The 257,939-nt window shown below is 37.3% G+C and overlaps 4 protein-coding genes across 10 annotated transcripts; 2 read left to right on the top strand and 2 right to left on the bottom strand.

Moving 5' to 3' along the window:
• The first annotated feature begins 30,907 nt into the window (after nucleotides 1–30,907).
• On the top strand, nucleotides 30,908–33,428 carry LOC131273959 (large ribosomal subunit protein uL11-like). The gene has a single exon (XM_058278564.1). It carries the CDS (start codon nucleotides 30,985–30,987, stop codon nucleotides 31,480–31,482), a length of 498 nt encoding a protein of 165 aa, XP_058134547.1. The 5' UTR covers nucleotides 30,908–30,984; the 3' UTR covers nucleotides 31,483–33,428.
• Nucleotides 33,429–33,897: 469 nt separating this feature from the next.
• ERLEC1 (endoplasmic reticulum lectin 1) lies at nucleotides 33,898–66,740 on the bottom strand. 2 transcript variants are annotated; one of them, XM_058278562.2, is made up of 14 exons: nucleotides 66,384–66,740; nucleotides 58,241–58,345; nucleotides 57,046–57,126; nucleotides 56,383–56,460; nucleotides 56,181–56,244; nucleotides 55,318–55,352; nucleotides 53,028–53,251; nucleotides 52,805–52,934; nucleotides 47,556–47,717; nucleotides 46,921–46,980; nucleotides 43,230–43,354; nucleotides 41,546–41,623; nucleotides 41,254–41,329; nucleotides 33,898–34,835 (listed from the first exon to the last, which is right to left on the bottom strand). In XM_058278562.2, the coding sequence occupies exons 1-14, from the start codon at nucleotides 66,543–66,545 to the stop codon at nucleotides 34,764–34,766; spliced, it is 1,452 nt and encodes a 483-aa protein (XP_058134545.1). In that variant the 5' UTR covers nucleotides 66,546–66,740; the 3' UTR covers nucleotides 33,898–34,763. The 2 variants fall into 2 exon arrangements, with proteins under 2 accessions (XP_058134545.1, XP_058134546.1); XM_058278563.2 differs by lacking the exons at nucleotides 46,921–46,980; nucleotides 47,556–47,717 and having other exon boundaries at nucleotides 66,384–66,733.
• A 7-nt stretch (nucleotides 66,741–66,747) lies between these two features.
• ASB3 (ankyrin repeat and SOCS box containing 3) lies at nucleotides 66,748–238,167 on the top strand. Of its 6 annotated transcripts, none has more exons than XM_071208834.1 (11): nucleotides 66,754–66,930; nucleotides 106,708–106,951; nucleotides 111,808–112,016; nucleotides 128,717–128,875; nucleotides 177,333–177,445; nucleotides 178,042–178,177; nucleotides 180,650–180,827; nucleotides 182,963–183,160; nucleotides 191,990–192,247; nucleotides 196,267–196,400; nucleotides 236,099–238,167. In XM_071208834.1, the coding sequence occupies exons 3-11, from the start codon at nucleotides 111,821–111,823 to the stop codon at nucleotides 236,302–236,304; spliced, it is 1,578 nt and encodes a 525-aa protein (XP_071064935.1). In that variant the 5' UTR covers nucleotides 66,754–66,930; nucleotides 106,708–106,951; nucleotides 111,808–111,820; the 3' UTR covers nucleotides 236,305–238,167. The 6 variants fall into 6 exon arrangements, with proteins under 6 accessions (XP_058134542.1, XP_071064935.1, XP_071064936.1 ...); XM_071208835.1 differs by lacking the exon at nucleotides 66,754–66,930 and adding an exon at nucleotides 106,245–106,422; XM_071208836.1 differs by lacking the exon at nucleotides 66,754–66,930 and adding an exon at nucleotides 106,247–106,362 and having other exon boundaries at nucleotides 106,705–106,951.
• Nucleotides 97,180–106,230, bottom strand: CHAC2 (ChaC glutathione specific gamma-glutamylcyclotransferase 2). Its single transcript, XM_004454236.5, has 3 exons — nucleotides 106,010–106,230; nucleotides 100,217–100,252; nucleotides 97,180–98,167 (listed from the first exon to the last, which is right to left on the bottom strand). Exons 1-3 carry the CDS (start codon nucleotides 106,142–106,144, stop codon nucleotides 97,778–97,780), a joined length of 561 nt encoding a protein of 186 aa, XP_004454293.1. The 5' UTR covers nucleotides 106,145–106,230; the 3' UTR covers nucleotides 97,180–97,777.
• Nucleotides 238,168–257,939: the final 19,772 nt, after the last annotated feature.

Here is a 257,939-nt window from a genome sequence, read left to right as displayed (position 1 = left end):
CATAGAACAACAAATTATTAAAGACGTAAGAGGGAGGGCAGATAGGATAGTGATAGGTGCAAGAAGAGAATGAAGAAATGAAATCAAAGTGTTTTCCAGGCCTTTTACAAAGGGCAGAAAAGTTAGATGAAGATCTGGAGAGGGTTTGGTATAGGTTAGAGAATTAAAAGTATTAGATATATCAAAAACAAAATGCATAAAGCATAATCTGCTAGAAATACCTGAAAAGAAAGAAGAGGAAGTTATGAGTGTGACATTTCAGAAGAGTTGCTGAAGAGAATGTGATAGGAAGTTTATGCCTACATAACAAGAAAGATTATTGGGTAACACTGGTACCTCACTGAGGAATTTTCTGGAAACAAATACAATTGGTTGAAACATTAGTGCTCAACACTGTGGTTGACTCCCATATTTCCATTGGTGGCTTCTGTCATGGCACCCTCTCCACACAGTTTTCTTTGTCTCCAGTTCTGGTAGCCATTCATTCCCTTTGCACGTGGAACCAACAGGTGGTAAAAACACTCCACAGTTGCTAGCTCCAGGTAACACAATATCCCTTGTTGTTTCCCTATTGCCTATTACACCTTCGTAAACAGTCCCTTTATTAATTTCTCTTCAAATTACTCAATTTGAGTATGCCATCCCTGTCCTTATGAAACCCCAGGTGAGTAAGTAATTAGTAACAAAGTGAGCCCAAGAAACAGACACTAAAAATGTTATTCTGGAATCAAGTTGCTCATGTATTTGAGAAGCACGGTAATAACCTCTTTGCCAGCAAGAGTGTCATCCCTAATGTTAGCATGAGAGAGTGCAGGTGAAAAAAATTAATTTTACCACTTAAAAAATATATTAAAGTATATCATGCATACGTAAAAATACATATACAATAAGTGTAAGTTGTAAACTTACAAAACAAACATGCATAACATCATACAGGGCTCTCATACCTCACACCACCATCCATACCCTGCATTATTGTGAAACACTTTTAATAAATGATGAAAGAGCATCCTCAAAATATTACTACTAACCAAACTATCTTACATTTGGTGTATTTTTTCCCCAACACACCCTACTGTTTTTTATATCATTCATATATGAACATACATAAACAATAAGTGTATAGTAAAAGCTGTGAATTTACAAAACAAACATGCATAACATTATACAGAGGCCCCATACATCAACCCACCACCAATCCCTTGGATTGTTGTGAGACATTTGTTACAAATTATGAAAGAATATCATCAAAATCTTACTACAAACTGTAGTCCATATCTTATATATGGTGAATTTTCCCCCATCAACCCTGTTATTTTTTAAATATATTTTTATTACGGAAGTTGTAAACTTACAAAACAATCATGCACATGTGTAAAATTCTCATACATCACCCCTTTACCAACACACCATACTGTGCTGGAACATTTGTTACAGGTTATTAGATAATATCATCAGACTATTACCACCAACCATGGTCCATAGCATACATTTAGTACACTTTTTCCATACTCCTCCCATTATCAACATAGTATGTCTTTGGCAAAGAAGCATGGTTATTTCAGTATTGCTCTTAACCACAGACCATAGGTCAATCCAACCATATTTTTTCCCAAGTTTCTCCACATTCCCACCACTCTGCAATAGTGACACAAAACTGCTCTAGCTCACAGACAGACACTCTTAACATCTGTACCATCAACCACAATTCTCATCCACTTTTGGGTTCACTGTGTTATTCATTCCCTGGATTATTTTCCAGCTTTCTGTCAATTGTCATTTACATCCCCAGACTACCCCTTCCAGCCACATTCTCATTTTAAAACCAGATGTTACTTACTATAAGTGTTACAGTCAACTCTATACATTTCTACAGTTTTATAGAAAAGTTAATTAAATTTCTACATACATTGAACACCAGTAGTCCTCAGCCCTCCTCTTATCTCCTTTAAGAATCCACCACCTACCACTAGGTCTTGAAGATGTTTTTGTATATTTTCTTCTAGAAGCTTTATGGTTCTTGCTTTTATATTTAGGTCTTTGATCCATTTTGAGTTAATTTTTGCATAAGGTGTGAGATAGCAGTCTTCTTTCTTTTGACTATGGACATCCAATTCTCCCAACATCATTTGTTGAATGGACTGTTCTTCCTGAGCTGAGTGGGTTTGTCAGGCTTGTCAAAAATCACTTAACCATAGATGTAAGGATCTGTTTCTGAACAATCAATTAGAATTCATTGGACTATGTATCTATCTTTATGCCAGTACCATGCTGTTTTTACCACTGTAGCTAGGTAATATGATTTATAGTCCAGAAGTGAGAGTCCTCCAACTTTGCTTTTCCTTTTTAAGATGTTTCTGGCTATTCAGGACCTCTTACCCTTCCAAATAAATTTGATAGTTGTGTTTTCCATTTGTTTAAAAACTGCTGGTGGAATTTTTATCAGGATTGCTTTGAATGTGTTTATCAATTTGGGTAAAAGTGATGTCTTAATGATATTTCATCTTCTCATCCATGAGCATAGAATGTTCTTCCAATTATTTAGGTCTTTTTTATTCCTTCTAACAATGCATTGTAGTTTTCAGAATACAAGTGCTTTATGTCCTTGGTTAAATTTATTTCTAAAATTTGCTTATTTTAGTCACTATTGTGAATGTGTTTTTTTCCTGACTTCCTCTTCAGATTGTACTTTATTAGTGTCTTTTAAAGTCTATTTCAGGAAGTGGAAGTGGTTCAAGCAACTGAGCTCCTGTCTACCATATAGGAAGTCCAGGGTTTGATACCCAACACCCCCTGGTGAAGGCAAGCTGACCTGTGTGGCAAGCTGGCCCACGTGGAGTGCTGCCCCGTGCAAGGAATGCTGCCCTGCTCAGGAGTGCTGCCCTGTGCAGGAGTGCTGGCCCATGTGGAGAGCTGACACAGCAAGATGACACAACAAAAAGAGACACAGAGGAGAGACAATCAGAGACACAACAGGCCAGGGAGCTGGGGTGGCACAAGAGAATGATTGCCTCTCTCCCACTCTGGAAGGCCCCAATATCAGTTCCTGGAGCCGCCTAGTGAGAATACAGGCAGACACAGAAGAACACACAGTGAATGGACACGGAGAGCAGACAGTGGAGGGAGGGGGGAAAAATAGATCTTTAAAAATAAAAATAAAAACAAAATCTATTTCATCTAATGTAAGTATAGCTACTCTGCCTTTTTTGTTTGTATATTTGTTTCAGCATACGTGGAATATCTTTTTCCAGCCTTTCACTTTCAGTCTATTGGTATCGTTGGGTCTAGGTGAATCTTTTGCAAACAGGATATAGATGGCTCATGTTTTCTTAAACATTCCACCAGTCTGTGTCTTTGATTGGGGAGTTTAATCCATTAACATTCAATATTATTAATGTAAAGGCAGTTCTAATTTCGCCCATTTTGACCTTTGGGTTTAATCTGTCATATTTTATTTTCACCACTCTTTTGAGACTTTTAGTTACTTTTACTGATATAATCTTTATTTCTAGAGTTTCTTTCAAGCCTCTCTCTCCCGTCTTTTCAGACTGTGGCACACCACTTAGTGTTTACTGCAAGGCCAGACTCTTTGTTATAAACTCTCAGTTTCTGTTTATCTATGAATATTCTAAACTTGCCTTCATTTCTGAAAGACAATCTTGCCAGATATAAGATTCTTGGGTGGAAGTTTTTCTCTTGCAGTATCTTAAATATATCATACCACTGCCTTCTTGCTCCCCTGGTTTCTGATGAGAAATCGGCAATTAATCTTATAGGTATCCCTTATATGTTATGTTCTCTTGCTGCTCTCAGAATTCTCTTTGTCTTTGGCATTTGACATTCTGATTAGTATATGTCCCAGAGTTGGTCTATTCAGATTTATTTGGATGGGAGTACATTGTGCTTCTATGTCCTTCAATAGGGTTGGGAAATATTCTACCATTATTTCTTCAAATATTCCCTCTGTCCCTTTTCCCTTTTCTTCTATTTCTGGAACATATGACATGTATGTTTGCACTTCTCTTGCTGTCATTTGTTTCCCTGAGACCTTGTTCAATTTTTTCCATTATTTTCTTCATCTGTTCTTTTTTATGCTCACTTTTAGAGACCATGTCTTCAAGCTCACCAATCTTTTTTTCTGCTTCCTCAAATCTGCTATTACATGCCTCCAGTGTATTTTTAATTTCATTTATTGTGCCTTTCATTCCCATAAGATCTGCTGGTTTTCTATGTATGCTTTCAAATTCTTCTTTGTGTTCATCCATTGTCGTCTTCTTTTTTCTTTTTCTTTTTATAATTTTTAAAAGATTTTTTTGTTTGTTTGTTTCTCTCCCCTTCCCCCACCTCCCACCCCCCAGTTGTCTGCACTCTGTTTCCATTCCCTATGTGTTCTTCTGTGTCCATTTATATTCTTGTCAGTGGCACCTGGTATCTGTCTCCTTTTGTTGCGTCATCTTGCTGTGTCAGCTCTCCATGTGTCTGGCACCATTCCTTGGCAGGCTGCACTTCTTTTTGCACTGGGCAGCTCTCCTTATGGGGCACACTCCTTGCATTTGGGGCTCCCTTACATGGGGGACACCCCTGCATGGCACAGCACTCCTTGTGTGCATCAGCACTGCGCTTGGGCCAGCTCATCACACAGGTCAGGAGGCCCTGGATTTGAACCCTGTACCTCCCATGTGGTAGGCAGATGCCCTATCCATTGGGTGAAATCTGCTTCCCTGCCATGCCTTTTATCTGTGAGTTCCCACCTACCAAGGGGTAGGGATTCAACATCCTAATGACGTGGCCCAATCAAAGCCCTTATCATAACTTAATGATGCCCAGGTACAGACCAGATTACAAACATAATCCAATATCTATTTTTGGACTTCATAGCCATATCAAACTGCTATACTCCACCCTCTGAATTCAAAAAATATTATAAAAATATGATAATATTTTAAAAAAACTTAAATCAGTAACAATGCAAGTACTAAATCATATCACAATCAATTTAAAGAAATACAGTTTGTCTCGGGGCAAAGTCCTGTCTGCTATAGACCTCTGAAACTTAAAAACAATTTATTTTTTTCCAATACACAAATGGATAAAGGATAAACATTTTCATTACAATAAGGAGAAATTGGCAGGGAAACATGAGCCACAGGTCCTCTACATTTCAGTAAACCTGCAGGGCATCCTCCATTCAATTTCAGTCTGAGAGTCATTCTTAAGATGATGGTTTCTTCTCCTTGGTGCCTTATGGGAACCCACCTCTTCCACATGTCTGCCAACAGCCATTTTCTTGGTTCCACCCTCGTCAAGCATCTGGGTGTCTACCGAACTCCAGACCTCACCCTCCAAGAGTGTTGGGGTGATTGCCACACCTTACCCAATCTTTGAGTTAGAGTGTTAACCCCCTCAATACAGTGACATGAAGACATTCCCCCTAACCTCTGGCAAACAGGCTTAACCCTCTCAGAGCAATGAGTTGACCACCTGGCCTTCCCTAACCTTTGGGGGACAGGTCTACCCCTCTCAGACCCATGGGGTGCTGGCCTTAACTGCCATAGTCCTTGGGGAATGTGCTCCACCCTCTCTGTACCCTGGGGTGGCAAAACTCTCCCAGAACATCGGACAGGACCATCCATCCTCTTTAACTGCTGGTGCAAACTCACCCTCTCTGTACACATAGGTGGGGTTCCTCTCTTGGCCCAAGGTGATGTCCTAATTCCAGATCTCAGCTTCTTTGGTTTTCCTCTTGAGTCATTTCTCCTTCAATCTCTCCTTTCCATGTCCCTTTTATTTCAAGCTGACAGTGGTTTTGTTCACACAGCTCTCTCAAAACCCTTTTTGGTTTAGTTTGCAAGAATCAGGGGTCCAAGTTATCAGGCAGTAAGACTTTCCACAAGTCTTTCCGAGATAACTGCATCCTGATTTACAAGGTCCAGGTTTAGTTAAGTCCTCCAATGGGGCACTTTCACCTGGAAGCTTGATTTCCAGAGCCTTGGCATTTCCAGAATCAGTGAATGTTTTCTTTGTGCCCAGCATTTCAGTCCTCAGTAAATCTCTCGTCTAGTATTTTGCCATAACCTGCAAGAAGAAGCCAATCCGCATTCTCCAGCTTTACTTTGGAAATTTCTTCAGCTAAATGCCCAGGCTTGCCATTTTTAAATTCTGCCTTCCATAGAACACCAGGAGTTAATTTTGCTAAGTTCTCTGCAACTTTAAAACACTGATCGCCTTTCTTCCAGTTTCCAATAATAGTTTCATCATTTACTTCTAATGGATCATAAAAAGTCTCTTTAGCATCCATATTGCTATCAACAGTCTTTTCAAAGCATTGCAGGTGTTTTCTTCCAAGCATCTCACAATTCCTCCAAAAAATACCCCTTACCCATTTATAAAACCATTCCAGCATTTTGGTAATTGCAAAAGCACTTCCCCACTCCTCGGTACCAAGTTCTATATTAGTCTGCCAAGGGGGTACTGATGCAAAATACCAGAAGTTGGCTGGTTTTTACAAAGGGTATTTATTTGGGATAGGAGCTTACAGATACCAGGCCATAAGGCATAAGTTGCTTCCCTCACCAGAGTCTATTTAACATGTTGGAGCAAGATGGCTGCCGATGTCTGTGAAGGTTCAGGCTTCCTGAGTTCCTCTCTTCCAGGGTCTTGCTTCTTTCTGGGTTCAGGGTTCCTCTTTTCCCAGGGCTTTCTTCTTCCTGGGCACAGGGTTTCTCTCTTCCTGAGGCTTGCTCTTCTGTTTCCTCTGTGAGTTTACTTCCCAGGACTCCAGCTTAAGTCTTCAACATCAAACTCCAACATCAAAACTCCAACATCAGAAACACTCAACTCCGGGAAGTGGACTTGGTCCGGTGGATAGGGTATCAGCCTATCACATGGGAGGTTCGTGGTTCAAACCCGGGGCCTCCTTGACCCATGTGGAGCTGGCCCATGTGCAGTGCTGCTGCACACAAGGAGTGCTCTGCCACGCAGGAGTGTCCCCCACATAGGGGAGCCCCACGCGCAAGGAGTGCGCCCCATAAGGAGAGCCACCTAGCGCAAAAGAAATTGCAGGCTGCCCAAGAATGGCGCCGCACACACAGAGAATTGACACAGCAAGATGACGAAACAAAAGGAGACACAGATTCCCATGCCGCTGACAACAACAGAAGTGGACAAAAGAACATGCAGTGAATGGACATAGAGAACAGACAACTTGGGGGGGGGGCGGAGAAAAAAAAAAAGGAAATGCTCAACTCTGTCCTTTGCCGTGCCTTTTATCTGTGAGTCCCCACCTCCCAAGGGGTGGGGACTCAAGGCCCTCATGACATGGCCCAAGCAAAGCCCTGATCATAATTTAGCCATGCCTAGGTACAGACCAGATTACAAACATAATCCAATATCTATTTTTTGGAATTCATAACCAAATCAAACTGCTACAGGCCCTCACCATTAATTACATTTTAGCATAAACTAAGGAATCAGGTATACAAAGACATTTTTATCAGTCAGGTTATTCCAAGGCCTTCTAGGTTATTTCCCTGGAGCTAAACTTTAGAATGTGCAGGGCTGGAACACCCCAAGCCTGAGGGAGTTAACCCTTTCCTGCACTACCATGATGCTTTATCTTTTAAAACATTGCTGATTCAGTTTGCTAATATTCTGTCTAAGAATTTTGAATCTATTTCTTCTCAGCCTTTTGGCTAAGATCAATAATTTTGAACTTATGCTCATAATGAAGTGACCCTGCAATTTTTGCTTCATATACTTCTCTTGTCTCATCATGCTAGCTTCATTAAATGGGTAGAGAATGTACCTTCTTTTTGTATATTGTGAAATAGGAAAAGATTGGAATTAACTTTTCTCCTAAGGTTTGATAGAACTCTCTTCTACAGCAACATGTGCCTAATTTTGGCTTTGATGGAAAATTTTTATCATTTGATTCAATTTCTATAATTAATTAGGATTTATTCAGGTTTTCTATTTCCTCAAAGGTTAAATTATATTAACATTATTATATTTAATATAATACAGTAATATTATGTTATTGATTATATTTTTCTAGCATTTTTTTCCATTTTTAACTATTGCATTAGTCCACCAAACGGGTGGCGATGCAAAGTACCAGAAATCTGTTGGCTTTTATATGGGTATTTATTTGGGGGTAAAAGCTTACAGTTACAAGGCCCTAAATAGTCCCAGGTTGCTTTCTCTCCATCAGATGCCGTGTGTGGAAAAGCAAGATGGTCGCTGATCTCTGCCTCATCTCTCCTTCCGGGGCTGCTGCTTCCTCTTGAGGCTCTGTGGGCCCAGCTCCTTCCCAAGCTCAGCTCTAGGCAGGCATAGGGCTGCTCCCTCAGGGCTTCCTATATCAGTCTCTACTGTCTTCCCAAGGTCAGCTACATGGCTCATCTCTCTTCCCAGGACTTTAGCTGTGTGAGCCTTCTCCTTTCTGTCACATTACAGGATCAAAATGACAAAGTTCTCTCCTCTGGAGTTTTCTTGAGTGAGTGTCCATTTATATCAACCTGAGTCACACCTTATTGACATAGACCAATCAGAAGCCCTAAATTGATTTTATCAAGTAAATTTAATCAGAGGCCCCTACTTGAATTTAATACAATTAAAGGGTATCACACCCAGTGGACTAGATTAGTTTACAAACATAATCTTTCTCTTTTTGGAATTTCATAAATAATACCAAACTATATACCTATATTTCAAATTTCTTGGAATAAAGTTTTTCATAATACCCTATATTTTATATTTTTCGCTGCAGGTTCTGAATTATGGTCACCTTTCATTCCCTTTTCTCTTTTTATTTTCTTGGTTCATTTTACCAAATATCTACAATTTTATTAGCCTTTCTAAAAATCTTTAGAAACTTTAAAACTTTAGGCTTTATTGATCTCTTTGTGGTATTTTTGTTTCCTTTCATTAATTTCTAGCTAAATTATCTCCTTCCTTCTACTTCCTTTTTTGTTTATTCTATTTTTTTTTTTTAAATAAAAGTTTGATACTTAACTCATTAATTTTCTGTTTTATTCCTGTAATGGTTAATTTTATGTGTCAACTGGCTAGGTTATGGAGTTCGGTAGTTTGGTTAAACACTTGCCTAAATGTTGCTGTGGTGGTGTGTGCTAGATGGGATTATCATCTATGAGTAGCTGGCTGCGGTGTGGCGGGAGCCCGGAGCCGCGCTGGGGGGAGGGCGGGGCAGGCAGAGCCGGCTGAGGAAAGAAAAGCTGCAAGTTTTGATTGTGGTGCTTTTGATTGCTGCAAATATGCAGGTAATGAAAACTGCCATTGGTCTTACATGATGGTAAGACATACCAATTTTAGAGAGGCTACAGTGTGGTAAAAAAAAAAAAAATGTGCATCTTGGAATCAGTGATATTGTTGTAGAATTTGAGAGAGGTTCAATTATTTGCGTATAGAAAGGCCAGGACTCAGGAAAGATTTTGAGAAGGAAAAATGGTTTATTGACGGCTGGCTGGACTCGGGAGCTTTCTGTTGCAAACCCGAGGCCTGAACAAGAATTCTGAGTTCCTTTTATACAGAGAGGAAAGGCCAAATGGTCCTTTGGTTTTAGTTCTCAATAGGCTTGAATTAGCATATATCTTCCACATCCTAGGTAAGCTTTTAGCACGGACTTCATACATTCTAGATAAGCTTTTAGCATATTTGGTTTGCATTTTCCCTGAATTTTTAAAGTTTATAGAGTTTGCATTAATAAACTGTTTCCTGGGACTGGAGTCGTTGCCATGGTTACCAAGGGTAGGCAGGGCTGCAGCCTCTCACCAGCCCACACCCACAAGTCAGGACAGACAACTTAGGTTAAGGTTATCTCCAGAGACAAAGAGCCTCCCACCCATAGCCCACATCAATATAAGGTGTTTATAAGCCAAGGTAAACACAAAATTATGGTACTTTGATTAATCATTTAATGATGTTCTTTGAAACTAGTATGTTGAATAGTTTCTTGGTTAGCAATTCTTTATACCCAGGAGCAATGCAACCTAGCAAGATGCAAGATGAGGATTCTTTTAAAAGTAGGGAAAAGGGCAATAGTGAAAAGGGATATGGCAAACAGAAATCAGCATGAGGTACTGCTGAGAAAGGCACAGCAGTCTTCTCAGACAGCCCAGTTTTGGGAACAAGAAAGTGAACATCTATGAGCTGGTTCCCTTATTCATGTCTACGATACCCACACCCCAGTTTGAAGAACCTATACTGCAGGCTGCCAGTAACTCTTCTTGGGTGCTAGAAGTCTCAGGTTCCTCTCTAGCTCTGACTTGTGATTGTAGTTCCTTCTTAAAGGATATTCCACAATCTCTGCAAACCCAGTCCAGGTCGTGGAGTCTCCCCTTTTACAACCACTTTCTTCAGTCACAGTTCAGTGGCAATGTATAGACAGGCTGTGGGAAGAGCTTGACTCTCCCAGAAAGACACACTTCCCATCCTTCTTCCCTAAAAGAAGTGTTGTTGTTTGTTGTTGTTTCTATTCATGAAAAAGGCCTATGGTCCCCTTAAAAGAGACTTGCCCCTCTGCTCTACTACTGGAGTTGAGGAAGGAAGTCCAAGAGTCAGTAAAGCCATCAGGCCCTGCAGAAGGGTGAGAGGAGAGATGGGCAGGCTCCTGGGAAAGTTGTACCTCTGTCTGGGATCCAGGCTTTAGAGAAGCCTGGCCTGGACTGGGCTTAGAACCATAGGTGAAGGAGCCAAGCTCCACCACTGAGAGGAGATGACTGCAGAACGCGCTCCAGTGTCCTCCAGACCAACTCCATGTCCCAAAGACAAATAGGGACAGGAGAGCCAAAGTCATCTCCAGGAATGATGAAGACAGAGATAGCATGAAGCCAAATGGAATAATCTTGGAGGGGGTGGAGAGATGAGAGAAGGAGCAGAAAAGTAGGAAAATCATCCCCACCCCGCCTCATTCTCCAAAGAGAGATCTGTACATTAGGAGGATATGCTAGCAGTAAATGTAGCTTTCAATACCCCTTAAATGTTAATGACACCTGTAGCAGTTTGATATGGTTATGAATTCCAAAGAAGAATTGGCCATAGATGTGAGAGTTCATTTTTGAGCTATCAATTTTATTCCAGTGGTCTATTTGTCTGTCATTGAGACAGTACCATGCTGTTTTGATTACTATGGCTCTATAATAAAATTTAAGGTTGGGAAATTTGTGTCCTCTGTGTTCTTCTTCAAGGGCCCTTTACCCTTCCATATAAATTTGAGGATTGACTTTTCCATTTCTGCAAAGAAGGCTGTTGAGATATTAGGATTGCATTGAATCTATGAATCACTTTGGGATGAACCGAACTCTTAACAATATTTAGTGTTCTAATCCATGAATATGAAATGTCCTTCCATTTTTTTTAGGTCTTCCTTGAATTCTTTTAGCAATATTTGTAGTTTTCTGTGTATAAGTACTTTACACCCTTGGTTAAATTTATTCCTAGGTATTTGATTCTTTTAGTTGCTATTTTAAGTAGATTTTTTTCTTGATTTCTTCTTCAGATTATTACTAGTGTTAGAAATACTATTGATTTTTGTGGGTTGGTCTTGTGCCCCACAATATTATTGAATTTTTTATTAGGTCTCGCAGCTTTGCTATGAGTTTTTCAAGATTTACTATATATATAAAATCATGTCATCTATAAATAGAGCAAGTTTTTTTGCCTAGTTTTTTAATATATTAAATAAATTGGGGGTGTACAGAAAAGTCATACATAAAATATAGGGCTCCCATATAGTACACTACTGTTAACACTTTACATTGGTGTGGTACATTTGTTTCAGTTGATGAAAGCATATTTTTATAATTTTACTAACTCTTCTCCATGGTTTAACATAGTGTTCACTCTTTGTTTTGTACAAGTCTTTGGATTAAAAAAAATTATCCTAGTAACATGTATATAACATTTATTTCCCCATTTAAGCACCTTCAAATATATAATTCAGTGATGTTAATTACATTCACAGTGTAATGGTACCTTTACCAGCACACATCACCAAAACTTTTCTATCACCCCTGTATTAGTCACCCAAAGGGGTGCTGATGCAAAGTACCAGAAATCGGTTGGCATTTATAAAGGGTATTTATCTGAGGTAGAAGCTCACAGCTACCAGGACCTAAAGAGTTCAACTCAAAGTACCATAAGGGGTACTTTCTCACCCAAAGTCATTTGCCACAGGTTGAGCAAGATGGTGGGCAATGTCTGTGATGGTTTCTGAATTTTATCTCGTCCATTTGGATGGGCCATCAATTCCTGTTATTTTGCGTTCTTGTAATCTTTTGTTGTACACTGTACATTTTAATATTTACAATTGTTAACTCTGGGGTTTAGTCTCTGAGCTGTCTGTTCCTTAAAGTTTGTATGCAGTTATGACATAAATTTCCTTCAATGCCAGGAGCTAATAAAAATAAATCTACTAATACAGTCTTTGTAAATTGGCTATGCATTTGTTCGCACTCTCCTTCAGAGTTTAGACTGCTATCAAGAAGATCAGCCCAAGGTGAAAGTGAAATGCAGGGTCCTCTCTGTCTTTTCTGAGTCTGTCTTCTCCTGGGTTTTTGTTTGCTAGTGGCCTTAGAAATTCCCCCATTTACAGGAATTTGAATGACCCCCTCCTCTCAGTGAAATAGATATATTCCTCTCCAAGGTGTGCTGTTTTATGTCTTTAAGTGGTAATCCTTTGCCCCAGGCCACTGTGACTTAATTGTTTCTAACGCTGCCTAAACGTCAACCCAGTCTTGTGTAGCTGTCTGCAAGCTGCTTCTGCCTGCAAGGCAAGCTCTGCGACGATAAGCCAGAGACAAGTTTCTTGGTACAATCTTTCAGACTCCCACCTGAGAGATTGAAACTGACAGATAGGCACTCGCAAATGCACATTGGGGTGACCTTCCTTCCTCTGGAATAGGGCCAAGGGACCACAGTGGGAACACAGGTTTGTTTCACATCATACCATGTCATAGAGGGGGTTGAGGAGCTGTTTTCAAAGCTATGTTTTCTTGGTTCAGCATTTGTCCAGTTACTGTGAACTGTTTAAGTATTTCCAGAATTTCAAAAGGAAGATGACTCTGTCAGTTTTTGCTAGTTGTTTGTGGTAGTTTGAGAGTATTTTTGAATTCCAAAAGAGAGGTTATGTTTGTAAAGTGGTCTGTTCCTCTGGGTGTGATCCCCTTTGATTGTATTAGATACAACTGAGATGTCTTTGATTAATTATGTTAAGATTAGGTCTTTGATTCAACTGCACCAGTAGTGTGTAACGCAAGTTAAGTCCCTACCCCCTCAGGTAGGCTATATAAACAGACACTCACTCAAGAAGACATAAAGAAGAAGATAAACAGCAAGAGAGCTCCAAAAATGCCAGAGGAGAGAACTTGGTCATGACATGGAAGAGGAGAGAACTTTGATCCTGTGCCTCCGGGAAGAGAGACAAGCCCTATGCCCGCTTGTACCTGAGAGAAAGGAAGGCTGAACCCTCACAGAGATTGGCGACCATCTTGCTTCAACACATGACAACTGACTTTGGTGAGAAACCAACCTTGAGTTGGACTGGTTAGGGTCTTGTAACTATAAGCTTTTACTCCAAATAAATACCCTTTATAAAAGCCAACAGCTTTCTGGTACTTTGCATCAGCACCCCTTTGGCTGACTAAAATATACTTGAAAGGTTCTGTGCAGGAATGGCAGCCTGAAATGTCTCATGCTGCTTTCTTGATCAATCAACCCACTCTGCTTTTTATTAAATACACTTAGTTGGTGCGAAATAAGTTCAGTTTTTCCCTCGGAGTTCCATTTATTCAATGGTTTGTCCTTTCATCATTTTCCCAAGTCTTTATCTGCCTGTAGCATGCTAATGAGTGGGAGATTTTTCCAATGGGGGATTCTTAATTTTCACACAGTCTGATGTGTTGCAAATTGTAGCTTTCTCAGATGCCAGAAAGGCCTTACAAAAAACTCAGGCACAAAGAGTGTTTTATGCCTGTTTTCTGGGGCAGCAGGACTAGGAAGTTTCATAACTTGTGTAAATGCTTCACTTTCAGCTCATTTTCATATCTGCCATTAAGAAGGACTTGTAAAAACCTCTTAGTTATTTGGCTCTAGCAACAATGTATGTCAAAAACTTGTAAGAACTAATTAAATGAATATTATTTTGAGGAAAAATAAGACTAGGAATTGCACTATTCACAGAGAAGACATAGTGTTAGCCACTTTCTGTGGGGAGTTTATAGAATACTTCAGAATTGGAATGTTTTTGGGAGCAGATGTAATTCAAGTTGTTGAGCACCTGCTTCCCATGTACAAGGTGCCAGGTTTGATCTCTGGTACCTCCTAAAAAACAAAAAATGAAAAAACCAACTCTTATTAGGGAGCAGATGTAGGTCAGTGGTTGAGCCCCTGCTACCCATGTATGAAGTCCTGGGTTCGATCCCTGGTACCTCCTAAAAATAAAAAGTAAAGAAAAAAAAAAAGAATGGGAATGTTTGAAGTTTCAAGGAGTAGGGGTTTGAAAAATTCCTTTCTTGATTCTGCAGTTCAGGGATTTTATTTCAATCAATGCCCACTAATGGGTGAAATACTAAAGAGGAAGAAGACATAGATATTGTACTCCTTTTTTTTTAAGATTTATTTTTTATTTATTTCTCTCCCCTTCCCCCCCATTGTCTGCTCTCTGTGTCCATTTGCAGTTTGTTCTTCTGTGTCTGCTTGTATTCTTGTCAGCAGCACCCGGAATCTGTGTCTCTTTTTGTTGTGTCATCTTGTTGTGTCAGCTCTCCGTGTGTGTGGCGCCACTCCTGGGCAGGCTGCACTTTTTTCGCACTGGGCGGCTCTCCGTATGGGGCACACTCCTTGCGCGTGGGGCTCCCCTACAAGGGGACACTCCTGAGTGACCCGGCACTCCTTGCGCACATCAGCACTGTGTGTGGGCCAGTTCATCACACGGTCAGGAGGCCCTAGGTTTGAACCTTCGACCTTCCATGTGGTAGGTGGACGCTCTATCCGTTGGGCCAAATCTGCTTCCCAGATATTGTACTCTTGTTAGAGAGGAAAACTAACGTATGAAACCATGAAAAAGAATTATAAGACAGCAGATAATTAAATGATGCAATGGAGAATCTGAGTGAAAGTGAAATACAGGGCAGAATTATAATTCTACTTCTTTTTCTTTCTCAATCATTATAAAACTGAGAAAAAGGTTTTTTTCCTTAAAGAACCAAATACTGAAAAATGAGGAGTATCATGGGAAGTGGAGTAGTTGGGGAAAATTTTATAGGGTGGAGGTAATGTAGGGTGAACGTTTCATTAATTTATTCAAAAAATATTTGTTAATGTCAATTTTATTAAAGGTCTGATACAAAGTAAGATACATTCTTTAATCTGATACAGAAAAATGTAAATAAAAGATGAAGGAATTATCTTTATATTATTTAAATCATAAATATAATATGATCTTAAATTATCACTGAATTTACATTATTTATCATCAGAAAAGGAATTTCAAAGAAGGGAAGATTTGATGGTATTTAACCAAGCTGGAATTTCCAAGTTAACACTTGCTAGGTAATTTTAAATTTTTTTTTTAAAGATTTTATTTATTTATTTATTACAGAGATGGTTCATGGAGTAAAAAATGTTTCTCGAATAGAAAGCACTATGCTATTCATTAATGTGGACTTAGGAATCTGAATTGGTTCAAATGATGGCTCAGTCACCTACAGTTGTATAAGTTAGGTGACTTAGTTCAACTCTTTGAGACTCATTATTCTTGACTATAACTTAAAGATAGTAAACCTATCTCATAGAGCTCTGATCAAATCTGGTCAGGATTGATTATGTGTTTAAAATAGTGCATAGTACATAATAAATGTTCAAGAAATGGCAGTTGTCATTTTTATTATTATAGAAGCAGAGTCAGGGTAACCTGTCATCTCTGTGCCTAACATCAATTGAGTCTTCTGAAATTCAAGAAATAATGACTCAAGATGGTTCACTATAGGCTTTTGGGGATGAAACACTTTCTTGAAGGTGGTTGATGAAAGCTTTTCCAACAACTGTCTTTTGTTAATGTGGTTTAAGACTATAAATAACTATAAATAAGTTTAGGAAACTAAATTAGGGGGAATACAATAGCCTTGATCAACTATTAATATTTTTTGGACTAAGATCTACTATTTATTGGACAATTTACAAAGCACTGTACAACATATCACATATATGATTATCTTAATCATTATTCTTTTTTTTAAAGATTTATTTATTTATTTATTTCTCTCCCCTCCCCCCACCCCAGCTGTTTGTTCTCTGTGTCTGTTTGCTGTGTGTTCTTCTTTGTCTGCTTCTGTTGCTGTCAGCGGCACGGGAATCTGTATCTCTTTCTGTTGCGTCATCTTGTTGTATCAGTTCTCCATGTGTGCAGCGCCATTCCTGGGCAGGCTGCACTTTCTTTCGCGCTGGGTGGCTCTCCTTACAGGGTGCACTCCTTGCGCGTGGGGCTCCCCTACACGGGGGACACCCCTGCGTGGCATGGCACTCCTTGTACACATCAGCACTGTGCATGGGCCAGCTGGACATGGGTCAAGGAGACCCAGGGTTTGAACCGCAGACTTCCCATGTGGTAGTGTTGTAGAATTTGAGAGAAGTTCAATTATTTGAGTATAGAGAGGCCAGGACTCAGGAATGATTTTGAGAAGGAAAAATGGTTTATTGATGGCCGGCCGGACTCGGGAGCTTTCTGTTTGAATCCCAAGCCCTGAACAAGATTTTCAAACGTCTTTTATACAGAGAGGAAAGGCCAAATGGTCCCTTTGTTTCAGTTCTTAATAGGCTTCAATTAGCATATGTATCTTCCACATCTTAGGTAAGCTTTTAGCATGGACTCCAGATATTCTAGATAAGCTTTTAGCATATTTGGTTTTTGCATTTCCCCTAAATACTTAAAAGTTCATAGCCCTTGCATTGTTAAACTGTTTCCTGGGACTGGAGCCTGTTGCCATAGTCTCTAAGGGCAGGACTGCAGCCTCTTACCATTCCACACCCACAAGTCAAACAGCTTAAGTTATCTCTGAAGAGACAAAGAGCCTTCCACCCATAGCCCACATTATTCCCCCCCTTTTGCCAAAGTTTAACTTGCTAAGCTTTGGCATAATTATTGTTGGAGCTATGAGGTGGATGGCTGTTTGTTGTTTTGATTGATTATTTATCAATCTTTAGTGTAGCATTCAGGACTGTTTTTAAGAGTTTAGAAGATTTCATTCTGGACAGCAGAATCCTGGGGCGGGAGCCTCCTGCAGTCATCCTGCGGCCACTGGCGCTCACATGGATTTCCAGTCAGGTTTCAGATCCATCTATTAATTTTATTTTACCCTTGAAGAGTTTACACCTTTAATTTAAAAGGGGTGCTGAAGGGAGATGGATTTCTTTTCTGTAACTGCTTCCTGCTGGCCATGGGCTGTAGTCATTGCCTAATAAGGTGTAAAACTCTTAATTTATTCTAACTGGAGGAAGATGGATCTGGCATTCTGTACGAAGTTGGATGAAGTTTTCATATGGTTAATAAGATGTTCACTCTGAAAGAAACGAACTTAATTAAAAATTTGGAATACCCGTTTTTAAAAGAGGACACATTGGATTACAGAGGTAGACAAGGTTAGGTGCTTATAAAGATGGCACTCCTTAAAAGCTGGTGGGAACAGCATATATATTCTTTTTTAAGTTATCCATCTTTAGAGATAAATTGCAACAGACACTTAGCTTTGTCTGAAGACACATTCCAAGCTGTTCAATGATTGACTCTCATTTGCTCTGTTAGATGCTCTTGGTGAACTGGCACTCTTTGGGCAACTGGCTTCATTCAGGATTAGAACACTAATTTGTAAATACTCTTAGTTTTCACCTGTGAGAGTGATCAGAACTACAGAATAAAGATTTTTACACTTGGTTTTCATTGTACAATTTCTAGCAATTTTGACTTGTTTAATAGGTGACTCACCATCAGCAAGCAAGCCTCACTTTTGCTACACAGCAGATACAGCAGAATATAGAAGTTGACTGAGACTGGCTGAGACTGCCACCTTATTCTATAGACATGTTATTAACTGTTTAGAAAATGATTTTACCAGGAATTTAACATGTCTAATATACTTCTGCACTTGATCCAAAATAGAAAAGATAACATTACAATTATTAGGTATATATTTAGTACAGGATAAAAGTACAGCACTTAATATTAACTAATGTATTACTTAATGCATAAGGATTCAGAGTTGCAATTATTAGTTTTGAGTTTCAGGTTTGTAATACCTTACATGTTATCTCTCTATGAGAGCAGGCCATAATGCCAATTGTGTTTAAGTTTCACTTACAGTATCCTGGTATTATGGCTCCACTTAGCATGTTCTTCAACGCAGTGAGCAAGTTGCAGCATCTTTCATCTTAGAGAGATTTTCCAGTATTCTACTAGCCTGGTGCATAGTGCTCTCTGGCACCATGGAACAGTGCCAGTCTGGAGGCGATATCCATTGTACACTTGGCTGTACCGAGTCATTATTGGCTGCTGCAGGAGCTTGAAACTGCAATATAGTTTCCATCGACTTCAGGAGCAGAACCAGAGACTGATATAGCACATATTTTAATTGAGGGGTCAGTGACCAGCTTAGCTAATAACTCACATGGAGAGGCCACTTGTAATGTATTCAAGGCCTGGTTTGAATGCACAAGAGTTTGACAATGTTAAAGTTTATTCCTTGTTTTTATATCTATTTTAAACAACTTAATGCAACACATATATCAAATGACTGTTTACTTACACAATTTTACTATGAAGATAACAGTAGGTACTTTAGTAATAGAGGAAAAATATTATTTTTCATTGTTAGAATGAAAACAAAATATTTCCAATAGAATCAAGATAACTTTTTATTACCATTTACTTAAATGTGTACTTTGCAGTGGCCTTCAGACAGGTTTATTATCATGAAGTTATTTTTGCTACCAATACTAATCTAAGTTTTTTTAGTTAACAATGACTTCTACAACTAGAACTATTTAAACATTTTTAGTTTGGAAGATGTTTTACAAACTCTTTATAATTGACTATAACCACATTGACTAGCCACCTCATGTTTAAATAAATTTACTAAATTACAATTACTAATGAAAGAAATTCACTCTTTATTTAAGAGAGCATATCTACAATCTTTTTCTTTTAGCCTAATTTCACCAATGTGAACTTACAATTTTCATTACTGTAAAGGTTTTGTACATATAATGTTAATTTAGTTTATAAATTAACTATGGGAGATTACACTCAAGTTAAATAAAATTGAAACCATAATAGTTTATGCAAGGAATGTTCTTTTTCCCTTACAGGAAGCTAAAAACTTTTTTTCTTTGTTTAAGTTATGAAAATTAATAATTTAAAAGCATACTGACTACTAGGTTTTAAAACACAGGCATACTGACTACCAGGTTTTAAAACACATTACACAATTACTTAATTTTTTAAAAATCATAACTCAGGAAAGATCTTTCCATAGTTTTTATGGACTTTACTTACTGAAATTTGTTAATAGAGCCACTAGTTACCTTTATTTTGTTGGAAAGCAATCTTCTGAAAGAAAATAAGGCTCACCAGATCGTGGAGAAGAATTTATTCTCAATCTTGCAAGAAGGTACGCAGAGCCAGATATGGCTGGTGCCCCGAACAAAGAAAAATGACACAATTTATACTCTTAAGCCTAGCATGCAAGCTCTTCCTCTGTTTTTCCATAGATTGGATGCTTCAGAAGTTACAGCTTATTTGAGATTTAACTTTCTCACGCAAAAGTTGGTGATTTAACTGCTTCCTCTATCACATTCCAACCATTTTAGTTTTTATTTGCTCCTCTTTGTCAAATAAGGAATAGAATTTAGTGCTGAAATGGCATTGACTTAGTCCTTCTTGGGCATCCTTCCACTGCTCATAGGACTGGCCTAAACTGGTCTCCTCCACTGCTGTCCAACCCGGGAGTGGGAGACTGAGGCAGCAGGCCGCCAGGTTACACCAATCAACAATTTTTTCCTTACGTGAAAATTAACCTAATCTTTGTGTTTTTTTTTTTTTATTTTATGGCTGACAAAAGGTTTAAACTGGGAAATTACAGGGCAAACTGATTCTTAATTCCCTAGCCTAGTAGATAGGTTTAATCTGCCACACCTAGTCTTGCCTTAAAAGCTCTTGCAAAGAGGAGGCCCTTTCCCAATTGTTTCCATAATCAGATTTCTATGACTTTTTCATCCTGCTTAGTTTAATTTGGGCTTTAAGAATATTTACAAATATAACTGCATATTTAATTTAACAATTTGAATAGACTTCTTTTAAGAATTTTTATTTGTTAATTTGATATTATGCTGATGTATGAAGACATACACTGAGCATTTTTTTTTAAATGGGCAGACACAAAGAGTTAGACACAAACACAACTCATTGATATTACTTATAATTTGCATTAATTTATATACTGTTAAGCTTAATTAATTAGGGGTCCAGAAATACATATTACTTATATAACTGCATATTTAACCTCAACAATTTGAGCAAATAGGCAGACATGAATAGTTTGACACAACAACATGACTTTAATTACTTTAAACTTCTAATCTTTACAAAACAAGTGTGACTGCAAACATTTTAAAGACTCCTGAAACTTTCCTTAATTTGCACTATGACCATGCAGTTTACCACAAGAATTTTCCTTCTTACTTAATGGATTGTAATAACCAAAATGTTCTCAATGCTTTAGCACCATTTTGTTTTAGAACTTTATATTTTATTTTGAAATTAGCAGAATTTTGGATAAACAACAAGATTAATCATATATTTACTGAGGCTATTTGAAGACTCAGGGAGACAGATGTTTCTCTCATGAATTGCCACTCTTAGGGACACTGACTGTCTAGGCAGGAGACTTCTCCCCTTCCACCCCTCTTTTGATTTTGGAGATAATAAAATTCCAGTGGTCATTTAACCTTATTCCATCAGGCAGCAATTTATTTAGTTTACACTTGAATTCATGAGAGAAAGGGTTACTAATACCAGGACAGGAGACAGTGATGTCCCAGCTCTTCTCTGGCCTATAGGGGCAGAAGCTATTATGAAATAACCATAGGCAAAGGCAAGGGGTGAGGTTAGCCTTGAAGTAACCATAAACTAAGGAAAGGTAAAGTTTAGAGTTTACACTTAAATAATAATTTCAGGCTAAATTCACCCAGCTATAATTTCAGTTATTACCTTTCTACTGTTTTATAATACAAATGAATTTATAAATGATTTTAACTCTTAGTTACAGTTTTTATTAATTTTTTTACAAAACCTATTAATTTTATAACACCTTTAAATACCTTTCATTCGACTTATAACATATTATATGAACTTAACCATTACTTTAATTTTTCCTTTAAAGTAAAAGAATAAATTTCTTGCAGTTAGTTTGAAATAAAAAGCTATTTTTCAGTATTTGATTTTTAGAACATAAATGTTCTTTTAAAAGAGGTAAGACTCTTCTTCAAACACTGAGGAAATGATGAGGTTAAAGCACAAGAAGCTATTTTGTAAAGATTTTCTTTGTATATTGATCTTACTCAATTTTAATCATAAAAATTTTCTTTCCACAAACTTTTTACACTTTCAGTATTCACTCAGGTTCTGTCCCACACTCTACTCTTTTTAATAATCATTTTATCTTAGGACAAAATCATCTTCTGTTTCCTTAACAATAAAAACACACTCCATATATCCCACATACTAAGTTACCAGGCAAACTTCTTACAACATATAATTGCCATTAATACTAAACAAGTTTGTTAAAATAATGAACTTTTCTTCACTTTAAATACTTAGTAGCATGTAATACTAGAAACAGTTTTTTTGGAAGCAAGTTGGCAGGGGAGACTGGCTGCCGAATAAGTTTGTTATAAAATTACCTTTTATTATTATTATTATCAATTCAGTTTTTGTTTAATAATGACTTTCTGCAATTTGCCATTTAAATACCTTAATTTAAACAATGGTTTGTAAAACCTTTATAATTATTTATACCTTTAAGACACATTTTACTTTCACAGAACACATTCTCTTACTTAAAGTTACTACAATACCTTCTAAGAACCTGGGCAGAATGCAAACGTATTTTGGCTTTGACACCCTAAGGAGGAAACTTTACTGCATTTATTCTGATTCTGCTTTTCACCCCCTTCACTCCCTCCCCCCCTTCCAGGCAGTAGGGTACACAACAAACAGGAATGCGGCTTATGAATAGAAGGGTGGACTCACTGGAAAGGGGCAAGCCACTCCCCCCTTTCCAGCTTTCAGCCAAAATGGGCAAACAGAACCTACTCAAATTTGGCAACTCTCCCGGGGACCCAGCCACCCTGACTGGGACATCCCCAACAAACTTGGGTGCATGGCGTGGACACAGATGGCCTCTAAGCCCCTGCAAAGGGCCAGACCAGAGACAAGACAGCAGAGCATGCACAAACATCTAGACTCCGCAAACATCCAGACTCCTCAGCTTTTGCCCCAGAATTATTTCACCCCCTTGCCAATGGCAAGGGAGGGCTCCAGCTCAGCTGTAATTCTACTTTACATAAGGACACAACTCCAACACTAGCATTGAGCTGACACAGACAGAAGCACAAAGGTCACTAATCTGACCCACAAGTTTATATATTTATTTTCACCATGGCTGCCCCCACAGCCATCACAAACTTCAGAACACTTAACATTTGGTATAAAGCAAATTCATTCACAAATTAGCACCATAACAAAAGATTTCAGCTAGACTTTTTCCACTGTTTAAACTTTACACCCAGACCAAGCTCCACCAGAAAAGCCGATCCATTTTCCTGTAACCAAGTTTTGTTTTCCTTAATCTAGACCAATTTCTAGGACATTAGGACTTGAATCTATAAATAGCCCTTCCTATTAAAATCGCGACTCCACTCCTTTAGTGGATATAAGACCAGTACCAGATTCTAACATGCAGTTAGACAAACCCAAAATACCAGGGCTTTTCCCCGGTTTTTCTCCTTTTCCCAAGCCTAGAGAGAACGGCTTCCCCCCAACCTTCTGGGGCTACTAGGGTTCTCTCGGGAGGTGATCAGCCTCCCCTTCCTAGCAATTAAAGCTAGGGCCTTCCAGACTGTGCTCACCCGGGGAATCTTACCTTCTTCCAAGTTCAGAGTTCTTTTTTGTTCCCAGAATCTTTCTCTTCAGACCTTCCATTGCCCTCAGTTTTTGTCGGGAAGATTCTGGTGGAGCCCACAACTTTTCTGGATTAAATTTAATCCAGGGGCGCCCAGATTTGGGGTTCACCTGAGTCCTCCCGGCTTCCTCGAGGATTTGGAAGGGGCAGCAAAATGCTACTGTCTCTGGCCTTCATTTGTTGTCCCATCTGGGTCACCAAAAATGTTGTAGAATTTGAGAGAAGTTCAATTATTTGAGTATAGAGAGGCCAGGACTCAGGAATGATTTTGAGAAGGAAAAATGGTTTATTGACAGCCGGCCGGACTCGGGAGCTTTCTGTTTGAATCCCAAGCCCTGAACAAGATTTTCAAACGTCTTTTATACAGAGAGGAAAGGCCAAATGGTCCCTTTGTTTCAGTTCTTAATAGGCTTCAATTAGCATATGTATCTTCCACATCTTAGGTAAGCTTTTAGCATGGACTCCAGATATTCTAGATAAGCTTTTAGCATATTTGGTTTTTGCATTTCCCCTAAATACTTAAAAGTTTATAGCCCTTGCATTGTTAAACTGTTTCCTGGGACTGGAGCCTGTTGCCATAGTCTCTAAGGGCAGGACTGCAGCCTCTTACCATTCCACACCCACAAGTCAAACAGCTTAAGTTATCTCTGAAGAGACAAAGAGCCTTCCACCCATAGCCCACATTAGTAGACGGTCGCCCTAACCACTGGGCCAAGTCTGCTTCCCTCATTATTCTTGAAAACCAGTGAGGTAGGTATTATCTTCACATCTTATAGATAACACAAGAGATTCAGTAAGCCATTTGCCCATGGTAACACTGCTAGGGAGTGGTCAAACTGTATTTTGATCCTAAGTCTGACTCAGCCATGAGGACCACCTTGACAGGGATAAAATTGATCTCCATATATGAGATTTGGAAGCTATATCTTAAAAAAGAAGCAGAGTCACTTCATTTTATGATCACATATATTATCAGACATCATTGTCTGAAAAAACGTCTCTCTAAATAAACCTTCCATTGTGTTGATTCTGGTAAAATATCTCCATAAATGGCACTATCAGCAAAACTGCCCAAAAAATCCTCTGAAAGACAAACACCCAATGAATGGGATTTTAGCCGTATTTGTTGCAAATCAGACCTCTGAAGCTGGCTAGAAAGATAGGGAATCAATAGACAGATCTGGAGCCTGGCAGAGAGTCCATGTAGACATCTCCTAAGCCACCCCCAAGATGGCTGCTGGAAGACCCCCACCCCCAAAGTTCTGATTCAGAACAAAGACTTCTTCTGGAAGCCAGGAGAAGCCCGGATATTCCCCAAGGACTTTACCATTGGGTCCTCACTGGGGGATTGATAGGCCAGGTAATCAATCAAAACAGCACACAGCTGCAACTCCTCCCCTGCCATTAGCAAAGGGGTGGAATAATTAACAGTTCAAAAAGGCAGGCACAGAGCCTAAGCGCACTCTCACTTTCCGCTCTCTTGCCTCTTCTGGACCCATTCCTGCCGTCTGCGCACCGTTCTCACCATTTTCCTCTGCGACGTGGTCACACAAACCTGGGCATTTATAATCTATAATGGGGAATTGCAGTCTGTAAATTAGCCTACTTTATCACTCTTCAGCCCTTTCCTCTCTACCTGGGACCCCTGATCTGTTATTTTCTCTCATTTTTCATCCCTCCCTACCTGAATAAATTACTGGCATAACTCACCCAATGTGCTCTTGAAATTCATTTCTACAGCATAGTCAAGAACCTAGACAGAATCTGTTAATGTATTTGGTTAGCCAGCCTAAGAGTTTATTGAGTGAAACAATGGCCTACAGCCTGTTTAATGCCTTCCTTTGGCTCTCCATTTTAAACGGGTTAGCCTATGAGCCCCCATAGGATATAAATCCCAGGAGGGAAGAGACTGGGGCATGGGAATTCTGTGTCAGTGCCACATGGCCAGGCTTATGGGATTTGACCCCAGCTGGGAGGGCTGGGGTGCATGGCAAGGGCTCAAATCATGGCCCTGACAAGACAGAGTTTCCCCAGCAGAGTGCTGGGCACTGTGAAAATTCTTTTTTAAGCCCTCTTAGCAGCCAGAGGCTTTGCCTTCGGGCCTGGCTTCCATTGCCTTCTCCCACCCTCTCCCATCAGCAGCAACAAGGCAGTGATTGAGGCCTGGAGGCTGCCCCTCCCAGTGGGCCCATGCCTTTGCAAGCCTGCCTTTCATAGCTGGTCTGGGATGAAGTGGGAAGGTGGTGGCAGGGCCAAAATGGATGCTGTGGGAGTTCCCTTTCCTAGGGTGGGTCACGGGCCAGGATACCTTTGCATAATTAACCTTTACCTGTACTTTAATCTTCCTACTTCCTACAACTGAATTTCTCATTACAGGTTTGTGTTAAAATGCTTTGGAATGTCTTAAAAATTGTAAAACTGAAAATGCCTTTGCTACGAAGGAAATGATTGCCTCAGGGTCCTAAGGCCTGTCAGCTAGAACAATTGATCTCTAACCATTTAATGGCCTTTTGATGACTGGTCTAACTGGGAATCTCCTAGACAGTAAAGTCATAAAACTAGGACTGTGTCTAAGACTTCTGGAAGAATAGGAGGAAGGAGCAAAATTTGGCTTTGAGGGCATCCAAGCTATTTGATCTGTCTTCCAAGTCCAGAACAGCCCTGAAAATGCCCAGTGGCAGGGGCTCTATGATTCCAGGGTGGCAGGAATCAGAGAGTAGCCAAACGTCCCCTGAGATTTCAGGCACTTCTGTTTGGATAACAGTGCAGTCAGTCTAAGACCCTGGAATGTCAGGGGTGCCGAGAACCAGAGCAGTAAACTCTGAATGGCCCCCATTCCTTGGGCCCTTCCATTCAAAGGGCAGCCAAATATCCCCTTAGACTCATCAAAGGCACTTTGATTTGGGATAACTGCTCAGAATATCTCCCACTAACTTGGGTTAGGCACATTGTTCTGACCTCCAGAAATATTAGACATCCCCCAAGACCTAGGTTGCCCACACAGATGCCTGTAGGCCAGACTCTGAAATTTAAAATTCTCAGGATGCTGAGAACAGAGCATCAGTTCCAAATTGTATGGAGTGGTGAACGTTTTAGTCAGACTAGGTCTCTGGGATCTCAGATTGGTTGACTGAAAAGTGCTTCTTCATTCTTCCTAGAATAATGGGTGCAGCCACTAGCATACCAGCAAACTCCCCATAGGAGTATCTTCTCAAGAATCAGGAAAATTTGCCTACTACTGTCCACATGCTCTTGATAGTAAAGTCAAGAGCAGCTTCTGTATGAAATGCTGAATTCTGGTTAATCCAGTGTAAGAAAAGAGGACAGAGAGATCTGAGGCCCAGAAACCTCATGTTGTTTCTCCTTAAAGAAATGAGGCAACAAACCTCAAACTTCTACTAACTCCATTTTAGAAGCAGCCTTCTCAGTTTAAATTCAGTTGTGCCTATAAAAAGTATGAATAGAGATCAAGATCCAGACCAGCTACTAAACCTCTCCCGGAAAATAAGAAACCTCATGTGACATTAACTAAAATAAAAAAGTTCTCAGAAATGCTAAGCATATAAAATTCTCTCCTGTTTTAAACTGTGCTTAACTTTGTTCAACTTTGAAATCTGTTTAACTTTGTCAGTTTGCTTGTACCTAAGAAATCAGATTTGTGGTTAATCTGTTACGAGTTAGATGACGGTGAAAGGTAACCTAAAAGTGAGTCTTTAAATGTCAATACTGGGAAGCAGATTTGGCTCAATGGACAGAGCATGCACTTACCAGGGTTCAAACTCAGGGCTTCCTGACCCATGTGGTGAGCTGGCCCACACGCAGTGCTGATGTGCACAAGGAGCACAAGGAGTGCTCTGCCATGCAGGGATGTCCCTCGCATAGGGGAGCCCCACACACAAGGAGTGCACCCTGCAAGGAGAGCTGCCCTGTGCAAAAAAAGCACAGCCTGCCGCACACACGGAGAGCTGATGCAGCAAGATGATGCAACAAAAAGAGACACAGATTCCAGGTGCCTCTGACAAGAATACAAGCAGACACAGAAGAACACACAGTGAATGGACACAGAGAGCAGACAATGGGGGGGGAGGGGAGAGAAATAAATAAAAAGTAACTCTTTGAAAAAATGTCAATACTGTCTTGCTAGTGAGTTTAATGTGTAAATCACAAGTGGAATTGATTCAGCTGCTAGAAAAGCAGAGAAACTTCACAAAGTTGTTACTAATAAAATTCTTGTGGCTTAGTTAAAAGAGTACCCAATTCACCTTAAAGTGAAAACTTACTAGAAACTAAGAGTTAAGGTCATTTATAAATGCTTTTATATTATAAAACAGCAGAGGGATACTAACTGAAAATATAACTGTGAAGATTTAGCCTAAACCTACTATTGTAAGTGTAAATTCTAAACTGACCTTACATTTGTTTATGGTCACTTCAAGCCTAGCCTCACCCTTTGCCTTTGCTTATGTTATTTCAAAACTACTTCTGCCCCTATGGCTCAGGGGAAAGCAAACTTGAAACATTGCTGTCTCCTGTCCTAAGCAAAGAACTAAAAAGTTAAGTTCTTTTGATGTGTTACACTTTGCATTGGAAGTGTTTAAAAAGTGTATAAAAATCAAGAGATAGACTTCGGTATTGTCAAACTCTCTTGTGCATTCTAAACCAGGCCTTCAATACACTGCAGGTTGCCTCTCCATTTCAGTTATTGGCTAGGTTGCTCACTGATCCCTAAAACAATAAACACATTTACCACATCTCTGGTTGTGCTCCTGAAGTCAATGGAGACTATGTTGCAGTTTCAAACACCTGCAGCAACCAATGATGGCTTGATATAGCCAAAAGTACAATGGATATTGCCTCCAGACTGGCACTGTTTCATAGTGCTGAGGGTGCTATGCACCAGGCTGGTGGAATACTGGAAATTACCTTCCTAGCTTCTCTCTAGGGTCAATGGTACTGCAGCATTCTGGCTGTGTGAAGGACATACCAAATGGAGCAATGATCACTAGAGTACTGTGAGTAGACCTTAAACACAATTGGCATTATGGCCTGCTCCCATGGAGAGATAACATGTATGGTATTACAAACCTGGAGCATAGATCTATTAATTGCATCTCAAAGAGAAATTTATGCATTGGGTAGTACATTAATTAAGTATTGTACCTGTATCTCCTACTCTAGGATATGCCTGATGATTATGGTGATATCTTTTCTATTTTAGATCATATGCAGAGAAACATTGAGTGTGTTAAAAGTCCTGGTAAACTTCATTTTCTAAGTAGTTAATGAATGTGCCTATAAGATAAAGAAATAACCACCTGGCCTAAGAGCAGTGGGGACAACAGTACTTTTAATTTAAAAAGCCACCAAATTAACTTGGGGGCAATCTTTCCATCTTCACCCTGTGCCAGATGGAAGACATGCTTAGCCCAAGTCTCCCTCCTAGCCCTTATTGCAGAACCTGTCCCACTCATACCCTGGGGAGGACTGGCAGATTCACATGCCATCCTACCAGGGCTAAGCATTTTCCCAACAAAAGAGAAAAGGCAAACGAGGTGGCTATGATCTACCTCCGCTTAGCCACTTTGAGATGGTCCATGGGCAACCTTCCCCCACCCCGGACCTGGAAACTAGGTTCTAATCAAAACTTGGCAAGAAAACAAGCCTCATTCTCAATTAGAACCAAACTGCAAGGAACTTTAGTCTGTAGTTTTGATCACTCCCACAGCTATTAAAGTTAAAGAAATTTCCATCTGGGTGCACTTATCCCTAGTGAAGCCAGCTGCCCAAGGAAGTACCGACTCACCAGAAGCACCTGACACGATGTACGAATGTCGGTCATTGGATGGCCTAAATTACCTCTTGAAGAGAAAAAGCTAAGTAGTGTCTGCATCAAAGTCAGCTGTTCCCTCTAACTCTAGCCCAAATGCTTATTGCTAGGGGCAGGGCAACTGAGACACCCCTTTAAAAATCTTGTCTGTTTTAATCTTTAACTTAACTAAAAAGGGCAATATCTCTTCTCATTCCTCTCCCCTATCGTAGGAACTGGAATAGGCAATTTATCCCTAATCCTGTTGCCTATTGCAGTCTCTCCCTAGAGTTAACCAATAGCATTAAAAAAACTGAAGGAAGACTACTGTTTCCCATCAACTTTGGGAAAATGCAGACTTTGCAGGCACCTGGCCTTTTCTACTTTTGTGGTCCAGTATCCTCTTAGTAGGACCATATATTTTCAAAATTCTAATCAAGTTTATTTCTTCCAGAATCAACATCTTGTTAGCATATGGGAACTTCATCCAGCTTCGCCCAGGATGCCAGATCCATCTTCCTCCAACTGAGATAGAATAGCAGGAAGTTTTATACCTTGTTAGGTAGGACCTACTGCCCCTAACCAGCAGGGGGTAGCTACAAAAAAAAGATCATCTCCCTTCAGCACCCTTTAAGAATAAATGTGTAAACTCTCTGAGTGGGGAATGAAGCTGGCTAGTAAGCTAGGGAATCAATAGATGGAACTGGGGAAATGGACATGGCTCAATTGATAGAACATCCACCTATCATATGGGAGGGTCCAGGGTTTGTTACGCAGGGCCTCCTGACCCATGTGGTGAGCTGGCCCATGTGGAGAGCTGCCACATGCAAGGAGTGCTATGCCACGCAGGGGTGTCCCCGTGTGGGGGTGCCCCATGTGCAAGGAGTGTGTCCTGCAAGGAGAGCTGCCCTGTGTGAAAAAAGCACAGCCTGCCCAGGAGTGGTGCTGCACACTCGGAGAACTGGCACAGCAAGATGACACAGCAAAAAAGAGATGCAGTTTCCTGGTGCCGCCGAGGGTGCACGTGGACACAGAAGAACACACAGCAAATGGACACAGAGAGGTAGATAACCGGCCGGGTGGGGGGAGGGGAGGGAGAAAAAGAAAATAAATCTTTAAAAAAAAAATAGATGGAGCTGGAACCTGGTAAGAAGTCCATGTGGACGTCAATACCCCCAAGATGGCTGCTGGAAGACCCTCCCCAAGATTTTGTCATTCAGAACAAGATTTCCTCTGGAAGCCAAGAGAAGCCCTGGATATTCCCCAAGGACTTTGTCATTAGACCCTCCCAGGGGATTGATGGGTGGGATAATCAATCAAAGCAGCGAACAACTGGAACTCCCTTCTACCATTAGCAAAGGGGCAGAATAATTAATAGTTCAAAAAGCAGGCACAAGGTCTGAACATGCTATCTTGCATTTGGACCCCTGTTCCTGCCTTCTGTGCTTTGTTCTTGCCATTTTTCCCCTGCCATGATGGCCATGCAAGTAAAACCTGGGCATTATAATCTATAATGGGGAATTGTACTCTGTGAATCAGCCTGCTTTATCACTTTTTAGCCTTTTCCTCTCTACCTGGGACCCATGATCTGTTATCTTCTCCCATTTCTCTTCTATCCCTACCTCAATAAATTACTGGCCTAATTCACCTGATATGCTCTGGAAATTCATTTCTGCAGTATAGTCAAGAACCTAGACAAAATCCAGTAACATTAGGGTGTATGGTAGTCCATGGTTTCTCTACTATCCTTGCCAAACAACTGAAAAAAGAAGTGGAAAAATGCATTTCTTTCAAGCCACATCATCATGGTAACTTACTTTAAAAACTTTATCTCAACAGTTCAATATAACACTTTCCGCTTGGAGGAGGCCAGGGTACAACTTTCTTTGGTCGTCCCACATCCGGGTTCATCCGACACCTGCCGCCTCCGCCATGCCGCCCAAGTTCGACCCCAACGAGATCAAAGTCGTATACCTGAGGTGCACCAGTGGGGAAGTTGGTGCCACATCTGCCCTGGCCCCCAAGATCGGCCCCCTTGGTCTGTCTCCAAAAAAGGTTGGTGATGATATTGCCAAGGCAACTGGTGACTGGAAAGGTCTAAGGATTACAGTGAAACTGACCATCCAGAACAGACAGGCCCAGATCGAGGTGGTACCTTCTGCCTCTGCCCTGATCATCAAAGCCCTTAAGGAACCACTTAGAGACAAGAAAAAGCAGAAAAACATTAAGCACAGTGGAAATATCACTTTTGATGAGATCGTCAGCATTGCTCGACAGATGTGGCACCGATCTTTAGCCAGAGAACTCTCTGGAACCATTAAAGAGATTCTGGGGACTGCCCAATCTGTGGGCTGCAATGTGGATGGCCGCCACCCTCATGACATCATAGGTGACATCAACAGTGGTGCAGTGGAATGCCCAGCTAGTTAAGAACTACGAAGGAAAATATTTCAATAAATGATTTGACAGCCAAAAACAAAAACAACAACAACAAAAAAAAACAGTTCAATATAACATAACATCCATTTATATGAAAGATAGTTCTATTTCTATGTTCAAAAATATAAATGTAAACACTGGCAAGCAGTCACCCAGCATTTGGAATAGAACTTGAAATTGGACTCTAGGCTGGTAGCTGATGCTTGTTTTCATTTGAAGCTTTGATTGCAGTTCCTGATTATTCAAGATTTAATGTTCATCTTTATTTTCCTATTTAGCTTAAGCCCTTTTATGCTAGATCTTTGGTGTTAAAATAATTTGGCCTGATTATGTGCTAGGTAGTTTAAGCATTGTCAGAAAGCAGGTTAGGCCTTCATGTATGAAACTGCAAAGGATACTTCACTAGGGACTGCGTACAAAGCATACGACTCAGTTTGGCTGAGACAATTTGTTGATTTGTTGTCCTTTAACCAAGGATATAAATCAGGGTTGGCTACAGGTTTCCACCTTGTGACTTTTTGAAGAAAAGTGAGTAAAACTAAAAGAACAACAAAAAACAAAGATCTGCAAAGATGAACCACTATTTAGTTATTTCCCTGAAACACTAATCTGGATACAAGAATGTTAGTATGTGTGATTGTTGAAAGTGAGTATCCTAAGTCAGAAATTCTCAATCACTGGAATCACTGGAGAATGTAATTAAAATAGAATCATTTGGGGAGTTTATTTAAACTATATATTCTTAAGCCCAATCCCAAAGAGTTTGACTTGGTAGACCCTGGAGAAATATTTATTAAAGTGCATTAGGAATATCGTATCCATGTCCTTTCTCATCCATATTAGGAATTTAACCTGTTTATATAGAAGAATGACTGTGATGAAGGTGGTGGCAAACTATTTGGAAATCAAATGAAACTTCATAGACCATTGTTTGGGGACCTAAGATTTAGAAGGGATATGAAAACATCTGACCTAGTCCCCTATCCTCAAAGAAGTTGAAGCTATGTCAGTCAAGACAGAAGATTAAGTCTATTATTTTTAAACTTTTACTTTTAAATAATTGTATGACTTTTTTTTTTAGGAGGTGGGGGTTGGGGGAGGTACAGGGGATTGAACTCGGGACCTTGTACATGCAAAGCAGGTGCTTGACAGCTGAGCTACACTCACTCCCATGTATGACATTTTTTAGAATCTTCCTTGGTAAACTATTCAGGTACAGTCGTTTGGTAATACTGATAAATTGCAACTTGCCTTCACCCTGAAAACCTACCAATGCCTCTTACCTACAACCATATGGGCACAAAGAGTGTCCTGTGGTGAGATACCTCCACCAACCAATAAATCTGAACTCAAAATTCCTAAACAGGAATGACCCACATCAGGCTGGTCTTAGATAATTGTCAGGCAAAGCCACCGTGGACCCAGCCTCTCTTCCCCAGTGGAATATTGTTGTGGATGGCTGTGAATATAACCTGAACAACTTACCAAACAGCCTTCCATTTGGTTGGCTCCTCCACAATGCATCCTGATCACTATCAGGGGTTTAAAGTGAAGACAGACCTTTGCCTTTGAATCAGAGACCCAAGCTTTTTCTGACCTGGTCTACTTCCACTGCTATGCTCTAATCTGCAGTCTCCCCTGTATTCTGGGACTTGCTCTATGCCATCTAGGACAACATGAGCCACAGGGCCTGCTGAAGAAGGGAAAACGAAAGTAAGCCTCCCAGGACCCATCCTCTTCTTGTAAGATTGCTTCACATTTAGTGGCCTTGAGGACTCTAAAGGACGTGGGACTGCCAAAGATGCTGTTTTTAAAACAGTGGTTGTTTTTTGGCCACTTTAGCAGGCATCTTGGCTATTCTAGGTCTCTTAAGTTACCTGCACAAGAAAAGAACTATGTCAAATCACTAACTAGATTTTCAAATAAAGTGGTTGAAATAAGCCTCGTTTGGATTTTTATATCGAGATCAGGTGGAGTTTGATTTTCTAAAACAAAACAAATCATCTGGAGTCAAGTGCTGGGGCTAGGCTTTTTACATACAGTAATTATTACACCGATACAACAATTAGGTAAGTACTCTTTCTACTTTACAAATGAGGAAGTGAGACCGAAAGAGGGTCATACAGCTAGTAAGTTTGTGAAACTTGGTCTGAACTCAGTATGTGCACTTTCTAAACGTTTCCTACTAAAGTTCACAAACAAACTTCCAATAGTCAATTGTATTAAGCTTTTCTTAAATTACAATACCTTTGGCCAGAACCACTGAAAAGAACACTTAAACTATTTTATAGCCATTTCTCTGTCCTCGTTCAGATATGCATGTCCAAAACATATGAAACAGGATAATGAAGAAAACAGAAGAAAATAAAGGAACTGAATTGCTTGTCATTGACTACATGACAACAGTGCTTGTAAATATTTTATTCATTTTAAAATAAATATTGTGTGGTAATGTTTTTAAAACTGTCCAGAACTAAATTCTGTAGCACATAGCGGGAAAGTACAATGGATAACCAGCACAGTGTGTTTTGTTAGTGTAAACCATTCCAGTTCAAAAGAGAACAATCATTGATTACTTACACCAGATACATACAGTGGGGGAAAACACAACAATACCATGGAGAAAGAAGAGATAAAAGTTCTGACACAGTAGCAGCCTCTTATGAAAAAGAGTTTCTTGCAATTAACAAAGGTGAAGAGGGAGAGAAAACTTAGATGTGAGGCTCTACTGTGGGCCCAGTTTCTAATTTAATGTCTAGTAGATACCTGGTGATAAATAAAATTTTGTTCAAAGGATTTCAGCCTTAGAGTTTTAAATATTTTACATGGTGTCTCATTTAAACAATTTCCCATTGATTTCTATCTTCTTCATTACCTTTATTAAGTAGTTATTATATACTACAATTTACATAATAAGTCTGTTATTTAAAAACTTTCAGTAGGTTCAACCTTCATGACATTTGATTAGTCTGGACTTTAAATTGCCTGGATAAGATTTATTTTGGAATCACATAATCCAAACAAACAAACAAACCACACACAATCATTTCATAAGATATAACAAAAAAGAAAAAAGTGAGACAAATGTCTGCCTTAGAAGTTTATCAATAACCTCTTATATACACATACATATTCACAGAGTGGTTGAGAGTCCTTTTATACAATCCTTTAGATGAGGTCCAACGGCTGAGAGGTCTGTGAGACAAATGGTCACGTAATAGAAATCATCATGACTTTCAATGACCTCTTCTTCCCCCCAACTTTATTACCCTTTAGTTGGGGAGAGAAAGGAGTCCATTTTCATCTGCTGTATCTAAGATTTTACAGATCACTGGAGATTCAACCTAAAGAAAAATACAACAAAACTATTAAAAAATTGTACAACTGAATATGTTTTTATTTTGTATTATTCTGGTGAATCAATCGATATAAATACATCTGCTAAATGTATACAAGTCCTTGTTTTGAATAAACCACCCCACTGTTTCTATAAATTGAGCTTTTAGTCATTCACATAAAATTGATACACAGAGAAGATCTTTTTATCACTAAAGTAAAAGCGCCGAGAGAAAAGAAGACAGGAACAAGATAGGGATACAAAGCAAGAGCTTATACAATAAAAATTATATAAAATTATGGCAAAACAATCAGTGGTATGTACAATTCAAGTAAAAGGCCTTTAGAGAGAAGAAAATAAAATTTTAGAAAGCCTGTGGCAGTATGAGATTATTTATGAATTCCAAAAATAAACATTACATTTGTAAACTGGTCTGTTTCTCTGGGCGTGATCTTTGATTGTATTAGACTAAGCTGAGATGTCTTTGATTTAATTATGTGAAGATTAGGTCTTTGATTTGACCATGTCAGTAGGGTTAAACTCAGGTTAAATTTCTGCCCCCTTGGGTGGTCTATATAAATGGACATTCACATAAGAAGACACACAGTAGAAGGCACAGGAAAAAAAGAGTTCCACGGACAAGGCAGGGGAGAGAACTTTGATCCTACAGCCCCAGGAAGAGAGATGAACCATTTGCCTAATAGTATGCAACTGGAGAGAACAGAGCAGCTGATCTGAGGAAGCCCAGGAAGAACAAACCCTATGCCAACCTGTAGCTGAGAGGAAGGAAGGCTGAACCCTCACAGAGATTGGTAACCATCTTGCTTCAACACGTGGCAACTGAGTTTGGTGAGAAAAGCAACTTTGAGTTGGACTCTTCAGGGCCCTGTAACTATAAGCTTTTACTCCAAACAAATACCTGTTTTAAAACGCAACAGTTTTCTGGTACTTTGTGTCAGCACCCCTTTGGCTAATACAAAGCCTTTCCAATTTTAAATATTAAAATTCCAAGATTTGGCTTTCACTTCTAGTTAGGATGTAAAAAGTCACAAATTGGTCTTATCCTAACACAAGAACAAGCTTAATTTGCTCTATTTTTTTTTTTTTTAACCTGTAAGAGAGATGATGCAAAGAAACCTAAATGATCTGAAATTTAGAAAGAGACCCATGGTTGCTTTAATTCCTTATGGAGCAGTGGGAAGAGGAAGAATCTTCATAGACAGGGATAAGGAGAAATCAGAATTTGTATAAGCTAGCTGTGTGGCCATTTGGAATCCCCAAGAGCCCCAGCTAGAGTGAATGTGCACTCATCCAAATTTCCAAAGCTCTCTGATGCAGGGGGAGAATGTAACTAATGTAGCTTGTAGACTACAGTTGACTGTGGTGGTGTAATGTTTGTAGTAAAGGTCAAGAAGGTGCTGGGTCAGTGCTGGTGGTTAAAAGGGAAAAGAAAAAGGAATATGGGATTTAGTTTTGTGACATGTGAATATGATCTTTTTTTTTTTTTCTTTCTTTTCTTCATTCACCGTGAGTCCTTGGTCATGTCATTTGACCAATCTGTACTCATTTGTTCACCTTTTGGAGCACTGGAAAAACAGATGAGTTTATTTTTGGGGCTAGATGAGATGGATGTGCCTAGATAGGATTTTTTGAGTGGTGCTTCCATGATTTGTTGAGCCTCTTGTCTGTTTCGTTTTTTGAGGTTGAAATAAACTCAAATAAAAAAAAAAACACTCTGAGATTTCATCAAGGATAAGGCAGCAGCTGCCAAAGACTGAGAAAGGGCAGGAGAGCTGAGCAAAAGCCATGTGAAGCACTCTTAGACTTAATGAGTAGAGGGAGAAGCTGCTGGTTGCTAAAGACTAGATTTGCAGAAAAGAGGGTGGACCCTGAGGTTCCTGGCCCTTTATTGAGTACAGTGCAGAGGCCTTCTGAAGGGATGGGTGCAAGGAAGAAGGGAATAGAGAGTTCTTGAGGCAGAGAAAGGTGGGAGCAGAAACAATTCCCCAGGGGCTCAAAAGCTGGCAATTGAGCTGTAAACAGAGATGGCTATTCAACAGTTTGGAAAGCTGGTGGCTTGGCTTAAAGAAAATGTTGGAATCTTATTATTGCTAGCCCTATTGAATGGTTAAGTTCTGATCCTACCCTCAAAATATTTGAAATCAGCTGAACTGAATTTAACCAAAGCTGCATAAAATATGGGCCCAGTTTAAACACAGATTAAGTTGACTCGTTGTACTATCAACTTAATAAAAAAGGGCATACCTTTTTCTGGAGGTAAATATTTATTTTTGTCTTTCTTGTTCTTTTACAAGTGTCCAATATATAATAAAAAATTATGAGCTATGTGAAAAAGCAAGAAAAAGTGATCCATAGTTAAGCAAAAACAAGACAAGACAAAACAAAACAAAACCAATCAATAGAAGTAGATCCAAAGATGGGCCAGAAGTTTAAATTATCAGATGTTAAGATAATCATAAGTATGGTGAAGGAAATAGTGGAAAAGGTAGAAAATGTATGAAAATATGAGAAATTTCAGCAGAGAAAAGGAAACCATAAGAAAGAACAAAATGGAAATTTTAGAAAATAAAAATATATCAGAAATGAAGAATTTACTTGATGGGCTGGACTGGACAGAGCACAGAAAAGAATAGGGTGAACTTGAAGAGAGGTCAATGGAAATGAACCATATTGAAACAAAGAAAAAGAGTAGGAAGAAAAGAAAGAATATCTATCTGGTAGTTTGGGACAAGTTTGAACTAACATGTTTAATAGAGGAAAAAAAAGAACCATGCAGAAGAAGTCTCGGATAATGACCATGAGTTTCCAAAACTGATGAATGACCACAACCTACAAATCGAAGAAGCTCAGTAAATCACAAACAGGACAAATATAAATAAAACCACACTTAGGCATAACATAAACATAGCACTATAAAGATTCTAGAAGAAAACAGATTATCTTTTTGTCTTTGGGGTAGCAAAAAACATAGCCATAGAACAGGAAAAATTGATATTTTGCTCATTAAAATGCATTATGAAAAAAATGAATTGGCAAGACACAGACTGGAAAAAAATGTGTTAATACAAACACAAAGAACACATATCCAGAATATAACTGAACTCCTACAAATAAACAATAGGAAGATAACCAACTCGATTAAAAAAAAATGAGTAAAAGAGTTAGCTAAACATTTCACAAAAGAAGATGTATGACTGCCAATAATCACATGAAAAGGTGGTCAGGGTAATAAGGGAAATGCAAGCTAAAACCATTAAGTTAGCCAAAATAAAAAAGACTGATAATACCAAATTTTGATTAGGATGTGGTGCAATTAAACTCTCATATATTGCTGGTAGGAGTGTAAAATGGTACAGTCACTTTGGAGAAATGCCTGGCAATTTCTTATAAGGTAAAACATACATCTAATCTTTAAATCAGCAATTCTACTCTGTAATGGTTTGAAATTGTATGGACTTCAGAAAATCATATTCTTTTTTTTTTTTTTTTTAAAGATTTATTTATTTATTTTATTTCCCCCCCTCCCCTGGTTGTCTGTTCTTGGTGTCTATTTGCTGCGTCTTGTTTCTTTGTCCGCTTCTGTTGTCGTCAGCGGCACGGGAAGTGTGGGCGGGGCCATTCCTGGGCAGGCTGCACTTTCTTTCACGCTGGGCGGCTTTCCTCACGGGCGCACTCCTTGCGCGTGGGGCTCCCCCACGCGGGGGACACCCTTGCGTGGCAGGGCACTCCTTGCGTGCATCAGCACTGCGCATGGGCCAGCTCCACACGGGTCAAGGAGGCCCGGGGTTTGAACCACGGACCTCCCATGTGGTAGACGGACGCCCTAACCACTGGGCCAAAGTCCGTTTCCCAGAAAATCATATTCTTAAAGCTAATCCCTTCCTATGGGTGTAAACCTATTGCAAATGGGGCCATTTGATTAGGTTACTTCAGTTAAGCATGACCCAGGGTTGGTCTTAATCCTTACTGGAGTCCTTTATAAACTGGATGAATATGGAGAGAGAAAAGAGAAAGCCATGGAGAAAGAAGCTGAAAACAATGAAACCCAGAAGAAAAGGGAAAGACCAGATGATGCTGCCATATGCCCTGCCATATGACAGAGAAGTCTAGGATTGCCAGCAGCTGGGCTTTTGGGAGAAAGCATCGCTTGATGATGCCTTGATTTGGACATTTTTCTCAGACTTGAAACTCTAAGTTTGTAAGGTAATAAAATCCCATAGTAAAAACCAACCCATTTCTAGTATATTGCTTTCAGCAGTCTACCAGACTAGAACAACAAACTAGGTATTTACCCAAGAGAAATAAAAACATGACCTCAAAAACTTTTAAATGTTCACAGCAGTCTTACTTATAAAACCAAAAACTATTTACAGAAGAATGGAGAAAGAAATGTTATACTCACACAAAAGAATACTATTCAGCAATGAAAAGAGAATGAAGTAATAATACATGCAACAATGTGGCTGAGTCTCAAAAACATTATGCTGAGCCAGAGAGGATAATCACAAGATTTTTCTATTATTTTATACATAAGGAATTTAAAAAGAGGCAAGACTAATCTTTGGTGTCAGATATCAGAAAACTGTTGTCTTTGGCAGGGGGATACATTGCTGGAAAGGGGTATGAGAGTACTTTCTGCAATGATAAGATACCTTGTTTCAGATGATGGTTATATAGATGTATAGAATGATCAAAACTCAAACTGGACTCCTAAGATCTGTGCATTTTATTTCATGTTAATTATACCTCAGTTAAAAAAAAAAGATATGAGCTTTAACAGAGGTGGTATGGGGCTATAATGTCTTAGAAACTTCTAAAGCAGGGGTTCTTAACCAGGGATCCATGGACTGCCAAGGGGTCTGTGAAAGATTTCAGGGGGTCTCAGAAATTGAATTGAAAAAAAAATCAATTCAATAAGATGTCCAATGTGATATGCATGTTGCCTTGTCAAATACTACACCACAGTTTAATGTTCTTATTCATGATAATCAACAACAGTCTACACATTGAGATGTCTTTAAAAAATAAAATTTAACTTTAACTTTCCTTTAGTTTTGGAGGATTGGATTATTCTTTTTTATTGTTTTCTTCCTCTTCCCCTCCCCTGCCCTGCTGTTTTTACTTTCTCTGTCCATTAGTTGTGTGATCTTCTGTACTGATTTCTCTTTTCTTCTTCTCTTCTCATCTTTCTCCTCTAGGATTCACCGGGATTTGATCTTGGGGACCTCTGATGTGGAGAGAGGTTCCCTGTCAATTGTGCCACCTTAGTTCCTGGTCTCTGCTGCACTTCACCTTGACTCTCCCCTTCATCTCTCTTCTGTTGAGTCATCATCTTGCTGTGTGACTCACTTGGGTGGGCACTGGCTCACTGTGTGGGCAATTGGCTTGTTGCGCGGGCACTTGGCTCATCGTGCAGGCACGGGCTCACTGTGTGGGCACTGGCTCACCATGTGGGCAGTCATGTAGGCTTGGCTCACCATGTGGGCACTTGGCTCACCGTGTGGGCACTGCTTGCCTCACCGTGTGGGCACTGCTTGCCTCACAGGCACTGGCTCACCACTCGGGCACTCACGTGGGCACTTGGCTTGCCACATGGGCACTCAAGTGGGCACTTGGCTCACCATGCAGGCACTTGGCTCGCCACGTAGGCACTGGCCTGCCACGCAGGCACGCTTTCTCTTCTTCTTTTTCAACAGGAGGCCCCAGGGATCAAACCTGGGTCCTCCCATATGGTAGGCGGAAGCCTTATCACTTAAGCCACATCCACTTCCCCTGGATTATTATTTAATGTGCTAAAAAAGAAGTACATATATACAGTATTATATATGTTTTGGATTTTAGTAACTGTATTTCAATATATAAAACTCATTTCCTTTGTAATTTTATTTTATGCATTTAGGAACATTATTCTTGTGGGGACGTGTTGTTGCAGGTGTGATATATTTATGAAATAATACACATTATAGTATGGATTTAGTATGATTTTTATTTTGATGTAGTTTGTTCGCAGAACAGTAGATAACTGCCTGCAAAAAGGTTGGTAAGGATGGCAGGGATGGTTTTATGTCACTGTGGGAAAACTTGAATTTCTAAACTTTTGCCAAAAATGAGCATTTGAACACTGAACTGTGTTAGGTTATCAGGTATTGAAATTATGGGAAAGTTGTAAAACGTAATTTTGAATAATCCTAAAATTTAATTTAAAGACATGCCAATGTTGAGTGTCATAAAATTATCTGCTGTAACATTCTGAGAAAGGCACCGTGGGTTTCACCTGACTGGCAAAGGGGTCCATGAAACAAAAAAGATTAAGAACCCCTGTTCTAAAGAGACTTTCTAGACTAAATGCTAGAAATTAAAACATGGCCCCAAACTGAATTCCTGATTATTATAGTTTTACTTACCCCAAGAATATACTGACACGAGTGAGGCTCTAGCATATATACAGTAACAGCATGAGGAGAATCTGATTCTTTACATCTATAACAGAAAGTATGTTAAGGTACTGATCAATTCATACAAGATTATTTTTAATAGTTTTTCCTCTTAAACTATAAAAATCCCAATTAAGTAAACTATATAATTTAATATAACTTAATAATGGTTAGAATTATATATTATATTTATATAAATTTTTATCCATAGGAAGAGGTTAAAAGAGAAAGGCATAAAGAATAACTTGGTAGTCCAACTTACTTTAGTTTTACAGTCACCTGTCTTGGTTTGTCAGTTACATCACAAATATCTCCATTCCCATAAAAATGTGACACCATCCTGAATCAGAGAAAAACTTTATTAAACTAAAACTTCATTAATTCAGAATGTATGTAATAGGAAGAGTTAGACAATGGTTAAAGGGATCAGTTTTGCATTTGTAAAAAATAAACTTGGACGTATTCACCAGGTGCAGTGAATGTGCCACGATGATGGAAGAGGTTGTTGATGTGGGAGAAGTGGGGGAGGGGTGGTGGGGGGTATATGGGGACCTCATATTTTTTTAATGTAACATGTAAAAGAAAAAGAAGAAAAAAAATTGGGGGATAGCAAAAAAAACAACTACTTGGCTATAAAATATTCTTTAAAATTATATAATTTTAGGGATAAGTTACTAAGGAAGTCTTTTGTATTTTATAAAGAGAATATAGAGATATCTTCTACTGGCTTAATTAATAATAATGATCTTTAATTTGCATATTATTATTTATATACCAATAGTAATGGTTAGATTGCTTTAAAAATTGTTCTTTTAGCCATTTCCCCAAGCTCCTGTATATTGTTTGCTTTGTGGAACAAAATTTTCTGATCTTCCCACTCTCCATTCAGTTACCTGGATTAAAATATATCCTGTAGATGGTACAAAAGTTAAAACCCAGGCCAAACTATAAATGAGGAGAATCTAATGAAAAGTTTTGATTTTGCTAGTCTCATACACCCATGCTTCAATATTTGTTACACATGATATCATACCATAAGCTATTTTCACATGAAACATATATATGCGTAAGAAAGAAATCCATCTGTTTAGTATATTATACTACTTAAATGTCTCTGACTTTTGCTAACTTTGATTTTGTTCAGCCAGAAAAGCCAGCACATTCTGAAACCAGAGTTTCTCAATATCATCTGTTAGGAAAGACAACCTTAACACCCAAGAAGGAAACAGAATGAATAATTTAAATGTCACTGGACAAGAGACTATAAGAAAAGCTAAAACTCAGTTTTCTTGGGAAACAGGAGATTAATTTACTTATGTTATAACAAAATATACCTATATAGCCCAAAAGAGATGTAAGGCAGTTTTTTGAAAAGCTACTAAAATATTCAACTATTTCCAAATATTGCCTCTCAAAGGTTAGGTAATGGGACATGCTTGAGTATTTTTATAGAATTAAATAACTTAAAGAAGTAAAGATTACACACAAAAGAGGAAAATGCTTTATGACAGCCTTAGATCTAATACCTGGAATTGAGAAATCATTGATATAAACACCACTGCGACTCTCATTACTACCACCATTGGTAGAGGCTGTAAGGTTTACTGCATGTTTTTGCCAGGCACTCCGCTTTACATGAATTACCCCATGTAAATATCACAACAATCCTATGAGGCATATACTATTGTACAAGAAAAATGAGGCTTAAAAAAGATTGTGACTTGCTGAAGGTAGTAAATGAATCCACGTTGTCTGACTCCAGAGACTGTGCTTTTAAGTACTACACTGTACTGCTTCCTCAAGAAAAGAAAACTAACCTAAAAGATGTCCTCTGAAAATGACTGGATCAGAGATTTTATTTAAGTGTTTAAATTTTAATGTTTTTAAATATTCTGAGTTTTTAATTCTACTAATCAGATCCAAAGGTAAATAAAGTTAATCTTTACCTGACTGTTTGGGTACCATCATCTTGAAGATGATATGCTCTAGCAGTATTCTTCTTAGCCCATTCAACATGCTCTTCTTGGTTCCATGTTCCCACAACCACAGAGGTTTTGCCACTCTCCTTGTCCTAATATATGAAAAAATATTTGTGATAATGCACGGTTCATAGCATGAAAGAAACATTTATACTGATGACCTGACCCTCCAATAAGCTGAAACACTTATTGTCATTTGCACTCTGGATATTTATATTTAGGTGTAATGATGTTAGTTGTACTCAATGAGTAGACATTTGATCTCATTATCTTTATTCCTTTGTTCTGTGAATGATGTAAGCAATTTCTAATAAGGCAAGTTCTAGGTAAAGAGTCATTTTTGAGTCTTCTATCTTTTTCCTCTCTTACATCTATCAGATATGCCAAATTTTTTTCTGGAGATGTTCTTGGCTTCAGACTTTTCCTTTATTTACATTGCCAGACCCTTACAAGTCCCTCCTGCCCCACCTGAAATCTTTCATACTTAAATATTATAACCACATACTACTGTAATTCTTAATAAAATCTTTTGGTTTCTTATCTCTTATCCTATACCCAAACTGAGCCAATCTTTATCCTACTTTTACTTTTTCAAATGCAAACTTTCAAGTTATGCTGGTTTTCACGTTATACATTTTACACCACATTTATTTCTGGTATCAAGACTGTTCACAAACCTCTGTTTTCATTCTGCCTCTCTCTCCTATGAATTCTAGTTCACTTTGAACTCTTCTACTAAAGTATTATTGTATTATTTTTAAAAACACTATGTATTGTCTTATATGTGCATTATTAGGTTCCTTCTTTCATTCCTTTATATGTTATGCCTGGTATCATGCTAGTCACTAATATACATCTGGGGAAGCGGACTTGGCCCAGTGGATAGGGTGTCCGTCTACCACATGGGAGGTCCGCAGTTCAAAGCCCGGGCCTCCTTGACATGTGTGGAGCTGGCCAACGTGCAGTGCTGATGGGTGGAAGGAGTGCCGTGCCCTGCAGGGGTGTCTCCGCGTAGGGGAGCCCCATGCGAAAGGAGTGCGCCCCGTAAGGAGAGCCGCCCAGCGTGAAAGAAAGTGTAGCCTGCCCAGGAATGGCGCCGCACACATGGAGAGTTGACGCAGCAAGATGATGCAACAACAACAAAAAAGAAACACAGATTCCCATGCCGCTGACAACAACAGAAGTGGACAGACACAAGAACACGCAGCAAAATGGACGCAGAGAACAGACAACGGGGGAGGGAGAAATAAAACAAATCTTTAAAAAATATATATATACATCTGATAAGTGGAGTTAAAAACACTTACAGTGGCCAACGAAATAAACATAGCCACTGCTCTAGTGGAGCTTATTTCATTATGGAAGAGAATAGAAACATTCTTTTCAACAACTAGACTGTAAATACCCTGAAAGTCAGGGATTAGAGCAGCAGAGTGAAGTGTTTAAGAGGTGGATTATGGAGCAAGAATACCTGGATTTGAATTCTAGTTTCACTATTTACAACCCAGGTGACCTTAGGAAAGTTACTGATCTATTTCCTCATTTCAGAACAACAATACCCACACCTCATAGGGTTGTTAGGGAGAGTAAATGAGCTAAGACGTGTAAAGTACTTACAACAGTACCTGACACAGAGTGAGTACTTTATTTGTACACTATTAGCATTTAATATTTCCAAAGCACCTAGCAGTCTCTCAAAAAATATCTAGGTTACATGACTTGGAAAAATAAGTTTGATAAACGCTAATGTTGGCAAGTGGAAATAATGGAAAACAGCCATTACTAACAAGAGTATAAACTATCAACTTTGGAAGGCAATTTTCCAGAATACATTTATTTGACCTAGCCATTACATTGCTAGAAATGTGTCATATGGATATACTTACAAAAGTACACCAATAAAACAATTAAAAAATGTTCACTAAAATACAGTCTATAACTGCAAAAACTAGAAATAATTTTAAGACCCATCAATGGAGGTCTGATTAAATATAGTGGGTATATGCATAATCCTCTGGACCTGCTGAAAGAATGAGATTGGCTATTGCTGACATGAAAAAGATTTCTGAAATCCTAAGTGAAAAGAACAAGTGTAGTGTGCTTAGTATGATCTCTTCCGTATAAATAAAAATGTTATATCAATATTTATGTATACATGTTTTTTTCCCTTGTGGATGGTTAACAAAGCAAATGTTAACAGCAGTTAGTTTTGGGAAGTGGGACAATGGTGGAGAAGAAGAATTTTACTTTTCATTTTAAATTTCTGGCATATTTTCTTTCAATTAAAAGAAGTTTTTGGGCATTATCTGGGTAGTAGTTAGATGCCACTTTATCCTTTCACTGTATTAAACTAATAAATATTAAGAATAAATAAAACATCTACAAAGCAGAAAGGATATATCGAAAGAATGCTTAGTTTACAGGTGCTGCATATATTTGGTAAGATTTAAATTTAGAAGGCAAGTTGATGATCTTTCCTGGTATATCTATCTTGGCATTTAAGATCAACATGGAGGTCTTGAGAGGGTGAATACAGTATTTTCTAATTACTAATTATTCTTTCTTTTAGGGAATGAGAAGAGCCTTTTACAGTAGCCAAGTCAATATTTATTAATTAAAGCTAGTCTTCAATGTTGAGTAGTTTACCTTATCAAAGTACAAATATGACAAAAAAAAATCCTTGGAGATGAACCTTATAATTTAAGCAGCTTGACTCAAGCATGGGAGAATATGCTATCTGATATATAAAATTATAAATAAAAGTCAATGTGTGCAATCTTAAAACTTAATTTTTTGGGAGGATGGACTTGGCCCAGTGGTTAGGGCATCTGCCTACCACATGGGAGATCTGCGATTCAAACCCTGGGCCTCCTTGACCTGTGTGGTGCTGGCCCACGTGCAGTGCTGATGCGTGCAAGGAGTGCCATGCCATGAGGGGGTGTCCCTCGCATAGGGGAGCCCCATGTGCAAGGAGTGCGCCCTATAAGGAGAGTCACCCAGTGCGAAAGAAAGTGCAGCCTGCCCAAGAATGGTGCCGCAAACATGGAGAGAGCTGACACAACAAGATGATGCACCAAAAAGAAACAGAGATTCCTGTGCCGTGGACAAAGAAGAACACGCAGCAAATAGACACAGAGAACAGACAATGGGGGGTGGGGAAGGGGAGAGAAATAAAAAAAAAAACCAAAACCAAAACCAAAACCAAAACCAAAACAAAAAAACACCTTATTTTTATTTTAAACTTAGATGATATGGCACCTTCTTTTAGCTGAGAAACTTGCTGTATTTATCTTATTTTACTAACTCTGGTTAGGATATGTATGTTTCTAGGATAACATACTATCCTATCATTTACTTTCTTAATTTAAAAGAGGAATTATATAAATGACTAATTTCTCATCAAAGCTAAAGAAATATATTCTACCATAGTAATGCATGAAATTGAGTAATTAATAAACAATGCTATTTTATGATGACTGATTTATAAAACACCAAGTTTTATATTTTCCAGAGTTTAAAGAAACTGATTAATGTTTGCAGATTAAAATCACCTCACAATTAAAAGCAAAACGAATATCTCGTCCTGTTTTTGCACAGATTTTGAAAACTTTAATTAATCTAATGGTATTAATAGAATAATATAAATGCTTTTCTATACCTCATGGTACTGATGTACATGTTTGCCATAGCAGAATTCATATTTCCACCAACCAACACCCTGAAAGGACAGGAAACATCAAGTTATGGACAGAGAAAAGTGGTTTGAGCTTGCGGCCCCTCTAAATATTTCCACATGATAGCAAAAAATAAAAATAAAATACTACTAAGAAATTTAAAAAAATAGAAAAGTACAGGGGATAACTGCTGTACTGTCTGGATAAAGTGAGTCAAAATGAAAATTCTACTGTAAAATATATTTCTCATTGAACTTATTAGGGGCAAAATTTTACTTTTGTAAAAGTTAAGTTTTAAATGTGATTGCTAAGTAACTAGAATGTAGTACATACAACCATTGATGTCCATTCTAGCAAATGACCAAAATCTTACACAACTTGGATATGTATATTTTTTGCAGAGCAAAGGTCAAGTTGAAGCTCATGAGAAAAGTGAACGTAATGGTTATGGATCAGATTATGCAAGTTAAGTGGCCAGATGCCAAAAAAGAAAATGACCATCAGGGGGCTTCTACAATCCTGCCATTTCTCTACAGACAAAACCTTTTCAATTTTGCTAACGCCCCCTGGTTAAAAAAGGTTGCTGGATAACTATTTAAACTGAAGGTTCATTTCTCACCCCATGAAAGCAGTAAGAACCACTAAGGAACTCTTTTATGAGTTGGTCATCTGTCAATTTGGATATGTGGGTTGTTCCAACAGTGAGCATTGGTTGAGAGCCAACAGCAATGGGTTTGTGGATTGCTGGAAATCTCTCTTCCTTAGTTGACTGCAACTCATCCTAAAATTAAACATATATATGTTTCAGGGCTTCTATGTCACACCTAAGAATTTTTTTGTTACGGTTTAGTCTTGTTTAAACTGTAGAAAATTTGTAAAAGAAAATTTGCTTTTTTTTAAATAAGAGAAGTTGTAGGTTTACAAAGAAATTGTGCAGAAAATAGTTTCTACATACCCTTTATTATTAACATCTTGTTAATACAGATATTTGATCCCATTATTCTTAAGTACTTTGCTACTTAATAGACTTTGTACCCTACACCCAGTTTTAGAGAATATGGTCAGTACGGAGAAAGGATAATGAAGAGGGAAAAGAGAAGCTGAGGGAGAGTTAATGAGTTAGAATTAGGTAGAAAACAGTACCGACAGTGAATGGAGAGGGCATGATCTAGACCAGAACTGAGTAGGTGTAAGAATTATAAGCGAGTGAAAAGTCTTCAAAAATTGAATAGGAAAAGGGTCTCCAATGAGTGTAGAGTGTATACCATGTCTCCTTTTTCACCAATTGTAATTGCCACTGGTTTTCTTTTGCTTCTATTTTGGCTTGTAGGAGTACTGATGGTTACTCTTGCTATATAAATGAGCCCAAGATGGCCTCTGTGCATTCGCCCTGTTTGTTGTTTACTTCAGGAATTCTATGCTACACTTAAGAGTTTTTTGGCCTAGAGATTCCCTGTCTTGCTGACTCTGTGACATTGCCTACACATGTAAGCCCCTTCCCCTCTTCTCCCACAGGAGTTTTCCCTTGCTCAGCTTCACCTTCTGGTAGCTCCCTTTTGCCTCTAGAAGGCCTCTTGTTGAGAAAAAGGTCCCTTCTCATGCAAACCTGTCAAAACATCATCTCAATAGATAGCTTGTGTGTTACTACCATGTAGTGGTTAAAACCTTTTCTTGATCCACTCTGAAATCATCAAACTTAAAAGAGTCATTACAATTCTAGAAACCAATGTCTTTAACCTCTTTCTCCCCTAATACCAGGAAGAACAAGGACTGCCAAGATGGTTTCTTGGTGTATGAAAAGATCTTGAGCTTTATGGTAAAAAACTTTTCTACATTACTGCCTAGTATATTCTTGTTACTATTTTAAGTACTATTAAAAATGAAGCAGATAAAGCCACTGCTCCTAAGGAGTTAAAAAGTCTAATAAACCAAACTAATAATTTAGAGTATATGACATATATTAAGATTAATGAAGAAAAACAATAATGCTGCACAGTGAGACATGCAACTGAGACATGGGAAAGAGAAAGAATAGAAGCATGGTCATTTCTTATTATCGTCTCTTTTGGACAGAACATCTCTTTCATTTTTAAGGAAAATTATTCTAATAAAAGAATGATGATGACAGTTTTTGTAGTAGGGTTTGGAAATTTGTAAAATGGATTCCTAGTAGTCTAGTAATCTCCAAATTAATTTAATATAATAACATAGGCAGAACATCAAACTAAATTCCTAATGGCCAAATCTGTATTTTTGTTTGAAAAATAAATGAAAAATAATCTTTATAATTATGGTATAGCTTAATCCAGACTTAAAAGGCAAACCATATGCCAAATATAAATTTTTAAAAGTTGTATGTAATAAACTAGAATTATAAAAACAGTGATTCAGAAATAAGGGTGACCAGTACTGCATGAACTACTCATCATACCTAACATTTTTACATGGACTGTTTAGGAATGGTTCTAGATATTTATAAGAATTTTCAAAACATCATCATCTGTTGCTTTTATAAAATCTATTTTTCTCAACTGACAGATTAAACACTCACTTAAAAAAAGTAAACTGGTACCTCTTCTTTAAAAAATATTGCAATTTGTGAAGCATTTTGATTAAACTGATTTTTAAATATCTGTCAATACTTAGATCCCTAACAAGGAGATGATTAGAATTCCATCTCAAATCTTTTAGTACAGTACTCCAAATCAAACTGCAGAAAAATGTTAAGATCATTTTTTCCTATCAGAATGACAATGTTGGTTATAGCGCCCACAAAGAGTCTGGTAATAGTTTTACAAACAGTATTCAAGAGGAAGAGGAGAAACAGGCTTTGCAGCTATAATAGTTAACTCAACAATAACTGTGAAGTGCCATGGCATGGAGGCATCGTACAAGGAGCTAGAAATCCCAAAATGAAGAAAGCATAGTTTCTTCTGCCCTCCAATTTAATGTTAAGAGCATAGGTAAAACAACCAATTTTAGCCATATAAGTGCCATAATAGAGGACTGAATAAAATTCAGGACCAGAGAAGAGGAAACATTTCTCTCTTCCAGGGGTAATTTAATGGAAATCCTGGCTCATTTCCAAAGGAAGTGACACTGGAATAAAATCTTTAATCACAGACAGAAGAACATCAGGTAAAGGGGAAAAGGGAGACAAGGCAACCAAGAAGAGAGAAAAGAGTATATCCAAAAGCAAGGAAGCTAGAAAGAGCAGGGTACTTTTAGGTAACTGTAAGTTGTTTAAAATAGCTGGGGTAAAAGGTAATGGTGGGGTAGTTATGGGAAATGAGGCTGGAGCCAGATTACAAATGTGCATGTGTTCTACGAGCAATCATTTCATCCTGAGGTGTAGATCATACTAACCACCAAAGGACTAATATATAAACAATGTTCAGTTTAGAAAGAACATTTTATGAGCTTTGTAAGAAGGATCAGACTAGGGATAAGTGAAGAGACTAGTTTCTGGTCCTAGCAGATGATGGAGGCCTTATCTAGTGACAAGAGAGTTTTGAAAAGCACTTAGAAGATAATACTGATGGTGCTTAGTGAATGATTATAGTTAGATATAGACAAAAAAGATAGGGAAGAAAAACAACTTAGGTTTCTGACTTGGACAACTGGGTAGTGCACAGTGGATTAAAAGCAATGGGGGCGGGGGGGAACGGACGGACCTGGCCCAGTGGTTAGGGTGTCCGTCTACCACATGGGAGGTCCGCGGTTCAAACCCCGGGCCTCCTTGACCTGTGTGGAGCTGGCCCACGCGCAGTGCTGATGCGTGCAAGGAGTGCCCTGCCAAGCAGGGGTGTCCCCGCGTAGGGGAGCCCCATGCCCAAGGAGTGGGCCCCGTAAGGAGAGCCGCCCAGCGCGAAAGAAAGTGCAGCCTGCCCAGGAATGGCACCGCCCACACTTCCCCTGCCGCTGACAGCAGAAGCGGACAAAGAAACAAGACGCAGCAAATAGACACAGAGAACAGACAACCGGGGGAGGAGGGGAATTAAATAAATAAATAAATCTTGAAAGGAAAAAAAAAAAAACAACAATGGGGGGAAGTGGATGTATCTCAACTGATAGAGTGTCCGCCTACCACATGGGAGATACAGGGACTCCTGGTCTGTGTGGTGAGCTGGCCCACCTGCAGTGCTGCTGCACACAAGGAGTGCCGGCCCATGCAGGGACCCCCCAATGTAGGGGTGCCCACCACGCAAAGGAGTGCCCCCCGCACAAGGAGAGCTGCCCCGCACAAAACTGCAGTCCACCCAGGAGTGGTGCCGCATACACAGAGAGCTGATGCAGCAAAATGACACAACAAAAAGAGACACAGATCCCCAGTGCTGCCTGACAGGACTACAAATGGATGCAGAACACAAAGCAAATGGAAACAGAGAGCAGACAATGGGGGGAAGGGGTGGGTGGGTGGGGAGGGGAGAGAAATAAAAAATAAAAAAATAAAAAAATAAAAGCAATGGGGGTGGGGGTGGGGGAGTGGGTAAAGCTCAGTTATTGAGTACCTGCTTTCCATGTATGAGGTCCTGGGTTGAACCCCTGGTACCTCCTGAACAACAATGACAATAAATACATACATACATACATACATAAATAAAGCAAGCAATTTTAGAAGGCAAGAAAAGGGTCAATGTGAAAGAGAAAAAATGATGACCTTGAGATTACTGCAAACGTATATAGGTATTTTCAATAGGTAGATGAAATGGGAAGGCAGTATATCAAAAGGGGAAACAGCAGCTTAGAGAAGTAGTTAAAAGCTTTTAGAATCATACTACTTTCATTCTAATCTCCACTCTGTCTCTTGTTACTTCCCCTCTCTGAAGCTAAATTTCCTAATCCATTAAGAGGGATAATATCTCTTAGGTCAGGGGTTCGTAACAAGAGGTCTGTGAGCTTGAATTGAAATACAAAAAAATTATTCTTGTAGGGCTGTGTTGGTATGGGTGTGATATATTTATTAAATAATACACAGTATATGGGGACTTAGTAAGGGGTCCATGGTTTTCACCTGACTGGCAAAGGGATTTGTGGAACAAAAAAGGTTAAGAATGCTTGTTTTAGGTTGTTGTGAGAATTTGGTAATACCTGTTAGGACTTAATATATATTAGTTAAGATGATTGTGGCTTGAGTTCAGAAGACAGGTCAGTGTTGGAGATATATATTTGGACTTATGAGCATATCAATGGAAGTTGAAAGAATGGGTATGGATGTGCTCACATAGGGAAGCTGTATAGAGTTGAGCAGAGAAGGGCAGTATGAGTAGAACTATGGTGATCTTCAACATTTTACGGGGCAGGAAGTAGAGAAAGAACAGTATACAAAGAGGGACGAATGAGAGAGAACAGTAACTTGGATGTCAAGAGAGAAGGAAAAGTTTAAGCTTCGAATGTGCAGCAGTGTTGAAAGCTAAGATTAAGTGTATATCCATCAATATTAGAACCAACAGATTGCTATTGCCCTTCATGATATCAGTTTCAGAAGAATGATGGTTTGATGCCAAATGGCAATGAGTTAAAGAATAAATGAAGTAATAGGAGGTGGAGATGGAGTGTCGTTAATTCTTTCAAAAGACTTAAGTGGGAAGTCCAGGTAATTAGCTAAAAATTGAACCTAAAATGAACAAAATTTAAATATTTAAAATATTATATTATGCAGATAATAGATTACTAAAATAGTTTCTGAAAAGGACTAGAGTAAGGAAAAAATTAAAATCAATTAAAGAATTGAAATTTAAAATTTCAGGAAATTTTAGAAAAATGAATTACTAATACTATACTACAGAAATCATTAACATATTGACATATGCTCTGAAATTTGGAAAATTGAAGCACTGAGAAGATATCATTACATAATTCTCTTACCTCTTTATTTCTCCTAAAAGGCACCCTTAGTATTTCTTCCTGTTGCTCCAGTTGTCTCAGGGTGAGGGGTTTAAATGGTGATCCTGGCAATGACTGGCAAAATATGTCATTTACAGGAGATGCCCTGAACCTGTTCAGTCAGAACAAATTGTTAAAGCTAAGCACACAAACACTTTAAAGCATGTCTACGCTTTAGGTTTAAAATATTAAAGCCATGTCCTACCTATATTTAGGATGACTGCACAAGAGTGGTGTCAAAATGACAACTTCATATTCACAAGTTGTAACTTCAGCTACTGAGAGAATTTCATGCTTAGATTCAGGATGACATATATACATCAAAGTACTTGATCTGGGCCGATTCTGTTTTAAACTACAAGGTGTGCCATTTCCCATTCCTACAGGATAGTAGGGAGTCATCTGGCCTTCGATATTTTTAGTGGGAATCTTTAAAAAAAGAAAAAAAAAAGCGTAAGACTTTTCATTAGGAATTGATGTAGGGGTGAGGATGGGAGAAGCACTTACTATTCTTAAAGAAAAAGAAAACTACATTTTAATTTAGAAAACTAAAGGTAACAATTGTGTATTTTCCATAAATTTTCTCCCTAATATTCTTTTTTTGCTAATATTCTTTTGACTTTTATTTTATTTTAATGTTATTTGAGAAAATATAATTTTCAGAGATAACACAGCAAAAAATAAAACTATTATTTAGTGCTAAAATTAAGATTTAATAAATGGGTATTTATATAAAGGGCTAAAATATGATTAGTATGAATTATTTTAAGCATTTCTAAAAAAAGAAACTAAGATAAAATAAAGGAACTTAGTATACTGGGTTGGTCAGAGCTTTTTTCACTAAACTCAGTTAATAGCTGTATTAGATTTAGTTTGTAGAGATTTGGGGTTTAATTTGTAGAGAAATGGAGTTATATAGTAAACACTACCTTCTAAAATAGGAATCTAATTACAGTGTTCATTCATCAGTCTGCTGACTGACTTCCCTGTTATTAACAGTACATACTTTCAGATATAAACTTCCTATGTAAATCTATACAAGGCCAGCAGAAGGAAAATTAAGAAATTTTCATGGTACAGGGGACTAAGGATATAACTTCAGATGACAAGGACACTAAGGAGTTAGATCTTCTATTTTTATCTGAATAAACATAATAAGAATTTAGTGTAAGGACTATTAAAAATATATTGTTAATAATTTCTCCAAGCAAGCTCTTTGGAGGCAGGGATCTCATCTTCTATCACTTTGGAATCCGGTCAGTGCCATGCCCCCAACAGGCAATAAATAAATGTTTCCAGGGAAACATATTTTCAATTTCCTTGTATGCTGTTTTCATGCCACTGCCTGGAGTCAGAAGATCCTGGGTTCAAATCCAAACTTTGGCATTCACTACCTTTATGACTTTGACCAAATTTCAATTTTTGTCACCTGGAAAAGTAGAATAATTATTTCTACTCAAAGGCTGTTGGGAGAATTACGCATTACTTTTTGTTACATGCTTAGCGCAGTGTCTGGCTTATAAACTGGAGCTCAATAAATGTTAGTTTTCTTCCCTTACCCTTTTCTTCCTCTTCCTTTATCATTTCACATTTTGAATTCCATCGTGCTATCCTCCAGAGTCACAGTAAATAAATATTTTATCTCAAAGGTAGTCTGTAAAATTAAAATCTTTTAAAATAGTAATGCTATGTATGTCTATGCTTAGCTTATCAACTCCCCCCAAAACCACCCTTTTAAGTTGTAGAAACCCTTCAAGTAATTTTCAAGGCCTTCTGCCATTTCACTTTACTTCTAATAAAAGTATCATTATGATGTAAAATGATTTCTAGAAGTACTTTCTCTCAAGAAGTTATTTAAACTCTATGGAAATTCTTAGGATCCAGAAAGCATTTCTTAAATAACATGGATATTTGAAAATTGTGATTAGATGATCTGAGGAATCATTCTGCTTTTCAGCAACTCTATTTTTAAGTCATCTTTTATCCATTCATTCAATAAACATTTATGAAGTACCTACAATATATCTGGCCCTCTGTTTTGTACTGTGGGGTAAAGAGATAAAAGACAGTCCCTGCTTAAGAAGCCTGCAGTCTAGTAGCTAGTTATTTATACACACTGTATATCTGTTTCACTTACAGGATATGGGGAGAGAATAATGGAAAAAATGCAGAAGACTGACTATTAATGGTTTCCAATGGTGAAGAGAGGAAAAACCACTGCTAAGCACATAATTGATAGAATGGTATTACAGAAACTTTCCCAAACACATCTTTTGTAGATTTATTTTTATATGATCTTAAAGTAAATAAAAGGATTACAATGGAACTTTCCTCAGAAAAACCTAAAATACTACAAATTTTCTTTGGTCCAATCCTTCCAGGTATTTGATACCTAGTTAAAGAACACATGGTTATATTCTGTCAATTAAGTTGCAAAATTCATGTATTCATTAGCAATAAATGTTAAGAATGAAGAATCAACTTTTGTCACTTGCCTCTTTTGATTTTTCCTTTTCCTCTGCTTCTTGATCTATGGAATAACATAAGAATAGGGTAAGTGTAAAGAATGACCAATAACATTTGTAACTTTAAATTTCTTCCTAAAGAAGATCCAAAACATATATATGACTTTTACCTTTAAGCTAGTTTGCTTAAAATGTTTTTGTTTGAAAGGCCAGCATTGAGGTATATTTAATCTCTATACTTTTATTTAGGAAAGACACTATTTGAGGCAGAAAATCTGGCCACACTTCTCTTTTGAACTATTTGTATCTAAGTGAAAAGTTCAATTCTAAATTAGTAGACAAATTTAAATAATATAGATTAATGACAAAATTTCACAATTTGAGGGATATATGTATATATCTATTTCCTTGCTTAACTCAAGGAAAAGACTAACACTAAATAAATATAACACTGACACGCATGTACTACTAGATTAATAAAATACATCAGTAAGTAGATAAAAAGGACAGTGCTTGTTAGAGTAGAGAACAAAGACTTCTGTAAAAAGACATCTAAAAAACTTATTTTGTTTTTGAGGCAACAGGGTCAGGGATTGGACCCAGGACCTCATAAATGAGAAGCCAGTGCTCAATCACTGAGCCACACTGGCTCCTCTGAGTTGTTTTTTTTTGTTTGTTTGCTTGCTGGTTTTTATTTTTAGGAGGCATCAGAGACTGAACCTTGGACCTCCCATGTAGGAAGCAGGTGCTCAACTACTGAGCCACACCTGTTTTCTCTAAAAAATTTTGTTTTAAAATTCACACATTCTCCTAAAAATCTTTTAAATTTCAATTTGAACATGTATTTTAAACGAATTCCAGTATTACTACCAAATCACTAGGTGGAGACAAACCTTTTTCAGATAGCAGATTCTTAGCCAACATATTCCCAAGGTAGTACTCGTGAATATTTACTTTCTATATTTAAAAATAAAATAAAAAACATAGTAAATATTTCACAAATACATTTTTAAGAATACAACTAAAAAACTATTAATCTTATTAAACTTCTCATTTCATAATGTTCCATATTTTTCATTTTGAAGAAAAACACACCTGACCAGTCTCTTTCTCTTCATGATACTGCCGAATGTGTTTTCCATGACATACTTCATAAGTCCAATAAGATTCAATCTAAGAAAGATGGATGTATTTAAAAATACAAAAGCCACATACTCAATTGAATCACTTTTCGATATTTTAAGTAGTAGAGAACCCCCAAGACTTAGAGTAAGTTTTCATGAAATGGTACTTATTATTATTAATAAGCCTCAGAAAAAACATGAAACATATTTAGCTTCTGAAATCTATTCCTTGCTTTTTGCTAATTAGCTATATGTGGAAATTCTTTGAAGGAAATAGATCTGGAATATACCTGAAGACTGTAATAAATGTCTACACAGCTAAAAAAAAAAAAAACAATTAGCAACTTTTACTGAAATTCAATGTAAAGAAACTTTCTTTTGAAAGCAGTTTGGTAAGTGGTATTATTTGGTATTAATATTATTAGATGTCTTCTGTATATACTATACAGGAATTTCCCAAAATACAAGTTTTTCAATAAATGACACAAATCAACAAAATATTAGTAAGCAATAACTAGATTTACAACTAACTTAAAATTTGATATAATGAAAAGGAAATGCAGAATTATATTCAAAGGTCTATAATCTGTTGGAACTTTATTTTTCAGTTATCAAGTGAATAAAAAATACATACTCTATAGGAACAACTGCTTTGTTTAAATAGTGGATCCAAAAGCTCTCTTGGATTAGGGCCTTTATAATCCTTTTCTTCTTCCTACAGAAAGAAGTGAAGTTTAATACTTACAATTTTTCAAGAACTTGGCCCAATTCTGTTTTGTGTACTAACTCATCGGTTAAATCACAAAAACTTGGAAATAAAAGAGAGAAAAAGTAAATAAAAGTAACAAGATCCTATATTATGGCACTTCTTTCAAAAGAATGGGGAATTTTAAAATTGGAGCCATAGAATAATCTACAGAATTTATTCTTTCTTTGCCTAAAAAAGATCTTTAAGTGTATCAATTTCCTGAACATTCTTATAAACTCATTCCAGAATTTTCAAATGCTGGTATCCAAACAGATTCTGGATATAAAAGTTTCAGAATAGCTGAATCTTCTTGAATATACTGGAAAGTTTTAAGGTACTTCTCAATTTTCTCTATATTTTTGCATTTTGGGCTTAAATATCATAGTGTGTGGTTTTGTTTGTATATGTTTGTATGTATTTGTGTCTTGAGGTTTAAAACAAAATGAGAAAGAAAGCTGTGTTTTTCAGATTTTAAATCTGATAAAACTAAGAAAGCAATGAATTTAATATTTCTATTTTACAGATCACAAAAGTATTTTAAAATTGACTCAGTAAATTTACTGAGTGAAGGAAATGAATTTCAAATGTGTTCAAAGTTTCATAGCTAACTATAGCCTATACCTCAGCCTCTTGGCTCCTAGGCTGGTGTCCTTCCCACTTTACCAAGCTGCCTTTCCTGTTTCGTCTTGAAAGAAGTCATTGCCTTGAAGGATGGATAAGAGGCAGTTAGGGCATTTTAGGAAGAAGAAAAGGGCATGCGTTAACGCAGTGAGAAAGCATAATGTACCTGTAGGTATTAATAATTAGAAATTCTTTATAAAAATGTCACATACACATTTAAAAATATCATGCTTTGAAACCCTTATTTGTATAAAATAAAACAAGCTTGGCATTCGATTTTTATTCGGAACAACAATAAATGATTGCTAAATTTTTCTAGGTTCAACAGTGGAATCAATTGAAGAATTCAAGAATAATAAAGTGGTTAATATTTTTATGGTAAAATGAGGTGAGAAACCTGTCATGCAATTTTATTTTAAAATATGTAGCAATGCTTTAAAAAATGTTTGTAAAAGCCTACCTCATCCCCACTTGTCACAAGGGGAAGTATGCATTTGTATTTTTCTTTATGTGCAGTTGTCATGATGACATAATTATCTTCTTTATACAAAACTCCAGTTGTAGGCTAAAAATAGAACAAAAATATACATTACTTTCTCTGCTTAATTGCATTATATAGAATAATTTACAGTCCTAGTTACAACATAGGTTATTCAAACTAATTTGCCATTTTAACAGAGAATTAAAAAAAAAAACATATTTCCAAAAGCAGGGAATAGGTTTTACATATTTTTAATGCTGAAATGAAGACAACAAACTTTATCCTGGTGTTAAAATAGAAAAAAAAATTAACAAAAATGAAGGTTGGTCTATAAAGAAATAAGTGGCAATATAGTAGGCTATATTAAAAATATCAATTAAAAAGCTTGAAGCAGCAATGTCTGTTCAAGATATCCAGTCATTAAATACTTATTATTCCTATTGATTATCATCAATATTTGAGAATCCTCAGTATGTTACAAATACAGTCTTAATTCTGTGGGATGGGAACTTGAACATAATATAATGAAGTATTTTTTGTATTTGAATAATGTATGAACATATTCCTTTTAAAAGAAAAATTACTCCTTCTGTGCAGACTTTTAAAAAAATACTATTATTTAAGTATACATCAGGAGCTAGTAAACTTTTTCTGTGAAGGGCCAGACAGTAAATATTTTAGGCTTTGTGTACCATATGGCCTCTACTGAAACTATTTAACTCTGCTATTGCGGCTGGAAAGTGCATAGCCAATAAAAAACGAATGGGTGTAGCTGTGTTCCAATTAAACCTTATTTACAAATATAAGTAATGGGCCAGCCCACTGGCTATAGTTTACCAACTCTTGCTATATATTAACAAAACTATACTTAAAGTTTGCTATACTATAAAGTCAAATAAATCCACAAATCAAAATATTCAAATAATACTTCAATTAATATCTGATATTTTGCTAAAAAGAAATGTTTGTAAAGCAAATGTAATACTAACTACCAAGGCAAAGGCTTTCACACTATTATGTATTCTATTGTAATTGAATTCTTTTACTGCTTTTCTCCTCTTATGGTATTGTGAAACCACTGTACTATTTGGACATCCCTGGAAAGGAAAGAACCACTGTTCTTTTCTCAATTTAACAGTAACAGCTCTTCATAATAAAACCAGAACTTGACATTGTATAATTTTAAACACAAATGGAAATTAGGGCAATCCATTCCCAAAGCAATACAACAAAGCAAAACAAAAAACAGCCGTAAGTTGTAAGCATTAGCTATATTACAGTATTGTTTTTTCCCCTTAACAAATCAATTTTATTGACACATATGAATAAAGCATATATCCATCCAAAGCGTACAATCAATGAGATTCAGTGCAATCACATACTTGTGCATTCATCACTTCATTCTTAAAGCCCTTTCATTTTTCTAATAATAAAACAAACAAAACATCACCTCTTAATGTGTCTTCTCCTGCCATAAATAGCTGCTATTCTTTATTCTCTAGTATATTTTGTTTTATAAAAAGTCATATAAATCTATCTCGTATCACCCATATTCATGTTTCACATGAGGCTATACTATGGTATAGAGTCCCATGTTACAGATTTTAGCTTTCCTTCTAGTAATATACATGACCTTAGACTTTCCCTTTAACCATTGTCATACCCATAGGATAGGACTGGCTAGTTACAAACACCATGATATGCTTTAACCATTTCATTTCCAAAGAACCTTTTTACCAATTCTGTACAGATTAACCCTTAGCTTTCCATTCTCTGCCCTCTTATTTCCTGGTGACCTATACCTTAATTGTTAACTCCATGAGTTTACACAATATATTGAGTTCATAATAGTGCAATCATATTTTTCATTTTGTGCCTGGCTGCTTCACTCACTATAACATTCTCCAAGTTCATCCATATTGTCATATGCTTCATGACTTCATTTTTCCTTACAGCTGCATAGTATTTCATCGTGTGTATATACCACAATTTGTTTATCCATTCATCAGTTGATGGACACCTGGGTTGTTTCCAACTTTTGGCAATTTTAATACCACTGTGAACATCAGTGTGCAGATGTCTGTTTGTGTCTCTGCACTCAGTTCTTCTAGGTATTTACCTAGTAATTGTATTGCTGGGTCCCATGGCAAGTCTGTATTCAACTTTCTTAGGAATGGCCAAACAGTCCCCACAGTGGCGGTATCATTTTACATTTCCACCAACAGTGAATAGCATTCTTAGCTCTCCACATCCTCTCCAACATTTAGTTTTCCAATTTTTTAATAGCAGCAGCCAGTCTAACAGGCATAAAATGATATCTCATTGTAGTTTTGATTTGCAATTCCCTAATCACTAGTGATACTGAACTTTTTCATGTGTTTCTTTGCCACTTGTATTTCTTCTTTGGAAAATTGTCTTTTGCCCATTTTTTAATCTGGTAGTTTGTTTTTTTATTGTTGAGTTGTATGATCTCTTTGTCTATCAATGGATTTTTTTAAGAAAGATTTCTTTCTTTCTTTCTCCTTCCCCCCACTCCATTGTCTGTTCTCTGTGTCTATTTGCTGCATCTTCTTTGTCCGCTCCCATTGTCAGCGGCATGGGACTCTGTGTTTCTTTTTGTTGTGTCATCTTGCTGTGTCAGCTCTCCATGGGGACGGCTACACTTTCTTTCGCGCTGGGCGGCTCTCCTTATGGGCGCACTCCTTGAGTGTGGGGCTCCCCTACGTGGGGACACCCCTGCGTGGCACGGCACTCCTTGCGCACATCAGCACTGCGCATAGGCCAGCTCCACATGGTCAAGGAGGCCCAGGGTTTGAGCCATGGACCTCCCATGTGGTAGACGGATGCTCTAACCACTGGGCCGCTTCCCTATCAATGGATTTTAAACCCTTATCAGATATATGATTGCCATATATATTTTCCCACTGAGTCAGCTGCTTTTTCACCCTTTTGACAAAGTAGAGATAAGCAAGGAGGTACCATTTATCTATTTTTTTCTTTTGTTGCTTGTGCTTCAATTGTAAGGTTTAAGAAACTACCGCCTACCACAAGATCTTGAAGATGTTTTCCTACATTTTCTTCTAGATGTTTTATGGTTGTTGCTTTTATATTTAGGTCCTTGATCCATTTTGTGTTAAATTTTGTATAAGGTGTGACATACACGTCTTCTTTCATTCTTTTGGATATGGATATCCAGTTCTCCCAGCACCATTGTTGAATAAACTGTTCTCACCCAGGTGGGAGTGCTTGACAGTCTTGTCACAAATAATTTGACTGTAGATATGACGGTCTATTTCTGAGTTGATTCAGATCCATTGGTCAATGTGTCTGTCTTTATGCCAGTACCATGCTGTTTTTACCACTGTAGCTAAGTAATACCCTTTAGAGTCTGGGATTGAGAGTCTTCCAACTTTTTCTTTTTAGAGATCTTTTCGGCTATTTGGGGCCCCTTACTCTTCCAAACAAATTTGTTAATTGGTTTTGCCACTTCTGCAAAGTCGTATCATTTTAAATGCTTTATATTAACTTACCTTCAAACAAGTATTATACCCATTTTACAGAAGAGGAGACTGAGGCACAAAAGAGCCCAGAGATAAACTCAGGTAGACTGGCTCAATACCAGGAACTCTTAAATGTTTCAACATATTTGAATCAAGCTCATGAACCCCATTAAGAACCCCTGATTTAGATCATCTTTGGTTTCTTTTAGCCATGTTTTAGAGTTTTCTGAATACAGGTCTTTTATATCTTTGGTTAAAGTTTATTCCTAAATATTTAGTTATGCTATTGCTTGTTGGTACTAATTTTGTATCCCACCACTTTGCTGAAATTGTCAATAAATTCTAATAGTTTTGTCGTGGATTTTTCAGGATTTTCTAAGTAGAGGATCATATCATTAGTGAATAGTGAATATTTTACTTCTTCCTTCCCTATTTTGGTGCCTTTTATTTCTTTTTCTTGCATAATTGCTCTTGCTTGAACTTCTAGCACAAGTTTGAATAACAGTGGAGTGGGCATCCTTATCTTATTCCCTATCAGAAATCTTTCAGTCTTTCACCATTAAGTACAATGTTAGCTGTGGGTTTTTTATAAATGCACTTGATTATACTGAGTGAGTTTCCTTCTATTCCTATCTTTCAGAGTGTTTCATCAAGAAAAGATGTTGTATTTTGTCAAACGCCTTTTTTGAATCAATTGAAATGATCAAGTGATTTTTCTTCTGCAATTTATTTATTTTTTAAAGATTTATTTATTTTTATTTCTCTCCCCTTCCCCCCCCACCCCAGTTGTCTGTCCTGTGTCTATTTGCTGCGTCTTCTTCTTTGTCCACTTCTGTTGTTGTCAGCGGCACAGGAATCTGTGTTTCTTTTTGTTGCGTCATCTTGTTGTGTTAGCTCTCTTGTGTGTGCGGCACCATTCCTGGGCAGGCTGTACTTTCTTTCACGCTAGGCAGCTCTCCTTACGGGGCACGCTCCTTGCGCGGGTCTCCCCTACGCAGGGACACTCCTGCGGGCACAGCACTTCTTGTGCGCATCAGCACTGCGCATGGGCCAGCTGCACCGGCCAGCTGCACACGGGTCAAGGAGGCCTGGGGTTTGAACCGTGGACCTCCCATGTGGTAGACGGACGCCGTAACCACTGGGCCAAGTCCGCCGCCTGCAATATATTAATGTAATGTATTACACTGATTGATTTTCCTATGTTGAACCACCCTTACATAACCTGGTAAAAAGCCCATTTGATGGCAATGTTTAATTTATTTAAATGTGTTTTTGGATCCAGTTAGCCAGTATTTTATTGAGAATTTTCACATTCTGGTCTGAGACTTTCTTTTTTTGTAATATCTTTATTTGGCTTTGGTGTTAGATTGATGTTAGCTTCATAGAATGAGTTTGGTAGCATTCCTTCCTGCTTAATTTTGGGAAGAATTTGGGCAAGACTGGTATTAGATCTTCTTTAAAAGATTGGTAGAATTTACCTGTGAAGCCATTTGTCCTGGACTTTTCATCTTCGGGAGGTTTTAAAAAAAAAATTTATTTATTTCTCTCTGCCCCCCCCGACCCTTGTTGCCTGCTCTTGTGTCCATTTGCTGTGTGTTCTTTGTGTCTGCTTGCATGCTTGGTGGCACTGGGAATCTGTGTCTCTTTTTGTTGTCTCATCTTGCTGTGTCAGCTCTCTGTGTACACGGTGCCGCTGTGTACACAGCAGGCTGTGCTTTTTTTGCGCAGGGTGGCTCTTCTCGCAGGGTGCACTCCTTGAGCACGGGGCTCCCCTAAACAGGGGACACTCTGTGTGGCATGGCACTCCTTGCACATGGCAGCAAAGACCTCCTATATGGTAGGCAGATGCTCTATCAGTTGAGCCACATCCACTTCCCAGGGAGGTTTTTTATGACTGTTTCAATTTCTTTACTTGTGAATGGTCTGTTGAGGTCCTCCATTTCTTTCAGTGTCTGTGTGGTTTCTTCATGTGTATCCAGGAATTTGTCCGTTTCATCAATGTTGTCTCATTTGCTGGCACATAGTAGTTCATAAAAAAGTTCTAAAATACTTCCAATTTTGTAGAACACCTGCTTACTTTAAAAAAAGGAATACAATAAATCCTGAATATACAGGATTATAGTGTAAAAAACTTGTTTGATGTGACTTAAAATCTTAAACAATGTATTTTCCATGTAAGAGGTAATATCTACTAATGATTTGATATACAATGAAATTTTAACGCAATGAAACTGATCAAAGGAGGTGGGGTTCCTTTACGAGGGAGAAATTCCTCATGTTTGACGTGGGTAAACCTTCTATCTTAGGATAATCTGTAAAACACTCAGTAGCACAACTTGTGAATGTATATGACATGTTGCAAACCATGGAGTTGGTCCTTGTTCTTCCTAGGTATAGTATCTAGGGAAATTGTGTGAGTGAGAATGCATTTCTGTATTAGCAATAAAGTAGACAAAAATTATATTTATTTTGTGGTTCAAGTTTAGTAAAGTCCATGAACTTGTGAAGTATTCAATAACTAACTATAATAACACAGAGATATTTCCAAAGGAAAGTATATAAACAGAAACAAAATTGAATGTAAAAATCAGTAAACAAAGAATATTATAATCATTAACTAGTTAATGTAAACTTTAAACACTGACACATCTTTAGTCCTTAATACTTTTTCAAAGTAAATTCAAAAACAAGATTTTAAAAGATTATGTATCAGGAGCAGATGGAGCTCAAGTGGTTGAGCACCTGCTTCCCACATGGGAGGTCCTGGGTTCATTTCCCTGTGTCTCCTAAGAAACAAACAAAAAAACAAACAACAAGCTACCAAACAAAAAATCCAACTCAGGGGAGCTGATGTGGCTCACTGGTTGAGTGCAGGCTTCCCATATAAGGTCCCGGGCTCAATCCTTGGCCCAGTACCTAAAAAAAAAAAAAGAGCAATATAAATCCCCTAGTGACTTACTTTTGTATGAGCACCATAAATCTTTTCGGGAATTCACAGAAAAATGTTCCCAGTTTTCCTCACAATAATGCAAACTTAAAAAAAAAATTCCTCTCCAAATCTTCAAATACGTCCATCTTAGAATATGTTGCATTGTAAAAGAAAAACAATTAAAAATGAAATCTCAAAAGAAATTAATCTGATAGATAGGGGAACAGTTTGAATTGCATATATTAAGGCTGGAATCTTTTTTCATACCTTTTTTCAGTCAGCAAAGACCAGTGTCAGAAAACTGAACGGCATAACCTCTAAATATGCTAGTTTTAGTCACTAGCACATAGGACAGTAAGTTTTCAGAATTCCATGTCAGTATGCTTTTTAATTAAAAATACACAGGTTCAGGAGTAAAAAATTTTAGTGACCATATTCTTTATAAGGAGTTGCCATGGACATTCCAAGTGTGTCCTCTGAAAACAAGAGGTTGGACTGAAGTATCCTCACCCACTCCTGCTGAAGTTATATATTTGATTTATAACAAAATTTTATATAGATATTTTAACATATTAGTATTTCATGGCATTATTGAGATAACCCTGGCTTCCTACAGAAACATTCTCTTAGGCAAATTAAGAACCACTGAGAACTATAAGGATGGTAGAACTGAACATAGAGGGCTGGAAAAACGAATCAGATGTGAAATATAGCAAAAACGAGTATTTACAAATAACTTTTGTGGTATAGCAACACCAATGGTAAATGTTGTATTTTTACAGCATAGTATGGCTTGTAACTTAATGAAACAGTAATAGAACAATATAATAATCTCCCAAATTGAATGACTCCAGATAATTTGAATAAGAATAAAAAAAACACTTTTGGGTTTTTCAGGACTTCTACTTGAAATAAATGAATTAACTACCAAGGCGATCATAAAAGCACAACTTTATTGCTTTTACTGGCCTGCAGTAGTTACATATGGATAGGAAGACTTTTTCATAAGTCCACTCCTCTAAAAAAGGCCTGCAAATGTTCATTCATTCCCTTGAAGTAATATTTTCCATCACTGTAGTGAAAACATCACAAAATCTCATTCTCTGGGGTCTTAAATAACAGTCGTAACAAATCACAACAGTAAAGGATATTCTGTTTAGAGAGTTGTTAACATCTCACAGCCCAAATTGCCGCTTCAGAAACAACTCTGAAGGAAAAAGATTCCCCTAGAGATGTACGTATATGTATGTAGGTTTGTGTATGCGAGAGGAAGAACAAATATGAGAAAGAAATATCTGCAGTTATGTGTGATGTATAATACTGAAGGAGGGAAAGCTGCTGATGAAGAAAAGAGCTGCGGTTCATGCTCCAAAAGGAAGATGAATGTGTGCGCCGGACGTGGTTTTAAGAACGCTTCTTCCACAGGATGGAAGTACTGGGAAGCAAAGTCTAGTGCGACAAAATTAAAAGAGAGCAGGTGACCGCTGTATTTCCAGTCTCTGATCCACAGTGTACTCGATAAACAGCTGCTGAAAGAATGAATTAAAGGCGGGATATATAAAGCTTTGGATTGGGGAGGAGACAGGTGCCTATAATGGGGTTCTGGGGGAAAAAGCAAAGAATACCGAGGGAAGTGGCCGAAACTTTAGTGCCCAGAGGAGAAGGAGACTGCGGGATTCGCAAGGGCACTGACCAGAGAGAACTCGGTGCCGGGCCAGTTGACTCGGAAGGGGATGTCATCGCTGAGTGGGGGGAGCGCTCGGCCGCCGCCGGACGACTCCAGAAGGCCGCAGAGGACCAGTAACACTGGCCCCCCAGGGATCAGGCTCCGCGCACCGCCGCCTCCTTCCTCCATCCTCCGCCGCCGCTTTATCCAGCCACCACAACCTCCTCTGCCCACAGAGGAGAAGAGTGGGAGGAGGAGGAGGAGGCGGCGGGCCTACCAAGCGCCGGGGAAACCCGCGGCCCAACCGCCGCCACGTCTCCTTCCGGAGAGCCCAGCGACACCGCCTCAGCTCCTTTGAGCCTCCCACCACCGTTTCCGGGTCACGCAGCATATCAACATCCGGGGCGCGAAGCCGTCCGCCTACGGAAGCCCGGACGCTGGCAGTGTCTGTACGCCGACGGCATCCTGGCTGTCTAGACTCTATTCCGAGGCGTTCGGGGAGGGGACTCCTGGAGGCCGGGTTTCGGGCTTAGGAGCTGCGTTTTCGGTGGAGAAGCTTTGGTGCTGCGAGTCGGTGAGCACGGGAGGCAATGGCCTCTCCATTCCGCTCTCTGCGCTATTGTGAGAGCGGGCAGAAAAAGAGTATGAGCCGAACAGATGCTGGTCCTTAAAAGAGAAAATTCGTGGTAGCGATGTGAGAAGTGACGGTGTTCCTGATTTATGTGTTCTTTTGTTGCATTTTTTTGGTTCTGTTTCAACGCCCGTGGTACAGTATAATTCATTTCTCCTGTCTGAAGCTTCTCTCTAGCCTGAAGCTTCTCTCTGCCTGTTCGGCTGTGGACTTCTTGGTACTTAGCAGCTTCTTACCTAACTCAGGGTTCATCAGCGCCTGCAGTCTAGGGCCAGGAAGAACTAGGGGCGAGGAAACCCGCCCTTCCCATTCTGAGAATACCTTCATCCTCCAAATTGGCACCAACAGAGATTCCTTGAGAGCAAGGCCGCTTGACTTCACAGCCCTGACATGTTTACCTCACGTGCGACTCTTTATTCCAATGTTGAAGTGTTGTTTTGTCAAGGAAGCCGGCAAATTTCTTTCTGAGGTTTAGGGCTACGTGAATGTGAGTTAATGAACTTGTCTGACTGCATCCCAGAGTCAGTCACAAAGTTTTGGATTATTCTTTTTCCTCTTTAAAATACAAACAAACAAAAGCAATCTGTTTTAACCTCCAATATAATGGGATTATATACAGTTTTGACCACAGAGCAGTTATCAGTCTCAAGGAGGAGGGAAAAGGCAGACTGTTTTGCTAAATGCCTAAAGCTTGCTTTCCCTTCCTTGCCCCAAATTTGAACCAAATAAAAAAGCAGGAAGAGCAGTTCATTTTCCATTCTTAAAGTTTTATTTTTTTTACAATTTTTTAACGTGAGGAATCTGTAGTATTGATAGACAAAATTATTTTTTCCCAGAATTGACACATCACTGAGTAATTTATTTAGCACTTACCAAATAATATGTGTCATGACGACTGGTATTGGTAAAAATGGCAAATAAATGTTTCTCTGTCCTCTGTCTCTTATAATCTAGTAAGGGAGAGCACACAAATAGTTTCAACCTATTTTGATAATAATAATAGTAGTTAATATTTATTTAGCATTTACTTTGACAGGCATTATTCTAAGTACTTTATATGTGTTAAGTCAGAGGCAGGTATTATAGATTATACAGTAGAGTAATGTTAGGATGGAGTTTAAAAGATGGAAGTGAGGAACTCTAGGATTGGTTAGGAAAGGCTTCCCAAGTGAGGTGACATTAGTACTGGTGTTTTAAGGGTTTTTAGGAGTTCATTAGGAGGCAGAAAAGTATTCAAGCATAATCCTTGGGTATGTCCATTAAGACTTTTTGGTGTGACTCTTTGGATTGAAATGGTAGACTTGCTAAAGTGAATATTAATAAAAACTATGTTTTTCCCTGTGAGCTGAGTGTAGAACAGTGTTTCTCAACCTTGCTGCTAGTGACATTTTTTTGCCAGATGATCCTTTGTTGTGGGGGACTGTCCTGTGCCATTGTAGGATGTTTAGTAACATCCCAGGCCTGTAGCCACTAGATACCAGTACTACACCTCTCCCAGTTATGCCAACCCAAAATGTTTGCTGATATTGCTAAATGTCCCTTTGTGCGGTGGAGGGTAAAATGGCCTCTGTTTGAGAACCACTGATTTAGAATCTTCAGTGAAACACATGAATGTTATTGAAGGCTTTTGAGGCATTGGCTTATGGTAGGAAGAAGTTTAGGGGCAGGTGGGGAGACCTTTCTAGCACTCAAACAATTTTGCACTTCAGATGAACACCTATGCTGCCTATAATGCATATAGTCCTAGTTACATCTTTGATGATACACAAGGCACTTAAGAATCTTACCTTGCATTGGAGTCTTTCTTACGCACTTCTGTTATAATTGTAGAGGACATTGAATGTAAAGATGTTGAAAGATGGCCTGAATTTAAAAAAAACTTTTATTCTGTTAGTATATGTACAATCTCACATTTCCCCATTTAATCATATGCAAATCTTTATTTCAGTGCTGTTAATTGCATTCACAATGTTGTGCTACCGTCACCACCATCCATTATCAAAACATTTCTACCATTCCATATAGGAACCCTGTACATTTTCAGCCTTGACTTCCCATTCCCTATTTCTATTCTGGCCCCTGGTAACCTGTTTTCTAGATTTTGACTCTATACTAAATTGCTTATTTTAATGGTTTTAAATCAATGAGATCATACAATATTTGTCCTCTTGTGTCCAATTTATTTCACTCAACGTGATGTCTTCAAGGTTTATCCATGTTGTCACAGGTATCAGAAATTCATCCCTTTTTATGACTGAATAATATTCCACTGAATGTATATAACACATTTTATTTACCCTTTCATTCGTTGATGGACCCTTGAGTTGCTTTCATCTTCTGACAGTTGTGAATAATGCTGCTATGAACATCAGTGTGTGAGTATTTGTTCGAGGCCCTGCTTTCGGTTCTTCTGGGTATATACCTAGTAGTGGGATAGCCAGGTCATATGGTAGTTCTTTACTTAGCTTTCTGAAGAATTGCCAAATTGTCTTTCATAGCAGTTGCCTTTTTTTTACATTGCCTCCAGCAATGAATGAGTGTTCCTATTTTTCTGCATCCTCTCCAACATTTATTGTCTGTTTTTTAAACACCAGCCATTCTAGTGGGTGTGAATTGGTATCTTGTGGTTTTGATTTGTATTTCCCCTGATGGCTAATGATGTTGATCCTCTTTTCATGTACTTTCTGGCCATTTGTATATCTTCTTTGGCGAGATGTCTGTTCAGGTTTTTGCCCATTTTAAAATTGGGTTGCTTTTCTTTTTGTTAAGTTGAAGGATTCTCTCTATACACTGGATAATAATCCTTTAGTGGATATGTGGTTTCCAAGTATTTTTTCCTGTTCTGTAGGTGGTCTTTTTACTTTCGTGATAAAGTCCTTTGAAGAATAAAAGCTTAAATTTTGATGAGGCCCCATTTTTCTATTTTTTTTTTCCTTTTGTTTCTTGTGCTTTTGGTGTAAAGGCTAGGAAAGCATTGCCTAACACAAGGTCCTGAAGATGCTTCTCTATGCTTTCTTCTTTGAGTTTGATTGTTCTAGCTTTTATCAACTCAAAATGGATATGGTGTGAGGTAGGGACCCTCCTTCTTTTGCAAATAGAGATCCAATTTTCCCAGCACCATTTTCCCCAATTGAGTCATCTTTGCCACCTTGTCAAAAATCAGTTGGCCATAAATGTGAGGATTGATTTCTGAGTTCTCAGCTCTATTTCATTGGTCTATATGTCTGTCCTTGTACCAGTACCATGCTGTTGTTTTTTTTTTTTTTTAACCTTCTGTTCTCTGTGTCCATTTGCTATGCTTTCTTCAGTGTCTGTATTTATTTTATTTCCCCTCCTTACCTTGTGGCTAGCTTGCTTTCTGCTCTCTGTGTCCATCCCTGCACTCTTCTGCATTTTTTGCTTGTCTCCCCCTTTTTTTTTGTTGTGTCACCTTGCTGAGTTGGTTCTCCGTGGCGCTTGGGAGCTAGGTGACACTCCTTGGTGCTTGTGGGCTGGGCAGCTCCCTGCAGCATGCGGGTGAGCCTGTCTTCACAAGGAGGCCCCGGGACGTGAACACAGGGCCTCCTATATGGTAGGCGGGAGCCCAACTGATTGAGCCACAGCCTCTTCCCAGTACCATACTCTTTTGATTACTGTGGTTTATAAGTTTTAAGTTTGAAAAGTATGATTCCTCCAAATTCATTCTTCTTTTTCAAGATGTCTTTTGCTATTTGGAGTCCCTTACCCTTTCATATTAATTTTTTTTAGGAGGTATTGGGAATTGAACCCATGGGAGGCATGCACTCAACCTCTGAGCTACATCTGCTTCTTCCTTCCATATTAATTTGATGATTGCCTTTTCCATTTCTGCAAAGAATATTGTTGGAATTTTGATTGGGATTCCACTGAATCTATAAATTCGTTTTGGGTAGGATTGACATCTTGATTATATTTAGTCTTTAATCCATGGAGCTGGAATGTTATTCTATTTCGGTCTTCTTTAGATTTTTTTAGCAATGTTTTAAAGTTTTCTGTGTACAAGTCCTTTACATCTTTGATTAGTTTATTGCTAGGTATTTGATTCTCTTACTTGCTATTGTGAATGGAATTTTTTCTTCTTGATTTCTTCTTCTGTTTGATCATTGTGTATAGAAACATTACTGATTTTTGGGTGTTGATCTTGTACCCTGCCACTTCACTGAATTCATTTATTAGCTGTAGGAGCTTTGTTGTGAAATTTTCAGGATTTTCTGTATATGGATTCATAATATCTCCAAATAGGAAAGTTTTACTTATTCCTTGTGAGTTTGGATACCTTTTATTTCTTTTTATTGTCTAATTGGTCTGGCAAGAACTTTCAGTACAAATTTAATAACTGTGGTGAAAGGGAGCATCCTTATTTTGTCCCTGATGTTAGAGGGAAAAATTTTGGTCTTTCACCATTAAGTAGGGTGTTAGCTGTGGGCTTTTCACATATGCCCTTAATCATGTTGAAGAAGTTTCCTTCTATTCCTGGTGTTCTAAGTGTTTTTATCAAGAGAGGGTGCTATATTTTTCTTAAAGAACTTTTCTGCATCAGTTGAAATGCTCATATGTTTTTTTCTTTCATTCTGTTAATGCGGTGTATTACATTAACTGATTTTCTTATGTTGAGTCAACCTTGCATACCAAGGCTAAATTTCACTTGATAATGGTATATCATTCTTTTTCACATGCTGTTGGATTTGGTTTGCTAGTATTTTGTTGAGGATTTTTGCATCTATATGTGTAAGAGATAAGGTCTGTAGTTTTCTTTTCTTGTGGTCTCTTTATCTGGCTTTGCTATGAGGGTGATGTTGGCCTACTAGAATGAGTTAGAGAATGTTCCCACCTCTTAAATTTTGGAAGTGTGTGAGCTGAGTTTGCGTTAAGTCATCTTGGAATGATTGGTAAATTCCTATGTGAAGTCACCTGGTCCTGGCTTTTCTTTGTTGAGAGGTTTTTGATGACTGATTAAAACTCTATTTGTTATTGGTTTGTTGAGATCTTCTATTTCTTCTTGAGTCAGTGTAGGTAGTTTGTGTGTTTCTAAGAATTTTTCTGTTACATCTAAGTTATCTAATTTTCTGGTATACAGTTTTTCACAGTATCCACTTATAGTCCATTATATTTCATTGAGGACAGTATTAAGATCCCCATTTTCATTTTTGACTTTATTTATATCCTCTTTTGTTCTTTGCCTGTCTAGCTAAAGGTTTGTCATATTTTCTGATTTCTTAAACAACTTTTGGTTTTGTTGATTTTCTCTATTGTTTATTTATTTTCCATTTCATTTATCTCTGCTCTAATCTTTGTTATTTCCTTCCTTCTGCTCACCTGGGTTACTTTGCCCTTCCTTTACAAGTTCTTCCAGTTTTAAAAAACGACTGTCCCACATTTTTCTTTTTTTAAGGAGGTACCAGGGATTGAACTCAGGACCTTAAACATGGAAGGCAGGTGTTCAACTACCGAGCTAAACTACTCCCCAATGAGAGGTGTTTTTTTAAAAAAAATTTTTAATTTATTTATTGTTTTTTAATTTTTAAAATTTTTATTTCTTTTTTTTAAAAAAGGTACATAGATCACAAAAATGTTACATTTAAAAATATAAGGGGTTCCCATATAACTTATACTCCACCCCACCCCACCCCTTCCCCATCAACGACCTCTTTCATCACTGTGGCACATTTCATTGCATTTGGTGAATTACATTTTTAAGCACTGCTATACTGCATGGATTATAGTTTACATTGTAGTTAACACTCTCCCCCAGTCCATCCAGTGGGTTATGGCAGGACACACAATGTCCTGCATTGACCCTACAACATCATTCAGGACAACTCCAAGTCCCAAAAATACCTCCATATCACACCTCTTTTTCCCTCTAACTGTCCTCAGCAACTCCCATGGCCACTATCTCCGCATCAATGATATAGTTTCTTCCATTGCTAGAATCACAATAGTTCTCTAGTAGAATACCAGTAAGTCAACTCTAATCCATATTTTATTCCTCTATCCTGTGAACCCTGGGATGGTGATGTATTTTTTTTGGTTTTGTTTGTTTGTTTTGTTTTTAGGAGGTACCGGGGATTGAACAGGGACCTAGTACATGGAAAACAGGCACTCACCCACTTGAGCTATATCCACTTCTACATTTTATTTTTAATTAAAAAATTGTAAAGAACAATCATGCATACCATACAGGAGTCCCATACATCACTCAACCACCAACACCTTACATTCTTTGGTATATTTATTATAAAAGGTGAAAGAACATCATTACAATATTACTGTTATCTGTAGTTCCTAGCTTATATTTGGTGTGTTTTTCCCACAAACCATCCTATTATTAACTCCTTATATTAGTATTGTGTATTTATTGTAGTTCATAAGAGAATGTTCTCAGATTTGTACTGTTAACCACAGCCCATTATTCACCGTAGGGTTCACTGTGTTATATGGTCCTCTGGCTTGTACAATCCAAAGTATACACTCATTGGCTATCAGTTTCATCACAAAATCATGCTGTCATAAGCTCAGTCCATTTCAGAATGTTTTCATTACTCCAACAGGAAAAATCCCATATCCCCTTATCCCCCTCATCATTATTGACCCTTTGCCATTGTGTGAAAATGTTACAATATTAATATTATTTATATTGTCCCTATTTGTTTCCATATCCTCAATACCTTGTAATAAAGGGACAGTCTTATATTTGTACTGTTAACCACAATCATCATCCACCACTAAAATCACTGTTACACAGTCCCTAGATTATACTCTTTTTTTAAATTGACATTAACTTCCCTAGACTATTCCTTTCAACCACATTCACTTTTATAAATCAGAAGTGTTAGTTATACTCACTGTAATGTGTTACCATCAGCTATATCCATTTCCACACATTTATAATCCACCTCATTAAACATTCTGGATACATCCAGCATCAACCCACATTCTATCCCCCAGAAACCTGTACTCTATAGTTTAACTCCATGAGCTTACTCATCATATTTAGTTCGTATTAGTGAGAGCATACAATACTTGTCCTTTTGCATCTGTCTTATTTCACTCAGCATAATGTCCTTAAAGGTTCATCCATGTTGTCATATGCATTCCAACTTCTTTCTTCTAACGGGAATAGTATTCCATTTTACATATTAACCACATTTTATTTATCCATTCGTTGATTGATGGATACTTGGGTTATTTCCATCTTTTAGCAATTGTGAATAATGCTGTTGTGAACATCGATATGCAAATGTCTGTTTGCATCCTTTTTTTTTTAACACTTATTTTTATTTATTTCTCTCCCCTTCCCCCGCCCCCACCTCACCCCAGTTGTCTGTTCTCTATGTCCGCTTATTTCCTTGTCAGCAGCACAGGGAATCTGTGTCTCTTTTTTTGTTGTTGTTGCATTATCTTGCTGTGTCAGCTCTCCGTGTGTGTGGCGCCACTCCTGAGCAGGCTGGACTTTCTTTTGCCCTGCGCGGCTCTCCTTACAGGGCACACTCCTTGCGTGTGGGGCTCCCCTACATGGGGGACACCCCTGCATGGAATGGCACTCCTTAACGTGCATCAGTGCTGTGCATGGGCCAGCTCCAAATGGTTCAAGGAGGCCCTGGGTTTGAACTGTGGACCTCCCATGTGGTAGGCGGACACCCTATCTGTTGAGCCATGTCTGCTTTCCGGTCTGTTTGCATCTTTACTTTCAGTTCTGAATATATTCCTAGTAGCAGTATTGCCAGTTTATATAGCAGTTCTATATTTAGCTTCCTGAGGAACTGCCAAACTGTCTTCCACAGAGGCTGTACCATTTTATATTCCCAGCAACAGTGAAGGAGTGTTCCTATTTCCCTGCATCCTCTCCAGCACTTGTAGCTTTTTTTTTTTTAAGTAATGACCATTCTGTAAGGCGTGAAATATTATCTTGTAGTTTTGATCTGCATGTTTCTACTAGCTAGTAATGTTAAACCTCCTTTCATGTGATTTTTGGCTATTTGTATTTCTTCTTTGGAAAAATGTCTTTTGCCCATTTTTAATTTTTTAAAATTGATTGTCTTTTTATCATTGAGTTGTATGATCTCTTTATGTAACGTGGAGATCAAACCCTTATTGGATATGTGGTTTCTGAAAATTTGCTCCCTATGAGTAAGCAGCCTTTTCACCTTCTTAAGAAAGACATTTGAAGCAGAAAAATGTATGGTTTTGAGGAGGACCCATTTATCTCCTTTTTTCTTTCATTGCTTGTGCCTTGGGTATAAGGTTTAAGAAATCACCATCTACCACAAGATCTTGAAGATGTTTCCCTATATTTTCTTCTCTGACTTTTATGGTTCTAGCTTTTATAATTAGGTCTTTGATCCATTTTGTATTACTTTTTGTAGAAGGTGTGAGATAGGGATCCTCTTTCTTTCTTTTAGCTGTGAATATTCAGTTATCCCAACACTATTTGTTGAATAAACTGTCCTGACTCAGCTGGTTGGGTTGACAGCCTTGTCAAATATCAATTGACCTGGGAAACGGGCTTTGGCCCAGTGGTTAGGGCGTCCGTCTACCATATGGGAGGTCCGCGGTTCAAACCCCGGGCCTCCTTGACCCGTGTGGAGCTGGCCATGTGCAGTGCTGATGTGCGCAAGGAGTGCCGTGCCACGCAAGGGTGTCCCCCGCGTGGGGGAGCCCCACGCGCAAGGAGTGCGCCCGTGAGGAAAGCCGCCCAGCGTGAAAAGAAAGAGCAGCCTGCCCAGGAATGGCGCCGCCCACACTTCCCGTGCCGCTGACGACAACAGAAGCCGACAAAGAAACAAGACGCAGCAAATAGACACAAAGAACAGACAATCGGGGGAGGGGGGGAAATTAAATAAATAAATAAATCTTTAAAAAAAAAAAAAAAAAAATATCAATTGACCATATATGTGAGTGTCTGTATCTGAATTCTCAATTCAGTTCTATTGGTAAATATATCTATCTTTATGCCAGTCCCATGCTTTTTTTTTTTTTTTTTTTTTTAACCTCTGTAAGTTAAGTAATATGTTGTAAAGTCAGGAAGTAAGAGTCATCCAACTTTGTTCTTTTTTTTTTTTTAGATTTATTATTTATTTATTTCTCCCCACCCTCTCATTGTTTGCATTTGTTGTGTCTGTTTGTAGTGTGCAGATCTTCCTTTTTAAATTTATTTTTTATTTTTTAGGAGGCACTGGGAACCAAACCTGGGACCTCTCTTGTGGGAGGGAGGCACCTAATTGTTGGAGCCACCTCCACTCCCTGCTTTATTGAATCTCTCATTATGTTTTTCCTCCATGTGTCTCTTGATGCGTCATCTTGTTGCATTATCTTGTTGCATCAGTTTACTGCACCAACACATTGTGTAAGCTCGCTGTCTTGCTTGTCTTTTTTAGGAGACACCAGGAACTGAACCAGGAGCTCCCATGTGGTAGGAGGGAGCTCAATCCCCTGAGCCACATCTGCTTCCCCCAACTTTGTTCTTTTGAAAAACATTTTTGGCTATCTGGGGATCCTTACCCTTCCAAATAAATTTGATAATTGGCTTTTCAATGTTTGCAAAAATGTCTGTTGGAATTTTTATTGGGATTGTGTTGAGTATGTAAATAAGTTTGGGTAGAGTTAACATCTAAACAATCTTCAAATATGGAATGACCTTCCATTTATTTAGTTCGCCTTTGGTTTCTTTTAGCAATGTTTTGTAGTTTTCTGAACAGGTCCTTTATGTCCTTACGTCCTTATTTAAGTATATTCCTAAATATTTGATTCTTTTAGCCACTATTGTATGGCATTACTTTTCTGAATTCTTCCTCTGACTGCTGTTAGAAGTATATAGAAGCAAGATGATGCAACAAAAAGAGTCACAGATTCCCAGTGCCGCCTGACAAGAATGCAAGCAGGCACAGAAGAACACACAGCGAATGGACACAGCGAGCCGAAAACGGGGGGGGGGGAGGAAGAAATAAAATAAATCTTTAAAAAAAGTGTGTATAAAGCTATTAATTTTTGTGTATTATTCTTGTACCCTGTTACTTTGATGAACTTATCTGTTAGTTCTAGTAGCTTTGTTGTGGATTTTTCAGGATTTTCTAGGTATAGGATCATATTACCAGTGAATAACAAAAGTTTTACTTTTCCTTTCCTATTTGGGTATCTTTAATTTCTTTTTTCTTGCCTAATTGCTCTAGCTAGAATGGCTAGCATAATACTGAATTATAGTGGTGACAGTGGACATCCTTGTCATTTTGTAAACATTTATTAATACATATTCATAAAGCATACAATCCATCGAAAGTGTTCAATCAGTGGTATTTGTTATGATCACAGGTGTGCATTCATCACTTCAATCAATATTAGGGTGTTTTTATTATTCTAATAATAATCATAATAACAGATAAAAAAATGCTACCCCTTAATAATCACCTCTCAATCTCTCTATCCTTACCCCTCCCTACATAGCTGCTATTGTTTCCATCTCTTTATTTGTATTTATGTTTTGTATAGATGGAGTTAAAAAATATGTAGTATATTTTGTCTAGTTTCTTTCACTTAGTATATTTCTTTTTTTTAACCCTTAATGGGAGGTCATTAAAATATTACTGTACATTACTGTCCATAGTTTGCTTTGGTTGTATCCTTTTTTTCAAAAGATTTATTTATTTCTCTCCCTTACCTCCCCACCCCAGTTGTCTGTTCTCTGTGTCTTTTTGCTGCGTCGTCTTTGTCTGCTTCTGTTGTTGTCAGCGGCATGGGAATCTGTGTTTCTTTTTGTTGTGTCATCTTGCTGTGTCAGCTTTCCGTGTGGGCGGGGCCATTCTTAGGCTGAACTTTCTTTCGCGCTGGGTGCCTCTCCTTATGGGGTGCACTCCTTGCGCGTGGGGCTCCCCTACGCGGGGACACCCCTGCATGGCAGGGCACTCCTTGTGTGCATCAGCACTGCGCATGGGCCAGCTCCACACAGGTCAAGGAGGCCCGGGGTTTGAACTGCGGACCTCCCATGTGGTAGATGGACGCCCTTACCACTGGGCCAAGTCTGCTCCCCATCCTTTTCTGATATTAACATTTTGCAACATTAACTTGTGTACATTTGTTCTGTTTCAAAGAGGAATAGTATATAAGCAATATTACTCATACTCCTATTTCATGTGGGGTTTTGCTTTACTATATAGCTATATTTTTTAGCTTTCCTTCTAGTAATGTACAGGACCTTAGACTTACCCTTTCAACTAATATCATACCTGTATATTAACACTGCTAGTTACAAACACCATGATGTGATATCACCATTTCTGTTCATTTTCAAAGATTTATGAACAACTGTTTTACCAATTCTGCACAGATTAAACCTCAGCTTTCCATTCTCTAACCTCAGTCTTTTTTTTGGTGACCTATATTCTAGTTATTAGCTCCATGAGTTTATACAATATATTTAATTCATAATAACACAGTCATACAGTATTTGTACTTTTGCATCTGGCTTGCTTCACTCAACATAATGTCCTCCAGATTCATCCATGTTGTCTGTATGCTTCACAACTTCATTTCTTCTTGTAGCTGAAAATATTCCATCATATGTATATTCTGTAATTTATTTATCCATTTATTTGATGTTGTACATCTGAGTTGCTTTCATTTTTTGGCATTTGTGAATAATTCCGTTATGAACATTGGTATGCATATGTCTGATATTCAGTGCTCTCATTTCTTCTGGCATCTGTATCTATATCTATATCTATATCTATATCTATATCTATATCTATATCTATATCTATCTATATCTAGTAGTGGTATTGCTGGGTCATGTGGCAAATCTGTATTCTACTTAGGAACTCCCAAACAGTCCTCCATAGTGGCCGTACCATTCTACATTTCCACTAACAGTGAATAAGTGTTCCTATCTCTTCACATCCTCTGCAACAGTTGTAGTTCTCTGTCATTTTAATAGTGGCCATTCTAATAGGTCTGAAATGATATCTCATTGTAGGTTTGATTTGCAGTTTCCTCATCACTAGTGATGTTGAGCATTTTTTCCATGTGTTTGATTGTCATTTGTATTTCTTTGTTGGACAAATGTCTATTCAAGTCTTTTGCCCATTTTTTAAATCAGGTCATTTGTCTTTTTATTGTTGAGTTGTTGCATCTCTTTATATATCATAGATATATAACTCTTATCAGATATATGGTTTCCAAGTATTTTCTCCCAATGAGTCAGCTTCCTTTTCACCCTTTTGACAAAGTCCTTTGAGGTACAAACATGTTTACTTCTGAGTGGGTCCCATTTATCTATTTTTTCTTTCATTGTTTGAGCTTTGGGTATAAGATCTAAGAGACTCCCTTCCCCTCTACTTACCACCATGTCTTGAAGACTTTTCCCTACATTACTTTTAAGAGTTTTATAGCCCTGGATTTTATATTTAGGTCTTTAATTCATTTTGAGTTGATTCTTGTATAAGGAGTGAGATAGGGATCCTCTTTCCTTCTTTTAGTTATGGATATACAGTTCTCCTAGCACCATTTATTGAAGAGGCTGTTTTGTCCCAGTACTGTGGAGTTGATAGGTTTGTCAAAAACCAGTTGGCCATAGAGGTGAGGGTCTATTTCTGGACTCTCAATTGTGTTCCATTGATTAATGTGCTATCTTGATGCTAATACATGCTGTTTCGACCACTATAGTTTTGTAATACGTTTCATGGTCAGGCCGTGAATGGCCTTCAACATTGCTCTTATTTTTTTTAGGATGTTTTTGGCTGTTCAGGATACCGTTCTCTTCCAAATAAATTTGGTAAATGCCTTTTCTATTTCTGTGCAGTAGGCTGTTGAAATTTTGATTGGTATCGCATTGAATCTATAAAGCAAATTGAGTAAAATTGACAGCATTTTGATATTCAGTCTATGAACATAGAATGTCTTCCCATTTGTTTAGATCTTCAATGATTTCTTTTAGTAGTGTTTTGTGGTTTTCTGAATATAGGTTATGTACATCTTTGGTTAAATTGATTCCTAGGTATTTGAGTCTTTTTGTTGCTATTAATGGAATTTTTTCCCCTGATTACCTCCTCAGATTTTCAGTACAGAACATTACTGATTTTTACATGTTGATCTTGTAGTCTGCCACATTGCTTAACTTGTTTATTTGCTCAAATAGCTTTGTTGTAGACGTCTGGGAATTTTCCAAATATCGAATCATGCCATCTGTGAATAGTGAGAGCTTTACTTTTTCTTTCCCTATTTGGATACTTTTAATTTCTTTTTCTTGCCTGATTGCTCTGGTTAGCACTTTCGTTACAATGTTGCATAACACTGGTGACAGTGGGCATCCTTGTCTTCAGATCTTAAAGGAAAAGCTTTCAACATCTCCCTTGAGTATGATGTTGACTCTGGGTTTTTCATATATGCCCTTTTTCATATTGAGTAATTTTCCTTCTATTCCTAGTTTTGAAGTGTTTTTATAAAAAAATTATGCTGGATTTTTTTGAATGTCTTTCCTTTGTTGATTGAGATGCTCATGTATTTTCCCTTCAATTTGTTAATGTGGTATGTTAGTCTATTTTCTCGTCATGAACCACCCTTGCAAAACAGGAATAAATCCCACTTGATCATGGTGTATAATTCTTTTAATATGCTGTTGGATTCTATTTGCAAGTATTTTGTTGAGAATTTTTAAAAAAAGATTTTATTTATTTATTTCCCCCCCTTGTGGCTTGTTTGCTGTCTGCTCTCTGTGTCCATTCACTGTGTGTTTTTCTGTGTCTGCTTGTCTCCCTTTGTTGCGTCATCTTGTTGTGCCAGCTCTCTGCACAGTGCCGGCTGTCAGCTGTCCGCGCGGGCCAGGTTGCTTTCACAAGGAGGCCCTGGGTTCACATCCCATATGTTAGATGGGAGCCCAACTGATTGAGCCACAGCCACTTCCCTTGTTGAGAATTTTTAAGTCTATATTCATTAGTGAAGTTGGTCTGTAATTTTATATTTTTGTAGTATCAATATCTGACTTTGGTATTAGGTTGATGTCAGCTTCATAAAATGTGTTGGGTAATTTTCCCTTCTCAAAATGCTTGGTTCTTCTCAAAATGCTTGGTAGAATTCACCTGTGATGCTATCTAGTCCTGGACTTTTCTTGTTGGGATATTTTTGATGCCTGATTCAGTCTCTTTAAATATGATTGATTTGTTGAGCTCCTTATTTCTTGTATTGTCAATGTAGGTTGTTTGTGCATTTCTAGGTATTTTTCCATTCCATCTGGGTTGTCTAGTTTCTTGGCATACAGTTTCTCATAATATCCTTTTAGGATCCTATTTGTTTCTGTGGGGTCAGTTGTAACACCCCCACTTTCATTTCTAATATCTATTTTATCTTCTCTTTTTTTTTCTTTGTTAGTCTAGCCAAGGGGTTATCAATTTTATTCATCTTCTCAAAGAACCAGCTTTTGGTTTTGTTGATTTTTCCCTTTTTTTTTTTGTTCTCAATTTCATTTATTTCTGCTCTAATCTTTATTATTTCTTTCCTACTGCTTGCTTTGGGATTAGCTTGCTGTTCTTCTTGAGTTCCTCTAAGTGTTCAGTTAGGTCACTGATTTTAGCTCTTTATTCTTGTTAAATATAGGCATTTATGGTATAAATTTTCTTTATAGCACTGCCTTTGTTATATCCCATAAGGTTTTTTTTGTTTGTCTGTTTTGAGATAATGGGGCCTGGAGATTGAACCCTGGACCTTGTATGTGGGAAGCCGGTGCTCAATTACTTAGCCACATTGGCTTTCCTTAGTTGGTTTTATCATTTGTTTTGCTTGTTGTTTGTTTTTGCTTTTTTTAGGAGGCACCAGGATCTGAGCCTGGGACCTCTCATGTGGGAGGTGGGTGCTCATCTGCTTGAGCCACATCTGTTCCCCTCCCATAAATTTTTATGAATTGTGTTTTTGTTTTCATTCTCTCAAGATATCCTCTAATTTCTCTTACAAGTTCTTCTTTGACCCATTGATTATTTAGGAGTCTGTTGTTTAGCCCTCCTACACTTGTGAATTTTTCCCTTTCTTATCTATTACTGATTTCTAGCTTTATTCCATTATGATCAGAGAAGGTGCTTTGAATAATTTCAATCTTTTTAGATATATTGAGCCCAGCTTTATGACCCAAAATGTGGTCTATCCTGGAGAAAGATCCATGAGCACCTGAGAAGAATGTATAGCTCTCTGAATTGGTAGACAGTGTTCTGTATATGTTTGTTATGTCTAGCTTATTTATCATATTAAGTTCTTCGTTTCCTTGTTGATCTTCTAATTGCATTATCTATTGATGTGAGTGGTGTATTGAAGTTTCCAACTAGTATTGTAGAGATGTCTGTTTCCTTTCAGGTTTGCCAGAGTTTGCCTCATGTATTTTGGGGTTCCTGGGTTAGGTTCATAGATACTTATGACTGTTACTTCTTCTTGTTTCATTGTCCCTTTTATTAATATATATGGCCGTCTGCATCTCATAACTTTTTTGCACTTAAAGTCTGTTTTGTCTGGTATTAGTATGGCTACCCCTGCTGTTTTTTTTTTTTTTTTTCCTACTCTTTGGAACATCTTTTCGCCTTTGACTTTCAGCTGATTTGTATCCCTGGATCTAAGTGAGTCTCTTATACATAGCATAGGGATTACTCTTGTTTTTTAATCCATTCTGTCAGCCTATAACCACCCCATCCCCCGCCACCAAGATAGTTCCCTCATCTGTCTGTTTGCTGTGTCTGCTCTCTGTGTCTGTTTGTAGTGTCCATTCATCGTCTTTTAGGAGGCACCTGGAACCTCCCATGTGGCAGGTGAGTGCCCATTTGCTTAAGCCACATCTACTCCTTGCTCGTTGTGTCTGCTCATTAATTAGCCTGTTGCATCAGCTCGTTGCATCTGTTCATCTTCTTTAGGAGGTACTAGGAACTGAACCTGGGTCCTCCTGTGTGGGGAGTAGGCCCAACTGCTTGAGCCACATCTGCTCTCTACCTATATCTTTTTTTTAAAATCATTTTATATTTTGTTTTCAGTTTTTTTTTGGTGAAGATCTATTTTTATTTATTCCTCCCCCACCTATATCTTTTGATTAGGGAGTTTAATCCATTCACATTCAATGATATTACTGTAAATGCATTAATTTCTTCTACCACTTTATTCTTTGGCTTTCATTTGTCCTATCTTTTTTGTTTTGATTTGTTTTGTTTTTAGGAGGTATCAGAGATTGAACCTGGGACCTTATACATGTGAAGCATGCACCCAACCACTGAGCTACACCCTCTCCACATTTCTTATTTTTGTTTGTTATTTAACACTTTTGATTATTCTTTCTGATAGTCTTGCCTTGATTTGATTCCAAATCAATTTAGAATTTTTTCTTCTTTTTAATTCCATTCCATGTATGTGTTTATATTTTTAATCAAGCATTTTCTATAAGAATCACTTTTTAATTCTCCAAGTATTCAATGATACCTTTGTAGTATTCTTGCCAAACCTGTGTCTAATAATAAGAAAATAATCACTCAAATCTGGGATTCAGCATCAAATCAATGATTTTGCCTTGCATTTGATTGTTCTTTCTTAAAAACTCTTTTAAATGATAACAATCCCTTTTTGCCATCTATTTTAAGTCTCACTATTATTTTATATACCACTAAGAAAGAAAATTACCTCTGCCAGTTAAACCTAGGTCCCACCATCTAGTGTAAGACCCACCCCAGTTTCAGAGTTGTTAAAATGGGTAAAACATATTTAGGAAATATGAAACTTGCCCTAGGCCATTAAACTGGTGAGCACTGGAACTGGATTTCAAACCCAAGAAGTCTGGCTCCAGAGTTCATTCTTTTGGCCACTATTCACTACGTTTTGTTATCAATTAATTATTTCATGTAAGACTTTGTTAGCATAGTTGCCTGATATTAATACAATGTAAACATGTACTAAGTTCTAGCCTTTTTTAAAATCATTTTCAGTCACTACAATCTATTATTATATGTATATAACATATTCTGTGACTTTAATTGGGTCTTCTCTGCTTTGTTTGTAAGTTGATTTTAAACATTGAAAACCTGTAAACTGTTTACAATATTATAATTCTGAAAGCATTATTCACTATAAAATCAAGAGGTATAATTAGAACTGCATAGAAGGAAATGCGTAGAAGGTCCCTATTTGCATTTTATTATGTTAGCTCAGACACCTTTTCTAATTTAGACTAGTTGTTTTCCAAGTCTGTTGCTTTATATCTGGAGCTTCTTTGTATCACTTTCTAGATTAGGTCTTTTGTTTTATTTACTCCATGTTGTCATTGGACTTAGATTTTCCTTCCCTATTTTGTTGGAGTATAACTAATTTCAAGGAATTTTATCAAAAAAGATAAATGGCAGGTAATTTAATTTTCAGAGTTGTCCTATGTCTGAGGTATCTTTATTTTGCCTTCATATATAGGATCATATCATCAGTGGATAGTGATAGTTTTATGTCATCCTTTCTAATTTGGGTGTCTTTTATTTATTTATCTTGCCTAATTACTCTAACTATTAGAACTTTTAGCACAATATTGAATTACAGTGGTGACAGTGGGCATCCTTGTCTTGTTCTTGATCTCAGCAGGAAAGCTTTGAGTCTTTCACCGTTGGGTTTTTTATATGTACTTTACCATGTTAAGAAAGCTTTCTTCTATTCCTATTTTGATATTCCTGCATCAAAAAAGGATGCTGTATTTTGTCATGTGTATTTTCTGCTCATTCGCAAGGATCATGCGATTTTTCTTCTTCAGTTTATTACTGTGGTTTATTACACTAATTGATTTTCTTGTGCTGAAACACCCTTGAATACCTGGGATAAAACCCACTTGATTGTTGTGTATAATTCTTTTAATGTTCTGCATTTGGTTTGCAAGTATTTTGTTGAGGATTGTTGCAACTGTAATATTCTCATTTTCTTTTTGTATCTTTATTTGGTTTTGGTATTGGGGTGATCTTGGCTTGGTAGAATGAGGTTGGTTAGTGTTCCTTCCTGTTGAATTTTTTGGAAGAGCTTGAGCAAGATTGATATTGGATAGTTTCTGAATGATTGGTATAGTTCACTTGTGAAGTCATCTGGTTCTGGGCATTTCATCTTTGGGAGGTTTTTAATGACTGTTTCAGTCTCTTTGCCTGTGATTGGTTTATTGATATCTTCTATTTTGTCTAGCATCAGTACAGATTGTTGGTAAGTTTCTAAGAATTTGTTCCTTTCATCTACATTGTCTAGTTCTTTGGTGTACAGTATTTCATAGTATATTTTTATGATCTATCATAGTTTTGTGGGATCAGTGGTGATATCTCCCCTCTCTTTTCTAATTTTATTTGTATCTTCTCTCTGTTTTTGTCAGTCTAGCTAAGGGTTTGCTGATTTTGTTTATCTTCTTGAACTAACTTTTGGTTTTGTTGATTCTATTTTTTTTCTCAATTTCATTTATTTTTGCTCTGATTTTTTGTCTCTTTCCTTCATCTTGGTTTGGTATTAGTTTGCTGTTCTTTTCTTATTTCCTTTAGGTGTGCAGTTAGGTCTTCAATTTTAGCTTGCTCTTTTTTATTTTTATTTTTTTAAAGATTTAAAAAAAAAATTTCTCTCCCCTTCCCCCGCCCCCCTCTCTGTGTCCATTCGCTGTGTATTCTTCTGTGACTGCTTCTATCCTTATCAGCAGCACTGGGAATCTGTGTTTCTTTTTGTTGTGTCATCTTGTTGTATCAGCTCTCCATGTGTATGGTGCCATTCTCAGGCAGACTGTACTTTCTTTTGCACTGGGCGGCTCTCTTTATGGGGCACATTCCTTGCGCGTGGGGCTCCCCTACGCGGGGGGCACCCCTGCGTGGCATGGCACTCCTTGTGTGCATCAGCACTGCATATGGGCCAGCTCCACACGGGACAAGGAGGTCCGGGATTTGAACTGTGGAACTCCCGTGTGGTAAGCGGACGCCGAACCATTGGGCCAAGTCTGCTTCCCTCGCTCTTCTTTTTTAAGGGAAGCATTGACACCTACAAATTTTCCTCCCAGAACTGCTTGTGCTGTATCCTGTAGTTTTATTTATTTATTTATTTTTTAGTTAAAAAATTATTGATGTATATCACTCATACATAAGCATACATAAGCAGTAAGTGTATAGTAATAGTTGTGAATTAACAAAACAAAACATAACATCATACAGGGCTTTCATACCTCACCCTACCACCGAAAGTTGCATTATTGTGAAACATTTTTAACCAATAATGAAAGACAATCCTCAAAATATTACCACTAACCAAAGTATCTTACATTTGGTGTATTTTCCCCCCAACCCACCCTATTACTATTTTTTATATGATTTACATATAAGCACAAAATAAATAGTAAGTATATAGTCTAAGTTGTAAACTTAAAAAGCAAACATGCATAACATCATACTGATGTCCCATACATCAGCCCACCACCAACACCTTGCATTGTTGTGAGACATTTGTTAAAAATTATGAAATAATATCATCAAAACCTTACTACTAATTATATCTTACATTTGGTATATTTCTCCCCCAGGCGGTTATATTATTATTTTTAAAATATATTTTTATTAAAGAAGTTGTGAACTTAAAACAATCATACATATATTCAGAATTCCCATTCAACAATCCTCTATTAACACACCACACTGTGGTGGAACATTTGTTACAGATTACGAGATAATACTATTATCACTAACTTTTACCACTAACTTGGTCCATAGTGTACAGTTGGCACACTTTTTCCATAACTCACTGTAGCAGTATGATATGGTTATGAATTCCAAAAATAGATATTGGATTGTGTTTGTAATCTGGTCTGTACCTGGGCATGATTAAGTTATGATTAGGGTGTTGAGTCCCCACCCCTTGGTGAGTGGGGACTCACAGATAAAAGGCATGACAAAGAACAGAGTTGGGAGTTCTTAATGTTGGAGTTTTAATGTTGGAATTTGATGCTGAAGTCTTAAGCTGGAGCCCTGGGAAGTAAGCACACAGAGGAAAGAGAAGCAAGCCCCAGGAAGAAAGGAAACTTGAATCCAGAGAAAAGCAAGACCCTGGAAGGAAGGAACCCAGGAAGTCTGAACCCTTGTAGACGTCAACAGCCATCTTACTCCAACACGTGAAAATAGACTTTGGTGAGGGAAGTAACTTATGCTTTATGGCCTGGTATCTGTAAGCTCCTACCCCAAATAAATACCCTTTATAAAAACCAAACAATTGCATCAGCACCCCTTTGGCTGACTAATATATTTGCCCATTATCAACACAGTCATCTTTGGCATAGATGCATGAATATTAGAGTATTGCTGTTAACCACAGTCACCTCGGTTGTATTTTTCCCATGCTTCTCCACTTTCCCACCATCTTGCAATAGTGACTGATGTACATCTGCTCTAACTCACAGAGGACAGACACTCTTAACTTTTGTTCTATCTACCACAATTCTCATCCACTTCTGGGTTTCCTATGTTATTCAATCTCTAGATTATTCTCTAGCTTTTTTTAAACTGACATTTACATCCCTAGACTACCCTTTCCAGCCATACTCCCACTTATAAACCAGCTGTTACTCACTATAATGTGTTATCAACTCTATACATTTCCACACTTTTATAGAAAAGTTAATTAAGACTTCTATATACATTAGTTATCTATAGCTCATCTCAGCCCTCCTCTTTTCCTTCTTTCAGAATCCACCACCTATGACCAGGTCTTGAAGATGTTTTCTTACATTTTCTACTAAAAGCTTTATGGCTCTTGCTTTTATATTTAGGTCTTTGATCCATTTTGAGTTAATTTTTGTATAAGGTATGAGATAGGAATCCTCTTTCTTTCTTTTGGCTGTGGTTATCCAGTTCTCTGAGCACCATTTGATGAATGGACTATTCTGCCCAAGCTGGATTGGTTTGACAGCCTTATCAAAAATCACTTGACCATAGATATGAGGGTCTGTTTCTGAACCATCAACCTGGTTCCTTTGGTCTTTGTGTCCACCTTTATGCCAGTACCATGCTGTTTTTACCACTGTAGTTAGGTAATATGATTTATACTTTGGAAGCGAGAGTCTTCCAACTTTGCTTTTCCTTTTAAGATGTTTGGGACCCTTTATCCTTTCAAATAAATTTGATATTTGTGTTTTCCTTTGCATTAAAAACTGGTGGAATTTTTATTGAGATTGCATTGAATCTGTATATCAATTTGTGTAGAATTTACACCTTAATGATATTTAGTCTTCCAATCCATAAGCATGGAATGTTCTTCCAATTATTTAGGTCTTTTTTGAATTCATTTAGCAATATATTGTAGTTTTCTGAATATAAGTGCTTTACATCGTTAAGTTTATTTCTAAATATTTGATTATTTTAGTTGCTATTGTAAATGGAATTTTTTCCCTGACTTCTTCCTCAGATTGTGTACTACTCGTGTCTTTCAAAGTCTATTTCCTGTCATCTGATATAAGTATAACTACTCTGGCTTTTTTTTTTTTCCTACTGCATGCATAGAATTACTTTTTCCAACCTTTCTCTTTCTATCTGTTGGTATCCTTGGGTCTAAGGTGAGTCTCTTGCAGATAGCATATCAGTGGTTCATTTTTTTTTTTTTTAAGATTTATTTTTATTTATTTCTCTCCCCTTATCCCTGCCCCCCAGTTGTCTGCTCTCTCTGTCCATTCTCTGTGAGCTCCTCTGTGACTGCTTCTATCCTTATCAGCAGCACTGGGAATCTGTGTCTCTTTTTGTTGCATCATCTTGCTGTGCCAGCTCTCCATGTGTGTGGTGCCACTCTTGGGCAGGCTGCACTTTCCTTCGCACTGGGCGGCTCTCCTTACAGGGCGCTCTCCTTGCACGTGGGGCTCCCCTATGCGGGGGACACCCCTGCGTGGCAGGGCACTCCCTGTGTGCATCAGCACTGCTCATGGGACAGCTCCACATGGGTCAAGGAGGCCCGGGGTTTGAACCACAGACCTCCCATGTGGTAGATGGACGCCCTATCCATTGGGCCAAGTCCGCTTCCCCATATTTCTTATCCATTCTGCCAGTCTGTGTCTTTTGATTGGGGAGTTTAATCCATTAACATTTAATGTTATTACTATAAAGGAAGTTCTTATTTAACCCATTTTGACCTTTGGGTTTTATCTGTCGTATTTTATTTTCACCACTCTTGAGACTTTTTTCCCCAAAGATTTATTTTTATTTCTCTCCCACCTCCCCTCCCCCTCCCCCTAGTTGTCTATTCTCTGCGTCCATTTACTGTGTGTTCTTTGTCCACTTCTGTTGTTGTCAGTGGCATGGGAATCTCTGTTTCTTTTTGTTGTGTCATCTTGCTGCGTCAGCTCTCCGTGTGTGTGGCGCCATTCTTGGGCAGGCTGCCTTTGTTTCGTGCTGGGTGGCTCTTCTTACGGGGCGCACTCCTTGCGCGTGGGGTTCCCCTAGGCAGGGACACCCCTGCTTAGTAGGGCACTCCTTGCATGCATCAGCACTGTGCATGGGCCAGCTCCACACGGGTCAAGGAGGCCTGGGGTTTGAACTGTGGACCTCCCATGTGGTAGACGGATGCCCTAACCACTGGGCCGTGTCCGCTTCCGACTCTTGATACTTTTAGTTACTTGTCCTGATATAATCTTCATTTCTAGACTCTTCCAAGTCTCTCTTGTCTTTTCAGATTGGAGTATATCCTTTAGTATTTCTTGCAATGCCAGCTATTTGGTTACAAACTCTCTGTTTTATCTGAAAATATTCTAAACTCACCCTCATTTTGAAAGACAGTCTTGGCAGATATAAGATGCTTGGCCAGAAGTGTTTTTTTTTTTTTTACAGTATCTTAAACATACCACTGTCTTTTTGCCTTTTATGTTATGCATTGCTTTTATCTTGCTGTTCTCAGAATTCTGTCTTTGGCATTTGACATTCTGATTAGTGTGTCTCAGAGTTGGTCTATTCCAATTTATTCAGAAGGGAGTATGTTGTGCTTCTTGAACACAGATGTCTATGCCCTTCAATAGGGTTGGGAAATTTTCTACCATTATTTCATCAAATATTCCTTCTGCTCTTTTCCCTTTTCTTCTCTTGGGACATCCATGATGTGTATGTTTATATGTCTCTTGCTGTTGTTCAGTTCCCTGAGATCTTGTTCAATTTTTTCCATTCTTCATCTGCTCTCTTCTGTCTTCGCTGTAGGAGGCCATTTCTTCAAGCTCATCAATCCTTTCTTCTGCCTCCTCAAATCTGTGCTTATATGATTCTAATATTTCTAAAATTTTATTTATTGTGCCTTTCATTCCCGTAAGTTCTGCTATTTTTCTATGTAGGCTTTCAAATTCTTCTTTGTGCTCATCCAGTGTCTTAATATCCTTAATCTCTTTAGCTATCTCATTGAAATATTAAGGAGATTTGTTTGAACGTCTGTGATTAGGTGTCTCAACTCCTTTATGTTATCTGGATACTTATCTTTTTCCTTTAACTGGGCCATATCTTCCTTTTCCTTGGTGTGGCTTATAATTTTTTGTTGGTGTCTTGGCATCTGGCTTACTATATGTATTTATTCTGGTGTAGTTCCTCTCTTTAGTTAAGGGCTTTCTTGCCCTTTCTCCCCTGCTGGTTATCTAGTAGGAGCTGAGGATATAGTTGGTGCTGTAAGCTATGGAGGCTGAGGCTGCCTGCATTGCCCCAGGGACCAGTGAAGCTTCTCCCACTTTTCTCCTTTGCAAGGGATAGGGATAGAGCCACAGCCATGTATAATAATCCAAGACATGTGGGCCTTGACTGTTGTTGCCCAGAGAGACTGATGAAGCTTCATACCCCTTACTCCCCTGCCTGGGGCAGGGATTGTAGCTACAGGTGTAGGCAGCAATACATATCATGTGGGTCCAAAATGACCACATTTGCCCCAGTAGACTTCAGACTATTTGGTCTGTGCCATCTGAATGTACCTGTGGTTACTGGAGAGACTTGTGCAGTTCCCGCCAACTTTCTCTCTGCCAGAGGTGGGGCTGAACCCTAGGCTAGAGCTGCAGTCTGATCTGAGTAAAATAAGCCGGTCATTGCTGTCACTGTTATTTTCAATCAGCCCTGCTTACCTCCATGCAGGGGGCAGAGTTAAAATGGTGGCTGCCAGCCTCTTTCTGACTTGGATAGGTTCAAACTTCTAACTGTTCTTAGGTTTATACTTCATTTTGCCAAATGAACTAATCAGTAGCTGAAGGTGGTGCCCAACCATCTCTTCCTCCCCGGTTTTTGGGAAGTGGAGCTTCCAATTCTAGCCATCACATAGCTCCCAAGGTGGCTTGTGCTGCAGTGGAGGAAGGTATCGGCCACCTCTGTGTGGAGTGCTCTACCTACAAATCTTCTCTGCAGATGGGCAGTCTCCTCCTTCCATTCTTTTAAGGAAATTGCAGGATGCTCTTCTGGTCCCCTGGAGTCCCCAGACAGGTGCTTTAGATAGCTCTGGGTGATTACTAACTGCCTTGTAGCACAAGCTGACTCTAGGAGCGCCTTACTCTGCCACCATCTTGCTGGTTGTGAGTCTATCCCATGAATTTTTTCATTGTGTTTTTGTTTTCCTTCATCTCAAGATATTTACTGATGTCTCTTTCAATTTCTTCATTGACCCACTAATTATTTTAAGAGTGTATTGTTCAATCTCCATATATTTTTGAATTCCCCTTTTTTCTATCCATTACAGATTCCTGGCTCCATTCCATTATGGTCAGACACAGTGTTTTGTATTACTTCAGTCTTTTAAAATTTATTGAGACCTATCCTGTGACCTAATATATGGTCTGTGCTTGAGAAGGATGCATGAGCACCCTTCTGTTTTGGGTTGTAATGATCTATAAACGTCTTTTAGGTCTAGTTCATTTATCATATTATTCAGGCTCTTTATTTGCTTATCTTCTGTACAGATTGTCTGTCCAATGCTGAGAGTGGTGTTTTTGAAGTCTCCAACTTTTATTGTAGTGATGTCTATTTCTCCCTTCAATTTTGTGAGTGTGTGCATAAATATTTATTATAATTATTTCTTTTTGGTGAATTTCCCCTTTTATTAATATATAATTACCTTCTTAATCTTTTATGGCAGGTTTGCATTTAAAATCTATTTTGTCTGATACTAGTATTGCTACTTCAGATATTTTTTTATTACTCTTTGTAAGGAATATCTTTTTCTAACTTTTCACTTTCAACCTGTTTCTCTCCTTACCTCTGTGGTGAGTCTATTGTAGACTGCTTATAGATAGCCTGAAATTTTTATCCATTCATGTATTTTATTGGGGAATTCAATCCATAATGTTCATTGTTATTATAGTGAATGTATTAATTCATCTATTTTACCCTTTGGATTTCCTTGTCATATCTTACTATTGTCTGTCTTTTTCCCTTTAAGTTACCCTTACTAATAATTTTCATACTCTTCTCCAAGTCTCCCACCATTGTCTTTTCCTTTCAGGCTATAGCACTCCCTTTAGTATTTCTTGTAAATCTGGTCTTTTGGTAACATACTCTGTTTTTGTTCTTCTGTGAAGACTTTAAACTCACCCTCATATTTGAAGGGCAATTTTGCCAGATAAAGAGTTCTTGACTTGTAGTTTTTCTCTCTCAGTACCTTTAATACACCATCCCAGTTTCTTCTTGCCTCTTTGGTTTCTGATGAAAGATCAGTACTTTTCTTATTGAGGTTCCTGTGTATGTGATGTATTGCTTTTCTCTTGCTGCTTTCAGAATCCTTTCTTTTTCTCTGGTATTTGTCATATTGAGTAGTAGGTGTTTCGAGTAGGTCTATTTGGATTAATTCTGTTTGGTGTGCATTGTCCTTCTTAGATATTGATATTTTTGTCTTTCATAAGGGATGGGATGTTTTCTGCCATTATTTCTTGCAGTATTGTTCCTGCTCCTTTTCTGTTCCCTTCTCCTTCTGGGACACTGATAATGCATATGTTTGTGCATTTCATGTTGTCATTCAATTCCCCAAGACCTTGTTTCATTTTTTCCGTTCTCTTTCTGTTCTCCTGTCTTTTCAAATTCAGATGTTCTGTCCTCAATTTCATTAATTGTTCAAAATCATTTCAAATCTGTTATATGCATTTCATGTGTTTTTAATATCATCCATTGTGTTTTGCATTCCCATAAGCTCTGTTACTCTTCTTTGCAGACTTTCAAGTTCTTCTGAACCATCTTTTCTTGTTTCTTAGTATGGCTTGCAATTTTTTGCTGATGTTTAGGTATCTGAATATGTTTGTGAATTTACTGGCAGTTTCTCTCTCGTCTAGTGGTTTTATTTCATGACTCTTCTTTGACTTTTGGTTATTGTATGTTTTAAAAATTGCCTAGCTTAATTTATCAAAATAGGGCCAGGTTCTCACTAATGGGGTACAGATCTGCCCCCACTAGTTTGGGACAAGAGATCTCTAAAAGCAGTTTTTTTCCCTTGCAGTTTTATGGCAGACCAGCAGATGGCACCTACTGGTGAATCTTCCCATGGAAGTGACTCTTTCAACCACCACTTACCTGTGACTCTGGTCTGGTCAGAGCCTAGATTCAAAGTGGGCTCTGCTGGCCAAATTTACTGTAGAGAAACCACTTTCTGTCCTCTGCTGCACCCTCCTTCTTCCCAGGGAGGAAGATGCCTGTTCCCCTCTCAGTTGGCTTCAGTGAGTCATGGCTTTTATACAGGGTGTTCGCCTTGAGGGTAGGGGATGGGTGCCTTCCTGGCCGTGGGGTTTAGCAGCTTACAGTTGTTTTGGCTTCTGCACCTCTCCGTGTCTCACTCTCCTTGGGGTTGTGCAGCACTCTCCTGTTCTGCAGATTCCTAGAGCAGGTCTCTTGGACAGCTTTTTGCCCTTCCACCATTGTTTTTGTGAGAGAGTGATCCCAGCCTACATATTCTGACATCATCTTCCCGAAATCTGCTGCCTTCATATTTAATTAATAGTTTGAGAATAGAATTCTTAGTTCAAAACAATTTAGTTTTCATCAGAACTTTAGGAGATATTCTGTTGCCTTTTAGCATCCATTGTAACATCCTTTGTAACATTTTAGACTCTTATCATTGGTTCTATATTTTATGGGACTGTTTCTAGGTGTGGATCTTTTGTCATTCATCCTTAATGGCATTCCGCAAGTTCTCTATTTGTTGACTGGGAAATATTCTTTAATTTTATTATCCCTTTATAGACTTTACTGTGGAACACAAGATGATCTAATGTTTCCATAGTAGTTTGTTGAATTGAAAAAACAAAAATAAAAACAAAATAAAACAAAACAGATGTGGTTTTAGCACAAAAACTAACATTGTTGCTATTAGGCTTTCTTTGGGTGAAGATTTGGGAAAAGATCTAGCTTGGCTGTTTCATGTACATCATTTAGGTATTCTGACTTCAGTCCCACAGACCCTTCTTGCTTTCTATACTTGCTGATTCTAAGTTTGATAACTTTCAAGGCTCTGCTGACAGGAATGTGTCCCACATGGCAAAACTGTCTTCTTGTGTGTATGTGTTCTGGACTGTACCTTTCTTTGCATTGGATTAATCCTCAATAAAATCTCACATTTTTTTTGTTTTTCAGAATGAATGAGTACATGTCAATGGGATTTTGATGGGAAGGGGAGGAAAATGCATGTGATTATTAGTTTGCCTTAGAAAGAGTTGTAGGTATGTGTTGAGAAAATTGGGCAAAGATTAATTTTGCTTACATTAATAATTATTCCGTAAGATATGGATAATTAAATGATCTTGTTTTAGGAAAGGATGTTATTGGGTTTAAAACCTACAAATGGAAGTATAAAATGAGATAGCTACCATCTGCCATCTCTCACATTTTATTTTTTAAATTAGAAGTGTTAATTCCATTCTGTTCCTTTTCAGTGCTTAGCACAGTTGTAAGTATTCAGTAAATGGTAGCTAATTTTATTGTTTATTTTATTTAAACTCTTTTTATCACTGATGTTCATCATCTAAGAAAATGGAGATTAAATGACTTAATATATATGTAAAGCTTTGGAAAACAATTTGGCCTATGTAAGAAATGTTAACTAAGTATTAACTGCTATTCTTAGATCCATGAAAACCTTAATTTTTCTATGAAGTTTTCAGATCTTACAGTTTGAATTAATAATTTGCCTATCTGTATTCTAATTGTATTTTACATCACATCCTTTGCTAATTAACATTGTTTTTTTTTTTGCATGTCTCCCCACCAAATATGGTTCTTGATAGCTGGGACCTATTTTATTCATCTTGGTGGTCCTGGGGCATTGTCATTGCTTCCTGCGTATCATTTGTCCCACTTGAGGTGGGTTTTAAAGGATGAGGAAGATAGTGTGACTGGAGTATGGGTGCATTAGTGGGAGATAAAAGTTGCCAAATATGCTGACACCACATTTTAAATAGTTGAATGCCATATTAAGGATTTGGACTTTATTTTGTATGCAGTGGGGAGGCATTTTTGATTACTGATAAGTCTAGTTCCATGTTTAAGGAAGATAATTCTGAGTGCACAGTAGGAATGTACAGGAAAGAGGAAAGAAGATTGGAGGCAAGGAGAAGAGGTGAGAAACTCGGTTTTTGCTGTATTGTAAGGTTCTTATTTCAGGTGAGAAATATTCTAGTTCATATTTGATGGACAGGTCTTAACATCATGTAACCATTTCCCCTGCTAAATTCTAATTTATTCTTTCTACTAAATTAATAATACAGTATCTTTAAGGATACAGCATAACCACATGGTTATACTGGTACATATCTTTTGTACTTATACTTTTTCGTAGTTTCCTACAGGTTCATAGAGTTCCCTTCTGATTAGTCCTGCTATTCTTACTGGTTACTATGTCTTTATACATATATTTTTGTTTTAGATTTCTTCCTATTTTTTTTTTAATTGTGGTGATATATATTTGTGTGTGTGCATATAAATAAACTTGTATACATATAATTGGCCAGTTTCAAGCATATAATTAAATGGCATTACTTTTATAATGTTGTGCTACCGTCACCACCTATTACTAAATTTTTTTCAACACCCAAACTACAACTCTTTACCCATTAAGCAATGAATAACTCCCTCTACCTCCTTCCCCTAACCTGTGGAAACCTCTAATCTATTTTTCATCTCCATGAATTTGCTTAGTCATATAAGTGGGCTTATACTATATGTGGTCCTTTGTTCCTGACTTATTTTATTTAGCACACTGTTTTCAAGGTTCATTCATACTGTGCATGTATATCACATGTAACCTTTTAAGCCAGATGACAGATAGGATATGGGGCTTTCCTGCTAACTTTGCTTTGTCCTTAAGAAAGGTTACATATAGCTTTTAGTAATTTAGACTAAAAGTGAATATAAATAAGGCACAAATACATTTTGTATAGATTGTAAAAATAACAATCATTTTCTCTAAAAGCTTATAAATTGATATGAGTATGTTAAACGTGGTTGTTTTTTCTTTTCTAACCATTGTTCAGCATTTAATGTGTATCAATGTGTAGTGATGCAATATAGGACAAGCATCTTCTAATTGGAAAAGATGAATGCTGTTTTTGTATATTAAGTTTCAGAGGTTTGTGTAACTCAATTGGAGATGCCTTACAAATACAGAGTTATGAAGAGGTTGAAAGGCTAAAGATTGGAAGCTATCTAAATTAAAATGGTAACTGAAGGTCATGATTCAATGAGCTTGTGCATCTGATGAAGAACACTCTAAGAATTCTAGGTAGAAATAGAATGAAATGTTATGCTCTTTGGTCTTGGTGACGGGGATGCTTGTCAAGCATCTCATATATCAGAGTGATTAAGACTGATGAAAAGTAAGATTTTCGGGTTGAATCAGGAAGGGGGGTATTGACAACTTGACTACACTAAGTACTGCAGAGTAAAGTAAGTTTGGAGGGGGCTTTGAGATACAATGATAAGGAAGTGAAACACTAGGTAGTTGAAAAAACTTCTGTGAAGGATGAGAAAAATAGAAAAAAATTATAAGGTTAAGTGATATTATAGAGTGACTACACATATAACCACCAATTTGTAAAATTAGAAAAACCCTCTTTTTTGTTTTACTATAAGATTAATACAAAGTTAATGACAGACTAATTGTTACAGAACATGACTTGTATAATGTAATTTGTGTTCTCATACATAGCCTTAATGAATTTTTTCTATGTAGTAATTAAAACGTGTCTATTAAAAAAGTAAAGAATATAGGATATTATAATTCTAAGGAAATTTTATATTAAAAATGCTATTTTTTGGCTTAAATTTAAAAGGATTTCACTTAATACTTGAATACAAGAAATTCACAATTAAGTCCAAAATCTTGTTTCTGTTACTTTACATTTCTAATTACATATTACTTTAAGCTTTTATATTTTAAACCATGGTTATAGAATTATAGTATAGCACATAGTGAAGGCATAACCTTACCATATTTACTGTACTTCTGGTTTAATTCTTTCTAACTTTAAAAGTGTTGTAATATGAAACAATAGGATCATTTTTACTCTGATGAAAAGAACTAAATTAAGCCCATCACTGTGTTTTTCTAAAGAACTCATGCCTGATGAGCAACAGTTCAATATTAGAAAATCATGCATATTATTAAAACTTGAATTTTTCTTTATATCTTAATATTTTGAATATGTGTTTGAGGACATTTGCAATCAAATTACATATTAGAAGGTATTCTAAATTCAACATAAAAATAAATTAAGATCTTCAAGAAAATACATTTCCAAATCATATTCCCATTGTGCCCTGAAGCTGTTTTCTGAAGACTAAAAGCTCTGCTTGCTTTGAAAAGTCAATGATTAAGTTTTTATATGCAACTGAGATTGTTTTCCTTCTAAACGTTCCTTTACTAATTTTTCCAAAGAGAAAAGATGCTCATCTGCTTCTTCTGGCACAAGATTCCTAATAGAATTTGCAAGTTCAAAAAGATATTCTGTATTTCTTCCGCTTGGACCAGTAGCATTAAAAATTTGTTCAGCAATGTCTTCCAGAGGGGCAGGACCAAGATAATTAGGATTATCACATGTTCCAATATATAGCAACACACTGAATGGTTCTGTGATGGGATCTTTTGGATAAAAAACGACTGTTGTGGTCCTGTAGCCTCCTTTCTCTCTGAAGTCAAGGTATGCTTTTACTTCTTCTTCCTTCCCTATTGGCAGTCTGTAAGCAACACCCCATACACAACCCTGTGGAAAAAATGAAAAGAATACATTATTTAGCATTTACAAGGCTAAATAAATACAGTTATCCCTTCCACACAATGGGGGTTAGGGGCGCAGTGCCCCTGCAACCTGGAGAATCTGCATAACATTTTTTGGTCCTCCCATTGTACCACAGAAGTCTGAATTTTTTCTTTTCCTTTTATGAGATGTTTGCAATACCTTATTGTAAAATTTGGGTTAAGGAGTTGGTCATAGACTATATGTAGGTCAATGTTAAGTAAAAATACTATATGAAAAAAAAGAAAAAATATACATACAAAAATTTTTAAAAATGAAATAAATCTGAGGAGAATACTACTGAACATATTGATTGCATAACAAAAGGCATTAAGAAAATGATCTTTAAAGTTCCCTAAACTTTTTCTGTATCTGCTGACCTTCACACTTTGTTCATGGTTTCTGCAAAATTCTCATTTAATTACTTATGCCAACCAGCAATATATTGAAATTATGATGGGGAATGTCGCATTGTGGAAGGGATAACTGTAGATGAAGATGTGTTGGGATCTAGGAAGGTATCTTGTATATTCTTTTTAGTGTGGTTTTGCTTCACGTAAGGAAATTGTCATTTAAAATTATTCTGAAAAAATAATTTCTTTATGTCATAAGCATAGCAGGATATTTATCTTTGCTTTTTAAGTTTTACTTTTTAATTAGGCCTTTTGCTTTCTTTTTAAAGGGACTGAAATGAAAAATATCAGGTTTTCTTTGTCCTTAAAAAATATAGTTCTAAAGCTTTAAGCACCTAAACATGCCATTTATGGTACAAAGTAGTAGTTTACAACCTGGAGCCTACTGCAGGGACTGTCTGGATATGACTTTTTGGGTGCTGGCTAGGAAGGCTTTGATACCCCATTCCTCTTCAATCAGAGGTGACTGTCACTTTTATCCTTTTACATATTGGGTGTTTCCTTGCTTGAAGAAAGAATTCTATGTTTTAAAAGCGCTGTAATAAAGGAATCAATTAGCTTAGTCTATAGCAGATTCATTTTATTTTGTTCCTTTGTTAATGGCCTATGAAATATCTTTTGTAAATTACAGCATCCAAAATACTATGACACCCTCTTTTGTCAAGTTAATCTATGAACAAAGTTTCAGAAGAAGCAATGTACTTCGGCTGGAAAGAACTTAAATGAGAGTTTCTTTTTTTAGTATTAATAAAATATCTTTGATATAAGCAAGATTCATGGTTTATAATACAGATTTAATGGATAATTTTAATTAGTCAACATTAGGTTGCTACGCAGCTTTCTGAATGAATTGATTCTGTAGAAACAATATTTATAAACAAAGTGTTTATTAACTAAATTAGGACTGATAGTTAACCAGTTTGAAGTATTTTTTATAGACATTTTTCCTAGTGTAAATTATGAAAGCATTTCCTAATCCACACTATTATTTATCTGCTGTTGATAGCTGCTTGATTTTTGTACATCAAAGAATTTTCCAAACTTAAACCTTTAATTTCACAAAATAAACTTGTGAATCCATATCCCAGCAAAATGACTGAAAATATTTAAGAAACGAAGGATTATCAGGTGAAAAAGTTTTTTGTTCGTGCTCTAAACCTGCTTGAAAAGCACACTGTATCAGGTAATATTAATACAATTAGACAAAGAAAGAATTTCTGACTTGGATTTCTGCTGATATGATTAGATTCCTAGCAAATATGGGTGGTGCTTTAAGGGTTCCACTTGATTATTAATGCTAATCTGAAACTATCTGGGCTGTCTGTAAAATTCTTAGTCAGCAAACTCCTAAAGGGAAAAAAAAGCTACAGGCCATATGATTTCATTTTGTTGTCTACCCTGCATCCTGCATCTGCAGCTTTGTCCACTGTCATTTTCCAAAGACATGAAAAGAAACAAATACAAAGAGGAATTTTAGACCTCGGGTAGTTCATGTTGTCTGTTATGATTGTTAATAACATTTCATTGGTCATTAAAACTGAGAAACATCTTTTAACACTTTATATGATTAAAGACTTATACAAAAAGAATAATTATACCATACCCCAGGATCTTCAACAAGAGTCACAACTCTTCCAGGCTGTTTTAAAAAAAGTAAAAAAATAAAAATAAAAACATTTTTTTCTGAATTATAGTTCATTAAGTAACTGAAAGACTGTTAGCAATTTATTGTTGATGTATTCTAACTCCATTTGCCCATACTGAGTACTTATTTTTATGATAAAGTTTAAAGTGAAGTAAGAAAATCTATATTGGCCCATTCTAAAAGATTTTCATCAGTTTTTTTTTTTTTTAGGAGGTTACCAGGGATTGAACCCAGGACCTTGTACATGGGAAGCAGGCGCTTAACCACTGTGCTACATCTCCCCAATGAGAATTGTTTTTTCTGTGTATTTGTTTTGTTTTTAGGAGGTACTGGGGATCAAACCTAGGACTTCAACCATAGGAACCAGGCGCTCAACCACTTGAGCTACATCTGCTCCCTGTTAGTTTTTATATATTACTATATTATGTTCACTTAAAATGGATATATTAAAAAAAAAACAGCTATAACTTAAGGCTCATCTAAAATGAAAAGCAAACTGAAGCGACAACTAAAAAAAGTTCTGGTCATCTTCCCTTTGGAGAATAAAAAAGATTGTTAATAGTTTCATTAGAGAACAGAATATAATGTTCTAGAGTGCTTTCCTTTAAGAAAGTAAACTTTAGCATAGCTCAAAGTTACCTGGAGGACTTGATAAATACATATTGTAAGGCCTAGGGTTGTCTGAAAACTGCATTTGGATCAAATTCCCAGGTAATGCCAACGGCACTGGTTTGGGATCACGTTGAGAAGCGCTGCTATCAAGGCATGCTAAGAGATCTCAAGTGCAAGTAGAATAATGTATGACTTACACTTTTGATGTTGCGAAATGCTCTAACCTTTCTATATGGTAATGGGTACATCCAGTTAGGCCTTGTTCCTTTTTCACATTAATAAATGACCTTGACATTGTCCTACCTAGGGGTTAATATTAGAACAACTGGCCTATTCATATAGTTCCTTGTATATATGAGTTATATACATACGGTGTTCCAGGTAATTTTATTTTTTCATTTTGATTTTAACACGGGTTAATAATAGTTATTTAAGTAAGAGATACTTTTATTTATTAAAAGAAAAGTGTAGTATGAAAAGAAACTTGACTTCATTCAGGTTGAGACTGGAATGAGATATTACAAGGCCAAAACAAACTTTTCTTATTTCAAAAACTGAAAAAAATAATCTTTATTAGTTGAAAGCCTTAAAGGAAATCCAGACTTGGATTATTTCATAATTTAAGCCACAGAGGTTACTGAAGCCAATGGCTGCAAGCTTTTCTTCTTAAAATTCCTACCTGGGGCCAAAGGCTATATGTCTGACTGCTGACATGTTAACATAATTAGTGAGAATGCTGAATTGTAAGCCACAGTTTTACCTACTTATACACCCTTTTTCTGGCATACATGAGCACAAATAATTCAGATATTTGTGTCATCTTTCTTATATTTTCTTCTAGTCTTTGTCCATATGTATGGATATTTCAGAATCATTGAACATATGAGATTTTGGATTATGATTTCTCATTTAATTACATTTCTCTGTTAATCTCAAATTTTAATAATTGCAAATATTCCAACTTTGATAACTAAATATTTCTGCTTTGTTAGTTATTTAGATTTCTGATTTGTTTTCTTTTTAAGATAATGCTACAATAAGCATACATATATTGCTGAAAAGTATTACCATATTTCAATTTCAAAGTAAATTAACCATTTACTGAATGCCTACTCTGTGTTGTAAAGAAGATAAAGCTTTGATTCTTGCTTCCAAGATCTTACAGTATAATTATGCAATACAAACTAACATGTGATGTAAGTAGGAGTGTATGTTATTTATTAAGTGCTTAAGAATTCTGGGTCTTAAGTGGCCAGAGAGGAAGAGAGAATTCTGACGAAAAGGCACTCTAACTCATGATTCACTAGTGAGGGTCTACAGCAGTATAACTGTGAGCAGAGTGTCCCCACATATGGGACAGACAATTCAGAAAGATGACTGGTAAAACAGGGTACAATCAGATTTGAACAGCAAAAGGGAGGAGTTGAATTTAGGGGCCAATGGAAAATAAGAACCCCCTGATAGTTGGGAAAAACTGAAAGGAAGAGCTACTGGTGGCTGAACAGCAGGTGACTGACTTGATAAAAGAAGTGTTTGGGGAAGATTAGTTTGGTAAAGCATGTAGTATGCAATTAGAGTGGAAAGAGGAAGATAATGTGTAAGAAATGTTAGTGGTCCAAGTTAGTTGTGGACTCCACCTCTCCTCGTCTCCCCAGCCCATCAATTCTTGGCAGCTGTCTTTTGAATATCTTCTGAATCTGGTTCCTCTTCGACCCTCAGTACTCTCCTTAGGGATCTCCTTGCCTTCCTGCCTCTAGTTTTGCTTCCCTCTAGTCCAGCGGTTCTTAACCAGGTGTCCATGGATCCCCAAGGGGTCCATGGAAGATTTCAGGGGTTTGTGAGCTTGAAGTGAAAAACAGCAACTTATTTTCTCTGACCTCTAGCTGAAATCTAGCATTTCCTTCACTTATGAATATATGCAATAAATCAATTACAGTAGTATTCATTTCACCTGACTGGCAAAAGGGTCCATGAAAAAAAGTTAAGAACCCTTGCTCTAGTATGTTTTCTATGTGGGCCTCAAAATGATTTTCCGGTGTGAAAATCGGGCCAGTCAGTACTGTGCTTCAGATTCTTCAGGGCTGTGATATTCCATCGGATAAAATAAAAATTCTGTAGCATGACAACTACAAACCTCATTTCTTACCACTTTTCCCCTCAGACTGTACTGAATTATTTGTAACTCTTACACATCTTCATATCTTTGAATGTGCTGGTGCCTATAATGGAATGCCCTTCCTCCGTTTATATTCCTGAGATACCCTCCTGCTACTACCTCCATAAAGCCTTGGCTGACTCCCAGGTGGATTTAGCAGTTCCTTTTCTTAAACTCTCATTGTTCCTTTTATTACTTTCCCTTTATAGCCCCTATAACCTATTGTTTACATAGGTCTCTACCCAGGTATGTAGTCAGTAGTAATTGTAGAGGGGAGGATGTAGGGTTGTCAAGTCCTGGACTTGGGTGGTGGCAGAGAGAAAAAACCCGGAGAATGCAGGAAGTCATTTTTAGGGAAACTAACTGGGACCCTGTGACTGCTTATACAGATATGAAATAATATTGGCACAACTGATAAATTAACTTGAAAATATTTTGTAAAATCTTAAGCTTTTTGCCCCCTACAATAAATGTTATTGAGAAACAGTATGAAATTATAAATATAATGAAGTGATTTGTTGGACTTGAAACTGAAAAAGAGGGTCTTTGAAGCTGAATGGAATTGAAAGATATGAAATATTTTAGTAACGATGCCTTTTCACTGGGTAATGAGTATTGTTTCTGATCTAGAAAAGCAATGGATTTAGTAAATGTTCCTGGTATCTCTAGTATTAAAATGTTTCCTTTTTGAAATTGTAATATATTCTCTTTGATGCTTGAAAAATCTTTCCCACTTTTAAAAAAACCTGGTGGGAAACTCTCACTTTTGATATACAAATGGGATGTTTAAAGTTTAATGTAGTTAAAAAGCATAATTTACTAAAGCAGGTAAGATGAGTATTTTTCCCACATATGTCACATAGCACTGTGGAAATGAGCCAAATACTTTAGTAATACCACATTTCAAGTTAATGAGAAGCCATTTCTGATGACTAATTTATCAGGAGTACATGTTGCTATAAAAAACATGGTCCTATATAGTACCTATGTCATCCTTTTAATTTGCTGGATATTTCTGCAGCATTTTGTGTTCTTGTTTGTCAGACAGTTAACATCTATAGAAGACTGGCAACCCATTATAACGAAAAAATGTGAAGTAAAAAATTATGATTTCTTTTCAGTTAAAAAACAACAACAGTATAAACATTTAGGAATTGTTTTGTACTTAGATTTTCCTTTAATTTGCTATGATGGATTCTTTAAATAAAAGTAAGTATAAAAGTACCAGCCATTGCAATTTTTCCCCGTAACTTTTCTTTGCTATATTTTAGTTAATTTAAGTACAAATAGATACTTGAATTTAGTGAAAATAGATATTGGCTTTTATAGTTCTCTTCTCCTTTTAAAGAATCATGAAGTTTTCTATTGACAATTTCTTGTCATCAGTCTCTTCAGACTGTGCATATCTTGATGTGCTATGTACAAACACATCATACATTCTGGTTGAGATCAGAGTAACAAAATATGCTCTTATAACCACATACATAAATATTTTATACCTAAGACATTAAAATGGGAGGTTGGCCTAACGCTTTTCTTTTCAGAATGGCAGTTTTAAGTGTCTACATCAAAACTGACAATTCAAAAGGCATTTTATTTAACTTAGTTCTGTAAAGTCTTAAATATTGTTTTATAACATTCTTGGAGATACTTTGGTCATGAACTTTCTTTTGGCCTATAAATATGCATTTACCCTAAGTCACACCTCCCTTTTCAAGTCATTCAGTCCACCATCTCAATATGTCAGTATACTGTAAAGAAAATCCTTAATTGACTAACTCTAGTTGAGGTAGAATGGCTTTTAACTCAGGTTCTTTTCGTGATTTTAATCCTGTCCCTTTTTTGAGCAAGTGCAAACTACTCTGGAGACTCTCTTCCCTTTTCCATGACTGCAGGTATTTCTTTGGAATTAACCACTAACTCTTCCTGGATCTGATTACTAGTGTTTTAGATTTTGTGCTTTGGGGCCAATATTCATTTCTTTTTTTACAAAAAACACAGTAATGAAGCTCAAATAAATCTTCACAGAGTAGTTCAGATAACATATAAGCAAAACTAAATTTTGTAACTCTTGTAAAAGTTGGAAAGTTAACTAAAACTAGTGTCCAAGATAACCAAATTATTAGTTACTCAAAATGTAGTTTTCATTAGGGATTAAAGGCTGTTGTTTTGGATCCAGTACAAGGCTGGTATGCAATACAAGGCTGATTTGCACAAGTAGTAAGCTGCTACTAATTCTCTGTATATGTCTATTGAGATGAGTCTTTGTATGACTAACTGAAAAATGTATCAAAGAACTTAAATTTCACATTCATAATTAAGGATGGACATTGAGAAAGTAACATTTTAAAAAATGGTGGCTATAGTAATGGGTTTGGTACTGTGTTACTTAAACCAGGAACTAATTTTAATTTCGCTGTAACTGACAACTAAAGTGATCAAAGTAAGCTACTTAATAAAAATAAAGAATTTTGGAAACTAGTATTTCTGCGACCTTAGATGTCATCAAATAAAGTGTTTGGAAAAGTTTTAAGAAATACCAGAAGTAACAAACCAGTGAAAGTCTGCCAGAATACAGAAATGCCAATAAATTTAATTGCTAAAAAGCTGGATTTTAGTTGATTTTCGTAGTGACATCTTCCTGTCTATTCTGCCATTTTTTTAAAAGGCAGAGGTTGCCAAGGTATAGGTTCCCCTCCCAGCCCTTTGTGTGTCTCTGCTTCCGCGTCTCGCCTCTTTAAAAAATTTGTAGCCACCAGCGTCTTGAAGGTTTCGGAAGGAATGCCCCTGATTTGGGAAGGCAGGTGGCCAAAGAGGATACACAAATATTAACAGCGTAGCCGGCACTCCCCGTTCCCCCCACTCCACCTGCTCTGTTCCCGTGACGCATTTGGGTCTGGGTCCCGCGCGGCTGGGTTAGGAGTTGGGGAGCGGCGCTGTGGGGTAATGAGCCTGGGGGTGGGGATGGGTTGCTGGCTCCTCACCTTGCCGGGGACCCCGCGGTGGTCCGTGCTGCCCTGCCAGAAGCGCCTACTGTAGCCACTGATGTGCCCCACCAGCTTGTCCTGATAGGGGAAGTCCACTTTCCAGATCAGGGACCCGTAACCAAAAACCCACATCCTTCTCCTTCTACGCTACCGCCGGGCCGGATCCCTTTGCTGCGGTCTAAGTCTCGCTGGCAAGGAATGCAGTCTCTTGGACGCGAGTAACCGGCTGCGCGTGCGCAGGCGCGACGGCTCCTCTACTGCTAAGGGCGCAAAGCATACTGAGACTTGTTATTTTGAAGGTCGTTTTCCCATTTTGTCAACATTATTTCATTTCTTTACTTGGAAGTCAAGTAAGCAACGGATTCTGATGCAGCTTCCTTAAATCGCTTGAGCCATCTTATGGTGCACGTGTGCGTACAACTACAATTCCCTAGTCCTTTTGGGAGATTTGTGGCTTTAAATTAGAACTGCCTGCTTTTTCACTAACGTAAGATGGGAGAAAGGGCAGAAGTCTTAGCTTGTGCTGTTTAGATACTGAGAAGTGACGTGTGAGCACGGCTGTCGGCATGTAGAAATTTGAAAATTGGATTTCTTCCTATACTGCAGCTGCCAGGGACGCGGAAGTTGAGAATGTAATCGTATTTTACTTTATTTACAGCAGTTTTCCTCTTTTTTTGTCTTTTGAATAAAAGCAGAACATTGACAAGGAGTTTTAACAGCTGGGAGAGAGCAACTCTTTCACTGAGAAATGTTTATATATTTAATTTTACGTGCAAAACTGTAAGAAAGAAATCTTCCAGAAGAAAATAAGGCTCACCCTATTGTGGAGAAGAAAAAAAAATTATTCTCAATCTTGCAAGAAGGTGTGCACAACCAGAAAACGTGGCTGACGCACCGAACAAAGAAGAATGACACAATTTATACTCCTAAGCCTAGCAGGCAAGCCCTTCCTCTGTTTCTCTATAGATTGGATACTTCAGAGGTTACAACCTATCCAAGAAGATCTAACTTTCCTGCCCAAAAGTTTATGATTAACCGCTTCCCATTTTAGTTTTTACCTGCTCCCCTTTGCTAAATTGGAATTTAGTGCTGAATTGGTATTGACTTAGCTCTTCTTGGGCATCTTTTTTATTGCCTATAGGACTGGCTTAAGCTGGTTTCTTTTGTTCCTGTTTAACCCTGGAGTGGGAGACTGAGGTAACAGGCTGCCAGGTTACATTAATATTTTCTTCCTTTATGTGAAAACTAAACTAATCTTCATTTCTTGCAAAACAACCGTATTCATCTTTAGTATTCTGAGCTGTTCCCTTAGAAAATTGTGGCAAAGGTTCTTAATCTGGGGCTGAAGGACAAGGTTTGGAAGGGGAACCTCCAGAAATGGCATACACAATTTGGGATGCATGTATATCTTTCTGGGGAAACTTATGAATTTCTGATAGGGCACAAGGATCCTAGGAAATGTTAAGATCTGCTAGTTAAAGGTAATAATATGAAATACTCTTTAGGAAGACCCCTTGGGCCGTCTTCATGCCTGAGACTGGCTGGGTATGTGGAAAGAGGTTTTACCAAATGATCCTTTCCTTCCTTCCTTCCTTCCTTCCTTCCTTCCTTCCTTCCTTCCTTCCTTCCTTCCTTCCTTCCTTCCTTCCTTCCTTCCTTCCTTCCTTCCTCCCTTCCTCCCTTCCTCCCTTCCTCCCTTCCTCCCTTCCTCCCTTCCTCCCTTCCTCCCTTCCTCCCTTCCTCCCTTCCTCCCTTCCTCCCTTCCTCCCTTCCTCCCTTCCTCCCTTCCTCCCTTCCTCCCTTCCTCCCTTCCTCCCTTCCTCCCTTCCTCCCTTCCTCCCTTCCTCCCTTCCTCCCTTCCTCCCTTCCTCCCTTCCTCCCTTCCTCCCTTCCTCCCTTCCTCCCTTCCTCCCTTCCTCCCTCCCTTCCTTTCCTTTCTTCTTTTTATTATTTCAAACCAGGTGAACAATTCTATAAAATATGTGAATAAAGCAAGGAAGTGTTCGACCCTGAAGGACCCGGGCCTGGGGCGAGGGCGTGAGGGGCCAGGGCCCCCAAGCAGGCAGTCGCTTCCTGGGTTTGCGCTGGGAGTTAGTGGAGCTGGGGGTGGGGCTGCTGGGCAGGGCCCTCAGGGACGCTGGCAAATTGTCTCCACAGCCCTTGGAACCCACGGATTTTGGGACAGGCAGAGTGCTGCCTGTGTGGGGCAGCCATTAGAGGAATGGGTGTAAACACGCAGACACACTTAAGGCACAGAGCCACTGGAGGTAGGGGGAGGGTGCCACTCAGGAGCAGACAATTTTTAAAATAAGTTTTTCTCTAAAATGTTTTCTAGGTTTCCAGTTTCTTTTCTGAGACTTTTTCATTACCTCATGGGCTTTAGCTTTATAGAAGAACTCTCAAACGGCCAGGTTCCAAGAGTAACTCAAAGTCAGTAGGAAAGTGCTACAAAAACAAAAAACAACCAACCACACTTAGTTTCAGAATAACAAGGTTTTCTTCATTTTTTCTCAAGTTATAGCTTTACGTTTCCTCGGATGGTTAATCCCACCCATCCCAACCTTTTATTTTGAGAAATCTCAAACATATAGAAAAAAGTGTAGTGGAAACTCACTGTCCTCCACTTAGATCCGGTAATTAATATTTTGTTGCAGTTACTTTTCTTCTTTTTCTGTTTATATTTTTTTATCTAAAACATTGGAAGTTGCTTTTATATTGATGTTTCTCAGTTAAATACTTCTATATGTATCTTTTCAGAATAACCTAATAACCTAATATTCTTGTCACACCTAAGAAATGGAACAGTAATTCCATCAAGTATCTGTTCCATATTCAAATTTCCTTAATTATCTCAAAATTGTTTTTTGTGGCTTTTATTTTTTTCACCAACCCCGTATCTAGTTGAGGTTTCGAATCTGGTTGTTTGAGTCTTTATTCTTTATCTGTTATATCTAGAATATAGAAAGGTTTTTAAAAAGGGGGAACCTTATAAACGTTTTATTCATGTTAGCTAGTTGGTATTCAGGGTTGAAGAGTATGATCCTGCTGTAGTACATTTGTTTTGACTTCTCCCTTTAAGAATCTCAAAGATATTACCCAGTTCTGATACTTTTTTCATGCCATTGCCTATGAATTTGGATCCCTTAATGTTATTAGTAACTGTGAGAAAACTAATACAATTTGAAAGAGAATCATATCTGTTTATATCTGTTTTAGTTTCTTTGGAGTGGGGTCTTGAGTATGTATATATGTGTCTTACCCACTTTTTCCTATGTGGAAAACAAGCTTTTTTGGTATTAGATGTATATGCTGATAAATTGCCCTGAAGTGTAAAGTGTATGTGATTCACTCTCTCTTATGAAGTTGGAATGTGATGCTCTTAGCTGGAGGTTAGTGTGGTTCAAAAAAGTCTACCTTAGCATTCAAGATCCTCTAAATTTGGGTCTCAGCTACCTCTCCAACCTCATTTCCTATTCTTTTTTGCTTACCTAATTTCCCCAGGCAAAGTAAACTGTTTCTTCCTCCCTCACTCACCCTTGCTTGTTCATTTTCACAGTTTTGGCTAAGCTGTTTTTTTCTGTCTCAAAATGTTCTTCTTTCTACCCATTGTTGTATGTTCTATCCTATACAGTCCATCTAGTATCTACTGTCATCTAGCTGGTGTAGTCTCTACCTTTTTTTTTTTTAAGGTTTATTTTTTAAAATTCCCGCCCCCCCCCCGTTTTCTGCTCTGTGTCCATTCGCTGTTTGTTCTTCTGTGTCTACCTGTCTTCTCTTTAAGTGGCACAGGGAACCGATCCTGGGACCTTCTGGAGTGGGAGAGAGGTGCTCAATCTCTTGCACCACCTCAGCTCCGTGGTCTCTTATTGTCTGTCCTCTGTGTCTCTTTTTGTTGTGTCATCTTGTGCCAGCTCTCCACATGGGTGTTTTCTGCACGGGCCAGCTTGCCTTCAACAGGAGGTGCTGGGAGTCAAACCATCTCCTATATGGTAGACAGGAGCCCAATCACTTGAGCCACATATGCTTCCCCTCTCTACTTCGTTTAACTATCCTTTAACTTGGGGCCCTTTCTACTTTCTGTCTTGAATCGTATTTGCATTCCTATTAGATTGTAAACAACTGAGGAAAAATCCCTGTCTTTAGTCATCTTTATATACTGCACATTGTTGGACATATAGTTGGTACCCAGTAAACAGCTATTAATTAAATAATTAAGTGTTCTGCACCACGTCTTTTCTTTCCTTAGTAATGGGCCAGATTATCTGATCAAATTAATCCATAGCTAAATTAGTTGTTTGGCTTGCTATGGAATCAACTTCTTCAGTTACAGCTTTATATTTAAATGTGACTTGTTAAGTTTAAATTTACCATAGGAAATGCTGTGTTTTCTTTTAATCTCTTTCCTTAGAACCTTCCTTTTTAGAAGACTTACTTAGAATGTGGCTCTAGAAAGTTTTTCACCTGGATTGGACTAGATATACTGTTGGTATTTCCTGAACCAGTTCCTAAGATAATTAGCAAAACTAAGAGGAGGGACAGAATGGAAGTGTTAAGGACTCTCCCTTAGGAGATAACCAGCCTCCTAACAATCCTGAATCCAGCCGAATCCAGCCCAGCCAACTTGTTTTATAGTATGACTAACAAGAAACTGTCTCTGTGAGAAGAGTTATATACTGAGAGCTATACTGGATGCTGACTCCAGGGGAATTGAAATGCAATTTGAAGGGAGATAATGATGAGGAGCACAGTATGCTATGAAGATTTTCAGTTAGTTGCACTGTAACAAGGATGGAACACTTGAGTGTTTAGCCCTCTCTGGAAAGAGCCAGCAGAGTCAAGAAAGCTAGAATTACTGTTCATCTTTGTTCTTTTCAATAAATGTTTCTCTCCTTTTTCTAGCTGTTCTGGTTTGCTAAAGCTCTTGTATACAGATACCATAAAATGGGTTAGCTTTTATCATGGGAATTAATTAGTTTATGAGCTTACAGTTCTGAGACTGTGAAACTGTCCAAATCAAGGCACCATCAAGGTGATGATGTCCTCTTCCTGAAGATTGGCTGCTGGTGATTCTAGACTCCTCTGTCACATGGCAAGGCACATGGCACTGTCTTCTAGTCTCTCCCTTACCTTCCAGGTTTTATTCCTTTCAACTTCTTGCTTCCGTGACTCTCTCTCTTTCTCCATATTCATTCCTATTTATGAACAACTCCAATAAGAGGATTAAGACCCCACCCTGGGCCATGCTTTAACTGATGTAACCTGATCCAAAGGTTTCTACTTAGAATAATTTTAGAACACAGGAATGGATTAGCTTTAAGAACATGATTTTCTGAGGTCCATATAGCTTTGAACCATCACACTAGTCTTTTGGATTTTGCTCTTTTCTATAGAGGGCTATGAACAAATTCTTGAGGTTGAGTACTGTTGATAGTTAAATGGCCATCTCTGCATTTTGGATTCATTATTCTCATAGAGCACCAGTGAGTGCATTTGTTGGGGAATGAATAGGATCAGTAGCCTGCTGGAAGTAGCTGTGCGGACATCATTTCCAAAGGAGCAAAGAAAGAACACTAAAACTCCCTTGATAGCTTCAATAAACAAAATTCCAAGGAATCCTAAGTCTCCAAACAGAATTCCTTATTTAAATTTTTACGGAATCTGTATCAGGATAGGCTGCTTTCTCTCCTTTGGGCTCTTCCTCAATAATAATGTGGAAGATACTAGACAAGCCAGGCCCACTGTGATCTGCAGTTGTTTTATTGACTACTGAATTTTCTCTCTGCCTTGTCTTGTAGACTGGTCAGCAGAATGGATTTTACAGAATCTTACTCTGACACGTGCTCTGCAGTTGGACTTGCTGCCAGGCAAGGCAATGTCAAAGTCTTAAGGAAACTACTCAAAAAGGGACGTAGTGTTGATGTTGCTGATAACAGGGGATGGATGCCAATTCATGAAGCAGCCTATCACAACTCTATAGAATGTTTGCGGATGTTAATTCATGCAGGTAAAGTAAATTTAAGGTATTGGGGGGTTATGCTGACAAGCTGGATTAGTAAAGCATAAAAAAAGGTAATACAAGATTTATTTAACAGTAGTATTTTCCTCCTTCTGTAGTCATAAAATAACTGCTTATTTATTTATTAAGGATGGTAAGGTTGCCTGACTTGGATTACATCAGTGTAGTGTTGTAGTTGGACATCTATAAATGGTATCCTTTCTATGAATGTGCTTGTTGCCTTATTTATTTTTTTTGCCTATTTTTATTGCCTTAGTCAGGTGATGTGGCAAAATAAGCCTGCTGTTGATATAGCTTGTGCATAAATTCAAAATTGTTTCCAAGTGTACTTAGTCCCTAAAAGTCCAAATAAGTAATATAGGCCCTCCGGTCCTTGAATGTTCAGAAAGGATGTAAGACTGAAGATGTATTCAAGGTTACATCCAGATGGAATGTGGAAGATATGCTAAATCCAAGCTGGCTTGGAATGTGGGGAATATGCAACTCATCTGGAGGAAATAACCTATCTGATACTCAGATCAAACACTGAAGAAACTAACCAAAGGTCCGTTTGCATACCATCATCCTTTGTCTCCCTAATCTTAAACCTCTGTATAAAAGGGACGGAAAAATGCTATTCGGGGCTTGGTTATTATTAGGACAAGAGTCCGGCGGGTCGAAATAAACCAACTTCCTTCTCATAGTTCGTGTGTCCTGGCCTTCAATACCGTGCACACCCCACTTCTCTACAACCCTGTCCCTGCCCCCTGCCTCACCCCCCCAACAATAGCTCCCTTATCTGTTTGCTCATTGTGGTTTTTTTTTCCCTTCGCTCATGTTTGCTCATTATATGTCTGTTTTTTGTTTAGGAGGCACTGGAAACTGAACCTGGGACTTCCCATGTGGGAGGCCGGGTGGTCAACTGCATGAGCAGCATCAGCTCCAGCTTGCTGTTTTAATGTGAACAGTTGCTAGCCACTGGTCATGCTTATTCTTTCTTCCTTTCTCAAAAGGAGCAGTGTTATGAAGGGTGTATTTTATTTTTCAGTTTTCTTCCTTAATTTTGGGAATCTTTTCAGTTGCTTGAACTTTGTATTTATAGTACATATTCTTGCAGTATCCCTTAGAAGCTAATAAAATCATTAGGAAATATATTTATTGTTAATAAATTTGGAGACTGCAAGGTATAGGATGGGCTTTGGAGTCAGATAAGATTTGGGATCAAATTTCAGTTCCTTACTAATGTGTGACCTTTGTCAAGTTTCTTTTCTGTAAAGCTGGGTTGATAATAGCAATTGCGTAAGGTGGTTATAAGGTGAAAAGAGTTACTGATAAAGGGTGTTTACTATTGTAAGTGGTAGCTATTGGTTGATTAAATTTGAACATAGAGAGACACTATAGTGACTTATCATAGCTGAAATTTCATCAATTTTCTCAAGGAAATTCTCCAATGTAAAGCTTTTGAACTTAAGTAGAAAGCTATGTTCTCTAGTATTATACTGTATAGGCCAATGCTTATGGGTCCTTTCACCCTTTTCTCTAAAAGCACTTCAAGGATACTTTCTGTGATAAAGAAAATTAAAACACAAAAGTCAGACTAAATTCTCGATGGTGGAATTCATTTGCTGTTTTATTTTATTCATTCATCAAATTGTTATTGAGTGCCTGTAGTGCGTCAGCCACTTTTGAAGAGAAAACAGGACAGACAAGTTCCCTCCTTCATGCGTACTTATATTCTGGTTAGGGGAGACAAGCATTACATACCTAAACAATTAGACAAGATAATTCCAAAGGTAAAATTGTTATTGAGAAATAGAACAGAATAATGTGGTAGAGAGAAATGGCATGTCACTGCATATAACTCTGCGTGCAGTGATTTCTGGCTGGTAGCTACAAATTGGCCATGGTGGGAGTACTAACAGCACAGAAATCAACCAATGCTTACAAACCTGGGCGTTCCCCCGGAGATCTGGTTGTTAAACATTTATCAGCACACTGATATAAAATAATTATAATAAGCAAATTCATAGACTCAGAAACTTGAATCTCGTTTACCAGGGGCCAGGGTAGGGATAGGAAATGATTAGTTGATACTTAATTGGTACAGAGTTTTTGTTTGTGTTGTTGGAGAAATTTTGGTAATGGAGGTTGGTGATGGTAGTACAACTTTGTGAATATAATTAACACCACTGAATTATATATTTGAATGTGTATAACAGGAAATTTTAGGTTGTGTATATGTTGTGAGTAAAAATGTAAAAACAATCACATAGGTCTGTACAGCATAAACAGTGTACCCTAATATATACCATTATTTAATGGTATAAATATAATATAATTATAGTAATATTCTTTCTTTAGTTGTAACAAAGTTAACACACTAATGCAAAGTGTTAATAATAGGGAACACTGTTTGTGAGCGTGGATATATGGTACCTCTATATTTTCTGCATGATTTTTCTGTAAACCTAAAACTTATATAGTTTTAAAAAACAAACAAAAAATAATACACCAAGGCTCAGACTTGTAAAAGTTTTCATAATAACCTAAGGGATTTTATTTGAATCCTAATCCCTCTGATCTAAAACCCATATTCTTTCCACCATATTCTGCTTCCAACATTTAATTGAAGTGAAAATTTATACCATTTAGTTAATTAATTTAAACTGAGTTGGATTATAATAATTTTTAGTAACCCGTTTTTATTTCATTGATCATGGAAGTTTAGACTCTCTTTTCCCCTAGCTACTTATCATTACCAAATATATATTGGTACTCAAAATTTAGACTTCAGGGTCCATGGCTCCTCAGAGGAAAGCATTACCTCATGGAATAGGTCAGGAAAGAAAATAATCCTTATAATGTTTTGGTTTGCTTGTCTTAAGGAATGAGGATGGCAAGGCTAAATGCCCCAAATCATGATACTGGAAGTTTGTCATGACTGCTTTAAAAGTCACATATTTAAAGTATTATAGGGAAGCAGATGTGGCTCAACTGATAGAGCTTCTGCCTACCATATAGGAGGACCTGGGTTTGATCCCTGGGGTCTCCTGGTGAAAAAGAAGAAGAGAAAGCATGCCCACGTGGCAAGCCAGTGCCCACATGAGTGCCTGCGTGGTGAGCCAGTGCCCGCACGGTGAGCCAGTGCCCACACGAGTGCCCACGTGGTGAGCCAGTGCCTGTACAAGTGAGTCACACAGCAAGATGATGATGCATCAAAAGAGAGACAAGGGGAGAGTCAAGATGAAGTGTAGCAGAAACTAGGAACTGAAGTGGCACAATTGACAGGGAACCTCTTTCTTCATCAGAGGTCTCCAGGATCAAATCCCAAATGAATCCTAAAGGGGAGAAAATGAGAAGAGAAGACAACATAGACAGCAAAAACAGTAGGGCAGGAGGAGGGGATGAGGAGAAATAAGTAAATAAATCTTAAAAAGAAATTATTGTAGTTGAATGTTTGAAGATATTAGAAAAAATAGCCTTATTTACATTTCAAATTTAAAAAGCTTACATGTTTAAAAAATTTTATTTTTTTATTTTTTAAATTTATTTATTTTCCCCTCCCCCTCCCCCCCAGTTGTCTGCTCTCTGTGTCCATTCCCTGTATGTTCTTTTGTGACCGCTTCTATCTTTATCAGCGGCACTGGGAATCTGTGTTTCTTTTTGTTGTGTCATCTTGCTGTGTCAGCTCTCCGTGTGTGCAGTGCCATTCCTGGCAGGCTGCACCTTCTTTCATGCTGGACGGCTCTCCTTACAGGGTGCACTCCTTGCGCGTGGGGCTCCCCTACGCGGGGACCCCCCTGCGTGGCAGGGCACTCCTTGCACGCATTGGCATTGCACATGGGCCAGCTCCACATGGGTCAAGGAGGCCCGGGGTTTGAACCACGGACGTCCCATGTGGTAGGCGGACGCCCTATCCATTGGGTCAAGACTGCTTCCCTTACATATGTTTTTTAGACTCTATTTGAATGTAACTGTATAGTTTGAGTTCCCAAAATATCTCTAGTGACAAAGTTATAAGTTTGACTCTTCTTTTCTTGTTAAAATCTCATTTCCAATCTACTATTATGTCTTTTCCACATCAGAATAGTATTTAGGTTGCAATTTCCCCCACTTTATCTGCTGAGTAAACTTAGGTATGCTTTTGACTAAAGGTATTTGAACTGCCATATCCTTTCATTATTAATGGCTATAGTTTTTTTGAGCTTGATGTTGTTGGTGGGTAAGATAACCACACATTGTTAGCTATGTGAAGAGTTTATATAAATGGTCAAATAAAATTTCCTCAGTAGGTTTTTATTAGAGTTCACCTTTATGAAATAAACTCTGGATACATCTAATTTATGTGTAGTGTGTACACAAGGGTAAGGCAAATGCCAAGTAGGGTTTGCAGAACTGATGCCCAAAACTTTATCAGATTGTCTTTCTGATTCCCTAACTAGAAAAATCAGATTAGGAATGTTTTATATACTTCCCTAGTTGCACCCCCCCCCCCCATTCCCCACCTTTTAAATCCCCTGCCTTTTAAAAAAGAGCATGATTTAAACTTTTCTGGATGATTCAAGTTCATGAACTTTGATCAGTAAGGAATGATAGCTGACTGCTTTGTACAAGGTCTGCCTAGCATAAGGCTACATATAAGGAGGTATTTTTAAATGATGATGAAGTCCCAGCTTCTCTATTCAAGAGTAAATGAGGTTTCTTTTGCTCAAATGATGAGAAAAGCATTCTTTTACCTCTACTAGGTAACTTGGTATTATGTGCTAATCTTAAAAAAGTTTTCAAAGTACGTTTGACATTTCTCTTGTTTTTTATGCTTTCTGTATCTGTGTTTTGTATGATTCATAATTCTCTTATACCTTATGGCTCAGCTGGTATAGCAGTTTGATATAGTTATGAATTCCAAAAATAAGTATTGGATTATGTTTGTAAACTGGTGTACCTGGGCATAATTAAGTTATGATTAGGGCTTTGATTGGGCCATGTCATTAGGGCCCCTTGCTGGGTGGGACTCACAGATAAAATACACAGCAAGGACAGAGTTGGGGGTTTTTTGATATTGGAGTTTTGATGTTGCAGTTTGATGCTGAAGCCTTAAGCTGGAGCCCTGGGAAGTAAGCTCACAGAGGAAACAGAAGCAAGCCCCAGGAAGAGTAAAACACTGAGCCCAGGATAAAGAGGCCTGAGGAAGGGAGCAACCCAAGAAGCCTGAACCCTCACAGATGTCAGCATCCATCTTGCTCCAACACATGGAAAAAGACTTTAGTAAGGGAAGTAACTTATGTTTTATGGCTTGGTATCTGTAAGCTCCTATCCCAAATAAATACCCTTTATAAAAACCAACCAATTTCTGGTATTAGGCATTTTTGGTACCGAGGAATGGGGAAGTGCTTTTGCAATTACCGAAATGCAGGAATGGTTTTATAAATGGGTGGGTATGGGGTATTTTTTGGAGGAATTTTGAGATGCTTGATGGAAAAGGCCTAGGTCGTTTTGAAGAGACTCTGGATAGCAATATGAATGCTAAAGAGACTTTTTTGATGTCTTAGAAGTAAATGATGCAACCATTATTGGAAACTGGAGGAAAGGCGATCTGTGTTTTAAAGTTGCAGAGAACTTAGCAAGATTAACTCCTAGTGTTTTATGGAAGGCAGATTTTCAAAATGGTAAGACTGAGCATTTAGCTGAAGAACTTTCCAAAGTAAACCTGGAGAGTGCAGCTTGGCTTCTGCTTGCAGCTTATAGCAAAATGCTAGATGAGAGAGAGATGCTGAGGACTGAACTGTCAGGCACAAAGAAATCAGAAACTGATTCTGAAAATTCCAAGCCTCTGGAAATCAAGCTCCCAGATGAAAGTGCCCCATTGGAGGACTTAACTAAACTTGGAACTGGTAAATCAGGATTGAAGATGCAGCTATTTAGGAAAGACTTGTGGAAAGTCTTACTGTATGATGGCTAGGACCCCTGTTTCCTGCATGCTAAACAAACAGACTGTTTGAGAGAGCTGTATGAATAAAAGGAACGTGGAAAGGAGAGATTAAAGGGGAAACGACTTCAAGATGAAAAAAATGGAAGCTGAGATCTGGAATTAGGACATCACCTTGGGCCAAGAAAGGAACCCTATCCATGTGTTCAGAGAGGGTGAGTTTGCCTCAGCAGTTGAAGAGGGTGGATATTCCTACCTGATATTCTGGGAGAGTTTTGTGTTGCTCCAGGGTACAGGGAGGGTGGAGCATGTTCCCCGAGGATTAGGGCAGTGAAGGTCAGCACCCCACAGGTCTGAGGGGTGGACTGTCCCCCAAAGGCTAGGGAAGGCCAGGTGGTCAACTCATTGCTCTGAGAGGGATGAGCCTGTATGCCAAAGATTAGGGGGAATGTTGTCCTCACATCACTGTACTAGGGGGGTTAAGACTCTAACCCTAAGATTGGGTGAGGTGCGGCAATCTCCCCAACACTCTTGCAGGGTGATCTGGAGCTTGGTCTACACCCAGATGCTTGATGAGGGTGGAACCAAGAAAATAACTGGTGGGCAGGCATGTGGAAAGGGTGGGTTCCCATAAGGCACCAAGGAGAAGAAACCATCATCTTAAGAATGACTCTCAGACTAAAATCGAATGGAGAATACTCTGCAGGTTTAATGAATAGAGGACCTATGAGTCATGTTTCCCTCCCAGTTTCTTCTTATTGTAATGAAAATGTTTATCCTATGTCTGTCCATTTGTGTATTCGAAACAGATAAATTGTTTTGTAAATTTCAGAGGTCTGTAGCAGACAGGACTTTGCCCCAAGACAAACTATATTTCTTTAAATTGATTGTTATATGATTTAGTACTTGTGTTGTTACTAATTTAAGGTTTTTTAAAATATTGTGATGTTTTGGAATTCAGAGGATGGATTGTAGCAGTTTGATATAGTTATGAATTCCAAAAATAGGTATTGGATTATGTTTATAAACTGGTCTGTACCTGGGCATAATTAAGTTATGATTAGGGCTTTGATTGGACCATGTCATTAGGGCGTTGAGCCTCCACCCCTTGATGGGTGGAAACTTGGCAGATAAAGGACATGGCAAAGGACAGAGCTGTGGGTTTTTTGATGTTGGAGTTTGATGCTGAAGCCTTAAGCTGGAGCCCTGGGAAGTAAACTCACAGAGGAAACTGAAGCAAGCCCCAGGAAGAGAGAAACCCTGAGCCCAGAAAAAAGAAACCTGAGGAAGGGAGGAACCCAGGAAGCCTGAACCTTCGCAGATGTTGTCAGCCTTCTTGCTCCAACACATGGAAAAAGACTTTGGTAAGGGAAATAACTTATGCTTTATGGCTTGGGATCTGTAAGCTCCTACTCCAAATAAATACCCTTTATAAAAACCAACTCATTTCTGGTATTCTGTATCAGCACCTCTTTGGCTGACTAATACAGCTGGTATATATAAAACTGTCTTTTATTATATAATTTCTACTTACCTGAACTTTTGTCTGATGTTAGTAAACTGCCAGAGATTCATAAAAGATACCTTTTATTAGTTCCCTAAAAATATGGACATGCTTAGGCTTATACAAAAAAAATGGTTAGAAGAGTTTTGCTTTACTGTCTCCTCAATTTAAATCCAGGTTCCATCTTAAGAACTGTGTGTGGTCTTTTCAGTTGCATTGGAAAAGTATGTTCAAGTGTAGTAAGAATCACTTAGAAATTTAACATGTATATGTATTTTATTTTCATTTTAGATTTCTGTTTAAAATATTAGTATAAATAAATTTACTTCTCTTCTTTCCTGTATTGGAAATTTGGTATAATAGGTGCTGAGGTTTCATGAAGCTTGTTATCTTGGAATGTGATAAGGATCTTTTTTTTAACTAATTTTTTAAATTGTATTTTTTTTGAAGATACATACACCACAAAAAATGTTGCATTAAAAAATATAAGAGATTCCCATATATCCCACACCCCACCTCCTTACTCCTCCCACATCAACAACCTCTTTCATCATTGTGGCACATTCATTGTATTTCGTGAATACATTTTGGAACACTGCTGCACCACATGGATTATAGTATACATTGTAGTTGACACTCTCCCCCAGTACGTTCAGTGGGTTATAGAAGGATATATAATGTCCAGCATCTGTCCCTGCAATATCATTTAAGACAACTCCAAGTCCCCAAAATGCCCCCACATCACATCTCTTCTTCCCTCTCCCGGCCCTCAGCAACTACCATTGCTACTTTCTTCACATTAATGCTACAATTTCTTCCATTACTAGTCAAAATAGTTCTATAGTAGAATACCAGTAAGTCTACTTTAATCCATATTTTATTCCTCCATCCTGTGGACCCTGGGATGGTGATGTTCACTCCACCTCTATATTGAGAGGGGGCTTAGATCCCACATGGTTGATGAATACGATTGTCCTGCTTGCAGTTGTAGGCTCTCTCGGTTCCCTGGTGTTGTGGTTGACCATCTTCACCTCCCTGTTACCTGACCTGGGTAAGTCCAACGAACTGGAGAGTAGGAGTTATAACTCTGCTGAGGCTCAGGGCCCAGCTAGGCTTGTTTATACTCTTGTTCTTGCTTCATCTTAAATTTGTTTGAGCTCATCAAAATATGGCTTAGTTATTGAGATACGGTTTTTCCCAAGAAGCTCTCCTGTAAGGAGAAAAAGAGAGTAAGAGGGTGGTGGTTGATGGTCCAATGCAAAAAGGTAAGATCCCTTGAGCAAAACTCATACATCAACTAAGGAACACAGTTTATCATTGGAATATCCAAAAGTAATTTATATTGGTTACTGAAATCTTTCTTAGAATGATTATTTTGAAGATTTTATAAAATTTGTGACAAGTGTACCAGCACATAAATATTGTAATGATTACATATCTGTCTGCATTTATAGTGTTTTATAAAAATTCAAACTGTATGCATAATTTTATTGAACCACATTGAGGTTTGGGCTGGCTGTTTTATCCTCGTTTTACTGTTAAGGATCCTGAGTTTAAGTAATTTGCTCACAATGTAATCCAAATTGTAATTGGCAGAGCCAGGATTCCAGCCCAAATCTTACTCCCAACCTATTGCTTCTTTTGCTAAAATGTTACCTTCCTCATCAGGTGGTTTTAAAGTTAGCCAAATATATGTATATATGTATATATTTTTTTTCTATAGCTAAAGTCTTTCAAAATCACAACTCTGTAGCAAACTGACTTCAGTATTCTCATCCTTAGTGCGAGTTGCCTTTTATTTTCTTCATTGATAATTGTCTAGTAGGTTTTGTTTCCCTTTTCCTCAGATATATGTATGTATATATGATTTTGTGAATTTGCCCTTAAATTATTTAAAAAAATAGTCTTGCTATAAAATGTTTGAGAATGATCAGTACCAAATTAATGATGGTGTTATTTCTGGGGAGGAAGAAGGGTAGAGGAATGAAATCAGGGGGCCTCTACCATTTCTTAAAAAAAAAAAAAAAGAGTTGAGGCAAATTATGAGATAATATTAAGATTTTGGTAGAGCCGAAGTAGTAGGAACACAGTGTGCTTATTTTATTCCTGCATTTGTTGACTTGTTTGAAACATTTTATAATGATAAAGGTTTAAAAATAAGCACATAAATATTTTTAAATGCTTAAAGGTTAAAGCAGATTTTATTAGCAAAAACTGGGATTTTAAAAACATGAAACTTTTTTTCTAATTAGAAAATTGTATTTTCCCATTATATGTATGTCTTATGTATTCATTTAAATATATATATCAAAGAAAATAACATTTACTTGTAATCCTACACTTAACCCTGGGTAAGCATTTTACTGTATTTCTTTCCAGTGTCTTCCCTTCCTCCTCTCTCCCTCCCTTTTGTTAACAGTCTCAATAGTGATAGAATTCTATTTTTGAGACATTTTGCAAATGAAGATTTCCACATTTTGCATAGTAGCCCCTGTAAAACTTGTATCTATTACCTTATTTCCAAATGATTTGAGAGAATATTCTTGTAATTTATTATCTGAGGTTTTAAAAATTATCCATTTGATTCTAAATCCCACTTAAAGTTGAATTATTGTCTGTATTACATATTATTTAAGAACATGGCCCTAGTGGTATTAAACTCTTTGAAAATTAAAGCTTGGATATTAGCATTACTAATTGAACAGATGGTACTTTGGGAAAATAATGTGAAAATTCCATTCAGTTAATTAAGTAGTTAATTTACAAAGCTTTAAAGACCTTTTAGATTTACTTGAATTAAAGTTAAAGAATGTAGAGAATTGAGGTAACTGATACTCATTAAAAGACAATGTTATTTTCATTTTGTTATGGAAGTGGTTTAAAATGAGACTACAGTTAATAATCCAAATTTTTTTCGTTGCTAGTTACAAAACTCTGTACCTAATTATATCGCTTAACTCTATTGTGCCTGTACAATATTTTAATTAATAAATTAAAATTTTATAAAGATACTATGGAGAGTTCCTTTATACCCCTCCCCTCGCCCAGTTCCCTTATTGGTAACATCTTATTTTTACTATGATTCGTTTGTCACGGGTAGGGAACCAACTTGATATGTGATTATTAAGTAACTGCATACTTTATTTGATTTCACTAGTTTTTCTCTAATATCCTTATTCTGTTCCAGTATACTACATTATATTTCATCATCTTGTCCCCTTAGCCTCATCTGTCTATGATAATTTCTCAGACATTCCTTGTTTTTGATGATCTTGACAGTTTTGAGGTTTAGTAATTATGTATTTTGTAGAATGTGCCTTGATTTGGTTTGTCTGATGTTTTTCTCATAGTTAGGCTAGGGTTAAGGTATTTTTGGAAGACCACAGAGGTAAAGTGCCATTCTCATCATAATATAGCAGGTGTACATGTTATCAATGACTGATGATTTTTTAAGTTATATTTTTATTACAGAAGTTGTGAACTTACAAAACAACCATGCACATGTGTGGAATTCCCATTCAACACCCCTTCACCAACATACCACACCATTGTGGAACATTTGTTGCAGATTATTAGATAATATCGGACTATTATCACTAAGTATGGTCCCTAGGGTACGTATGGCATATTTTTTCCATACTCCCCTATTATTAACGTGGTACTTCTTGGGCATTGGTGCAAGAATATTACAGTATTGTTGTTAACTATAGTCCATAGGTTACATTAATTGTATTTTTCCTATGCTTTTCCACATTCTCACCCCCCTACAATGGTGATGTGTATATGTTCTAGTTTACAGAAGGACATTCTTGCATTTGTACTATTTATCATAATTCTTTTCCATCTCTGGGTTCACTATCCTTGAGATTTTTATAATCAATGACCTCTATTCAAGAACTCTGTCGAAGGCCATGACTGATGATTTTAAACTTGATTATGTGGCCGTAATTGGTACAGTTACAGTACTCCCCACTACCCCCTTTCCATAATATATTCTTTGGAAGCAAGTTGCTAAGGGCTGCCTGCTCTCAAGGGGTGGGAGTTAAGCTCTCATACATAAAATGATTTGAATTAGTCTGTGTGAGAGATTTGCCTCTTCTCATTTTTGTTTTTTTATTCAATCATTTATATCCACAGGGACTCCTGGGTATTTATTTTACACTTGGGTTATAATTTAATACTACTTTATTTATTTTGTTGCTCAGATTGTTCTAGCTTTGGCCATTGGGCGCTCTTTCACTTGGCACTTATGCTCTTTGACTCCCATCAAACTATTTTTTTTTTTAAAGCACTTTACTTTCTGGACTACAAGATGATCCAAGCTCATCTTGCATATTCCTTGCCCCAACCCTAGAATCAACCATTCCCTAGGGAGCCCTGGATCCCTTTCTCTCTCTCTCTCTCTCTCTCTTTAAAATTCTTATTGTGGTAACAGATATACAACATGAAATTTCCCATTTCCTGGATCCTTTTATTGAAGAAAGATATTCAGAACCAGATCTGGGTGCTGAATGTGTGCATTCCTGCTGGGGTGTTATTGCTTCTAAGGCCTGTCATCAGAGCTAGGAAATATGTCTCTATACTAACCCATGTATATGCACATCCATAAACATTTATTTGTCTATCTGTATTAAGTTAAACACACGTTTATACTGATATCTGGACACTAATTCAGTACATGGATCATTCTGGCCTTCCCCCTTATCTTATTTGTGACTTCTCTGCAACAGTGAGAAACTTCGTCCCTGCTATCTGCCATCCATTTATTTATTTTTATACTAATCCTAGGAATCACGTATAGTGGTTTCAGAATTGTTATCTGTACCCCTGTGAGAAACAACTCAGCTAGAGTACAGTGTTTATGCATAGTGCTTTTGTCCTTAGTCTTACTGTTTCCAGTCAAAGCACCATTTTTCGGTTACTTAGGTCAGCATATATTTCCCCTACTCCCTCGGTGAGTTTGTGTCATCCATATGTAATACAATTAAATTATTTCGTCACAGTCTGAATTCCACCCTGGGATCCTCTTCCCCTTTCCCCATTACTTTCTTACCTGCTTGCATTAAGGTTCACTAGTATACTATAAATTATAGTATTTTCACTGTCCAGGATTAAATCTTAACTCTTTTTCTTTCTTTTTAGTGGAACAGACCATTCTTCTTTCCAAAATAGTTTCTCTGCATTAATGCAGCACTAGTCCTCTCTTTTAGCCATCATGTTCATAGTCTCTTTTTTGCTTCTGCTGGCTCTTCCTTTCCCTGACTGGCACCCTCGTCTCTGTTCTTGCACCAGTAGCACATTATTTTACTTATTCTCTCTTTAAAACATTGCTTAATATATAAGTCTAGGCTCCCTTCAAACACTGTCTTGTTTATTTTTTAAATTCTTTGTTATTCTTATTCCCCTTCCCCATAAACTTAAGTTGCTTTACCAAATATAAAACAAAGTGCTCTATTGGCATTTTGATTAGAATTGTATTAAATTTATTAATTATTTTTCTGGGAAACATGTATATAGTATATGTGTTTATATATATGTTTATGTTTTTTATATTCTATATTTTATAGATATAAATATTTTACGTTTCTTTTCCAAATCTTCTGTCTTTCATGGTTTTGTGGTTTTGTTTATGAGCTCTATACATTTTTAGTTTAACTTTTTCCCCAAGGAGTTTAATTTTTTGTTGCTATTTTTGTGACTTTGAGCTCTTTTTAAAAAAATCTTATTTTTTTGTAAAATGAAACACAGATTACAGAATTCATTACAAAGGAAATGTGTGATTTAATAAATTATTGTAAACAAATACCCTTATAATCACCGGTAAGATGATAGAACTTTGCTAGCCATTCCAGAAGCCCCTTCTTTGTTTGTTCTCTCAGGCAAAGGCAACCACAGTCTTGACTTTAGTAGTACTTAAAAAAAAAAAGTTTTAACACATCCTTAGACACTTATGGTTCCGTTGTGCTCGCTTAAAAAATATGAGTCCATTAAGTTTCTGGGTTTCCCCTCTTTTTTCCCCCTTTACACTATATCTTGAAGAACCTGGTCCTTCTGACCAATAGAGTTTTATAGTCATGGTGTGGTTCAATATTTCTTCTGTCCTCTGTAATTCTTATACATTGGCAGCTGGATCCAGAGACCTAATCAGACTCATGTTTGACACCTTTGGTAAGAACTGTAGGTGGTATTGTCTTCTTTTATCAGGATGCAAATAATATTTGATTGTCTCTTTTTCTTTCATATTCATATATCTGTTAATTCATATATCTGTTAATTCATTGGGGGTTGCAAAATGGTAATATTCCAACATACTTTTTTAATTAGTTGAATACCTTTATAAAGAGATGCTTTATATTATTAACTCTTTCAGTTACCTATTGCTCTATTTTGTGAGGAACTGCAAAATGTGTGACTACAGTAGGCATGATTCATTTGGTGCTACTAATATAGCATCTATCACATGTATTTAGTGTTACAATTCATGTAAGGAAGGTGGATAAATGTTTGGTTCTTCCCTTTTAAAAAATAGTGTTCAAAATAATGAATTGATTCCCAATTGTCCTCTGAAGATCATTTAAAAAATGTTATTTTGAACTTTTAAGGATTTAAATAAATTTAATGTATTTAAATCTGTGACAGTAAATTGTACCGTCTTTGGCCAGTGGGAGCCAAGTTGGCTCATGAGTTCTTTTGGCAGGAGCCTAGTAGTCTTTGATAGTTTCCTTGCCTAAGGTTGCATAGCCAATAAGTAGTAGAATTGGAATTTGATCCCAGATGCTCTGGCTGCAAAGTCCATGATTATAATCACTTTTCAAATATAATTCTCTTCATTTGTATATACAGCTTTCATTTGGGAATAGCCAGATAGGTGCTATTAGGAGAATACACTTGGGAGAGATGGCTTTGGGTCTTGTAAGTGTCAAATTACTTGAAATTAATTGATTGACTAAATGTGAGAAAGAAAAAAAAAACCAACTTTGCTTACCTCTAAAGAGAATAGCAGTAATGTACCTATTTAAGTTTCACAAACTTTACTAGGATGACTTTGATAGAGAAGGATGTTGAGTTAGATTTTTACCTATGGGAGATATCTGTGTCTGAAACTTATATAGTTTTGTAGATATCTTAATAAAGGTCAATTTCTGACTATATTCTGGAACAGTTTTTGTGATCTGCACTTAAAAAATAAAACTTCCTGTCTTGCCATTTAGATGTACATCCTGTAAAGTTTGAGGTTGTTTTCTCTCAATACTGTTGTTTACAAGCTGTTACTTGACTATTATGACTACTAGTGTTATACTTAAAAGAAAACTGAAGTTTATTATTATTTTTATGTTTCATGATCTCAACTTTGTTTGAAAAAAATTCTCTTCAAAGCCAAACCTTAAGCATTTCTGATGCAACTGTTGGATGCTATGAATTATTTAAAATAGATGATTTTAATCAGGAGCATTCTCATATTTCAAGAATATGTTTTGAAAAGGTATTTTTCTCAGAAATGCCTTCACTCTTCATCTTAGAACTTTTTCTTCTATTTTGGGTTCAGAATTTTATTGTTTTGGAAGCAAAGGTAAGAAAGTCACCTCTCAATATTAACTTTTGCTGTGAAGTTTCAAAAAATTTAATGTACATATTATTTATGCATTTTGGATGTTACCAGAACCTTGAATTTTTTGTAACAAACCTTGAAGCAGATTAACTTATAAGTTCCTTATCAATTCAGTGCCTCTCTTCAGTTTCTTTAAAGTGGATTTTATTCTTTTAGACATGGAATCTTCCATAACTATTAGGTTTAGAGGAGTATTTAAAACTGCATTCATATACCAGATACAAAAGGACAAATACTGTATGATCTCAATGATAGGAAATAATTAGAATAAGAAAATTCATAGATTCAGAAACTAGAATACAGGTTAGCAAGGGCCAGGGGTGGGGTAGGGAATAGGGAGTTAATGTGTTTTTTTAAAAAGATTTATTTATTTATTTATTTACTTATTTCCCCTTCCCCCCTATCCCGGTTGTCTGTTCTGTGTCTATTTGCTGCGTCTTTGTCCGCTTCTGTTGTTGTCAGTGGCACGGGAATCTGTGTTTCTTTTTTTGTTGTGTCATCTTGTTGTGTCAGCTCTCCATGTGTGCGGCACCATTCCTGGGCAGGCTGCACTTTCTTTTTGTTGTGTCATCTTGTGTCAGCTCTCCGTGTGTGTGGCACCATTCCTGGGCAGGCTGCACTTTCTTTCGTGCTGGGCGGCTCTCCTTACGGGGCGCACTCCTTGTGCGTGGGGCTCACCTATGCGGGGGACACCCCTTCGTTGCAGGGCGCTCCTTGCGCCCATCAGCATGCGCATGGGCCAGCTCCACAGGGGTCAAAGAGGCCCAGAGTTTGAACCGCGGACCTCCCATGTGGTAGACGGACGTCCTAACCACTGGGCCAAGTCCGCCGCCCCAGGAGTTAATATTTAATTGGTGTAAAGTTTTTGTTTGGGGTTATAGAAAAATTTGATTGTGGATGGTAGTGATGCTAGCACAGCGTTGTGAATGTAATTAAAAGCACTGAGTTATATATTTGAATATGGTTAAAAGGGGAAATTTTAGATTGTATATATGTTATTAGAATAAAAATAAAAGCCCACAAGATTGTAAAACATAGTATAATATAAACTATGAGCTTTAGTTAATAGTGTAATTATAGTAATATTCTTTCTTTAATTGTAACAAAGTTACCACACTGATAAAAGTGTTAATAATAGGGAAAACTGTGTTCTTGAGGGGTATATGGAAACACTATATTTTCTTCATGATTTTTCTGTAAATCTGCAACTCCTCAACTTCAAAAAAAAATAAAAATAAAAATTGCATTTGGGTTGTGTTACAAGAGAGTCATGCTAGAGATGAGATTTATTTCCTGTTGGAAATTTAGAAATAAAAAAATGAAGTTTATTACTATTTCATTTAATCTGGTTTTAGCTTCTTTGATATTGCACCTGGCTCAGAGCTTGAGTTTGTATTACCTTTCTACTTCTGCCATGCCCCTACTCCAACCCACAAAAATGAGAGAGAAGAGAGAATGAGAAGTGGGCAGAATTTTTGAGTTAAGAATACCAAATAGCTGTTCAGATTGTGACCCTTATAGAATTTTTTCCTGTTTTTCTACAGAGTATTAAACTTACTTTGTGTTATCGATTTATATGGTAGTTATATTTTAATTTTTCCTTAAATTCCTCTAGGAGTCTTTGCTTTTTAAGCCCAAGAAATAGACATAATATTCTTATTTTTCCATAGATTCATCTGAAAATTACATTAAGACAAAGACTTTTGAGGGCTTCTGTGCACTCCATCTTGCTGCAAGTCAAGGACATTGGAAGATCATACAGATTCTTTTAGAAGCTGGAGCAGATCCTAATACAACTACGTTAGAGGAAACCACACCACTGTTTTTAGGTAATATATGCTATTTGTGGTCTAGATGGAATTTTTAATTTTTTGTTAAAAACTAAGTTTGATTTTTCTCTAGGCTCTTGTACTTACAGCAAAGGTAGTACTACTATATCTTTGATTCTGAAAGTGAAAAGATATTTTTAAGTTTTCCCATTGTTTTCCACCCTTAAGTGATGGTACCTGGGAATATCTTTAATTGAAGACGAGGTAGTACTTAAATTGTAGAAACAGTTATAAGGTTACTTGTAAATGTTTGCTTTTCTTAGCATTAAGAAATTAAGAAGCTTTAATGAAAGAGGCATTAAGAAATTAAGAAACTTTAATGGAAGTTCACTTGTTGCATATATGATCCATGTATGAACAGACTTAATCAGTTATGGACTATTTTTTAATTTCTTAAGGATAATGCCAAATTCTGAAAGTCATACTTCCAATCACTGTCTTTTCCCCCTTGTTTCCTCTCTTTCTTCCTTCCATCCTGTTTGTCTTCATTGACATTGTAGCATATGAAATTTAGTAAAATATGGGGAAATAAAGAGAATAAAGCGTTTGATATAGATTCAGTGTATCTGGACTATAGTTTTGGTTCTGTGTCTTGTAATTTCCATGTTCATTTATTTACTGTATGTTTCAGGTTCTCATTTATAAATGAGAGTTACAGTACCTTTCTAATCTTTGTTACTGTGCTGAGAATAAAACGAGATTACTGTGACAGAACTTTTTCCTTGCAGACTTAAAAATTTGTATTTTAAAAATTTATGCATGTTAAAAAAATGGAAAATAACTGCTGGTGAGAATGTGGAGAAATAGGGACACTCATTCATTGCTGGTGGCAGTGTAAAATGTTGCAGCCACTGTGGAAGACAGTTTGATGGTTCTTCAGAAAGCTAAGAATAGAACTACAATATCATTTGGCAATCCCAATACTAGGTCTCTTCCCAAAAGAATTGAAAACAGGGACTCGAACATATGTTTGCATACTGATGTTCATAGCAACATTATTCAGAGTTGCCAAAAGATGGAAGCAACCCAAGTGTCCATCAACTGATGAATGGATAAACAAAATGAGGTCTATATATGCAATGGGATATTATTCAGCCATGAAAAGGAATGAAGTCCTGATACATACGACAACATGGATTAACCTTGAAACCATCATCTTGAGTAAAATAAGGCAAACACAAAAGGACAAATATTGTATGATCTTGTTGATTTCAAACAATTAGAATAAGCAAACTCATAGAATCAGAATCTAGAATATGGATTACCAGGTACTGGGGTAGAAATAGAGAATTTGGCAGTCAAGGCTTAAAATGTGCAGGGTTCCTATTGGAAATGATGGAAATGTTTTGGTAACAGATGGTGGTAATGGTAGCACAACATTTTGAAAGTAATTAATAGCATTGAAATATATATGAATGTAATTATTAGGAGAAATGTTAGATTGTATAAATGATAACAATAAAAATTTAAAATAAATCCGTGGAACTACACTACATAAATAGTGAACCCTAAGTAAAACCATGGATTAAGGTTAATAGTATAATTATAAAAATGCACCATTATAGATTATAACAAATATTCCACACCAATGCAAGGTGTTAATAATAGGGTGGTTTATGGGAATCTTGTATTTTATGCATGAGTGCATATGGAAATCCTGTATTTTATGCATGATTGTTCTGTAAACTCACAACTTCTCTAGTAAAAAAAAAATTATGTACAATAAAATTTACTCTTTTTGGTACACAATTTTATGAGTTTTAAAAATATTTTATTGAAGTATACCATTCATATATGAACATAAGCAAACAATAAGTGCGTAGTAAAAGTTGTGAACTTACAAACCAAACGTGTATCTCTTTATGAGTTTTGACATATGCATAAAATCACGTAATGGCCGCAACAATAAAGGTACAGAACAGTTCCTTTGCTCCTGAAATTCCATTTTGCTGCCCATTTGTAATCAATTTGCCCTCCCCAACTTCTGACAACATAGTTCTCATTCCCATAGTTTTCTTTTTTAGAATGCCACATATATATGGAGTAATACAATATGTAATTTTGAGACTGGCATCTTTGACTTAGCAATGCTTTTGAGATTCATCTATGTTGTTGCATGTATCAGTACTTCATTCCTTGGTATTCCTGAATAGTATTCCATTATATGGATTTACCATAGTTAGTTTATCCACTCATCAGCTGAAAGATATTTGGACTGTTTCCAATGATGAGTGATTATAAATCTGTAAATGGTCATCTAAAATTTTATGTGAATATAAGTTTTCATTTCCCTTGAATTAATACTTAAAAGTAAGATGGCTGGGTCAGATGGTAAATGTATGTTTAACTTTGGAAGACAATGTAGAAGTTTCTTACCAAGTGGCTCTACCATTTTGCATTCCCTGCAGTAACGTTGGAGAGTTTCAGTTACCCCACATCCTTGTGGCAACACTTGGTATTGCTAGTTTTTTTGTTTTTTGTTTTCTTTTACATTTAGAGATTTAGTAGTATCTTATTGTGATTTTAATTTGCATTTTCTTAAATGTTATTGAATGTCCTTTCATGGGATTATTTGCCATTTTCCCTTTTTTCCCATTACTTTTGTGTTCAACATTTTATTTTGAAATAATTTCATACTTCTGAAATGTTACCTGAACATCATAAAGGATTCTCATATGTTTCACCAAGTTTTTTTTCCTTTTATCATGTTTGCTTTATCATTTTATCTCCCTCTCTCTATATTTTTCAGAACCCATTGATAGTATGAACTTTCTAAATGCAATGAAATTTTCTTATGTAATTGTCATATGATCAAAATCAGGAAATAGATACAGTACTATTATTTAATCTGTAGACCTTATTCAGTTTTGCCAATTTTTCCACTAATTGTTTTATAATAAAAGAAAAAAAATTGTTGGTCCAGGATCTAATCCTGGATCGTTTGTTTTTTGTTTTGTTTTTTTTAAAGATTTATTTATTTATTTAACTCCCCCCCTCCCCTCGTTGTCTGTTCTCTGTGTCTATTTGCTGTGTCTTGTTTCTTTGTCTGCTTCTGTTGTCGTCAGCGGCACGGAAGTGTGGGCGGCGCCATTCCTGGGCAGGCTGCACTTTCTTTCGTGCTGGGCGGCTCTCCTTACGGGTGCACTCCTTGCTTGTGGGGCTCCCCTATGCGGGGGACACCCCTGTGTGGGGCGGCACTCCTTGCGCGCATCAGCACTGCGCATGGGCCAGCTCCACATGGGTCAAGGAGGCCCGGGGTTTGAACCGCGGACCTCCCATGTGGTAGACGGACGCCCTAACCACTGGGCCAAGTCCGTTTCCCCTGGATCATTTGTTAATATTTAATTATGTCTCTTTAGCCTCCTTTGGTTTGAATAGTTCTTCATTCTTTCTTTATCTTTTATGACTATCTTAGTTTCCTAAGAGTGCCCTAACAAAGTACCACAAACAGGGAGGCTTAAAACAACAGAAATTTATTGTGTCACGGTTCTGGAGGCTACAAGTCAAGGTATTGGCAAGACAATGCTCTTTCTGAAACCCGTAGGGGAGAATGTTTCCTTGGCTCTTCATAGCTTCTAGTGTTTGCTGGCAATCTTTGGTATCCTTCACTTGCATCTGCAGCACATTAATCTTTTCCTTTGTCATCACATGGCATTTTTCTATTGTGTCCAGCCATCTCTTCTCCTCTTCTTATAAGGACATCGGGCATATTGGATTAGGGGCCTGCCCTACTCTAGTATGATCTCGTTTTAATCTGTCTGTAGTGACCCCATTTCCAAATAAGGTCACATTCTGAGCTACTGGGGGGTTAGGACTTCAGTGTGTCTTTATGGGAGACACAATTCAATCCATAACAATGACTATAATATTTTTAAAGAGCTCAGGCCACTTATTTTGTAGAATATTCTTCAATTTGGGTTTATCTGAAGTTTCTTCTTAATAAGGTTCAGTTTCTACATTTTTGGCAGGAATATCACTGAAGTAACATGGTGTCTCAGTACATCTTATTAGGAAAAATATGACCCATTACTGGTGATATTAGTTTAAAAAGATATTTTGAATGTTAATATCTTTATGAAGATGTTTCATGTAAGCCTTGCTTATATCAGTAATATGATTTGAGTTTGCTAGGGGGAGATTACTTTTTTATATCATATTTCTGTTTTTCCACACATCCATATTTAACCCACTTTGGATATTCTATACAACTATATAGTAAGCATTTATTGAGGCCCAGCTCTGTGCAATCTCTAAATTCAGTATAGAGGAGGACTCTAATGTACAATCTCTGTAAAATATAGGGGAGAAAATAAAGTGAATTAAGTTCTATAAAATAAAAATGAAGTGTTCAGGATATTAAAGGAGGGAATAATAGGGCATCATGATTTGTGTACTTCATGTATTAATAATTTACTGAGCAGAGAGTGTATATCAAGCCCTGTGATAAGTGTTATCTCATTTAATCTTTACCAGGTTTCTATGAAATAGGTACTATTATTATTCCCACTTTATAAATGAGGAAATTGTGAAAACTCTGGATTTAGGATAGGAAGAGCTGTATTTGAATTTTGATCCTGCTATTGTCTGTGTATTGGTTAGAGAAGCATTTCCTGAACTGATTTAGTGAGCTGTTGGTAGATATTGATTGATAGAAGGGATCTTGAGCATATATGTTTGGAAAATGCTATGCATTATATCCTTCAGTGTAGACAAAACAGAAAAAACAGCCGTGTAGTTTATTGTGTCCATCTAGTCCCATATATTCCTTGTACCCTTAATCTCATCCTATTATGTTTTCACAGCTTTTGTCACTGTCTGCAGTAATTTATTTATTTGCTTCCTTGTTTATTGACAGTTCCCTCCACTAGAAAGAACATTCTGTGAAGACGGGAATTTTATTTATTTTTTTCACTTGTTTCGAAACCCAAATTAGTGCCTGGTGTATGGTAATGCATTCAGTAAATTTGTTGAATGAATAAATGAATGCAAGTTTCTGAAAAGACCTTTCATAAAAATAACACTTGTTTAACTTTAACCCACCATTTTCAAATTTATTTGACTACAATTTTTTTTCTTTATGAAACTCTTAGGATTACCTCAAAGAACATTAATATTCCATGGAATTATTTGAGAAATGTGGTTTGCATACTGAACTTCAAGTTTCAAAATGTTATAGTCCCATTTATGAAATTCATTATTGTGCTTACTTATATAATTACTTGGAGAAAACTAAATAGAGATGCATAATATTTAGTGATTTATACTTCAGGATAGTAAACTTGCAATTTTTATGCTAATGAAGGAAGAGTTGCTAATATAATTCAAACCAGAATAACTTTACATCACTTATATTTTTGGCAGCCAACTTACCATCCTAAATCTGTTTGTTTTGGCTAATACAAAAAATAATTTGGCTTAAGCAAGTGCCTCTAAGCCTAAGGAGATATCCCCATGTAGTACTTTTAGGAACTTGAGTACTGCATCAATTGCTTTAGGTCTTTTTGTGGAAGTAAATAGGTGTTTTAAAAGAAGGAAAAGAAAGGGAGAAGTACAACCTAGGTTTTCCAAAACATAATGTAGAAGAATTGCATTTGACTCTTTAGTTAGGTAATATTGGCTCTGGTGTTTTCCTTCTGTCATAAGTAATATGACACACTTTAGCAGTTTGGTTTGCTTACTGTGTCTTTCCCCCTCCTTTAAAAGAGCATAGCAATCCATGCATCAATTTATAATGGAAGAGATTCATGTTAAAACTAAATCCAGACCACTTCAGTGTCTACAATAAACTGCAAATGATAATCCATAGGTGAGGAAGAGTGACTGGATTAGCTGGACTTAAAGTGAGAAAGGGGAGCTGACCATCTAGAATAATCTTCCTTCTCTTTTTGTGTTATCTTCCAAAGCTGTTCTTTACTGAAACTTTGGAGTACATTGTTCCCTTCTCCCAAAAGTTGCCTTGCAAGTGGTAGGAACTGTCTTCATGGCCTACTTATCACCTAGGCTGTTGATGGAAATTATAGAATATAAAGCCAGAGGATCAAGGTAAAACATGAATATAGAACTATGAAAACTTCTCAAGTGACTGTGAAATCATTGGCATCAGACATGTTAAATATGATTATGACTGAACTTAAGGAGAAATGCAGAGAATTAGAAAATCTACTACTCCCTGTTTGTAATGGGCATCATTTTCCCTATTCAGAACTCACCAAGGTTTAATAAAGATTAGTTTTGGCAGGGAAGTTTGATGGCAGGAAGAATCAAATTGAGAAAACCCAGTGAGAAAGAGAACATCTGGGAAGCTTCTTCTTAAGTTTTCTCCTAAAAATTATCCTTTTATAATGTCTTTCTGTGAATGCACAATTTAGTTTTATGTTTTAACAAGGAGTCTGTCCCCTTATTTCTTTTCTCTACCTTTTTTCTCTTCTCTCTCTAGTACCATTTCTTTGTACCATATACACACGTATATAGTAAGTTTTTGAAGGATGCTTCGTAAAAGTGCTTTGGAAATAAGAATATACTTATAGTAGATTCTGAATGAAAATCAAGCTAATGGTTTAGAAAGTAGATTTTCATCTTATTTTGTTTTGTATAAGACAACATAGATAAATTGGAGGCTCAAATCCAACCCAATGGCTTCATAGAACAATATCCATGGGAACTGCACAGTGTGCAGTTTTGGTTTTTGATAGATGGTTTTTTGTTCATTTTTTTGTTTTCCTAACTGTTTGCTTATTTTGTATAACCTTCAGTGTTATACATAGCAGTAATATTTAATAATAACAAAGTGTTTTATCAGTATTAAGTGAGGCTGCCTAAATCAATATTTAACCATGAAATTTTATATTTTAGCTCATATGGCATACCCTTTAACTCTGGCACTGCTGATATATTCTAAAATTGAACAAATCACTGTATTTTTTACTTTTACTAGTATCTTTATGGATCAGTGATCAGTCATAGGGCTATTTTTTGAGGTACTAGGAATTCAAAGGTTTAACATTTATACATCTTAATATATGGTATATTAATGAATGTTTCTTGTTCAGGTTATTTTTGGATTTTTCAACTGAATGATTAAACATCTTCCTAAGGGATTCACATAGTAAGCATTTATACTTAAGGGCATGTCAGTTCTTGAAAATATGGGTTTGAGTTTCCCCAGATCAAAAGTATGGAGTCACCTAGACCCTGGTGTGAGGTCCCTTTTGGAACTCTTTCCAGGGTCAAGGGAAAGCCCTAGATACTTTCAAACACCAGGGTTCCCCATTAGCTCCCTGAGAGGTAACAGGTGGGGCAACCAGTCAGAACAGTAAACAGCTGGGGTCCCACCCCAATATTAGGAAGTTGGAGGAGGAAAGATCCTAAAAAGGCCTAATTAACCTGGAGCTCCACATGTATGATTTATCCTGTAATACCACAATCCATGTCTTAGATTACATACCTATCTCTTTTCTTGTTTCTTAATAAACTCTTTACTCCCTTACATATTCTCTATTAAAAAAAAAATATGGAGTCCACTAAAAGTTACATTTAAAAATTAATACTTTCATGTTTTAGTGTTTTATCTAGCTTTATATGCCTTCATATTTCTTGATACCACTTTTTATTATTTTACATATTGTACCCTTCTATATTTTAAGATAATCTTTTAATTTCCCAATGTGAGCAATTATGAAACTAGGATGTTTATTTTTTTGTGTTTATAATGATCTTTTATATACTTATTAAATATTTTGTAATATATAATTACATATTTACAATTACATACAGTTATATAATACTATATATTAAATATATGCAACCTGTCATTTTATTAGCCATATTCAATTATTAGACTTAAGCCCAAAGCTTTTAAAGATGAAGAAATCAGTATCCTTATGTTGTACTTATATAACTCTCTTTTCTCCCTTTCTTTCCCAACTTTTATTCGTTACATCATTTTTACATTGTTAGTCGAAATAACATTTACATCCTGTTCAGGCATCTCTTAATTCTCTCATTTTATTTTATTCTTACTACTATGGTTAAATAGCTTACAAGTTTATCACCAGTTTGTCTTGGTTTTTCTAGGCTTTGCTTGGTTAACTAACTTCTCTTTAATAGAATCCTCAAAAAGGGCCTGTGGTAACAATATTCTGTGACTTAAGGCATGTTTAAAGTTGGATTATGATTTTATACTTGAACAATAGTTTGATTAGGTACAAAATCCTTGAGAATTTTCTTTCCTTTGAGAACTTTCATTAAAAATTTACTGAAGCATATCATTCATACATGAATATAAACAAACAATGTGTATGTAGTAAAAGTTGTGAACTTACAAAACAAATATGCATAACATCATACCGGTGTCCCATACATTACCCCACCACCAACATCTTGCATTGTTGGGAAACATTTGTTACAAACTACGAAAGTGCGTTATCAAAATATTACTACTAACTGTAGTCCCTACCTTGCATTTGGTGAATTGTCCCCTCAGCCCACTCAATGATTAACACACTGTATTAGTTTTATATATTTGTTATAGTTCATGAGAGAATGTTCTCATATTTGTTCTGTTAACCACAGTCCATCTTCTACCTCAGGACTCTCTGTATTATACAGTTCATGCCTTGTACAGTCCATTCAAATTGTATACTCAGTGGCTCTCATTTTGATCACAGAGTTGTGCTGTCATCATCATAGTCAATTTTAGAATGTTTTCATTACTTCAAAAGGAAAAATACCATATGCCCTTGTACCCCCTATTCTTGACCCTTAGAAGTGATAGACTGTCTTCTTTGCCATTGTTGTAAAAATATTACAATATTACTGTTAACTATCATTCATGTTGTATTAATTGTAATTTTCCTGTGTATCACATATTCATCACACTTTGTAGAAGACATTCTGTATTTATACTATTAAACGCTATCTTCATCTACCACTGAAATCATTGTTATACAGTCCTTAGATTATCCTTCAGCTTCCTTTTAGTAAACATTTACGTCCCTAGACTACCCCTTTCAGCCACAATCTGATTTATAAATCACCAATGTTAGTTACACTCACTATAATGCGTTACTATCAACTCTAGTCATTTCCATACTTTCACAATAAACCTTATTAAAAATTCTACATATATTAACCATCAGCTCCCATTCTCAACCCTCTTATTCCTAGTAACCTGTACTCTAGAGTTTACCTCCATGAATTTACTGATTGCATTTAGTTTATAGGAGTGAGACTATACAATATTTGTCTGTTTTTATCTGGCTTATTTCACTCAATATTATGTCCTCAAGGTTCATCCATGTTATCATATGTATCCCAATTCCTTGAGAATTTTTTTGATCGTGATCCATCAGTTCTAGAATTGAAGTCTGGGGCCAGCCTAATTTTCTTTTCTGTGTTTGTGACAGTATTTTTGCATTCCTGTTCTTTGTCAGTTTCTTTGAGATGGTGTGCCCTTTTCGTATGTAGTTTTCTTTATTTTAGTAAATCTTACAATAATAATGTATTTTAATTGTCTGTTCTATTATTATAGTGTTCTTTTTTTCTTGGGCTCCAGTTATGCATATGTTGGAAATCTTATCTGCCTTCCCTATCTATTATTTCCTCTAATCCTTTCTGTTTATTTTACTTTTTCTCTTTTTAACCTCCTTTGATCCTCTCTTTTCCTTTTTAGAAGTGCTATATTCTCTCTAGTGTTTCTTCCAATTTTACCTGCATTTCTATGATTGCTTTATTTTTTCTGGGTCTTTTCTGAATTCTCCAAGCTTGTACTTATCATTTCCTATCGTCTAGCCATCTTTTACCTGAGTACTTGCATCTCAGTCTTGTGCCCTTTTTCACAGAGGTGATTGCTTCATAAAGCTTTTTTTTTTAAATTTACACATAAAGGTTCACCACTAACAGCCAAAGGTTTCATTCTCTTTGTGGCAATATATTTGTGTTGAGAGATCCCTATCTCCCCAATAGTTTTTCCTTTGTTCTCTTTTTCTTGTATCTTTATATGGATTTGTGTTGGTTCCTTTGTGGTAACATTTTGGAATCATGAAAGTTTTTGCTCAACCATTTATTTTTAGGAAGTTTATAATGGGGAGGGGCTAGAGCCACATTCCAGACTAGCTGTCGTTTCCCTTTTGGCTCATAATTTTTGGATGTGAGTTCAATTAGCTATCATCTTTTACCAGGCAATGCGGTAGGTACCTAGGGAGTTCTAGCAATGCATTTTCTCTTCTATAGTAGCAGGGATAGAGCGTTCTTGCAAATATAGCTTCTTTGTGTGATTCTTTATTCAGACTTAAGTCTTCCAACTTTTAGATTTCAACTGGACCAAGAGAAGTCCCTACTGTTGAGTCCATGAATCTTTTCCCTTCGTCAGGAATTTATCTTTTACATACTTCAGAGGATCCTCTCACTTTTGAGAAATGTACTTTGGTAACTGAGACATCTCTCTCCTTCCTTCCACAAGTACCCAGGATTGACCTCTATTGATTTTAGAAGCTCTTTCACCTATTTGTTTTTTACTTTTTAAATAATTTCAAATTTACCGAACAGTGGCAAAAATAATATAAACTCTGTACAGAGAACTCTAAACATACCTCACCCCTCCAGATACCCAGGTCCACCCATTTTAACATTTTGCCATCTTTGCTGGATATTCCTCTCTCCTTCCCTCCATTCTTTACTTCCTTTTTCTCACTATTCCTCCCTCCCTACCTCCTTCCTTCCTTCCATTTTCTGAACATTTGAGAACATATTGCACTTATTATAGTCCTTGAACACATGATACTTTCATGTACATTTCCTACAGAAAAGGATATTGACTTCAAAAACTTGAATTAAGTTGATTTGAATACAAAAAGTGGTAGAATTCAGTGTGATAGCCTTAGAGAGGAAAAGTTTAGGGGGTCTATTATCTAAAAAGTGGTAGAATTCAGTGTGATAGCCTTAGAGAGGAAAAGTTTAGGGGGTCTATTATCTAAATCTAATGTTTCTCTTGACTCTGCTGCTGGGAAGACATGGGAAAAATATGTAGGTAGAAGAATTTTAGGATATTATCCTCAAAGACTTGCATGTGATTGAAGGATGTGTTTTTCTGGATATAATATATGATTTCTTATTGGCTGTTAGGCTTCTCCCTGTCAGGAACTGAGACGTGTCAGTGACATGGGGAATTGGTTTGGAGTATTCAACACAATTTGTGTTATGTTCCTGGTATAATGAATTTTGCCCCATGGACTTAGTTTTTTTCCTATCATAAGACAGTGTAACTTTTCATTGTAATTTTAGAAAATTTCTAAATATCAGTTAAATACCACATTTCAGATTAAAGTTTCATGGCCAAGATACATTATATTAATAAATCTGAATATGTTGATGGGACAGACTTACTTTATAATCATTCAGGTTATGAATTTTAGTTATGAAATAAATACATGCGGGCCATCCTGCTTACCCAATGGCATTCTTGAAATAATGAAATAATCTTTGCCTGTCACTTTGACAGATAGAAGGATTGCAGTTAATGTATGCCATCATTTGGAGTTAGGTGGTTCTGTTGTCTTGGATATAGGTAAAGCCTTGGAAAAATGTCATAAAATCTGAGGTCATGTAGAATAAATGAGCAACATAGGGAAGAACGTCCTTGTCGGTTACAGTGGAGTACCTTCTAGTGCCACCAGATGTCAGTGTAACCACAGGACTGGAAAAATATTTAAATAAATAAATGGCTTACATTCGTTCTTTTTTGCTTCTGAAAAGAGGTAAGGGAAAAAAAGCTTTACAGAGATTAGGTAAACAATGGAAAGATTATTTTACTATTGAATTGTGTATTATGTAGAAAAACAATGTGCATAATAGAGAAATATAGTACATGAAAGACTTAAAAAAGCATAGATACAGTTAACGTTTAAAATTCATATATAATTCAAATATATTAGTAGGATATAAATGTGATCTCTGAGATCATACATTTTAGAAATTGCCAGCCTGTTGCTATACTAAAGGAGATGGACAGCCTATGGTTAAACTCTTTACTACAGCTTCTCTGACCATGGTATATCTCAGTAGAATTACTTTCAAAATCTGATTCTCAAAATGAAAGAGCTAATTTCTAGCATACAGATATAAAAATTCAACTCACTGTGATTTGCATTTGGTACAGAACTTCTCTACAGTACTTTCCTAGAACACATAATCTAGGCATTTTTCCAAAATAGCATTCAGTAGGATAATGATGACATTTAAAAAATGTTCTTTTTAAAATTTCTTATTTAATGAATGCTGCATTCAACAATGATTGTTGTTTACTATTCCTAGTTAGATTCAGAAGTTACATATGCATATAGTCCCGCAGTGCTTCCAGATGAGAATCCTATCTTGAGTCCATGCTTTCATGAAATCTTCACGTGTGGTGTGTGACTGCACCCACTGTGCTGCATACCTCAAATTAGTTTTGATTTTTGTTAGAAGTTTTGAGTGGGTCAGAGGCTGCTTCTGAACCCTTGATTTTTTCTTTTCAGCATATTTTGTTATTCAGAGTGTGTTCTCCCAGGTAACTTCTTTTTGCTTGCTTCTTTTTCCTTCTCATTTCTCTACCCACTGTTCTTTCCCCATTATTTTGAAGGAAAATCCCATTCATCATATCATTTAAAACGTTTTTGGGCATATTATTATTTTCGTGCATATTATCCAAAATATAAAGATAATTTTTAAAAAAGCAAACCACAATTCTCTTATACCTAACAAAATAATAACTGATTATATTATTAAGTATTCAGGTAGTGTTCAGAACTTCCCAGATTGATGTATATGTACATGTATATATAGTTTGTACGTTGTTGAAATCAGGATCCAAATAGGTCTCTGTATTGTAAGTATTACAGTGTCCCTAATGTCTCTCTCTTTTTTTTTTTTTTAATTGACAAGAAGACTTTAATGACTAAAATTAACTAGTAGACATTAATCCATGGAAATGTGGTTGCTGGTTAAGGGACTTCCCTGCACTTTTTTTTTTTTTTTCCCAAATTCTACTCAATTTATTCATTTTTTAAAAAGATATTACATTAAAAAAATATGAGGTCACCCCCCCCCCCAATAACACTCTCCCCCATCATCATGTCACATCCATTGCGTCTGGTGAGTACATCTCCAGGCATTGCTGCACCCCATGTCCCATGTTCCACACCATAGCCCATACTTTCCCACGTTCCATCCAGTGGGCCATGGGAGGACATACAACATCTGGCAATTGGCCCTGGGGCACCACCCAGGACAACTCCAAGTCCCGAGAATGCCTCCACATCTCTTCTCTTCCTCCCCTTCCCTGCACCCAGCAGCCACCATGGCCACTTTTTCCACATCAACGCCACATTTTCTCGATTATTAACCATAATAGTTCATGAATAGAATATCATTAAGTCCACTCTGATCCTTACTGTATTCCTCCTTCCTGTGGACCTTGGCTTGGTTGTGTCCATTCCACATCTATGTTAAGAGGGGGTTTAGATTCCACATGGATACTGGATGCAATCCTCCTGCTTTCTGTTGTAGGCACTCTAGGCTCCATGGTGTGGTGGTTGACATTCTTCAACTCCATGTTAGCCGAGTGGAATAAGTCCAATAAATCAGAGTGTAGGAGCTGAAGTCTGTTGAGGTCAGGGCCTGGCTATCATATTGTCAGTCCAGAGATTCAAATACCCTAGATATATCTTAAATCCCAGAACCAACTACAATTCCAGTAAAGTAGCATGAAAAGGCTTGTGAAAAGAGATCCCATCTGAGTCCAGCTCCATCACGCAGAAACACCAGCTCCAAAGAAGGGCCAACTGACATGGCAGTGAACCCCATCTGCCATGCCTAATGTCTCTTTTAATATAGCACTTCATGGGTTATACCTTGTGTAATATTTGTTACTTGCATGGCTGAAGGGCCCAGTGGTCTTTTAAGTATCTGCCAGGATTGAAAATGATGTTCTAAAAAAATGTGGTATATTTGTAATAGTTCTGTCAATTTCCCTTTATTCAGATGCGTTGTATACAGATGGTCATTTGTGCACATTACTTAAGATAGTGTGCTGCTACTGCTGACACAGGCACAAGAGAAGAGTATAAGGGAAACTTACAGTTCCATGCTACTGAAATGTCTGGTACTAGTCATTTGCATAATTTCTCTTCTTCCTCTTTTCCTCTTCTTTGTCTTCCTGCTCTCTTTTCAAAATATTCTATTCTGTAGGATTCTTCTCATGTATTTATGGTCATCCTAGTTTCATAAAGATATATATTTTATTTGATAATGTTCACAAATCACATTTTCTCTTCGTAGAGTCACAAACACTTGAATTGTGGAAATGCTTTTAAGTTTAAGAAAGTTGGCAATACCATATAACTGAGGGAAAGAACAGAAATTTTAATTTATTGCTGAAATAAACAAATGTGACACACATTGAAGCTTAATAATATCCCCTCAATTAACAGTAAATAATTCTCCAACCTCACTGTAATGAAGAGGTTGCTGGAGGATTTTTCCATAAAACGTTATGCTTCTAGGATATTCAGTTATGATTGGCATTGACTATAAACAATAAACTTAAGTCATAACTGCATGTTTCAAATTTAGGTATTTGAATGGAAATTTATTTCTAATAAAGAGTATGCAGGGATTGGATCATGGGAAAGTATGGAAAGTATGTGAATACTGATAATTGTAGGGGTATTGTAGAATTTGAGAGAGGTTCGATTACTTGCGTATAGAAAGGCCAGTACTCAGGAATGATTTTGAGAAGGAAAAATGGTTTATTGACGGCCGGCCGGACTCGGGAGCTTTCTGTTTCAATCCCGAGTCCCAAACAAGATTTTTGAGTCCCTTTTATACAGAGAGGAAAGGCCAAATGGTGCTTTTGTTTCAGTTTTCAATAGGCTTGAATTAGCATGTATTTTCCACATCCTAGGTAAGCTTTTATCACATTTGGTTTGCATTTTCCCTGAATATTTAATGTTTATAGACTTTGCATTGTTAAACTGTTTCCTGGGACTGGAGTCGTTGCCATGGTCACCAAGGCAGGACTGCAGCCTCTTACCGTTCCACACCCACAAGTTAGGACAGACAGTTTAGGTTAAGGTTATCTCTGAAGAGACAAAGAGCCTCCCACCCATAGCCCACATCATTTCCCCACTTATGCCAAAGTTGAACTTGCTAAGCTTTGGCATAATTATTGTTGGAGCTATGAGGTGGATGGCTATTTGTTGTTTTGATTGATTACTTTACTTATCAATTTTCAGTGTAGCATCCAGGAACCTGTTCCCAAAAGTTTATAAGTTTTTACTCCGGACAGTAGAATTCTGGGGCAGGGGCCCCCCTGCAGTCATCCTGGGGCCTCTGGCACCCACGTAGATTTTCAGTCAGGCTCCAGATCCATCTATTAATTTTATTTTACCCTTAGAGAGTTTACACCTTTAATCTTAAAGGGGTGCTGAAGGGAGATGATCTCTTTTCTGTAACTGCTTCCTGCTGGCCATGGGCTGTAGTTATTGCCTAACAAGGTATAAAACTATTTTATTTTAACTGGAGGAAGATGGATCTGACCTTCTGTACAAAGTTGGGTGAAGTTTTCAAATGGTTAATAAGATGTTCACTCTGAAAGAAACAAACTTAATTAAAAATTTGGAATACCCATTTTTAAAAGAGGACATTGGATTACAGAGGTAGACAAGGTTAGGTGCTTATAAAGATGGCATTCCTTTTTAAAAGCTGGTGGGAACAGTATATTTATATATTTTTTTCTAAGTTATTTATTTTTAGAGCAAAATTGCAATAGATACTTTGTTTGAAGACACATTTCAAGCTGTTTAATGATTGGCACTCATGTGCTTTGTAAGATGCTCCTGGTGAACTGGCACCTTTGGGCACTTGGTGTCATTCAGGATTAGTCCACCAAGTTGGAAATTTTCTTAGTTTTTAGCTGTGGGAGTGATCAGAACTACAGAATAAAGGTTTTTTTTTCACATTTTGATTTTAATTGTACAATTTCTGGTAATTTTGACTTGTTCAATAGGTGACTGATTATTAGCAAGCAAGCCTCATTTTTGCTACGCAGTAGAGTACAGTAGAATATAGTAAGTTGACTGAGCTTGGCTAAGACTGCCACCTTATTTTATAGACATGTTTATTAACTGTTTAGAAAATGCATTTACTAGGAATTTAACATGTCTAATATACTTTTGCACTTGATCCAAAATAGAAAAGATAACGTTATAATTATTAGGCATATATTTAGTACAGGATAAAAGTACAGCACTTAATATTAACTAATGTATTACTTAATGCAAAGGATTCAGAGTTGCAATTATTAGTTTTAAGTTTCAGGTTTGTAATACTTTACATGTTATCTCTCCATGGGAGCAGGCCATAATGCCGATTGTGTTTAAGTTTTACTTACAGTATCCTGGTATCATGGCTCCACTTAGCATGTTCTTCACAGTGAGCAAGTCGCAGCATTGTTGATTCTATAGAGTTTCCAGTATTTTACCATCCTGGTGCATAGTGCTCTCTGGCACTATGGAACATCGCCAGTCTGGAGGCGATATCCATTGTACACTTGGCTGTACCGAGTCATCATTGGCTGCTGCAGGAGCTTGAAACTGCAGCGTAGTTTCCATCGATTTCAGGAGCAGAACCAGAGGCTGATACAGCAAATATTTCTAATTGAGGGGTCAGTGACCAGCCTAGCCAATAACTCACATGGAGAGGCAACTTGTAATGTATTCAAGGCCTAGTTTGAATGCACAAAAGAGTTTGACCATATTAAAGTTTATTCCTTGTTTATATATATATTTTAAACAATTTAATGCAACACATCATATGTCAAATGACTGTTTACTTACACAATTTTACCATGAAGATAATAGTAGGTATTTTACTTTAGTAATAGAGGGAAAAAAACAGTTTTCATTGTTAAAATGAAAACAGAAGATTCCCAATAGAATCAAGATAACTTTTTATTATCATTTACTTAAATATGCACCTTGTGGTGGCCTTCAGTCAGGTTTTATTACCACGAAGTTTTTTTTTGCAACTAATACCAATTCCAGTTTTTAGTTAACAATGACTTCTAGGACTAGAACTATTTAAATGTTTTCATTTTGGAAGATGTCTTACAAACTTTTTATAATTGACTACAACCACATTGACTAGTTACCTTACATTTAAATAAACTTATTAAATTACAATTACTAACCAAAGAAATTTATTTTATTTCTTTAAGAGAGCATATCTACAACCTTTTTCTTTAGCTTAATTTTATTAACGTGAGCTTAAATTTTTATTACTCTAAAGATTTTGTACATATAATGTTAATGTAGTTTATAAGTTAACTGTGGAAGATTACACTCAAGCTAAATAAAATTGAAAGCATTATAGTTTATGCAAGGAATATTCTCTTTTTATCTTTATAGGAAGCTAAAACTTTTTTTTTGTTTAAGTTATGAAAATGAGTAATTTTTAAAAGCATACTGACTACCAGGTTTCAAAACACATTACACAATTACTTAATTTGTTTAATCATAATCCCGGAAAGATCTCTCCATAGTTTTTATGGACTTTTCTTTTTTGTCTTTATTCATTGTTTTAATATTACATTAAAAAAATATGAGGTCCCAATATATCCCCCACCACCCTCACCCCACTCCTCTCCCCATAGCAACATTCTGCTCCATCATCATGAGACATTCATTGAATTTGGTGAATACATCTCTGACCATCGTTGTACCTCATGGCCAATGGTCCACATCATAGCCCACACTCTCCCACGTTCCATCCAGTGGGCCATGGGAGGACATACAATGTCTGGTAATTGTCCCTGCAGCACCACCCAGGACAGCTCCAAGTCCCGAAAACTCCTCCCCATCTCATCTCTTCCTCCCATTCCCCACACCCAGCAGCCACCATGGCCACTTTCTCCACACCAATGCCACATTTTCTTCGATTACTAATCACAATTGTTCATGAATAGAATATCAGTAAGTCCACTCTAATCCATATTCTATTCCTTCATCCTGTGGACCTTGGATTGGTTGTGTCCACTCCACATCTATATCAAGAGGGGGCTTAAATTCCATGTGGATGCTGGATGCAGTCCTCCCGCTTTCAGTTGTAGGCACTCTTGGCTCCATGGTGTGGTGGTTGACCTTCAACTCAGTGTTAGCTGAGTGGGTAAGTCCAATAAATCAGAGTGTAGGAGTTGAAGTCTGTTGAGGCTCAGGGCCTGGCTATCATATGGTCAGTCCAGAGATTCAGATCCCCTGGGTATATATTAAACCCCAGCACCAACTACAATTCTGGTAAAGTAACAGGAAAGGCTTGTGAAAAGAGATCACATCTGAGTCCAGCTCCATCACACAGAAACACAAACTCCAAGGAAGGGCCAACTGACAAGGCACTGAACTCCATCTGCCATGACCATTGAACCTGTGGGTCTTTCTAGCCCTCAGAAGAACCAATACCTGGGGTTGTATCTACTTTATCTGTCTCTGGGACTCTGCTGAGGTGTGCATAAGGGCAACCCCTCTGATAACCTCCCGGCTCTTTTTTGGAGACTCATAGCCATATAAACTCATTTGTCCTTTCCATTTCCCCCTTGATTCAGGTCAAAAAGCATTTTTAATTCCTGTTATTATATGTAGACTGAGATATTCTGATGGTCTGAGTTGAACTTTATATTCAAGATCCTTTTCTAGTCATATCATCAGCTGGTACTTGGTAGTAATCCCTCAGTGCCAGGGAAGCTCATCCCTGGGAGTCATGTCCCACACTGAGGGGAAGGCAGCGCATCTACATGCTGAGTTTGGCTTCGAGACTGGCCACATTTGAGCAACACAGAGGCTCTCAGGAAGTAACTCTTAGGCACACTGCAGCTCTAGGCCTTGTTCTTATTTCAGGTGCACAGGCTCACAAGCATTGTCATTAGTATCAAGGGCTCTGGACTTTACTTACTGAAATTTGTCAACAGAGCCACTAATTACCTTTATTTTTGTTGGAAAGAAGTTTTCTTCTGGAAGAAAATAAGGCTCACCTGATTGTGGAGAAGAAAAGAATTTATTCTTAATCTTGCAAGTAGGGGCACATAACTAGAAAACATGGCTGGCACCCCAAACAAAGAAAAATGACACAATTTATACCCCTAAGCCTAGCACGCAAGCTTTTTTTTTTTTCCCCATAGATTGGATACTTCAGAAGTTACAGCCTATCCGAGAAGATTTAATTTTCCCGCACAAAAGTTTGTGATTTAACTGCTTTTTCCATTACATTCCAGCCATTTTAGTTTTTACCTGCTCCCCTTTGTCAATAAGGAATGGAATTCAGTGCTGATTTGGTATTGACTTAGCTCTTTCTTGGGCATTTTTTTTTATTGCCTATAGGACTGGCTTAAGATGGTTCTTTTGTTGCTGTTTAACCCAGGAGTGGGAGACTGAGGCAGTAGGCTGTCAGGTTACAGTAATTAATATTATTTTCCTTTATGTGAAAACTAAACTAATCTTTGTTTTTTACATTTTATGGCTGACAAAAGTTTTAAACTGGGAAATTACAGGGCAAACTGATTCTTAATTCCTTAGCCTAGTAGATAGGTTTAATCTGCCACACCTAGTCTTGCCTTCAAAGGTCTTGCAAAGAGGAGGCCCTTTCCCAATAGTTTCTATAATTAGATTTCTATATGACTTTTTCATCCTGCTTAATGTGGGCTCCAAGAATATTTATTCACATATATAACTGCATATTTAATTTTTAACAATTTGAATAGAGCTCTTTTAGGAATTTTCACTTGTTAATTTGATATTATCATCCTGATGTATGAAGACATACACTGAGCAAATGGGCAGACACAAAGAGTTAGACACAGAAACACAACTCATTGATGTTACTTATAATTTGCATTATTTTATATACTGTTTAGCTTAATTTGGGGTCCAGAAATATATATTACTTGTATAACTGCATATTTAACCTCAACAATTTGAGCAAATAGGCAGACATGAATAGTTTGACACAAAAACATAACTTTAGTTACTTAAAACTCCCATTTTTTACAAAATAAGTGTGACTGCAAAACATTTTAAAGACTCCTGAAACTTTTCTTTATTTGCACTGTGACTGTGTGGTTTTACACTATGACAATGCAGTTTTACACAAGAATTTTGTTCCTTAACTAGTGGCTTGTAACCAAAATGTTCCCAATGTTTTAACACAATTCTCTTTTGTTTCAGAACTTTATATTTTACCTTGAATTTAGCAGAATTTTGATAAGCAACAAGATTAATTTTATGTGTATTTACTGAGGCTATTGGAAGCCTCAGGGAGACAAACTGGTTTCTCTCATGAATTGCCACTCTTAGGAACACTGACAGTTAAGGCAGGAGACTCCCTTTATTTTCCCCAGCCCTTGGAGATAATAAAACTCCAGTGGTTGTTTAAACCCAAGGGCTAAGAATTCCACTAGGCAGCAATTTAGTTTGCACTTGGATTCATGAGAGAAAGCAGGGTTACTAATAGCAGTAGGACAGGAGCTGTTATGAAATAACCATAGGCAAAGGCAAGGGGTGAGGCTAGGCTTGAAGTAACCATAAACGAAAGTAAGGTTAGTTTAGAATTTACACTTACAATAATAGTTTCAGGCTAAATTCACCAGTTATAATTTCAATTATTATCTTTCCGCTCTTTTATAATATAAATGCATTTATAAATGATCTTAACTCAGTTACAGTTTTTATTAATTTTTTAACCTTAAGGTGAATTGGATACCTTTATTAATTAAGCTACAAGAATTTTATTAGTTACAATTCTTTGAAGTCCTGCCTTTCCTTAGTAATGGAACAAATTCTCATCTGCAAGTTATGCATTTAATTCACCAGCAAGAGAGTATTGGCATTTAGAGATTCATTTTAAACTACATTTTTACCTTTTTACTGTGAATTTTTAGGCGCCAGCAACTGACAAAAGCCAAACATAGATTTCAAAGCGGCATTTCATTCCTTTTTTTTTTTTTCTTTTTCCTCTGTAGTCTCACAACCCTGAAGTTCCCAGCCAGACCATTGAAAAGGCTATCAAGTGATTAGAGGTCTGTTGTTTCAAGCGGTAGCCTCCTTTCTTCAGACAACTTTATAGTTCTAAAACATTTCAAAGTATTTCTACAGTCTTACAGAGAGAGATTCAAAGAACCTGGGCAGAATGCAAATGTATTCGGGGCTTTGACGCCCTAGGGAGGGAACTTTACTGCATTTATTTTGATTTTGTTTTTCATCCCCTTTACCTTCCCCCTTCCAGGCAGTCGGATGCACAACAATCAAATAGGAATGTGGCTTACAAATAGAAGGTGTAAACTCACTGGAAAGGGGGCAAGCCGCTCCCCCCTTTCCACCTTTCTGCCAAAATGGGCAGACAGAACTTACTTAAATTTGGTACCCCTCCCAGGGAACCAGGCACCCTGACTGGGGCAGCCCCAACAAACTCAGGTGTGTGGCGTGGACACAGACGGCCTCCAAGCCCCGGCAAAGAGGCAGACCAGAGACAAGACAGCAGAGCATGCACAAACATTTTAACTCCGCAAACATCCAGACTCCTCAGTTTTGCCCCATAATCAGTTCACCCCCTTGCCAATGGCAAGGGAGGGTTCCAGCTCAGTTAAATTTCACTACTTTACATAACCACACAACTCCAACACCAGCATTGAGCTGACCCAGACGGCAGCACAAAGGTCACTAATCTGACCCACAAGTTATATATATATTTTAGCATGGCTGCCTCCACAGCCATCACAAACCTTAGAGAGAACACTTAATGTTAATATCTGGTATAAAGACAATTCATTTGCAATTCAGCACCATAATAAAAGATTCCAGCTAGACCTTTTTCACTGTTTAACTTTACACCCTGACCAACTTCACTAGAAAACTTGGTCCATTTTCCTGTAACCAAGTTTTTTAAAAATCCAGACCAATTTCCAGGACATCAGGACTCGAACCTATAAATAGCCCTTCCTATTAAAATCAAGCTTCCACTCCTTCAGTGGATATAAGACAGTACCAGATTCTAACATGCAGTTAGACAGACCCAAAACACCAGGCTTTTTCCCAGTTTTTCTCCTTTTTCCAGACCTAGAGAGAACGACTTCCCCCCAGTTTTCTGGGGCTACTAGGGTTCTCTTGGGAGGTGATCAGGCTCCCTTCCTAGCAATTAAAGCTAGGGCTTTCCAGACTCTGCTTACCTGGGAAGTCTTACCTTCTTCCATGTTCGGAGTTCTTTTTCGTTCCCAGAATCTTTCTCTTCAGACCTTCCATTGCCCTTGATTTTCATTGGGAAGATTCTGGTGGAACCCACATCTTTTCTGGATTAAATTTAATCCAGGGGTGCTCAGATTTGGGGTTCACCCACGTCTTCCCGGCTTCCTTGGGGATTTGGAAGGGGCAGCAAAATGCTACCGCCTCTGGCCTTCGTTTGCAATCCTGGGAGAGCCCCCAAAAATGTTGTAGAATTTGAGAGAGGTTCAATTACTTGCGAATAGAAAGGCCGGGACTCAGGAATGATTTTGAGAAGGAAAAATGGTTTATTGATGGCCGGCCGGAGTCAGGAGCTTTCTCTTTCAATCCCATGCCCTGAACAAGACTTTTGAGTCCCTTTTATACAGAGAGGAAAGGCCAAATGGTCCTTTTGTTTCAGTTTTCAATAGGCTTGAATTAGCATATATTTTCCACATCCTAGGTAAGCTTTTATCACATTTGGTTTGCATTTTCCCTGAATATTTAGTTTATAGACTTTGCATTGTTAAACTGTTTCCTGGGACTGGAGTCACTGCCATAGTCACCAAGAGCAGAACTGTAGCCTCTTACCGTTCCACACTCACAAGTTAGGACAGACAGTTTAGGTTAAGGTTATCTCTGAAGAGACAAAGAGCCTCCCACCCATAGCCCACTACAGTATCTTTCACTGGATTGGGAAAAAGGCATTTGAATTGTATTGATGACTGCTGAGAGCTAAGTCTGCAACTGTACATAGTACCAATATGGCCAGACAGAAAGTATACAGTCTGTCATCCTGAAATCTGTACCTGAGAGCCTGTGAAGGTTTGTCATTGTCATTAATTGCAACCTACTCTTACTGAGTCATGAGGAAATGAACAAATGATACTATTATTTGAGTTTAAGGAAATATTTAGGGACTGGGAAAACTTGGACAGTGAATGGAAGGTAGGAAAGAGCTTAAAGGTTCTGTGTTAAGAGGTTTTGCCTACCTATAGGCCCAGTTACACTTTTGGAAGAGAGGAAAATTTGGCAAATGAACGGCTCGTTGTAAAGATAGTGACCATAAAACAATAGAGGATTATGGGATTTGGATTCATTTTGGGGGGATGGGAATGGATGTATTTGCTTGACCAGATTAATATGGCTGTGGAAGAGGAAAGATAAAATTTAAGTAAATAAAACCAATCATATATGGTTCTCACTGGAGGAAGTAAATTGGGCAGTAAATTGGGAAGACCTGAGGGACTGGACTCTCAGAGAGGAGCGTGGAGAGTCATTGTTGTAGGGCTGACTGGCAGTTACATTTAATTGAACTATTGGACAAAGGGGCAGATCCTGCTGAGGGAGAGGCTGCCCTTAGAATGCAGGGGCGTAAGATGACAAATGTGAGCAGTCAAAGATAGCTGTAACCTTGAGGCAATTGAATTAAGGGTAACACCTCATGATTGTGATTAGCTAGCCCTTTGAGTATCCTGTTTGTAGTGATTATTGGGAAAAGAAATCGACTAGTTCTATATCAAGAAAGAGTAAGGGGGATTAGGGGAGGAAAAAGAAGGCGTTTTTATTGTGTATCAACTATATTTACCTGCATTAATTACTTTATCAAGTCAACATAAAAGCCCATAAAGTAAGTAGATTATCTTCATTTTATGTCTTTAAATGAGATTAAGAGAGTAAGTAATTGGGAAGAGGATTTGACTCAACAGATAGGGTAGAGTGTCTGCCTACCGTGTGGAAGGTCCAAGGTTCAAACCCAGGGCCTCCTGACTCATGTGATGAGCTGGCCCATGGCAAGGAGTGCCGGACCACGCAGGGGTGTCCCCCGTGTAGGGGAGCTCCATGTGCAAGGAGTGTGACCATAAGGAGAGCATCCCAGCGCGAAACGGTGCCATCCCAGGAATGGCGCCGCACACACGGAGAGCTAATGCAGCAAGATGACACAACAAAAAGAGACAGATAGCCGGTGCTGCTGACAAGAATACAAGCAGACACAGAAGAACACACAGCAAATGCACACAGAGAGCAGACAACTAGTGGGGTGGAGGGGAGAGAAATAAATCATAAAAACAAAAAGAGTAACTTGCTTGACTGGGCAGATTGTTTGAGTACACAATCTGGATTCTTTATGTTAGAGTTACGATAACCAGCTTGACCCTAAACTGTGACTCAGGTGTGTCTGAGATATCTGAGCATTTGTGTTGGGTGTTATACTTGGGTGAGAGTGGCGATAAGAGGGGCATGTGGGGGATATGGGTAGGAGAACAACATAATGCTCTATCTGCATAGTCATATTTGAGCTTTGTAGTAAGAGCAGCTTGAAGGCAGAAACTGAAGGATCTGCCTCCATGAATGCCCCCGAGAGACCCAGGAATATAAGCAGCCCTGCTCTGTAGGAGGCTATATTAGTCAGGGTTCTCCAGAGAAAATCAATGAGATAGATAGATAGATAGATAGATAGATAGATAGATAGATAGATAGATAATAGGAATTGGCTCATCTGACCATGGGGATTGGCAATCAGAATTCCATAGGACAGGTTGCAAATTGGAAAGTAAGTGAAGGTGAAGTTGAATTCCCCAGGAGAAGCTGGCTGGCTAGTAGAGATAGAAAATCTCTCTGACTGCTAATTTCCTTAGTTCTTATTTTTGGACCTCTAACTAATTGGATTGTAGAGACTTCTTTCATATTGCTGAAGGCAAATCTCTTTTGCTAATTGTAGATGTAATCAGCCATAGATGTAATCAATTGACTAGTGATTGAAATCATCTACAGAATACCTTTACAGTAAAAATCAGACCAGAGCTTGCTTGACCAAACAACTGTATACTATAACTTAATGAAGTTGACAAGTGAAATTAACCATCACAAAGACCCCATGACACAGTATATTGTATGTTGGAGAACAGTATCATTTCCGCTGCTGCTAGACATAGCATGTTGCCTTTGCAGTGGGCACTGCAGGGAACACAGCATCACTTTGGCATTTTGAATATTTAGAGTTAGAAGGTAAACAATACCTGTTTTAATTTCCTAGGCTGCTCAAGGAAATAACGTGAAATAAGTGTGAGTAAATAATGGAAATTTATTAGCTCATGGTTTGAGACTGGGAAAGAAGTTTAAGTCAAGGTATATCAAGGTGATACTGTCTTCCTGAAGAGGTGGCATTCTGGGGATGGTTGCTGATGATTCTTGGTTCTTAGCTTTCATATGGCAAGGCATGGTGGTGTCTCCTATTCCCTTCTCTTCTTGGTAATGTTGATGTTCAGCTTCTTGTTTCCTCTGTCTTTTTCTCACTCTGTGTTCATTTTATTTCTCTTTTGAAAGACTCTAGTAATAGTATTAAGACCTGCCCTGACTGGGCTGTGCCACACCTTAGCTGAGGTAACCTTGTCAAATTGTCCTACTTACAATGGGTTCACACCCACAGGAATGGATTAGATTTAAGAACATAGTTTTCTGGGGTATATACAGCTTTTAACCACCCCAGTACTTATGACTCAGATTATATCGTTGCCATTGGCACTGTGTCAGTTATAGCCCTCAAATGGTTTTCCCCCCTCCCCCCTCTTCCCCACCTTGCTGTTTTTGCTGTCTATCCATTTGCTGTGTGATCTTCTGTATCTGTTTCTCTTTTTTGCCTTCTCTTCTCGTCTTTCTCCTCTAGGATTCACCGGGATTCGATCCTGGCCATCTCTGATGTGGAGAGAGCTTCTCTGTCTATTGTGCTACCTCAGTGCCTGGTCTCGGCTGCGCTCTCTTCACCTTGACTCTCCCCTTCGTCTCTCTTTTGTTGCCTCATCTTCTTACTGTGTGACTCATTTGCACAGGCACTAGCTCACTGCGTGGGCACTCAGCTTGCCGCGCAGGCACTCACTCACCACACAGGCACTGACTTGCAGTGCAGGCACTCGCATGGGCAACTTGCCCACTACATGGGCACTTGGCTCGCTGCGTGGGCACCTGCATGGGCATTCAGCTTGCTGCATGGGCACTGGCTCACCATGCAGACAAGCTTTCTCTTCTTTTTCACCAGGAGGCCCTAGGGATTGAACCTGGGTCCTCCCATGTCATAGGCGGAGGCTTTATCGCTAGAGCCACATCTGTTTCCTCTCAGGTGGTTTTTACTCTTGTGTACATCAAGGAAGATATCTCAGAGTAGAAATGACAGAATTGTTAGGGAGATCAGGAATACTTGGAGTAGAATTTGGCAGGAAATGTACATAATATGTGGCCAATTTTGTCTGGCTTCTTTCACTTAGCATGATATTTTCAAATTTTACCCATGGCGTAGCATGTATCAGTACTTCATTCCTTTTTATGGCTAAATAGTATTCTTTCGTATGAATATATACCACATTTTTTATATCTGTTTATCAGTTGGTGAATATTTGCATTGTTTCAACTTTTGTCTATTATGTATAGTACTGCTATAAATATTTATATATAAATTATTTTGTGGACCCATTTTTTTCTAGTCTCTTGAATGGAAATTCCTAAGAGTGGAATTGTCATATGGTAACTCTATGTTTAAGTTTTTGAGGAACATTCAGACTGTTTTCCAAAGCACTGCACCATTTACATTCTTCCCATCAATGTATAAGTGTTCTGATTTCTCCACATCCTTGTCAATACTTGTTATGTCCAACTTTTTTATTTTAGCCATGCTATTGGGTGTGAAGTGATATCTCACTGTGGTTTTGATTTGCATTTCCTAATAACTAATGATACTGAGCATCTTTCTATGTGCTTATAGGCCATTGTATAAGTTTAATTATAGGAAATACTCAGTATTTTATATCTCACTGAATTTATAAATTCCAAATAAATACTTCCTTTACATTTTATTACCACTTTATCTTGAACCATATACAAATTTATCTTTCTTATGTAATCATGAATATCTTAATTATCTGCGAGTTGATCTTGAAAATCCTCCTTTTTAATATTAATCACCCCCTTCCCCATTTATTTCTATTCATTTAGTATTTGTGATTGCGTGTTTATGACTCATATATATTGGGCACTTTGCTAAGCAGTGAATGAATCTTGTAATCTTGTGTGGAATTTGTCATGAACAAGTATATATATGATTTATAATTACAATCTGTTATAAATGATACAAAAAAATGGGACATTATAATGTGATAGAAAGTAATGGTGGGGGACCTACTTTAGATGGGCCGGCCAGTTCTTCTCTGAACTGTGGTATTCTGAAAGGAGGAAAGGAAACATTGAAGTAAGGTTAAAGAAGGCAAGTGTGACCACAACACAATGAACAAGGAAGAGAAGTGCACAAGATTCAGCTGGAGAGAGTAGATTCAGTTTGAAATCTGTTTGTTTCCTTATATGCCTAGAATAAAATTCAAACTCCTTGCCCTGGCCCACAAAATCAGGCTCCTTCCTACCTTTCTGACCTTTTTTCTTCTCTCTGATTCTATGCTTCAGACATACTGGCCATCTTGTTATTTTTCAAAGATACCCAATTTTTTTCCTATCTCATTGCCTTTATACTTCCTGTTTCTCTGCTTAAGTACTCTTCTTCCACATCTTTGCATAGTTTGCTGCTGCTTTTCTTCCAGTTCTCTGTTTCAGAAAGAATTTACCTTCTCTGTCCTCTTTTCTAAAGTAGTAGCCCCATTCTCAGGCACTGTTCATTGTTTTACCCTGCCAGTTCCTTTCACAGTATTTCTATAAAAATTATTTTTATTTATCAGTGTGCTTGCTTATTATCTGTCTCTCCCATTAGCATGGAAGCAACATGAAGGCAAATACTCTGTATATGTAGTTGACCACTATAATCCTTGTCCTAGCACTGTTAAGAGTCCCTGGCACTGTTAAATGATTAACCAAATTAATTTATTATTGCATAGTCTTAGATGCCATGTTAAGGTGGTGTATTTTATTTTAATTACAAATAGAAGCCCTGAATAATTTCTTTCTTTTTTTAACTTTATCTTATACCTTTAGTAATTGAAAATATAAACAATTAAAAACTAAAAAGAAAATACAGTTGAATAAAAACATACATTTCTTAAGTGTACTGGATGCGTATACATTTTTTTTGACTCATACAATGTTATATAATATATTTGGTTCACAGTAAAGAAATCATACAGTATATTTCCTTTTGTGTCTGGCTTGCTTTGCTCAACATAATGTCCTCCAGGTTCATGCATGTTGTCATATGCTTTATGACTTCATTTCTTCCTTATAGCTGCATAATATTCTATCATGTGATAGACCACAGTTTGTTTATCCATTCAACCGTTGATGGAAACCTGGGTTGTTTGCAACTTTTGGCAATTGTGAATAATGTTGGTATGAACATTGGTGTGCAGATGTCTGTTCATGTCACCGCCCTCAGTTCTTTTGGGTATATACCCAGTAGTGGTATTGCAGGGTCATGTGGCAACTCTATATTCAACTTCTTTAGGAACTGCCAAACAGTCTTCCACAGTGGCTATACCATTCTACATTCCCAACAACGGTGAGTAACTGTTCCTATCTCTCCAAATCCTCTCCAACACTTGTAGTTCTCTGTCTTTTTAACAGCGGCCATTCTGATAGGTGTGAATTGATATCTCATTGTAGTTTTGATTTGCATTTCCTTAATCATTAGTGATATTGAGCATTTCTTCATGTGTTTTTTGCCATTTATATTTTTTCTTTGGACAAATGTCTATTCAAGTCTTTTGCCCATTTTTTTTTTTAAGATTTATTTTTTATTACTTCTCTCTCCTTCTCCTCTCCCCTCCCCGCCCCCCCCCCCCAGTTGTCTGCTCTCTGTGTCCATTCGCTGTGTGTTCTTCTGTGTCTACTTGTATTCTTGTCAGCGGCACTGGCCATCTGTGCCTCTTTTGGTTGCGTCATCTTGCTGCATCAGCTCTCCTCTCCGTGTGTGTGGCACCACCCTGGACTGGCTGCACTTTTTTCGCATTGTGCGGCCCTCCTTACAGGGTGCACTCCTTGCGGATGGGGCTCTTCTACACAGGGGACACCCCTCCATGGAACGGCACTCCTTGTGTGGATCAGCACTGCATGTGGGCCAGCTCATCACATGGGTCAGGAGGCCCTGGGTTTGAACTCTGGACCTCCCATGTGGTAGGTGGACCTCTGTCCGTCGAGCCAAATCTGCTTCTCTCTTTTGCCCATTTTTAAATTGAGTAGTTTGTCTTTTTATTATTGAGCTATAACATTTCTTTATGTATCCTGGATATTAAATCCTTATCGAATATGTGATTTCCAAATATTTTCTTCCATTGAGTTAGTGGCCTTTTCACCCTTTTGAAAAAGTCCTATGAGATGCAAAAGAGTTTAATTTTGAGGAGGTCCTGTTTATTTTTCCTTTTGTTGCACATGCTTTGGGTGTAAAGTCCAAGAAACAATCACCTACTACAAGGTCTTAAGGATGTTTCCCTACATTTTCTTCTAGTGGTTTTATAGTTCTGGCTTTTATATTTAGGTCTTTGATCCATTTTGAGTTGATTCTTGTATAGGGAGTGAGATGGGGTCCTCTTTCATTCTTTTGGTTATGGATATCCAGTTGTCCCAGTACCATTTGTTGAAGAGACTGTTCTCTCCTTTTAACTTTAACTTGGTAGGTTTTTAAAAAACCAGTTGACTGTTTAGGTGAGAGTTTATTTCTGGGTTCTCAATTCTATTCCACTGATTGATGTGTCTTTCTTTATGCCAGTGCCATGCTGTTTTGACCACTGCAGCTTTGTAATATGTTTCAAGGTCAGGCAGTGAAATTCCTCCAACATGGCTCTTCTTTTTTAGAATGTTTTTGGCTATTCAGGTGCACTTTCCCTTCCTAATGAATTTGTTAACTGCCTTTTCTAATTCTGTAAAGTGAGCTGTTGGGATTTTGATTGGTATTGTATTAAATCTATAAATCAGTTTGGGTAAGACTTACTTCTTCACAATATTTATTCTTCCAACATGGAATGTCTTTCCATTTGTTTAGGTCTTTTAAAATTTCTTTTAGCATCGTTTTGCAGTTTTCTGTGCATAGGTCCTGTACTTCTTTGGTTAAATTAATTCCTAGGTATGAGTCTTTTTGTTATTGAAAATGGAATTTTTTCCTCCTCATTTTTTCCTCAGCTTGTTCGGTACCAATGTACAAAAACATTACTGATTTTTTGCATGTTGATCTTGTATCTTGCCACTTTGCTAAACTCATTTATTAGTTCAAGTAGCTTTGCCATGGATACTTCAGGATTTTCTAAGTATCATCTGCAGTGAGTTTCTCTTTCTCTTTTCCTATTTGGATGCCTTTAATTTTTTTTTGTTGTCTAATTGCCCTAGCTAGAACTTCTAGTACAATATTGAATAACAGTGGTGACAGTGGGCATCCTTGTCTTGTTCCCTATCTTAGAGGGAAAGCTTTCAACCTTTCCCCATTGAGTATGATGTTGCTGTGGGTTTTTCATGTATGCCTTTTATCATATTGAGGAATTTTCCTTCTATTTCCATCTTTTGAAGTGTTTTTTTTTTTTAATCAAAAAAGGATGCTTGATTTTGTCAAATGCCTTTTCTGCATTGATTAAAATTATCATTTACTTTTTTTCCTTCAATTTATTAATGTGGTGTATTATATTGACTGATTTTCTTATGTTGAACCAGCCTTGCATGCCAGGAATAAATCCCATTTAGTTGTGATGTATAAGTCTTTTGATATACTGTTGGATTCGATTTGCAAGTATTTTGTTGGGAATTTTTGCATCTATATTCATTAGAGAGATTGGTCTGTGATGTTCTTTACTAGTATCTTTCTCTGGCTTTGCTGTTAGGGTGATATTGGCTTCATAAAATGTGTTGGATAAATTTCCCTCCTCTTCAGTTTTTTTGAAGAGTTTAAACAGGATTGGTGTTAATTCTTCTTGAAATGCTTGGTAGAATTCGCCTGTGAAGCCATCTGGTCCTGGACTTTTCTTTGCTGGGAGTTTTTGATGACAGATTCAATCTCCTTAAATGTGATTAGTTTGTTAAGTTTTTGTATTTCTTTTAGCGTCAGTAAAGGTCGTTTGTGCATTTCTAGGAATTTGTCCATTTCATCTGGGTTGTCTCGTTTGTTGGCATACAGTTTCTCATAATATCTTTTTATGGTTCTTTTTATTTCTGTGGAGTCAGTTGTAACTTCCCCCCTTTCAATTCTGATTGTATTTATTTGCATCTTCTCTCTTTTTTCTTTGTTTTTCTAGCTCTAGGGGTTTGTTGGTATTATTGATCTTCTCAAAGAACCAGCTTTTGGTTTTGTTGATTTTCTCTTTTTGTGTGTGTGTGTGTTCTCAACTTCATTTACTTCTGCTCTAATCTTTATTGTTTCTTTCCTTCTGCTTGAGTTGAGATTGGTTTGTTGTTTTTTTCCTAGTTTCTCTTGTTGTTCAGTTAAATCTTTGAGTTAACTCTTTTTTTAAAAAAATGTAGGCATTTAGGGCTATAAATTTCCCTCTCAAGACTGTCTTTGCTGTATTCCATAAGTTTTGATAAATTGTGTTCTCATTTTCATTTGTCTCAATATATTTACTGATTTCACTTGCAATTTCTTCTTTGACCCACTGATTATTTAGGAGTGTGCTGTTCAGCCTCCAAAGATTTGCAAATTTGCTTTTTTCCTGTCTATTATTGAGTTCCAGTTTCATTCCATTATGATCTGAGAAGGTGCTTCATATAATTTTAGTCTTTTTATATTTATTGAGAGCTGCATTGTGCCCTAACATGTGATCTATCCTGGAGAAAGATCCATGGGCACTTGAGAATGATGTATAACCCACTGAGTTTGGATGTAGTGTTCTGTATATGTTTGTTAGGTCTAACTAGTTTATCATATTGTTCAAGTTCTCTGTTTCCTTGTTGAACTTCTGTCTAGTTGTTCTATCTAATCTAGTGATGTGAATGGGAGGTTGAAGTCTCCACTGATTATTGTAGAGATGTCTTTTTCTCCCTTTAGTTTTCCTAGTGTTTTGTCTCATGTATTTTTTGGAACCCTGGTTAGGGGCATAGATGTTTTCTTACTTTAATTTTTTTATAATTAAAAATTTTTTTCTTAAACTTTATTTTTAAATTATCTTTTTAAGGTAATAGATCACATAAAATGTTACATTAAAAAACATAAGAGGTTCCCATATACCTCACTCCCCACTCTCCCACCCCCATCATTTTTTTAAATGGTATTTTTTTTAAAGATACGTAGATCACAAAAATGTCACATTAAAAAATATAAGGTTCCCATTAACCCCCATTCCCCCCAACCCTCTCCTCCCATATCAACAACCTCTTTCATCATTGTGGCACATTCATTGCATTTGGTGAATACATTTTGGAGCACTGCTGTACCACATGGATAATAGTTTACATTGTAATTTACATTCTCCCCCAGTACATTCAGTGGGTTATGGCAGGACATATAATGTCCAACATCTGTCCCTGGAATATCATCTAGGACAACTCCAAGCCCCCAAAATGCCCCCACATCACATCTCTTCTTTCCTCTCCCTGCCCTCAGCAACTGCTATGGCCACTTTCTCACATCAATGCTACAATTTCTTCCATTACTAGTCACTATAGTTCTATAGTAGAATATCAGTAAGTCCACTCTAATCCATATTTGATTTCTCCATCCTGTGGACCCTGGGATGGTGATGTCCACTCCACTTCTATATTGAGAGGGGGCTTAGATTCCACATAGATGATGAATGGAATTCTCCTGCTGGCAGTTGTAGGCACTCTTTTTTTTTTTTTTTTTTAAAGATTTATTTATTTATTTAATTCCCCTCCTTCCCCGGTTGTCTGTTCTCTGTGTCCATTCGCTGCGTCTTGTTTCTTTGTCCGCTTCTGTTGTCGTCATCGGCACGGGAAGTGTGGGCGGCGCCATTCCTGGGCAGGCTGAGCTTTCTTTCGCACTGGGCGGCTCTCCTTACGGGATACACTCCTTGCGCGTGGGTCTCCCCTACGCGGGGGACACCCCAATGTGGCAAGGCACTCCTTGTGCAGATCAGCACTGCACATGGGCCAGCTCCACATGGGTCAAGGAGGCCCGGGGTTTGAACCGCAGACCTCCCATGTGGTAGACGGACGCCCTAACTACTGGGCCAAGTACGTTTCCCTGTAGGCACTCTTGGTTCCCTGGTGTTGTGGTTGACCATCTTCACCTCCCTGTTAGCTGACCTGGGTAAGTCCAATGAACCAGAGATTAGTGTTGCAATTCTGCTGAGGCTCAGGGCCCAGCTGGCACATGAGCAGTCCAGAGATTCAAGTCTCCTGAATATACATCAACCCCAGCGCCAACCACAGATTCAGTAAAAGTGACAGAAGAGGCATGTATAGAAAGGTCGTATCTGAGTCCAGCTCCATCACACTGAAGAACACAAATTCCAAAGTAGGGCCCACTGACAAGGTACTGAACTCCAGAGCCATCTGCCATGACTGTAGAACCTATGGGTCTCCATAGCCCTCAGAAGCAACAGTACTTGGGGTTGTATCTACTTTAGCTGTCTCTGGGGTCCTCCTGAGGCGTATGTAAGTGTGACCCCTCTGATGACCTCCTGGCTCTTTTTGAAGACTTTTAGCCATATAAACTCATTTGTCTTTGCCATTTTCCCCTTTTATTCAAGGTCAAAAAGCAGTTTTTAACACACGATCCTACATGTAGGCTGAGATATTCTGCTGGTCTGAGTTGACCCTTTTATTCAAGGTCTTTTTCTAGTTGCATCACCAGTTAGTGATTGGTAGTAATTCCTTGGCGCCAGGGAGGCTCATCCCCGGGAGTCATGTCCCCTGCTGGGGGGATGGTAATAACTTTACATGCTGAGTTTGGCCACTGCATAGATACTTATGACTATTATATCTTCCTGGTGGAGTTTCCTTTTTATTAATATATAATGGTCTTCTGTATCTCTTATAACTTTTTTACATTTAAAGTGTATTTTATCTGATACTAGTATAGCTACTCCTGCTTTTTTCTGGTTACTATTCATGTGGAGTATCTTTTTCTAACCTTCATTTTCAACTGGTTTGCCTCTTTTGGTCTAAGGTGAGTTTGTTGTAAGCAGCATATGGATGGCTCAAAATTTTTTAAATCCATGTTGTCACCACATATCTTTTGATTGGAGAGTTTAATCCATTGTCATTCAATGATCTTACTGTAAATACACTATTTACTTCCTCCATTTTATTCTTTGGTTTTCATATATCACATCTTATTTTTGTCTGTCCTTTTATCCTTTTGATTATCCTTTCTGCTATTCTTTCTCCTATACTCTCCTCCAAGCATTTATTTCCTTTCTTTTTCTTTCAGGTTATAAGGCTTCCTTTATATTTCCTGCAAATGTAGATTCTTTTTTGCACACTCTCTTAGTTTCTTTTTGTTTGTGAATATTTTATACTCACTTTCTGATTTGAAGGACAGTTTTGCTATTGGATAAAGAATTTTCAGCTGTAAGTTTTTCTCTTTAGTATCCTAATTGTATCATACCACTGTCTTCTCACCTCCATGGTTTTTGAAGAGAAATCTGTGCTAAGTCTTACTGGCTGTCCCTTGTACGTGATGGTTTGCTTCTCCCTTGCTGCTCTGAGAATTTTCTCTTTATCTTTGACATTTGACATTCTGAGTAGTGTGTGTCTTGGAGTAGGTCTATTTGGATTCTTGGCTCAACCTGGATTGTTAGGATTGTTTTGGTGATTGCTCAATTCTGGTCACTGAACTTAGTAACTGGTTGTAGATCACTTCCTACGGCCCTGGGGAGGGTATAGAGGCTGGAAAAACCTACTTATTTTTTGTGTGCACTTCCTTTGTCTGTCAGCAGCTGATGCTCTTTGGAAGCTCTCAGTTCAATTCCTGGTTGGAGTGTATTTGTTGCAATACAGACTGGATCAATGTGATAGAGTTTCCTGTCTGGAGGCTGTGAGCCTTATAATTCAAACTTTCTCTGAGACCATTTTCTAACCTTCTCTGGCAGCCCCTTCCCTTTTCCTGGGTCAGAAATATTTCTACTCCCCTCTGAGTCCTCAACAATCCTCTTAATAGAGGAGGACATTGGGTGGGTTGTATATCTTTAGCCCCTTGCCAACCAAGGCAAACAATGGTGCAGCCCTACCCAGCCTGGAAATGCTTCTGGGACACAGAAGACCAAATTTGTGTGTCAAAAGCAGAGTCAGCCTTAGGCCAGGTCCCTCTTTCTCCCCTTTCCTGGGGCATCCTCAACAACTATTCCCAGCTAGAAGAGAGGGAGGCTGCAAGGGTCAGATTTCTGCAGTCCTTCCCCAGCTCCCATGGCAAGCCAGTGTGTAGTCCTGCCTTATCTGGAAGGGCTCATGGGACACAGCAGACCAAATTTGCTGGTCAGAAGCTAAGTCAGCCTTAGGTTGACTACCTCTCTTCCCTTTCCTGGGGTAGTAGATCCCTGGAGCTCTCTTTGTCTGTAGAGGCAGATCCAGAGGCCCAAGAATTCTGAAGTGTCTTTAGTGTGGGGAATGGTGCTGGCAGCAGCCACCACTGGTTTCAACTCATAATTCTATCATAGCGATTTCCCTCCTTTGTCCCTCTCTCCTCTGGGTGGTGTCTAGTCTTTGCCTGGTATTCTAAACCCTAGCAGATCTTTTTCTAGGCTGTTTCAGCCTGTCCTCTAGGTATTTTTCTGGAGGAAAATAGAGTTCTCTGTCTTTCTAGTCTGCCATCTTCCCGGAAGTCCCAATAATTTCAAATATTTTTATAGCTGTTAAATATTTCAGTGACTTCTAGTTTGAAACTCTCTTTTGTAATCATTTAAATTGGCTGTCAGGTATGTTTATTTGGTCACCTTTAATTTATATAGAATGTGAAGTTATAAGAAGTGTTGTGACTTCTTCTAAAGTACTGTGGTTTGCTGATTTTCTGGGATTTGTGAGTGTTTTTATATTTATTTACTTAATTTGCTTAATTTTAGAAAAGCTTTAGATTACATAAATGTTATATCAAAAGTATATAGGGGAGCCATGAAAGATTGTGGGAAGATGGTGACAGACCAACAAGCCTAGCTGACTGCTCTCACAAATACAATGGAGAAAGAGCCAAAAACTGTCCGAGTGACCTACTTTGAGGGTCAGCAGACCAGGGCAGTGCTACACAACTCCCAGGAGGGTGAAGGACAGAGAGACAAAGAAGCCAAAACAACTAACGTGAGTTAACAACTTCCCATGGTGGCTGGGAAGGGCTTCCCTCCCCCTAGATATTAAGCTTGGGTAAAACCCCTGTCTCACTGCAGCCAACTGAGAGTGGAACAGATATCTTCCTCCCAGTCAGCTGTTTCAAGGGAAAAGGGGGGGAAGCGGATTTGACCCAACTGATAGAGCGTCCGCGTACCATATGGGAGAGGTCCAGGGTTCGAACCCAGGGCCTTCTGACCCATGTGGTGAGCTGGCCTGTGCAGTGCTGATGTGCACAAGGAGTGCTGTGCCATGCAGGGGTGTGCCCCATGTACAAGGAGTGCGTCCCACAAGGAGAGACGCCCTATGGAAAAAAAGTGCAGCCTGCCTAGGAGTGGTGCCGCACATACGGAGAGCTGACACAGCAAGATGATGCAACCAAAAGAGACACAGATTCCTGGTGCCACTGACAAGAATGCAGGCAGACACAGAAGAACAAACAGCGAATGGACACAGAAAGCAGATGGGGGGCGGGGGAGTAGGCAGGGAAGGGGAGAGGAATTAATAAAAAATAAATGAAAAACTTAAAAAAAAAAAAAGGGAAAAGGGAGGGGAGGTCAGGTTGCTTATCTTCAGTGAATTCTGCCAGCAGAGGTTGCTTTGAATCTCCGATCTGGTGATTCAACACAAAAACACAGAAACTCTAAGACTGAAATACCTTGGTGGAAAGGTGTGCTGATGAGCACCATCTACTGGCCCATATGGAAATGAAAGTCACAATGGATGACATTAAAAATACATTAGAGGTAAGTGGATTTGGCCCAACGGATAGGGCATTCACCTACCACATGGGAGGTCCAAGGTTCAAACCCAGGGCGTCCAGACTCATGTGGTGAGCTGGCCCATGTGCAGTGTTGATGTGCGCAGGGAGTGCCGTGCCACGCAGGGGTGTCCCCCGTGTAGGGAAGCCCCACACACAAGGAGTGTGCCCTACAAGGAGAGCACCCCACAAGGAGAGCCGCCTTTGCGTGATAAAAGCGCATCCTGCCCAGGAGTGGCGCCGCACACATGGAGAGCTAACACAGCAAGATGATGCAACAAAAAGAGACACAGATTCCTGGTGCTGCTAACAAGAATGCATGTGACACAGAAGAACATACAGCTAGTGGACACAGAGAACAGACAATGCAGAGGGCACAAAAGAGCAGATTTGAATTGCTTTAACACAGAATTAGTGATTTCAAAAATGGAATACCTGAACTGTGAAAGACAGAACAGAAAGAGAAGAGAATGAAAAAAGTGGAACAGAGTCCCAGGGAATTGAATGACAATGTGAAATGCACAAACATTTGCAGTATCAGAGTCCCAGAAGGGGAAGAGAATGAAAAAGTAGCAGTAGAATATTTGAGGAAATAATCACTGAAAACTTCCCAACACTCATGAAGGACATTAATATCAATATCCAAGAAGGACAGTGCACCCCAAACAGAATAAGTCCAAATAGACCTAGCCCAGGACACCTACTATTCAGAATGACAATCAGAGATAAAAGAGAAGATTCTGAAAGCAGCAAGAGAAAAGCAAAGTGTCACATCAAGGAAAATTCAATATGGTTAAGTGCTGACCTCCCATTAGAAACCATGGAGGCAAGAAGAAAGTGCTATGATGTATTTAAGGTACCAAAAGAGAAAAACTGCTAACCAAGAATTCTGTATCTGGCAAACCTGTCCTTCATAAGTGAGGGTGACTTCAAAGTCTTCACAGAGAAACAAAAACTGATGGAATATGTTACCAAAAAACCAAATTTCCAAGACATACTAAAGGGGGTGCTGTAACCTGAAAGGAAAAAACAAGGGCAAGAGATTTGGAGAAGAGTTTAGAAATGAAGGTTATTAGGACGGGTAAACTAAAGGATAAGAAGACAGACAATAGAACAATATGACAACAGAGTGCTGAAGGCAATCATCTAATAAATGAATAAATTATGGTGTATACACATGATGGACTATTATGCAACAGTGAAACAGTAAGAAGAAATGAAATCTTAAAGCATATGACAACATGGATGAGCCTGAAGGACATTATGTTGAGTGAAGCAAGCCAGACACGAAAGGACAAATACTGTATGGTTGCATTGTTATGAATTAAATATACTGTGTAAACTCATGGAGTTAATAATTAGAATATAGGTCATCAGAAAATAGAAGAAGGGTAGAGAATGGAAAGCTGAAGGTTAATCTGTGCAGAATTGTTTAAAAACTTGTTTGTAAATCTTTGGAAATGAATAGAAATGGTTAAATCATATCATGGTATTTTTATCTAGCAGTGCTATTGTGTGGGTATGAGAGTGTTTGAAAAGGAAAGTCTAATGTGATATATTTTACTAGAAGGAAAGCTAAAAACTGTAACATGGGACACTTTAAGATAGTAAAACCTCATGTAAATTACAGATATGGGGGATAGTGCATATATGACTGCCTTTACAAAATATAAATAAAAATATACTAGAGGAAAGGAAAAAGAATAGCAGCTATGTACACAGGCAAGGCATAAAGAGATTGAGAGGTGATGAGTTAAAAAAATTTTTTTTAATTATTATTGGAATAATGAAAGTGCTTGGGAAGTGTTTGGGGTGATGAATGCAGAAACGTGACTACACTGAATACCACTAATTGTACTCTTTGGATGGATTTATGCTTTATTAATATGTATCAATAAAATTGAAAAAAATGCTTAAGAAAAGAAAAATATGAATGTACAAAATATATGAGATGGAAATAAAATAGCAGCTATGTACAGTAGGTAAGTGTAGAGAAATTGAGAGATGAATATTAAGGGGTACAGTTTTTTTGTTTTTTATTATTACTATTAATATTGGAATAATGAAAATAATAATTGAATTGATAAATGCACAACTATGTCATTATAACAAATACCATTTGTTGTACACTTTAGATAGATTATATGTTTTATTAATATGTATCAATAAAACTGATTGAAATAAATATACAGGATATTTACATATACCCCACTCCCTTCCCCTCCCACACTTTTTCCACGTTAACAATATCTTTGATTAGTGTGGTACATTTGTTAAAACTGATGAACACGTATTGAAGTATTGTACTAGGCAAGGACTATAGTGTACATTATAGTTCACACTTTGTCCTGACAATTTTAACAGTTTTGACAAAATGTATAATGTCTTGTATCCATCATTGTAAGGGTAGTTAATGTTTTTTAATCACATTTTGGAAATTTTCAGTCATTATTTCTTCAATTATTAGTTTTTCTGTCCCTTTCTTACTCTTTTCTCCTTCTGGGACTCCAAGTACATATTTGTTTGACTATTTGGTATTATCCTTTAGGCCTCTGATGCACTGTTGATTTGCCTTCAGTCTTGTCTTCTCTCAGTTTTTCAGATTGGGTGATTTATTTTGACTCTTTCTTCTGCCATCTCCAATCTGCTTTTAAGCTTGTCCATGTTTTTTTGTTTTTTTTTTCCAATTGTTTTATCTTTCAGTTCTAGAATTTTTATTTGGTTCTTTTTTTATGATTTTCATTTCTCTATTGAGATTCACTGTATATTTTATTCCTTAGTACCATATATATATATATTTATGTGTATAATATTGTTTATATATGTGTTTTAAAAAAATCTTTGAACATATTTTCCTTGACTTTTAAAATCTTATTTTTAATAGCTGCATTAATCTGTTAAATCCAAGAACTAGGCTATTGTGGAATAAGTTTCTTTTGACTGCTTTTTCATTCTACAAACTTTTGATTTTGGTTATTGGGGATGATGTGTTTTAGAGATTTGAATTCTGTTATTTTTATCTGAAAATGGTTGATTTTTGTTCCAGTGGGTAGTTCATTTATTGACTAATCACCTTAAATTTGTTTGGTTTTATGCTTTGTCAGAATTGATCCATGGAGAGCTTAAGATGTTTCTCAAACCCATCTAACTTGAAGGGGCTCAATTCTATCCTTTGCCTCCCTTCCTGATCTGGAGGGGGCTTATTTAAGGTTTAGACAGAGTAGGTCTAGAGTAGGCTGTACCTCTCACATGTGGTCCTTACTCTTGGGGCCTTTCGGGTGTCTCGTCTCAGCTGGATACCCAGGGCTTAATGAAGTTATGATATGGTCTTGCCTTTCTGGCTTGGCCAGAACTCCAGTGTTTCCTAAGAGCTCCATTGTCCTTCAGCATTGTTTGACTTCTATTCCATTCTCAACCCCTTAGCAGTTGTTCTTTGGTAAACTTAGTCTTGCTCTCTACATATGCAGTTCAGACCCTCAGCCAAGGACTCTTGTGGTATTTCCATACTGGACCTTCCCTCTACACAGTTCTCTCTTCTCTGGGGCCCTGCTCCTCACATTATAACCACTTACACTTTAATTTCTGCCTTGTTAGCTTAGTGGGATTATTGCACTCTACTTGGACTTCAGCTTTCACATCTCCTGTTTCCTTTTCTTAGAGTACTTTTTTCTGCCATCTTATCCTTTCTTTACTTGGACTTTAGCTCACTGCCCCATAATCAGGAAATTTCCCCAAACAGAGAGCAGGGTCTATCATGGGGGTCATCTCATGTGTTTCCTTTTTAATCATAGTCTTCTGCTGCTTGTTTAATGCCTGATAAAGTTGCCTTATATATTTTGTCCAGTCTTAGGGTTGTTTTTGGTAGAATGGCTAGTTTAGTACTAGATACATTGTTATATCCAGATGCATAATTCTGAAGCCTAATTAGTTTGGAGAGGAAGTTATTCTTAGAAAGAGGAATTTATATTTTAATTTAGACATAAATTTTTTTCATTCATTCCATCACTGATTTTTATTGCATATTTTTGTCAGTGACTGGTACTGGACATATAAGAAGCTCAAGACAATTTCTTCAGGGCGCATACTTACTTTTTCTATATATCACTGTTATAAGGTATTCCTGTAACACAAGATAATAACTACAGTAACAAATCTGTTTTGGTCTGTGGTTACACTACCCCCCCCTTTTTTTTTCCTTCCCCTCCCCCACCCTGTTGTTTTTGCTCTCTCTGTCAATTTGATGTGTGATCTTCTTATCTATTATTGTTTTGTCATCCCTTCTCATCTTTCTCTTCTAGGATTCACTGGGATTCGATCCTGGGAATCTCTGATGTGGAGAGAGGTTCCCTGTCAATTGTGCCACCTCAGTTCCTGGTCTCTGCTGCACTTCACCTTGACTCTCCTATTCTCTTTTGTTGCGTTATCATCTTGCTGCTTGACTCACTTGCACGGGCGCTTGGCTCACCACGTGGGCACTGTGCTCACCACATGGGCACTTGGCTCACTGTGCGGGCACTTGGCTCGTCATGTGGGCACAGCTCATCGTGTGGGCACTTGCATAGGCACTCGGCTTACCATGCAGGCACTTGACTCACCACATGGGAGCTGGCTCACCACGCAGGCACACTTTCTCTTCTTTTTCACCAGGAGGCCTCAGGGATCGAACCTGGGTCCTCCCATATGGTAGGTGGAGGCCTTATCACATGAGCCACTTTTGCTTTACCCCTACCCCCTTATTTTTATTTATTCCCCAATCTTGGATTGGGATGATGTCCACGCTGACTGCTTCAGGCTGACAGAGGACATAGATATTATAGGGCAGAGGAGAGGATTTGCTTTGCTTGCATTTGAAGGAATTCCTTGTTTTTGGGATGGGATTTGTCCATCATTGTTTTATTAGTTTTCCAGGGCAAGGCCAAAGAACTGGAGAGTAGAAGTTGGCTACAATTCTGCAGGATTTCAGTCTGCAGGGTTTCAGGGCTCAACTGGCATATGAACAATCAAAAGTTTAAGTCTCTGAGAAATATATTTAATAGATACATTGAAAATTATAGGCTCAAATAGAAGGAATAGAAAAATCATGATTAGGGAAGTTATACATGAATATAATTATGTTATATTGGGAAAATAGATTTTCATATATTCCCAGATAGGGCCTGCTGAGGGGTTGCTGATTCATGAGTCTGTGTGGCTTGCCGGTGGTGTCTGGATGTCCCTAAAGCTCTTGGACCACTTTTGTTTGAGGCTTTATTTACTGTGGCAATCTGTGAAAGGAACATGCTTTCTTAATATGTAAAGGAAGACAACAAAAAGGAAGTTTGAGTCTGGCTATTTTTTTTTAATAAACTTTTTTTGAAGCATAATATATAAACCAAGATTCCAAGTTATGGCTTGATAAATTCTCACAAACTAAGCACACCCATATGACAGCACTCAGCTCAAGAAACCGAAATCATTACCAGTACCCCAGAAGAGCATCCTTCATATTCACTTCCATTTACTTCTCACCACTCCTCATTCCTAGGGTGATGTCCCCCCATTCTGACTTCAAATACCATAGATTAGTTCTGCCTGTTTTCTAATGATTAATAAAATCTTTTCTTACCTCAAGATCAGAAATGGTCTCTGTGTTCTTAACCTATCATGTTTAGATCCCAGTCAATCTGGAATTGCCTATTGTGTATAGTATGGGATGGGAGTCAAGATTCATTTTTTTCCATATATGTGGTGGTTTGGAGCGGTATGTATCCCAGAAAAACATATTCTTAAATCTAATCAGTTTCCTTGGATATAAACCCATTACAGGTAGGATCTTTTGATGAGGCTACTTCAGTTAAGGTATGACCCATCACATTAGGTTTTAAATAAGAGAATGAAATCTGGAAGAAAAAGCCACAGAAGCAAGAAGCTTCCAGAAGAAAAGGGAGAAACCAACAGATGCTGCCATATGCCTAGGCATGTGATAGAAGAGTCAGGGATCACAGGCAGCTGGTCTGCAGGAAGAAAGTATCACCTTGATGATGCCTTGATTTGGACATTCTCAAGACCTCAAACCATAAGCTAATAAATTCTCATTGCTTAGACCTGACCCATTTCATGGTATCTACTTTTAGTTTTCCTAGGAAACGAAAACAATATGAATATTAATTGACACAGCACCATTTGTTGAAAAAAACTATCCTTTTGTCACCAGATTCCATTATCACACTGTCATAAAAGTGACTGTGTATACATGGGTTTATTTCTGGAGTTTATATTCTGTTCTATTAGTCTCTTTGTCCTATGCCAATACTGTGTTATTTCAATTACTATAGCATTGTAAGTCTTGATATCTGATAGAGAGTACTCTGGCTTTATTCTTTTTCTACACAGTCATGGTGGCTTTACTTAGCCCTTTGTATTCCCAAGTATATGACTTGTTATTTTTTTAACTACAAAAACAATCCTCACAATACCTGCTGGTATTTTGATTGGGCTTTTATTGAATCTATAGATTGTTTTGGGGGGAATTGACATTTTTACAATACTGAATATTTATATTAATGAACATGGTATATCCTTTTTAAAAATTTTTAGAAGATTTTTCAATAATAGTTTAGCGATCGTGTACATATTTTGTTAGATTTATCTCTCCAGCTGTGTTAAGCATGTTAATTTTAAGGGGCTGATAGAACATCTGGATAGAAATATTTGGCAGATTATTGGAAATTTTGTTCTGAGAACATGAAGGAAAAAATATGTGAGAAGAAATCATCTATCTAGAGGTGAAAATTGAAGTTTTAGAATTGGGCAAATTCATTAGTAGAGAATATATAAATTAAAGTAATAAAAAATGAGAGTTGAGGACAAAATCTTGGTGAATTATCACATTTATGGATTAGGAGATATGGTAGATTTAAACTGTATGTACCCCAGAAAAGCATGTTCTTAAAGTTATTCCATTCTTGTGGATGTAAATTCTTTGTTAGTAGGATCTTTTGATGAGGCTACTTCAGTTAAGGTGTGGCTCACTTCCTTCAGGATGGGTCTTAATCCTATTAATGGAGTCCTTTATAGGAGAATGAAACCTGGAAGAGAAAGCCATGGAAGCAAGAAGCTTCTAGAAGAAAAAGGAGAAACCAACAGATGCTGCCATGTGCCTTACCATGCGACAGAGAAGTTCAGGATCTCTGGCAGCCAGTCTTCAGGAAGAAAGCGTTGCCTTAATGATAACTTTGTTTGAACATTCTCATGGCCTCAAACTATAAGCTACTAAATTCCCATTGTTAAAAGCTAACCCATTTCATTGTACCTGCATTCAGCAGCCAGCAAGCTAAAACAGTAGAGAGAAAAGTATTTCAAGGAAAGAGATGAAGTATTAGAGAAAGTGATGTGATAGCCCTAGAACAGTATCCTTGACACCAATAAGAAAGTCAGTATCAAAATTTTCAGGTTGACAATAGAACCCAGTAGACAGATTCCCGTGCCGCTGACAACAGCAGAACCGGACAAATAAGAACACGCAGCAAATGGACACAGAGAACAGACAACTCGGCGGGCAGGGGGCAGGGGAGGAGAAATAAATAAAATAAATCTCTGAAAAATAAAAAGAACCCAGTAGAGAAGGGATGATGAGAGAATTGGAGAAGAGATAATATGAGAAGCAAAGTCAGATGTGGGGAAGGTGTGGAATCAGAGGCTAAGAGACATTCCAAAATCCCATATTCCGAAAAGGAAGTAGGCTACTTCTTCTCATGAGATAGAAAAAAACTAAAAAGACTAAGTATATCAAATTTCCACATAGACTACAATGTAAAATACCTTAGTATAGTCCATTCCTGCCAAGTTAACATTACTGATTCGATTGGGTGGGGTTACTGTGCTCTCAATGACATGGTTATCATTTCTCTTTATATCTAGATAGCTCTCAAGCCAGAAACTCTTCTAATATTTGGGTTTGTTTCTTTATCCTTGTCCACTCATCTTCTTCCCACCATCCCCATAGAATACGAAAGTAGTACATGTCTATAGATGTTTGAAAGGTTGACTCTGTTCCTGGAAAAGAATGACAAAGAATACTTTAGATGCTGAATAGTTTCTAAATATGCCCCTGTACTTGTTTTTCTCAGTAAGACTGAGAAAGTGTGTTAGTAGAAAATATTGACTATTAGTTTGGAAGAAATAGTTGAGCATAGTTATGGTCCCACTCCTTCCTCCCACCTTATATAAGGCCAAAGAATTTAATGGACCTTGTCTAAAGCAGAGGCTGTGGTAGTCGATCTAAGCTGTAAATACATTTTTTTCTAACCCATTTATTTCTCAATTATTGACCATTAAATTGCTTATTTTGAAATAATTAGCAAGAACTGTAAAAATACTATTTACCTGTTGATGTTTAAGGTGGTTTTTTTGGCTGTTGGGAAATGTTTTTACTAAGAGTTGTACAAATTATATATCTTAATGTACTTTAGATATTGAAAGTGGAAAGTTTTTCTCTCTTCCTGACTTCTAGACTGTATTTAATAGTCACGAAAAGCTATCTTCACCTGCTTCATATATCACCACAGACAACCTGATAATATTCAACTCAGGCTCTGGCTATAGATTAATTTTTACTAGCAGTCATGAATAAGATATAAAACAGATTTTCTTCCTTTTCTATCATGAATGACCTCTACCAAATATTAGATTGACTTTAAATTGATTATTGAAAAATAACTTAGCTCGAAAAACTGTTGTTATGTGCCTGGTTAAATGCCCTCGAATGTTAACTTGGAAATAAGATATGTTAAACTGCAGTAGTACTCTTTTAGTCATTGTGGTTAAATTTCTTGAAACCCTGGGGTAGGAGAATTCTTGATTAAAGAGCTTCAGAGAGTCCTTACAGGAAGAAGTTTAAGTATAAACTAAGTATACAGAATTGGTAGAGTATCAGTGGCATGTTACTCATATTGAATAATGATGAGTACATTTATCATGTCTTGTTTTATAATTTTAAGGATTTTATCTTGCCCATAGTTTCAGCTATATTAGCATTTTTCACATGTGGGCCCTTCTTCCAATTGTCTATTGCCTTTCTAATTTTATTACTGAGAGTTGTTGATTTCCACTTTCTGTCTCCTCCTGTAGAAAGTTACAGAATAGCTTGTATGTTTTGAAATGCCCTCATTCTCCTAAATCTGATTTGTTTTTAGACCCACTTTCTCATACCCAAGCACATGAAGTCATACCTTCTTATATACATCTCAGCTTTACTTTTCCTTATAGAAACTGCTTTTTTCCTAAACTTATAATTCAAAGAAATCATTGTAATAGCCTCACACCTACAACCATTCACAATATATCTTATTTGCTAATTTGTATGTATATGTGTATGTACTTATTTTATTTTGTTTTTCTGTAATTTCTTTAACTCCGTGCTTAAACCTCTACAGAAATACTGCCATCTTTATAGCAAAGTTTTGTGGTAGGTTCATCCTGGAAAGTTTAGCCCAACTTGCTATTTGTATCAATTTAATAACATGTTATCCAGATTCTAGTGTACCCATATTTATCCTCATTAGATAGAATTTATACTCTTACATCAATATGATAATAGACTAACATATCTTGTCCAAATATTAAATTAGATATGTAAAAGGAAGTAGAATAATTTGGTGAAATTAGTAAAATGGCACACAATTTTTAGATGTTTATTAGCATGCAGAATATTTTCAGAGGATTTAGTTTAGCAACAACTTGGGAGTTATTAGTTTCAGTTACTATATTTAAGTAATATGTATTTCTTTAATAGCATTCTTTAGTCTAGAGTCCCCTTTTAATTCAAATAATCAAGAAGATTTTACTATTATTTTCATTGGTGGATACAGAACATTTTATCAATGATTGGTATAATAATTAAAAAAAACATGCAGAACTTGAAGTATTGCTCTTTTACTTTGTCAGTGACTTTTATTATTTGTGATCATTTGATAATGATAGCAAACCTTTTAATCCTTTGTAAGTGTTTTTCCAGATTGGTACTGCCCTCCCCCTCTACCTCTGTGCCATTACATTTTTAATGTAATAGAATTATGTTTTTCTCCATTATTGGAGACAATAAATGTTTGACACTTGCTTCCATTTCCTCTGTCTTTTAAAGTACTATTGACTTTTCCCTTCTTGACGCCGCTGAGGTCATGCACTTGAGGCCATCTGCTGCTGCCAAGATGCCCTGTGTTACCTCCTACCCACTGGCTGCCCTCAGGGGCGAATACCTCCCCCAGTGCCAAGGACATCAAGAAGATCCTGGACAGTGTGGGCATGGAGGCAGATGATGACCGACTCAACAAGGTCATCAGTGAGCTAAGTGGAAAAAACATTGAAGATGTAATTGCCCAGGGCATTGGCAAGCTGGCCACCACGCCTGCCGGTGGGGTTGTGGCCGTGGCCGCTGCCCCGGGCTCTGCCGCTCCTGCTGCCAGCTCAGCCCCAGTTCCAGCAAGGGAGAAGAAAGATGAAAAGAAGGAGGGGGAAGCAGACTTGACCCAGTGGTTAGGGCGTCGGTCTACCACATGGGAGGTCCGCAGTTCAAACCCCGGGCCTCCTTAACCCGTGTGGAGCTGGCCCATGCGCAGTGCTGATGTGTGCAAGGAGTGCCCTGCCACGCAGGGGTGTCCCTGCATAGGGGAGCCCCATGCGCAAGGAATGCGCCCCATAAGGAGAGCCGCCCAGGGTGAAAGAAAGTTCAGCCTGCCCAGGAATGGCATCGCACACATGGAGAGCTGACACAACAAGATGACGCAACAGAAAGAAACACAGATTCCTGTGCTGCTGACAACAACAGAAGTGGACAAAGAAGAACACCAGCAAATAGAAAGAGAACAGACAACAGGGTGCGGGGGTGGGGGGGAGAAATAAAAAAAGAAAAAGAAAAGGAGGAATCAGAAGACTCGGATGATGATATGGGATTTGGCTTGTTTGATTAAATTTCTACTCCCTTGCAAATAAAGCCTTTTTGTGTAAAAAAAAAATACTATTGAAAATAATTTTATATATGCGCAGAAAGGATTAGATATTATGTTAATAAATTTGGGCTAAGACAATTGCAATAAATGTTTTGGCATTGCATACAGAGTATGTGTTTTGATTTGTTGCCAAGAATAATTACAGCATTTTGAGTTTTTAGTTGAATATTTGGTGAAAATATCACCAAAGTTTCCAGTCCTAAAAACATGTTTTTTGCTGACAATATATTTTTTTGGCTTTTATATTGCAGCTGTTGAAAATGGACAGATAGATGTGTTAAGGCTGTTGCTTCAACATGGAGCAAACGTTAATGGATCTCATTCTATGTGTGGTTGGAATACGTTGCACCAGGCCTCTTTTCAGGTAACCTCTGAATTTATTATTTCATTTCCATGTAAATTGTGTATTTTACCCTTTTAAAATGACAGTTCTATACTGCTTTTGCTTCCTACTTGCTTGTGATTTATGATGGTTAGTCTAGTACAGAAAAGGCAGTCTAAATGCTAATGATAGTTCTGAATAAGGCAACTGCTCTATAGCTGCAGTGGGTCTGGGGCTGCAGGGATTATTTTAGGTTTTTCAATTGTTGATAGCATAGTCGAGAAATCATCAGAATATTTGAGACATAACTTGATAAGAAGCAGTGGTTCATTTATTTATGACAGTGTGTTTAGAAACGGTGATAGCTCCTTAGTGCTGAGGTTAGCAAGCTAATTTTGCAGGATTTTATAAGAATTATAATTCCTAGTGGTCAGTGTTTCACTTGTTTATGTGTAATGGGCTAACTTGAGATATAGGATAATCTAATTCCTTCCCATCCAATATAACAATATGGTTTTTTGTTTTGTTTTATTTTTAAACTTTTCTTTAGTGACAGGGATAAAAAAATATTAGTAAGAAAAAAGATATTTTCCATTTTCTTCATTTTCTCCTATTTAAAATATAAATCTATGCTTTAGGAAAATGCTGAGATCATAAAATTGCTTCTTAAAAAAGGAGCAAACAAGGAATGCCAGGATGACTTTGGAATCACACCTTTATTTGTGGCTGCTCAGTATGGCAAGCTAGAAAGCTTGAGAATACTTATTTCATCGGGTAAGATTAATCCATTAGCCTTTGCACTGTTAAGATCATCAATTTCAACTTTGTATCTTCCTAGGGAGAATAATTCTTGACCAACTATAAATCCGGTTGTGGAATTTATGGTTTTATGTAAGTGGTAAATTGGTAAATAAGAGTAAATACAAGTGGATTTATAACTGTGGTTACTAAATGCCTGTTACTAACATAATGCAATGCACAGCTACTAGTTTATCTAAGTAGGAACATAATGATCTATCACTAAAGCAGGTTTATTGGCAAGTTGAATGATGGGGCTATCCTTTCTCACAGGGACTTGAGCAGTTCCAAATTTCTAGAGCACAAGATTATTTTGGGCTTAATTAATTTATTTGATAGCTATTTTGTATATTAAGCCTTTAAATTCTATGTTTTGATCAATTGTGTAATTATTTAAATGGGTTTATTTCAAAGCAGGCTTACACACTTTATTATGTTAATAGCAACATAAACCTGTTACAGGTTTCTCCCTGACAACTATTACACATTCAGCTTTGCCAGAGAAGATGCTGTTGAGGTGCCGTGCTTACTCTCTGTGACTTTCTGTAACTAGAAATATTTGCTCTGTAAGGGCTTTTAAATTCCCCCCAAACACTGTGTGCACTCACATTGCTAGCCTGACAAAGCATGGATAAAAGGGAAATACCACCAGATTGTCTTTTTTTTTTTAATACTTAAGTTTCTTATAAACTATCTCCAAATATACATAACTGTTTATTTAAATAGCAGGGCAATGTTTTCATATTTTTACTTTCTCCTTACAAACTGTCAAATACTCAAGTTGAAGTAAGAAATAAAATAAACATTCACTAAGTGCCAGTAAATCTTGGAGTTGAGAGAAATCTCGAAATCACTTATTCAGACACATATTATTATATTTTTTAGATTAAGAATCCCAGGCTTCAAGGCAAACTAAACAAAGGCCTTGCCAAAGATTTAGAAAATATATCCTGGAAGAATCAGGGCTTGAACCCCAGGCCTTTTGATTTCTGGTCTTCCTCCTTCTATTACTTGTTTCTTCCTGAAGATTGTCCTACTTCAGTTTATGACTTTCTAGTCCCACAAATTCTAGTTATTAGTGTTTAAGTAATGTTTAGAACAGAATAATTTTAACTATACCTTAACAGCTTTCTCTGCTGAGTCTGTTTCCTTTTATCTGGAGCTCTAAGTACATGTTTCGTTTTGATTTGTTCTTGGTTTTCCTTCTCTTCTGTCTGAATGGCTATGAATAATCAGTTGAGAAAGTGTGTTTATAATGTAACATATGGCTTTCCTCTTAGTAAATTATCCATCATTTTTCCAGCCTTTTCACTTATATTCATAAAGAAACTTGTTTCTTTTTCTTCCTGATATTTTGAAATTGTCATTCAAAATGAAACACAGATTTTAAAAAATAAAGCAGGTTTCTTTCTTGATATAGTCTTTTCTCATTAATGTTGTTTACTTCTTTCTGAGACTGACAGTAGGTGAAGCATCCACTTAGTTTGTCAAGAAGTTTCTAGTTGTCTAGACATATTGAATATCTATTTGGAATTTCTACAGTTTCCATAAACTAATTTACCATTTGTCTTTTGTATAGTTTTTACCCATCTCAGGGCTTTGGTTTATTTGAGGTGCATTTATGAAACATCCTTTTAAAGAAAAGATAGTCTTTTTCCCCTTGATAATGATTTTTACACTTGATAATGATATTCCAGAAAAATTTAAATTCTCATGGTCATGTAATAACACAATACCATGTTTAGTACATTATTTTCTACTGAAAAAGGTTTGGTGAAGTCTGGTATTTTCAAAACCTTTACAGTAAGTAGGGCCATTTTCAACTTTTTGAAATGCTCGTGTCTAAGTACCTTGATTAGACTTACAGTTTTTAAAATAAACTCAGAAACCCATTTAAATGGACGTTTTTCTTTATCATTCGATAGTTATGAAGAAAAGGGATGTAACAAAGAGTACAGTCAATATGAGTTTTAAGACATAGTCACCATGTTATATTATATTTGCTGGTGATTTCTTCATCAGTCTTAGCCTGAAGTGATTAGTTGCATCTGTAAAGTCTCATAATTTAGAATTCTTCTGATCTTTTTCAGTAATTATCAGAAACATTATACATGTTCGATGGTTTGCATTTTATCCTTTTCAAACAATTATGTTTTAGAGGAGAGATTAGAGTGAAATGAATCATTCATTTAATAGGATTTTTGTTTTAGCTTAAAAATGAATTCTGAAATATTAATCACATGTTTTCTTGTTGACATAAAAGCAAAAATAATTAAAATAATCACCAAAAAATTAGCAATATAAATAAATGTATACAGCAGTATTCACTGGGGAAAAACCGTTATATTATGAAACCCGTTTATAACAGCTACTTTGAAATTTATGTCGATTATGGTTTTTTGTTTACATAAGTAAGGATTAGCTGTTAAATGCTGTATTTTGTCTCAGGTGCAAATGTCAATTGTCAAGCTTTGGACAAAGCTACTCCCTTGTTCATTGCTGCTCAAGAGGGCCATATAAAATGTGTGGAGCTACTGCTCTCCAGTGGGGCAGATCCTGATCTTTACTGTAATGAGGACAATTGGCAGTTACCTATTCATGCAGCTGCACAAATGGGACATGCAAAGTAAGTGTTAATAATGAGAAAGGTAAACGGCCTCATAATTAAACGCTTAAAAGGAATGAATCTTCTGAGCTAGACCCTTTACCTTATGGAAAAATCCTTGGCACTCCCTTCCCTGCCAACCTGCTAGGTAACTAGATCTACCTCTAATCTACTCCCTGTGCCGTCCTAGCTCCTTTTAGTCTTGGACTTTCCTGGATGTGAGGCAGAGTGGCTAGAGATGTGGTGTCCCCAGGGCTTTCTCTGGGTGTTATGGAGTCTTCCTTATGGTTTCTCTGGCTGTATACTCTCCCACCCCTCCCTAGTTTGAGCCTAGGCAAGTTTAGGTAGTAATCTGATGGGCTTCTGTACTTACTTACTTTATCTCCCTGACCCTGGAAAGCTTTTGTGTTTCTGATCCCTTTTGCTGGAGTTGAGTCTTTTGTGGTGGTAGATAGCCTTCCCTCTCTTGAATCCTTTGACTTGACTTCTCTTTATCAAATCTCAAGTCCAACTTGGTACTTTCCCCTTGTCTATTACTTTCTTTACTAGCCACAAGTTCCCATGAAATTATTGGAATTTTCTGGTAAGAGAAGAACTTAAAAAAAATTGAGGCAACCTGAAATTGTGAGTTTCAAGATTCTTAATAGGTAATAACCTGGTTACATCTATGAGGACATGTAATTATCCTAACATAAATTGACATTGAAGAGTTAAATGCTACAATAATAATTTTTATGGCTATTCATAGTATTAATTTAAAAAGTAATAGTAGTAAATTGGTCATTATTCAGTATATTTACATAGCAGGAAAGCCATTCTGAAATTTGGCTGTTTTGCCCCACATTATTTTACCATTTCCTCAAAGGTATTTGTTAGCATTTTTGTCTCTTGTGGGATAATATGGGTTTCCACCCATTTAAAAACACTAAATGAACACATTGACCAAATTTAAGAGGTATAAAACAGACTTTAAAAAATTTTTTTTTTTAAAGGAGATACTGGTGATTGAACCCAGGATCTCTTCTGTGGGAGGCAGACACTCATCCACTGAGCTACATCTGCTCCTCCCAGACTCTTTATTTTAACAACTTACTTAGGTTTTAAAATTTTATATTTTTCTCAATTCTTGTTTTTTTATTTAAATTCAACTTTAGGTCCAATTTCTTTATAATGTTCTGAGAATTTGTCCTCCCTTGTTCTCAATTTTGAGAATTATATTTGGCACTGATGATTTCCTCTTTCGTTTACTTCTAACATAATTCCATTTGTAAATGTAAGTTCTCCTTAAATATTATTATCTTAGGCCTACCTTACAAAAGGAAAAATAGCAAAGAGAAAAATAATGTTGTAAAGGTACTTTGGAGTATACGTGCCTGTCTTTTCCCAGAAAGAGGGAGAATTTCTTGGCTTCCTGTCCTTTCAGTTTTATTTCATTTTTAATTTTAGAAGAATTTAGACTCGTCCTTTCTCCAGCTGACTTTTGGAGGAAGATTTACAAATAATGTAAGGATTTATGTTTTAGTGGTTCTCTTTAGAGCATTCTCTACCTAACAATCAGCTTCTTTACAAATCTGTCTTAATGTTTAAAGAACTCTTATCTTTTCAGAAGATAGAATATTCTGAGCAAAATAAGCAGATATTCTGATATCTTTCTGATGAAATTCTTCTGCTTCATTTAATGTCACCATCTTTAAAATTTCTTACTAATTAGAAAAATAAAACTTTAGTTGGTACTTATAGAAAATAATTTTCTTGATATAAGTTAATATTTAGTAAAATGAAGTATTGAATAATTAGATTGTAAAATACCTAATACAAAATTTGAATTTGGGGTGTGGTAGAGTTGTGGTGGGAAGATAATTCAAGTACTGAAAATATTAAAAGGAAACTATGTTGCCTATTATTTAATAAGAATATTATTTAATTCTGTTTCAGATATGTTTAGGGACTTTTCTGTTAAACAACGATGGTAAGGGTACCAGTTTGAAGTAACTGAAGCATATAGTAATTTTAATGTAGGTGGAAGGTATACAGAAGACAGAAAGACTTCTTTAAATCAGTCAGTGGGTGACTCTTGAAATATGTGCTGCAGAAATATTGCCTAAACTCATATATTTTTAAAAACATTAAATACTCCTGAATTTGTATATTTGTAGAATCTTGGACTTGTTAATACCATTTACTAACCGGGTCTGTGACACTGGGCCAGACAAAGTAAGCCCTGTTTATTCAGCAGTATTTGGAGGGCATGAAGAGTGCCTAGAAACACTACTCCAGAATGGCTACAGTCCTGATGCCCAGATGTGCCTGGTCTTTGGATTCAGTTCTCCCATGTGTATGGCTTTCCAAAAGGAGTATGTATATTTGCTATATTTTTATTCCTTTTTGTGATTTGTATTCCCAAATGGCTTTCTTTCATGGTGAAACTGCAACTCTGTTTGTACTAAATAGCCAATGTAAAAACACAAAACAGACAAATGAAAAACCTTTGTGATACATTTTGTTCAGTAAAGTTGTTGCAAAAAATGAGGTGCTAATGTCAGATTTTTTCCCTTTGCTCTTTGGATCTGGATTACATTTTTAGTATAGCAATTTAGGGAATACTTTCAATATATCAAAGTAAATGCAGGAATTCTGTGATATTCTTGGTCTTCAAAATAATTCAAGAACTAAAAATGATTTTATCACATAAGGCAGTGACTGTGGTTCAGGTTATTTATCATTTGAAGTTTATATTTACAAGGCTTATTAGGAACTAGAATAAAACTTTAGTTTTATAGATGTTAATACATTTTTAATGTATTAGATCTATAGCATTTCTTTATGTGAAGTAGAATAATTATGTTTTTAAAAAAGTCTTAAAAATGTTTGTTTGCCAATCTGTCATGATCCTATGGAATAAAATAAATGAAGAATCACTATTGCTTTATTAGCCTCTGGTGAGTAATTTGTTTATCAGAACCCTTAAGTTTTATAACAGGCAGTAAGAATATAAACTGCTTATAGGGAAAGCCATCTTGGTCCATCTAGTAATGGAATAAGTTTTACAGATAGACAGTTTTGTTGTTGTTGTTGTTGTTGTTTTTGAGGTACCAGGGCTGGGAATTGAAACCAGGACCTCATATATGGGAAACCAGTGCTCAACCATTGAGCTACATTGGCTTCCCTGGGTTGTTTTTTTTGTTCTTTTGTTGTTTGTTTTTATTTTATGAGGTACCAGAGATCGAACTCAGGACCTTGTATGTGGGAAGCAGGCACTCAACTGCTTGAGCTATATCTGCTCCCCACTATTTTTGTTTTAAAGATTTATTTTATTTATCCCCTTCCCCCCCTCATTGTTTTGCACCTGCTGTCTGTTCTCTGTGTCCATTCACTGTATGCTTGTCCTCTCTTTAGAGGCACTGGAAACTGAACCTGGGACCTTCCATGTGGGAGAGAGGCACCCAGTTGGAACCACCTCAGCTCCCTGCTTTGTTATGTTTCTCATTGTGTTTCCTCTTTGTGTCTCCTTGTTACATCGGCTTGCCAGGCCAGCCTTTGTGCCAGCTCACAGTCTTGCTGGTCTTCTTTAGAAGGTACGGGAATCAGACCTGGGACCTCCCATGTGGTAGGCAGGAACTCATTCACTTGAGCCACATCTGCTTCCTGCTTCCTTCTTTTAATGATATAAAAGAAGTTGTAGGTCTGGTCATTGTCCCTGCTCGTTGTGTCTGCCTATCTTCTTTAGGAGGCATGGGGAACCAAACCCAGGTCCTCCCATGTAAGAGGTGGGTGCCCAGTTGCTTGAACCACATCCACTCCCTGGTTTACTTCTTATATCTAACTTATGCTATAGAATTTTTTTGTTTGTACATAAACTTCATTACTGCTAAGACATTCTTAAGAAGCAGGGTGGGGCCGCTTCTTGGTTAGATAGAGTAAGTCTGGCTAATAGCTTGCATATCAGTCATTATAAATGTAACGTGAAAATCATTTAGGTTGTTTGGGGACTCTATATAAAGCTTTGCTAATCAAGCAAGAAAACTTTCATTCTCCCAGTAGATTTTGTTTTGGTTTGTTAAAAGGATAGTATAGCTGGTGTTTGAGGAAATAAAAATAAAATCTGAAATATTAATATTTTTATTTTTTCAATAAGTGAACATCTTAAAATTTGGATTCTATACAAACATACACCTTAAAATTTAATTCTTTAAAATTTCCATTAAAAAGCAAGAATAATTGAATATGGTTTTAATTTAATATAATTTTGATTTAAAAATAACTGTTAATTTTTGGTTAATGAAATGTATATATTTCCTATATTTCATTTACCAATTATTAATTTTGATCACAAAACTGGTGCCAGGAAACTTGGAAGATTCTACTTTTCAAAATTAATTATTTGGTATTCACGTTTTTAGAGATTTGATAATAGGTAATAGGATAAATTCAGTGGTGTAAGTTTTGAAATTTTATTTTTATAGCAACGTGTTGTTAAAATAATGTTTTTTTTTTCTTATAAGGTTGTTGTATAAAGAGCTTTAATCAATATTTATCTGACATGATGTGTTGAGGCAAAAACTTGTTTTCTCATTTGTAATTTCCTTTCTTATATTTCTCTGAAATTTATAAATTTAGTGTTTTGTGGCCGTTTTCGTATTGTCCTGCTGTGTATACTAGTAAAATTTATCTGCTTTTAAAAATAGTACAATTAATATAAAAGCTGTTGAAAATAATAAGTATAAATAATGTCTCTAGGTTTTGAGTTTCCCCTCCTTTATTATTTTATTCAGCCTATTTAACTTTTTAGCTGAGGATTAGCATTCTGAAACATTTTTGCTGCGTATCATTTTGAGAGGATGAGCTTCCATTTGAAGCATTGACCTTTAACTCTTCTCACTACTCCAAGGCATGAAGGAAAAGTATCTCCTTCATTATTCTACAGATCCTGTAACAAAAGTAGTCTTTGTCTTTTGGGGCTAAAAAGTTAAGGGCTACAGTGATGAAGCAAGTCTTTCAAGGGCACGGTAGAGTTATTCAACTCAAATGAGAAAATGTGAGAAAAGGATTCTTCCATCTGGAATGGATGAAGTGGGAGAAAGTTGAGAAATTTAGGGACTATTTGAAAAAAATATTAATGCCTATTTATTGAAGGAAACTATGGCTTGATGACCTGATTTTTTTGGTCATTCTAATTCTTAACTGGTTGTTTTTGTTTCCTAGGTTGCTTAAAGCATATACTATAAAACAGTTTGGCTTGAAAAATGAGCATTTATTAGCTTACAGTTTTGTGGCTGAGAAAATGTCCAAATCAAGGCATCATCAAGATGATGCTTTCTTCTTCTTTTTTAAAAATATATTTTTAATTTATTTTTAAAAAATACATAGATAACACACAATGTTACATTTAAAAATATAGGAGGTTCCCATATGCCCCATTCTCCACACACCCCACTTTTCCCACATCAACAACTTCTTTCATTAGTGTGGTACATTCATTCCAATTGATAAATACATTTTGGAGCACTGCTGCACAGCATGGATTATAGTTTATGTTGTAGTTCACACGCTTTCCTAGTCCATTCAGTGGGTTATGGCAGGATATATAATGTCCTGCATCTGTCCCTGCAGTGTCATTCAGGATAACTCTAAGTCCCGAAAATGCCCCCATATCACACCTCCTTTTCCCTTTTCCTGCTTTCAGCAACTCCTGTGGTCACTGCCTCCACATCAATGATATAATTTCTTCCATTGCTAGAGTCACAATAATTCTATAGTAGAGTACCAGTAAGTCAAGTCTAATCCATACTTTATTCCTCCATCCTGAGGACCCTGGAGTGGCAATGCCCACTCCACCTCTCAATTGAGGGGGGACTTTGATCCTGCATGGCTGGTAGATTGTGCTCTTGTGCCCACTGCTGTAGACTCTCTTGATTCCTTGGTGTGGTGGTCGCCCATCCTCTTCTCCCTGTCAGCTGACCTGGGTAAGTTCCACGAACTGGAGAGTAGGTGCTGCAACACTGCTGAGACTCAGGGCCCAGCTGGCACATGGACAGCCCAGAGATTTAAGTCTCCTGGGCATACACTAACCCCAGCACCAACCACAGGTTCAATAAAAGGGACAGAAGAGGCATTCTTCTTGAAGACCAGCTGCTGGAGATCTGTGACTCATGTGCCACATTGTCAGGCATGTGGCGGCATCTGCTGATCTCTCCCTTCTCTCCCGGGTTTTGTTAGTTTCCTCTTTTTGCTTCTGTGGTTTTCTCTTTCTCTCCCTGTATTCATTCCATTTATAAAGGACTCTAGTCATAGGATAAAGTCCCGTTCTGAATAGGTAGGTCATAGCTTAACTGAAATAGCTTCATCGAAAGATCCCATTGTTTGTGCTTGCTTTCTACTCTCTGTGTCTCTTCTTTGTGTGCTTTCTGTGTCTGCTTGTCTTCTATTTCTAGGAGGCACTGGGAACTGAACCTGCAACCTCCCATGTGGGAGAGAGGTACTCAATCACTCAAGCCACATCCGCTCCCTGCTTGTTGTGTCTCTCATTGTGTTTCCTTGTTATATCATCTCGTTGTGCCATCTTGTTGCATCAGCTTGCCATGCCAGCCCATCACATCAGCTCACTGTCTTGCTCGTCTTCTTTAGGAAGCACTGGGAACCAAATCTGGGACCTCCCATGTGGTAGGCAGGCACCCAACTGTATGAGCCACATCCGCTTCCTCTCAGTGTCTTAATTTTGTCATCAGGTGTTGATGGCTGACAGAAAACATTTAGTAAAACTTATGATATAGCCTTTTGATAATTTAGGTAATAAGTTGTTTGGATATTTTGTGGGCTTATTGAATATAAAATGCTCAAGGTGTCTGCCCATTTCTATGTTGTTTTAATGTTGAATTTTCTCTTATTGTGTTTCTTTTATTTGAGCACTGTTTCAAATGCAAAGAGCAAGGTAACAAAACATACAAGTCCCCAAAATAAGATATAGATGTTGCTTTTTTAGCATTTAAACTCTCCTTTTTCTAGTAGCTGATAATGTTCATTGTTTACACAATGTGTCACAGTTCTTGATCTTTATATTAAGCAGCATGGACCATTTCTGTTTTAATCTCTTGGACTTGAAGAATTTCCTCAATCTCCATCAGGCCTTGAGAGATAACCCATCAAAGTGTTCAGGGAAATACACAAACATATCATTTATATTTTAACCAAAGGTTATCAAAGCCCTAGGATCTGCTGTGTGCTCAGTAATGTAATATTAAGGTCTTATAGTACATTGAAGTTGCTTGCATATATGAAGCTTGCAAATGTATTTAAGACTTTTAATAACCTTCCACAGTTGGGAAGACCCAGCAGTTCAGGGCATGCAGACAAAGTTCTGTGATTCTTCAGTTTATTTTATGTTTATTATTCTCCATAATAAATGGTAGATTGTTCAAAGAGGCTCGATATTGTAGTATTATATATTGTGGTACTAGGCAGTTTCATAAGCCTTTTGCGAGTGTGCTCTTGCCTAGGGATTGTGAATAATTGGAAGAAGTTTAAGGCAGAGTTTCTAAAGTATGTTTTGTATTAATAGATACTAATTCTAACTGATTGCTAATAGATGACAGGGAGTAAAAGGAGTTGTATAGTTAATTAAGTTTGGGAAGCAGAGTTGAACAATGTTAAATAGGTTTCTTTCCTGAAGGGCTTCTAAGAATTTTTCTTAGAGTAGTGTGCTTTGTGAATTCTTAAGAAGGGACTGAACCAACAAAGTTTGAAAATCTGGCAATGTAGAATAAACTTTACTTAATTTACAGAATTTTCGGGACATTTTCTATTGTTTATTGTGCTTCCCCCCCCAAATTAACAGTTGAACTCATTGCTTTAATTTATAGGTACTTCTGAAAAGGTGTCTGGAGGTTGAACATCTATCTGTATATATATTAAGCATTTAATTTGAAAATTTAACTAAAATACTGTTTAAAAATAAGGTCATCGTATATTTGTACCCTTTTTGGTTTCCCTGTATAGTGTATAAAATTTCTCAACTTTATTTCACTACAGAACCTTTTTCATATGGAGTATTTTCAAGGAACTAATGTTCCATGGGATGTGCTTTGTGAAACATAGGTCTGGCATTAAAATATTCCTCAATTAGACTGTTTTGTGAAGTATTCAGCTTTCATAGTAGAGGAGAAATATTTTCAGATATTTGCTTTTGTCCTATTCACTGTTAGATTTTGGTTTGATATTATTCTATCCCAAGTCTACTAATTATTAGCTCTGTGACTGAACTTCTGTTTTTGCATCTAAAATAGGGATAATAATAGAATTTACATCCTAGGTTTGTTGTGAAGATTAAGACAAATCATGCATATAATATATTTAGTACAATGCCCAGTACGCAATAAATATCCAAAGTTTGCTCTTACAGGGAATTATATGTTAATACATTCCTTTCACAGTGTTTGAGATAGATGATTTATCTTTAGGCCTTGCTCTTAAAATGTTCTTAGCATAAACCACGTATCTAGGTTCTATACTGCAATTTTAATAAGAAAGCTGCTGGTTTTGTAATTTTTCCCGAACTGAAAATGGCTAGTATATCTATCTAAAGCACTTAATTTACAAAGGTGCATTTAGGATACATACTTTTTTTTTTTAAATGCTGTAGCTAAAATATGTCCTTCAGACTGAATTTTTAAGAGCTAAAGTATCTTTGGATAGGCTATTGATGGTTTCAAATGACTTGAAGGAAAAATTCAATCAGTCCCTGAATTGCACATGTGAACAAACATGCCTGGAAGTTTGTCAGGCTTTCTGAGAATTGTCTGTCACATTTATAATGAGGCAGTGTCTTGCATTTTTCCCTCGGTTTTCCTGCATATTTATTGTAAAGAGTTCAACAGCCCATGTGTATCTTGTCTGTTCTATATTAACACCAGCAAGTAACAAATACAGGCAAAATAATGAGAATCTAGTTAAATGAGGTCAAATTGATTGAAATCAATTGGTGATAACTATTTAGAACCATCAGTCAGAAGAATATCCTTTAGCTTTTCCTTTAGTGGAAGTCTGCTGCCAACAAATTCTCTCCTTCGTGTGTCTGAAAGCAGACGGGGAAAAGTGAATTACATACTGGACTGCTTTTAAGAACAGTGATATGAGTGATGGTTGATATCTTATCAGAAACAAATAAGATCTCAGATAGACAACAGAATTATTAATTTTTATAAAGAAATTATGAGATTATAATTTTTTCTCTTCTAATTGATATATAAATGATTAATAAAGAGTAATTTTAACCTTTTAACTAAAAAGGGAGCACAAATTAGAGCATAAATAAAATATATTTATAAATATATACATGAGTGTAGCAGTTTGATATAGTTATGAATTCCAAAGATAGATATTGGATTATGTTTGTAAACTGGTCTGTACCTGTGTGTGATTATATTATGATTAGGGCTTTAACTGGGCCACACTAGTAGGGTGGGGACTTATAGATAAAAGACATGGCAAAGGACAGAGTTGGAGGGTTTTTGATGTTGGAGTTTGATGCTGAAGTCTTAAGCTGGAGCTCTAGGAAGTAAGCACACAGAGGAAAGAGAAGCAAGCCCTGGGAAGAAAGGAACCCAGAAAACCTGAACCCTGGCAGATGTTGGCAGCCATCTTGCTCCAAGATGTACGTGAAAAATAGAATATAGTGAAGGAAGTAATTTATGCTTTTTGGCCTGGTATCTGTAAGCTCCTACCCCAAATAAATACCCTTTATGAAAGTCAACAGACCTTTGGTATTTTGCATCAGCACTCCTTTAATTAATACATTAATATTGATTAATACAATGGGTTAGATAAAATTTATGTTTATTCTGTTTTAACTGCTTAAAACCTTGATTTCAAGTTGTACACATAAATCATCAGAAGTAACTGGTCTCTTATATATTGATTTACCTAAAATTTTTGTTCCTCTTATTTGGGTTCTATTATTTATGCTCAGTGAATTATTTATAAAATTATTGTGATGGCATTAATGCCAATTTGAAAGGGAAAATAATTTTATTCTTGCATATTTTCTTTCACAGTTGTCTGCATAGTGAACATATGTGTTTACTGGGCTTTGTTGTAGTTAATATTATACCATAAACAATTTTTAAAATATGATTATATAACTATCATAAGTGTAGTTTTTAATGACTGTATAATATTTTATACTTACCTCTTCCTCCATTGTTGAACATTTTAGGTTATTTATTTCTTTTTGAAAGTTTGCTATAGCTGATAACTATGGTTAACATATTTATGTAAATAGGATATAATTTCTTTTAGTTTTATTTCTTAGTTAAATTCCTAAGATAGATTACTGGATTAAAGGAGTCTGAATATTTTAATGCTTTTGTAATATTATATTATATTACATTATATTATATTACTTTAATTCATATTTTATTTTATTCTGTTTTACAAATCTTATAAAATGCTAGTTCTATGTGCCTGAAAGATTAAGTGACTTGCTGAAAGTCACACAGTTAGTAAGTGGCTGAGCAGATTGGCTCCAGAGTCTGTGTGCTTTATATCTTTTCTATGATATCTCTTTTGATAAATCATTTTCAGTCAGTTTCCCCACTGTAAGTACTGACAATACAATATTTTAAAAATAACTAATTCAGTAGTTATGAAATAATATACTTTCTTCTGTAAAAGTACTTGATAAAGAAGATCAATTAAAGAATGTAAAACTATAAGGTAAATTTTTGTCCATTGGAGAAAAGCTTTTCTATATGATTGTTTTTTACCAGTAGCAGTTTGAATGAGGGGAATTGGCTGAGACTATTGCTAAAGGAAAATGACATCTTGGTGATTCCTAGAATGAATCCTCTGTCTTTAGGGACTGATCATATTGTTTAATAACTTCATTTAGCAAGTGTTTTATAGTTGAGATACTTAATTGTACAAAAATATTACAATTTAAAAAGAGCTTCTGCATGTCAATGAAAATTTTTTAATTGAAAATTAAAACTCACGCAGTAGAAGTATAAAGCGAAAAATACAAGTTCCCCACTTTCCCTCCCCCCAGTCTCAATCCACTAGTGGTATAAAACCAACCAGTTTCCCATCTACTATTCTTATTCTGCAGTAGTAATTACTATGAACACTTCTTAAGAATTATTTCTTTATGTCAAATTCTAACTACTGCTTCTTTTTTTGTGTGTGTGGTGAAGCTGTGAGTTCTTTGGAATTGTGAATATTCTTCTGAAATATGGAGCCCAGCTAAATGAACTTCATTTGGCACTCTGCCTAAAGTATGAGAAGTTTTCAGTATTTCGCTACTTTTTGAAGAAGGGTTGCCCATTGGCACCATGGAGCCATACATCTGAATTTATAAATCATGCAGTTAAAGCACAAACAAAATATAAGGAATGGTTGCCACCTCTCCTGCTTGCTGGATTTGACCCACTGAATCTACTATGCAGTTCTTGGTAAGAAATAAGGTGCTTCAGGTAGACTATATTACCTTTTATTCCCCCCAATTTCTTGAGATCCCTGTGTTGGGGAAAGGGTGTGTTTTTATATTTTAACTGTGGTGGTTGGGAAGGGGTGAAGGAATTGGGGGACTGCTAAAGTGAGATTGAGTGTAAGTAAGTATAGTCTTGGAAAAAGGTAAGAGATGACTGGAAGGGGATGGAAAGGGATGAATGCCTGTGAACTGTTCTCAGAGGGTCATTTCTTCTACTTCTGCCCATCCTTCATGCTCCTTTTCAAATACCTGTGACAGAAGAAGGAACTGTTACATCTGCTTTGGAGATTTCTGTCATTCTTCAGCCAACTAGATTGAATACTCCTATCCTACAGCATCTTGTCTATTGGAAATTCTTCTCCCTTAATAAATACTGATTTCAGAAGTAGCTGAGAATATAACTTTAGTTTAGGGTAGTTTTTCAGAAGGGCAGCCCTCTAAAAGTGATTATATCAATGTCAAGTCAAGATTTTTCTTGAGCAAGAGAGGACTGATTCTGTCAGACTTCAGCCTTTGCGGAAGTTATTAGTGTCCATATGGGGCTGAGAAGGTGATTGCAGCAGTGAGAGAATAATGTAAGTTTCTAGAAAATAGTGAACATAGAAGTGTCCAGGAAAATAGAGGACATAGATATTTCATAGAACTTCTTTAATAACACATGCAGAAGGTATCTTTCTCTGTGTTTCAAAAACTACATTCACTAAAATATTTAGACAACTGCTGAGATCTTGATTTTCATCAGAACAATGCTTCACTGTTTTGTTATTTGAACATTTCCTTTAAAAAGAGGCCTTCTTTGGGGTTTAGGCATACACCACCTGTGGTCCCTACTTGTGCATGGAGTATTTCTGTGGACTCCACCTGGTGAATTCTCCATGTTAAGGGAATAAAAGGTCTTTATTTGGAAGTATTCCAGTATCCTGCCTTTTTATTCTGTTTGCATTTACATGGAACTGAGGAATTTTCACTAAGAGATTTTGTGCTTTGGGCTAACATCTCTATCTGAAATAAAAACTGCTTTCTGGAAGGTGGTTTGGGGAGTATGTAAGTATAAGCAAAGTTTAGTTATGTTCTGATTGCCACCTTTTTGTTCTTTGTTTATTACAAGCTGAGTCCCTGATTGTGTTTACCCCTTTCCCCAACAGCTGATTAATATATAGTTATCCATCAAATGCTCATTATTGCAACTCCCTCCATACCTTTTCAGTCATACTCCTTTGTCTACTCTAAGAATCTTGACTCCATCCTACTTGTCCAATACTTTCAGCTTTCATGCTCCATTCTGGTTCCTAATTTTTTCTATTCCTTTAACCAAACCTTGTAATACTACCTGACACATGGTAAGCAGTATTTTAAGTCCTTTACCAATATTAACTCATTTAATAAAAGTAGAGTAGGTATTATTATTATCCTTATTTTTAGAGGAGGAAATGAAGTACAGAGTCTTTAAAATACTTGCCACAGAGTACCAAATAAGTGCTAGAGCTTAGTTTGATCCTAGGTTGTATAGTGTGTTTCTAACAACTGTTCTGTGCTACCTTAGCTCTGTTTATCCATAGAGATGAGCTAATTGTATCACTTAATTTCAGGTACTTTAATCCTTTGCATATCCTGGGGCATCTATGCCAACTTTTCTTGCTCCTTCCTGCTGCAGGGAAAAAAATTAAATATTGCCTCATTTCCTCTCCTTCCCAGACACCTATATAGACGGCTGGTAGGGAGAGGGATTTATTTGAGTTCATTTTCCTACAAGGTTTTGTAAAGTTTACCCTCCAATCTCCAGTTCTGATACAATCTTTCCCCAAGAATTGTATATGGTTCAGTTGAAAATTTATGTGGTAATAAGTTATTGGATATGTGCTGTATTTAAAGATGTTCTGGGATAGAAAAGCATTAAGAACGGGTAAACTATAAATTAGTTTGAAGCAAATTTTAAAACTACCAGCTATCTGAATTGAGAATGCCAATTACATGTATTTTACTCTGAAGCAATAACTTTTAGTTACTTAATATTCTTTAGAAAAAACACAATGGAAAATTTCACTTTAGGAATGAAAATGCTTAACATGGTCAAATTTTTGTTCACTAATCTTTTATTGAATGAATAAAGCCAAGGTTTAAGTTAAACATGACAAATATTTGCTTTCTTTGATCAATTTATGTTCAAAGAGCTGTTATTAAGAAAAATCCTCCTATAAAAATTCCAATATGTTGTTAAAGTGGATTTTGATAATACTGTATTTACATCACATGTAAGTCTGTTGCTTAATCTTTGTCACGTAAATTAAAAATGTCTTTCCTAGATATTGTTTCTCTTAAACAGTGTTAAAAATGTATTTGGCTGAATAATTCCCTGTCACAGTATAATCTACCAAGTTGAAATATTTTTTTCAGCTTTAAATGCATGACTAGATTTTCCTATCCACAAATGTAATGGAAGAATAATAGAAAGTAAATTTTATCTGTGAATTTTATTGATTAACTGTCACTCATTTATTTTTGCACAATTGCTGTATACAATGTATTGGTCAATGTAGTGCGGTAAGAACACATTTTTAGTGGCATTATCAGTGTTGGTAAAATAAACTCTCCATTTTATTAACTAAAGCTGTGCAAACAGATTTACTTTTCATGTGTGTGTTCAAATAACTACATAAAAATGACACTGTCTTTGGTCATAGACATAAAGCACATTAAGGCAGGAAAAAAAGTACCTTTAGAAAAGAAATAAAGAGCCAGAACCAAGTAACCTTGGGTGTGGGGCACTTTGACAACCCAGAAGATTGTTTGCCCTTTTTTTTTTTTTTTTTACCATTTCATTTATTCTCAGTATTTCTTGTGAAGTTGTGAGTTTGCTGAGAATTTATTGAGAGATAACATTTTGTACAATATTTAGCATATATAAGGAAGTTTTCCTGCACTTTAAATTCTTCTCTATATGTGTTTGCAAATTGGGGAATTAAGAATTTGTGAAATAATTTTTATACTCTCTCTAATCAGTCATATCAAGGATCCTTTGTTTCTGAATTACCAGACGTAAGTTGTCTTTGAGATGATGAAATATTCAGTTTTTTCCTTTCCTTCTTTTTTTCTTGTTTAGCTCTTGCTCATTAATGTCTCCAAAAAAATTGATACTTTTTTTAAAGGCCCTGAGATGTTCTGTTTTTGTGGTAGTTAACAGAGGCCCTAATCATTTTATTTTTCTTTAAACTATCTGATGGTACGAAAGGGGAATATGTAATTGAATTAGAGATGATGGATAATGTTGTTAGAATTTTGAGTTCTCTTTAAACTTTTGACTACATTTCATGTGTACAATTATAAGGCCCACTGAAAATGTAATGCTGAAATTTTCAGACTAGTTTTAGTAATATCAAATATTGATATAAGGCTCTTTTGGATGGGTTGGTAGGAAATTTGATATTATTTGAAAAAAAGAGGAAGAACTTTTGTCCTAAACCTCTTCCTTATAGTCGAATCTTTTTCTGGAACATACTTTAAGGACTATAACTATATTGGCCATCTTTCTAGCACACTCAGTGTAGAGATATATTTGAATGTCTAGGAATTATCCTTTTAGGATTGTTAGATTATATGTCTGTAACAATGACCCATCTAGGTTAGCCAGTTAAAAGGAGATAATTGCAGATCCAGTGATGACACTGGTACTACCACTGTCTTTTCTTCCTGCTGTTTGGGAATAGGAATGAAAGTTCCAACCCTCTATGAGGAAAGAGTTCTCAATTGTCATCTACTGCAAAACTACACACAGAGTTGATTCAGTTTCAAATAGGAACCAGTAGATGATTATTCACATCCACTAAACTTGCTTCCAGTTACACAAATACTTCCCATGCCCTAGTTTTCTGTCTGCTGTCATCATTAAGATGTCATGAGAATTGGCTTGAAGTGTTTTTTCCCAAGATAGATCCCCTTGGTATATTTTGTGTTTAATAACATGCTAATGTCTTGCTAATGTAGGATTGACTTAGTCAGCGATGACACCCTTACCTTTACTTTGGAATTTACTGACTGGAAGAGAGTGCCGCCAAATGTTGAAAAGATGCTCTCTGCTCGTGCCTCAAACTCCTCTTGGGTTCTACAGCAATATATTGGTAAGACAGTATAATTTTTAAAATACATTTCGTTATTTTTTCTTTTCTTCCTTCTCTAGCTGTATTGTGATTTTCAGTGAAAAGATTCATTGGAAAATGTAATTTAAATTTTGAATATAATATGCATTTCCTTAAGTGGCAAGAGTATGGGATTATTGGTGGTGAGGGGGTGGGAAGTGAGAGTAATTTCCTTCTAAAAATCATATCTGATTTTATAAATTTAGTCTAAGGAGATATGAAGAAAAGCAGTTGCTTACTCATGTTTTTATTTAATAATATTTTATTTTTAATAAGGACCTTAAGGGACCTTAAAATCTTCTTAGTGAATATTTAGCTTGTGAGAAAAATGCTAAATTTAATTTTCCTCTTCAGAGTATATGGATTTGTGTTCCCTCTGCAATATTTTATTAATTTCTAAAAAGAAGTACTACCCTCCTTTATTTATGTCTATCCTTTTCAAAAGTGTGTCAGTGTGTTGGTATGATAGAACAATGGAGATGAACTTGGTGAAAATTCGGTGAGTTGATTAATATTTTAAATGACTGTTTTCAAACACATGTTCAACTTTTTAAGCTAGTTAAAAACAAAGTTTTTTAAAAATTGAAGAACACAATAGGGGAAGATTTTGCACAAGAAAACCAATTTAAATTAAATGTCATATATGCCAAGTATTCCCATTTACTTACTCAAATTTATTTTACTTAGACTATATTTTGTTAACCAGATTATTTCTTGAGTTAGAAAAATTGTTTTGTCACTGCTATTTTTACCTGAAACATCACTCTTCATAAAACATTTTGAATAGGTTTTTAAGAAGTGAACTTATGCATGTGTAGAAATATATCTTCTAATTTCTGGGAAGATTACATTTAAGTAAATTTTCTTAATCAAAAACAGATGTTCAGGAAAATAAACTCTTGAACTGAGGTGTATTCTGTTAGGTTTCTGTAGAAGAAAAAGATAATCTGTAGTCTCTGAACCTTATAGTTAGAATTTCTTTAATTATAATGTTAGAAAGCTCACTTGCATATAATTCTTAATGTTGAGAATTGCATCTGCTTTTACTAATTATGTATCTGCAGCAGTAGAGAATAAATATCTATTCAGAACAGATAGAATGTAGAACAATTGATTTGGGAACAAAGAATCAAAAGAGGGAGCATATGCCAAATGGGAAAGTTATTGCAATGTGTCAATTAGTAAAGATATGTGAGAGTTTACTCTGAAGACCATAACATATGGCAAATTTGTCCAGATGAAGGTAAAAATTGTGCATGAGTACATTAACCTGCAAAAGACTAAATCCATCAAGGGCTTCTTGTTTAATTAGGCACTAGGTAGAGCTTGTGTAGGGTAATAATCATCATTTCTTAAGAGGATTTTATTTTGGCTGAAGATTGAAAAGGCCTTTTATTAATCTAGCCTTTGCTTTTCTGGCTTATTTCTTTAGCCAAGACCTCTTTTCTTAGTTCCAGAGTCTTATATTCAACCACCTTTTGGACATTTCCACTTGGTACCCACTTTTCGACATATTCAAAATTGAACTTGTCAGTTTCCTACAAATCCTACTGTTCCTTCTGCCTGTTTCCTGGTTTAGGAGTTGAGGTGTTTTGAAAGTACCATTTACCAAGACAGTGAATTGTACTTGGCAGCTGTTTATTTGTTTCATTGGCAGCAGTGCTTTTCAACGGGGTTCGTTTTGCCCCTGCAGGGACATTTGGCAATGTCTGAAAATGTTTTTTGGTTGTCACAATTTCAAGAGGTGCTTCTGGCATGTAGGGGATAGAAGCCAGGGAGCTGGTAAATGTCTCACAATGCACAGGACATCTCCCCCACCTCCAACAAGCAGTTATCTGGCTCAGAATGTCAGTAGTGCCGAGGTTGAGAAACCCTGATTCACAGTGACTCTTGTGTTACCTAGTCTTAAAAGAATTTTTAACTCTATTCTGGGAAAGGTTTTTATTACAAACTATTTAGGGAAAGCTTATATTCTTTCTCCTTGTTGTATTGATCACTTAGGGTATTCTTCAATGTTTTTTCCTCTGTAAAGAGTAGAGACCATTATTATGCTAGAATTTTACTAAGTCTGTGAGGAAAGGATTTACCTATCTACTTACTTGCCTGAGTTTTGAATGGGGTTTGATTCTATAGTTCAAGAGTCTCCTGGTGCACCCGCTTCCTTTTTTCTCTTTAATTTTTAGGATGCTCAATTTCTGCATGCCGATTATGTATACTTTTTCCCCTAGATTTTGAGCCTCAAGATTTCTAGTAAGCAGAAGTATGGCCAGATTTTAACATCAATGGGAGTGAGTTCAAAAGGATCACTATTATTCCTCTATACATATGACAGTTTTGCTTTCATCCTGCTTTCACCAGTAGCTTATCATGGCATTAACAACTCCATGTCAAAGTATCTATTTAAAATATTTTCAAAAGATGCTTTTTGCAGCTCTGCCACTGTTAGTTAGCCCCTCCCTAGTTCCTTTAGGTCTGCCAGTATCTACCCGTTGGGAAAGATTTTCTCCATTTTTTCCTAGGCCCCTTTCAAGTTCTGGAGATACCATGTACTTGGTCAAAATTCTCCTTTCCTCACCCCATTCTTCTCTAAAGAAGTAGGCTACTTCCCACAGTAATTTTTAAACAAAAGGCACAACCAGTCCTTTCCTATTCATCTTTTAATCATTAAGTCAGATTTGTCTCCAAAGACTTCTTGCATCAGAAAGGAAATGTATGCCAGGTGAAAATTGCTGAATGGTTGTAGCTTTAGTAACAATTTTTTAATCAGCTGAGATATATATATCTTAAAAATATCAAATGAACCCCACATAGAAGTGGACTTAATTTAAAAAATTCACCAACTCCTAGCCAGTGGCCCAAGATCAAGTCTAAGCAATTAAGTTCTTATAGATAAGAGCATTTGGCTTCAGTTCATCCTGAACCTTTAATGATCAGATATGTACAGTCTTACCTAGAGTGCTATATGGACCAGGATCCTACAAGGAATCCTAAAATGCCTAAGGAATCTCTCTTGATCTATTTATTTCATTTTTCTGATTTGTTCTAAAAAGGTTAAAACAGTCTATACATATAAATTATAGTGACAGAGTAAAAATCGATGTTAAAAGTAGAAGCAAAACAAAATTGAGAAAGACAGGGATAGGTATATATAATGGAATCAGGGAAAGCATAATCATGGTGTTCTGAAATTTGTCTATGGATAGGACATAACTTTGGCTCTGCGCTCTCTAGTTACTGGCAACTAGGTTATATGGTCCATAAGATAAGGCAAATCCATTACATAGAGGTACAAATATTCTTAGATGTTGTAATGAACAGCCTCCTAGATAATGTCTTGGTAGCCATGATTATTTGGCTTTATCAGTCTTCTGTGTTGACTGCTATTATAAACCAAAGAAAGTACAATTCTCCAGTGGTCAGTCAAGTGTGATCCAGGTACTTAGGCCTCCACTGCTCTGATTTGACCCTAGCTAGGTTTTAGAATCTCTGGAGGAATAGATATTTAGAAATTTGTGTGCTTTTTGAGCAGTTCTCTCTAAATTTTGATTCTGTCAACTCAGTTTTTAATAGTAATATTAGGTTGGTGCAAAAGAAATTGTGGTTTCGGACCATGAATTTCAAATCATTATAACTGGGCTCAAACACATCTTTATTAATCAAAATAGGAACCATTACAATCAACACATTTTTGCCAACGAGAAATAAGTTTGTTTATTCCTGTAGCTTAAAAATCCGTGCTTTGGGATTTGACGAACTCTTAGAAAGCATTTTCTGCATCCTGCTGGTTGTGGAAGTATTTTCCTTGTGAAAGGTTTTTGAGATGCTTGAAGAAGTGATGGTTGGCTAGAGGTCAGGTGAATATGGAGAATGAGGCAAAACTTCATAGCCCAATTTGTTCAACCTTTAAGTGTTGGTTGTGTAGTGTGCATTTGGGCATTGTCGTGGAGAAGAACTGGGCTGTTTTTGTTGACCAAAGCCGACTGCAGGCATTGCAGTTTTCTGTGCATCTCACTGATTTGCTGAATATACTTCTCAGATGTAATGTTTTCCCTTGATTCAGAAAGCTGTAGTGGATCAGACCGGCTGCAGGCCACCAAACAGTGACCATGACCTTTTTTTGGTGCAGGTTTGCTTTTCAGAAGTGCTTTGGAGCTTCTTTTCAGTACAACCACTGAGTTGGTTGTCGCTGGTTGCTGTATAAAATCCACTTGTCATCACCCGTCACAATTCAGTCGAGAAATTGTTCCTTGTTGTTGTGTAGAATAAGAGAAGATGAAACTTCAAAATGACGATTTTTTTGAAATTTGGTCAACTCATGAGGCACCCACTTATTGAGCTTTTTCACCTTTCTAATTTGCTTCACATGCTGAAAGACCATAGAATTGTCGACATTGAGTTCTTCAGCAACTTCTCCTGTAGTTGGAAGAGGATCATCTTCAATGATTGCTCTCATTTGGTCACTGAATTTCCGGTTGCCAGCCACTATGCTCCGCATCTTCAAGGCTCTTTTCTCCTTTGCAAAAATTTTTGAACCACCACTGCACTGTATGTTCATTAGCAGTTCCTGGCCACATGCGTTATTGATGTTGCAAGTTGTCTCTGCTGCTTTATGACCCATTTTGAACTCAAATAAGAATATTGCTTGAATTTGCTTTTTGTCTAACATCATTTCCATAGTCTAAAATAAATATAAAATAAATAGCAACTGATAAGTCATTAGCAAAAAAACATAAAGCAAGAAATGCACATTAAAATGGTGTATAACATAACCATATTTATTTAAGAATGTATGCCAATATCAAATGGCAAATTTCAGCAGTCCAAAACTGATTACTTTTGCACCAACCTAATACGTAGCAATGAGTTCAAATTTATACTACCTCAAGAAGTATCAGAGTGCAGCTATTTTGTGTTGTAAGTGGAGTTGATTTTAAAAGTAGAAATAAAAGAAAAATGAAAAATCAAGGTTGATCTGTGATAGGGTAAATATTTTATTGTGAAACTTAAGGGGCAATATGAGCCCTTCTTCCTAAATATGGTACACTGAGCAAGTACCCACAGTGTAACCCTCAGTTTTCCTTGGAACCTAGCATTGAACAATGCTGCTTCCTTACGTTCTATTAAAGTTAACTTTTGTGGTAAGTATACTAAGAACTATATATGGTAACTTGTTTTATGAAATTATTGTATTTATAGTAATAACTTGAGGAATAACTAACAGAAACAAAATTTACATTTAGGAATAATTTGTAATCCTCTTGTCTAGTAATAATTAACTAGCATGCCAACTGTCTGCTCAAGCCACTTCTAGTTTGAGGTAATACAACATATTGGCTTTTGTTTTGTTTTAATTTGATGAGTGACAATGGGTACTTCTTTAGGTTCTTGATATTCCAGTAATAAATGAAGTTTGCAAATCAATTTTTTAATTCATTAGAAATGTTTATACTGCAAATATTTGTGAATAACTAGTTGAAGCTTTCGGAAATTTTTAATCAGCAGAGAAGGTCAAAATGACGGTTTCAGGATGAAGATAACTAAATGTGTTAAATACATAAAATTTTTTCATTGTGGTTTAGTTTTTTGTATTTTTATTTTTTCTTATGATTTAAGTTTCTTTAAAAGGTAACTGAGTATCTTTTATTATAATTTACTGTAACAAAGAATTATAACTCACTAAGAGTATCACATTATTTATTTAGGCAGAGGGACATGGGAGGTTGATTTACAAATGAGGAAATGAAATTTTAAAAGGTCTCCTGACATGCTCTGTGAGTGGCTAGAGTCAAGGCCTCTTGACTTCTACCCCTAAACCACAAACCCTGCACTGAGATGCCTCTGAGAATCAGAAGTTACTGTTTCTCAATCACCAGTAAATGTTTGGCCAGTTAAGAGTAAATTTGCAGTGTTACATAAATACTTGCAACTTGTAGTAAAGGTCAGTGTCTTAAAACACCTTGTAAGCTTCCTGTTTGAATAACCCCCACCTCCAACCCACAGTTAGAAATTTGTGGATTTAAAAAAAATTATTAATAATTTTTGGGGGAAGTTGTAGATTTAAAGAAATAGCATGCATAAAATATATAAAATACAGAATTCCCACATACCACCCAAATATTAATGCCTTGCATTAGTGTGGTGCACTTGTTATAATTCATGAAGAACATTTTTGTAATTGTACTATTAATTATAGCCCATTGTTTACAATAGGGTTCACTGTGCTGTACAGTCCTATGTTTTTTCTTTTTAATTTTTATCCTAATTCACCTTTTAATCACATTCAAATATATAATTAGTGCTGTTAATTACACCCATTACCAAAACTTTACAATCAACCCAAATAAAAATTCTGAACAATGTAAGCATTAGCTCCCCATTCCCTACCCCCTTCTCCACCTCTAGTAACCTATATTCTAAATTCTGAATATATGAGTTTACTTGTAATTATTTTTATGAGTTTGTGTATTCTAATTATTAAATATCAGTAAGATCATACAATATTTGTCCTTTTGTGTCTGACTTATTTCACTCAACATGTCTTGTTATCACATGAATCAGAACTTCATTTTGCAGCTGAATAATATTCTACTGTATGCATATATCACATTTTGTTTATTCATTCAACAGTTGTTGGAAACTTGGGTTGCTTGCATCTTTTGGCAGTTGTGAATTATGCCACTATGAACATTGATGTGCAAATATCTGTTCGAGTCCCTGCTTTCACTTCTTTTGGATATATACCTAATAGTGGGATTGCCAGGTCATGTGATAATTCTATACTTAGCGTTCTGAGGAACTGCCAAACTGTCTTCCATAGTGGCTGTACCATTTTACATTCCCATCATCAATGAATGAATGTGCCTATGTCTCTACATCCTCTTCAACACTTGTAATTTTCTGTTTTTTTTTTTTAAATAGCAATTTTAGTGGGTGTGAAATGGTATCTCATTGTGGTTTTGATTTGCATTTCCCTAGTAGCTAATGATGTCGAGCATGTTTTCATGTGCTTTTTAGCCATTTGTATGTCCTCTTTGGAGAAATGTCTATTCAAGTCTTTGCCCATTTTTAAAATTGGGTTGTCTTTTTATTGTTGAGTTGTAGGATTTGGGTTGTCTTTTTATTGTTGAGTTGTAGGATTTCTTGTATATTAAACCCTTACTAGATATGAGATTTCCAAATATTTTCTCCCATTGAATAGGTTTTTAAAAAATTTTTGAGTAGTTTTATTGAATATATTCACACACCATACAATCCATCTAAAGTGTAGGTTGTCTTTCACTTTCAAGTCCTTTGATGCACAAATTGTGAAATAATTTGATGCACAATTTGATGCACAAATTGTGAAATAATTGTGATGAGGCCCAATTTTTAAATTTTTAAAATTTTATTGCTTGTGCTTTGGGTATAGAGTCTAACAATCATTGCTTAACACAAGATTCTGAAGATGCTTCCCTATGTTTTCTTCTAGTAGTTTTATAGTCCTGATTCTCGTGAATAGGCCTTTGATCCATTTTGAGTTAATGTTTGTATATGGTGTGAGATAGAGGTCCTCTTCTGTTCTTTTACATATGGTTATCCATGTCTCCCAGCACCATTTGTTGAAGAGATAGTCTTTCCCAACTAAATGGACTTAGCAGCATTGTTAAAAAAAATCAGTTGGCCATAGATTTAAAGAGTCTATTTCTGAACTCTCAATTGAATTCCATTTGTCTATATGTCTAACCTTGTGCCAGTACCACGCAGTTTTCCCCACTTTTTTTTTTTTAATTAGAGAAGTTGTGAGTTTAAAACACAATTATGCATAACATACATGATTCCCATACCTCACCCCACCACCACCACCTTGATTTGCTGTGGAACATTTGTTACAAATGATGAAAGAACATCATCAAAATATTATTGCTAGCTATAGTGTATAGCGTACATGTAGTGTATTTCCCCCCAAACAGCCCTATTGTTTACACCATATATTACTATCGTATATTTGTTATTGTTCATCAGAGAACATTTTCATACTTGTACTGTTAACCACAGTACATTTTCCACCAATGGGTTCACTTTGTTATATGGTCCTATACCTGTACAATCCATCTAAAGTGTTCATTCAATGACTCTCAGTTTTATCAACTCAGCTAATTTTAGAATATTTTCATTACTGCAAAAGGAAAAATCCCACTGTTGACCCTTAGCATTTGATATAATACCTTCTTTGCCATTGATGCAAAAATATTACAGTATTACTTTAACTGTATAGTCTGTGAGTTACGTTAGTTGTATTTTCCCATATATCACCATATTCTTTTTTAAAAATTTAATTTAATATAGAAATTTATTTTTATATTTTTCTCTCTCACCATATTCTTTTTTTTTTTCTTTTATATTATTTTATTTTTTTAATTTTTTTATTTTTTATTGACTTTGTAATAATATTACATTAAAAATATATATGTGAGGTCCCATTCAACCCCACCCCCCCACCCCCCCTTTCCCCCCCCCAACAACACTCGTTCCCATCATCATGACACATCCATTGGATTTGGTAAGTACATCTTTGGGCACCTCTGCACCTCATATACATTCTCACCATATTCTTAACACATTGTAATGGTGACATATATTTGTTCTAGTTTATAGAAGAATATTCTTGTATCTGTACTATTAATAACAGTCCTCATCCACCACTGAGTTCACCATGTTTTATAGTCCCTAGATTATCCTCTAGCTTTCTTTCAATTAACAGTTATGTCGCTAGACTACCCCTTTCAGCCTTTCAGCCACAATCACATTTATAAATCAGCATTGTTAGTTATACTCATTATAATGTATTATGATCAACTCTATCCCTTTCCACACATTTACAGTCAACCTTATTAAAAATTCTACATACATTAAGCATCAGTTCCCCCCTCTCATCCCTTATTTTGTCTCCTAGTAACCTATACTCTGAAGTTTAATTCCATGAGTTTAGTCGTTGTATTTAATTCCTGTGAGTCTATACAGTACTTGTCCTTTTGTGTTGGGTTTATTTCATACAACATAGTGTCATCAGGGTTCACCCCCTTGTCGTATGCACCCTGACTTAATTTCTTCTTACAGTTGAGTAGTATTCCATCATATGTATATAACACATTTTGTTTATCCATTCTTTGATTAATGGACATTTGGTTTCTTTCCATCTTTTTTTTAGCAATTGTGAATAATGCTGCTGTGAACATTGTTGTGCAAATATCTATTTGTGTCCTTGCTTTCAATTCTTCTGAAAATATTCCTAGTAGCAGGATTGCAATATCATATGGGAGACCTTTATTTGGCTTCCTGAGGAAACTCCAAACTGCCTTCCACAGAGGCTGCACCATTCTACATTTCCACCAACAGTGGAGGAGTGTTCCTGTTTCTCACATCCTTTCTGACACTTGTAGTTTGTTTTTTTTTTAGTAATGGCTCTTCTGTAAGGTGCAAAATGATATCTCACTGTAGTTTTGAACTGCATTTCCCTAATTAGTTAATGATGTTGAACATCACTTCATGTACTTTTAAAAAAAATTTATTTTTTCTTAATTCATTTTTTAAAATATTAAATTAAAAAAATATGAGGTCCCCATGTACCCCCACCCCCCTCACCCCTGTACTCCCCCCATAGCAACATTCTCCTCCATCATCATGACATATTCATTGCATTTGGTGAATACTTCTCTGAGCATCACTGTACCTCATGGTCAATGGTCCACATCATAGCCCACACTCTCCCACGTTGTATCCGGTGGGCCATGGGAGGATCTACAATGTCCGGTAATTGTCCCTGCAGCACCACCCAGGACAACTCCAAGTCCCAAAAACGCCTCCACATCTCATCTCTTCCTCCCATTCCCCACACCCAGCAGCCACCATGGCCACTGTCTCCACACCAATGCCACATTTTCTTCGATTACTAATCACAATAGTTCATGAATAGAATATCAGTGAGTCCACTCTAGTCCTTACTCTATTCCTCTATCCTGTGGACCTTGGATTGGTTGTGTCCATTCCACATCTATATCAAGAGGGGTCTTAGATTCCACATGGATGCTAGATGCAATCCTCCTGCTTTCAGTTGTAGGCACTCTTGGCTCCATGGTGTGGTGGTTGACATTCTTCAACTCCATGTTAGCTGAGTGGGGTAAGTCCAATAAACCAGAGTGTAGGAGCTGAAGTCTGTTGAGGCTCAGGGCCTGGCTATCTTATGGTCAGTCTAGAGATTCAGATCCCTTGGGTGTATCTTAAACCCCAGCGCCAACTACAATTCTGGTAAAGTAACAGGAAAGGCTTGTGAAAAGAGATCACATCTGAGTCCAGCTCTATCACACAGACACACTGACTCCAAAGAAGGGCCAACTGACATGGCAGTGAACTCCATCTTCCATGACCATAAAACTTTTGGGTCTCTGTAGCCCTCAGAAGAACCAATACCTGGGGTTTTATCTACTTTGTCTCTGAGACTCTGCTCAGGTGTGCATAAAGGCAACCCCTCTGATAAACTCCAGGCTCTTTTTTAGAGATTCATAGCCATATAAACTCATTTGTCCTTTCCATTTCCCCCTTGATTTATGTCAAAAAGCATTTTTAACTCCTGTTATTACATGTAGACTGAGATATTCTGCTGGTCCGAGTTGAATCTTTTATTCAAGGTCATTTTCTAGTTACATCATCAGCTGGTACTTGGTAGTGATCCCTCAGCAGCAGGGAGGCTCATCCCTGGGAGTCATGTCCCATGCCTGGGGGAAGGCAACGAATTTACATGCTGAGTTTGGCTTTGAGACTGGCCACATTTGAGCAACATGGAGGCTCTCAGGAGGGAACTCTTAGGCACACTGCTGCTCTAGGCCTTGTTCTTATTTCACGTGCACAGGCTCACAAGCATAGTCATTAATATCAGGGACTCATTGTTGGACCTTCATTCCTTTTTGGTCTTTGCCGTTGCACTTGGGCGATTTTGCTGTTCCTTTAGGGACTGTGATAGAGCTCCCCTGGCTAGGAACTCAGCACTCCCTCAGTTGTTGTTTTTAATTGTTTCCACTATGAAAATATCCAAACATTTTTATGTACCCTGGATATATGCCCTGTAGAACTCCCCGTCAACCATATGTCCCCTGTCAATAACATCCCACACCAGTATTCCTCCGCTGCCATTGTTGAACCACTCTGTGATCCAAAACTTCCTGAAAAGTGAAGCCCAGTATATTGCCAGTTTCCCTTAATAGTAAAATGGAATAGCGATGAGTTTAAAGGTTAGATATAGAATACATATTAATTTGGAAAAATTCTACATCCTATCTTTTTCTTTTCTTTTTTCTAATTATTAAGCTTATCTTCACAAGAGTCTTAGATCACAGTAATTCATATATACAATATATAGTACTCCCACATATCCAACATAAAACCTTTTCCCTTCCACAGCAATAATTTTTTAACATATTCATACCATATTTACTGAAACTGATGTACAGCTATTGAGACAATAACTTTCAAACAAGGTAACATTCGTGTTTACATTGTGGTTTATACTTTAGGCTATACAATTTTCTAAATTTTTAGTTATCCTATGTTTTACATTATGATTTACATTTTAGCCTATCAGCCCCTATATATTTTTGGTGTAATTTTACATGTTTTATATCCATCCTTGCATACTCTTGTGAAACACTTCTATTGCCCTCACAGTTATGTTGGTTCCATCTATTCAATACCTATTTCCCCCTCCCCTTAGGGCCCACAGTGACAGTCAATCTTCATTTCTTTTTCTTGAAGAGCCGTGTTCATAGATACTTGGAAAATTGTTGAGGGCTTGACATGCTCAACTGCTCTAATGTCCTGGGAGCCACCATTTCTCTTGAGAGATACAGTTCCCTCTATTTGATGGCATCAGTCCTCCCCAGGATGTGGGTATACCTTCGCTCATTATATGGGTCTCTACCCAATGATATAACCCACTCTGGCAAAATGAGCATTCACATATTCCCTAGGAGTCTGTCCAGCATCAGATTGTCCCCTTTAAGTATCTTAAACAGGTAACTTTCCTTATTATATTTTTGAAAAGGTTTTCTCAGCATTATACTCTCAATGAACACCTGACAATCTCCTATGTTCATATGTTGCCCCACCCTCCCCCCAATTTCTTGGGCAATATTACCCATCCTCCCATCCCTAGCCCCCCTCAAGCCTTCAAAGCCCCACCCAAAGGTAGCCCTATGCTCCCATTTTATCTCTTCCTTGTACACATACTTACCTCCAGCTTATCATAGATTTCAGCCATGTAGATGTCAGCTTACATCCTTCCTCTACCCCCTGATTTCCTGTAAGCCTATCATCCAGTCTCTAGCTCTCTGAGGCAGCTTGGTTTACTTATTTCATACCATTGAGGTCATGTAGTATTTGTCCTTCAATGCCTGGGTTGCTTCACTCAACATAAGGTTCTCAAGATTCATCCATGTTATCATGTGTGTTTGTAGTGTATTTGTTCTTAAAGCTGAGTAGTATTCCATTGTATGTATATACCACATTTTATTTATCCATTAATCTGTTGATGGGCTTTTGGGTTGATTCCAACTTTTGGCGATAGTGAACAATGCTGCTATGAACGTTGGTGTGTATATATCGGTTTGTGTCCTTGTTTTCAGTTCTGCTGGGGATATACCCAGCAGTGGAATTGCTGGGTCATATGGCAAATCTATGGTTAGTTTTGGAGAAATCGCCAAACTGCCCTCCAGAATGGCTGGATCCTTCTGCATTCCCACCAGCAGTAGATGAGTGTTCCCATTCCTCCACATCCTCTCAGCATTTGTATTCTTCTGTTTTTTTCATAGCTGCCAATCTTATGGGAGTAAGATGGTATCTCATTGTAGTTTTGATTTGCATTTCCCTGATAGCTAGAGATTTGGAGCATTTTTTCATGTGCTTTTTAGCCATTTGTATTTCTTCTTTGGAGAAGTATCTGTTTAAATCTTTTTCCCCTTTTTTAAATGGGTTGTTTATCTTTTTATTTTCAAGATATAGGAGTTCTTTATATATGCAAGTTATAAGTCTCCTATCTGATATATGGTTACCAAATATTTTCTCCCATTGTGTATGCTCCCTTTTTACATTCTTGACAAACTCCTTTGAGGTGGAGAAGGCTTTAATTTTGAGGAAGTCCCATTTATCTATTTGTTCTTTTGCTGCTCGGGCTTTTCGTGTGAAGTTCATGAAGCCATTTCCTATTACAAGGTCTTGTATATGCTTCCCTACACTGCTTTCCAAAGTCTTTATGGTCTTGGCTCTTATATTTAGGTCTTTGATCCATCTTGAGTTGATCTTTGTATAAGGTGTGAGATGGTAATCCTTTTTCATTCTTTTGCATATGGATATCCATTTCTCCAGGCACCATTTGTTGAATAGGCCATTCTCTCCCAGTTGAGAGGGTTTGGTGGCTTTATCAAATATTACATGGCTCTATATATGAGGATCTATATCAGAACTTTCAATTCGGTTCCATTGGTCTGTGTGTCTCTCCTTATGCCAATACCATGCTGTTTTCACTACTGTAGCTTTGTAGTATGTTTTGATGTCAGGTAGTGTGATTCCTCCAATTTCATTTTTCTTTTTCAATATGTCTTTGGCTATTTGGGGCCTCTTTCCTTTCCAAATAAGTTTCATAGTTAGTTTTTCTAGTTCCTTAAAGAATGCTGTGTTGATTTTTATTGGGATTGCATTGAATGTGTAGATCAGTTTTTGGTAGGATAGACATCTTAATAATATTTAGTCTTCCTATCCATGAACAGGGAATTTCTTCCATTTATTTAGGTCTTCTTTGATTTCCTTGAAGAGTGTTGTGTAGTTCTCTGTGTATAAGTTCTTTACCTCTTTAGTTAAATTTATTCCTAGGTATTTGATTTTTTAATTTACTATTGTAAATGGTATTTGTTTCTTGATTTCCTCCTGAGCTTGCGCATTATTGGTGTACAGAAATGTTACTGATTTTTGCACATTGATCTTATAACCTGCGACTTTACTAACCTCATTTATGAGTTCTAGAATCTTTGTTGTAGACTCCTCAGGGTTTTCTATGCATAGGATCATGTCATCTGCAAATAATGAAGTTTTAACTTCTTCCTTTCCAATTTGAATGCCTTTTATATCTGGTTCTTGCCTCAGTGCTCGAGCAAGTACTTGTTAGACAATGTTAAATAGAAGGGGAGAGAGTGGGTATCTTTGTCTTGTTCCTGATCTTAGAGGGAAGGATTTTAGGATTTCACCATTGTAAACGATGTTGGCTGTGGGTTTTTCATATATACTCTTTATCATGTTCAAAAAATTTCCTTGTATTCCAATCTTTTGGAGTGTTTTTATCAAGAAAGTGTACTGTATTTTGTCAAATGCTTTTTCTGTATCTATAGATATAATCATGTGATTTTTTTTACTTCAATCTGTTTATATGGTGTATTACATTGATTGATTTTTCTTATGTTCAACCATCCTTGTATACCTGGAATGAATCCCACTTGGTCATGGTGTATAATTCATTTAATGTGTTGTTGATTATGGTTTGCAAGTATTTTCTTGAGTATTTTTGCATCTAGGCTCATTAGAGAAATGGGTCTGTAATTTTCCTTTCTTGTGGTGTCTTTGTTTGGCTTTGGACTAGGGTAATGTCGGCATCATAGGTTGTGTTAGGTAATGTTCCTTCTGTTTCGATTTTTTGGAAGAGTTTTGGCAGGATTGGTGTTAGTTCTTTCTGAAATGTTTTGTAGAATTCACCCGTGAAGCCGTCTGGCCCTGGGCTCTTCTTAGTTGGGAGATTTTTAATGACTGATTTTCTTTACTTGTGATTGGTTTGGTGAGATCATCAATTTCTTCTTATGTCAATATAGGCTGCTTATGTGTTTCTAGGAATTTGTCCATTTCCTCTAAATTGTCCTAGTTGGAATATAGTTTCTCAAAGCAGCCTCTTATGATAGTCTTTATTTCTGTGGGGTCAGTGATGATATTTCCTTTCTCATTTCTTCTTTTGTGTATTTGCATCTCTTCTCTCTTTTTCTTTGTTAGTCTAGCTAAGGGTTTGTCAATTTTATTGATCTTCTCAAAGAACCAGCTCTTGGTCTTGTTTATCTTTTCAAGTGCTTTCTTATTTTCTATTTCATTTAGTTCTGCTCTTATCTTTGTTCTTTCTTTCTTTCTTCTTCCTGTGGGGTTACTTTGTTGTTTTTTTACTAATTCCTCCAAGTGTGCAGTTAGTTCTTCAATTTTAACTCTTCTTTTATGATGTATGAATTTATGGCTATAAATTTCCCTCTCAGTACTGCTTTTGCTGCATTCCATAAGTTTTGGTGTGTTGTGTTATCATTTTCATTAGTTTCAAGGTAGTTTTTAATTTCTTTGGAGATTTCCTCCTTAACCCATTGTTTTTCTAAGAATGTGCTGTTGTTTTCCATATCTTGTTGTGAAATCTGGGCCTCTGGCCCTTGCAGATTTCCAGCTTTATTCCACTATGGTCAGAGAAATTATTTTGTATGATTTCTATCTTTCTGAATTCATTGAGACTTTCTTTGTGGCCTAGCAGATGGTCTATCTTGGGGAATGATCCATGTGTACTTGAGAAAAATGTATATCCTGCTGTATTTGGGTGTAACGATCTGTATATGTCTATTAGATCCAGCTCCTCTAATATACTGTTCAAACATTTTGTTTCTTTATTGATTCTCTTTTGAGATGTTCTGTCCAAAGTTGATAATGGTGTATTAAAATCTCCCACTATAATTGTAGAGGTCTATTCTTTCACTTAGTTTTTCCAGTGTTTGCCTCACGTATTTGGAGGCGCCCTTGTTAGGAGCATAAATATTTATGATTGTTCATTCTTCTTGAGAGATTGTCCCTTTCATTAGTATGTAGTATCCTTCTTTTTCTCTCACAATTGTTTCGCATCTAAAGTCCATTTTGTCTGATATTAATATAGCTACTCCTGCCCTTTTTTGGTTATTGTTTTATTGTAAGATTGTTTTCCAGCCATTCACTTTCAATCTCCTTGAATCCCTGGGTCTAAGATGAGTTTCTTGAGACAGCATGTAGATGGGTCATATTTCCTTATTCAGTCTTCCAATCTGTGTCTCTTAACAGGTGAGTTTAATCCATTGACATTTAGTGTTATTACTTTCAAGGAATTACTGATATTAACCATGTTTTCATTTATTTATTTTGTAGTTTTAGTTGTTCTTACACTCTCCTCCTACTCTGTCTCTCCTGTTTGTTTCTTTCCTCCTGCAGAACTCCCTTTAGTATTTCTTGCAGGGCGGGTTCTTTTTGGCATACTCTCTTAGTTTCTGTTTATCTGTGAATATTTTTAACTCTCCATCATTTTTTAATGTTAGCTTTGCTGGATCGAGTATTCTTGGTTGGAAATTTTTTTCTTTTAATACCTTGACTATGTCATACCACTGCCTTCTTGCCTCCATGGTTTCAGATGAGAGATCAGCACATAATCTTATGGAGCCTCCCTTGTATGTGATGGTTCTCTTTTCTCTTGTTGCTTTTAGTATTTTCTCTTTGTCTTGTGGATTGGATAATTTGACAAGTATATGTCTTGGGGTAGGCCTGTTTTGATTTATGCTGTTTGGGGTGCATTGTGCTTCCTGGACATGTACATCCATCTCCCTCAATAGGTTTGGGAAGTTTTCAGCCATTATTTCCTCCAACACCCCTCCTGTCCCCTTTCCCTTCTCTTTTCCTTCTGGGATGCCTATAATGCATATGTTTGTGTGTTTTGCATTGTCATTCAGGTCCTAAGTCCCCGCTGGATTTTTTCTATCTTTTCATTCATTAATTCTACTATCTGTTTGATTTCAGATGTACTGTCTTCCACATCTGCTGTTATTTGCTGAGAGTGTATTTTTGATTTCTTGAATTGTGCTATTGATCCCCATCATCTCTGTGACCTTTTTGTGCATGATCACAATTTCTTCTGTATGCTCTCCAAGTGTTTTCTTAATATGCTTAAACTCTTCGTTCACTTCATTGAATTGTGTTGTGATACATGCTTTGAGAGCTTTAATTACTTGTTTGGTGTTCCACTTCTCTTCCTGGTTTTTAGTCTGTTCATTGGATTGGGCCATGTTTTCCTGATTATTGGTATGGTCTGTAGTTTTTTGTTCCTGTCTGGTCATCATTTTATCTTGTTGGGTTTATTGTGTTGATTATTCTTATTCTAGCCTTGGGATTTAATTAGTTGTTGTTTTTTTTTTTGTGTTAAGTCTTCTCTTTGTCACTTTTTTCTTCTTATTCTATTTCCTTGTTGTTGGCTAAGTTCTCTTGAAGGAAAATATTAGGTCCGGAGAAAGCAAAAGGGATAAGCAAAGAAAAATATAATCATAGTATTGATAGTGAGTGTTAGCAGAAGAACCATGTGAGATCTAGGAGAATGGATACAGAACTCATGGAAGCTGTGTATAGTTATAACCATGAAAAAGTGGAGTACCTATAATGAGATATTAAACTGAATATGGGGAGGAATATACTATGAATTAACAGGTCAGTGTGTTCAGGAGAGAGGGAAAAAGAAAAGAGAGGACGATAACATAAAGAGTAAATAAATGATAGAAAACTGATTAGAGGTATTAGAGATAAAAAGTCAGAAATATTGGGGGCTGAACAGAGGGAGGTGGAATGTAAGAAAAACAATAAATGATGGAGGAGAGAATGATGTAAAGGAAAGGGGATAGCGTTGGAAGCCAAAATCAGTAAACCCAGAAAAGAGAAAATTGAGGAAGCACAGCAAATAAGAAATGTTGCCTGCAGCTCTATTAAAAAAAAGAAAAAAAAAGGGGAGGGGGGTGGGAAAGAAAGAGAGAAGGAAAGAAAAAGCAGAGAGAGGGGAGAAAAAGGAAAAAGAAAAAGAAAGGGTGGTGGGGGGGTATAAAGAGGAGGAAAAACAAGAAAACAGACCAACAAAAAAGACCAGACAAGGCCTCAGGCAAAAAATCCTCTTTGCAATTGAATAAACGGTTTAGGAGTCTGAACTTCCCTCTCTCTCCCTTCCTCACTTTCTTCTCTTCCAAGGCAGCAGGAAGGCTACATGAGGCCTTCTGTAGGAAATTCAAATGGGTCCCTGGTGAACCAACTCACCTGAGAAAATAATGACTCTTAATTTCTCGAGAGAGCACCCGCCCCTTGCCAGGAACCATAAATATGCCATTGGAAGCCAGTAAAGCACGTCCTACTGTCCCTCTTCCCTAGGTGTGCTACAAGGGGGCTGGTTAATTTTCTGAGTCCACATCTCCCAGACCAAGTTTCCTCTCCTAGGGTGTTTAGGTAAATTGGGCTCTCTCACCAGATTTGCCTCTTCTCTATTAGGCTCTTCCCAAGTCAGCTAATATCTCCTCCAAACTCAATAAAAAAGGGGGGAACCAGAAAATTGAACCTACACTCTGTGGCCCCTCTGCATCTCCCACCTAAACTCTCCCACTTGCCGAGTTAGTCCACGTCTGGAGGGGTAGGGCAATGCCCGATTTCTGGGAGTGCTGGGCTCGGGAAACAGATCTGGGAGAATGTGGACTCGGGGTATTTATCCTGGGTCGTGGGGGTTCAGGGGACACACGCTTGGGGTTCATGCATTTGGGGGACACGGGGCTTGGAGACTCTGCCCCGTGACTGGCAGTTGTCAGTGAACACCCCGTCTCTTAGCCCTAGGCGGGGGAGGGCTTTACCTTCCCACGGCTTCCATGTTCAGTGTTAGAAACCCACAGTTCTACCTTGAGCAACACCAATTCTGTTGCAGTTTCTCCAGATCGATGTCCAGACACCTCCCTCCCTGCAGGTTCCCTAAACCGCTTGCTTCAGTAGGACTCTTTCACCACACAGCCAGTCTTTTGTAAGAGAGATGATGACGGTGTACTTACTCAGATGCCATCTTGCCCCGCCTCCTTTTCATAGTATCTTTAGCTGGCTTTGCTATTAGGTTGATGTTGGTCTCTTAGAGTGAGTTTGGTAGCGTCCCCTCCTGTTCAATATTTTGGAAGAGTTTTGAGTAGGATTGGAATTCGATCTTCTTTGAATGGTAGAATTCACCTTTGAAACCATCTGGTCCTGGGCTTTTCACTTTGGGAGGTTATTGATGACTGTTTCAATCTCTTTACTTGTGATTGGTCTGTTGAGCTCTTCTGTTTTGTTTTGTTTTGTTTTTGTGGTCAGTGTAGGTTGTTCATGTATTTCTAGGAATTTATCCATTTTGTCTATGTTGTCTAGTTTAGTGATGTGCAGTTGTTCATAGTATCCTCTTATGATCTCTTTGATTTCTGTGGGGTCAGTATTAATCTCACCTCTGTAGTTTCTGGTTTTATTTATTTGCATCTTCTCTCTTTTTTTCTTAGTCAGTTTAGCTAAGTGTTTGTCAATTTTGTTGGTTTTCTCAAAGAACCAACTTTTGGTTTTGTTGATTCTATTGTTTTTTTGTTCTTCATTTTATTTACTTTTGCTCTTATCTTTCCTTCTGCTTTCTTTGGGATTGATATGCTGTTCTTTTTCTAGTTTCTTTAGGTGTGCAGTTAGGTCTTCAATTTTAGCTCTTCTTCTTTTTTAATGAAGCATTAAGAGCTATAAATTTCCCTCATAGGACTGCCTTTGCTATATACAGTAGGTTATGCTATGTTGTGTTCTCATTTTCATTTGTTTTGAGATACTTACTGATTTTCTTGCAACTTCTTCTTACATTGATTGTTTGAGTTTTTTAATCTCCATATGCAGCAGTTTGGTATTGTTTATGAATTCCAAGAATAACTATTGGATTATGTTTGTAAATTGGTCTGTTCCTCTAGGCATATTATATTGTATTGGATTCAGAGGTTTCACTTTTCCTTGATTAAATTGTGATTAAGGCTTTGATTGGGCCATGTCAGTAGGATGCCATCAAGGGGGCAGGGACTTACAGAGAAAACTACACAGCAGAAGAGAGAGTTTGGAGTTTTTGAGGTGGAACCCCAGGAAGTAAATATGCAGGAGAAGAACAAAGAGGATTAGAGATGGCTCTGTAGACATGGCAGAGGACCGGGGAAGAGAGAGAGCCTATAGTGTACAGCCGACCTTGTGGAGAGAACAGAGCAGCTGAGTCAGAGAGAAATGAGCCCCAAGAGAGAGATTAGACTTATCCCTACAGCTGATAATTGGAAGAAGCCAAGACCATGCAGCCTTAAGTGGAAGAGGAATGCTAGACCCTTGCAGAAATTGGAAGCCATTTTGTTTCAACACATGACAACAGACTTTGGTGAGGGAAGTAACTTATACTTTATGGTCTGGTAACTGTAAGCCTGTACCCCAAATAAATACTCTTTTATAAAAGCCACCAGATTTCTGGTATTTTGTATCAGCACCCCTTTGGCTGACTAATACACCATATATCTGTGAATTTACCCTTTTCCTACCTGTTATTGATTTCCAGCTTCATCCCACTATGATCTGGGAAGATGCTTTGTATAATTTTACCAGGGAACAGTGTGGGGATCAGGAATGGGAAGTTAAGGCTTAAAATGGTAATGGATGGTGTGAGATAACATTGTGAAAGCAATTAACACCACTGAAATATGTATCTAAATATGATTAAAAGTGGATATGTTAGAGTGTATATATGGTGACAGAATAAAAAATTTTTTAAATCCTTTTTCAAAAAAATAATAAAATAAAATTTTGAACCTGTTTTGTGACCCAGCATATGTTCTATCCTAGAGAAAGATTGATGAGCAGTTGAGAAGAGTATAAATCCAAGTGTTTTATAGTATAATATATTTGTCTATATGTTTTTTAAGTCATTTATCCTACTATTCAAGCTCACTGTTTCTTTATTGATCCTCTGTCCAGATGTTGTATCCAGTGATGAAAGTGTAGTGTTGAATTCTCCAACTATTATTGTAGAGGCATCTATTTCTCCCTTCAGTTTTGCAGTTGTTTGCCTCATGTATTTTGGGGCACCCGGGTTAGCAGCATAAATATTTCTTATAGTAATTTTTTCTTGGCAAATTGCCCCTTTTATTAATATATAACGCCCTTCTTCATCTCTTATAACCATTTTGCATTTAAAATCTATTTTGTCCAATATTAGTATAGTTACTACAACTCTTTTTAGCTAGTATTTGTGTGCAAATATCTTTTTCTGACCTTTCACTTTCAGCCTGTTTATGTCTTTGCATCTAAGGTAAGCCTCTTGTTGACAGCATATAGCATTCTGCCTATCTGTGTCTTTGATTGGGGAATTCAGTCCATTAACATTCACTCTTACTACTGTCTTATGACAGCCATATTGTCTTTTGGTTTTTATATGTCATTTCTTTTTTGTGTCTCTTCCTTTATTTCAGCCTTCTTTTCTGTATAGTTGATCTTTTGTGATGTGTCTGATCCCTTTCTTATTTCTGTTTATATATGTATAGTTATTTTTAGGCCAGTAAAAATAATTGGGAAATGGGGGAAAAGCACAGAGCTTGCTGAGAAATGGGAGAGAAGGACAGAAATATGTACCAAGATTTGATGCGAGCTCCAAAAGCAGGCTTTGGCTTGTGTGGTCATTTTTTTAAGCTATTAATTATTCCTCCCCTTGCTAATGCTGGGTGTTACTGATTATGCCACCAATGATGGGGGCCAATGGTAAGGCCTGCCTGGAATATCCAGGGTCTTCCTTTGGTTCTGGAAAGAATCCCAAGTGGGACCTCAAGGTCAGGGTCAAGGTCTCAGTGGGGTCTATCAGCCATGTTGTGGCTCTTCTTCTCCTCATTTCCCTGTACTAATTTGCCTCACCTGCCCCCTCAGAGCATTCACACCCTTATTCTTAAGGGGGTGTTGAGGGGTGATGCTCATTTTTCTATAGTTATTTCCTGCAGGTTAGGGTAGTAGTTCCTGCCTGACAGATTGTAAACTTCTCTGGCTTCTGGTTATTCTTCTTGAGGCTGAGGGAAGATGGGTCCAGCACTCTTCGTTGGAAGTGGATGAAATCACTGCATAACTAGTAAGGCACTGATTCTGTAAGAAATAAACTTAATTAGAATTTTGAAGATACAAGGTCCTATTAAAAGAATACAGAAAATGGTTGTGGCATTGCAGGCCCCAAAAGGGGCCAGCTATAACATCCTGGACCACAAAAGTGAGAAAGGTCAGGTGCCTTCAGAGGCTGCGTCATCCCAAAGTTGATGAGAAATAGCATTCTTCCATGAGTTCTTTTATGCTGTTGGTTAACTCTGGGGAGAGATTGTGGTAGACCTGCTGGGTTTGGGTATAAACTGCCAACCCCGGTTCTCATGTAGTAGTTATGCTTAGGACAGCTAGGAGAGGTTTGGAGAGGAAAGAAAGGTCCATGCCTTGGACTGTGTACTTTTCTCATTTTCTTGTTTCTTAATAAACTCCTTACTCACTTGCCTAAAAACAAACAAACAGTCATCATCAACAACAACAAAGAGAGCCATTCCTTTATCTTATAGGCATTTTCCAAAATGTATTCACCAAATGCAATGAATGTGCCACAATGACAAAAGAGGTTGTTAATGTGGGAGGAGTGGGGTGGGGTGTGGGGTATTTGGGAACCTCTTATATTTTTTAATGTAACATTTTTTGTGACCTATATATCTTCCAAAAAATACAATTAAAAAAATAAATTTTAGAAAAGAAAAAAATGAATTAAATTTACCAAGACTTCTAATATATTCAGTATTCCTCCACATATGATCTAGAATAGAAAAGATATCATCATAATCATTAGGCATATAGGTACAGTACTTAATACTAATCAGTGCACAATTTCCTCTTTGAGCTGCAAGTAGTAGACCTAAGCTATCTCTCCATGGGAGCAGGCCAGTTGTGTTGGTTTAAGTTTTACTCACAGTTCTCTGGCAATCATTGCTCCACTTGGTATGCCCTTCCCAAAGCCAGCATGATGCAGCACAGGTGATCCTAGAGAGAGACTACGAAGGTAAGGCTCCAGTCTTTTACCAGCCTTGTGCATAGCATCCTTCAGCAGTATGAAACATAACCAGTCTGGAGGCAATGTCTATTGTATATCTGGCCATATTGAGCCATTGCCAGCTGCTGCAGGAGTCTGAAACTGCAACATACTCTACATCCCCTTCAGGAGCATGTTCAGAGATATAGTAGATACTGTTATTGTTTTAGGGTTCAGTGACCAACCTAGCCAATAACTCAGATGGGGAAACAACATGCAGTGTACAGAAGGCCTGGTTTGAATATACAGGAGAGTTTGACAATACTGAAGTTTATCTCTTAAACTTTACATACTTTCTAAACTTCCAATGCAGTGTGAACTTATTAAATGAACTTAACTGTCTTAGTATTTTGCTTTTTACCTCTACACCTTTACCATGGTGACATTAATTAACAAGTATTTTACTTTAGCCATGCAGGAAAAACTACTGTCTTCATTATTTTATAAAAACCTAAGATTCCCAATGGAATAAAGATTATCTTTCTTCACCACCAGTCAGTGTACAGACTAAGGTGACCTCTGACAGGTTTTCCTGTTATAAAGTTACTTTTGTTATTAATATCAATTTAGGTTTCTCACTAACAATGACTTCCTGGAATTAGCCATTTAAATGCTTCAGTTTTGAAGATGCTTTTACAAACTCCTTATAATTAACTATAACCACATAGACTGGTTACTTTTTCTTAAAATAAACTTATTAAATTACAGTTAGCAACCAATGAAATTGACTTTATCCATTGAAGAGAGGGCAGATCTACATTTCTTTCTTTAGCTTAATTTCATTAAACATGAACTTACAACTTTCATCATAAAAATTTAATACATATGTTAATTTTTAAAAATTGGTATTCTCTAAACCAAGGGAGGTTACACCTAATCTAAATAAAATTGAAACCAATATAGTTTATGCAGCGAATGTTCTTTTTCCTTCTATTATAGGAGACTAAAACATCTTTTCTTTAATAAAATTCTAAAACTGAATAATCTTAAAGGCATTCCTACTGCTAAATTCAGGAATGTTATTATTGTTTAGTTTGTTATCATTGTAATTTAGAGAAGATTTTCCCATAGCTTTCAAAGACTTTTCCTTACTGAAATTTGACAATTGGATTATTAACCACTCTTATTTTAAGGCTGATAAAAGGTTTAAATTGGGGGATTACAGGGCAAACTGATTCTTAATTCCCCAGCCTAGAAGATAGAATTTTAATCTGCCACGTCTAGCCCCTCCCTCAAAGCTCTTGCAAAGAGAAGTGCCTGGGGGCTGCGTAGATCAAAGAGTTCAGGAAAACCCTTTTCCCTTTCCCAGTAGTTTCTACATTCAAATTTCTGTATGACCTTTCCATCCTGCATAGCCTAATTTGGGCTCCAGAGATATTCATTCACATATATAACTGCATATTTAATTTTTAACAATTTGAATAGAGCTCTTTTAAGAATTTTCATTTGTTAATTTGATGTTACCATCCTGATGTATGAAGATATACACTGAGCAAATAGGCAGACACAAATAGAGTTAAGACACAAAAACACAACTCGCCGAAGTTACTTAAAACTTTCATTCTTTTACAAAATAAGTTTAACTGTAAAATAACATTTAAAAGTTTCCTTTGAAGGATATTTCTAATTACTCTAATTTGTACTGTGACCACACAGTTTCTCACAAGAAGATTGTTCTTCTAGTTATTGTAATATAACCAAAATTTCCACAATTCATTAAAATACAGTTTACAGCATTTTCCTTTACTTCAGAGCTTTGCTTATTTCCCATTTTGATTTTGACAGACCTTAGATAAGCAAGACTAATTCCTAGTATATACTCACCGAGGTCATTGAAGTCTCAGGGAAACCTGGTTTTTCTCATAACTTGCTGCTTTTAGGATCATCAACACTCAAGGTGGAAGGCCCCCCTCCTCTGTCCTTGGCCCCTGGACTGGAAGAATAGATGTCCAATCCTAAGGGTCTAGAGTTCCATCAGTCATCAGATACCTGGAGTCACCAGAGAAAGCAGGGTCAATAATACCATTGGGAGGAAAGGAGATGGGTGTATTAAATTTGTTCTTCCCTGCGCCATGGGGGTTGGAAGTTGTCATGAAATAAAAATAAGCAATGGCACACGGTGAGGCTAGACCTGAAGTAACAGAGGCAAACTCAGTTTATAATTACTATCACAATAGCTGAAGTCTAAGGGCGGGTGAAGCTAGTCACAAAATAATAATAATCAAAGGTAAGTTTAGTTTGTAATTACCATTACTATAGCAAGCACAAGCTTGACCTGAAGTAACCATAAACAAAGGTAAATTAGTCTCACTTTATCATTTCAATGGTAAACTTAGACTAAATCCACCCACTTATAGAAATTTCAGATGTTATCCTTCTGTTACTGGATTTTGACTAGGTTCTTGACTATGCTGCAGAAGTGAATTTCAAGAGTACATGAGTTAGGCCAGTAATTTATTCAGGCAGGGAAGGGCAAGAAATGGGAGAAATAACAGAGAAATGGGAGAAAATAACAGTAAAGGGTCCCAGGTAGAGAGGAAGGGGTTGAAAAGTGGTAAAGTGGGCTGATTTACAGACTACAATTTCCCATTATAGATTATAAATCCCCAGGTTTACTTGCGTAGTGATCCAAGCAGGGGTCCAGAAGCGAGAGAATGTGACAGAGCCCGTGCCTGCTTTTATTTTAAATATATATTTTAATTAATTTATTGAAGTATATCACTCATAAACATACATAAGCAATAAGTATATAATAATAGTTGTGAACTTACATAACAAATATATATAACATCATACAGGACTCTCATAACTCACCCTACTACCAATAACTTGCATTTCTAGACTCTCTTCTAGGCCTCTCTCTCCTGTCTTTTCTTTTTAGACTCTAGCATACCCTTTAGTATTTCCTGAAAATCTGGTCTCTTGTTTAGAAGTTCTCTCAGTTTCTGTTGATCTGTGAATATTCTAATCTCACCCTCATTTTTGAAAGACAGTCTTGCTGGATATAAGATTCTTGGCTGGAAGTTTTTCTCTTGTAGTATCTTAAATATATCAGACCACTGTCTTCTTGCCTCCATGGTTTCTGGTGAGGAATCAGTACTTAATCTTATTGGATATCCCTTATATGTTATAAATTGCTTTTCTCTGGCTGTTCTCAGAATTTTCTCTTTGTCTTTGGCATTTGACATTCTGATGAATTTGTGTCTTGGAGTTGGTCTATTTGGATTTTTTCGGATGGGAGTACATTGTGCTTCTTGGACAGGGATATCTATGGCCTTCTCTAGGGTTGGGAACTTTTCTACCACTATTTCTTCAAATATTCCTTCTTCTTCGAAGAAGGGACTATTCCTTTTCTCTTCTTCTCTCCTTCTGGGACACCCATGACACATATGTTTGCACGCCTTTTGCTGTCATTTAGTTCCCTGAGACCTTGTTCAATTTTTTCCGTTCTTTTCTTCATCTGTTGTTTTGTATGTTCAATTTCAGAGGCCATTTCTTCAAGTTCACCAATCCTTTCTTTTGTCTTCTCAAATCTGCTATTATGATTCCAATGTTGTTTTAATTTCATTGATTGAATCTTTCATTCCCATAAGATCTGCTGTTTTTCTATGTATGCTTTCAAATTCTTCTTTGTGCTCATCCAATGTCTTCTTAATATCCTTAATCTCTGTAGCAAGCTCATTGAATTTATTAAGGAGATTTGTTTGAACATCTCTGATTAGTTGTCTCAACTCCGTTTTGTCATCTGGAGGCTTATCTTGTTCCTTTAACTGGGCCATAGCTTCCTGTTTCTTGGTGTGGATTGTAATTTTTTGTTGGTGTCTTGGCATCTGGCTTACTAGAGTATTTATTCTGGGTGCAGTTTTTCTCTTTAGTTTAGGGCTTCCTGCCCTTTCTCCCTTGCTGGTTGCACAGTAGGAGCCAAGCATGTAGTTGGTGCTGTAAGCTGAGGCTCAAGCTGCCCTCATTGTACCTGAGAACAGTGAGGCTTCTTCCAACTTTCTCCTTTGCCAGGGATAGGGACAGAGTCACAGCTGTGTGGAATAATCCAAGTGCAGGCCTAGACTGTAGTTGCCCAGAGAGACTGACAGGAATGGAGCTGCATGTATGGGCAGCAATCTATGCAGTGTGGGTCCAAGATGACCACAGATACCCTGGTAGACTTCTGATTTTCAATCTGTCCCAGCCAAGTTTAACTGCAGTTACCTGGATAGGCTGGTGCAGGGCCTCCCAACCTCCTCCCTGCCAGAGGTGGGACTGAAGCCTAGGCTAGGGCTGCAGGCCGATCTGGGTGAAAGAAACTGGTTCCTACCATTACTGTGATTTTTGGTCAGCCCGGCTTCCCCTCAGTCTGGTGGTGGAGTCACAGTGGCAGCCGCTGGCCTCTTTCCAACTTGGGCTGATTCACACCCCAGGTATTCCCAGGGTTATATCTTAGAAATCCGAGTCTACCGATTAGTAGCCAAAATCAACAGCCAACTGTCTCCTCCTTCCCTGTTCTTGGGAAATGGAGCTTCAGTCACAGAACAGCTTCTAGGACAGCTCACGCCACCAGAGTAGGATAATCACTGGCCTCCGTGGCTAGGCTGGTAATTTCCCAGAGAGGCTGGTGCAGGTCCCTGCAGCTTCCTTCCTGTTGGAGATGGCACTTGGGCCTAGGCTGGAGCTGCAATCTGACCTGGATGGAAAGAAGCTGGTCCCTACCAGCACTGTGATTTTCAGTCTGCCCTCCTTCCCCTTGTGCCTGGTGTGGAGTTAAGATGGTGGCTCCAGGCCTCTTTCTGACTTGGACAGGCTCAAACTTTAGCTGTTCTCAGGATTATGATGTAGCCCACTGAATTTACTCATCAGCAGCTGAAATTGGTGTCCAACCACCTCTTCCTCTCCTGTTTTTGGGAAGTGGAGCTTTCAATTCCAGCTGTGGAACACTTCCCGAGGCGTCTTGTGCCTCCAGTGGAGGATGGCCACCGGCCTCGGGCGTGGAGCCTCTACTTACCAGTCTTCTCTGCAGATGGGCAGTCTCCTTCTTCCATTCCTTCAAGGATGTTGCAGGAGGCTCTTCTGGCCTCCTGGAGCCCCCAAAGAGGTACTTCAGCTAATTCCAGAGAACTCTGGGGGTTTAATTACTCCCCTGTAGCAGGAGCTGACTCTAGGAGCTCCCTACTCTGCAGCCATCTTGCTGGTTTTCCTGTGCCTGCTTTTTGAACTGTTAATTATTCCACCCCTTTGCTAATGGCAGGAGAGAAGTTCCAGCTGTTTACCATTTTGATTGATTATCTCTCCCATTAATCTCCTGTGAGGGCACAATGATAAAGTCATTAGGGGAATATACAGGGCTTCTCTTGGTTTCCGAAGGAAGTCTTTTTCTGAATGGCAGAATCTTGGGGAGGGTCTTCCAACAGCTATCTTGGGGATTAGTGATGTCCACATAGACTTTCTGCCAGGTTCCAGGTCCATCTGTTGATTCCCCATCTTAGTAGCTGGCTTCACTTCTGCTGTTTTATAATATAAACTTATCTATATAATGATACTAACTCTTAGATATATAGTTTCTAGTAAGTTTAAACAATTTGGGCTCTTCCATTTATTAACTAAGCAACGAAAACAATTTTATTAGTAACAACTCTGCTAAGTTTTTTTTGCTTTTTCAGCAGCTGAATTAATTCCACTTTATGATTTATTTTATTTTCTTAAAAGATTTATTTATTTATTTCTCTCCCCTCCCCCCCCCACCCGGTTGTCTGTTCTCTGTGTCTGTTTACTGCATCTTGTTTCTTTGTCTGCTTCTGTTGTTGTCAGCGGCACGGGAATCTGTGTTTCTTTTTGTTGCGTCATCTTGTGTCAGCTCTCCATGTGGGTGGCGCCATTCTTAGGCAGGCTGTACTTTCTTTCACGCTGGGTGGCTCTCTTTAGGGGGCGCACTCCTTGTGCGTGGGGCTCCCCTGCGCGGGGACACCCCTGCGTGGCAGGGCACTCCTTGCGTGCATCAGCACTGTGCATGGGCCAGCTCCACACGGGTCAAGGAGGCCCAGGGTTTGAACCGCGGATCTCCCATGTGGTAGCCGGACGCCCTAACCACTGGGCCAAGTCTGTTTCCCTGATTTCTTTTTTATATAAAATTCAATTACAAGATAGTACTGACATTTAAAACCTACTAATTTGGTTACTTTTCACCAGTATCCAATTTGTAACAGGCAAACCCCAAATCTGATTTATGAGTTCCTAGGCATGAGCAGACTGACAAAGTTCAAGCAAGCACAAATTAGAACAGGAGAGAATTGTACACACTTAGCGTAGCTTAGGGAAAGACTTGACTTTAGAATCACCTAGACACAAAGCTACCAGTGTCTGTCCATGGCAGAACTTCATGCAGGATCCTCTCTGGCTTAGTTCCTCAAGGAAAATCACTGGGCAACTGCTAAGTACAGAGCTAAGGGGTCTAGAGAAGCCCTGCTCCCAGTGAGATACAAATTGGGGCTGCTTTGGAGACTGTATCCTATTAGTTACCTTCCAGCAGGGGGTAAAACCCTGCGAGCCTTTTTCACTGGAGTAACTGGAATATTACAAGGAAATAGGCAGGGGGCTGGGAAAACCAGGAACCTTTTAATCAATTGATGGCACATGAGGATCTTCCTTATTCTACACAGGAGAGTTTTAGTAAATAGAGTGCATTTTCTCATCCCTTTAAAGAGACATGGCCACATGTTCTCTGGTCCTCAGATCTGTCTGTCCTTTCCTTCTTTCTTACACAGATTTAACTGGAATTCAGAGTCCAATACAGAGCCCACTCTTGGCCATTCTGTGGCCACATGACGTGGCAGGGAAAGATTAGCTTCTTTCTTTTTAGACCATCAGTAAGCAGGTTGTTCCAGTTTCTCAGAAGGCACCCCAATGGGGAGTCTGCTGGAATGCTGGAAGAGCTGCCATTATCCTAGGGGAGGATAAAATGCGTTTGCCAGTCTAGATGGTGTCCCACTGCTAGACCTGAATGAACGGATTGCTTGCTTGGTCAGGATCTTGGAAATCAGGGAGCCCTGCTCACTGTCCCCATGTTCTTGGCAACGGGAACCTTATGTCCCTGGGCGTCCCCAGAGGTTTAGAGGTCTTGGGGGTATCTGGGTCCAGCTTCCCAACCAAACACCCAAGCTGGGCTGACCCTAGGAAAAAGGCTGGCTAGGGACCTTTCTTTTGCCTACTTTGCAGCAGACTTAGGAGCTGGCTATCAGTGAGCTTACCTCATAGCCGCTCCCAGGGGCTGAGTTCCTCAGTTAAACCTGACTTTAAAAGCCCATTAAAAAAACTAACTAATTATTCTGTGACTTACCAGTGAACAGCCTCAGGGCTTTCTCAGGGCTGAGAAGGAGCAAAGCCTCAGGGCACTACCAAGGGTGGGGCTCATGCCTGCTAACAAATGCATTTTCAATTTCTAAGGCATTCTAAAGCATCTCACAGACCCAAAAAGAAGACAACAGTAGTTGGAAGTCAAATGTACTTCTTAAAAGGAGTAAATTAGTGGTCAAAGGAAATGACACAATGGGTGATAGCCATTCTGAACCCACAGAGAGGGCCTGATAATCTCCCAGCAGACTCCTGCCTGACTTAGGCCGCATGCCCAGTGAGGTTTCAAGGATGGTTTCACCCACCACCCAGAACTTCCTTGGATCTGCATGGTGTGGGGGCTTGTCCCTACCACCTCTGAAGAGGGACCTGGAAATCTGGGCAGACGGAGTTTTTGTCCTTTGTGAGCCTATCCAAGAACCCCTTTAAAATGGCACAGCCAAAAGAGGGCACACACAGGCCTTAATTAAACCTTACCAGTCTCTGGTGGGGGTCAGAGAACACCACCTGCCTTTCTGTCTCTTGGCAGTGGCTCACCAAATGAGGCTGGGAAAGTGTTGGATTCCTCTAGATTCTTGGCTATGTCACATAAAAGAATTTAAGAACACACCAGTTTAATTAGGCCAGTAAAAATAATTTATTGGGAAATGGGGGAAAAGAACAGAACTTGCTGAGAAATGGGAGAGAAGGATAGAAGTATGCACCAAGATTTGATGTGGGCTCCTCTAGCCAGAGTAAGTCTTTGATTTTGAAATACTTTGTAGTTACCTTGGGATTTATATTACACAACCTACATCTATAACCCACTAATTTGAAAAGATAACAACTTAGCTAGCTTCAATTGCATACCTGATTTCTGTTCACATACCCTTCCTTTCCCCATCTTTATGTTGTTTTTCTCCTATATTACCTCTTTATATTTTGTATATCCATTGTCAGGAAATAAGACTTTTTCTTGTTCAGTTGTATTTTGACTCTTATAGGAATTAAAGTGCAGAGTTATAGATTGATATAGTACTATTGGATTTTGCATTTATTCTTTTAATTACCTTTACTAATCTTCACTTCTTCACACTACTCCAAGCCACTCTCTTGTGTATTTTCCTTTCAACCTGAAGAACGCTCTCTAGCAATTCTTGCTGGGCAGGTCTTTTGTTGATGAACTCTCTCAGTTTTTGTTTATCTGTGAATATTTTCAACTCTCTCTCACTTGGAAGGACTGTTTTTCTTCTGTTTTTTAAAGCATCTTTAATATATCATACCACTGCTGTTTTGCCTTCATGGTTTTTCATGAGAAATTGGCACTTAGTTTTATTGAGCAGCCATTGTATGTGGTGAATCATTTTTCTCTTGCTGCTTTGAGAATTCTCTATCTCTAGCATTTGACAGTCTGAACAATAGGTGTCACAGAGTAGGTCTATTTTAATTTACTCTGTTTGGAGTTTGTTGTCCCTCCTGGATATATATATAATTACAGTTAATATATCACAAGGAACGTTACATTGAAGACAAACAGAAGAGGTTCCCATATAACCCCCCCTTCCCCCTACATCCCCCCCCTCCGATATTGATATTTATGTTTTTCATGAGGGTTAGCAAGTTTTTGGCTATTATTTCCTCAAACATTTTTTTTGCCCCTTTTCTCTTCTCCTTCTGGGATACCCAATACACATATGTTTGAAAGCTTCATGCTGTCATACACATCTCAGAGAAACCACCCAATTTTTCCTATTATTTTTTCTATCCTTATAACTGTATGTTTTCTGTTCTTGTCTTCTAGTTTGCTGATTCTTTCTTCAGCTTGTTCAAATCTGCTGTTGTATGCCCATAGCATATTTTTAATCTCCATTATTGGGCCTTTCATCCCCATAATTTCTGTTATGTTCCTTTTTAAACCTTCAAATTCTGCTTTATGATCACACATTGTCTTCTTAATATCCTTTAACTCTATAAACACCATTAATTTATTTCTATCTATATTTTCCCTTATTTCTTTGAATTGATTTAGATTCCAAATTCTCCATCTCCTCTGAAGTTTAAATTTTTTTCCCTTGACTAAGCCATATTTCCTGTTTCTTAGTTGACTTTTAATTTTTTGCTGATGTCTAGGCCTCTTATTATTCTGATTCATTAATGCTGGAAGTTAGTTTCTCCCTCTTGTCTAGGGTTTTAATCTTGGTTGGCTTTATTTTAAGGCTCTTTTTTGACACTTGGCCCAACTTATTTTGGACTTTACAGTAGCCCATGTTCAGCTGTTTGTATTTTCTCAGCTCTTCCTTCTTCTCTCTTGCTTTGGATATGCGATATAATTTTAAAGATTGCACTTTTGTGCAGTTGTTTCACCTCTAGGAGAAAGCTTTCTTTCTTCTGTTTCTTCTTTGAAAATCTTGATCTGTTCTGTTTGTTTTTGTACAGAATTTCTTCCCAGTTCCTATGATTTGTTTAAATACCCTCCCTCACTCAGTGCTCCCTTTTCCTTATACTCTCAATTCTGGGATCCATCTTGTCTTACAGTAGCTCAGTTCCCCGCGCTCCACCCCCACCCCCCCAACCCCCTGCCGTTTTTTTTTTTTAGTCTGTGAGGCTTTTCTGCCTCCTGTGTTTCTTCCCCTTTAGGGTATCCCACCCTGGGGACCCCGGTGAGGTAGTCTAGAAAGGTGGTTCAGTCCAGAAAGGTCAGCTTTGTATTTAAGTAGTCCAGCAAACAGTGACTGGATTGAGTGAGCATACCTCTTCCTAACTCACATTCTCTCTCTCTCTTTTTTCCCCCAATACCCTGGGGTTCCTTTTGTATATGGCATTCCTCAGTGACTTGTGTTTTGCCTTGGATCTCTGAGGACTTGGGTCCCTGTGCCTGGATATGTATAGAATTCTAACTTGCTGCTATGAGTGGTGCTATAGATGCAGACTATGAGGGACAACTCATAGGAGTTGTCTCTGTGCAACTCCTATGTTGTGCAGAACCAAGTAAAGGGGAGGGATCCAGACTGGCAGCTCCAGGAAGATCTCCTACCTGCTCTTGGAGGTCATTTCTCTTTTTCTTTGATTTGGTATTTGTGGAGTCCTCCTGTCTCTGTTTTCCTCCAGAGTGCTACACAATTGGGATTTATCCTTTTATTATTTGATTCTGAGGGAAGACTTTTCCAGGGGCTGTCTTACGTCACCGCATTGATTACGTCACTTTCAGATATCGTTTTGTTATCTAAGATCAGTGCCGTACTCCAAAAAGAGATAGATTTTTTAAAAAAATTAAAATCTGATGTTAAGAGTTTCCATAAAATTATGTTTTACATATAGCTTCATCTTATAAATTGAAGGCATTGTTTATCTCTCAGCCTTGTGACAATGTATTTGAAAATACTGTGCATCATTAAAACTTTACTAGCAATTAAAAATTAGAAATATTGCATATATAGTTATAAAATTCCCTTACTGTTTACAGGCATATTAAACTAAAATGGTGCCGATGGGAATATTATTGTTCATGTTAATAATATATAGATTAAAGACTCCCTCTGTTCAAATGAACACAGTTCTTAGCTCTAATTTCGTTAGGGCATTGATCTATTATGGCTCAGTAGGAAAATCAAAATGGAGCAATTAAAATTGCAACCAATATCTGACTATATGACCTAACTATACCCTCCTTTTTTTTTTTCAGTAAATGGAAAGACTTTCTGAAACTTATGATTGTTTCAGTGGTTTGGAAGATGTTGTTTCAGTGGTTTGGCTTATCACAGGTTGAAGACCTTAAGAATTGCAGTCAAAGCAGTTGAATGGACTATCAGCTATGTTGTTGATTGGCAGTGTCATAGTGGGCAATTCACTTAAGCCTCCTGTAACACCATAACAAATGTATACTGGTACAGTTTGACTTGATCACTAATGTATAAGTTCCCACACACATTTTAGCCTAAACAAACAAATGTTTTATTTAGCTTTAAAGATATGGCAATAGTGGTGTAATCAGATGACCTGGAAAGGCTTTTCAGCACTGCCAGAACTTTTGGGACAGCCAGAGGAGTTCTCCTTAGTGTAAGTACTCACACTAACTCAGCATAATCTGTCAAATCAGAGAAGCTGGGGAAGCATTAAGGATCCTTAATCCTGTGTGAGCAGCACTGCTCTGGGTTGCATAGCCATCCTTTATGTTTCTTCTGTGTGTGTAATAAGTATCCACTTTAACAAGAATGTGCAGAATGAAGGGATTCAATTAACAAAATATATATACTAAATTCTTAATGAATATAGAAGAAATTCCCTTAACCAGCCTCACTTTAACTCATGCTCTGAATTAACCAGTCTCATAATTCCCTCTATCCATCCATCTGACTGTGTCCATGGCATGCTCAATGTTTACAACTGGTACGCTACTCTCTAGTATGCCAACATACTTTTAGGTGATTTGTGTGTTTATCAAGAAGCAGTTATGCTTATTTCCAAAACTTGTTACATTTGTGCATATTATTGTAGTTAAACAATTATAGATTGTATGCATAAACCAAAGAAATATGAGTGTGAAAAGGGAAACATTATTTCTATTAAAGCTAAGGTGAGTGTTTTAAAAAAGACTTGATAAAGGTGAGCACTGAATAACAATCGATATGGTGAGGCAACTGAAAGATATGGAAAAAAATTGTAAAAATGTGGAATGATTTTGTCCTTACTTTACTTTGCAATTGTTTTTAAATTCATGCTGTAATTAAATAGGCTGTTCTGACCTACTCAGCTGCATCAGGACAGCGTAGTCAACAAATGGTACTGGGTACTTGGAAAACTGGATATCCATAGCTAAAAGAAAGAAAGAGGTCCCCTGTCTTACACCTTACAGAAAAATTAACTCAAAATGGATCAAGGACCTAAATATAAAAAATAGAACCATAAAACTCCTAGAGAACTATCTTCAAGATCTTATGGAAGTTGATGGTTTGTTGGATCTTATGCCCAAAGCACGAGCAATGAAAGAAAAAGTAGATAAATGGGACTTCCTCAAAATAAAATGCTTTTATATTTCAAATGATTTTGTTAAGAAGGTGGAAAGACAGCCAACTAATTGGGAAAAATTCCTCAGAAACCACAAATCTGACAAGAGTTTGATTTCCATGTTATATATAGAGATCACACAACTTAACAACAAAACAACAAGCAACCCAATTTAAAAATGGGCAAAAGACTTAGACATTTTTCCAAAGAGGAAATATGAATGGCCAAAAGGCACATGAAAAGATGCTCAAAACCACTAGCTATTAGGGATATGTAGAACAAAACTTTAATGAAATACCATTTCACACCATCAAGAATGACCATTATTAAAAAAACAGAAAGCTACAAGTGCTGGACAGGATGTGGAGAAATAGGAACACTCCTTCACTGTTGATGGGAGCATAAAATGGTGCAACCTCTGTGGAGGGTGGTTTGCTGGTTCCTCAGGAATCTATAAATATAGAACTTTATTCAGAAGAGCTGAAAGCAAGGACATGAGCAGACATTTTGCATACCAGTGTTCATAGCAGAATTATTCACAATTGCTAAAAGATGATGTTGCAGTTTGATATTGTTTATGAATTTCAAAAATAGATATTGGATTATGTTTGTGAACTGGTCTTTTCCTCTGGGCATATTAGATTATATTGATTTCAGGGGTTTCACTTTTACTTGATTAAATAACAATTGAGGCTTTGATTGGGCCACGTTCATAGGATGTTGAGTCCCCACCCCCTTGGTGGGCAGGGGCTCACAGAAAAACTGCACCACAGACAGGGGAGGTTGGAGTTTTGAGCTGGAGCATGGGAAGTAAAGACATGGGAGAGAGCAGAGCAGCTGAGCCTGGAGAGAAACGAGCCCTGGGAGAGAGCAGAGACTTACCCTAACTTACAGCTGATATTGGAAGAAGCTGGGACCACAGAGCCTTAAGACCTTTGAAGAGGAAGACTGAATGAATGTTGGCAGCCATCTTGCTCCAACATGTGGGAAAAGACTTCTGTGAGGGAAGTAACTTATGCTTTATGGCCTGGTAACTGTAAGCTTCTACCCCAAATAAATACCCTTTATGAAAGCCATACGATACCTGGTCTTTTGGATCAGCACCCTTTGGCTCACTAACACAGAAGAAAACAACCTAAGTATCTACCATCCGATGAGTGGATGAACAAAATAGGATACTAGTTAGCTGTAAGAAGAAATGAATTGAGGAAGCACATGCCAATATGGAGAAACCTTGAGGACATTTTGTAGAGGGAAATAAGCCAGACACAAGAGGACAAATGTTGTATGGTCTCACTTATAGGAATGAAATGTGACGAGTAGACTTACGGAGTTGGACTGTGGAGTGTAGGTTGGTGGGAGATGCAAAGTGGATTGAGAAGGGGGAGCTGACACTGGATATATATACAAGGTTTAATAAGGTCAATTGTAAATATGTGGTAGTGAATGGAGTTGATAGGACATTTTAATGAGTTTAACACTGTTGATTTATGGATGTGACTGTGACCGAAATGGATAGTCTAGGGAGGTTGTTAGTTGGAGGACAGCTGGGGGATAATATAGGGAATGTATAACAGTGGTTTTGGCAGTAGATGAGGATTGTAGTTAATAATATCAATACAGGAATGTTCTTCCACTAGAAGGTGTTAAGAATATGGTGATACGTGGGGAAAATACAGCTATCACTTATAGGCTATAGTTAACAATAATATTGTAATATTTTTGTAGCAAAAGCAAAGAAGATGTTATATCAATCCTAATGGTCAAAAAAAAGAATATGTGGTTTAATTTTATGAGATATGAATATGATTAAGCATTTTTCTCTTCATCTTTTTCATTAACAAGGAGGCCTTGTTCATATCATTTAAATAAAATTAAATTAAAAAATAAAAGAAAGTCAAATTGTATATCATAGATGATGTATAAACTGAAGTATATACTTTAAAGTAACCTTCATATAACAGAATCAGTTATTTGCCCTGATCTCACTGGGTAAGAGGGGTTTCTTATATTGATAATTGAACACAGTCAACACACTAACACCTTTGGAAAACTGTGAAATTTGAAGTTTGGACATGTTCTCCCTATTTATTCTTGCTAAGCTTTCCATTTCTGTCTTTACCTGTGGTTTTTCATCTTAGAAATGAGAATGATGATTCCTCCTTTTAACTTACAGAAAAGGGTAAAATTTAAATAAAATATGGAAATGAAAACACTTTAGAAATAAGTGTGCTATAGACTAGATGCTGCAATTTTATTATTTACTATAGGGAGTCTGACTCATATGGTTTAAGAAAGTGCCCACCTTTTCTTAGACTCATGTTTTATGTTCAGAATTAAAGAGCTGCTTTGCTTTCCCTATTTGGCATTTTGAAACATTATGGTTTGAGGAGTTTCTTAAACTTTGAGCACATCATTATATTCATTGCAACTTTATAGTAACCATACCCTTTTTCCCCAGTAAGAGGAAAAATCTTATCAAATTGAAGATAATGGTTTAATTTCCATGGTTTGGAAGATATTGAAGATGTTAAAGAATTAGTTGGTCTCAGGCTCTTTGGGGTATTACAGTTTAAAGAACCCTATATGTGGAGTCATACTATCTTGGTCTGTTATCAGTTGTGCTATTTATAGTTCATCTCTACTGTTCTTATCCCATTCTGGTCATCATTGTTATATTTCACAGGGATTTAAAAAATACTTCATAGACCAATAAAAAGTTTTAGATTAATTAACATAAAAGCATTGTTGTTTGTAGTGCTCTCAGTTTCCATGAACATTAACCTCTTCAACATTTTTCACCATGGGAAATTAAACTATCATACAGTTCTTAATTACGTGCATATGGATGACCCTTTAATTAATAATTAGCTTTTGGCTATAGTAGTAGATATAGTACACACACACACAGGTTTTAGAGTGAGATGGACCTGAGTTTGAATTCTGTCTCTGCTACTCACTAGCTGTGTGACCTTTAGAAAGTTATTTTTTAAAATAAAATTTTATTGAAGTATATCATTCATACATGAGCATACATAAATATAAGTATATAGTAAAAGCTGTGAACTTACAAAACAAGCATACATATCATGGTGATGTATAGGGCTCCTATACATCATTCCACCACCAACACCTTGCATTATTGTGTGAAATTTTTGTTACAAACTATGAGATAGCATCATCAAAATATTACTAACTGTAGTCTATATCTTATATTTGGTGTATATTCCTCCAACTCATCCAATTATTAATACCCCGTATTAGTATTGTACATTTGTTATAGTTCATGAGAGAACATTTTCATATTTGTCCTATTAACCACAGTCCATCTTTCACCACTGGATTCCCTGTGTTATACAGCCCCATGTGTTGTACAGTTCATTCAAAGCTTATACTCAATGGCTCTCATTTTCATCACAGAGTTGTACTGTCATCAGTCAGTTTTAGAACATTTTCATTTCTCCAAAAGGAAAAATCCCCAAACCCCTTAAAACCCCCTATTGTTGTCTCAGAATTGATAGACTATCTTCTTTACCATTGCTGCAAAAATATTGCAATATTACTATTAACTGTCATCCACAAGTTACATTGGTTGTAATTTTCCTGTGTATCACTATATTCTTAACACTTGGTCAAAGAACATTCTTATATTTATGCTATTAACCACAATCTTCATCCACCACCAAAATCACTGTTATACATACCAACTGGTATTTCAAAAATGATCCACTTAATCATTAGACATAGATATTCTCTGGTTTCCTTTCAATTGGCATTTAAACCTCTATTTTCTCATGTCTATAATAGTCTGATAATACATATCTCATATAGTGAAGATAAAAAGAAAGAATATGTGTGAAGTGTATGAGTGTATAGCATAGTAGACTATCAATAATGTTCTCTTCCTTTTGGCCAATTAAAAATTTTTGACCTAATGGCGCTAGGATTAAAAGAGGGAAATCTTAACATATCCATTCAGTTGATGTGGTAGGTCTTGAGACCATTTGCAACAAAACAGTAAAAGGGATGTAGCATTTGCTTCTTTGAACTATCATTTCTAATATTAGTGTATCATTTTTTAAGTACTACTTAGTATTGTCAGAACTTTAGAATTTGAACATTCAGTCTTTCATAACTCCGGTTCCTGATACTGAGTGTTCGGTCTACTACTGGAGGGAGAGAAGCCAGGTAAAGGCCTTGAAAAGAATGAATAAATAAAATCTATTGTGGTCATTCTAGCTCATGTGCTCTTCTTCTTTAGTAAGCTTGAGCAACATAACACATCTTATTACAAACAGATTTTAAAATGGCATTTACCTAAGAGTTCTATTATATCCCTTTGCCTAAAAGATTTTCATCTTGCTTCTTTTGTTTGTTTCTCCAGCTTCTCTTCCATCCCTGACCCACCTTTGTCGCTTGAAAATTCGATCCAGTCTAAAACCAGAACACCTAAGATCTGATAGTTTTATCCGTCAGTTGCCACTTCCCAGCAGCCTGCATGATTATTTGCTCTATGCAGAGGTTCTGAGGATGAATGGGGTTCCGGAACTGGCAGTTATTCAAGAAGGAGAAATCACTGAAGCTACTTAACACGACTCATTTCTTACCACCAAAACAAAAGAGCCATGGAGTAAAAATTCTTGATGATTTTATAGTCACAAAAGATGTGGTTTAATATGAATGTTTACAAACTGGGCTTTCCAGTAAAAATATTATAAACCTCACTTATATTTCTTTTTTTTTTTTTTTGGATAAGCAACTTCACATTTATTGTGCTCTGCCAGGGATTTATTCATAGGGAGTTCCTGTTTTGTTTTCTGTTTTTTTTTTTTTTTTTTTATTGACTTTGTAATAATACTACATTAAAAATATATATGTGAGGTCCCATTCAACCCCACCCCCCCACCCCCCCTCCCCCCTCCCCCCCAACAACACTCGTTCCCATCATCATGACACATCCATACTTATATTTCTTAATTGCAGTTTTATTGCCAGCATGTTTTGTATTATAATATTCATTTGCCTGACCATATTCTTTTTATTATATTAATGAACAGTAAATGTTGCTTCTAGTGCTAAACATGGCATGTTTCCATCTATGATTCTGTGTTTAACTGGTGCTGGGAGCTCAGAATGGAATGCAAAAAATTTCACTGGATATGTATACAACTGTGGGGGTTGAATCCCTTGTGTTATTAGTATTACTTTATTATTTGGGGTTGAATCTCTTATGTTTATAAAAGAACACATTTTCCTATCTTATTGTTTTCCATTCTCATCTCCTAATTAATTTACTATTTGAAGGAATTGGTATTTATTGGCTTTTCACATGCAAACTCAGGGAACAATTTTTTTTTTTAAAGAATATGGAAAATCATTTTCCTGTTTTTTTTCCCTTCAGTTCCTTTATACTCTGCAAAAAAAAAAAAAAGACTTTATTTCTAGTCTGCAAAGGCAAGAACAGATTTTTAACTCCAAGACTTATAGAGCTGAAAAAAAATTAGGTCAATACTGACATAATTGAACATTTTACATATTTAGAATTCTAATCAGGAGACTGTGAGGGATAGACCTTTCTTTTTTTGAAGTGAAAAAGGTATGTATTCTTGAGCTACTTTTCCAATTTAAGATTCAAGCTCAACTTAATCCCAGAATCAGAGGACATACTTTGATCCTTTGAAGCAGTGATAGCCAGTTCTAGTAATATTATAGTGTTTTTCCTTATTATTGTCTAGATGTATTATCAAGCTCTCCATGAAATATAGACCTCAGAATCCTAGGTTAATGAAACACTGTCTCATTGGTTTTATGATTGCTCAATCTGAATCTAAAGTCAGGAAGAACTAAACACTGGATCAGGTGAGCTGTAGTGAGAGCCTGTGGGACCACCCTTGAGAAGAAAGGTTATGAAAGCGCACTGTCATAATAGACTGTCAGACATGGGGTCCAAAGGAGGAAGCCTTCTGTCCTGTTGGGATCCTGGGGGCTTAAATGGAGATGAGAATGGGTCACCCAGATCCATTTGTGATAGATTTTTGCTGTTTGATAAAACCAGTGATGAAGGTACATTAAATGATAGAGGCATTGGTGAGATCCAGAGGGATCTTTGAACTCCTAGTTCAGATTAGAGCTACAGTTCCCATGTGTGGGTGGAGATGGAGTTTGAATGTGGATGCAGGGGCAGACGTAAGGCGGCATATGCAAAAACCAGGTAGAAATTCTAGTAATTAAAATAAAAAAATTCTGTGTTAAATGTATGTGCCATGTAGTGTATATATTCTTTTTTAAATGTTGTTTTAATCTTTATCTTTCCAAACCTAAGTGTTTGATTTTTAACTCTACACCAGTTTTTGTTTGAGCTAATTGTACATAGAATGTTTAAATTTGAGGCTGACTCTTTACCTTTGTCTTGTTTGTGTTAAGGAATATAATAAACTCAATATTAAGAAGTCACCATTGAGCTCTTCTTCAAAGTCTGAAAAAAATCAATATTTCCTAAACATTTAAAAGACCTTGGTATTTAAAACTGATTCATGGGAGTGGATGTGGCTCAAGCGGTTGAGTGCCTGCTTCTCACATGGGAGGTCCTGGATTCAGTTCCTGGTGCCTTTTGAAAAAAAAAAAAAAAACCCAAGCAACAAGCAAACAAACAAACAAAAAAAAACCCAACTCAGGGGAGCCAGTGTGACTCAGTGGTTGAGCACTGGCATCCCACATATGAGGTCCCAAGTTCAATCCCCAGCTCTGGTACCTCAAAAAACCCCAAAAACCTGTTTCATGTATTTTGCCTTATTGCATAAAATATACCTTTTTTTAAAAAAAAGATTTATTTATTTCTCTGTCGTCCCGCCCCCCCACATTGTCTGTTCTCTTGTGTCCATTAGCTGTGTGTTAGTCTGTGTCCACTTGCATTCTTGGTGGCACCAGGAATCTGTGTCTCCTTTCTGTTGTGTCATCTTGCTGCATCAGCTCTCCGTGTGTGCGGCGCCACTCCTGGGCAGTCTGCGCTCTTTGTGCAGGGTGGCTCTCCTTGTGGGGCTCATTCTTTGTGCGTGGTGCATCCGTACATGGGGGCCATGCTGCATGGCACAGCTCTCCTTGTGCACGGCAGCACTGAATTCTACATGCAGTAGTTCTCAAATGGTGGTATATATTACCAGGATTGGGACACAAATCAACCCAAATTAGGCAAGCACTTTTAATAAAAATTGCCAAGAATTCCTCTTCCTTGATTCCATGTTTTTCTTTAAGCATGCTGTATTTCCTCCTGATCCTACCTGTCATAGAATATCTTTCTCTGACCATTTAATGTAATAGCAGTAACCTTGGGCATTGTTTCCTTAATACCCTCCTCCTCTTGTCAAATAGCAAGTGTCTTGATATGCATCCTTCTCATCACCATGCTTCCTAGAGATTAACTGTGCTTCTCCTGTGCCTGATGGTTACCTGTGACTGTGATCTTGACTCCAAGCTTAAGTGTCCTATTTATGACACCTGACCAGTTGATATCTCTAACTTTAGATCTTTCTACCTGAGTACATCTATAAACCTGCTTGAGATAGGTGATGCTTTATAGATTCTTGAATGTTGCTTGAGGTATAATTTGAAAACATATGAGTATTTTTGATTGGTTACTCCCTAAAATTCTATCATAATTTTGTTGGTTTTAAAAGCTTACCATAAATAATAACTATAAGAAGAGCGTTTATAAATAACTACATGTCTTCTCTAGAACAGAGGACTTGGTGGATCTGTCAGGGTGGAATATGAAAATAAGTTGAGAAAATTCATCTAAAATTTGCCTTTCAATTTTATACTCCACTCTGTTCTCAGAGGTGTATTTCCCTAGTTATATTCCTTGATTAGTCATGGAAATATTTGTTTGAAGAGGAACTCTCAGTATAATTATTGCCAGCAGGTGTCTAATGCAATTGGGGACAGATTTTAAATGGTGGGTAATAGCTGAGTGGCTGGCTGACAAAATTGCTAGTAAAGGGCCATTTTATTGTGATCAAGTGTTTTAGATCTAACAATTTTTGGGGAAAAATGTCAGAACTGCACATTGTTTTCTTCTAATTTCATGAATTCATCCTCTACATAAAACAAATGGAAGCTCAGCCTACTGGCTTCATCTAAATACTTAGAGAGGATCTTTAAACCAAAGGGATCCCTAAAATTCTTCCTGTGAGCTGGGAACATAATAGCACTTTAAGTACTACTAATTCCTTTATAGTGGAGCACTTGCCTTCTTCCCTCTCTCTCATTCCAAGAATCCAGCTGAATATAGCTTAGATATCAAGACTAATGTATAGAAGAGAGCCTAAATCAAGAGATCCATTACTTATGACTCTGTGTGACATGAAGTAGGTATCTGAAAGGTAACTGAGAATGGGTGTACCTCCATCAGAAAAGTAGTGTTATATTCTATTAAGAGCTAATGTAGGATCGCTGAAGTTATGCCTAAACATTCCCTATGGAAGGCAATGTTTATAGCTTCAGCGAATATGGCCCAGATTTGAGAGTCTGGAGACAACTATCCTAATAGCATGATAGTTTTATAAATACACTTGGTGTTTTTCTTTGATATACCTTTTTTTTAAACAAATATTTAAAGAAAATTTAATATTACCCTGTGTGGTTGGTGAGGTTTTGTATTTTGCTTTCTCTTTCATTGTTTTTTTCTTTGAGGCTGAATCGTCTGTTTATCCTCATTTATATTTATTATTAAATTACAAATGGTTATTAAAACAAGACTTCATAGTAAGCAAATGTTATTTTTTTCCATATAAATAAAGGTCTGTGGTTTTAATGAAACAGGGAACTGATTATACTTAGTATTTCTATGACATATGGTAGAAAAACATATCCTCTGTTGCAGCAACACTTCAGTAATTCATACTGAGAGGAGGCCAGTCTGAATTGAATTTTTATGGAAACAATCTACTTTGAAATATCTTGGGTACAGGTTTTAAGTAGATATTTTCTGTACTTGCTTTAGTGAATAAAAACATTTAAATTTTAAATAAGAATTTATTAACATATCACCATGCTAATTAAAACCTTTTAAAAAATTCTAAAATAGGACTAATAATATTAGCACATTTGTAGTGTTTAAGTTTTTCGTTATAAAAGAAACACATGATATTCAAGAAAAACATTTTAAAATCCAGAAAAAAAAAAAAAGAGGATAAATACTAACATATGTTTGGAATATTTTCTTTCAAACTTTTTAAAATCTAAAAATTGTACCATCTTTACAATTTTGTATCTAGTCAAGTCTTTTCCTTATCATGTTAATGATACTTTAATGAGTTATCACAAATTCTGAATTGGAAGAGTGAGAAATAATGAGGCTCTGGGTTGATTTTTAAACATTCGCATAAAGGAAACAACCACTCTCCTGTTTGTAAAGGAATGAGGAGACTTGAAGTGAGACCTTTGTGAATCTGCTCTAGTCATCTAGTCTCAGCCCAAGGTAATGCAATTGCTCATTCTTTGAATTACTCTTATAACTATGTACGGTGTGTATTTTTAATGAAGGAATTTAAAATACAGTTGTTGCAGTAAAGATTAGTGTCCACATGATTTTTCTCTCTTGGCTTTTTTCCACATATACCGCTAATATATGAAGCAGAACAGGTGGTAATTGCCATTAGAGCACTGAGACTGCTGAGTAGCATCTATTTATGTCTCTTTCACCATCACATGGTTAGCTATTCACTGCTTTCCTATGTGGATGATAAAAATCTAGCATGGTTCATTATAAGGTGCTAATTTACACACTTTAACATGATGGAATTGGTGAAGATGAAACTCCATATGGTAACTAAATATGACTGATTTGAATTGAACTATTAAAAAGGTATACTGCTTCTAAGTTTACTATGGATTATTGGATCAAATGGTATGTGCCAAAGTTCTCAGTTCTAAATCAGAGTATTTTCATAAATAGATGAATTAATATGTAATGTGTACTTTTTTCTCATTTCTAAAAAATTTCTTCCTTGTAATGTGTACTTGATTTTGGTTTTGACACTTGAAAATTATTATTTTAAATTATTTTAAACAATTAAAGGTTCAAACCCTTATTATCTTCATCTTGATTTTAATTATTTGGTTTCAAGTCCATTCTTAAATGTTGTAATGCAGTATTTGTTTATGTGTATTAAGTACATATTCTTTGTATCTTATGGACAATTTCAAACACATAAAAAATGGAGAACAGTAAATGAACGTCCATGTTCCCAAGACTTATCTTCAAAAATTATCAACTCATGACCAATCTTGTTTAATCCCCATCAATTCCACTCTCTCACACATTTACATTTTTTTTTTAAAATCTGGTTGTGTCGTCTTTTTGGTGTGTTGATTCGGCACACACCCATGCGGACCTACACCTCTCTGCACCGCACAGGTCTCGGATGCCTTTCTTCTTTTTTTACCAGAAGGTCCTGGGGATCAAACCGGGTCCTCCATATGGTAAACGGAAACTCAATTGCTTGAGCCACAGCTGCTTTCCCCATATACATTTTGAAGCAAATTCCAAACATTATTATGTCTGTAAATAGTTTAGTATATATCTCTAAAGTCAAGAACTCCCCTTTTATAATGCAGCTATAGCTGTCAGCTGAAGATCTGAGATGGTAACAGTTGCTGACTGTTGCTTCAGTTTCTCACCATTTGGACCTCTGCATAGGGCTGCCTGAGTCACCTCAAGACATGTAGCTGGCTTCTCCCAGAGCAGGTGATCTGAGAGAAAAAGCAAGGTGGATGCCACAGCAATTTTTAAAACCATCATTTCTAGCACTTTCCGTTCACTAGAAGTGAATAACAAAGTAAAGTCCACACCAAAAGGGAGCAAAATTAGGTTATACCTTTTGAAGGGAGAAGTATCAAAGAATTTTGGACATCTTTTTAATCTATAGTTTTTAAATTTTTCTGTAAATTGGTAATTAGATACAAAACTGGCCACATATTTGTAAGGCCCAGTGCAAAATGAAAATGCAGGGCCCTTATTCAATTTGAAGATGATGACAACAGAGCAGTAAATCAAATGTCAGGCCTTTCTGAGCTGAGTGGCCTGTATAACAGCACAGGTTGGACACTTACAAAGCCAGTGCTTCATGTAGAGGCTTGATCAGATTCAGGTTTAATATTCATACTTTTTTTTCCTTAAGTATTTTTTCTTAATATTAAAAGTTGTAGAAACAAGTTCATATTATAAAGGCATAGGGAGACAGTTCTGTTAAAATGTTAAAAGTAACTTATGGTACAAAAGAATTTTTATACACATACAAATCCCAAATAAACATTTAAAAATTTTTGTAGTACTGCTTTATAAGTGTTGGGTACTTCATCATTTAGTGATTTTAGCAGCCATTGGTAATCATTAGCTAAATTGGTAATTCATTATGGGTTTCTTCATTTGTTGGCTGTAATACTTTCAAAAAGAGAAATTTTCCTTCTACAAGAGTTTGTTTACACTGAGGACTAGTTCATATAGGAAAAAAAAAAGAGGATAATGAGTCAGTTCTCTTATACGCTTCAAAGGTGGTCAATAAATTTTTTTTTATTGCTCTCCCCCCCCCCCCCCCAATGTGGCTTGCTTGCTGTCTGCCTCTGTGTCCATTCGCTGCATGCTCTTCTTTATTTTTACTTGTCTCCCTTTTTGTTGCATCACCTTGCTGAGTCGGCCCTCTGGGGTGCTTGGGGACTGGGCAGCACTCCATAGCGCATGTAGGCTGGTGACTCTCTGCGGCATGCAGGCGAGCCTGCCTTCATGAGGAGATCCCAGGACGCGAACCCAAGGCCTCCCATATGGTAGATGGAAGCCCAACTGATGGAGCCACAGCCGTTTCCCTCAATAAGTGGTTTTTAAAAAGTATCATTATAAGCATGAAATTTTGATGTAGTTATTACCATTATTGATATTCAGATGTTTCCATCATTAGCTGGTATTTAAGTGGTTTTTCATAGTTTCCTTGATTTCTGATAACAAAGTATTTCAGGTTTATCTTGTATGTTTCCTTCCCTAGTCTTGGAATCAACCATTTTTCCAAGGAATTTTTGTTTACTTTTTCAAAAGCGATATTATGTTGGCTACACACACACATACACACACAACAAATGCACACAAACAGATATGCACACACTTTGGGCATTAGGAATTTTCATAACTGCTAGTTTGATTGTTGTTTAATCATTAAATAGAGCTAAGAAATATGTCTATACTCATTCTATTCCTACTCTTCATACTGATTCTTGCAAATCAATTCCAGGGTTATAGGTTTTTAAATTCGACTTCCTCAATCTTGCATCCTTTCTTATATATCCAAAATCCGCTTCTAAATGACACTAACAGTTGTTCATTTGTTTTATATATGATTCACACACATGAGAATCTCAGAATAACAATTGCCACACTATCATCAACAGTATGATTAGTGAAAACAATTTACAATTTTCCTCTTTTTTTCCCGAATTTTTTTTTGTTTTGTTTTGGTATACCTCACTATAATTGTCCAGTCAAATTGCTTTTTTAAAAAGTCACTTGATTTATGTGTTTCATTTTAGTTTTGGTTTTAGGAATTTTTACTTTTTAATTTTGCTTTATAATATGAGAAATATTTACATGATTTCAAAGATAAATTTATAGAAAAAAGCATATTCAAATAAATTACCCTCAATATCCTGTCCTCTTCATTATATTCTCTCCATATTGTATAGAAAATCTTTTTATAGCTTATAGTTTATTCTTTTATTTATTTTAAACATAGTCCTATATTTTCGAAATCCTTCTTTAGATAAGCAGAATAATATATACAATTTTCTACATATTGCTTTATTTATTTATTTATTTATTTATCTATCTATTTATTTATTTATTTATTTCCCCCCCTCCCCTGGTTGTCTGTTCTCTGTGTCTATTTGCTGCGTCTTGTTTCTTTGTCCACTTCTGTTGTTGTCAGCGGCACGGGAAGTGTCGGCGGCGCCGTTCCTGGGCAGGCTGCACTTCCTTTTGCGCTGGGCGGCTCTCCTTATGGGGCACACTCCTTGGGCGTGGGGCTCCCCTACGCGGGGGACACCCCTGTGTGGGGCGGCACTCCTTGCGCGCATCAGCACTGCACATGGGCCAGCTCCACACAGGTCAAGGAGGCCCGGGGTTTGAACCGCGGACCTCCCATGTGGTAGACGGATGCCCTAACCACTGGGCCAAGTCCATTTCCCTACGTATTGCTTTTATAAACTTACAAGTATATCCCAGATAAAAGTTTTTTTCTGTTTCAAAAATTTTTTATTTAATTGGCTTTTTAAAAAAGATACATAGATTACAAAAAATGTTACATTAAAAAATATAAGAGGTTCCCATATACCCCACATCCTACCCGGCTCCCACATCAACAAGCCTCCTTCATCATTGTGGCACATTCATTGCATTTGGTGGATACATTTTGGAGCACTGTTGCACCACATGGATTATAGTATACATTGTAGTTTATACTCTCCTCAAGTACATTAAATGGTTATGGTAGGATATATAATGTCCAGCATCTGTCCATGCAGTATCATTTAGGACAACTCCATGTCCCAAAAATGCCCCACATCGTATCTCTTCTTCCCTCTCCCTGCCCTCAGCAACTACCATGGCCACTTTCTCCACATCAGTGCTACAATTCTTCCATTATTAGTCACAATAGTTCTATAGTAAAATACCAGTAAGCCTACTCTAATCCATATTTTATTCCTCCATCCTGTGGACCCTGGGATGGTGATGACCACTCCACCTCTAAATCAAGAGGGGGCTTAGATCCCACATGGTTGATGGGTGAGATTCTCCTGCTTGCAGTTGTAGGGACTCTCAGTTCTCTGGTATGGTAGTTGACCATCTTCACCTCCCTGTTAGCTGACCTGAGTAAGTCCAACAAACCGGAGAGTAAGAGTTACAATTCTGCTGAGGCTCAGGACCTAGCTGGTACATGTCCAGTCCAGAGGTTCAAGTCTCCTGAGCATACAACAACCCCAGCACCAGCCACAGGTTCAGTAAAAGTGACAGAAGAGGCATGTGTAGAAAGGTCACATCTGAGTCCAACTCCATCACACTCAGGAACACAAATTCCATAGAAGAGCCCACTGACAAGGCACTGAATTCCAGAGCCATCTGCCATGACTGTAGAACCTGTGTCTCTCCCATAGCCCTCAGAAGCACCAGTACCTGGGGTTGTATTTACTTTGGCTGTCTCTGGGATCCTGCTGAGACGTGAGCACAATCCCTCTGATGACCTCCTGATGCATTTTGAAGACTCTTAGCCATATAAACTCATTTGTCTTTACTATTTCCCCCTTTTATTCAAGGTCTTTTTCTAGTTGCATCACCAGCTGCTGATTGGTGGTAATCCCTTGGCACCACAGAGGCTCATCCCTGGGAGTCATGTCCCACTCTGGGGGGGATGGTAATGCATTTACATGCTCACTTTGGCTTAGAGAGTGGCCACATTTGAGAAACATGGAGGCTTTCAGGAGATAACTCTTAGGCACCCTGCAGCTCTAGGCCTAGTTGAAATTTCAGGCACACAGGCTCTTAAGTATTGCTGTCAGTATCAAGAGCTCATCATTGGGCTCTTCTTCACTGGTCTTTGCCCTTGCATTTGGGGAATATTGCTGTTCCACTGGGGTATGTGACAGAGCATCCCTGGCTAGGAACTCAGCACTCCCTCGGTTGTCGTTTGTAACTCTACCTACTATGACAATACCCATGAATATCTGAACATTTTTATATACACTATATGCATGCTCTAGAGAACTCCCTCCAACCATGCGTCCCCTATCAATAACACCCCACACCAGTGTTCCTCCCCTGCCATAGTTGAACCCCTCTGTGGTCCAAAACTTCTTAAAAAATGAAGCATAATATATTGCCAAATTCAATAAGTAGGAAAATGAAATAGTAATGATAGGTTTAAAAATTAGAAATAGAATACATACTAAATTGAGAAAAACTAGAAGTAAAAAATGGGTTATTAAAAAATGAAAAATACCATAAAACTTTATTTTTGACATTTGCCTTTCATCACTGTAATAGGTTGTCCTGTATGTACACTGGCAAGGCAATCTCCTTCATTCCTTCCTCGGTGTCTACATCCTTTTTTTTTTAATTTAATTTTATCTTCAAAAAAGTTTTAGATCACAGTAAAGTCACCTATACAATATAGGGGACGCCCATATACTCAACATCAAACCTTTTTCCCCCTTCCCCAGCAATGATCTTTTTACATATTCATGTTATATTTGCTGCAGCTGATGTACAGATATTGAAACACAGCTACCAAACATGGTTCAATTTTAGTTTACATCAAGGTTTATATTTAGACTGTACAATTTTCTGAAGTTTTAGTTACATTATGGTTTACATTTTAGCCTTTAGACTTTTATACATTTTTGGTGAAATTTTACATGTCCTTATCCATCATTGCACAATCTTGTGGAACACTTCCATTGTCCCCCAGTTATCCTGCTTCCATCTATTCTTTTCCTTTCTCCCCCTCACCTCAGGGCCCACAGTGACAACCAAGCTTCACTGCTTGAAGGAGCAATTTCACAAATACTTGCAGCAATGCTGAGGACTTGACACATTAGACTGTCCTCCCCCATTGGTAGCCACCAATTCTCTTGAGAGACACAATTCCCTATGTTTGAGAACAGCAGGCCTCCCCAGGGTGGGGGTATGCCTTCCCACTCATTGTATGGGTCTCAACCCAATGATATTACACACTATGACAAGATGAGCACTTACTCCCTAGAAGCCTGCCCCTGTGTCAGATGCCCCCCATTAAGCACCTTAAACAGGTAACCCTTCCTTATTATATTATCTATATAGATGGGTCATATTTCCTTATCCATTCTTCCAATCTGTGTCTCTTTACAGGTGGGTTTAATCCATTGACATTCAGTGTTATTACTTTCAAGGAATTACTTACCTTAGCCATATTTTCTTTGGATTTGTGTATGTCGTATGTGTTGTTTTTCTCTTTTTGTCTATTTAGTTGTTCTAACACTCTCCTCCAACTCTGCCTCTCCTGTTTTTATTTCCCCCTCCTGCAGAACTCCCTTTAGTATTTCTTAAAGGGCAGGTTTCTTGTTGGCATACTCTCTTAGTTTCTGTTTATCTGTGAATATTTTGAACTCTCCATCATTTTTGAATGCCAGCCTTCTGGATAGAGTATTCTTAGAAATGCTGTTGAGGAGGTGGGGCAAGATGGCATCTGAGTGAGTGCACCCTCATCATCTCTCTTGCAAAAACAGGCTGAGTGGGGACCGAATCATCCTGGTTGAGTGAGCAGTTTTGGGGACCCACAAAGCAGGAGGGTTCTGGAAATCAATCTGGAGAGAATGCAACAAAAGGAGTGCTTGCTCAAGGTAAAACTGCAGGTTTCTGACACTAGAGCTGGAAGCTGTGAGAAGGCTAAACCCTTCCCCTAGGGCTGATAGCCTCAAACATTCCCTGAACACCACTGGTAGCACAGCGGTATTCCTGAGCCCCTTTTTCCCCAAACATGCAATCCCTGAACCTGTGTTCCCTGAATGCAGTGTTCCCCAAACCATTCCTTCCCTGTAATCCATGTTCCCCAAACCTGTATTCCCTGAGCCCTCATTCCCCCAAGCCCCTGTTTCCTGAACTCAGCACTCCCCCTCCCCAAACCCCAGCATTCCCCTAGCCCTCCAGTCTTTGACAAACTCTGAGAGTGGGAGGGTTCTGGTGGGGGTACAGAGGGGCCTGAGGAGTGCAGGTTCAATTGTCTGGTCCCCCCTTTTTTTTGAGCTTGGAGGAGCATGCCAGCTGGCTTGGGGAGAGGCTAGGAAGAGAGGAGAGGTGAATCTGCTGACTCTGATTTATGTAAATGCTGTGGGATAGGGAAACTTGGTCTGGGAGAAGGTGAAGTCAGACAATTAACTAGTCCTACTTAGTACACCTAAGAGAGGGGGGACAGTAGGATGTGCTTGGTAGGTTTCCAATAGCATATTTAGGGTTCTTGGCAAGGTCTGGGTGCTCTATCTCAAAGAAACTAAGAGTCATTATTTTCTGTGGTGAGTTGGTTCACCAGGGTCCCATTTGAATCTCAGAGCAGATTCCTGCTGCCCTGGGAGAGAGGGAAGTGAGGAAGGGAGAAAGGCAGAAGGATAGCCTCCTAAGCAGTTTATTTGATTGCAAAGAGGATTCCTTGCTTGAGGCCTTGTCTGGTCTTTTTTTGTTTGTTTGTTATCTTATGTTTCCTTCCTCTTTATCCCCCTAGGGCCTTTTTTTTCCCTCTTTCCTTTCTTTTTACTTTTTTTTTTTTTTTCTATTAGATGCTGCAGGTACTGTTTCTTGTTTGCTGTGCTTCCTCATCCTTGATTTCCTCTTTTCTGTGTGTACTGATTTTGGCTACCAATGCTAACCCCTTTCCTTTACATCTTTCTGTCTTCCATCATCTATCGTTTCTCTTACATCCCACTTCTCTTTGTTTAGCCCCCAATTTTTCTGACTTTTTATTTCTAACACCCTTATTCTGTTTTCTACCTTTTATTCACTCTTTATGTTATTGTCCTTTCTTTTCTCTTTCCCTCTGTCCTGACCACACTGGCCTTTTAATTCATACTATATTCTTCTCTATATTCAGTTTACCATCTCATTGTAGGTACTCCACTTTTTTACTATTATAACTCTACACAGTTTACATGAGATTAATATCCATTCTCCTAGGTCTCACATGGTTCTTCTGCTAACATTTACTATCAGTACTATGATTATACTTTTTCTTTTCTTACCTTTTTTGCTTTCCCTGGCCCTAATATTTTTCTTCAAGGGAACTTAGACAATAATAAGGAAATAGAATAAGAAGAACAAAGTATCTAAGAGAAGACTTAACACACACACACACAAATAGCCCCTAAATAAACCCTGAGACTAGACAGAGAAGCTAATCAACTGAACAAACCCATCAAGATAAAATGATATCCAGACAGCAACAAAAAATTACAAATCATACCAATAATCAGGAAAACATGGCCCAATCCAATGACAATCTAAAAACCAGGAAGAGGAGCAGAACATCAAAAAACTAATCAAAACTCACAAAACATATATCATGGGCCAATTTAATGAAGTGAAGGAAGAGATTAAGGATATAAGAAAACACTTGGAGACTGTACAGAAGAAATTGTAAATGTACACAAAGAGATAACAGATATGACGGTGATGAATGACACAATCCAAGAAATAAAAAATACACTCTCAGCAAATAACAGCAGATTTGAAGAGGCAGAGGAAAGAATTAGTGATGTGGAAGACAATACATCTGAAATCAAACCGATAGTAAAATTGATCCATAAAAAGAAAAAATCCAGCAGGGACTTAGGGAATGAATCATAACACAAAATGCAAAAATATACACATAGACATCCCAGAAGGAGAAGAGAAGGGAAAGGGGACAGAAGCAGTGTTGGAGGAAATAATGGCTGAAAACTTCCCAAACCTATTGAGGGAGGTGGATGTACATGTCCAAGAAGCACAACACACCCAAACAGCCTAAGTCCAAACAGGCCTTCCCTAAGACATATACTTGTCAAATTATCCAATGCTCTGGACAAAGAGAAAATACTGAAGTCAGCCAGAGAAAAGAAAACTATCACTTAAAAGAGAAGCTCAATAAGATTAAGTCCTGATTTCTCATCTGAAACCATGGAGGCAAGAAGGCAGTGGTATGACATAGTCAAGGTACTAAAAGAAAAAATTTTTCAGCCAGATAAAATTCCATAATAGTTTATATAGATAGTCCTCATTTCTTTTTACAGTAGCATAATATTCCACTTTACAGTTATACCACAGTGTATTCAATCTGTTCCGTATAGGTGGACATTTGGATTGTTTCTACTCTTCTGCTATTACAAATGATACTGCAATGAATAGATTTGTGCTGCTGTGTTTTTGCCATTTTAACTTTGGATAATTCCTTGAAGTGGGATTGCTGGATCAAAAAAATGCATATGCAAGATTGCAGGTATTGTCAAATTCCTCTTTGTAGAGGGATAATATGTACCATTAATGTATGAATGTGCCAATAAAGAAAGTTCTTAAACATTTGAATATTTGTCAATCTTACACATGAGAAATATATGTCAGTGTAGTTTTGATTTGTATTTCTCTTATTACAAGTATGGTAGATTGAATTATGTACCCCAAGAAAGATATGCTCTTTATCTGTGTTCTTGCAGGTACAGACTCATTTGTAAATAGGACCCTTTGAAGATGTATTATCTGTTAGGGTATGGGCTCATTTGTGATAGGGTATTCTAATATCATATTTTGGTATGGCCCAAATAAATGGGGATAGGCCATAATTTACATTACTACAGGGTTTATAGAGAGGAGGCAGAAGTCAGTGGAAACCAGAAAAGTAGACACAAAAAGCAAGATTGCCATCTAAGAGGAAGGAGAGATACAAGCCAAGGAGATACAGTCTTCAGGAAGAAAGCATGGCTTTGCCGAAGACTTTGATTTTGGACTTTGAGCCTCTGAAGCTGTGAGACAATAATACTGTATTATTTAAACCAACCCATTTTATGGTATTTGTCATAGCATCCTGGCAGACTAAGACAACAAGAAAGGTGGACCATCTTTGTGTATGGTTAGGAGGCAGTTACATTTATTTTTCTGTGAACTATTCATATCTTTGGTTGTTTTGTCTATAATGTTATGGGCTTTTTCTCTAATTTTCTCTATGGCCCTTTTGATGTAAGTTGCAAATATATTTTTTTCCAGTTTGTCATTTATGTTTTTTGCTTGCTTATGCCTTCATTTTCTTCTCTTTTTTCAAGCAAAGTTTCAAATTTTAATGTAGCATAACATATTAATATTTCCCTTATTACTTCTACATTTTGAGTTATAGTTAGAAAATTCCCTCCCTGTAATTTTTTCTGGTACGTATAAGGTTTCATTTTTTTTTTAACATTCAGAATTTATCTGGAGTTTGGTGGGATGAATGGATTGAATTTTTAAAAATTTATTGAAGTATATCATTCATACATGAACATACATAAACAATAAGTTTATAGTAATAGTTGTGAACTTACAAAACAAACATACATAACATCATACAGGGCTCTCATACCTCACCCTACCACCAATACTTGCATTGTTGTTAAACATTTTTAACTAATGATTAAAGAGCATCTTCAAAATATTGCTACTAATCAAAGTATTTCCCCCTAACATACCCTATTATTATTATTTTTTAATATATCATTTATACATGAACATACATAAACAGTTAAGTATATAGTAAAAGTTGTGAACTTACAAAGCAAACATGTATAACGTCATACAGGAGTCCCATACATCAACTCTCCACCAATACCTTGCATGGGTGTGAGACATTTGTTACAAATTAAAAGAATATTTTCAAACTCTTACTAGTAATTATAGTCCTTATCTTACATTTGGTGTATTTTTCCCCAACCTACCCTATTGCTATTTTTAAAATATATTTTTATGACAGAAGCTGTAAACTTATAAAACAATCATGCACATGTGCAGAATTCCCAAACAACACAACTCTGTCAACACACCACACTGTGGTGGAACATTTGTTACAGATTAAGAGATAATATTTCTGATTATTACCAGATCCATAGTTTTTATTTGGCACACGTTTTCTGTACTGCCCCATTACTAACACAGTACATCTTTGGCATAGGTTCAAGAACATTACATTATTGTTAACCACAGTCTATAGGAGGCTCCAGTTGTATTTTCCCATGCTTTTTCACATTTCCACCACCCTACAATAGTGATGTACATTTGCTCTAGCTCACAAAAGACACTTTTGCATCTGTACCATCAACCACTATTCTCATCCACCTCTGGGTTTACTGTGCTTTTCAGTCCCGAAATTATTCTCTAGCATTCTGTCAATTGGCATTTACATCTCTAGACCATCGTTTTCAACCACATCCCCATTTATAAACCAGCTGCTACTCACTATAATGTGTTATAATCAACTCTGTACATGTCCATACTTTTACAGTAAAGCTAATTAAAACTTCTACATACATTAAATATCAATGGTCCATCTCAGTCTTCCTCTTATCTCCTTTAAGAATCCACCACTTACCACTAGGGCTTGAAGATATTTTCCTGCATTTTCTTCAAGAAGCCTTATGGTTCTTTCTTTTATATTTAATTTTTAAATTAATTTTGAGTTAACTTTTGTATAAGGTTTGAGGTAGGGGTCCTCTTTCCTTCTTTTGGCTATGGGTATCCAGTTCTTTTAGCACCATTTGTTGAATGGACTGCTCTGCCTGTATTAGTAAGCCAAAGGGGTACTGATGCAAAATACCAGAAATTGGGGGGTTTTTACAAAGGGCTTTTATTTGGGGTAGGAGCTTACAGATACCACGCCATAAAACATACGTTAATTCTTTCACCAAAGTCTATTTTTACGTGTTGGAGCAAGATGACTGCCAATGGCTGTGAGGGTTCAGGCTTCCTGGGTTCCTCCCTTCCAGGGTCTTCTTCTCTCTTGGCTCAAGTTTCCTTTCTTCCCAGGGCTTGCTTCTTCGTGGGCTCAGGGTTCCTCTCTTCCTGAGGCTGGCTTCTCTTTCCTCTGTGAGTTTACTTCCTGGGGCTCCAGCTTAAGGCTTCAGCATCAAACTCCAACATCAAAACTCCAACATCAAAAACCCTCGAATCAAAAGCTCCGACTCTGTCCTTTGCCATGCCTTTTATTTGTGAGTTCCCACCCACCAATGCCTTAATGACTTGACTCAATCAAAGCCCTAATCATAACTGAATCTTGCCAAGTAATAGACCAGGTTACAAACATAATCAAATATCTAATTTTGGAATTCATAATTATATCAAACCTGCTACACTGCCCAAGCTGGGTGGGTTTGACAGGCTAGTCAAAATCTTTGACCATACTGTTTCTGAATGATCAATTCAGTTCCATTGGTCTATATGCCTGTCTTTATGCCAGTACAATGTTGTTTTTACCACTGTAGCTAGGTAATATGATTTATACTCTGGAAGTGAGAGTCCTCCAACTTTGCTTTTCCTTTTAAGATGTTCTCACTATTTGGGACCCCTTAACCTTTCAAATAAATTTGATATTCATGTTTTCCATTTATTTAAAAACTACTGGTAGAATTTTTATCAGGATTGTATTGAATCTGTATATATCAATTTGGGTAGAATTGACATTTTAATGATAGTTAGTCTTCCAATCCATGAGCATGAAATTGTTCTCTCAATTATTTAGGTCTTTTTTGATTTTTTTTAAACAATGAGTTATAGTTTTCTGAATACAAGTGCTTTACATCATTGACTAAATTTATTCCTGAATATCTGGGTTTTAACTGTCGTATTTTATTTTCACCACTCTGACACTTTCTTACTTTTATTGATATACTCTTCATTTCTAGACTCTCTTCCAGGTCTTTCCTGTCTTTTCTTTTCAGCCTGTAGCACACTCTTTAGTATTTCCTGCAAAGCCAGTCTCTTGCTTACAAACTCTCCCAGTTTCTGTTTATCTGTTAATATTCTAAACTCACCCTCATTTTTGAAAGACAATCTTGCCAAATATAAGATTCTTGGCTGGAAGTTTTTTTCTTGCAATATCTTAAATACATCATATCATTGTCCTCTTACCTCCATGGTTTTTGGTGAGAAATCAGCACTTAATTTTATTGGATAGACCTTATATGTTATGCATTGCTTTTGTTTTGCTGCTTTCAGAATTCTCTCTTTGCTTTTGGCATTTGGTATTCTTGGAGTTGGTCTGTTCAGACTTTTTTGAATGGGAGTATGTTGTCTTTGGACATGGATATCTATGTCCTTCAATAGAGTTGGGAAGTTTTCTACCATTATTTCTTCAGATATTCCTTCTGCCCCTTTGCCCTTCTCTTCTTCTGGGACACCCACGACATGTATGTTTGCATGTCTCTTCCTGTCATTTAGTTCCCTGAGACCTTGTTCAATTTTTTCCATTCTTTATCATTTCTTTTGTTTGTTCACTTTAAGAGGCCGTTTCTTCAAGCTCACCAATTCTTTCTTTTGCCTTCTCAAATCTGCTATTATATGATTCCAGTATATTTTTTATTTCATTTGTTGCACTTTTAATTCCTGTAGGGTGTTATTTTTCTATGTATGCTTTCAAATTCTTTGTGCTCATCCAATGTCTTCTTAATATTCTTAATCTCTTTAGCCATGTCATTGAATTTATTAAGGAGATTTGTTTGAACATCTCTGATTAGTTGTCTCAACTCCTTTATGTCTTGTGGAGGTTTATCTTGTTTCTTTAACTGCACCATATCTTCCTGTTTCTTGGTATGGATTGTAATTTTTTTGTTGGTGTCTTGGCATCTGGTTTACTAATGTATTTATTCTGGGTGCAGTTTTTCTCTTTAGATTAGGGCTTCCTCCCTTTTCTCCCTTGCTGATTGTGTAGTAGGAGCCAAGGTTGTAGTTGGTGCTGTAAGCTGTGGAGGCTCAAGCTGCCCTCATTGCCCCAGGGGCCAGTGATGCTTCTCCTAACTTTCTCCTTTTCCAGAGGTAGGGACAGAGCCACAGTTGTATGGAATAATCCTAGTCATGCTGGCCTAGACTGTATCTGCCCAAAGAGACTGATGAAACTTCACACCCCTTACTCCCCTGCCTGGGGTGGGAATGGAGCTGCTGATGTGGTCAGCAGTCTATGAAGTGCAGATTCAAGATGACTGCATTTGCTCCAGTAGACTTCTTATTATTCAGTCAATGCCAGCCAAATATACCTGAGGTTACCTGGATAGGCTTTTGCAGGGCCCACCAGCTTCCTCCCTGCTAGAGGTGGGGATGAAGCCAAGGCTAGGGCTGCAAGCTAATCTGGGTGAAAGAAATCAATCTATATTGTCACTGTGACTTTCAGTCAGCCCAGCTTCCCTTCATGCTGGGAGCAGAGTCAAAATGGCAGCTACCAGCTTCTTTCTGACTTGGGCAGTTTAAAACTTTAACTGTTCTTAGTATTATACTTTAGCCCTCCAAATTTACTAACCAGTGGCTGAAGTTGGTGCCCAACCATCTCTTCCTCCTCTGTTTTTGGGAAGTGGAGCTTCCAATTCTAGCCACGAAATAGCTCCTGAGGTTGCTTGTGCCTCCAAGGGCATGCCGTGGAGTGCTCTACTTACGAATCTTCTCTGCAGACAGTCAGTCTTCTCCATCCATTCTTTCAAGAATGTTGCAGGATGCTCTTCTGGTCCTCTGGAGCCCCCAAACAGATGCTTTAGATAACTCTGGTTGATTACTCTCTCCCCTGTATCAGGAACTGACTTTAGGACCTCCTTACTCTACTGCCATCTTGCTGGTTGTCCAAATGGATTGAGTTTTAGTTCTTTCCATGTTATTCCAACAACACTTAGAAAATCCATCTTTCCCCTACTAATTGAGATACTGTGATTGACACTTAATTTTTATATGCTATTGTCTATTTCTGATTTTTCTTTTTCTCTTTTGTTGACCTGTCTTCTACTTAAGTCCTTGTATCAAACTGTTTTAATTATAAAAGTTTTATGCATTTAGATGCTTGACTCTTCCTTATTATTCTCTAAGAGTTCTGCTTTTATATTTCCTTGTTTGTTCTTGCAAATGAACTTTAATTCTTCAAGGTCCAATAAAATACATTGTTATATTTTTATTGATATTGTGCTGAATTAATTTATTAATTTAGACAGAGCTAGCATCTTAGTAATGTGTTTTCCTATTCAAGAACATGGTATATCTTTCCAAGTCTTCCAATCTATTATTGTATCTTTCCAGAATGTTTTATTCTTTCTTTCATTAAGGTTCTGTTTAATCTTCTAACTGGGTTTTGTTTGTAATGATAAAAGTTATTGATACTTGTATTGATTTTATAACATACAATTTTAGTTTCCAGTAATTTTTTCCTCTGATTTTCATTGTTTTTTTTTCATTGTTTTCCCAAATACATAAATCATATCATCTGCAAATTGAGGTGGTTTTCCATCTTCCTTTTTTTTCTCTCTTTATTATTTTTTAAATGTTACATTCAAAAAACATAAGTGGTTCCCGTATATCCCCACCCCACTCAACCCACTTCAACCAAATCAACAACCTCTTTCATCATTGTGGCACATTCACTGCATTTGGTGAATACATTTTGGAGCACTGCTGCAAACCACTTGGATAATGGTTTACATTGTAGTTTACACTCTCCCCCCGTCCACCCAGTGGGCCATGGCAGGGCATACAATGTCCAGCATCTGTCCCTGCAGTACCACTCAGACAACTCCAAGTCCTGAAAATACCCCCACATCATATCTCTTCTTCCTTCTCCCTACCTGCAGCAGCTACCATGACCACTTTCTCCACATCAATGCTACAATTTCTTCCATTACTAATCATAATAGTTCCATAGTAGAATATCAGTAAGTCCACTCTAATCCATACTCTATTCCTCCATCCTGTGGACCCTGGGATGGTGATGTCCCCTCCACCTCTATATCAAGAGGGGGCTTAAATTCCATATGGATGATGGATGCAATTCTCTTGCTTGCAGTTGTAGGTACTCTTGGCTCCCTGGTGTGGTGGTTGACCTTCTTTACTTCCCTGTTAGCTGGCCGGGGTAAGTCCAATAAACCAGAGGGTAGGAGTTGCAAGTCTGCTGAGGCTAAGGGCCTGGTCATCACATGGACAGTCCAGAGATTCAGGTCTCCTGAGTACACATCAACCCCAGCACCAACCACAGGTCAAGTAAAAGTGACAGAAGAGGCATGTGTAGAAAGGTCACATCTGAGTCCAACTCCCTCACACTCAGGAACACCAACTCCCAAGTAGGGCCAACTAACATGACACTCAACTCCAGAGTCATCTGCCAAGACCATAGAACCTGTGTGTCTCTGTAGCCCTTAAGAGCACCAGTACCTGGGGTTGTATATACTTTGACTGTCTCTGGGACCCTGCTGAGGCATGCATAAGTGTGACCCCTCTGATTGCCTCCCAACACTTTTTTGGAGACTCATAACCGTATAAACTCATTTGTCCTTTCCATTTCCCCTTTATTCAAGGTCAAAAAGTAGTTTTTAACACCTGATATTACATGTGGGCTGAGGTATTCTACTGGTCTTAGTTGACCTTTTTATTCAAGGTCTTTTTCTAGTTACATCATCAGCTGATGCTTGATAGTAATCCCTCGGCACCA

The sequence above is a fragment of the Dasypus novemcinctus genome, chromosome 17 (assembly GCF_030445035.2).
Source record: "Dasypus novemcinctus isolate mDasNov1 chromosome 17, mDasNov1.1.hap2, whole genome shotgun sequence".
NCBI classification, from domain to species: domain Eukaryota; kingdom Metazoa; phylum Chordata; class Mammalia; order Cingulata; family Dasypodidae; genus Dasypus; species Dasypus novemcinctus.
The sequence above is the reverse complement of the archived record's forward strand: the minus strand, read 5'-3'. Positions and strand labels throughout refer to the sequence as shown.

Coding starts and splice junctions, on each gene's coding strand:
- ASB3 (XM_058278558.2), top strand. Junction 183,161..191,989: donor TGTATGGCTTTCCAAAAGGA/GTATGTATATTT, acceptor TGTGTGGTGAAG/CTGTGAGTTCTTTGGAATTG. Junction 196,401..236,098: donor GGTTCTACAGCAATATATTG/GTAAGACAGTAT, acceptor TTGTTTCTCCAG/CTTCTCTTCCATCCCTGACC.
- CHAC2 (XM_004454236.5), bottom strand. CDS start 106,144: ATGTGGGTTTTTGGTTACGGGTCCCTGATCTGGAAAGTGGACTTCCCC. Junction 100,253..106,009: donor ACCGCGGGGTCCCCGGCAAG/GTGAGGAGCCAG, acceptor TTTTTAAAACAG/CCTGGAAGAGTTGTGACTCT. Junction 98,168..100,216: donor CTCTTGTTGAAGATCCTGGG/GTATGGTATAAT, acceptor TTTTTTCCACAG/GGTTGTGTATGGGGTGTTGC.
- ERLEC1 (XM_058278562.2), bottom strand. CDS start 66,545: ATGGAGGAAGGAGGCGGCGGTGCGCGGAGCCTGATCCCTGGGGGGCCA. Junction 57,127..58,240: donor TTGTGACAAGTGGGGATGAG/GTAGGCTTTTAC, acceptor TTCTTTCTGTAG/GAAGAAGAAAAGGATTATAA. Junction 55,353..56,180: donor GAATCTGCTATCTGAAAAAG/GTTTGTCTCCAC, acceptor GTTATTCCATAG/ATCAAGAAGCAGAGGAAAAG.
- LOC131273959 (XM_058278564.1), top strand. CDS start 30,985: ATGCCGCCCAAGTTCGACCCCAACGAGATCAAAGTCGTATACCTGAGG.